The sequence below is a fragment of the Leuresthes tenuis genome, unplaced genomic scaffold (assembly GCF_036924035.1).
Source record: "Leuresthes tenuis unplaced genomic scaffold, fLeuTen1.0.hap1 SCAF_11, whole genome shotgun sequence".
Taxonomy (NCBI): domain Eukaryota; kingdom Metazoa; phylum Chordata; class Actinopteri; order Atheriniformes; family Atherinopsidae; genus Leuresthes; species Leuresthes tenuis.
Window position 1 is genome coordinate 5,383,844 of NW_027325365.1, and position 288,358 is coordinate 5,672,201.

General features: G+C 39.9%; 7 protein-coding genes and 2 long non-coding RNA genes across 10 annotated transcripts; 4 read left to right on the plus strand and 5 right to left on the minus strand.

The window, feature by feature from the left end:
• Nucleotides 1-30,131: 30,131 nt before the first annotated feature.
• Nucleotides 30,132-34,291, minus strand: spry1 (sprouty homolog 1, antagonist of FGF signaling (Drosophila)). Its single transcript, XM_072395192.1, has 2 exons — nt 33,512-34,291; nt 30,132-32,167 (listed from the first exon to the last, which is right to left on the minus strand). The coding sequence occupies exon 2, from the start codon at nt 32,115-32,117 to the stop codon at nt 31,029-31,031; it is 1,089 nt and encodes a 362-aa protein (XP_072251293.1). The 5' UTR covers nt 32,118-32,167; nt 33,512-34,291; the 3' UTR covers nt 30,132-31,028.
• A 1,693-nt stretch (nt 34,292-35,984) lies between these two features.
• afg2a (AFG2 AAA ATPase homolog A) lies at nt 35,985-150,830 on the minus strand. Its single transcript, XM_072395193.1, has 17 exons — nt 150,568-150,830; nt 149,502-149,626; nt 149,253-149,410; nt 147,685-147,743; nt 146,737-147,387; nt 146,510-146,639; nt 146,355-146,411; nt 146,071-146,194; nt 142,964-143,065; nt 142,604-142,757; nt 129,501-129,658; nt 118,899-119,108; nt 115,817-115,870; nt 115,469-115,548; nt 111,867-111,993; nt 57,680-57,844; nt 35,985-36,482 (listed from the first exon to the last, which is right to left on the minus strand). The coding sequence occupies exons 1-17, from the start codon at nt 150,734-150,736 to the stop codon at nt 36,303-36,305; spliced, it is 2,703 nt and encodes a 900-aa protein (XP_072251294.1). The 5' UTR covers nt 150,737-150,830; the 3' UTR covers nt 35,985-36,302.
• Nucleotides 150,831-151,430: 600 nt separating this feature from the next.
• On the plus strand, nt 151,431-162,242 carry nudt6 (nudix (nucleoside diphosphate linked moiety X)-type motif 6). Its single transcript, XM_072395194.1, has 5 exons — nt 151,431-151,808; nt 153,088-153,291; nt 158,492-158,547; nt 160,937-160,991; nt 161,364-162,242. The coding sequence occupies exons 1-5, from the start codon at nt 151,559-151,561 to the stop codon at nt 161,744-161,746; spliced, it is 948 nt and encodes a 315-aa protein (XP_072251295.1). The 5' UTR covers nt 151,431-151,558; the 3' UTR covers nt 161,747-162,242.
• Nucleotides 161,656-168,945, minus strand: fgf2 (fibroblast growth factor 2). 2 transcript variants are annotated; one of them, XM_072395196.1, is made up of 4 exons: nt 168,378-168,945; nt 165,477-165,580; nt 162,719-162,923; nt 161,656-161,741 (listed from the first exon to the last, which is right to left on the minus strand). In XM_072395196.1, the coding sequence occupies exons 1-3, from the start codon at nt 168,553-168,555 to the stop codon at nt 162,738-162,740; spliced, it is 468 nt and encodes a 155-aa protein (XP_072251297.1). In that variant the 5' UTR covers nt 168,556-168,945; the 3' UTR covers nt 161,656-161,741; nt 162,719-162,737. The 2 variants fall into 2 exon arrangements, with proteins under 2 accessions (XP_072251297.1, XP_072251296.1); XM_072395195.1 differs by lacking the exon at nt 161,656-161,741 and having other exon boundaries at nt 162,111-162,923; nt 168,378-168,944.
• Nucleotides 168,946-171,742: 2,797 nt separating this feature from the next.
• Nucleotides 171,743-174,492, minus strand: bbs12 (Bardet-Biedl syndrome 12). The gene is made up of 2 exons (XM_072396326.1): nt 174,439-174,492; nt 171,743-173,676 (listed from the first exon to the last, which is right to left on the minus strand). Exon 2 carries the CDS (start codon nt 173,657-173,659, stop codon nt 171,764-171,766), a length of 1,896 nt encoding a protein of 631 aa, XP_072252427.1. The 5' UTR covers nt 173,660-173,676; nt 174,439-174,492; the 3' UTR covers nt 171,743-171,763.
• Nucleotides 174,493-174,651: 159 nt separating this feature from the next.
• cetn4 (centrin 4) lies at nt 174,652-177,477 on the plus strand. Its single transcript, XM_072396327.1, has 5 exons — nt 174,652-174,761; nt 175,017-175,172; nt 175,268-175,396; nt 176,038-176,175; nt 177,230-177,477. The coding sequence occupies exons 1-5, from the start codon at nt 174,759-174,761 to the stop codon at nt 177,317-177,319; spliced, it is 516 nt and encodes a 171-aa protein (XP_072252428.1). The 5' UTR covers nt 174,652-174,758; the 3' UTR covers nt 177,320-177,477.
• A 9,713-nt stretch (nt 177,478-187,190) lies between these two features.
• Nucleotides 187,191-188,872, plus strand: LOC140318493 (uncharacterized). Its single transcript, XR_011917837.1, has 2 exons — nt 187,191-187,288; nt 188,765-188,872. It is a non-coding gene; the product is annotated as an uncharacterized lncRNA (long non-coding RNA).
• A 292-nt stretch (nt 188,873-189,164) lies between these two features.
• Nucleotides 189,165-189,687, plus strand: LOC140318494 (uncharacterized). Its single transcript, XR_011917838.1, has 2 exons — nt 189,165-189,215; nt 189,341-189,687. It is a non-coding gene; the product is annotated as an uncharacterized lncRNA (long non-coding RNA).
• A 25,707-nt stretch (nt 189,688-215,394) lies between these two features.
• adad1 (adenosine deaminase domain containing 1 (testis-specific)) lies at nt 215,395-225,944 on the minus strand. The gene is made up of 12 exons (XM_072396328.1): nt 225,756-225,944; nt 225,483-225,609; nt 223,656-223,826; nt 222,785-222,856; nt 220,159-220,284; nt 219,574-219,697; nt 218,357-218,527; nt 218,194-218,269; nt 217,945-218,101; nt 216,815-217,046; nt 215,870-216,002; nt 215,395-215,768 (listed from the first exon to the last, which is right to left on the minus strand). Exons 1-12 carry the CDS (start codon nt 225,942-225,944, stop codon nt 215,655-215,657), a joined length of 1,692 nt encoding a protein of 563 aa, XP_072252429.1. The 3' UTR covers nt 215,395-215,654.
• Between the last annotated feature and the right edge of the window lie 62,414 nt (nt 225,945-288,358).

Below are 288,358 nucleotides of genomic sequence, written 5' to 3' on the forward strand. Positions count from 1 at the left end.
ACAATTTCAGACATTTATCATTCAAGGTGGAAATACCAATCATCTTAAATGTCTGCGACATATTGTATATACATCTGTTGGCGAAGTTACTTTTCATGCAGAAAAAAGGCAACTTAGTTGCCTTAGTTCTTCAGAGATTTTCATCGGGGGAAAGCAACTGTTGCTGCAGTGTTTACTCTCGTTTTCTCCCTTCACCCGTTCTAAATTTGCATCATCTCTTCATGTTTCTGTTTTTTTGAGTCATGTAAATGTTAATTTCTCAAAGGCATACATTCAAACTTCTTACAAAAGAGCATTCACAACCAATAATTTCTTCACCTACTTCCTCTTCGTCAGCGGTAATATAGCCATCCTTCCATGTAGAAGGACCCATGCAAATAGATATAATTGGTTTGGTCTAAGGCAATAAAATCACAACATTGATTTTCCTTAGAGATTGCACACTTTTTAATAATACAAGTAATGTCTTCTCATATATCTTTTTTTGTGTTTCACCTTCACCTGTCTTATAAATGTCTCTGTAAATTTATTATTTGGTCTCAAATGATTTCATTCCAGTATCAAAACCTTCTGACAGTCAAATCATTGTCCTGTTCCTTGATATACTGCAAACACACATCTACATTTAGTTCCTTTGTGAATCACACCTCCTGTCATACCTCCTGGGGGCAACAGCACATATTTAAGGAGATCTTTAGCCTTGATTTAATATATGATCTATTGTCTGTAAAATACTGTGAACAGAGGGATGGACAAAATGAAGAAAGTGAAAGAAAACCAAACAGATGTTGGGAGGAAAGTGACAGCTGGAACTGTAAAGGTTAGGTTGATAAATAGAAAGAAGGTGAAATTACTCTGCACTTTCTTTCAAATATGGAAGCCATCAAAGTCAATTTCCTTTTCTGTTGAGATAAGATCAGTCAAATGAAAAGTCCTCTTGGGGCTTGAGGGGGTTAATATGTTGGCTGGACTGAGAGTAACTCAGAATCTAGGAGCAGCTTTTTTTTCATTGTTTTTTTTCTTTACCTTGTTCTGGGGCCCGGAGTGATCTGCTGCTGAAAAGAGCACAGGAGAGCTCCATAGTAACTGAGGGAGGTGTTAGTTTAACTTTAACTGAGGTTGGACATAACTCACGAATAATTTGATAATGCATGAATTATAATAGCTATCTGCTTGGGTGGTATAAATATCTGCCTCCAGCTTGAGCTGTTGGTGTTAATTACTATGCATTTTCTCTTTTTAATTAATTAATTATTATTTTTTACTTATTTTTTTTAAGTACATCATATGCACATCCATATCTCTAGAGTATGTCTCCAAATTATTTTCTCACGCCATTCCCCACAGAGGTGAAACTCACGCCTCGATGTGTCAGTTTGTCGATGTTCAACATCTCAGTAAGTACTGTTACGTGATGACATTCGCATTTGAGGCCTTCCCAAGTCTCCATGACTAAAGACATCCTTGTTCTACGACTTGCTGTGTACTTCATCATGTCTATTTTCTGTGATGTGTTATGCATTTAGAACAGGCCACACTTAAAAGGAGGAATAGACTGGAGCAGTGGATAAGCTACTCTATAACATTTGATTGAGCACAACAAGAGTTTGAGTGTGATATTTTCTACAGTCCTTTCATTTTTCTACATCACTCTCACTTGTGAATAGTTAGGGTTAGAATTAAGAAACATGGTAGGAGATTAATGTCGCAAAATACTTAGCTAGCTGTGTTTTGTAGATGTGGACAAACATACCTTTAGATCAGGAATGTCCAAAGTCGGTCCGTTTTCCTGCTTCAACACACCTGACTCGGATGAAATGGATCTTTTCAAAATATTGCTAAGTTCTGCACAAGCCTGCAAATGATGCATTGATCTGAATCAAGTGTGCTGAAGCAGGGAACTATCTAAAACCTGCAGGACAGCGGCCCTCGAGGCCCGGATGTGGACATCCCTGCTTTAGATGTATACTGGTGGGACCAGGTTGGGTTACGATTCCGTCCACTATAGTTTAAAGAAATGCTGTGTGACAGTGTACTTATATGCTATTATTTTCATGTTCATGCTCATTAAACAAATAAAACAAATGAGATTGTGATAAAGATGTATCATATCAATAATAATCTATGTTTTGTGGCTGTTTCACAATCTTATGTTAGACTATGTCAGGGGGAAAGGCCCAGTCAAATCAAAATGTATTAAACTGTTGGTTATTACGGTGGATATAACTGCAAACACCTCTTTATTACCCCTATTTGTCATTTAGGAGAATTCAAGGTACAAGACTTGATTATGCTTTTTTTTTCATTTATTGGCTAAACCACTTACATAATTTAGTTTAGATGCTCTGGTTATACTTTGTTGAGTACTCACCAGATCTCGCAAGATAACGTGCTCCATCTTTGCATATCGGACCTGCAGAAGGAGTCATTAACACTCATTGCAATGCTGTGATCTCTTTGAGGTGCTTAACCACTCAATCTCTCTGAAAAATAATTACACCTGAAGGGCAGAGATCCATCACAACTGCCCTGGTCTGCAAATTGCCCTCAGATGGGCACACAAACACACAGTGAACATTTGCAAGCTATTATCACATGACTGACTTCCTCACTCCCTTACCTTTGCCTCCTCTTTTCTCTTAAAGTTTGTGGATTGCAAAGCAGAATTTAGTTGGTAAACACATGATCAATGATGCTAAAGTTAGTCCGCACGTGTCCTTGGATTTTTTTTTACCCTGTGAGAAATACATTTTGGTGTACTGACATTGTAAGTATTGTAAGGAGCAGCAAACTGAACAATCAGGGAGAGGGTTGCATTAATTTTCTTCTTAGGTAAGTAGCTAACCTAAGAGGATCCCTACTGTCACCCAGGACAGATATCAAGGCTTTATGCTAACTATGCTCAGCTAATCTGATAGGTCATCTTTTTAAAAACATACGCCATACATATTCAGATGCACAACAGTCACCTGGATTACCTACTGACTGGTTTGAATTTGACATTTTTTGCATTTCCTTGAACATGAACATGATCCCCAATAAGATCCTGATATAACAGCACAGCACAAGTTTTAAAAAATGGCTTTACATAGAAGCAAATTAGGAGTAAATGTTTTTTTTTTTTTTTTTTTACTGAAACCTTTTATAGAGCTGAAAATAATCAGTAACTTTACTGAGTAAAATACATTCATAGCCAATAAAACAAATGACAACCACTAAACTAAAACCCAAGCTGTAACAATCCAAAGTAACACAGATTGTATGAGTTTAACCACAATTATACAGTGTTTTGTTCCTGATTACCTTCACAGGCACCAAATCTTCAACATCATAGTAGCCAACAAGGTATGCAGACCTTTAGTTGTAATCACCACAGAAAAAAAGGAAAACTGAGTCAGTAAAAGAAGAATATAAGGTAAATTATTGATAATCTGTGGCAATAAAGGGGACATCTGTGTTTAAAAAGAAACTATTAAAATTTCAAAAGCTGTCTCAAAGAGTGGAAAGTACTTTCAACAGGATTATAATATATGGTTTACTATAATCTATGAAGCAATATTGTGAGTTTTTGTGAGTTAAACCTAAAGATACTACAGACTTGAAACAACAGCGATTAGATTAATACTTTGCTAAAATACTACAAAGGGTTGAGCTCACCATTTCACTGTGGTGACAACTCCTCCAGTAAAAGTGAACCATTCAAGTATACACACAAGACTGAAGCATTACAGTCTAAGCTGCTGTTGTTGTGAAGGCTTGTGATACAGAGTTAGTTAACGTTTACCCAGAAAATATGTAATTGCAGACTTCCCCCTAATAAACTGTTCCAGAATGCAGACCACAATCCTCCTCCTGTGACATTATTATTATGTACAGGCCACTGGGACCCACTCCCTCTCTGTATTGCACACACACACACACACACACACACACACACGCACACACACACATCTTTAAATATACAAATAAACTAAAAATGTGTGTTTAATCGATGCTTGTCTTTCATATTTTTTCCAATCACTGCACACCATCTAAACTGAAAAAAGCCAACCCTAGTTTCCCCAACTCTGAAATGAAGCTAAAATATCAGTATACTTTATCATAACAGTGTGAGAAATGTGCAAACTAAAGTATATTCCTCTTGTAACACCTAAATTGGCACATATATGCAAAGTTATAAACATGAGTAAATGCTTTAAGCGCATCCCATCTCTAGTTGCAGTGTGGATAACATAAAGGTCTGTTTATATTCGTATGCAGACAAACTACTGAGCTGTAGTTGTTCTCGTCATAGTGTCTGTTAAAAGATGACATTGTTGTAGATTAGTATCTGAAGAAAGAGGTAGCATATTATGTGCATATTCACTGTGAACGCAGTAGACAAGTCTGCATGGTCGTAACAAACTGCTGCATATTCGCAGAGAGATGTTCACACACCTCCTGAACACTATCATTCACGCAGACAGACTACATTTGTGTGTAGCACACATACCATTCATTCAAATAATGGTGCCCAGGAAGAGCTGTAAACACTTCTATAACAGGAAGTGATGTTATCCTACAGGCTGTGGCGGAACATGATTTCTGATAAGCACGAACTTTTGGGAAAAACTGTAATTTTTTTACAAGCTTTCGTGCATGTGACATGCATTAGGATCCCTTTGTGAAATGTTTAGGTAAATGTGTGATTTTCAAAGTGTCATATTACTGCAATAATCTCATTGCTCACTTTCACCCCACAAGAACTCTTTGCTGTCGGAACGCTTGTTATTCCCAGAATTTCCAGGAGCTGAATGTAAGGCAGTCTTTAGTTTTCAGGCTCTTTCCCTGAGGAACAAGTTACCAGTTTGGAAGGATGGGACCAAGCACCAAACATATCTATTGGAAACAGCTTATGTTCAACTCACTGATGTTTTGTGCACTGTGGATTTTGAGGTGGTCATTTTTGTTTTGCATATTCTCTAATCCAGTTTTTCCCTTTATTGCTTCTTAATGTTAAATTTTCTTATTGTGTTCAGGTTTGCTTTGCAGCTCTTTGTGTTGCGCTTGTCCTTGAAAATTACTATACAAATAAAGCTAAAGACATTTAATGAGCCCGCAGCGGAATCATGTCTACATCACTGCAAATCAGAGCTGCAAATGATCAATACCTGTTACCATGGCAGCGCTCCGTATCCGAACTCTAGGCCAAGAGCCAAAGAAGGGCTGAAGTTGCTTCCATCTGCTCAGAACACAGAGGTTTTTTTGCAGTGTTCATGACATTGTTACAGACTGCACATTTGCTCTGCTGCAAAATTTTGTTGTATATAGCTTGTATATGGCCTGTGTGTACTAAACTTTATATTTCTTATGCTGCTGTCATGTGTCAATTTCCCCATTGCAGAATAGATTATATTAACCTGGCACTGAATTAATCCATTAGAGAAAAAAAGTCAAATCTTAGTACATGTTAGTGGGTTTTCTATCCAGTGGTAATGGGCCAAAGAAGAGCAAAATGAGCTAATGGTTGCCTAATGTGGATTGTTTCAAGTCTTAAGAATGTCATATAAAAGAAACAAAGACCAACAGTCAAAAAATGAATATCAAAGACTACAAACTCATCCTTAATCTGCTGTGTCTGCCATGTGTTTGTCAGTGATAGCTGCAGACTAAAAATGACTGAAATCCAATCTCTAAGTGTTGATGAACAAATAACACATAAAACATGTTGTATGCTTTTAACTGCCTGATGCAAGACCAGGGCCGAGCCAGATGTAGTAAACATTCAGGGCTTAGCACAATAATATAATTGGTCCATTGCTGTGCTACCCCACAGATATTTGTTTTCCACATTTTTGCACCATTTCTAGAGTCACTTGAGATGATAGAATACCTTAGTACATAATTTAGTACACATGGCAGTTTCCTGGGAAGATAAGTATGGTGTAGGTCCAGCATCTAATTATTCTCAAAATGGAGTCATCACTCTGGCACCTTATATGTCAAATATAAAAATGTATGTTGTGGATAAAAAAAATTTGAAGAGGCCATGCTGAAGAGGCGTTTGTGGACCGTTAAAGTCTGTGGGAGACGAGAGTATCTAAATAGTTTGAGGAAGAAATGGATTTTCAATGCAGCATGGAATTTCATACATACCAGCCAAGCCACAACAGGTGAATGCGGTCACTTAGGCCAACACTCGTGCAGTTTATGTGAAGAATAAATTAGACCTTTCAAATTTTTAAACATCACTGTGACCAGCAGGGAAGACGGGACTGAACACTTCCATGTGTGAGGAAAGGCTCACGACTTTTCTGTTTGTGCAGACTGGAGAGAATTCTGTTGTTTATTGTTGTAAATGTGATAATACATATTGTGTTTTCACCCCAGAAAACCACTTTTTGCAAATACAAGTTTTTCTTTCCGATTTAGAAAATAAATAAATACTTTTCTTAAACGCAGGCTTTAGGTTTTCACCCAGCAGCTCCAGAGGAATGTTAATATTCCAGTCAGATTAGCACTGCGTTTCTGGCTAAAGCTGTAATTTATACCACAAAGCAACACTGGATGTCCTAGTTGAGGCTTAGGTTGGCTGACGTTACATTCATGATTACTGTCTAAAACATATCTTTAAAAGTCCATTTGGGGTGGAATTATTCAGTGCATTCTAGATGGGCATGTATGTCATGTTGGAGAGCAAATTGCAGCTGGCTTCTTAATTTTCCTCTTTTCACAAAGACTTTTTGGTTTCAGCCCTAGCTTTGCTGTAATAAGAGTGGGCATCTCACTTCAAGCCTGCTCAGTTGAATATAGAGAGACAAATTGCAGTACCTCAATAGTGAGAGCTGTGTAAACAGCCAAAATGGCCACCACGTGATTATCAGGACTTTCCTTTGTGGAGGCAGCACACAGCTCTTGAGTTGTTGTAGTTCCTTGAACATGCCGAGATAAAAAGAAAAAAAAGAGAGATAAATTTAAAGAAAAAAAGGTTTTAGGATCCTTTTACATCATATTGCCAAACTTTTGTGGGTCTGGAAAAACTTCAAATAATCTGTATCGTGCGGTACTATAACATCTAAATATTATAACTCAGTTCAAAACTGCCACCGTCTGAGTCAGACCTGCTGAAACAAAAGTTTGGATATACATGGTGTCAAGACTCTTGATGTGTTGTTGCTAATATATTTTTGGAATATTGTGGAAAAACTGCCAACTTAAGGTGGTATGTAGGCAGTGGCCATCACATCACATTAAAATGATGTAGGATGAGGTCACTGGTTCACTGTTGTGCAACTAAGTTTAAGTTCAAACATCATTTAACTATTTTTTTAAAAACGTTGCTATTAGTCACAGTTAGTTTGGGTTATACATAAAGTAATACACAGTTTGATTTAGATATTAATGAAAATATGGTCGGGATAAGAAGAAACATGTAGTTTGGCTTGAATATTTATAAATGCATGTTTATTGTTTTGCTTCATGCTGCATGAATACTTCCCAACACATAAATAAGGCAATGGAAAACGTCATCTTACAATTTCTGAGCATTTATTGTAGCAATGCAATATTTGACCTATTAGACGTTTTCTTGCAAGACTGGCCTGGATGTGTAGCAAGTAAGTAATGCAAGTGGCCTTACATACAATCTACAATACTGCAGCTGTCACCTTTTTTTGTTGCGATATTAATGGCAGGATGGAGGCAATTGCCTCTGCTGTTGTTTAAAAAGCAAGAATTTTCTGTCCTTAGACACCACATAGGTCAGGAGCCATATATATATATATATATATATATATATATATATATATATATATATATATATATATATATATGTCAGTATCACATGCCTCCTTCCAGACACTACTATCAATACTCTTATTTCTAATTAAATCACTCTCAACTTATATTGAGTTACGTCGAGTCATTGTTCATTGAAGAGGGGGTCATCTTACAGAAGTCCCTCATTTCTCATTTCTACAGTGCACATGTTTTCCTAAAACCAAAAAAGATAGGTTTGGTGACTACAACAACCTAGTTTCCGGGGCATCAAATACCGCTGCTTTCTCAAAGATCATTGTCTCAAACACTTTGGTGTCTGTGGACTGTTTTAAAAAGGTGGCAAGATCCCAATAAGGGGGCTAGAATAAAAGTAGGGGAATGTTACAGGACTCGTGAATGAGGCTGAGATCACCTTGTAACAGCTATTGCATGATATTTCTGTGGGACTTGTTGGGGCTGACGGCCCTTTATAAACCAACCTTAAGGCAGCATCCTGCATCTCAGGAATCTTAACAATTTCTTTTAGCTTCAACCATTAAATTAAACCTGTTGCTAAAAACAACATCAAGTTGATCAAAGCAACTGCTAAGATTTGGAAACTTGGCAGACTTGATAAGTAGCAAAGACAGCTTTTAAACAAGCCAACACATTAATCCAACAGCCTAAACAGCACATGTATGCACACACACACACATAAACACAAAATAGTTTCTGTCAATATATCGCCAGCTCTCTGTACAAAGGAGACTGTTTTCAGTCAAAGAGAAAACATGACACCAGGTATCAGGGGGTATAAAAAATGGATTGATGTTGAAAAGCTGGCCTAAACTTTGGCTGTAAGACCAAAGGTGTAACAAACAGGAATTACCTACTAATCCAAGCAGCAAAGGACACAATGCACAGAGCGTTAAACCCTGGCACCTGTATGTGAAAAAAATAATAAAGTCAAACATTTGGCAGTTGCGCAGAGCAGATGAGAATAATAATAAATCCCAACAAGCCCAACCAAATGGGTTCTGATGCCAAATTCAGCCACTGAAGCACGGAGGTGGGGTTTATCAGGAGAAGTGTTTTTTTCTTCTTCTCTCTCTTTCGGAAGAAAGGGCGCTCAGAACATGCTGGCATCCCACGAAACACTGACAGGGGAGGCTGACGGTGGTGGAGGTGGTGGCGGTGGGGAGCATTTTCTTTCTTTTTCTGTCTCCCCTTACTTCCCGCTGTCTTCAACTCCGCCTCTTCCGTGAGCCAAGAGTTGGTCATGAAATGTGTGTGTATGTGTGTGGAAAGTGTCATAAGGGGGGCTCTTATTGAAACTGGACAAAGTGGAACCCCTTCCATTGTCTCCCCTCCTGCATCCCACCCCCTTGCTGCCTCACTCCCTGTCTCCCTACTTCTTTCTCCAGGGACAAAGAATGCCACGAAAGCCTGGCGTCTCCTGCAGTGTCAAATAACTAAGGGATAGGTGGAATGATGCAACGACTAAGAGGGAAGAAGAAAAGGACAAACAGCAAAATTAAGTTATTTTGAACTTGATTGTGTTAGCTTGCATTGTGTTTTTACCCAAACAACCTTGTTACCGCTCCAATACCACAAGACAAAAATAGATTGTTTTCACAGTTAAGTGGGGCTATGATGATATCTCCATTAAGCCATTTATTTGGACAACTGTTCTTGTCCTGGTATACAAGTACAAGCACTGGAGAAGAATGGAGTTACTGACTGAAGTATGACAACTGTGCTATGATTGGTGGTAATACGCCCCCTTCCAGATTAAATCGAACTGAAGATTTGATGTGATCTTTTGGTTCCCTTAGGCACCTCTTTATAAATTTCCATTTGATACATACTTGTAATATTATTTTATATAGATTTGGACAGCAATGAATGGGGTTAAACTGGCTTCTGTGCACTCTACTCAGGTGCCACACAAAAATATTTGCTTCTTCAAGATTGGCTCAGAAAGACTCTCTTCAACTTCTCCTAGAGATCCGGAGGTGTTCCCAGCTAAGAAAGGATATATAATCCCTCCAGCGAGTTCTGGGTCTGCCCCAGGGAATCTTGCCACAAAGACATGCCTAGAAAACATCCAAAAGGAGGCGACCAGGAGGCATCCTAACCAGGTGCCCGGACCACCTCAACTGACTCTTTTTGATGTGGAGGAGAAGCGACTCTACTCCAAGTTCCCTCCAGATGGCCGAGCTCCTCACCCCATCTCTAAGGCTGAGCCCAGTCACCCTCCGAAGTAAATGGTAAATGGACTTGTACTTGTATAGCGCTTTTCTAGTCTAACTGACCACTCAAAGCGCTTCACTACATGCCGCATTCACCCCACTCACACACACTCATACAGCACGTCTTAAGATACACATAACTACGTGCTTTCTAAGCATTCACACACATTCATACCCCCAATGATACACTGGGGGAGCAACGTGGGGTTCAGTGTCTTGCCCAAGGACGCTTCGAAGCCAGAGTCGAACCACCGACCTTCCGATTGGTGGGCGACTGCTCTTCCTCCTGAGCTGCCTGAGGCAAGACTCATCCCCAACCTGGAGAGAATATTCCATCTTTTTCCCATTGAGAACCACAGCCTCGGAGTTGGAAGACCCGACTTTCGTCCCGGCAGCTTCACACTCAGCTGTGAACCGCTCCAGTGTGCGCTGAAGACCACAGAACCACATCAACAGCATAAAGCAGAGATGCGGTTCCCAAACCAGCCCTCCTCTCCATGACTACACCTTAAGATCCTGTCCATGAAAACAAGTTCGACTTGAGCATGAAACATGACAGCATAGAAATAAAAACAAAAAAACTTTCTTGGGTCCAAAATTGTTGCATGCCTAAAATCATACATGAAAATGTTTTGCATTACACGAAACTGCCAACGAAATGAAAATAGTCAACTGAAAACAATACAAAATATAAGAATATAAATATAGAATAAAATAGATAGTATAAAATTAATAGTAAATATCGAAAATGTTTTTGACATTACATATCCATAATTTTCTTTGCAAATTGTAATATGCCAACAGTTTACATTGTGTGAAACTATCCCAAAAGGGATTTTCACAACTATAATGTTAAAGAACATTGGGATGGAAGGAGGGCGTACACTGCAGATTGACATCAGAGAACCAGATTTAGTCTGCATGTGACCGACTGAACCTGGTTCTCTGGTCCACACATTTTATTCAGTAGTTATCGAGGACTGAACTGACAGGATAGATAGATGAACAGAGCGGCAGCCATGCTGTTAGGCTACAGAGGAGGACAGACCCAACAAGCATACATGTGGTTCTGTTCCATCAAATGTCTGCATGTGTCAAAACAACTAAATTTACTTAGGTTTCAAGTTAGAAACTTTTCTGTCCATCCAAACACTCTGACTTAGGACTTCTCAAGGACAAATAAACTACATCTTCCTGCTGTTCTTCTGAATTAAATAACCACTGCTATGTCAGCGGAAGTCTTGATTTGGTTTTGAGTTAGTACACATAAACAAACAAGTTTGGAAATGTTTATGCCTCATTATGATGCCATAAGTGAATACTTCTCCTTCTGACAGTGAATATTTTAAAAAGTTGAACTGGGGTAATCATCTTCTAGTTTGATTTATTATGGGAGTAAATTGTTACATTCTTTAATTACATGCAGCCAAAGGGGATCCAATAATTCGCGGCATAATGTTTTGTTTCCTGTGCTTAGCAGCTTCGAGTTGTTTACTGGCAATACTTGAATGCACAATTGCCAAACTAGTCTTATGAAACTATAAGTGTGGTTTAAAAATTGCCACGAGATTTGATTTTCACATTCACAAACGCATAGTGTTCTCTTTCTCACATCCGCACACCCACAGAGACATGCTGCAGCCCTATCATACAGTAAATGTAATGGGTAGCTATACTAATTACTGCAGCACTCCAAAGCGACAAGAACAGCATGGCCACACAACCACATGAAATCGTCTTATTCCGCAAGCAGCTTGTACAAAAGAAAAAGACCATCCATCAAGCTGTCACTCTAACTCCCACTCTGCTCCAAAGGTAGAAAGTGAAACCCTACCACATTCTGGAGATTGAGAACACACCATATTAAAGTCTTAAGAAGACACAAAATCAAGTCTGAGTCACAGGATTTGTTTAGATTTAACCTGGCTGTTGTTATTGCGTCACGATAACTTGAATTGTGCCAAATGAGCTGTCAGCCTCAATTATATGATGTTCAGGATGGCTCAAATTGCCAGCAGGACAAGACCTCTGATTTGGACACAGAAAAAATTCTTGGACATACCATCTAACCAGCATTACACCAGACAACATTTTTCTTACAGGTACATAAATCACAAATTATGCATATGGTTTACACTCTTATAGTAAATGTATATTCAGTGCGCTTGAAAATACCAAATATTTCCTGCCATTAGAAGGTATGTCTCTGTTTGTCTGGGTAAGCTATTCAAGAAAAAGATAAAGAAATGCCAAACTGTAATTAAAAGACGAACCAACAAAATTGAGCTGGGAGCAGAATCTGATGTAACCGTGGCATATTCTGGTCACATTTAAGATCAGGTTACGCATCCAAAGTACTGCTCTGCTCATGAGACCAGATATATGATCTTTTGTGGCTGCAGAGGAGCCTTTTAAAGTCTGAGGAAATGGCTCACGATGATGTTATTTCAGACTTAGTTTATGACTTCAATTTCAATAAAAAGCCAGAGATGTAAACAAGAGGTAGAGCGTTTGAAAGATGTGTTCTTAAGGCAGGGGGCATTAAACAAGACGAAGAGCTGGCAGCAATGCAAGAAGTGAAGTGTTTGACCCATTCTGGAACGAAGTTTCGGCCACTGCTGCATCGGTTTAACTGTTCTTGATAAAATTCTTTATTGGCAAAGAATAAACATTTGGTATACACTCAAATAAAAGTCACTTGGGTATTTTTTGTGTTTTTCTATAGCTTCTGTGAACTACTCATTCTTGCAGTAAATAATGGTCAAGAGATTCAAGTTCTGGTTGAGCTTGGAACCAGTTATGGACCACCAGGTGGCGGTGTGCAGATCTTTTGGTGCCATTTGACAGAATACCACCAAGAGTACCAGCAGAGAAAAGATAAAAGTTTGGCTTAGTGCTGATGGCTGGTAGGATATGCAGCTGTTTTGCAAATGGCCCATTCTACAGATGAAAACTACAGTTACTTTGCCGTAGCATGATCCTGCAAGCTTTCCTTCTTTTTTTCCTTTTTTTTTTTTTAAAGTCAACCGACCTTTCATCTACTGATCAAAACCATGGTGGGCTTATAATGTGAGGAGACTGTGTAGTAAGACTTAGTTTCAAGGGTTTTTTTGTGGATAAAGGTGGACTTCAATGCATATGCACACTGACTTTTACTATTAGTGGATAGATCTGTTGAATATAGAACAGACGTAGTTCATACTTCTAAGCAGAACAAAATGTCTTCTGAAATTTAGTTCAGTAAATGAGTGAGGCTTTTTAACTGGTAACAAATGTTTGACAAAAATTTATGGATCAGTTGTCATCATATACAAGCATTCAAAGTTATGTCAAAAGCAATCATTTTTTTATGAACAGTGAAGCAAAAAGCAACAGCAGGAAGGAAAACAATGACAGATATTTGGATGAAATAGACACATGGTGTTTGTATTGAGAAATAATCAGGCTACACTTTTTTTGTTGCCCTTACTGACATGAGATATGATCTGCAAAATGGAGAGAGAAAGCAGAGGGAATGCTTGAGAGACATAAATTGAATTTGCATGTGTGCGTGCACACACACAGGCCCACAGTTTACAAGGTTTTTAAAACCATTTTCCCTTTGAACAGGTTTCTTTAAAAGAAAGGACTAAAAATTAGAGAATATCACCTCAGGTTCCGTACTCCACCATCAGCCTATCAAATGCACTAAGTAATTAAATCAAATGACTGGAAAGTGCACTTTGAACTCAGCCCCTGGCTGAGGTCCCATTGAAGCAGAAATGTAAAAGTTCCTGTCCTTAGTGGGGCCCCCTGTTCAGAGGTGTCCCCATAAAGAGACTTATAGCTGGTTACAGGGGCTTGGAAAGAAGCCCGCAGATGGCCCAACAAGCCTTGACCAGCATTATTTCCTGCCAGTCTTTTTGTTTGGTAAAGCTTTTTTTTTGGCAGGGTTCCTATTGCAGCGCTCGACATCCCATTAAGAAAACAACTCACCCCTCCCAACCCCAAAGCTCCCAGCCTCCAGCATGCATTGCATTTGCAATTCATCTCTGCATTGCAAATCCCAGGTTTTTTGTCTTCACATTTTCTTCAACAAATGTGTTAAAGCTCCTGAATTCAGATTGTATTTTGTATTTTTCTGAAGCATCACCGCATGTTTATTGCTGATACTTTGATAACAAGGCTTGTCCCCCTCCAGGGGTTGCCGGTATAAATGGAAAAAGCACCTCTTGATTATTGTTTTCACAGCTTTTTATGAATAAGCCATACAATCAAAGTTCATTATTGTTTTATTATGGGGGCAATTTATCAGTGTTCCAAGATTTAATGGTTTCCTTGCCTGTCTCAACAGCTTGTAAAGAATGAGGACTCTTAATTAAATCTGAGCTCAATTTATTGTTCACTGATAACATAAAGTTACCCTCAATTACCATATAAATTATGTTAAAAAGGTTCTGTAAACAATTATATCACTTAGCTTTATTCATCCCTCATGAGCATTTCTGAGCAGAAATGACTGTTGGACGGTGGACTGAGTCATTTGAAGTAAATGAGCCGCAGGGTTAAAACAGGTTGGCATGGCTTGGTATGTCAGTCACAGTCCACAAGCAGAGCACAGTAGCACCTTTCCATGTTGCCCAGCTGCCTGTCAGCAGCTACATTAAGCCATTACACAAGTGTGGAAACCGCCCCCGTGGTTGGCCCACACTAGCACACATCCGCTCAGGGATACATACCATAATTATCCCCCCACTTCATACTCATCTCCCCTGGCAACTGCAATCATACAGCCCAAATAGCTTAGACTAATTCATTACTTTGGTGGAGGGAAGTTGGCTGCCTGTAATGACACCAATTGCTCTGACCTAAACGCTGTAATAGGACCTCTCGGTACACTGGCAAGGAAATGGCTGCAATTGAGGCTCTTCCACTTCCTAGCAACCAAAGCTCGGGCCTACAATTTGAAGGGGGAAATGCTTTGCATTACCTGTGCCCCGCAGCTTGAAATGCAGCCTAATGAAAGCAAAATTGTACGAATTAAGCAGACTTCAGGGGAGAGGCAACAAACAGAAAAGTGGAAGCATGTGTGTCAAATGGGTTTTCTACTTAATTCAGTGGCTGTCTAACAGCTAGATTAGAGCCGACCGGAATTTGCCTGGTCGCGCAATCAGGAAAGACCAGAGGGGAAACAAACATAGGCCGTCTGTTTGGTCCCTACTGGACACAGAGGCAATGGGGGGGGGGGGGGGGGGGGGGGGGGGGTGAAGATCAGGGAGAGGAGGCTCTCACTACAGTTCCAAAGAGTGGAGTCCATTAATTGAAAGCAAACTGTAAGTAAGTGTTACGCAAGGGTGACCTGGGTCAAATAATATTAACAAATAGAAGATAGAAGTCTTCTGTCAAAGGCATTTTCTAACGTGTCGGGTCCTGTATGTTTTCCACATTTCTGTTTTATTTATGGTTTTATGGTGATTTATGATAATTATTATTGCTTTTAACTATTTTTATGTGCTATACGTGGCCTTAGACACAAACTTCGCATCGGACAGTTTGCACTTGAGTTGGCTCCTACTCAAAGTATATCCTTAAAAAAGCTGAGAATATTAGTTCTAATTGGATGAAGCAAAAATTCCATTCTTAATCTCAAATATTTTCCAAACTGTTGTTCAAAGTTCACTTCTGCTGTTGAAGAAATTAGATGAGATCGTTCAATAACACCTAATAATTAGTAGATAGATTTGATACAGCTTGTTCCAATTCAAAACAGCATTTAAAAAGGCTTCACTTCAGCACTGAAAAGTATACTCAGCTCGGCACCGGCATGCACACTGACATGATATCCCAACTCAGCATTACCTCAACAAACATCACAGAACACAGGTTGGCTCTTTTTTAATGTTGGATCAGATCTCTGCTCTCCTATTGGTTGGCTCCTAATGAAAGCAGCTCATCTGTTGAAAAGACTACCTGTGGGATGATGTATGGATCCAGGCGTCCGATTGGTCTGGAGATGCTGTTATCTGGCTGATCTTCAGTCAGGAAGGATGAGGCCAAGAGCTCAATAGGGCCAGTGGAACGTTCCAGCGGTGGACTGGCAAGCAGATGGAAACCAGGAGAGTTCGTCTTCTACCTGAGCACACAGACATAAAACTTTGTCTTTACGCTCATAATTTATGTTAATAATAGTTTATTTCCTTTTATCTGGGACTACAATACAAATAAATTGTTTCCAAAGTAGCTACAATTAGAACTTTCACCTTGAAATAGTTCAAGAATATCATGTCTTTGCCCATAATATAACAACAAAACTACAAGTTTAAAAGCATTCTTTAAATAATAGATTTGAACCACAACCCTCGTAGAACTCTAATCTATTTTAAGTTACCTTAGAGTTCACTTGTAGGAACTCATCCAGTAGGTGCAGCCGATCGTCAAGCTGTTCCGGAGATGTTGAAAGTTGGAAAGAAGCCTTAAATGTCTGGAATCAATTTCTTGTCCATTTTGAAATCATCAACAGGTGTAACTAAACTAAAAACACATCAGTGGGAAGGAAAAGCCTCAAAATCAGGTCAGCTGTTGAGAGAGAGAAGTCACTGCAGTGAAAAAGCCTTCTAAGGACTCATAAAGCTAATTACTCAACTCTACAGTTAACGGATGGCCATCTAGTGACTTAATTTTACCTTCGAGCTGAATGTGGGTCAAATGTTGGCATTTGGATTGTAAAAAAAAAACTTACTTCCTGAATATGATGTATATCCTGTGGAGAGAGGACGTTGTCAGTGATCAGTGGGAACCAATAGGATTTTACTTTGGCCAGGACATGCTGTTCAATTTGGTTAGTGATGCAAAAAGGAAGACTTCTTCTGTGCTGGCAGTGCTATATTATTCATTAACATTTGTGCATTTTGTTTCATGTGGTTTTAGAACTAAAACTAAAAGGTAAATTTCATCAATTTCATTTGGATGTTCCCCGTACTTCCATCTATTTTTAAGAACCAGTAAGGTGCTGAGGTGAAGTTTTGTTCTTTTTTACTAAAATGAGCAAACATCCAAATTAGCCAAACTTGATTTTTTTTTTAAAAAAGCAAGCCCATTTGAATCTTTATTTTGTGGCTCATGGAAAAATTTTGCATTGTGTGGACTTTTTTACTGGAAAATGTTTATTTTTCACAATTAGTTATAAACATATAAGATTAAACATTTTGTTGTCCAAAACCATCTTCATTCATCTGTTCAAAGTAATTGTTAAAAATTTGGAAAACAACTTTGGTGAATGTAGTTAGTAGTTCAAATACAAGACAACAAAGATTGTTTAAAAAAAAAATCAACATGTCATGCTGCATGTGAGAATTTACTGTCTATAACTTTAAAAACTTACTAACTGGTGTAAATCACAGAACTTTGCAATAGACTAAAGAGTTCAATTCTGTGTCTGTGGCAACAGTTCTGTGCTGTTCATTTTACATTTGCCACAGCTGTGCCAGATGTAGACTGAGCAAACATGTGTGGCTGAGAAAGAAAAGCCAAAAACTGAAGCTCCTCAAGTGGCCACTTGGAGCTAGCTCCAAAAGTTAATGTCTTTAAACCTGATGGCTAAAATAACCTGCTTCCTATTTTGGGTTCCTTACTTTTCCACTGCTCTGTCACCAATAAGTGGTTAGAGTTAGGACTTACTCAGCGTTAGGTTTGGATCATTCAAAATACATGGTTGGACAGTTAGCATTGTGACACTACTACATTTTGCAGACCAACGGGGGCTATTTGACGTTTTCTTGTGAGACTGGGCTGGATTATTCAAATAACTCACCAATTTAAATTTAATCAAGATTCATCAAATTAAAATATATATATATATATATCGTGTCATCAAATTCTTTTCTATTTAGATCCATTTTTTCTAAGGCCAGGTCTGGTTGCAAAAATCTAATCTGATGTGAATTTTTTTTTTTTTTTAAAAGACAAGCTTTATGTTCAGTGGAACGATTAAAGTCTACAGAAAGCAGTCAACTGCAAAGACCGACATGTATTTTGTGTGTAAAAAATGTTCTATTCGAACTTCTCACTTGAATGCATCTGTTTTAACTTGATGGAAAGTGACAAGAGAGGCATTATTTTTTGTTTAATTTGTTTATATTTTTGAGAGAACGCATACAATTCTTGTGAATCAGATGCACCACACTTTTTGATATGAAGCACAATGTAAATGCACATGAACTTGAAAAAGTTAAAAAGTTCTTCCGGGAGAATTCGGTGCAGCGGATTTACCAAACTCTTTACGTCTCTTTGTGTTGCAGTATTTGAAAGCAAAGCTGAGTTCCTCTTTTGCATTTTCCATCTGCTGGCTGCATGTTTAGTGATGCTCTGTGAAGTGGGTCAGAGCAGCTGAGGAGCCAACCATCAGTCACTTTTGGCCGCTTCAAGTCACGTCACATAAACAATAGCACTTCATGGGTAGAGGCTCGTCTTCCTTCCTGTCGATCGTTCTGCCTGAGTTGGCAAACTCAATGTGCCTCCTTCCAACCCTCCTCCTCCTCCTTCACCACTCCATCCTAGCAGACCTCCCTCCCTTCTGAATCAGACAGCAAAGCTGGTCAAAACTGAGGAAGGGAAGGGAAAAGGAGGATGACAGAATGGTAAGGAAGAAATGATAAATGACAACAAAACAAGAGGCTTCCATGGAAGTAACACATACCAACTCAACAAGCAAGTGCCATTGACATGTAGATTGTTGTGGCAGTGGGGTGTGAAGGTATTGAATGTACTGATTGACACCTACAGTGCAGTAAACCTTTAACCCCACCCATGACTTCCAGTGTCTTTCTTATGTAGGCCCTCCAGACCAGATTGATGGTAGCGGTGCACTTCCTCTGCAGAGAGCGTGACCTTTACTTCAACAACAGCTGACTGTTGATTAGTCTGTCTCTTTAACATTCAAGGCTTCTTGTCAAATGTGCTTGCAGTCATTTGTTAAGATATTAACAAACAGGAGCTAATCATTTTCATTTAATCAAATCGGAACGCTTCGTCGATGAGATGAAATTAGTGTACATGTCCAACACTTAATTTCCCACAGCGTACTGCAACGTACGTATCTGCATGTATCGTCATAACCTGCTAATTAGATTATTCCAGTTTTCACGATTCAAAAATATAGTAACAAAGGCAATAATTCTAGATGTCAGGCCAAACTCTGAAGCATACTGTAGTTCAACCCATGACCCCTGCAATGCTGTTCACTTTAAGTGCTGTAAACTCTTATAGTGTTTGTGAGGTGGACTTCCTGAGGATGCAAGATAACTTATCTCTTGTAGACCTATTTAGGTCAATACCAGTTCAACATGTCTGCTACAGAGCCAGAGAAAAGCAGCAACCTTTAGCATTATGAGCTACAATTTCATCTACTCTGGGTGATTTACTGCCATTTTAATGGCACCCTGACAACTTTGTTATCGGTGGCTTATATCATAGATTGCGAGCGGAAAGTCATAAAGTCCAAAGAATACCTGAGAGCAGCATGGCTGACATCACCAGCCTTCACATCCACAGACTTGAGGGAAAGCTGTAGAGCACTTACTGGGGGAGACAGGCGGTAATTTGTGTCTCTGTTTAGTGTTTGAGGTTGTAACTGTGGGTAATGTTCATTTATGAAGGCCTTTTATGAAACAAAATGTTCTCTGTCTGCCACTTTGTGTCTCATTCACTTGGGCCTGTTCTCCCCCTTTAGCTGCATTTGCAGATGATGCTCATTTACATTTTTCATTTGTAGCCACTTATACCCCAATCTGCACCCCTGAAAGACTTCTGGCAGATTTAAGATCTAATGTGAAGTTCTGTCCACGAGTTTATACAAAAGTAATTCATGGACCAAAGCATGCTCCTTTTTTTCATTTGCCTCTGCGTACATTCCAGTAGTTTGATAGATAGATATCAGTGCATTCTTGATAGTACCAAACAAAAAGTTTTCTCTGATCACTCCCACAAAATCAGAAATCCTGCGCAGAGACCGCTAGATCCCTCAATCACTATCATCATGCAGTTGATAGCAATGAATCCAAAAAGCAGAGTCATAGTACCCTGGCATCAGATGCAACAAAATATCACTCTGACCTGTAAATGATCACATGAGAAGAAGGGCGCTGAGAAAAGAGAGAAACTTAGAAGGTTTTTTTTTCTTTACTGCAGGCGTTCAATCTGCCTTCGGTGAGAGCTCTTTTAAAGTTGCACCTGTACAGTGTGGTGGGGGTAAGTCTGGAGGCTTGATGTGGGCCCAGTGTGTTCTCTACCCCCTCAGGAAAGGAAAGAATTAGAGGGTGCCTTTGTTGTCTACGCTTGCTACACCTCATATATATTTTAAAAGGAACAAATACAAGCGAGCAGTCTGACACCGCCCCCCCTTCAAAAAACAAGCCTGGCCAAAGATCTCCGATACTCCTGTAAAGGTAAATTGAGCGTTTGATTATGCCTAAACTTGAACATAGTTGTGAGTATTCACCATTGCACTGTTGCATGGACAGACAGCTGGTTTCACTTTTTCGCTCACACTCTTCCTCCCTATTGTTCGACCAAAGTGTTCCTCTTTTGATTCATCCTGAGTAATGGTGTGAGATTCACAGGGCAGCTGAAGTTTCCTTTCAACTTCTCACACAGCTTCCACAGCTGGTCATCTCCTGAGCAGGACGCCGGAACAGATACAGATGAAAACTCTAGGCCCCTGCGTGACAGCTATTTTTTCCATCTGCTTTGCACTGATGCCTGCAAGACGAAAAAACAATATGGATGAATCACCATTATTCTCAGTTCTGCTGCAAGCAACATATAGAGCAAGTGAAAATCAAAAGCATGTTCACATTTTCGCTGTATTCATTTGATGCATTTACTCAATACCTGCGATCCCTGTCACCACCCAAAGTTCATATAGCAAATAAGTACTTATCAGACTGGATGAAAACGTCTGGAGGAAATTAAATTCAAACATCTCCAATTCTGCTGGGCTCAGCTGGGGCTTGGGGCCCGCTTTGTTAATATACACTACACATACATTTTTCAACAATACAAGCCGTTTCGTCTGTGTAGTCATGTGGAAAAGAAAGTAGGCTACACAATCAATTCTCAAGTTGTACATTTAAAGATCTAATGAAAAAAAACTTCTTCTCCGAACAATCTCCTAAAATTAGGAAAATACAACCTCAGATGAACAATAGAAAATGGCATATTACACTGTGTTACTATGATATTATATTTAATTTTCTGTATGATGTCACAAGTTTCTCACATCATTGTGGAGGACGTTTCGCCCACTCTTCTTTACAACATTGCTTCAGATCATTGAGGTTTGTGGACATTCTTTTAAGCAAAGCTCTCTTAAGGTCCCACCACAGCATATTCAAATGGCCCACGGTCTGGACTTTGACTGGACCATTGCAACACTTTGATTCTTTTCTTTTTCACACATTCTGTTGTAGATTTGCTGCTGTGATCATTGTCCTGTTGATGAGCCAGTTTCAGCCAAGCCTTAGCTGTCAAACAGGTAGCTTGGTTGACTCAATGACAACAAGGTGCCCAAATCCTGTGGCTGGGAAATAATCCAAAATAATCAACCCACTTCCACAGTGCTTTACAATTGGTATGAGGTGTTTGTGTTGATATGTTGTTTATTTTTTACCAAACAAGGTGCTACACATGGCCAAAAAATTCCGCTTTGGTCTCAAGTGTCCAAAGAGCATCGGTCAAGAAGTCTAGTGGTTTGTTCAGATGCGGCTTTACAGACCTGACAGGTTCTTTTTAGAGGAGAGGCAACCCTTCAACACGAGCTATACTTGTTGAGTCTGTTTCCACATTTTCTGTCTGGAATGTAACATTTAACATGCTAACAGAGGCCTCTCGAGTCTGAGAAGTAGCTACAGAAGCTCTGGGATTTTTTTCTCCTTTACTTCTCTGAGCATTGCATGGTCTGACCTTGGGGTGAACTGCATGGGACTACAACACCTGGGAAGACTGGCAGATGTTTTCCACTTGGAAATAATATTTCTCACAGTGGAATGATGATATTTAGTTTTTCACACACATATTTTGCATTCTGGCTTTGTTTTTGTAAAACAAATAATGACGTTGTGTTGTATAAAATCTAATGTGTCCTGACCATATGACAAACCTTGGAAATTAAAGACTTTTTTCTTCATATAACTTTCTATGAAGCGTTATTGGTTGTTGTTCAAGCAGGTTCACAATATGAGATGCACATCAGTTTTTGTTCCAGTACATATCACATAAAAACCTTCCAAACTTTCACATACTGTTATGATAAAGTCAGAATTCTAAAGCATTATTGTGCTCTTGTGTCCAAAATGTATTAGATCATGGCATAAAGTTGATTGACATGGTTTCTGAAATATTCTGGAAGATTTACTCTGAAATATTGAAACGGTCCCGAACTCTCCAGAGGTTCAATTCTGTTATAAAAAGCTAACTGAAACATTTTATCTGCTGCTAATTCATCCCTCAAAAACCTTAGAAGAACGTCTCCAACAACTATTTTGAGTTGCAAAGAAAATCTGTGTCCGCTGAGAGCGTTTGGAAACCACTGAGGCGTTGCATCTGTTCCTCAGGATGGTATTCAAGATTGTGTATCTGCATACTACAAGTCTGGATATATAGCAAATAGCCAACTTCTGTCCTCAGATACTTAACACATATGCACAGCAACTCTGACAGAGCATTGATGTGGAAAAGAATTTCTCCTAGTGCTACAGCAGCACTGTATAGTCCCTCTGAGCCTTCTTACATATATGGGGTGCCAATCATACCACAGTCGACCATCTCAGGGTCTTACCATGAGCTGTGATTGACAGGTCTGTTTCTGTGAAGAAGTGTGGTCTCTGAGAGTCAAGCTGGGCTGTATTATGGAGGGACATACTTAATAAGATCTACAGCAGGGAAAGTGCCTGCCCTTAAGGTCCAATTTCCCCTTTGACAAAATAACACCATTGATGGAGATGGAGATATAATCGCACCTCTTGCAGAGTTCGAAATTGAAATGTTAAGGACTAAACAGAGTGGGGATAGAAATGACTGAAATCTACTGTCTTTTGACAAGCAACGAGGCAAATGTCTAAATATCACCAGAGAAATGACAATTCTGGCTGTCAGTGTAGAAACAATATTTTCTGTAACATTTACTGAGTTGTTTTCATTTTACCACTGAACAACTCTTTAACTAAAACCCTGGAGTAAACAAATGCACTGAAAAAATAGGGGGATGGATGAAAAGGGGGGGATTGGATGATTCAATCCTGTAATTCCTTGACACATTTCTTGATCTCAAGGCTTAAAATCAACAACAGATAAGCCACCCCTGTGTCACCTCTCTTTAATCTTGAGACCCCCCCCCCCCCCCCCCCCCCCCACCACCACCACCACCACCTCCATCACCCTCAGGGGTGGTTTAAAAGAGGAAATTGGGGACGGGAGTGCGCCTCTTCAGGACTCCTGCTTTGAATTTTATGTTTTGGAATCCCTTTAAGAAGGACTAAGAGGAGTACAGGGTTACTGTTAAGAAGATGCCCTCTGCCCTTCAACCTGGGCCTTATGCAGTCACAGTAATAGCTCGACTGTAAACAGCCTGTAAAATTATTATTAAAAGTATATTTGATACAGAACTGCAGTCATCTGTGCCAACTGGCATCTATTTATTCAAAACTGCCAAACAATACTTGAACCTGTTTTGCTATGTTCATCCAAAGGAAGATGGATGAAATGTCTCCATGCAGACTCCAGAGATTTACAGTATTACTATGAAGGGTTTGATATGACATATTTATAAAATGCAGTAAATAGAAGTGAAGTGAAAGAAGAAGAGGGAGTGACAGGAGGTCAGCCCCTTTATAGAGGTAATCAGAGTTGTCTTCCTGTCTATTCTTGCCCTATTTACACAGCCTGGCCTTCACTCCCAAACTGAAACTGGACACCAAGGGTTTTGTTAGGGGTTTACAGCTCCGGAGGACAAGGAGACAAACAAGCGCTGAGGGGAGGTGTGTGTGTGGGGGGGGTACTTTTCTTTTGAAAAACTGACATAGAAAAATTGTTTAGTAAAAAATCAGTTGACTTTTTCCAATGAGTGTGCTTACAGTGAAGATGATGGTGGGATTGATGTGCCTTGTTTAGAGGTTAATTTTATAAATGAAGAACCCAACTATGTTAGAAAAAGATCCAAAGCATCATCATGTCTCGTCGTGTTTTGTAGAGATCTACCATATTTATTTTGTTTGTAATAATTCCTCTGATAGTAAATTATTTTAAAGAGCATTAAACATCTGCAGCTCATCCAGAATGCTGCTGCTAGAGTTTTAACCAGGACTCAGAGATCTGAACACATCACACCAGTTTTGAAGTCTTTACACTGGTTTCCAGTCAGTCACAGAATAGAAGTTAAACGCCTACTGATGGTTTACAAATTCCAGAACGGTTTAGGCCCAAAATACATCTGTGATATGTTCAGAGAATATAAACCCAGCAGAGCTCTTAGATCCAAGGACTCAGGTCAGCTGGTCCAGTCCAGAGTCCAGACTAAACACGGAGAAGCAGCATTTAGCTGTTATGCTGCAAACAAGTGGAACAAACTGCCAGTGGAGATTAAACATTTTTAAATCCAGGATAAAAACATTTCTTTTCTCATGTGTCTATGCATGAAATCTGCACGGTATATTTTAACTTATCTAGACTGTTGCTTGCTATTAACTATTTTAATTTAATTATAATTATTTTATTTGTTTCTCTTTATATTCTTTTGTATTTTTAATGCTTCTTCCGCTCCCTGCTGCAATGCTTTTATTTTATGTAAAGCGCTTTGAATTGTTTTGCACATGAAATGCGCTATACAAATAAACTTGACTTGGCTTAAAGACTTACACCAGCATGAAAATGTTTTGCCACCATTACAGAGCTTGGGTAAAGAGGAATATTGTTTATTCATTAAGCTGTGTTACATCATCCACTTTTACTTAGCCTTCTCTGTCAGAGTATAAACCACTGAGTTGCCCGGAGATTTCAGCGAAAACACCTCAGATACCACATCATCTATAAAGATCTGTATCTATATGTATGTAAGCTGTGCATGAAATAGCATGCAGGGATACACGAGAGGGCTCTGTGTATGTGTAGCTATGCATGAACATATGTCATTTTTCACTCTTTTGTATTTTTCTGAAATTTGTGCCGACTGTAAAAAGACCTACTTTTGACAGCAAAGCAGGAAGTGACTTTTTTCTGAAAAACAATGTCAGAATTACAGAAACTGATCTCAGGCCCTATAGAAAACAAAGAATAAGAGGACAGAACAACTTTGGGATCTGTACCTTCCTTGGATCAGGACTGAATATTTTTTTCGAACATGGTATTTGAGAGAATCAAAACCAGCCGGATCCAAAGCTCCACAAAGGCCAAATTATCTCAGCAAGCCCACCTGTGGGCAGACCACACAGCAAACTCAAAGGTCCACTGATAGTGTAGGAGATTAAAGCCTGTCTATCTGTGTCTGGGCAGGCTCTTGGGGGCAGCGGGGGTCATCAGGATAGGAAGGTGGAGGAGGCTTTCAGGGTCGAAGGGTGAGCATCCGGCAACTGGGAGGTTAACCATGGCGCTTGGGATGCGATGGAAGCTTTAGGGGGGTTGGGCAAAAGGTTGCAACTTCCACCCGGTGACTGGCTGACTGATAGGGAAAAAAAAGAAAGTCCCTTGTGACCCACACCCTGTTGCCCCCCAGCCGAGAAGAGCGGGACGGAACTAAAGCCGGCCATTGTTGTCCCCACACACAGGATCACCAAGGCCCTGGCAGTAAGAGAGGGACGGGGGGTTGGGGAAAGGATGGTGCTGGTGTGGAAGGGGGTGAGTATGGTGTGTGTGTGTGTGTTGGGGGGGTAGTCCCGTCCCTCAAACACAATCGTGTGATAGGACTTGGCCCTATCTAATCAAGGGCAGGAGGTCACTTCCGAACAACTGGGCAATAAAAGATTATTTCCAGCCACATAACAGAGAAGCCGTTGAAGGGGGGTGAGGAGGGGGGAGGCAGAGGGAGAGGGGAGGGACAGAGAGAGAGAGAAGGGAGCAAAGGGAGGGGGGAAAGAGTGGCTGTCTGTGACGAGAGGAAGTGAATTGAAAAAAGCCAGCAGACGGGAACCATCTGTCTGGATGCATAGTCTAATCTCGGAAAAAGAGGGAATGAAGGGGGGAGGAAAGGGTGGATAAAGAGAGAAAGCTTCCTCTTCTTCGTTGTAAAGACAGCACACACACAACCATTTATCTATCTTTGTAGCTACGTACCTAATGTGCATCTGTGATGCTTTTTGTTGTCCTTGGTTGAGATATCAAAGGACAAAACAGAACAAAAGTGGTTGCAGGGGGCCTGGAATGCAGCAAACACAAAACTGTCCCCTTGGGGCGTTAAAAGAGGAACAAGGACGTGATCTTGTCAGAATCAGGATATGTGAAATAAACTTTAAAACAGATCTGAGTTAATAGAAGATATCGCTACATGTATCTGAAATTTTCTTCGCTTTGAAAGCTAGAGTTTTGTGGATTTTTCTTGACCCGTTTAGGGTTTCTTTTATGGAGGCATGTTCAGATTGTTATCTGATCATTTTTTTTCATTTTCAAATATCTCCTTTCATGAGCCACAGTCTTTGCATTATCTCCTGAACTATTGTGAGCATATTTGGGATCAGATCCAACGACTTTTAACAGCAGCTGTTTCAGTCACTAAAAAGAACAACAGTGAGACAAAGATCCTGCTGATTGAATTTGCGAGCAGAACAAAAAATCTTAACTTAGTCCGTTTAGGCCTGTGAGAACTGTCAAAGGCTTTGGCACCAACTCTTCAGACATTTTGAATACAGATGAGTCTAGCCTTCTGATGAAATGGAAGCCGCTGATCAAAAGCAAATCTTGTCTGTAGCAGGAATTACGCCCAGACATTAATTACAAAAGGAGCTTGCTGAATGATTGCCAAGGGTCATGTACTGTATTGATCCGCTGGCCTCCTCCCTCTCATGATGATCATCATCCCTCCAGCTGGCCTTTGTTTAAGAAATGGCAGACAAAGACAAGACAGGAAGGGTGCCTGGAGGAGAATGTGGTATCAGATGGCTAGTAACGCTGCATAGACACACAAGTGACTTAAAGAGGGGGGTGTGAAAGTTTTAGACCAGGTTCCTGTGGGGGTGTGTGTGTGTGTGTGCACCCAGAAGCAAATGCTTAAGAGGCTCAAGCCCCAGTGAAACACCTCCATCATGAATAGCCCTTGACACCTGATAAAACACCGGGCTATCCCTAAAGGCTCTTTACTGCTCCTGAGGAGGAAAGAGGCCGTTAAATGATGGTACTCTGACATGCTGCTCATCTGATGGACAGGAAGCAGCCAACGGCATCTAAATGGAGTCTTCTCCAGCATCAATTTGCACAAAGTTAACATATATATTCCTCTTTTACTTACCCGTTTTGTGGATTATATTTGGTTTGGTAACTTGCCAAGGATTTAAAGCACTCGTCTTTGAGACTTACACTGTGATTTAATTGCATCATTATTAATTTTAACTTTTTCTGCATTATTCAAACACATTAAATATTTTATGGGGACTACTTCTTCAGATGAAAGAAGTCTGAAATGTCTGATATGAAAACTGATAACCATGAATGTATGAAGTTGGGTATGTAGCCCCCTTGTCCCCAAGAGGACTTAACCCTTCGGTCTTCAGTCAAAATGCTCTCATATTAAATATGCACCACTTTCGTCTGAGAATAGCAAAAATTGTAAATTTAGAAACTAAATTGATTGCCTAATATTTTTATACTGTTATTTTAAGCCTGCGGAGGCTGAGTGTGGATGTTGGAGAAGTTTCTAAAGACATCAACTCTCACATGTCGCTACAGCAGGCCAAAATCATCCAGAGCCAAATATCTGAGGAGATAACTTCAATAAACTTCGGTCACCAAGCTAAAGTCCACAAAAGCAGCCTTCTTCTCCAAAATCCACCGCCCCCATGTTTCCCCTGATTGCTAATTTCTATCTATATGCCATGAGGGGAAATGATGAAAACCAGATGACCAGGCAGAGGAAAGCTGAAGCAGGCATTTTGGTGATGAATGCAGTGGAAGAGGATGACTGTTTATATCCTACAACACCCTGGCTACGTCGGCTGCAGTGCCCTGGCTAAGAAAAGGACTGCCCCGATAGGATGTGTGGGTTGGAGGTTCCATCATGACTCACTTGGTAGTCATGCATGTTTGCACTTGTATGGCCCCAAAAAACCCAAAGCTGCAGCAAGGGACCCGCCAAGCCTAACAACTCTAAACAGCATTACGTGGGTGTTTGAGGCTGCTAAATTTACTCTGAAACAACTATAAAGAGGAGGAGGAAGGGGTGGAGGTTGTCATTTATACCATTGAATTACTTAATACTGAGTCAGATTTCACATTTTTTCCCCAGAGTGGAGTAGTAGTCCCCCTGATGAGTAAAACGTGACGCACTTACAGAGCCATTCACATGGGAGAGTGACCGAAAGTGAAAGAAGCCATTCACACAGATTTAAATGTTATTTTAAACAACTTAGCTGATTAGATTTGATTTTTAAAAAGTCATGTTAAAGACTTAACAGAGGCAAGTTCTAGAAATGGTGGGAGTAGAATCTGTTTCCTTTTTTGGCTTTGGCCCGAAAAGATCAAGTAAACACGCTCTTCCTGTTCACCGCCTCCTGAATACAGTTTAGATCTCCTCCATCCCCCTCATCCGTACAGAGGAACTACAGTGAAACCTGAAATAAAAAGAGGCCTCCTATTGTTTGCTATCATCCAGGAGCCAGGAGCAAATGGGGCTTGAATTGCAGCTCTGCAAAGTAACAGGAAATTGACAAATCACTAATCCTCTCTTCACTGTTCAGAGCAATAAAAGGTACATTCCACTATACAGGGAAAGAAAAGCAAACTGAGCACAAATGGTAAATTTGAAGTGATGATTCTTTTAATGTAAACTGGAATATGACTGCATGGGTGTAAGTGTTACCAACAAAACAAAGCATTTCCTTTCTGCTCATTTGACCTCAGCTTAATGTTTGTGAAGTATTTGTATAAAACCATGTATCCCTAAAATTGAAAAAGCTTTAACAAAGGGTCTCTTGCTCACGTTAACTCAAGAAGTTCCCTTTTACCAAAGCTCTAAATCCAGAGATCCCTGGCTCGTTCACAGCACTCTGAAGGCACCTCCGTCACACGTGGCTGGTAATAGAAGCGATTGTGCTTTTTTGTCACAAATGCTGCAGCTCTCTAAACTTAAGCCGTTTCCCCAACTGTTGGCATTGCTGGCTGACCAACCAACTTTCAAAGTGATGATCTCATCCCCTGGGGGCCCAGAGGTGGAGAAGTGTGTGGGTGTCAGTTAGTAGTGGGGGTGGTGGGGGTCAGTAGACTTCCAAAGTGATAAATTCACAAACAAAAAGAACTGGCCAAATGTGGGGCTGCGGGTTAGGGTGGGGGCTGGATTGGCCCCTGTCATTGCCTTTACTGCAGGAACCAAGCCATAAAAGCAAAGCATTGATAGCCTCGGTTTATTATCTTTGAACAGGTGGCCCCAGCTACTCGTAATGGTCGCTTTCATTTCTGAAGGCGCACTCTCAGGCCTGCAATATGGAGACCATTTGGGAGTTTGGGAACATCCCGGTCTAAGAGCGTTACAACACAGGGAATAAAGTACCTTGCATAGTTTTGTGGTGACTTGTTGGCCAGATGATTTGAGCAGGGGGGTTAGAAGAATTACTTCATATGAGCTTAACTCATGGAAATGCAGAGGTTAGGCTGATGCTAGCAGCTTTGGGACTAATCATGTCAATGACCTGTAATTGTTTAGCTTTCAAGCTTCTTGAGGAGAATCGCACCAAAGAAACCCTTAAAGAATGTAAACAGTTGCATTTTGAGCAACAAGTCGTTTCTGCTCATTGCTTTTCTTTTTCCACACCTAGCAAAAACATACACACACAAGGAACAGTGATTTGCTGTTCACTGAGCTCATACCCAAGGAAACAGACCTGCATTCCCTTAAAAATCAACCACCAGTCACATCCTTCATTCTTCAAGCGAGTAAGTGCTTCTCAGCAGAACAATCAAGACACCAGACAGTGCTATTTTTTCATTAATTAATATATTTTCTGCATTAAAGTTAACATAGTTTTCTTTTGTGCCACCCTTTAATTTTTCAGTAAGTATTTGATATTTTGTTATATTCAGACATGAGTAAATTTAAGACCGTCTCTTGCAATAAATATCATAAAATAATAGAGCTTCACATAATAAATATTTTTTTACAACAAAAAAATGTTTAACAGACATTTTTTTCTTTTAAAAATAGCCAGAATTCCTCTTATGGATTTTGAGCATACAATTTACACAAAGAAAAAAATAAACATGGGAGAATGCCACAGAAAGTGTACGAATAGTTCAGGCGGGTGGAAGGAGAAACATATCCAAGTGGAGAATACTATGAGATGGATGTGCTTTTGTTAAGTCAACATGAGCATAGAAACCACGGTTTTAGTGTGGTAGCAACCAATAAATTCAAACATACCTGCTTGCTATGAATACCAGGTAACAGCTACATAATTGCCCTACAGAAGATCGTCCTTCACAGATTTGGTGAGAGGCAGCTCCCACCAGGCACACAGACCCAGAGAAAACTGCCTACCTAAAACGGAAGAAAAACTTTTTCAAATATATATATATATCAAAAAAAAAAAAAGTGTTAATGAGGAGCCGAGGACAGACATAGAAACAATTAAGGCAAACACTGCTCTGTAAAAACATGGTCCTGATCCAGAGAAAGTAAAAATAAAAAGTATCGAGTGGTTTTCGTTACTCCTTTGCTTAGCTCCTTAGGGTTTCGCAGCCAGGAGGGGAGTTGGGTGGGAGGTGCTTAGAATGTTTGATAAACATTTGTGACTATCATCATAATTTTCATTGTCAACATATGATCCACATCAAGAGTCTCCTGCGCACACGCAATCACAAGCACACCGGAAGCAATCAGGAAGGCTTTTCCTGGGTCTGTGGGGCCCAGCTCTCCAGTTTACAATAGACAGTGTTGGAGTTCTTGCAGCGACAGCCAGGCCTGTTTACCCGGTCATAGCAACCCTGGCATGCCTTCAGACACCCCTTGACAGGTGGGTAGCATAGCAGACAGGGGAAGAGTACCGACATTAATCCCATGCACAGGAAACGAGAGCAGCAGTGGGAACGTGACAGTGAGCAGGGGTGGTCAGCACATGAATCCCCCTCATCGTCACTGGAGCAGTGGTAGAAGATACCCTTAACCAGGCACATACATGTGCCATGCTCCAGTGCACTCTCAGCAGAGCAGAGGCACTGGCCGTTACATGCCAGACAGGAGGGCAGGCTCCTGGGAGCCGTGCAGTCACTGCACTTGCATTTCCCACAACGCTCACAGATGAACTGGTGGCCAGCGGAAGCCACCACCCCATCGCTGGAGCCAGAAATGTCTGATTTCCCTTTGCCCTGGGGCTTGAGTGGAGCCTCTATAGGAGGCTGGTGGAAGTTAGGTCCCTGGTGGGACTGTAAAAGGGCCTTGGCCTTGGGTTGAGTCCGAACAGTCCGGTCCGCTCGGTGGTGGTGCTGTAAGCCCATGCCAGGCCTGGAGGGGGGTGAGCGTGTCAAGAGTCCCTGCTCAGAGGAGGCACTGCTGTTGCTCCCTGAACTGGCAGCACTTCCTGTGCTGGTGGAGCGGCTGAGCCCCGGCGCCCGAGAACTGCCGTACTGCTGTCCCCCAGCCACAACCACCATGCCACCCCCAATGTGATGGTGATGGCCTGATGCCCGGTGCTCATAATTGTTGTTCACATTGACGAGGATGACCTCGTGAGTCCTCTCCTGCTTGTCCTGAGGCCTGGGGGCCATACGGGGCGCAGGGGGCCTCCGTACCACTGAGGGCCCCTCTGTGTACTCGTTGCTGGAGCGGATGGCCTTGATTTGTTCCAGGGAGAGAATGGCGGCATGCTGGAGCTCCCGCTCGTAATCCGACCTCTGCCGGCTCTCGAGGGAAGGCTGCTGGATCACCACTAATGAACCGCCAGGGCCATGTTGACTTTGGAGCTCCATCTGGGGGGATCACCACTTCCGACATTCACCGTGGACATGCATCGGAAAACCTGCCAAAAGGGGGGAATACAGGCCAGGGAGAGACAAAGGAGAGGCAAGACATGATCAGAGAGAGCAGAACATGGCATTACTAGAAAACACACACTGTCCTGGTGGAAGAGGGTCTTTCCCAGATTAAAGCAAAAACCATTGCATAATTGTCATATTTTATAAACAGCATACTGATGGCTACTGTGCAGATAGACAAGTAGGTTTTGTGTTTTAATATTTTAAGGTGTATCTGTTTTCATCCCGTCAATATGCCAATATGTAATTTTTGATCCAGTTAAGTGAAGCAACTCAGGAGAAAAAGCTGATTATTAACAAGACTTCTTGTACCTTTCGTCTCAATACGCACACATCTAAACTTCAGTAGGCCCTACAAATACTTCCCCTCCTCATTTACATTTGTATGACTAGTTAACATTTAAATGCACCGCGGCGACGAAATGAGGACACGATCCAAGGGAACTAAATGAGCTGCCTCACTTAGTATTCTATTACTTCACCAAAAAGGAGTTGTGGACAAAAGTAGAGCTTAAAAAAATCCTGAGGTCAGACCAAGTTCCGACAAAAAGGAAAAGTTTGGTTAAAAAAACAAACCGAGAGCACGAATAATGTTAAAATGTCAGCTCATATTAGGAGAAGACACTTTTTAAAAAGTTATTGTAGAGCAAGTATTTGACTTAAATGAGTGTTTACACCATAAATATTGTCAGGAATTTGAGTTTGAGCCTTCAGGGATGTTATGAACCAAAGCCGATCTGCAGGAGAACAAAACTTACACCGTTTGCAAAAACACGAAGCCCGTAAAGAGCAGAGACTGATAAATGCTGCAGTCAACACCAGAATCGATCGAGTTTGCTGCTTTGCGAATAAACTAACCTTAATATTTTTTGCGTCATATGGCGGCCCATAAATGGGATTATCGGCACAGACCGCGTTCAAATGGGAACACGTCCCGTAAGGGAATAAAAGCAGAATACTTGGAAAACCACACAGTCACAGACAAGACACATTAGCGGACGCTTCCAAACAGACGGCGAAACTTATGAATGAAAACAACCGCCATGGGGGAGGGGTGTTTATTACTGCACAGACACGGAACGACACGGGCATGCAAATCCATCAACTAATCGCGATGATTTCAACCGTCTGCGGGCGTATTGTTCCAGCCAACACACCGAAAACTACACGGAAAGTCTGAGGCTTTGTGCATAAATGTACCAAAACAAATGTATCGATACAGCGGAGGATACCACGTCATTACGAACATTTATTAATCGTGGAACTAATCCCGTAAAAGCAAAATAAAATGCCAAAGACAAGGGTAAGATAGTTGGGAAGGTGCATACCTATATGCAAGCATCCATAACGTTGAATCCATCAACCAAACGATCTACCAAAACTCCATCCAAAAGAGGGGCAATGTCCAATGTAGTCAACACATAAGGTCTAAAGCATAACATTCAGAGTGTTAATCCAAGCGCGAGTGTATCCCTTTGCGTTATTCCCTTGTCTTGGTTGGTTGGAGGTAAAGAAAAGTTCAGCGCGAGTTACGCATGCATTTGTCCCAAGATAAAACGGCATAAATCCACGGTGGAGCTCTGGCGAAGAAGGTAAGGAGACAAGTCACCGGGAGAACTGCTGCGCACTTGGAGGCCGATCTCTAAGCGAGACGACCCAGTTATAGAAGTCCAGTGCAAAATGTTGTAAAATTAAAAACGTGTGGGAAAAAAATCCCCCGGAGGAATCAAATCAAACACGTGTGAGCTTAGGCTGTATCCAAGAGTTCCCAATCTCCGAGCATCTGCTGAGAGCTGCGCTTCAGTTCTGGCTGTTACTTATTGTTGCGGGGAATCTGCGCTCTTGTGCGAAAAAAAAGAGCGTCGTCGGGTCAGACAGCGGTGCGCTCTTTACAGCTCTGCGGGCCTGTTCAGCACTGAATGAATGGGAACGCAGGGCTCAGTGTTTGCTCGACAAGCCAACTCCCATTGGCCATTCACTCCACTGAAAAAGGATACATCGCATCCGCTCCTGATTCATTGGGCAGATGTGGAAGGCCGGGCGATAGAGATGTGTGCACTTGTTAAGGTGGAACGGCTTTCTCGTTTGCTCCGGCTAGACGAGGGGGCTCAGGGGGAAAAATATTTAGTTTCCGTGCATGTGTGTTATGAATAATGATGTGACTAAGGATAATGTGACTAATAGTGATGTAACGAAAGCCCGGGGCGATTGGATTATACCCTTGCTGATTTGGCACTTTTGGAGCGGCGATACATGCACACATTTCTACAGTTTTAGAACTTTTGAATATGTTTTGCCTTACTTCCGAATAAACTTAAATGCCATATAGCTCCATGACAAAGCTGTGCAGACGACTACTACACTGATAAATCGTGACAAAACCATATATGCTGACAACAAGAAACATCCATATAAAAGTTTAATTGAAATTTCTGTAAGATATTCGCAATATGATAATCGTAAAGCTCAATTTTTTTTCGTGAGGTGTATAAGTTTTTTTTTTCGAGGTGTATAAATTATGAGGGCTGTTCAAGATAAATGTATTAGGCTCTAAAACAGTTCGATGTGGTTAAATCGGACTATTTAACATGTCAAGTCATATAAGTTTCCATGAAACAGAAAGAGCATAATCATGTTATATGTATTGTAAGTGGTTTCTAAACGGGGATCTTTACGGACTTTAAAGTATCCTTAAGAAAATCTTCCATTCTGCTCGTAACAACATCTGTTTAGATAACACCTAATCTTGCAAGACCGACTTCAACATACACTCTGTCATATTCAGGATGTTGTAAGATAATAAGTTCATTTGGAGCCTTTAAATAATTGTTTTCTGGTGCTGGAACACTTCTTCGGACAGCACCGTCTGCTCAGGCAGCGGTGTGACTGTCCAGACAGTTTGCGGAGGAAAGATCAACAGGATGTCTTCTGTCCTCCCTGGAATGTTCCCATTACGCATTCACGCATGTCATCACAGGAAATCTAAAGTGTAGCGGTGAGCCGGCAGATAGCACAATTCTCCGATAAGGAAATTACGCATCAGCGTTAGAGAGGATCCATGCATTGATCTTTCATGGGTGGGGGTGTTGGTTAGTTTCGGACGACCTTAAGAAAAAAGCAGCCCTGCAGTCAGGGGGAATGACTCCCCCCTCCCTCGCTCCTGCCACCCCCTGTCTTCTGTTCCTGACTGTCTGGTTTGATTGGTGTCGCGGATGCGCTACATCCGGATCCATGAGAAAAGGAAGTTCAATACAAAGTCAATTTATCCTATTGAAATGGAAAAATCAATAGATGAATGACCCCCCGTGCCATTTCGGGCGTGCAAATGCTTAAAAAAAGAATGCCACAAAAAGACTTACAAGGCTTAAGGGACTGTCAAAGTGACTTTGTGACAAAGTAATGACTAAAACGTTTTTTTTTTCCCAGCCTGGATGTAAAAATGCTGCCTCTTGGTGATAAGACAATCCCGCGACAGATGGCCGCCAGGATCCTCGCTCTTGGTGGCCGACACATATATATATATATATTATAGAAATCTGTGATTTGACTGGACCTGGTTTCTTGTGAGAGCCACAAATACTTAAACTTAAGATGAACACAAAGAGGCAGAGAAAATATGTGGAGGAATCAGATGCAGAGAGCTACAACAATCACTGCATGGGAAGATTTTAAATACAGTCAAATTAAATAGACAATGCCTTTGACAATGCCTGGGCAATTTACTAGACTTCTCAGAAGGGTTATTCTGGTGTAAACTTCTCTAAAATATAACCAGGGCCTCTTGAATAGTATCTTTTCTTCTTCTTTTTATTTCAATGCTGTTTAGCTGCGAAAAAGACAAGGCAACCAAAAGAACAAATAATGCATTACATTATCAGTCATTTTTATGATCAAACATGACATCAAACAATAATGTTAAATTGAAACATAAACACTAAAGCAAAAGTGTCCCATTGAGGTGTCAGTATACAGTGTAACTTTTAGAATTACAAGCGTGACAGTTTGCAGGCTGACCAACACATTTATTTAGTAGAATATATATGAACATGTTGATGGTATAGCTGGAAATCTTTGCTTTTACAATAACAGAATTACAGAGGAGACTCTACAGCAGTGTGGTCAGAAGAAGCACAGGCCACTGTGTTGCTGCTGATAGCTGATATATGACTGGATGAGAGAGTCAGGGATTCGGGGCTTCACAGTGTTCAGGGCACTTTCAAAGTGTCTGGCCTCGATGTGCTGAGCTTTGATGTCCTCTTGTAGGGCTAGGAGGGCAGCCTCTCTGCATACTGCTGTTATCTGGGACAGGAAACAGACACAGACATTCAGCTGTCAGGCAGAGCAATCCTTCCACTGAACACCACTGGGTCATGTGAGCAGCCACAGTGTGAGGCAGATCGACTTCAATGACATACTGTAACGGGTCGATTTTGGGAATGGAGCAGCGGTTTATTCATGCACAGAAAAATGTCATCACTTCGTAAAGCCACACACAACACTGGGACAAACACAAACCAAAGTGTACGTAATATTGACTTCCATTTACATCTGAACCAAAAAGGAAGTTTGATTTGTTGTAGTACAAATGACATGTTAGGAAGAATGCAGCTGAGTATGACTAATAAAAACAGAAGTGCATAACTCATGTTGCTTTGGTCCTATTAACATAGGATCTACTATTTTCCTGAAGAAACCAACAGATCTTTCAAAATTAAGATGACGTGTTGGAAGGCTTCGTTTGCATGTTAGGTTAGACAGATTCAAAATGAATCAAGGGAACGACACGTTTGTTTTTCCAAGCGGATCATATAGAAATATGAACAGAAAGAAGTTACAGGCTTGAAAATTAACACAATCTAAAACATGTTGAAGAGCATCAGATGAGTAAATACCTAGCATAGTTCAGTTTTCTGTGAATTACTCACACTTCACTGCGAGTAGATTTTCAGCTTTACCTTCTGTCATTGTAATCTCCGCTGAAACAATACTTCTGTTGTCTTAAGCCTACATTTCAGATGTCTTAAATGTAAACAATGTAGCCCTTCTGCAGCCTCTAAGCCACAGTTGTGATACAATTATGCAATGGCTCACATGGAGGAGTGCGGCAGTCAGCATGGGCGACTTTTGGGAAAGACTCTGCGCACACCATTTGAGTGACTCACTTCCGAATTGGAAGTGATGGTGATGGCTGATGAAGGCCAGGCACCCTTCCCAGCAGTGCCACCTTATTCCCTTTCTTGAAGCACAGCTTTGTTCTGAGCTTGGGCAGCTTACACAACTGTGTGCAAGTGGAGCCTCCAGGAAAGTTTGCCTCTGCAGCCACTGATAATAGCTGGTGACAGGTTAGTGGGACAGGTAGTCATGTGGTGCAGCAGAGCGGTGGAATATTGATGCTTGAATGGAGGCTAGTAGAGCCACGTGCCACATTGCTCACTGGACCAAAGAGCCGCTGTTCACTGCTGTTCCATATACAGCTGCACTGTGTGGCACACTGGGGGATGTTTAAATTGACAGTGTGCATATACATGGATTATTTGATATTGTACATCAAATATGTCAAACCAACAGACTGAAATTGTACATGTACATTAATGTGTTTGACTGGGTTTAAAGCTAAAATAACTGAATGTTATGCCACAACTCATTCGACTAAGTAAGATGTTTGGATACAGAAACGGATACTATTAGAAATGAAGATCAGGAGGCTTTTTCTACCTCAAACTATGAGTGAGCAAATATTTCACCATTTTCAGAATAAGATCTGCCAATGTTAAACTGCACAGAATATGAGAATTTCATCATCTACTGGACGTAATATCAAACCAACTTGCACATCTGCAAAGGCTCCATGAACGATGAAGAGTACTTACAGATTTTAGAGCAACATACACAGCTGTCCACATGATGTCACGTTTAGGAAAGGCGTTGCTTATTTTAGCAAGACAAACCACATTCTACATGTATTACAACATCATTGCTTTAGTTCAGGACTCCTGACCTGCCTGCAGTGCAGAGCAGTTATCCAGTGAAAACATTTGACACGTTATGAAACAATAAGTGTGATAAAGGAGGCCCTATATCAAGCTGCTACGGGAAGCATTTAACTTTCAACACTATAGCACCTGGTCTCCTCAGCTACCAAATGTCTTTTTAAAGAAAACCAGAATAAACACAGGGAAACTTCCTTTTTAAATTCATGAAAAATTCAAAATGAGCATCTATGCTTCAGCATCTCCTTTGAGTTATTGGCTCCATTTTAAGTTAAACATAGGCTTTACATAATTTGTGAGTTATTGCTGCTTCTTCTTCTCACCTAATCATCTTAGAAAATGGGACTGCATTAAGTTTCACTCAACGTAAGTAACAGAAACATGACATCATCCAAAACAAATGTGATGCATAGGCTCGGTGGAGACAGGAAAAAACACAGCAGAGGTTGTCAACTGTTAAAACACATGACAGTCATGGTATTTTTTTCAGGGCTGGAGAGTAGAAACAGGAGAGATGGCGGCTCAGGACAGGTGCTTTGCAGATGTCAGGATGTGAGAGGCCTATTTCCCCCCTTCTTCTGTTCCAAGCCAATGAGCAACATGATTTAGGCAGGGTAAACACACAGGGCTGGGTTAATTTTGTATGAGGGCTTCCCATCATTCAAGTCATTTAGGCCTGTCAGTAATAATGATGCAAAACAATGAGGCTATGCATCCCCGTTGCCTGTTTACAAATGGAGAGGGGGAGCGAGAGAAACGCCACATGTTGAACAATGTGTTTTAGTGAAGTTTCCAAGCAACATTCATAAACAAGGACAGACAAACACTGCAGTGCAATCGAACTGCAAATTCTTATTTATGCTGAAGTTTGACCTAGAGGACATTCAAAGTTTCTAATACCTCAATCTTAGGTTCACATGGTTAAAAATCATTTGGTTGTTTTCTGCCGTACACCCTTCAGGTTTATTAAAAAAGGAGATGTCTCCACAGGTCCAGTGAATTACACAAACAACGCTCGTGCACACATACAAGCCCTCACATTCATACTGGCTGAGTTTATGAGCTGTTCTGTGAAGGCGATCAACAAGCCAGTGTTTCCTGCTGCGTGTTTGCCTGTGCAGGCCTTGAAAAAAGTGAAGCCACAAAGGCAAACAGGGAGAGCGAAAGAGCAAGTTTGTTTGTAAACGGGAAGGTATTCCTAGACCGGAGCCAAAAGTCCAGCACCACCTTGATACCCCAAAACCCCTGCAAAAAAGCAACCTACCACCCCCTAAATATGGGCCCCCTGCGCTCCTGCGACGGAAAAGTGGAGGAAGGGCAAAACTGCAAATGCACAGAAATTAGATTTGTGTGTGGGGTTGGTGGCAAAGAGTGCTGACTTGTGGCTGGCCAAATAAATTGCAGATCTCACTATTTTAATGTTATTGCAATGCCGACTTTATTTTTCATTCCCTTCGTAAATTATGTCAGCAATCACTTAAATATATGGAGAGGTCTGAGCTGATGCATTGCAGTGGCTTCTCTCTGGTGATGTGGGCGAGCTCAGAGTTCCTAGTGGTGGCATGTAGCCAGTCATAAAGGCAAAGCAAACTAAAGAAAAAAAAAAGTGATCATCAAGAGCCTCTCAGTTTGAGGACTGCTTCAAATTTGCTGACTCAAGATGACCAAAAGGTCTGCTTTAGTCAAAGATGGAAGTTTTGATGACCACGCATAAACTCTTTAAAGTAACAACTTGTACAGTAAGGCCCTCCATCCTTCAACAGGTTCAGATTAATACACATTTATAGAACAGGTAACAATAATCTGCAGTCGTTTAATCTTAGTTAGCAAGTATTGAAGCTTTGTACGAAATGTCAATGACTGTAACATTAAAATGAAAAAAAGACTGTATCATAATATCAAGTTTTTTTTTTTTTATATGTGTCTGATTCAAAGGTGGCATGAAGGGAGGCATTTGGTCAGTGAAACCATTTTAACAGGGTTATGAAATGAAACTGGGCACTTCCAGGGCAGATTTTTGCTCAGGGCTGCAGGCCGCCCCTGGCTCAGTGAATAAGGCCACAACATGAAACCCAGGACACAACAGCAGCCTTTATGCTCTACTGGTCACTGGACAAAACTCTGCTCCCAAATCACAACGAGACCCTCCATCATGCCTGTGCACAGCTATGCCATGCTGGATGCAAATACTTTATGTAGAGTGATTTATTGCAGTGCAGCTTGCAATGTATGTGAGGTCTTGTTGTTCTTGTAAGATAAGACATCAGCAGACTTTAATGATTCCAGTGAGAAAATAAGGCTGTTATTGGAGCAAATGGTAACAAGACACAACAGAAAATAACAGAAGTAAGAACATAAAAAAGGGGTGCAATATAAACACACCTGACATTTTTAGCTCTGAAATATTGATGGAAAAGTTTAGGAGGGGGAATAAAAAGTTACGATTCTCAGTAATTACGTAAGAATCCAAAAACAATTAGAGTGATAATCTAAAACCATACAGCAGATGTGACGGATTTGGAACAGAAAACGTGCAGCATAAAAACGTGCAGTGTGTACAGAATTATAAAAAGTGCTTATATTCATACTAACGAGCACTTTAAAAGACGACAGTGTTTACTGTACGATAAATTTACATTTCACTGCTGAACTCTAACTGCACAGATGCCACAAACACACTGTACACAAAGAAATCGAAGCATCCACACTCCTGCAAAACCACAAAAGCTCCAAGAGCTTTTATATGCACCCGACATATACTCAGCAAAGAAGAAATGCAAATATATATTTTACTCTGCAGTATTTCCCTGAAGGAGGCGAGAAGGGGCGCAAGCCATGAGACAACCTGTTCAGCAAGACGAAAATAAACCCTTCTCAAGGTGGAGAGAGTGAAAATAAGAAGCTTGGGACTGCTGGCAGCGCATACCAACGTTCTCAGGTCAAATCTGTCTGGTGTACTTTTCGCTTCCTACTTCAACAAAGGCGCTCAGTGAGTGTATCAGACGGCCTTAATGAAGGGCTTGTTAGCCAGGCTACCGGCAGCATATCCACTAGACCTGGAGTGTGTGTTTACTATCAATCCGCCCTTGTGTCTACAGCGGGGCTACATCCACTCCTCCCCTCCTGCCTCACCCCCTCCCTCACACACAAACGGCCACATTTACAGGAGCGAGCCCGACAACTCCCCCTCCACCCCGCCTCCCTCAAAACTTCTCCTCCATCACTCCACAAATCCTGCACACATATCCTACAGTGCAAGGACTCGCACGCCCTCGCAAAGAACATAATACACTGCATGTGAGTGCGCACATTTGTAACACACTGCACATTAGTAGGCTAATGTACAGACAAGCTGCAGAAGCTACTACGGTTACTACTACTAGTGTAATAATGACACAGTGTAATAGTCGCTATCTATTAAAAAACAAGTGCACCCCATCCCAATAGTTTGTAGAACCGTCTGTAGCAGCAATAACTTTTTCTGGATGACGCTGAATTTTGGTTAAATTAATGGCATTTTTGGCCATTAGTTTCTGCACAGCTCTCATAAGGTCCCACCACAGCATTTCAGTCAGGCTGAGGTCTGGACTTTGACTGTACCATTGCAACACCTCGATTCTTTTCTTTTTTCACACATTCTGCTGTAGATTTGCTGCTGTGTTTGGGATCATTGTCCTGTTGATGAGCCAGTTTCAGCTCAGCTTTAGCTGTCGGACAGATGGCCTCACATTTGACTCTGGAATTCTTTGGTATACAGAGCAGTTCATGGTTGTGTCAAGAAGCACATTTACATTACATCACAAAAAAAGATATATATAATATATATGTTGTGTTTGTCTGACCAAAACCGGCTCTTAAAATGCATGTATACATGTTAGTCCAGCTGAAATGATATGAAAATAAGCTGTTCAAAACTTGACTATCACACCAAAGATAATGCAGTTGCGGATTGAATCACTCTGGATGTATTAAGCTCAAATAGATTCTTAATGGCCTTGGTGCTCCACATATGCGCCTCTGTTCCTATCAACTGTGCAATTAATTGTGATGAATGGCTGCAAGGTTCCCAGGTCCTGTGGTTGTAAAATAAGTCCAAATCATCAGCCCTCCACCTCTGTTGGTATAGGATGTTTGTGCTGATATGCTGTGTTTGGTTTTCTCCAAACGTGCCGCTGTGCATTAATTCCCAAACATCTCCACTTTGGTCTCATCTGTCGAAAGGATTTTTTTCCAGAAGTCTTTGTGGTTTGTTCCTTTGAAACTTTGCAAACTTCAGCTGTGCTGCCATGTTCTTTTTGGAGAGAAAAAGAGCATGTCAGCCCTTCCAAACAAGCCATACTTGTCTTTTTCTAATTGTAATGTGGTGAACTTTAACATTTAACATGCTAACTGGGGCCTGTAGAATCAAAGATGCAGCTCTTGGGTTTTTTGCAGTTTCTTTGAACATTGCATAGTCTGACCTTGGGGTGAACTTCCCGTTATGTCCACTCTTGCGAAGATTGGCAACCCTCTTTAATGTTTTTCCCTCCCCTACGTAGAATTATGGACTCCAAATTGTTTGGAAATGAACCTATAACCCAGATTGATGCCAGCAACAATTGCTTCTCTCGTTGCTGACGGTTTCCCTCATCATTGTGTTAATTAAACTGAACGCTGAAGAATATCAACTGTCAAAACTTGTGGTCACACCCGCTGATGGTCAGTTAATCAAGTCCATTTGATTAGCAGCACCTGCCTGCTACTCACCTTTCTAATTCCTACAGAAGCAGTAAGGTTGTACTTAAGTTTTTAATGCACTGCTTCCTGCATTTTGGCTTAGTTTTTGTTGAGTCGTGTGTAATGTGTAACGTGTTGGTATACATCTAAGGTTGTATTTACCAAATTTTAAGAACTGGTAAGGTCAGGTTATTTATCATGCCCTGATATGAAAAAGATACACCCTTTCCCACTTCTGACAGTATATTTGCACATACCTAACACCATGCACACATCCAGTCCATATACATGTATGCCTGCATGCAAAGATCTGCTCTCTTTGAGAGTGTAAATACGTGCATGTGTGCTTAACAAACATTCACACATTAATTTAACCATCAGAAGTCATAGCTGTGAGACAGAGCTTTTTCTCTTGCTATTTTATTTTGGCAATCAATCAGAAACAGTAAAACGAGAGGACAAAAAGATCTGTCAGTCAGTTGTTTCATTATGATATCTAACACGGTAAAAAGATAACTATTATCACTGAAATCTTTATGATTCTGAAACAATCCGTCAGCTACTTATTTTGGCTGAAGAGAAAATAGTGAAAAATGTTCCAAAAAGTATTCAAGCTGCAGGGAAAATATTGATTTTTGCCCAACAAATGAGTTTATTACTATGTAACAAGACAAATGATGGCAATTCTTCATATCTGAGGAGCGATTTCAAATTTCAAAAAAGTATATAAATAATTAGATTTTTTACTGAACATACAGCTGCATAACACACTTCTCAAAGACAAACTCTTTGGATGGCTCACAATGTCAGAGATTAAACTATGCGTTACATGAACTATTTCTCCTAAAATCTCCCCTAACTGTACCACGGTAGCACAAACCCGTTCACTAAAGGGAAGAAAAGAGAAAGGAGCTGCGCTGCATCCAGTTTTCAGAGAGGAAATTAAATAATACATAAATCAAACGATGTTGGGGGTGCGGAGCCCAAACTCTCAACCAGAAATAAAACATTTCATCCTCCAAAAAGGCAAAGAGGAAGTGTCTGCAGTGACATGCCTCCGCCAAGAGAAACAAGGCCTGACCACAACTCCATGTGAAACCTATTTAAGATTACAAGGCGTGAGTGAAAGAGTGAGAGAGAAGGTTAAAGAGAGGGAGGTGAGGTTAAGCATGGAGGGAGGAGAGTCACGTGGGGAGACGGGGAGAACGGAAACATGGCACATGATCATAAATAGCAGAGCGGAGTGTGTGAGCCGTGGCTGAACGTGCGCATGCTTGTGCTCTCAGCAGAGGAATTTAGATTCCACAAAAAACAGTGATGACGAAACCGGGAGGTTTTCTTCACCATTTGTTACAGCTGAGACAATAGAGACAGAGGGAAGATAGTTGATGTCCTAACAGTATATCAACCCATAATAAGACCTTCACATAGCTGTTTATCTGTTTATCTCCTAGTCTACAGCAAGTAAGCATTACATTAAAATTACATTTCTATTAAAGAAATCGATGTCTCTCTCATTGTCTCCCAGCAGCAGAGATAAATGTGAGTTGAAAAGCATAATGTGAGCATCTATAGGAAAACATGGATATGCAGAGTCTTTATCACAGTGTGCACTTCACTTCTCATACTAGCACACATTTCCATGATCCCAAACTGTTTGGTACTTTGCATGTGCAGACTTCAACCAGCAATTCATTATTTCGATACTACTTTGTAGAAAATGTGCATTAAACCCTTCTTCATTACCATGTTTAGAGCAAATTAACTAGTCTGTGTGGTTTACAGGTGGCAGTAAAAAATATGTTGTGCATGGCGGTAATAGAGTAATTATATGATAAAAGTATAAAATAAAGGTGACTAGATAAAAACAAAACTGTGACAAAAAGGACATAAACAGAACGAATCTGCTTGGCCAAACAGAGAAGAAGAGGACTTAAGGAAATTGTTTACATTAGGAATGTTCTGATTGCTCTTTCATGTGAATGACTGTGACGCTGGGAAGTTAAAATGAGATAATCCCAACCATGTAGTAGCTGTCAAACCACATATTCTGCAACATATAGACCCAACTGTGTATTTTTAATGCCAAACTCTAATCGTTCGGCGCAGTAGAAAAGCAAAGAATCCTGAGTGGGAGGTAAGTAAGTACAATGACTGCTGAAAATATTGTGCAGGTCGAATCTTGAACACAGGCCTGCACCTTTCACCATCCTCTCCAACCCACTTATAAGCATTTGAGGACAAGTAAACACTAGCAACTCATGGAAAGTTGACATCATCATGTAGGAGCACGTATGGAGACACAGGACATTGACGTGGTGACAAATCATGACTTAAGCTGTATCTGTGCAGGGAACAGAGTGAGGAATATGCAGTAATTGCACAATTATCAAGCCTTTGGTGGGAAACGGCAACGTTCTTGCAATGTTGACCAACAGCAATTACATGATGATCTGTCGTGACACTGGGTGGAAACAGCAGATGGTTGCCGTACCATGCAAGAAAAGTGTTTTCTGCATCAAAACCGATTCCCAAAAGGTGCATAAGATGCATCAATTCTTTGTTTGGTAAAAGGTAAAAACCACCTCAACTTTTTCAGACTTTCTCAGTTTCAATCGACCTTTTCTAAGATGTAACTTCATGTCGATGCAAACACAAAACTTCTTTCTCTGTGGAATTTCAATAATACTGTATCTCCTGGATCATTCATAAAGCAAATCTTAAGAGCCGTTTCTGATGGACAATTACTTAACCTATCTTATACGCCTCTCCCATCCGGGTATAAGTCACTAACTGCTGCCATGTCAAGGGAAGAAAGATAAGAACATGTTTCTTTAGTATTTAGTCTACGACAGATCGGAACTCAGGTACCAGTGAAGTTGGGATGCTTTGTAAAATGTAAATAAAAGCAGAATGCAATGATTTGCAAATATCAAACACATTGCTGCACCTCAGCCCATCTTTACCTCTGAGAGACTATGCCACTCTAGGGGGCTCTTTTTTCTAAAACTAAAACTGTTTTTTACCTTTTGTCAATTTGCCTAATTAGTTACAACACGTTGTTCCAGCTGTTTCTGGTTAGAACCACCTGTTCTGTTAGTGCTTTGTTGCCCCGTCCTAACTTTTTTCAGATGTCATTAATTTACAGATGAGCTCTTAATATTTCATGAAATTATAAAATGTCTCTGTTGCAACATCTGTTATGTTTTCTCAGTCTATTCGTGGATTAAATATTGGCTTATGAGATTTGAAAATGATTGCATTTTGTTTTGATCCATTTTTTGCACAGCAACCATTTATTTTTAAAACAGTCGTTGTATTTTACTTCATTCTACTTTATTGATAGACTTCCTGTCAGGGAGCTCAGTATTGTACTGCACTCTTGTTATGTGGAACATCCTTGAGTTTCTGCTGCACTAAGCTTAGATGAGATTTGCTTGTGGCAACGTTTGGTGGCTATAAATAGCAACGAGGACAGGTTACCGTGTTGGCAAGAGGACTCTTGTAGATGGTAGTTATGTTGTAATTATCTATGAGCATATTTATGGGTGCATGCTTAGTAAATGACTCAGGTTATGACATAACTAACATGCATTTTCTGTGTATTGTACAGCTTTTCTTATGTCACTCTAAAATTCTATCCCAATGCTGTGAACAGATAGTTCGACTGAAACTTGTGTGTGTTGTCCGATTAAACCCAAAGCCATTTTATGTTTTGGAAAGACCCATATGGGATAGCACCTGTGTTGGGGCCACACAGTGTTATGTTTTGCATGTGTGTGTGTGTGTGAGTGTGTGTGAGTGTAGGGGGTATAGCTGGGGCCTCATCTTTAAGGGCATATTTGTCCTCGCCCCTTAATCATACGAATGAAAGCACCACATTCTCCCTGGACTTTAGGAAGGCAGTCATGGCATATTTACCAAACACACCCACACAGAAGTGACCTATAGACAGCTGTGTGTGTGTGTATGCATTTAGAAACGTCAGTGTAGGTGAACCTCCACCTTTGTCATCCTCCCCTTCATTTGCTCCATCTTTCATAAGACACATATTACCTGCATAATATGCACAATGATGTTGATGTGTATCAGAAAAGCAGCAACACACAGATTTAGTTTTTGTGTGTCTGTATTTTAATTCTTACAAGTAAAATTCGGCTGATTTTGGAACAGTATTTGTCAGATACCACTTATACCTGAACCTAACCACAATCCCACTGCTGACATATGAAATATCTGAAATAACTCCTTGTTTTCCTTTTGTTTTCCACATTTCTATTTCTTCTCCTTGCTCAGTTTTTTTTAATGCTTCTGCTACCCACATTTTGTCTTCCTGTCTGGCTAAAGGAAACTGGATGCTGGGTACACTCGAGGGCTCGAATTTCCCAGGAAAAATCCAATTGGTGGTCACCGTGTACTTGAGCATAAACCACAATGAAGGCTTTATATATTTAAAATGTAAAATTAGGATCAATTGGAGACATTTTCCTCTGTGATGGCTGGCACTCTGCAGACCACAACAGTTTTGCTGGCTAAAACAGTGAGAGAACTGTTTTCTTTATTTGAACCTTAATTTAACTGTGTCAACTAAAACAACATATTTACAATGTGAAGAGCCAAAAGGCTTGGTGGGGAGGAAATGAAGTGAGGTGTTTTACAATCACACAGAAGAAAAGAGGTGTGAATGGCTTTTTCCTCACCACTTTGTTCAACTGTAAGCTGCATTTTACAAATCAGAAATGTCTTTTTAAGTGGCAGCAAACACTGTGTGGGTTAGCCACTTAAAATAAAATACATTTACACACACAAGACTAGATATTACAGCACATTTTGGGAATTTCTGCCAACCTCAGAGCTCATCAGATGCACATTCCACTAAAGCCGACCAGGCTTATTTTATGATCACATGATATATACATATATATATTTCTCATCTAATCTTTTCCTTCCTTGTTAATGGCTGATATTAGGTCTATACATTGTGTAATGTCACTGTTATACAAACAGCAACACGTTTTGTTGATGCAGTTTTTTGTGCCTGTGTCCTTGGTGATAAAAATCTTTGCAACAACAAATACCAGGCCATAAATCAGACAGACAACACACAGAGCCAGAGGAGGAACAGCCACAACCACAACAGGTGTTAAGAGGAAACCATTTGTCTTCCTGTGTGGGTGGTTTTTCTTGTGTGTGTGTGTGTGTGTGTGTGTGTGTGTCTGTGTGTATCATTATGCAAGGCCTTATTTGTCTTCAAACTCTTCCTAGGGTTTTAAGTGTTGTAAGCAAACTTCTGCAGACCCTGCACATCTGCTAAAATGTCTATGTTAAAAAATGGGTTTAAAAAGAAATCCATCATTCTAGGACAACTCCTATATCCTTTCATGGACTCAAGATGAACCAGCAGCGGTGCTCAGTAATCTATTAAAGGGAAATATTAAGCATCACAGGCAGCACATTGACGTCAAGACAGACTGTTGATCTGCCTGATTTGTACGTCCTGCATCGGAACAGACTTGCTGTTGCCAGCATGAAAAAAAAAGGGTTAAGAAAACAATTGCACCAGTGAGTTTGAATGGATGTCAGCCAAGCGTCTCAGACACCTGGGCTTGGACCAAACAGCTCTCCCCCTGTTGGAAGGAAAAGACCCACCGCTATGGAGGTCGCAGTCGGTCAAAGGCATCTGCGACTATAGATTTTCTGATATGGCTGAATGGTGCAATTTGAGGTTTTATTAAAATGCCTGAAAAACCTAGATGTTAAAACCCTGTGAGACCCCACACAGCAGGGTCGGTGCCTCCTGTCAGTTGTTCCGGCCTCTCTAAAATCAACTTCCACTTCTGTGCTTAACATGACCAAATTTTTTTCCCTTTTTTGTCAACAACTTGTCAACATCTGCCAAGCACTCGTTACTGTGGTGTTTTTGCACTCCACCTCTTAGAGGTCACTTGTCAATCAAGCACCCGAGGGGAGATCCATGACAAAGAAGTCAGGGTGTCTTATTTTCCATTCTATCTAAAAAAAACAGAACAAAATACAGAAATAAATCAGATTTTTTAAAATGAGTATCAACAGAAAGAGACACAAAAACAAACATTTCTCCAAATTAAAGATATCTAACACATTCCCATGGGTGAGGCAATCCTAAGCCCTTTGAACATTTTGTATTGACCGACTTTGATTAGACTGACCATGAGCACTAGCTTTTCAAATCCAAATATCTCTCAAGGAACCTGTTGTTCTGATCTAGTGTTGCTCTAAATTCCTAATTGGCTGTCGAGTTATCTGTTTTCTGTTTGTGAGGTTGATACTTTTCACTTATTGCTGAAAGTCTCACCAGAAACTGTAAAATAAGGCTTCTCTATGCATCCAACACATAGTACTTTCAAAATCCAGGCTCACAGATGATGAGATGTTAATGTTTTTGTGGCCAATTATACTGTGCAGGGTAGTGTGACGGGAACTGTGACCACCGAGTATTACGCTGTTTAGTCTGTCACATCATCATGTTGCAATGGGAGTGGAACGTTTAGCATGACGGGAGCTGTGAGCTAACTGAGGAAGGAAAATGGAGCTATACTACACTTTTTCTCTACGGACTATGATCTGTTACCAGTTCCCATCAACAAATCCCATTCATTAATGTCATGCTTTCAAAAGTAGAAAACATTTAGGACATACTAGGTGGCAAATCCAAAGCCATATAAGATCGATGACTTCTTCTACTACTGCTCATCTTCTGAATAAGCTGGCATTTGGCAAAATGCTGGCAAAATGCTTTTTCTTTTATCATTTTTCATCTTCTCTCCAGAGTTCGAGAGTTTAAGACCTGTGCGAGAATTCGAGATGGAACATGAAAAAATACCTGTACATTGTGGTGATACTGTATTAAATAACATGGCATCACATTTTTCCAGTGAAAAATGTATTGCCCCGACAGCAATAAACATTAATGTGAAGTGAATTATTTTGATGTAATAGATCTAAAAAAAAGAGAGAACAACTGAAAGCTGACAAGGCCTTGGTTTTTGGACAAAGCTCCAAACAAAGCTGGAACTAACTGACAGGGTGCGATAAATCCCCCAGGTCTTTTCCTGTTAGGGCTTGATCATAAACTGTAAAAAAAAGAGAAGTGGAATACCATCACACCTTCTTTCAGAAACAAGTAAAGTCCTTCGTCTCCTTTTAAGAAGACTGTGATTACAGTATCAAATGTTGCTTCATGTTGGACGAGCGATGGCAGAAGTAAGGAAGAAGAGCCAGAAGCTATTTTCTGGGATGAGAGTGAGTTAAAGGTGTCTTCAGGGTGAAGAGGTTAGTGGGAAGTTGACAGCTGGGAAACCAGATGTCAGTCCGGGCAGGTAAGAAGACAGGTGATTTTAACAAGCTTCTAGCTCCGAGCTGACAACAACCGTTTCCACTTGAATGACACCCCCACACCTCCTGTTCTCAAACCGGTAACCGTCTTCTCTCTGAACAAGTCTAAAATCCCAAGTATACAATTAAAGTCAAAGCTTCAGGTTGTCAGACAAACAACTGAATTGCGCTAAATAAATCTTTTGCACATCACCTTAAAAGTGATGCACATGCCTTCTCTGCACATTATAGCCCATTAAACGCTGGTGAGCAAACCTGCTAAAATCTGGCTTTTGAGCTCAGTGTGAAAGCATTTAAGGGTGCTTTCATAATAGGTTAGTCTGAGGAACTCAAGTGGGGAATGCTGAAAATTTTGGTTCGGTTTACTTTCACACTGCCGTTTTGAAAGTGGACCAAACTGCAGTTACAACAGCTGCTTGTTTGGGGTGCTATTGCCCAAAATGAGCACTGATCAGTGAGGAAAAAAACATGAGGAGGAAGAAAACCCGGCTCTCTGATTGGCTAGCACCGAAAACGGAAATCAACAACAAGGTCAATGGAGATGTGAGGTCCGAGTCTCAGTCTCAGAAGGGCTTGTGTCACATGTCTACACATGTATGTTATCTTGATTTATTAGGCAATGAGGCTGACTCTAACAAAAAATAAGCCATGGTAGCAATGAATACTATCAGAATCTGGAAATGTAAAAATAAATCTATACTGCTCAAGTGGATTTTAAGAGAGATCAACAGAGCATGCGGAAGCATTCAAAAGGTTCATATTGAGGTGAGGAAACACCACAAAAATGGCACCAACATTTACAGTAGTTTTATCAAAGCCTCAACATGACCAGACCAGTGTGCTTCGCAGCCTCCTGCTTCAGAATGAACTTGATGATGATTTATGAGCATGAGCCTGAACCATGGCTGACTGACACTGCAGCTCATCCAGCTGCCCACTGCGTTACAAGTTAGCCTGCAAACTCCAACATAATGGATCACTGCTTGGTTGCATAGATAACAAGCGGTCCAGATTTTCTGTGCCACGTAGTTATAGAAGATTTTAATTTTGCCAGGAGATGTGTAAGTGACAAGACATATAAAGATGCTTTTTTCTAAAATTAAAAGATAATGCATGTTTAAAAGAAGTGCAGGCTTCAGTCTTTCAACTAAGAAGTGTTTGAGGTCTCTGTTTGGCATCATAATGTGTTTGAAAGACGTTAACTTTTTAAACAATATTTGTCTTCAGGCTATGATGTTAGATTTATACAGCTAACTGAAATGAGCATATTTCCTACATTGGCAGCGTTGTATTATATGTTATATGTTTATCCTCCACTTGTGTGCCTATACTGTGACTCATCATATCACAGTGATTTTACTTGAAAACCATAATCTCTCCCTTACCGTTCCTTTTATCTTAATCTTCTAGTGATATATAGATTCTCTTCATTGGTTCAGTGTTAAATTGAGAAGAGAATCTAAATTCTTCTCCTCACATACTAAGCTCTTAATTATGTGCTTCCATTGTACCTTAAAGACCTTATAGTTTCACATTTATCAACAGAACACTTTGCTCTCAGACTGCAGGCTTACCTATGATTCCTAGAGTTTCCAAAAGTAGAATGGGAGGCAGAGCCTTCAGTTATCAGGCCCCTTTACTGTGACACTGGCTGCCAGTTTGAGTTTGAGATGGGTTAAAATGGGTTCAGATTAAAAAAACTTTCTTTTTTCTACTCAGGTGGTTCTGTGCCATCTCTTACTTGTGCTACTGTTGGCCTTGATTGTGGAGCGAGCTCCCTGGTGTTTTTCAGTTTATTTGTTCCTCTGGCCTGTCCTCATGCCCCTCAACCGGAATCTGGTTCTGTCTGAGGTCTCCAGCTTTTTGTTTTGTTTTCTGGCTCTGTTAAAAGGGAGTTCTCCCTCCTCTCTGTCTCCCATCAGCCCATGCATGCTCATGACAGAGGGATGATTCCAACAGAAGATTTGATGCGATCTGTAGGATATCTTAGCTAGCTTAGCACTGCGTAAATATAATTATGTTGAATTGAAATGATCTGGATTGCATGAAGATGGACTTTAACTTAACTTGTTTGCATTCTTTGAAAAGTGCCTTGAGATGAGAGCTGTTGTGGGTTGGCACAATATAAATGAAATTGAATTGAAGAGAATTTTTATTGTTTGCCAAGTGCAGCTGCACAGAGCCTCACCCCAAGCATTCCAATGTACAAAGCACAGAAAAGCTACTTGATATTTATCCTTGTTTATCAGATAAATGGTTGGAAATCCGAAGAGAAAATGAATAATACGAAAAATCTGGGTGAAACATTGATTCAAAAAACCTCTAACCAACACAAACACTTTGCATTTGGGATGTCATCTTTTATTCTGATGAATTGGTTGGTTTTTGTTCCCTTCTTTTCAAAGCAAATAGACTCTCGTTTAATGGACTGTAAACTGCAGTGACTGGTGTCTTCCTGAAGCAGGAAACACAAATTAAGTAAGATTTGAGGAGCGATAACATCTGGGGTTAAAAGAAAAAGCAGTTTGTTTCCTAAACAATGGTTTGAGTATTTTTCCAATAAAGAAGGTGATACTTTCAACATGAAAACCTGTTCCTGTCATGCTGCGTTGTCATGGCGCTAACAACAACGCCTTGATGGTAAAAAGTTCAAATTCAAATAAAAGAGCAGCCAGTCAAGATGTCAACAGTTGACGGCCACATGCCATTTGTTGGGAGATTTACTTGTTTATTTACTTGCTGATTTGTTGTATTTGTCCCTTGGGGCTCGTTTCTTGTAAACACAGCGTTATCTGCAGTGCTGTGTTGTTCTGTTATCTGTATCCTGTTTTCTCTCAAACTTCCCCTCAGCGATCAGGGAGTTTAAAGTTTCATCTAATCAAATTTGATCTATAGCACTGGCACGTAAAATATAACACACGCACAGGTGAGACCCAGCTTTCTTTCCACCTACGAGCTCTTATCAGCTTTACTGTGGCATGCCTTTGAATTTTTGTGGGGTTTGAAAAACTCTATGGCAAGTGACAGCAAACCTCCATTCCTCAGAGGAGACACTACACCAGAAGCCCTGATGTCAAATACAACACCTGATAGCTGGGGATTGGTTTCGTGCTGCATACCTCCTCCAGGTGTACGCCTGCTTTAGGCTGAATTTTGGGTGGGGGTTGCAGAGTCAGGGAACAGGCAAAGATGTTGTATTTGCAGGATATGAGGGGGCCCTAATGTTGGCCTCAAACTGCCATAGAGAGAATTATATGTTAAAAAAAGAAGACACCTCAATACTACACTGTCCTGATTAGACTGGATTTGAGAAGTACCGAACAGATCTCTGAGCTTGCTGAAGAGAGATTTGCATGCAAATTTTCATGAATTCAAATAGGTAAAACAGTTCAGAAAACATTGGCAACAATGAAATATGAGTAGGATAATTAATGCTGCAGATGGGAGAAAAATGATCTTCTGTCATGTACTAAAAGTTTAAAAATGAAAATTTCAAATGATCTGCTTTGGGCTATTCAAGTGTAGCATTACTGATTGACAAAGGCATATCTCTGGCAGTAAAAGCACCCAACTCTAGAAAAAAGACATCTTGTCACATTTAATTAGATAATCAACTACTATCAGTTAGCAGAGTGAAAGGTTTCCGGCATCGTTTTTTCATAAATGTTTTGAAATGGCTCATTCAACCCAAACAAAAGATATTATATCCATACACACCCATATAAAATGCAGAAAAACGGTGAATCCCTGCTTTTGATAGGAGAAGAAAACAGTTGGCATTTAATATGAGAACTGAAAATACTGAGCACAGTACTTAGCAGAAGCCTTGAACCACCGCATATTTCTTTATATTTTGATTCCAAGCAGCCAGACGTTCTCGTAATCTTTTAAAGTGGTCTTGAGCAATATTTCTCCAGGCTTTGTGAAGGTCTTTCAAAGCTTTTCTTTTTCACTTATTTTCAGTCAAGTCCTTGTACTTCATCATTTTCAGAGGAATGTGTCTCTTTGTTTGTTGAGCCACTTAACACTGACCTAAGAACAGTGTTATGCATAAACGCATTAAAATGAGCGTGAATTCTCAACTGAACTCAACAGTTTTTAACTGACCAATGTGAAGTGAGCACAGCTCTCTCACGCAACACTGAATGACCTTCTTGTTCTTGATGGTGAACCTGCACGCTACCCACATACCGTCTATACCAGTCTATGACATAAATACCATTTATACAACTAATTCAACTGCACAACTACACAGGAGTGAAAATAGAGAATGAGGCCCGCCAGCTGAATCTGAGGGATGGAATAGGCAACGTTGTCCAGCAGAAAGTCAGAGGAGAACATATAAACTTAACTTTTTTTCGGCCTTGGCGCAGATAGCTACATGATCACTAGCTGTCTGAAAGGCGGCTCCTGTTATAATGGCTGCAGTTGGAGTATTTTATGTAAAATCTACATTTCTACACTTTACATTTATTTATATAGGTAGAGACATTCAAGTGAAGAACAACATTCAAGCTTCAGTGCAGTGAGAAATTAAGAGGATTATGAGTACAAAAGGTACAGCTGTCGTGAAGTAAAAGCCAATTGGATCAGGTCCAAAGATTCTGTTTAACTTACTATGTTTTTGGGGTGTTTGTGGGATTGGGCCCTAAGGCTCATTTATACTCCCTTCATGTAAATAGGTATGTGTGTTTCAAACGCTGTCACCGCCCAAATACTCCCATACACGCTTTATGTTGGCATGGTTGTTAGGCAATACATCCACCAGAGGGCAGTGCAGAGTTCAGACTTTACTTCCGAGTTCTGACGTCAGTTTCAGATAATAACAAACATGGTGACGGTAGTGGAGATAAAAAATAATGCACCTTCTCGGAAAGAGACCTAAAAAGAGGCAGCGCAGTAGACGGCGGTGTTCTGTGCGGCCATTAAATATATTATGGCACGTGGATGGAGTTCCGCCATTTTTGCTTGTGTCTTTTTCTGGTTTGTTCCTATTACTGGTCGCATGTGAGCTATACTGCTCAACACTGCCCCCATAATGTCCAGTGGTACTGCTCGGTTTGCTGCATTCAGGTACGCATCCGCAAGGTCTCTGAAAACATACCAAAATACACACGAAATGAACACAGGGGACAGACAAAAGGCTCTGTCCGTATGCGTATTTAAGGTAGAGTATAAACGAGCAGAATCAGCTCAGATTGAAGGTCAAAGTTTTGCTCCAACAGAACAACTTTCTATGCTGAATTGTCTGACCAAGCAGGAGATTTAAAGTCCTTATATGTAATCAGAGCTGGCCAGCTGGAAGCAGAGACAGTTCTTATTCATGGGGATAATAAAACACATTTTCAGGCAATTGCAATCACAAGCTAGCAAACTGGTGGTGTGAAGTGGTTTGTATTTATAAAAGTGTGCAGACTTAAAATGAAAGGTTTTAATGTCCCATTTGTGTGATGAAACAAAAATGAGCTTCTGTGCTGTTTCAGTGAGTCGAATGAAAGATGCGACCCATAATGTTTTTTTCTGCGCAAAGCAAAGTACTCACAAACATGTCAGACAGAAAGAATGACTGTGACAACAATGAAATCTGTGTTTTCACAGTGTCTGAGTGTGCTTAAAAATGGTTGTTTTCCAAGCCTGTCAGAAGACCAGCATGACATTTTTATCATGTCCCTAACCCTTGAAGTCTAAGCATGCAGCAGGGGTTTACATTCAGGGGCAAAGATATACTGTACGTCTCAGAGGAATGTTTTTGTTCTGTCAAACAGAGCATGAACTACGGGTCAGTTTGTAGGTGAAGGACAAACATGATTTATCTGACAGAAACAAGACAGAATAGAGAGAAAAATCTTAAAACCCTAACAGTCAACAACATAGTGTCGAGAAGACACACAAAAAAGCCTTACTATGTAAGTATAGGAGTTTCTTTGTCCAAATTGTGATACATTCTTCTTAAAACTCTGTATGGTTTCCTAGAATTTAGAATTTAGAATTTTTTTTCCTAGAAGTTATTTGTGTCCTGCAGGACAGAGGCAGTTTTCTGCTTAAGACAATGTGAATCACGCGGCAGACAAATGCAGAGAGACAAATCTGTCACACAAAGAAGTGTTTGTACAACTACTCCTCGTCCACAAAGAGATCACGAGGGCGCTCTGTGACACAGCACAGACACGATTTAGACATCATGGAAAAGTGCAGTAACATTTCTCTACAGAACAAGTTTTTTATTTAGCAAAAGAAGTAAGAATGGTAAGATGGAGGCTTGTGTATGCAGGGATTTGGTTAGAATTGATTGAACCTAATTTCCACTTAACTATGTTGACATGACAAGTGTGAGCTGGGTGGGAAATAAATAAATCTGAATGCTTGACTGTTTTGCAATCTTTCAGTAAGTGATCATCTTTTATTCTAATTTCATATCATTTTGCAGTTTTTGTTAGCATCAATAATACAATTTAAAAGAGGAGAGCTTGATAGCTCGTAGCAGAGACCAAACTTGTTAAGTTTTTCGATTAAGAAATATTTCTACTGAAACATTTCTCTATGCTGGTTTGGGTGCTGGAATGATTTCTGTGGGTACTTTTGGCATTTTTTGACATTCGTTATTATGAGTAACCACACAAACAAAAATGTACATGTTGGAGTAGCTGATTGAGCTTTCCAAAGCTAAAGTAAAGCCTGGAATACCCCAATCAGGCCAAGTTAAAGAGGAGACATCTAGGATGCAAGGCAGGAGCAAAACAGAGGAAGTCTGGACCATTTTTTACCCTGATCGTCATAGGGAATGTGAGATCCCTCACAAATGCAACGCAAAAGCCTCAAGTGCTGACGAGGACACAGCGGGAATAGTGGGAATGCACTCTTATGTTTAATAGAGACATGATTGATGGAAAACATTCCAGACTTAAGCCCCACTGTTTCCAGCTTTCAGACTTTACAGGTAGACAGAGACTGCAGGCAGAGCGGCAAGACTGAAAGGAGTAGGGATTGCAGTGCTTTTTTCTGAATGGATTGATCTTCAAAATCTGAGCTGCACCCTGGATGTTGAACTATTAGATGTGAGTTTCCTTTGGTGTTGTCCACAGGCAGAATTAATCTGTGTTACCTTTGAATGTTGAATGTGATGTCATCAGCTGTTGCCAAGCTACAAACACAACACCCCAATGCATTCATAGTGATCTCAAGAGATTTCAATTACACCCCTTTCTCAGCTATAATTCCACCTTTTAAACAAATTGTCAACTTAATTTTTTAATGATTCATTTTTTTCCAAAAATGTACAATATCAATATACACGTCCACATGTATGTTTGATAGGGATATAGTCATCTTTAATTTGATAATACCTACTTCAAAGCTCTTCCTCTTTGCAACTATTCTGTATCATTAAGAGAAAATATGTATGCAAATGAAGCTCACCTCTGCTCCAGAATACTTGTTGGTCCGATTTACCAGATCATCAAGAGACACATTCTCTGCCACTGGCATGTTACGAAACTGGAGAGAAAAAATCTCCAATCGAGTCGGAGCATCTGGGAGAGGCACAAAGACTATTCGGTCAAGACGACCTGGGCGCATCAGAGCCTGTGAGAGAGAAAGAAAACAGATAGCATACACTTTACCTTCATATTTCACAGACTGTTTCCTCAACTCTTTCATTTTTTCAGCTCTTTGTTTGTACATAATCACTTTGGTGCCACAAAAACTCTCTCATGACACCACAGTTCTGACCTCTCATGTCTGTAGCGTATGCTTACTTGCTACGGTAAGCATAGTGGAGATCAAGGAAGCTCTCTCTGCTCCAGAATTGATTGTCCACCTCCTTATGCAGGACCATGAACCAAATGCCTGGGATTTAAACTGTGAAATTTAAGTTTTCCACTTCTGGCAGTCAGCGAGGAGACAATGCTGACGTTATCTGATAAGCCCTTCACTTCCTACAGATCACATCTCTGTGACCCCAAAACAGTTTTCGAGTACCAAAAGCCGCCACTGTCTCGCTTGTCAGACGTCATTAGGTGGCAGGCGCCTCTCAAACACAGACAGACAACTATGCCTGTCTCCATTTGCTGTCCCTAGCTGGGCTGTGACAAGCTGTGGTAAAGAACACAATTGACAAGCCAACTAGCTGCAGGACAACAGGTTCTGGAAAACAACCGAGTGAATTTCACTCATCGTGAATTAATATGAGCAATGAAATGAAGGATCGTTATGAAAACAATCAATCAAGTTAAACTCACAGTGTCATTGCTGCCTTTCTCCAAAGACTCAGTGAGTGTTGGAAGTTAAGAGAGGCGAGCTCCTGGATTTTGGCCAGACAGGCCACAGCGGGGCCAAATCCTGGCCAGCTGAGACGAAGCAGGAGATACACGCAGACGCAAGCCACACAGGAGGTCATGTCAGGAGTAATCAGTGTAGGTTGGAGGGATCAGAACAGCAGCCTTTGAGCCCTTGTCTGCATATCACGCTGATATTCTTGCTACTCTACATACACAATGTCTGGTATGAGCCTGACAGGATCTTTTATTCTTTCATTAACCTAAAAACTATCAATAAGCATATTATGTCATTTTATTTGTTTGGAGAAGCTTGGGTTCAGAGACAATGCAACAACATTTTATATATTTTTTTTTTTTCATTTTCCAAAATAACTACTGAAAACCCTGGAAAAAAACTGATGATTTCCATTGGAAAATAAATTCTACACATTAGTTTTTAGTCATTGCTCATTTCTGTATACTGTGATTCCAAGCAGCTTCTTCTAATCTTTTAAAGTGTCAATAGTTGCTGTCCAGGCATTTTAAAGGTATTTCATAGCTCTTCTATGGATGCTGGCTGCTTTTCCACTCATTTTTATTCTCATCCTTGTATCTGACGTTTTTCAGAAAAAAACACGTTTTTTAAGCCACTTTGTTATTATCACAAAGAAATGCAATTTGTTCCCATTTCTTTAGTTGTATCTATGAAAAATACCAAAGATAGCACAGTTTGATGGACATGAATAAAAGTCTTTGCTCCAACAAGGTGATTTCCAAAGATCTCGGCATGGTTTTCAGTGAGTCCTTCAAAAAATTTCCGGAAACTGAAAAAAGTCCTGCAAAATCTTGACACAGGACCCGCAGAGGATGCATTTGAAGCTATATTTAGAATAGAGAACTGAACAAAAGGCAGCCAACATCCAAAGAAGAGCTTTGGGATGTCCTTCAAGAAGCCTGGAGAACTATTCCTGAAGACTCCTTAAAGAAATGACAGAAAGCTTGTCTCAGATGGTTCAGGCTGTGTTGGAGAATCTTTTTGCGTCATATACTGTAGTTCCAAATATGTATGCAGATGTTTCAATAAAATGCTGTTCCATAACCACCAAGAGTTATGTTTTATGGTATTTCTGAACAGCTAATTCCAGTCTACTGAGACAGCATTGTATCTACTATGTTTCCTATGCATATCTCTAGAACATGACAGGACAGGGACTGAGGACAAACATTAGTCTTAGGCTCCTCTTAGGTAACCACAACAGAGCCATGGTTGTCAAAGGAGTGACTGGTCATGAGAGGAAATCTGCTTGTTATCGCAGGTCCCTGTATTATGAAAGGGTGGATGGCTGTGAGTGACACACTATTGTCATTAAATGGATGGAACGGAATAACGTCAACGTTATTCAAAGCAGGAAACGGGTGAAAGTTTGCGAGACCTGCCGGGAGATGGATGGAACAGAAAGTTAGAGAACTACAGTTTTAAATTAAAATCATAAGGGATCCAGACTTGATATAGCCTGTTGCAATGGATCCTCCTTCAAGTGAATGGATATAGTCTGTACAACACGTTGTGCCGGTTGAGTGATGGGTGCAGTGAAGACTTCAGCCTGTGTCTGTTTGTCACAGCAGGTTGAGCCAGTAGCAGTGGAGCGTGTTGCATTATGCAGAGGACGTGCCAGGGACACTTCCTGAGTTGCTCTCCCTGGAAGTATCTGGCGGCTGCATGCCAACACAAACCTGCTGACCCCCAGCAAAATAACTCACACAGAAAGCCACTCCCATGCACGCTGACAAACACATGCACGTTCAGTCACATGTGTGTAAACAGATCTAAATTCCAGTAAACGGCCCAAAGATTAATCCTTTTAATTATGGTTCTTTTTTCTGATGAAAAACGTAACTCACTATTTCATCAGCCATTAATTCTAAAGAAGTGCCTTCCAGGCGCTCCAAGGGTTCAAGGCTCCAAGGGTTCCAAGGCGCTCCCAGAAAGCAGAGCCGACCCTCAGCTCTGAAACTGCTAAACTCATCTGACTGCCCTGGAGGGAAAGAAAGGCTTTTTTTTTCTTTCCTCTCAGCAAGAGCAGGGGGCCCATCCATCACTTAACAAGATATACTTCCTGCTCTCAAGGATCCGGGGGTAGGGGTGGAGTAAGAGGAGGAGGTTTGGGGGGGACCCCGAAAGACAAATACTTGGCTTGGCATGTCGGGCAAGCGTTGACGGGCTCTTTTCGTAACGCCATCATTTCACCTGAAGTCTTGGCCCGAATGGCAGAAAGCAACAGAAGGAAAGAAAAGAGGTCTGAGGACAAAAACAGCCAGACCAAAGGACTCAGACAACCCACTTGAAAAGACTGCAGGGCCAAAACCCCACAAACAAACACAGATAAGTGCCGTGGGAGACAGCAAATCACCACAGATAACATGCAGTTCAATAAATTTTCTGTTGTTCTAACATGAGTCTGCATGACGGATCGCATCCACTTCGCTGCACCACTGACATGATAGGCATCATTACACATGAGCCATTACTAATTAGAAATGCCCCCAGGTCAGAAATACCAACTAGCTTTAAGTCAACAGTGAAGCATTTATACAGCATAAATCCAGGCTATTTACGCACTGTGAGCCACACCGATTAGCAGAACGTGTGATGATGTGGAGAGTTTTGAAAAACACGTTGCCTACACAGGATCGGTCAAGATGATCGAAACACAGAAAGAGCGAAAACAGCAGAGAAGAAAAAAATATCATCTGCTCTCTCTGCGCCAAGTTTCACTGCCGATAACAACAGTAATCATTCCAGGAATTGCAATCCTCCTCAAGAAGTGATTACCCCCTAATGACAGACGACTTCCTATCAGTGAAGGCCAGCACCTCTCCTTAACCACCGAGGAATGCTGGGAATCTTCTCCTCGGAGCGTTGTTCCAGAGCACATTCTTGGCCAGCCTGGATCTGACCTGCATTGAGCCATGTCTACAAACTGTTTATAAACGGACGCCCCCGCAGCTCAGGTGCATTATTCTTAGCTTAGATATGGTGCGGTTACATCAACATCCGACCTGCTTTGTTTCTCACACTTACCTCACATAAGGAGAAAAGTGAAATGGAAAACTAAGCTCAAGATACTGAATATGATGACTAACTTGTTCCCTGAACATCTGCTGAAATTTTTATTTTCTTGGAAAAACTTTTTTTGTTGGTGCCCCCCCCCCCCCGCCAGTGTAAAACATGATAGCAGGCTGTCTGGCTGAATAAGTGGCTTGCCTGAGGAGACATGAGTTGACTTTGTTCCCTGTCTGTAGGCATTTGCTGTATGTGGTTTCCTAACCTGTCAGTCCACAATCCTCAGAAGCCGTGGTGAGTCATACTGATGCGGAGATGGGCCACCACGCATTCAAGCAGAGTACACGCCAACAACAAAATGCAGAGAGCATGATGGGAACCAAAAGCTCAAACAAAGGTCAGAGAGATCTGTGATGAATTTGGAAATTTAAGAGTGCACTTTCATGTTATCATGACCTTTCTGAGCATCTACTTAGCTGGAAAATAGGGCTGCACATTAATCGAAAATGTATCTTTGCTGCAATATCAACATGCACAATATCAAAATTGCAAATATAATATGAATATCACATAGGCTTTTTTACTTGAAAAAACACAGGCACATGTGTGTTAATGAGGGCTGCATTGCACTCAGGGGAAGGTCTGATTTTGTGCAACTTTTACAGCTAACCAGCACGCACAGGCGCAGAAGAGGAAGGCAGCCTTTGTTCATACACCTGTAATTAGGCCCGTATATTTGTTTATTTAACACAAGCCATATCGTCATTGCAATCTTCGACAAGTTATCGCGTATCGCTTGTTTTCATAATTCTTTGCAGCCCTACTGGATAACCCGTGAAATTAGCCTCTAAAACCTGGGATATGGCAGGTTTAGGCCATGATGAATATCCCCTTCTCCAGCCAGGAGCTTGATTTCTAAGGTCTTTGAGACATTTTCTGAGTTCATAAATCCAGATGCACGTTTGTGTTTCCTTCTGTGTTTAACATTGATTGCATGTCACGTCATCTCTGTGAAATACGCTATTTTTGCATACTCCTTGACATGAAGCATGCCTATCATTTCTCAAAGAGGTTTACCTTTCACTTGCTACCTTAAAAATAACAAGGGAATGCTGTCATAGCTGGGCGTATGGCTGCTGCAATGCAGCAGAACCATTACAGTACATGAGCATTGTTTACAGTGACAGACACTAGATCTGTGTTTTGCACACACCTTTGACTTATAATCACTGCAATGCTGACTCTAAAACAGATAACAAATATTGTATCATTGGGCAAATGGTACTTTGTTAAAAAGTTGTCTAGTTTTTACTCCACCAAATTCTTGGATGGAGTGGGAAAGAAAAGGGAGGTTGTAAAAGAGGGTTAACGCATGCAGCGCCACCTCTGTGACACCGGCTTAATATTTGTGAGCACACGCTGAGACAGGGTTTCTAAAACTATCAAAACTTCTTCAATATAACTTCAATCAAGGCTGGATTTGTATTTCTATTTTTCATTTCAAAGCACAACCACTGAAACAAATCACAAGTAAACTGTATACCTCAGAAACAATAAACCGAGTGCAGTAAATGAAAATGCTGGATGTAGGCAGGGCACACTCAGGTTGCTCAGAGCAATACACATCATACTGATCGGCAAGAGAGGTGAAGTAAATGAAAATCGGAGCACAAAACAGGCAAACAACAAAAACAATTTAAGGGCATATTGCCCTTTGACTGGAGCCAGTCTACATGTGGAGGCAGCTCCTTAAAAGTCATCCAACCGTTGATGGTGTTGCTTGAAAAACAAACTATTTGTTATCAGCAACAATTCAAATACTGTAATCTAATTAATTTTAATGACTGTTTTTCCCTTCGCTGACTATAACAGATCCCTGTTACACTGTAGTCATTTAATTTTGTAACACATGCAACTGGTCACTCTCCAGCAGGCTTTGAGCTTCATTTCAGCATTCTGCTTTACATCAGGGTACAAAACACACCATCAGCTTATTCTGTGTATCAGACACTTTAAATCCCACAATTTAGATCTATGATCACTACTGAAGCCTTTGTGAAGCACATCCCTCTACAGAGATGACATAATTTTGGATGAGGCCACACTGTCTGCAGAGGGACACCGGACTTGCTTTGTGTCAGTCTTGATTTTGATGAGGGAGAGGATCAGAGGAGGAAGAGAGCAGAGAGAAAGAGAGAGTAAATTACGGGGGGAGAGGAGGGGACAGCAGAGCCGAGCGGGTTGAGAGTGACAGGGAGTGAGAGTCGGTGAGCAGCAAAGAGAGCAGAGTTGGCAACCAGTCAAAAACATGAGAGGCTTTCACTCTGGATTTTGCCCTTGAGTCAAACTTGCATCCGGCAGGCGAGGCCACCGTGTCCAAGAACCAAATAACTCTGGCGCTGTTAACCCCCTACTGTCTCATATACGCTGCACAGCCAGCAGGAAGTCAAGATTTGTACTCCTAAAGTGAAGCATAAACCATTTTAGTAAGTAATATGTTCTTTTTAAAAATGTACATTTCTTGACACAGGAAAGCAACCCAATAGGGCAGAAAAAAAGTACAGTAAAGGGCAAGTATGCAGCCATCCCTGTCTTCAGTTTCTTCATTTATTGTGAGAAAATAGGAAGTAGATGCAGCAGTTTACTGAAATGTACAAACATAAATAGAAATACAGGATACAAGACTAAAACAAAGTTGTATCTAATGAGCTTGAAAGTCTATGTTTGGCATGAGAAACTTTCTCCTTCAACACAGCCTGAACCCTCTAAGGCAAGCTTTCTTGTCATTTCTTCAAAGGAGACATAAGTTATCCATTTTTCACAATTTGCATGCCATGAGTGTGAGTATGAGCATGAGTATAAAGTCGTTGTAGACATTCATGTCACACCTTTACCATTTATGGAGTGTGTGTGTGTTTGTGGGTCACAATCATATGGAGACCAGGTGAAGTGGCTGAGCTCAGGGGAGGGAAGGGGGAAAGAAGCAGGACCAGCTGTGTTGCTGCTCCTTTTGGGTCTGGGGTGAGGACTCGGGAGGCGTGGGCCTCACACCCTTACAGCTGCCCTGGGGGCCGCAATAAAGTCCCATAATCTGTCAAAACAACAGTGAATGGCTGGCCCTCACACCTCCATGAAAATAAAAATGACCCACACCAAAAAAGAAGTCCTACGTTGACAGGAGATGGTGGGCAAAGTATGTGTCTGAGTGTGTAGAAAGGCTGTCCACCGAAAAAGAAAAAAAAAAGGTGAAGAAAAGAGGAGGAAATTAGACCGAGGCCATGCTGAAATGTTGACTCATTGGAGCCTAAAATAAAAACCGTGGCAGTAAAGTGGCTGCCATAAAATACATGTATGTTTACTTTACAAAGAGGCGTTTCCTGTGAGCTGTCCGCAGCTTGCCGTTTCATTCTACGGAGCTTGTGTTTGGTGTAAACTCCAGGTCTGGTTTCCATAATCTGCCCCTGATCCTGTGGGCACCCTCCTCCATTTGTTGCCTGACACAAATCAGCAGAAACAACCAATGACCAATTTTTTTCCTTAAAGTTTTTCTCACTATTCACTTGGCTCACTTATGACTCAGCATTTAGGCCTACTGCTGCTCTCATTACCGCATGTTCCTTTTATTTCTACTGTATACTGTAAGCGCTGAGGATGGAAAAATGTAGAAGGGCCTCCGCATTTCACTTAACAAGAACACACCAACAACAACAATCAAATCCGATCACTGTTGTGTAATTCTGAGAAGTTCACAAGAAAAGAGATTTCACTTCTCAGTTGCGTATGCATGGGTCACCGTGACAATAAATTATCATTAACATTAAGACGGCCTAAAGAGACAGTTAGTAGCAGGGGCGAGAGGCCACTTCACCCAACTTAAATGGTAAATAGACTGTACTTGTATAACTGTCACATTTATCCATACTCATACAGCACGACTTAGTCGTTAACTACATGCTTTCTACTCATTCACACACATTCATACACCGATGGACGCATCAGAAGGCAATGTGGGGTTCATTCCCGGGAGGAATCGAACCACAGACCTTCTGATTGGTGGGCGACTGCCCTTCCTCCTGAGCGACAGCCACACCAAAATTGATAGAAGCTTTTTTCTAATATCATTTGACTGAATCTGCATTATTCATGTACATCTAAGTAGAGTGAAATAAAAAGGAATATTTTTTTATCTGAAAATATAGAAAAGTGAAAAAGTAGTTACTGCACATGAATTCACCATGTTTGCTAAATTCAGATCTGGGGCTGCTGAATCCCTCAGGGGTAACAAAATTAGTTCAGTTCAATTCACCTGCATGCAAACCAAGTGTCACATGAAGTATAAACATGCTGCGAAACGCCTCAGAGTTTGCAACAGCAATATGATGCCAAAATAACTGCCAGGAAAGTGCACACAACTCACAGACCAGGCAAGAGGGGCATTTATCAGAGAGGCCAAAGTTAACCCTGAATGACAACGATCTTCATCATACTGCAAAAGCACCACTCAAGTGGTTATAGCCTCATGAAAGACCGCTGTACACCAGTAAAACCCATCCAGCTTGACACAGCTGCAGCAGTTCTGTTTTAAGAAATGGGAAAAAAAATCCCAGACGAGAAGACGTATCCACAAAATAAGGAAAACTTACGCATGCTTAAGTTTTCAGAGTTTTCAGAGTTTGTTTCATGATTAGAAACGTTTTGCTGATTCAGCAGTGAGGAAATAGACACACCATCCAAACCATCCTCTTTAATTCCAGGTTATAAGGAAAAAAAAAAGAAAGAATAATGTAAAAGGGGGTGAATATTTTTTCCAGACACTGTACAGTACGTGCAACAGGAGTTTCCATACATCTGATGAGTTTAAATACTTCATCTGCACAGGATATTGGTGACGGGCAGCTTAAACACTTAAATAAACCTAATAAGTTCATGTTAATGGATGTTAAAACTAATTTACACTCATATACAAAGTCTCTGCCATGTACAGAAACACCCACGCGCCCATTCCCTACACGCAAACACGGAGGCCCCCTTTCCCCCAAGAGGCAGACTGCAGGTGCCAGCCCCACCTCGGGGGCCCTGCCGGGCTCTCGTTAGGCCTGGTGCCATTCAGGCGGCTCCTAACACGCAATCCTGAGTGCTTTGTGTTTCTCTGACAGCCCCTGTCGTCCTCTGTATGTAATGGTGGAAAACATAAAGGAAAGAGAAGGACTTCAAGGATTATTACTAGGAAAAATTTGATGAAGCCACAAGGCTGTGGCTCACACTTAAAGCAATCTTAAGCGACCAAACCGGAGGGTCACAGTGTCACATTTCTCCAGCCTTCTGAAACCATAAATGTTTATTTTGCTTTTTACAAATTAACAGAAAGTTATGTGCAGATTAGAGATTGAAGTTAATGTCCAGTCTGTTAGTCATGGTTGCATCGGGGGACCGTTACGGTTAGTAACTGGTTTTCATAGCCATCAAGTCCAACTTCATCATCAATACCATTATCATGATTACATCCAAGACAACCATCAGCAGCAGCATCATCATGGGGTGCAGGTCTGAGTCAGAGCGGCATCATCACAATGTGTCTACAACTTCCATCTGCACTGACACAGTAATGCAACACATCAAGATCCATGTGCAAGAGCACCATCAAACTCCCTAAAAAAAGCACACCCTCAGAGAGAATCAAATGCGCATATATGCTGCCACTTGCACATTCTCACCAGAGATAAACATAAACAGGCATGTTGCTGAGTGACAGAGCCAACTCAGCCAGATCAGTTTCCACTTCCGTGAAATCTAAACATTAGCTTGTTTACCCTCACTCTGAGCTGAGACTGGGCGAGTGTGTGTCTCTGCATTTTAATGTGCAAGTCCAGAGAGACACAAAACAAGAGGCATGGTGAGAAAATGAAACAACATCCTAAGGTGAAGTAACAGAGAAAAGGACACTAATTACTAATTTCAATCATGACACTTTTTCAGGACGAGACACACTTTATCAGTGATGAAGTCTTCAGTTCATTGAAAAGTAAAGTCAACATGGTTTCAATAATAATACCATGAACACATTTGCCACCGTTTTTTAAATCGCTCGGCAGCTGCTAAGTCGCTGCTCAAAGCACCTTAAAGAAATTGCCACATTTTTCCTGTGGCTGTACTGCTGTTTCATTGTCTTCCGTCTCTGCTTTTCATCCCACCGACTTGATGATACAGAGAACAAAACCCGATGGGAGTAACACCATGAATTATCACTGATAATGTAGATGGATATGACTCTGCTTGTGCGTTTGTGGTCACTGTCAGACTACAGAACAGAATTCTGGATCAATTCCCAAATTTTCCCCACATCTCTCCAGTGTTGTGCTATTGTAAAGAATGAAGTGCTTATATAAAGTGTAAATATACTACATGGGAAATATTAAGTAGAACGTACAATAAGAATCCCTGTAACTGAGTGTTTCCGTGCCTCTTTAATAGTAAGGATGGAATAAACCACTCCTGGTTCATACCTGTCCAGTGATACAGGTATACAAGTTAATTTGGTCATTTACTTACAGCACTTATTTATCTTAAAGTCTCTACAGCACATGACACTTATTCTAATACTATATTATTACATTATTACTGCCTACAAGTTTGGTTTATTCCTTTTATGACTACAGCTTTCAATTATTTGTACAATTTTGCACAAATTACTTGTGACTGTAGCTTAATTTCTGTTCCTTTATCATTAGCAAAACTAGGACAGAGCCCTCCCAATACCTAAAAATTAAAGAGAAAAGACAATGAAACGTGTCTATGAAAGAGTTAGTGTAAAGCAAATTTTTTTTATCTATTCTGAGCCCTCAAGGAAATTCCTTCAGGGATCTTGAATCGGAGCATCAAATGTAAACAAAATTTTGCAAAGTCTCCTCAAATTGCTTAAATCTCCCAAACTTTGGCGCTCCACAAAGATTGAATGGGTGTTTTTCTTTAAAAACTTAGAGTACAGTTCAGCCATATCTGCTTTTACGTATGACTGCACTGCACACAATAAGGGCTGCACGCTAAATGTAATCTACAACATCAGAGCAATTAGCCACCTACTGCAGGAGATAACAAGACAGAGAAAAAGAGGGAGAGGGAGGAAGACGAAAAAAAATCCCCCACCCAGCATGTGAAAACCTGTGTCAGATTTCGCCATAGACAAGGTCACCCTCTCTGTGTCTCGCCTCAATACCCTGGGCTTGGTAACCAGATCCTGCACAGAATGGTGACAAACCAGTTTTTGTCATAGGAGAGGTGCCTGCTTGGTTTACATGCTCATTGTGTTCATGACACCTTTACATTTTGGGATTTTTTTTTTGGTTGTTTTCTGTCACCATGAGCCTTTGATTTACCTGTGGAGGGATCCAAAGAGTTGTGTGTAACTATGCACAGCTGTGGACACCCATTCAAACACTCCACACACACACTCGTGGAAACAAACACACAGAAAAAAAGGCTTGTCCCAATTCCAGAGCCAAAGCATCATCATTGGTGTTGTGCTACACAGCCAAGTTAACACTTGGTATGTTTGTAATTGTGCTGCCTATGAAACTGCACTGTAATCCCTTCCAGCTGCCTCCCTCAGTCACCCATCCACCTTCTTCTTACCCCTCCTCTCTTCCCTTTCAGAGAAACTGTAGCTGCAGTTCTGAGTATGTTTTCCATGGGCCCTGGTGGATTCATCCTGTTGACAGCGCCAAGCCTTTTATGCATCAAAAACACAGTATTCCCTTTCAGGTGAAGAGACGATAGAAGGGAGAAGGGAGCTGAATTGTGTGTGTGTGTGTGAGGGGGGGGGGGGGGGGGGGGGGGGGGGGGGGGGGGGGGGTGCAAGGACGGTCCCCACAACAGACTTCAAACTTCTAAATCTTGGTCCTCATCTCCTCACAAAAAAAGAGAGTGAGAGACAGACAGGGAGAAGGGAGGGGATGACGGATCAAGAGAAGAAGAAGGGGAGGCAGGAGAGGAGGAGGGAAGAAAGGAAAAAGAAAACAACGGCACAAAGGAGTGCGTAATTAAGACAGGAAATGGGAGAAGAGAGGAGGGCTCTGGGGGCTTTCAGAGAGAGGCTGGCTGGGGTCGCTTTTCCAGAGAGCGGAGGAGTGGGGCCGATACCCGAGCCGTCTGAATGGAAATCAGATAATCTGTTAACACAAGGCATGGCCCAGATCCTGCCTGCAGACTGACATGGATAGGCCAGTTCCTGTTCCAATCCGCTGCTGTGGCACAAAGTGTTGCCAAGGCAACCAGCTGTTCCAGCCAAACTTTGCCTCTCTCTGTGAGCTGGCGGCAAAAACGACAGGTGGGGCTGCAAGGCGGGCTAAAGCAGCACTGAGGATCTTGTGAAAACATAAAACTAGCTCAATAGTGAGCAGACACAGCGATAGGAATTCAACATCACCCACCGTGCGAATAAAATGACTCTGGTGCTGACCAACATGGTGGTCAGTTCATTCAATAGTTTCTTCCGCAAAAATGCTAATGCACAAGCCTTTAAGTGACAGGAGCAGCCAGGAGTTAAGTACAAAAAAATACATATACTTTACCACTTAGTTCTACTTGTGTTATGCATAAGTTTACTTTTTCTGGCCTGATGTTTTATATGCTCTTTCACCAGTGGAATTTCACTTTCCACCATAGATAAAGGTCCTGTGGAAACTGCTCATAATATGAACTGTGGATTATAATAATAACAATTACGACAGGGGCTGTATTTCTGGAGAAAATATTGTTTTTCAGTCTTTTGAGCACCTCAAATAAAACAAAAATATCCCATTTGGCCTCGTGCACTGGGATATTTATCTACTTATTATGTGGATGTGGTATGGGCCATAAAGTGACTGATCCATGAAAATACTGTATCTGGCTTATAAAAATGAACTATTTTTGCCACTCAGTTACAGCATGCTGGCAACATTTTTGTGCCACAGCAGTTATTGGCATTTTACTTGAAAAAAAAATCTAAACTACGACTACTAAAACCGATGCAAACCATGTCCCACCTCTCAATATAATATTCTGCCGCTCCAATCAATGCACGCAGCCGCTGCTGCTAACTAGCAGCATTATCACATCTGGTTAATAGATCGCATTCTTAGCATGTCCTCTATGATATAACTCAAACACGTTCTACATTTTCACAGCCTAAAAATCTAGAGACGGCTCTCGCGGCCAAATTCAACAGCTTCTCTTCCACACGCTCCCAAATAGTGATTTTACAACTTTATGCTCATTTACATTTTTGTATGCTTTGTCATGGTATCGTTTGCTGCTGCTCTGAAAAAGGGCCAAAACTGACTGATCTAGCTAACAGTGAAGTTGGTCCCAGTGAGGTGCTACGATCAAACTCTCCCCACAGTACCATAAAAGTGTTATTTACAATGGTTTGAACAACTTTATAGATTCCCCTGGAGGTGAACAGGAGGCCAAGGCTCTAAATCAGAGCTGGTTAAAGGTAGCTATTTCGACCTCTTTCAATGTGAACTGTGTTCATATATTTTAAGTGTGGCAACTTAACAACAAGGAGGAACAAATCTCTGGCAATAAAGCCCCGCCACTAGACCCACGTTGTTTCCCCAGCCTCTTCTTTGATTATCAAATATCTGAGCTAGAAGAGACAAGGGTGAAAAGAGAAGAAAAAAAAAACACCTCCTACGGGACCTCCACCTCTGCTCCCACTTCAAGAGCAAGGCGGTGCGACATGCAGTGGCGTACCACAGTTCAAACTTCCCCTTCCTCTTGAGGGGAAGCCATTTTATTGTGCTCCACTGAGATAATTGCTAATCCTTTAAATGAAAGGGTTTTCTCAGTGCTCTGGTAATTACTAGATGCGCAGCAAGGGTCTGGTGAAGGAGGGGGGAGGTAAGGAGCAAAAATAAGAGAAGAAAACATGACAGGCAGGTATTAAAATTCAATGGGTGGGGCAGGAAGGAAGCTGAGAGACCGATGTGTTGAAACAGAGAGAACAAGGGAGGGGTAGAGGGAGGGAGGCATGGTGTGCTGCTGTAGCCTCCGTTGTGGGGTTGAGGAGGGACATGTTTATGGTCTGAGGGTTGGGCCCTTTTTTTTTTTTTTTTTTGGATCCGGTAGAGCAATCCTGTGCCAAATGCCAAAGACACATCTGCTTCTGGGCAATCTCTTGCCATGGTGAGGTGATTTATGTGGTGATCACTGACCTCTTTTCCTAAATCACTGATCTTTTTTTAGGAACTTCCCATCAGATTTGGAGCAGCTGAGCTGAGCTGAATAATTCTTTCAGACAGCACAAATTACATACTGCGCTTCCTCCTCAGTGTGTTGAGGAATGTCTCTCGGTGATGATGGAGAGATTGAAAACCAAAGCAAACCGTAAGTGCGCATGCAGCTACACATCTCAAAGGTTTCTGGATATACTGGCACAGTTTCACAGCACAACTGTGAATCACTTCAGGTAAACACACACAAGCCTGCAGAATAATTGTAGGGTGCAGATGTGAGGATAACACACTTATTAATTATAGCTCTTTCACAGTTTGCAGAAAATAGATAAAGCCAAAGTTTCACCTTAAAACAGATTTATATCCAATAAATATCCAAAAGGTGGTTGTATACAAAGCAGGTGTTTAAATGTGTTCAGTTATTACCTTCATTAGCATGTTCTATTCTGCCTGTTGTAGTACAGTAAGTATGTAGTTCAGTAAGTATCCATGCAGAAGAAAATCCGCTGTTTTATAATGCAACCCAATGAAACAGCAACATTTAAAACCAAAAACAGTTATAAAAGATATCTATAAAGTGTGCTAGACTGAAACAGTCTTGCATAGCCAAATTGGATTCTAGCTGTTCGACAAAAAGATGCAAGGTGCACTCACAAAGTATCACTCCAACCTTCTCTCACTCCCAATTTGTCACATACGGACACTTGGTCAGGTGCCCTCTTGGATCGGTTATCATCATTTTTGAACGTGCAAAGTTTCCCAAGCTGGTATGATAACAGTCAAAGGACACCTCACCGTGGCTGCATGGAAACTTACAGCAAAGTTTTCCCAATAAAATGTAGAATGATGTTTACCAGCCACCACATAGCATCGGTGCAGTTGGTGTGGTGATAAGTGACGCAGAGGTATAACTGACAATATGCAGAAAGTGATAATAAAGGGTTACCCTTTGTGTTGAAAACTGATGCAAACCGCTCTTCACCAAGAGTCAGTATGTGATGAGTGGGAATGTGATGAGAGAGGAAATGAGTATACATTGATAAGACTAGAGCCGGATAGTCATCGGGGCTAAATGGGCAGCAGTCCTAGAGTAGGGAATTCACACCACTTGGGTAAAATATCATTGAAGATGTTTCCTGTATTATCAGCAAATGTTACAGTGATGTCTCTTAATAAGTCTCAATAAGCCTTTGAGCAGTTCCTATTATTGTCCAAGGTAATGTAGCTCCTACCGCACAGTTGTTCTGCAGTGTTGAAAAGTATGTCTGCCTATCAAATTATCTATTTACATGCCATCAGGTATCATTTACACATTTCCCCTGTGGTCTCTGACCACAGAGAATGGCCCTTCAGATGCCCAAAGAGGCCCTGGGCTTGTCAAAGCCTCGCCTGTTGAGGGCCTGCTGGCCCGGTGGAAAAAAGGTGTGCTCTTAGCTTGTTATGTGACACAGAGGGGAGACAGGCCAGAGGAAGGTGAGGGGCGGAGTGTGGGAAGGGGGGTGGGTGTTATGGCACACAACAATGGCCTCTCTCAAGTCAGGAGGGCCCATCAGTTAAGTGTGTTTTCCTGCAATTTGAGAAAGTGGAATCTGGTCAAATTGGTGTCCTCTTGAGTTCCGATTGCTTGAGTTATGTGACTGGGGAAGGGGGTGACAAGGGAGAGATGAGGTCGTGTATGAGGGGCCGGTACTGCCTTAATTGATACTTTCAGCTCTTCTGAAAGAGCAGTGAAATCCACAGTGGTGCTGAACGCCGGCATTCCAGGTCAGACTGGCTGTCTCCATGGCGACGACTGGGGGGAGAGAAGGGTGAGCTGTTATTTGTGATGAGACTGGATGCTGGAAATGGATATGGAGTGACAGGTCAGTGCCGTAAGCCACATAACACACTGCAGCCACAAGGTCACCGGACTGCAGCAACTTAGGCATCTTTCAGTCAGGCAGAGAGATCCGATAGGGGGGTTTATCCAGTGGGTCAAGGGCCATGACAGTGTCACAGCTATGGATATACTACATATACTGAAAGTTAATACAGGGAACAGTTATAGTTAATCAATGCTGTGGAGCCAGCAGTCGGCTCAGATGACTGATAGCTCAGCTCAGCTCAACATTCCTCACAATTATCTGTGAAAATATGACTTGCACACTTGTCTGGAAGGTTGTTGCTCTATGAGGAGCCTATTCAAACAAACAACACTGGTTATATATCTACACTGGTGCAGAAAATGTTTAAGACAAAGCCTTTTAGTGCTGAACTGCAAAATGCCAGGTAAAAATTGTGTATTTTCTGATTGAAAATAAAATGCTGTCAATGTTAGACTATATTTTTTGTAAAAGTTACCATTTGAGAAACTTCTACCTATATTACTACAACAACTAGAAGATAATCTCACTGGTACCAAAACTCTGCAAATATATCTGAGTCAGAATAAGAAATATGAACAATACTCAGCCTTTTTACAGAGTAATCAGGCCATAGATGTGAAAGCTCCCAGTGTTCATGTTCCACAGGCTAATACAGTGGAACAAGATAACACTTGTTCTATGTGTCCAGCATGGGAACTACAATAGTGTACTTTGTGTTCTACCAGAGACTGTGGGTATGTTGCAACGTGATGTATGGAGGTTTCTGAGGCTCATGTGGGCTGGCCACCTCATGATGCAGACATAAAAACAATCAATCACGGAGCTGACCCATCGACAGGAGGTATTTAGAGATATCTAAGCAATAATTGCATTACATGTAGTCCCATTTATTCAGTCAACTCAGCAACGCCCTGTTTGCAGAGACGTACATCCTTCCTTTTACAAGAGGATATTATTTTACAGTCTCCTGACCTTGGGTACATGGAGTGAAACACAACACCGCCCACCAGTCTATTTCTGTATTTGTCTTACAGTAAGCTGCCGGTAATTGAATCATGCTCTCTAGGACTACTAGACATGAATGGTGCTGCGGACACATTCGGACTTAGTCACAGTTGTTAAGAACACGACATAATCTTAAGTCGTGTGGCTCTAATTATGTTTTTATTACTTTAAGTGCAAGGTTTTTAAGTTCTTTGACACTGGAAATCAGGTTATTCATATTATAACTTTGTCTTGAGATGTCTTTGCATCTAATTCTTAAATAAACTCCATGAAATCTGTTCTAATAATGGTGTATATAAAGACCCTTAATAGTTACCGTTGCACATTTTTAAAAATAGTAGAAAATTAAGTCAAAAGGCAAAGTCAAAGTCAAAGTTATTTTTATAGCACATTTCATGTACAAAAAACAATTCAAAGTGCTTTACATAAAATAAAAGCATTGCAGCGGGGAGCTGAAAAAGCATTGAAAATATGTAAAAGAATATAAATAGAAAGAAATAAAATAATTAAAATTAATAAAAACAAGCAACGGTCTCGATAAGTTAAAAGATACTGTGTAGATTTCATGCATAGACATGTGAGAAAATAAATGTTTTTAACAGTAATACAAAGAAATGTTGACACATTTGCCTGGTAGATCAACACCCGATAGATTACACCCAACATTTAAAAGACTGTGGAAGAAAATGAGGAAACGGATACTTAAAGGGATGCCTCTCAGTTCTTAGGTGCATCACACTGATGTAAGGTAAAACAAAATCCTCTACTGTCATTCTGCTCTGTAAGAAATGTACAAACTAACCGCACCTCTGGTTGTGTAACTACTCCGGATCTAGGTGATTCCCTCTGGCAAGAAAACAACAACCCTCAGTTTCCAAAGATAGATAAACTGGTCTATTCGAATGTTGTCAGCTGCTTAATCTCAAAACTAACAAACCACAAACTGAAAGTTGCCGGCTTTCCAACGACATGCCTCTGCTCCTCCATCTAAGGTCAAAGTTGGAGCCTCTAATTCACCTGGAAATGCTTTCAAAATAACGTTAAGAACAGACCAACTGTGCTGCACTGGCTAGAAAATGAAAGTGATCATTCAGAAGAAAGGAGGACAGGTTCAAGGCAAATAAAACCTAACAGAGTTTTTTTCACTTCTCTTCCTGGAGGTCAGCAAGGTTCATCGAGAACATTAAAATACATTTTAATGAAACCTATCTGGGAAAAAGAACATCTGCCTCATTGTAGCTGTTGGAATTCAGAGCGGATGATCAGGGTAAATATGGTGGGTCAACAAAAAGCTTAACATTACCCAGTGTGCTGAGCTTCAGGCACCACTCTGGAGGCCTTTTTGAGAAATCCCAGTTTGAACAATACAGTTCCCTTATTAGAGCTTCTACACAATATTGCTGCTTCAAGCATGTGCCGACAATTTTTCTTCAAGCTGGTGAGAACAGAGTGAAAGAGAATCAACCACAATAACGGTTGAACTTCCGAGCTGTTTGCCATCTGCTTGCAATTTCAAGTAAAATTCGTTCCAAGGGCAAAAGTCCTCTGAGATAAGCATCTTTTGACGAAAGCTTTTTCAGATGAGGGTCTCGGGTCTAATTTGTGACCATTATCTTTATTTATGTCTTCTGCAGAGTAGTTAAGTAGTTTGTGAGTGACCTGTTTGGTAATGGCATTTACAGTAATACATACATTTTGAGCTGAGTTGACTTGGGGGGTCCTGAGGATTTGAGGGACTTAAAAGTTGTGCTATCGTGTACTTTTCAGGTCTAGCAGGCTCTCGCAGACCCAGTTGTGATAAGGGCTTTGATAAGGCATTGTTGATGGGCTGTGGAAAAGCGTTTTATCACTGGAGCATAATAGCGTGCATAAAAGCTATGAACCTGCGCTGAATAAATAAAAGGCAGCACACACCCTCAAAAAGACAAATGTGTGTGCATGCAAGCACATGCACGCACACACACACCTCATCTCTGCAGCACCTTTCCTGCAGATTATCTCTGTGAAAGAATGGCAGGATCTATGGGGCTTTTTCCCCTACCTGCCTTTCTATGCACGTGTATGTTGCTTCTCCATGCCTCCTCGCACATGCACTCTTAAATGCACACTTTATCGCTCCTCTTCTCTTCTCTCCCCTGCCAACTTTTTTCTGCCCTATTCCTTCCTCTGTGTCTCTCTGTTTCGCTCTCCATGCTTGAGTGCAAGGTGAGAATCACAAAAGGAACACCTGGCAAACACGGATGTGGTCCTCTTTTTCTTTTTGTCACACCACCCCACTCCAACCCCCCCTCTTCTCCCATTGACTACCCTTTCAGGGAGGCACTCGCAAGAATGGCAAACAAGGCTTTCAGCAGCAGCAGGAAGGAGGAAGAGTCGGCACCCCCCCAATACCTCCACCTCTCTCTCCCCAGCTCGTGTTTCACACGCCAGCAAGTGCTATTCAGACCAGGAGCTGCATGTGCATGTCCCGCTCAACTAGTAATACCTCACTTATTTCTCTTTCTCTTCCTGTAAGTGTTCACATTTACACTGGTGTGCAAAAGTCTTAAAACACCTCCCATTTATTCATATTTTGCTTTCCAGGAGCTAGACTTTCTTGTAATCATTTAAAATTGGTCCTTTTAAATGGCTTTCTGAAGGTCTTTTAAAAGTTCTTCTTTGGATATTGGCTTCCTTTATCACTCATTTACAGTCCAGTCCTGCATCTGACCTTTTTCAGAGGAATATGTTTTTTGGTTTGTTAGGCCACTTAACACTGAATCATTCAAGTATACAAAAAGCAATCGACTCAACAAATGAACTAGGGTTCAAATTAGAAAATAACTATTTATATGTTTACGTTACTACAGTAACATCAACAAAAAAGGCAGAAAATAACACAGTTTGACATAAAGTAGCATTTTTGCACCAGCTAGGTTATTTCCAAAGAGCTATTGGCCAAGAACTAGGCATATTTCAGCATGGTGTGCAGTGTGTCCTTTCAAATTTCAGGTGAAAGTCGTGTCCAACAAAGAACCAGGACCTAAAAACATGCATCAGTCCCTTCAGCTGATCCATCAACTGCTTGGCAAAGACTCTTAGTAAAATTGTCTCCATGGCAACGTGGCTGTCAAGAAGACATTAACAATGAGGGGAAACATAGAAAAGACTTTGACGAGTTACACTAGAAGTGGACTGAAAATCAGTGGCAACAGGTCTTGTTCTAAGCGCCAACATGAAAATTAAAAGAAAACAAAACACATTTAACCCAAGTAAAACTTTTCCACAATAAAGTTCCACATTATTGGAAATTTACAAGAACACATTTCATGTCCTCTTAGGCCATGACTTGCTCAACGCAAGCAGAGGCAGGTAAACTTTCCAGCGAGATAAATTCAAGTTAAAAGCAACACAAAAGACTGAATTATGAGGCTTTCACTTCTATCTCTGCTGTTGCCTGACAGTTTAATGGCTTAACAAACAGAGAAATGTTCACCTTGAATTCACTGTGGACTGCCAGAGCCTCTATACATCCTATCACGACTGTCTTATATCAAATTTAAAACAAACAAGTAATAAGAAAAAAAAAACTACCGCACACACAACCACATTCAAGGCTGCCAAGAATTAACTTTACATTCTTCACACACTGCTTTGTCTGTGGGTCACACATGGCCTTGTGATTATAAGCATGGGATTTGGCACATAATGTCCAGGGTCATGATATAATCATATCAAACAGACTAAGGACAAACATAGCACTTTGCTTATATCTTGGTTGGGACCTGATATGTTTCATCAGCAGAAATCCTTCTTGGTTTAAGCATTTGGTTGATATCATGTTATGGTTTTCAGCTATCGTTGTAATAGAACATGAGAGGCAAGTACAAAGTACTCATTGTTTCATTTTAAACAAGCTCTAATCAAGCACTTGGGTGCATCTTAGTATTTGGGTTTCTAGTCTTTCAATATAAATACTTGTGAAGCTGATGTGTGAGGTTTTGGCAAAAAAATTACAACACTGAATAATGATGGCATAATTCCAGCTAATGTTTTCACAAGGGAAACTTTTTCATCTCACATCACCAAAAATCCATCCATCCATTGTCTATACCAGGGGCTCTTAGCTACCCCTGGGTGAGAGGCAGGGTACACCCTGGGCAGGTTGCCAGTCCACCACAGGACACATCGCCAAAATGTGGATATAAAGTTTCTGCAAATCATCTTTAGACATAAATCACTTGTGAAAGTGACTATGATTTAAAAAAGTCTCACTCAAAGATTTGCCAACAGCTGGTTATTTCTTGATTGTAATAAACATGAAACCTGGCCAATAGAGCACACATTCACCTCCATTATCATCTTATAGACAGTAAGTAATGTGGGGTTTTGTGAAGTACATATGAGTAATCAGTGTCAGAGTGCTCTTTGTTTGTAGAATCAAAGGGATTCCTGGTGGGAAGCTAAAGCTAAAAGCTAATCAAACGGGCTCACGAGAAGAGGAGATTCAAACACTTCAAATCTAAACAAAACTATAGTAGTTCTGTAATCTGTGGACTCTTACACCGCACCACTTCTGCATCAGACAGTTAACTTTGTCTTTACTCTTTCTTTACCATAAAATGTTGGTGTTGCAGCACAGACGGCAGAGTATTAATAAAAGACCCAGGTTGCAGTACTGTGTCTCAACATGGACCGTGTCACGTGTGCCCACTCATGTAACTGTCTGGGGCGGAAGTGACGCAGTGTGAAAATTCACAATGCAGCATTTGTTCACAACATAATGAATGCAAAAATAATTGCTCTTATAGTGGCAACGCTCCCAGTAGCTTTTAGCTTCCGATCTGATTCTCCAAACTGGTAACACTGACTGTTTCAAAGTATTTCACACTTCCAAAAAAAGTGCAAACAAGGAAATTCCTGGATTCACCCCTTGACCTGAATCGGGCCTTTGATCATGTCCCACCATTCCAACCAGCTTTGTAAAATTCAGCTCCCTAGTTTTAGTCCCGACAGGTGGGGTCAACTCTGTGAAACATGCTGCTCTAGAGACAGATGCTGTTGCCCGTCTTCTCATTTCAGTGTAAATCAGCCAAAGCAAACAATTTGAACCTTTTTTTGAAGAGAGATATTGCAATCTCTGGGTGAAAGGGGCAACAGAATGGGGTGAAATTCATTCATTTCTAAATACGTGGATATCTGTGCCCAGTTGTGAACTTTCTGCGTCCTGCTCAGTGATTGTAGGCACTGGCCGTGTCGGAGCTAGCAGCAAAGTGATATTATGTCTATGACCTCTGCATAACTGCACAATCACTCTAAAGTGGAACTGCTGGTCAAACTGGACAGAAAACTAAAAAGAACTGAAATTTTCAGAAAGTTGCTGGGGAAGGACTTTTAGCAATAACGTTCGTTAGAACAACAGTAATAAACTTAAGCTGAAAGACCTAAGATACTAGCTTTTGCGTCTGTATAGTCTAAAAGATCAATAATAAAAATCAACAGCTGCTGTGATAAAACTGATCCCCACAACAGGAAGTCATATCTGCTGGTGTCCGAAATCTTGTACTTCCTTCAATTTATCAAAATCGGTGATTGGTCTAAAGTTCTCAAACACCATCATGAACATAAACTCTTCTACATTTAGTGGACATTGTCTTTGGGATAATCAAATATTCAGGTGGGATGGGCTTTGATCAAATTAGCCATGCAGTGCCTTTTTAGCTGGCTCACAAAGAGCCACTGACAGGATGACAGGAAACCATCAGGCAGGTAGCCTCCTTGTCAGCACCCTTTATCCTGTCCTGTCATGTTTGTGAATTCATAATAAAAGAAAAGAAGAAAGAGCATGACAAAACAATATTTTTTGTCTTGAGGCATCAAAAGGAGAGCAATCAGGGCCCGAACACCAGCAGCACATTCAGCAGCTCTTGATATGATTAAGTTCCTTTCACACTTCGGTACAGGTACCAGTATGTTATCGGTTGGAACAAAAGGCCTTTCTCTCTCTATGAGAGTTGTTGGAAGGGTCAGGATGTTTTTGTAAGTCCAGCTTCTCTCTGAAACCGAAGATATTAAAGCTATCACTCTGAGCCATCAGCAGCAAACAGCCTGCATGTGCTGGGTAGAGGGCCATGCAGGCCAACTGTGAGAAGGTGTCATGTATGGGGGGGTGGTTTGTGTATTGTGATGAACTGTGTTAACAGGTGTCATACATGACACTGAAGACTGTACACATGCACAAAGCAGAAACACTGTTTATGCCCCCACCCCCACACTTGCATGGTGGCCTCATCAAATCCATAAATGCCAGTTGAGGACAGTTTGTGCCTCAGAGTGCGAGATATTAAACTCACACCCACTCACATGTAAATCCTGTTTGTGTTAAGCATCTTCATTTATCGTATCTGGAGCAAGACAGACAGAATGGCCACTGCTGTGGGAAAAGATGTCTACTGAGCTGTGTAATTGTTTGACACTGAGAAACACTTTTTACTGAATTTTACTGAATATTTACATATTGCATTGAAACTTATCAGAAAATATTTACATTATTCTTAATTAAAACGAGTAAAAAATATACTTTGAACATAAACTAGACTGTGGAGAAATGGAATTTCTATTGCTCTGTTCATGCAGGTAATGCAAAAAGGCTGAGCAGGAAATCTGAACTCATTACAACAATATACATTGGATCAAGTGATATCTTAAAATATACATAAGCCGTATTCTTGGCTGTTTTATGTGAGTGGTTCTCCTCAGGTAGCGTTTGAGTGGGCCAATGAAAAATGAGAACTCGGGACAGTGCCTTGGTCATTTTAAAGCAATTCAACCTAAGTTTCAGCAGGCTGCTAAATATCCTTCTAATCCCATCGTTGAATCAATGTGCTCTTTGACAACTCGAGGCCTGTTGACAAACTTTTTTTTCTGCTTCCTCTATGGTGTTTTGCTCTAGACAACTTGCTTGTTAAAGTCAGATAAAGTAGTTACTGTTTGCAAACGCAGCATTCAAACTTGGCCCTCCCCACCGCAACAAGTCTGAGTGTGTTCAGAAAGTTAAAGACAAACTGTGGCAGAAATAAGCACTAAATCTGACATAAATCAATGGAGTAAACAAGTTTCAAAGCAGTTATGTGTCTCAGAATATCTCAACAACACACCACAGGAAGGTGCTGTATCACTGGATTCTTATGGTCTGTACCTGACTGTTTTAGTAGCACAGATGTCTACATATAGATCAGAGAGGCAAGAGGAGATGGATGTATAGATGATAGACATACTTACAGGTGCACTGGTACTGACTGGTGTCCACACTCAATATCCAGAACACAGCAAAATAAAAAGAAATAAGGAAAATACAAAGAGAGAAGGTTTCTCTGCAGAAAAATACAGACACACGCCAGTTTACTGGGTCATAAGATGAGACTGAGATGGATTACTTTAGTTGATGTCAGTAGCTGTTGGGGGTCTTTAATGGGCTTTTGTTACTTATAAACTGAGTTGTTAACCAGATGCTAAATGTGGAAGATATCAGATGGGAACCCCAGAGCTTTTCAGGAGAAGATGTGAACAATCTGGTCCAAACGCTTTGCACAGTTGCAGTTCACACTGTACTCCACAGCAGGAGATTATGTGCCGGTGATGCGCTCACACAGCTGAAAATGAGAGGGAGTAGCTGTGATGGAGTGCAATACCCTGTGGAGATCACTGTTTTCTTTACAGCACATCATAAATGACAGATGAGACTCCTTGATGACAATACCCTATGTATTTTAACGTGTCTGTGATAGCGGCCAGGGAGTGGAAAGCAACCACACTCACAGTAAATGCTTCAGAACATGAAGTGTTACATGCACACATTAAGGGCTGGCTGAAAAATCTCTGAGTGAATGTTGTGAATAAATAACCTTTTCATGTGCCAGCCCTCTGTGACATGTAAAAGGAAATTAAAAAGCTCGAGTGCAGGTGTGAAAATGGCTTGTCTTAGAGGTGATACTGTCGGTGGGTTATTATTTCATTTATTATTATTACTTGTCTATTTTCCAGGGATATTCTGCTTATCACCTGTGCTGTGCAAACACTTTCACAAAGTACTGAATCATATCCATTATTGTCTCATGTTGAATGATGAATTAACTAGCTTATGTTTTGCCTTGGCAGATGGCAGATGCCTCTTGCCAATTGTTACTTTTACTGTTGAAAAAAAAGAAACACTCAAAGCAACACCTTACAATGATTTGCATATCTCATAAGCCGACATCTTGTTCACAGTAGAACGTAGAAAACATGTCAAATGTTGAAAATTTGACATTTTACTAAAAAAACGGACAATATGAATACTCATTGAGTTTGATGGCAGCAACACATCTCAAAAGAAGTTGTGACAGGGACCAAAAAGGCTGGAAAAGCAAGTGGCACTAAAAGGAACATCTGGAGGAACATGTTGCAAATAACAAGATCACCATAGAGAGACATAGCATCTCAGAAGTAAAGATGAGCAGAGGTTTGTCCACAAACTGTGGAGCAATTTCATAATAATGTTCCTCAATGTAAAATTTTGAAAACTTTCCATCACTTACAGTACATAATATCAGCAAAAGATTCTGAGAATCTGAAAACATCTCTGTGCACAAAAGACAGGACTGGAAATCAGCATTGGATGCTTGAGCTCTTAAGACCCTCAGAGATGATTCTGTCATGGAGATCACTGCATGCGGTCAGGAACACCTCCAGAAATCACTCAGTGGGGCTACATGAGTGGCATCGGATCGGATTAATGGCTAAATTACAATAAGACTGAGTTATTCAGCTCATGTAGACACCTTAATCTGACAAAAAAACGGATCGGTTCGGGTTACTCATGATCGAATTAAGACACCAAGAGAACTCGATCCAAATGTACACTGAACCTGCATGTAGACAGCAGTGGATCGGATTTAGCGTTCTGCGCATGCTCAAGACTTTTTCCCGGGATCGTTACCCGGAAGTCGAAGGAGATGATATCACTGTTGTTGTCGCCGCCGTCAGAAAGAAACCATGTGCCATAACCAGCTCATCACAAACCAAATGAAGAGGGACGTAGTTTCATCTTGCTCTTCGTTCGCCATCGTTCTCAAATAGCTGAGTTTGTTGTTGTTGTTGATGGTCAACAGGAAGAGCCTCTATTAGCGTTAGTTAAAATGGGTACAGCACCACCTATCGTACTGGGGTATTGCATGCTTTGTGCCAGTGATTCGATTCATTCACCGCCATATATCCAAGGATAATTACCCTCAGATAAGGAGCATAACCCAACTATAGCTATAATCGAGTTAATTTCATCATGTAAACCCACTGAGTGTCTGTGAGCTTAGTCTAACATACTATCCACAAATGCAGGTTAAAGCTCTATGATGTAAATAAGCCAATGTGATCATTATCCATAAATCTTTTCTGGGGCAAAGTTAATTTGAATTGGACTGAAGCAAAGTGAAATCTGTTTTATGGTCAGACTGAAATAATGGATACCACCGTCTCCAGACTAAAGTAGAGAGGGACCATCCAGCTTGTTATCAAACGCTCATTTCTAAAGCCTATTACTCTGATGTTATGGGGATGGATTAGTGCCTCTAGAACTGGCAACTTGCACATCAATGCTGAAAAGGTATTTACAGGTTTTACAGCAACGTATGCCCCCATCCAGAAGATGTCTTTTACAGGGAAGGCCTTGCATTTTTCAGCAAGACCATGTTAAATATCATACTGCATCTATTACAACAACATGGCTTCATAGTAGAAGAGTCGGGTGCTGAACTGGCCTACCTGCAGTCCAGACCTTTCACCAATTGAAAATATTTGTTGTATCATGCATGCAAAATATGACAGACAGAAGACTCAGGAAGGCTGTGCAGCTAGTATCCTATGTTCTATTGTAAACAAAACTTTGATTTATGAGGTTTATGAATGATTTCATTCTATTTTTATGGGATTGGTATTGTATATAAATACTAACAACTGCGTCGATTTCAGTCTGTTGAAGGTAATGCCATCTGAATGCATGTTTGCTTCAGGAAAACTGTGACAGCTTTACAGCACTGTCAAGTATTTATAACCTCCAACCTTTTTAGAACCCCAAACCCAGGACCCAGACTGCCTCTCTTTGTCTAAGATAATCAACACAGCATTCCTCGACTGTACTTTACAGCACTTGAAACCCAGTAAATCTCTCAGTGAGCATACTGTGTATGTGCATGAGGGTCCAACTCCTGCTCTGACGACAGGTGAGGCATCACAGCCTTGAGAGTGGCTATTTCCACGTCAAACTTAATCCTGGCTTGCAGTTTGACTGGAGGTGGCTTTTACTGTCTGTCAAAAACCAGAAAGAAAAAAAAAAAAAGGAGTAGAGCGGATATTTCAGGGGTTGAAAGTGGTGCATTCCATAAATAGCTTGACTTTCACAGCTAGGAATCCCATTTTCAGTGGGAGGCATGTTTTTCTCTTTTTTGGTCTGTGTGCGGAAATGACTATTTATGTACCAAACACTGTGATGTATAATTTGGGAGATTTTGTTTCAAGCCTTGCGTTCATGCAATTTAGATAATACAACACTTATTGTCTTATATTCTGTGGGTTGTTTGGCTTCAGTGACATCCCCAAACACATCATTAGTCTTTTTTAACCCTCCCTTCTTCTTTCCCTTGAGGCCACAAGAGCCTCTGATCTCACTAACAAATCCCTCACAAAAGAATGTACACTCATAGTAGACATATTTCCCGCAAAATCTTCTACTTTGTAAAATCTTTATTTCTCACAGGAACATATCCTGAGTAAGATTTTTCTAACTCAGTTCAGAACTATGTGATGTTATTTTCTCCTTTATCTACACAGCAGATTTACGGTTGATTTCACCTCCGTTAACACACAGAGCAAAATTACTTATTCGTTTATTTTCTTTTTGCTGTTTAGTGGTAAAAGGGTCTCCATAAACAATGTGTGCTAGGTAGAAAGAACATTTAAACTGCTTTTCCAGTTTAATTCAGCATTTCCGTGCTTCTCGGGACAGCTCACAGTATTTCATCCGTGCTGACAGCCATATGGAATATTGCTCTGCGCTACAAACTCAGAGCAACTGACCAGGGAAGAAGAAGAAAAAAGAAAAGACATCCTGATGGGGCCTCTTTCCAGCTATCTCTTCTGACATGCTGGCAATAACACACACGTCAATATTAAAACCCTGATTGAAACATAGCCTCACAAATGTTTCCCCTAAAAACTGAAAATGGTCTCTATGGCTTTGACCATGCAGCTTTAATTTGTAGCTATCAAATAACATTTGTTTATCTAACCATCGTTCTAACTGTGATTTGGGCATATAGGGATGGTAATTTCACCGTTGGTTAAGTGACTGCTTCAGGAAAATAGAGAAGCATGTTCCGCCAATGATGGAGGTAGAATGGAGGGTGCATATTTGCCAGTTAAAATAACTGTAATATGGCTTGGAGGAGGGGGAGGAAGTGCGAGCAAGCACAATTAGATGACCAGTTTTAGTGAGAGACAGAAGACGGACAAGAGAGAAGCAGCTTTTTTTTTGTTTGGATGCTGTCTTAAGGACGCTAAAAAATAAGAAATAAAAAGTATGACTTTTGTACATTTTCACAAAACAGCTATCAAATATACATAGCTTCAGCTTTAACTTAAGCTTCTAAAGCCAGTCAGAGCAGCCTTCCAAGGACACATCGCCTGCAAAACTCTCCCAATCAAAATCTTGCTTTTGTTAATTGTTTGCAGAACAAACTCTATTTTTAAAAAGTGAAATAAGATTAAAAGGAGGCATGTTGCTCTCGTAAAATCAAGAGAAAATGTGAGCTTTTTCACCTTTTTTCATATTAGCTCGTTTCTCGCCCCAAACCAAATCAGATTGCTGTCTCAAAGTGTCTCAAGGTGCTCATTAAAATAAGACACTGACCGGCTCATTTGCCACCAGATTAATGGAAAGTAGTGCATTTCTTAAAGAAAAGGGCTTCAGCCACACTCGGCACATTTACATGATACTAGAAAAACTAATTATTGTGTCAGTCAGACGAAAATATGTTAGTCTGACTGAAACAGCACAAAATCGAAGCCAGATTAGAAAAAAAATAATGTGGTTGAGGGTTGAATCACTCAACAAGACTTGCATAGTCCCGAATGCTCTGCACAAGATCTAAAGCTCAATCTTTTTGCAATAGATAGATTCATGAAGTCCCATTCCTAAAAAGATTTTGTCAGACAGCTAAACAACACGACTGAAAATCTGCCATTAAAAAATGTGTATCAACTCGTGGTCTTTCAAAACATTATGAATGTCACTCTGCTCTAATAAAATCTTGATTTGATAACTGCAGCATCATGTGACAACATCTCCATTCAAGTACCTTAAAGATAACATCTGTGCAATGACTTTGGCTCTCATGCACAATGTTTCTTCCATAAAGAAAGTTAGAACCAGCGAAATGTCTTGAACGTTTTCTTGTACAGTCTACACCATTGCCGAGTCGGATGTATTTCCATGAATAACTCAATTTCCCACCCGTGCATCTATACGGGGACAAGGTCAGCGGTCCAATTAAACGGCCAAGTTGAGCTGCAATTGTAGGTCGACTCAAACGTGCACATAACCCTACATCTGTCCATCAAACACTAACACACACTGGTGAGGCTGCAGGTCTCTGTCCAGACTGCTCTTAATAACCATGTAGAGCAAAAGAATGTTGTCAGAAGAGAAGGAAGATAAATGGATACAATTGAATTGTGGCGTCACATTTATTACTAAGGTGTTACAGATGTGGGTTAAATAGTTGCAGATAAAACAAACAAACAACTGTATGTCTACAGAACATAATGTGCATAGTTTTTATTAGAAACAGTATCGGAAGAAAGACTTTCCTTTGGACTTCTGTTCAGCAGCTAGACAAGAACTCTTGCAAAATTCAGTTCATTCTCTTATAGTTGACTTCTATTTCAAAACTCTATAGTAGTGTGTTGCTATGACTACTGCACCAGTTTTAAAATGACTTTCAAACCAGGTACATATAAAAACCAAGTTTTTGACCAGCTTGTTTGTTGGAATAAAGAGGAGACAGTTTTACAGCTTTATTGAGGCTGGCAATTTAAATAACGAATTTTTCTTTCGGCCTTCCGCTCGCATCCTCCGTCTCTAACCTTTCCTCCCCCACAGATTCCCAGCTCTGTTGCTGGAAGAACCCTGGCATAGATGTAGGGGGCGGCAGTTACTGTGATGCTGCAGGACCTGGTCTGGGAGCCCATAGAGACCTAATTGGTGCCCCTATCCACCGCCATCACCACCAGCACTACTACCCCCTGAAAACCCCCGCCTCCTCATCTCCTCCATGGTGTTTATCCACTAATTGGGCCACTTCCTGAGACAGAGGCCAAACAGGGAAGGGAGGAATGCATGGCAAAAGGCCACTCAGACAAGCTAGCGTCAGGGTTAGAGGGGGGTGGTGATGGGAAAGAGGAGGGGTGCATAGAGATATATGGGGGCAAAAGATAGAGAATAAAACAGACGGACAGATGTTTTCTTTATTCTCTTTTCTATTCATGACAGAACTTGTCATATTCTGCATGAGCACTTGCTGGCACAACAGATCAACAGATCATACGGCTAGCACCATGTGTCAGCAACGCTTACTACGAACAGTTATGTTAAGCATTTACGTTCCGACTGCCACCCCTGAAGTCTCACAATAAAACACTGATATTAATGGGAAGAAAATGCACATAAATCATCGAACTGACAAATGAGAGGATTTGTGCTTTTTTTTTTTTTATCCCGACTGACCATCTATGCTCTTGGTTTTGTTTGATGTACTGGTCCTTTGAAGTTGGCCTACCGGGTCTATTGGTGTTTTCCTGGGGTTAGAAGTTGAGCCCCCACAGCATTTAGGACTGTTCAAGCCAGTTAAGGGATGCCAGATGAGTATTCCACAGTCCCATGACACCACAGCATTTTTCCTCCTACGTACTATACAGTATGTAAGAGAGCACCAAAGCCAGCAGAAAACAAGAAAAGGAAACCTAAAAACACTTACGGATACTAAGATTTTAAGTGAAATTATTACTACTAAATAGTTGTATATAGTGAGCAATTAAACAAACAAGAAAAACATTCATATACATACTGGATTAATTTAGCATTTTTGCATTTATTCAAGTAGAATATGAGTCATAATGGATTCCATTTTTTACTTTTACCAATTATTAATTCCTCCAAATATCTCATAAAAACAGCAATCCACAGTCATTACATACAAGCCATGAAGAGTAGCATCGACTGTCCATGTAAAAATTCACCAAAAGAGTAAGCACAGTCAAGAAGAAAACCTGCTGATAGGCCAGAATAAAGATCACATAGCGGCCATTTGGACAAGGAAGACTAAAACGCATCTGGACTGGTGAGAATGACTCTGAATAAACAAGCCAGGTCACTCAAGGAAGGGGGTGGGGGGTGGGGGCTGAGACAGACACAAACCTTTTCCTGTTGTCCTAAATAGCAACAATCAAGGGAGCACAATCTCCGTCTGACTTCCTGCCCTATAAGCTCCTGGGAACTCTGGGAACAGGGAGCTGGTCAGAGAGTGAACATGCTGTTACATCATTGGAGGGCACTGAATCATGCAGATAAAACCTACATACTTTGACTACACAATAGTGAAAAGGGAAGTGGAGCATCTTCTTTTGGCCATACAATCACTAATTTCCAAGTAGATCCCAAGAGAAATTATAGCATGAATGACCAAGATGTGAAAACATATTCAGTGTCAAGTAAATAGGTGTTAATCATGGATGAATAGAGTAAAATTTGACTGAAATTTCAATGACCCGAATTTCTGAGAGCATAAAGTACACCAATCTCTCTTTAAAACAAATTTATATGTTCTTTAACGAAAAAAGTTACAAGAAATCAAACCAAGAAGGAAAAAAGGAGGCACTAAGATAAAAGTTGTGGGCTTGAGGTTTTTTTTTTTTTTTTTGTAATTTGGAAAGTGAATTTCAAAGATAGTGATACACACATCAGAAAAAGAAAAAAAAACAGTGGGAGGTAGCTGATGACACAAAGGGAGTCTATCTGCAGGAGGAGTGTGACGTTTGGCTTCTGTCCCTGGTCTTTTGGCAGATGGGATCCTACAGTCTGCAGGTGGTGTGCAACAGCCCCGATACTGGCCAATGGCACTCCAAAACAGGATGTATGAAACTCCCCAGGCTTGGGACTTCCTCTCCCGGAACGCCACGGCCCAGAGTTCAGCCAGCTCCCAGCTCAGAGGAACGCATTACAGATCTGGCACGTGAAGCAGTCTGCAGCTCAAAACTGAACCCCACCCCCTCCCTTTCTCCAGCCCATTCCAGTCTTTTACAATTTAAAACTACAGAAATATTCCCTCTGGTGCTTTTCCAAAGGAAGGAGCTCATTTTCTATGTGTTCAGTTTGCGTCAGAGAGGGCATCAAAAGTGCACCCTCTACACTTTAATGAAACCAGGCCTTGGCAGCAAATATGGCAAATTAGATTCCAAAATAGCAGAAAAAATAGAGATTCAACCTTGACATGAACTAGAAAGAACCATAAAGTTCACACAGAGGATGTGCGTGGCTTTTATGACTGAAAAGAACAGGCAGAGCTCCCCAAACACTAACTTGCTGTTGATTCACATTTATCTGGATCACAAACTGTTCTGGATCACAACAGATAATTTGAGCACAGGGTTTTACAATCTTACCATATGGTCACAACTTCCTGTTTATCAAAATTGAAGTTATACCTTGCAGTATTGCTGGGCTTGTAAACTGGAAATATTTGGCATATGTTTGTAAGTCATAAATACTCCTCCCTATTCCTGCATTAAAAAAAAAGTTATACTAGCACTTTTCTGAAGCAATTAAAGGCCTCGCAGCTATGGATGCTGCGTTCACAGGCAGGAGCTGTGTTAAAACTACTAGCAAAGACAGATGAAAGATACATTTTCCTTTGAAGGAGTGAATGAAGCCAGGAGGGGAATCAAGAACAAAAGTGGCCACATTAGAGCAAAACAGCAGCTGACTGGAGGCTTAAGTTCAGGCTGGGAGGTTGGACGCATCCTCTGGCCCTTAACAGACAGGCATAGTCCCTCAAATAAGCCCCCTCTGTAGCACCCACCCACCCATTTGGATCAGAGTGACTTCATTAAGATGGCGCATTGTTTGCCAATGTGGTTCCAATCGGGCCTAAACTGTATATAAACCCTGCAGGAAATGCAGCTGGGTGACAGACTGTCCAAAAATAAAGAGAGAAGCAGTGAAATAAGTATTAAGAGATGTGCATGTGGGGTAAGAGCTATGGAAAATAAAACACATGTGAGACAACGCAGAAGGGGTGGGGGCATGATTAACGATGCCGACACTTTGAAGGCAGGAAGACACCTGGCGACCATCTTGTCTCCGTGGGCCTTGGACAGACGGTATTGCTTTAGTGTGTAGGAATTAGGACCTACTCATCTCACAGCTTTAGCACGGAACCACTGGCCAGATGGGGACTAAGCCAGGGGGATTGCAGAGGACTCTACGAATGAGACACAACTGCTGGCTCCACCAACTGCAGTGAAGTCTCTGTTGATTTGGCAACATACTTAGGCAATGATGGATAGTATGTTAGCCTGTGAGCTAGTTCACTTCCCTTATTGACTATGATTGTGTTAAATCCCTCCCATACGCCTGCACTAGGGAAGACTAATGAAGTGACTGGGCTATGTGTATTTTCCAGAAAGGATACTGTACACTTCCTGCCTTTGCCGATCCACAAACAGCCATTGTTTTATGGAGCCTTGCAAACAATAAATATCAGGCGCCTGAAAAGTCTCCTGTCTACATGATCCTAAATATACAAGCTAAAAAGCTCCAACTGGTGTACCACACACAAACAGCCGATAGGAGTCTGGAGGTAAACATCCCTGTTAAACAGCTCTGTCATTTGATGAAAAGATAAATAGGATGTGTAAGTATCACTACAACGTTTTCCATCTCAGAACTACTGCCTTGCCTTATGTTCAAACATTACAGGATATATACAATATTTTCCTTTATCTTTTCCCATGAAAAACAACAAAAAATACCCTGACAATCATGTTTATCAACCTCACCGTGCCTCTACCCCACCACCACCATCACCACTAAACACAGTAAATTTCAGCCTCACAAGCTATAGATGGCAATAAGCATCGACAGGAAAAGTGGCGACAACAGAGCTAGATTTTGGAGCTGAGAATGGCCTCTGGGCTGAAGGCAGCTGGGAATCAGGGTTTAGGTTAGAGCTATTAGACCCAGTGGTGGGTGGGTGTGAAGGAGCTGGGATTGTTTCAGTGGCATCAGCACTGAGTGTCTCTTCCTGAGGTTGTCTTTGTAAGTAATTGGACTGGTAGTTAGCCACAGTTTAGAATCTCCACAGCAGGCCCCTGGGGCTAAACTGCTAGCAACGTTGTCATTACTCGGCTCCCTTTGAAGACGCCAAAGATGAAATCTGGCCATTTGTTAAGCTTTTAATGCTGTTTCTGAAGAAACCCATTTTTGCTGCTGGTAACAAACCTCTAATAATAACTCCTCTCGTGTGATTGATGAAAGCCTAGGAGTCGAACTTTGACACATAGCAGTCTGGGGCAGCATGTATGCCTTGTCTTTAGCCTGACTGAAAATCCTTTTTCACTTTACAAAGTAGAAATTATTGAATTTTTTGAGCATTCAGAACTAATCAGTCCATAATAGGAAGTAAATAAAAATAATAAAAAAAGATCATCTTATAAGACAAAGTAAGATAAAACACCAAAAGAGTTAAACACTTGCTGCGGTATTTAATATTAAGGTCCCATAAATTTAGTAAAAAAAAACTGTCACAGATAACATCCACAGTATGAAGCTACTTCAAGTAATTTAGTTTTGCAAGTGCAAATAATTTCTAAGGCCCCATGCCATGCCCCACTTTATAAAGTTATACCAAACTCATCGTACCCAAAATGTGTCTCCGAAAACTTTGGCTCACAATATCACACAGGTACCCAACATCCAGGCATAGTGCTTTATAGGGCAGCTCCCTGAAGCCATGAACCAAAGCAAAGGAACAAAATTCCGCCAATGTCCCTACTGTTTCCACTGCAAGCACCATCTAAATATGCTAAAAATCAACTTAAAAATTGGTGGTTATACAGAAACTTCATTCAGGTGCATAGAGTTGCTGCTGTATATTTACAAAAAATATGATAGATCCTTAAGAAATACAGAAAAATGCTACAAACTTTATTATACTTTATTATACTTTTTATCTTATACTTTTGTGTGTTCCTATATCACTGCACATCTTTGTAACAAGCCAGAAGTTTAACACAGCTGATGCTACGGTTTGTCTCAATGCTAACAATGTTCTTGGATGAAAAACCACACATTTTCTAAGATCTCACATTGGTGGAAAACATAATGAATGTAGGCTTATATGCAATATCCATACAAACTTAATTCTTTCTCCTGCCCAAGGTGACTATAGCATTCCTTGGTTTGGCACAAAATCAGAAGGAAATCCATTTTCATTAGAGCCATGACCTACCTCTGCTAAAACTTTCATGCATATACATTCATAGCTTTTTGAGGTGGAGAGTCCTTCCACACTGATCACAACAGTATGCTTTTTTATTGGCATATCTCATCAACAACAGCTGGTACAGATGTGGAAAAGGTATTCAGTTATTTCGATCTTTAGTTCTTAGTGATAATATCACATGCAAATATAGCCAAAAATGACAACAAAGAAATTGTCTTGAACTTATCCTATTTTACCAGTAAAGAGAGATAGCTTGGAATACAACTTGCAGGCTATCTGTTTAACATAAGAAAGCCATATTTGTGTTTTATTGTATTATATCGTATGGTGTTGTGTTGTATTTTAGGATTCTGGTATATTAAAATATAGCATTTGTAAATACAGAGATAAGGGGAGACGCAAACTGATGTATAGGTCTGACAAAAAGCCAAATGAGTTGTACTGAAATGCAAAAGGCAATATGAATAAACAGCAACCTTAAGTCTTATTTAGTGGTTTTAAATGGGTCTTCAGTTTACACATCTTCTGTCTTTCATTCAGCTTTACAGTTTAAACATGGATGTAGCATACTACCAATGCTAAGGGAAACATTGGCAAAATTAGCGAAACATTGTGCTAATGTGACCTACTGGAGACAATGCAATCCAAATTAAAAGTTATAAACTGGTTAGCTTGAAGGCTATTTTTATCATATTTACTCTTATATTATACTAGTCTTATTAAAGTAATCAGAATCCAACGACAAAAATAGAAATGTTACTGTGCAGAACATGGGAGCTGCTGGTCTACTCCATCAGTTATTTGTTCATAACCAAGGCATCAGCCATCATGTCGTGCATTCGGTTTGGCATGTAAAGCACTGAAAATTTTCCAAATACAGTGTACTCTTAAAATAAGTGACTCTTTTTAAGGTGAGCCCTTTAAAACACTCAAAGCCTACACTAGTATATTTGTTGGCTTTTGTGGAGACTCAAAACTCAATAAGCACGTTTACATGGTACTAAAGAAAAAGATTTATTGTGGTGGTCTGAATGAAAACCAGACTAACACATCCAGATTATGTGATGGTAGCTTTACATACCCCTGCATGTATGCGCTCAGCGACATTCAAATGGGCCAGTGCTCTGATCTTTTTGTGAAAAATGGTACAGCATAAGAATATATTATACAGCCAGAATCCCAATAAAGCTGCTTCCTTTAACATATTTTTCTGTTTCTTTTGCAAGACGGCTACTTGCATCGGAAATTGTGACAGAAAATCTGCCTATTAAGACGACATGCGATGTTGTGGCTTCTTAAAGCATTCCAATAAAATCCTGATTTCATCATTTCGGTGTCACCTAACAAACTCACCATTCAAGTAACATTTGTGCAGTGAATTTGTCTGATCTTACATGAACGATGATCTCCAACAGAGAAAGTTAAAATGGCAAAATGTCTTGAAAATATTTTTACACAGTCCAGAGGACCTCAGTTCCTCTCCCTTGCATGTTAACAGTTAGAAAGACAGTGGTCCAGTTAAATCGCCCTGTTGAGCTGTAACCATAGCTTGACTCAACTGAGCATTGTCTATTGGTTATCTAGTTGCTGCATAGAGGCAGGATCAAAATGTTACTGGCTTGTAGAATCTACGACCTACAAAGCATAGGCAAAATGTTTTCATCATATATTTTCCCCTGGAAATGAGTGGTAATTTGATAGAATTCAGTTGTCTGTGAACTTAAATAATATACTGGCATAAAATACAGTTAAAGTGCAGAGCTGGATAAATTAATTAAGGGATAATGGGAATTAGTGCACATTACTTGTATCTTTTAGATTTTATCATGTTCCAGTCAACTTGCCCAGGGAAGTTTGTAGCCAGATCTGCTACAAAGAATCTTCTTTACTTGAAATTTACTAAGACGTTTATACAGGGTTCCTGACAAATTCAGTTAAATTAGGGCTCAACATCCTGAAAATGAATTATGCTACATTAAAATGTCTAAACTGACACTTAAAAAAAACATTTGACATTGACAACTGGCTAAAGAAATAACTTAAGAAAGAACAAGTAGTCCATGTACATGTGTCACGACCCGATCTCTATAAATATACAGATGGTGGGCCAATACCCACAAAACATGCCACAAGAAAGAATGGTCCTTTGCAGCGGGTGCAGTGGAAAAGGCAGCAGCCCCAGAGCTCTGCTTCAAGCAGGTCTCAAATCAGCGCTTGGGGAGAGCAAAACATATGTTAGCTATGTTATGGTTAGAATTAGCATCCCTGGTTTGCAGCGGATGTGGGTTTGATCCCTTTGGCCTCCAGGCTCAATCAAGTCAATCTAAAATTAGTGGGCTGCCTCTTTTTTCCGGAAGACAGATAATTCCCCCTTGATTGTGGAGAAGGAAAAACATTGAGCAAAGCAAACATGGTAAGGAACGTGGAGAGAGAGCAAGTCCAGAGCCTGAACACAGCTCAGTTATGGTGACGCCAAAAATAGTGACAGGTGCAGCGACCAGCTGTTGCCAATAAACACATTCATGCTAAAAATATACTGAGAACGGGAATAGGAAAGCTTTGTGTCAGCTTTTAAAGCTGTATGTGCTTATCACTGTGGGTATACTGTTTGTGAAGCCATAGTAATGACTGCTAAAACTGCATTATATGACACAGTCATATAGTAAAATGGTAAAAATGGAGGAATACTCTTTCAAGAGCCCTTCCAATGGAAGCTGTAGAGTGGAAAAACTGCCAAAAATTCATCTTAAAGTGGGCAGTTCATCAGTATTCTACTGTGGCTATATCAAAAGAAAAAAGGACACAATCGACTGTGTGTCTGTATCTACCCTAAAACAAAATGAAAAGCCCATACAGGACACAAAGGCAAAACAGGCCTTCTGGCCACTAATTACAGAAGGGCTCAGGGACTGTTAGCTCTGACTGTTTCAACATGCAAATCACATCCAACCTCCGGGAAGTTGGCTTAAACACATCTGTAGTACAAGGCCTGCTTACTTGCTTTGGATCTGTTATGCTAAAATGGCATGAGTTGTAAATACACAGTGCTGTTTCAGTATATTAGTGTCATTAGGATTTACTTCTGATATACGGTCACTGGTTTGGGTACTGCTGAACAATCAGTTCATGGAGTGCTAAACTTAGATCTGAGTAACATGCAGACAACAGTGCAGGGGATAACAAACAAGGGAAAACACTGCAGCCTTGGCTGCTGATGTCATTAGATTCTCAAGTGTTTTCTGTCTCTCTCAAAAAAGAAAACTGACACAAGAAATATGTTGTGCTGTGCTATCCTGTTTTGTACATTTCCTGAAATCCAAGGTGTAGGGCACAGGAAAAATGCAGTTCAAGAGGGAAGGTCAAGCTTCAGAGTTTGACGTCTGGAAAACCATTTAGGTGGAATGGAAGGAAAGAGACAAGGTCCAAGTTATTTCCTTTTTTTTTTCCTTTTCTCTCTATCATTTGAAAAAAAAATGTTGGGGTCATTAATCTTCTTTGGTCTGTCACTGTGGTGGCTTTTGAGAGGGAAGAATAGACAAGAGGATTCAGGATGCACTTGTGTACTGCGGCAGAATGGGAAAAATGCCCGTGCATCTGGTGCCACAGGGTCACAGGGTTGTGTAAAAGTGTTTGTCTGTCGTGTATCCATCTGTGGGCACATTATCGCACCTGATGTCATGAGTATCACAAAAATTACATATTTTAAACATTAGAATAAATGGCTATGAATGCAACAAAAGCAATTATTTCCTCAATTATATCTTATCGGCTGTGAATATTTATTGACATTTTTCAGTTATTTGCCTGGAAAACAGTGTCCACAGAGCTGCTTTTATTGCACTGCAGCATTTGTCAGGTAACCATATGAATAGTTTTGTGATTCTTTGGCTCACTTGGTCACCTATTTCTGGTCTGCTTGTCTGCTTTGACCACAAAAGAACAAAAAACGCCTTGTGTTTCCTCAGCTTACAATACCAGCTGAAAGACAAGTGCTCTGGGTCACTTTGCCAACTGAACAGAGTTACTTTGGAAGCTTTTCATCAATACAGGCCCAAGTCTTTTGTAAACCCTGTTCAGTGCAACCCTGTGGCTTTCCTCAGGTGCTCAACGTTTCCCTGCAGCCTTCCAAAGCAAGCGTATTGGTTAACCACCCAAACCACTTGAGTATAATGCAATCTCCGATTCACAACACACAAAATGTGTTGGCAGTAGTCCATGGAACCTAATCCAGGAAGTGGAAACTTTTCTGCAAACAGACTCTTGTTGAAAACGTCTAATGAATGGTTTCTCGTCTATTCTGAATGGGGTATAGTCCCAAGGATTTTTCCAAATTTTATAAGTTTTTTTGTTTTCCTCATTTAGAACAACCAACAAGGGAGAGGGATAGACAGACAGTGCTGCCTCTGTGCACAAGGACTTTCTAAACACAGGAGGCAGCAGTTCTGGAATGTGAACTGGCATAAAAGCAAGCTCTGAAATTATGGCTCTGGCCATCGCTAGAGGAAAAAAAAATTGATGCAATCCGTGGAGCATGCAGCTTTTAATTAGTGGCTTCCGAATCCTAATTGGTTTCTCTCCATTTCCCTCCATCTTAATTCAGGATTGGACCAATTGGCCGCGCTGCATTTAGAGTGTGTTCATTTTGAGAGAAACCATACACTGTAATCAAGGGCGGCACATGGAAATGGGAGCAGAAAACAGTCAACTTCATCCTTTTTCAAACTTTTTCCAACTTTTGAAAGAAAAACAACATAAAAAAATGTGTATGACCAGAGGAGAAGCCTCGTACGGCTCTGTAAACAAACATATGTTGGTGAGACCATATCAGACACTGAGGAAAAACACTTCATGTAGCATTAAACATGCAACTTTTCAGTGAGTGTGGCATAAGCTAAAATTCTTTGATTGCCAACATTACAGGCAACCAGTGGTGTTTGGTAAAAATTTAGAGCCATAAGTGTTTTTCACTGCAGACTAAAGGTGGAGTTGCAGTTTCATCGAGCATTAGTTTTGTGTTTGAAAGGTACAGAGGTGAAATGCGGGGTCAAAGTTGATGTGCCTCTGTGCTGGCAGCAAAGCAACCCAAAGTCAGAAAACACTTCTCTAGCGATGTTGTTGCCGCTTAGCTGACTCCGCAACAATGGCCACACTGATACAGTGCTAAACCTGGGTACCAACAGCATCCGGAGAATTAAGGATGTCTTCCTTTAGCACCAATGTAGCCTGTAAAAGCTGCTAAAGCTGCTATTCAGACCCTACTAATGCATCAGTTTTCTCTTTATATGACTTTATATGCAGCGCGTGTATTTAGTGGGGGAATAAATTATATCCCATTCATCTGAAAGTTGATACTTTGCCCATGCAAAAAGCGCTCTTCACAATAGCTTGTGGAAAGTGCATTATCTGAATGTAAATGTTTACCCATGATCTAACAACTGAGTCATGTTTATTGCATGCAACAGAAGCTAACTGGGAGTGAAAACACACAGGAGATTACAAAGTTGAAGCTTACTGTGGTATGTTTATAGCTGGGTCTGTTGTGTTTTAATGGTGTTGTGTCAGAGCAGACACGCCAATGATAGAGATCTTACAGTTGTTTCATATGTCGACATGTCTATGTATGAAAAAAAGGTACGAAAAACAGCTGGAAACTGTAACTGCAAAACTGTTGGAGCAGACAAGAGTGTATGGACTATTGGTTCCAAAACATACTTGGTGCGATAACACCAGTTAAATATTTTCCCAAACAACTACTGCTGGACTTTGAGTATGCAAGAGAGATAAGTGTGGGAAAGGAAGAAAAAAAGAAAAAAAAACAAACACAGAATCAGAAACTGAGGACAGAGGAAAAGGAGATAAAAGCAGTGAAAAGAGCAACTGTTGGGCTGCTGACGGCTTACAGCAGGGCTTTAGGGAGCAATCACCTGAGGTCAGGGACAGGTCTGGTTGCCTGGCACTAGCGGATTCTCACTACTAACACACACATTCCCCTGTGTCATCCTCTCTCATGTTTACTGTTTCCGCCAGCCTACAAACACATTTCCTCGTTACTGAGGCAACTTGAGGAAATTCACATTAACACAGAAATCCCATGCCCAACACATGAGTGCATAGGCCACGCTAAATCTAGTGTTATACCAGGACATGACATCAAAAAGACTGAACTTACATCTGGAATGGAACTTTGCTCGTTATTCTACGTAAATGGTAAATGGACTTGTACTTGTATAGCGCTTTTCTAGTCTAACTGACCACTCAAAGCGCTTCACTACACGCCACATTCACCCCACTCACACACATTCATACAGCACGTCTTAAGATTCTTAACTATGTGCTTTTTTTTCTTCTAATCATTCATACACACATTCATACCCCAGTGATACACTGGGAGGCAACGTGGGGTTCAGTGTCTTGCCCAAGGACGCTTTGACGCTTCATGTAGCCTGGGGAAACCACCGACCTTCCGATTGGTGGGCGACTGCTCTTCCTCCTGAGCTACAGCCGCCCCAAACTAACACTGGGGAATACGTCTTTCACCCGCTTTGTGTCAGTTTCATTCCTTTTGCTCCACAGTACACTCAGGTACCCTCGTGCCTTTAGCGAATGTACTCTCCAGCTTATTACTGAAAACTGAAAGAACTATAAAAGTCCAGCAGCCTTATTGGTAGTGATGTTAAAACTTTTTTAGTTGTTATAATAGTAATGGACTTTTCCAAAATGGATAAGTAAGAACAGCATACTAACATAAATCAAAGACATTAAGGGGTATCTGAATGTAATTATTGGCGAAGGAAATCTGTATTTGTTTCACTGTTTGATTGTGGGCACACATTCCTCCAGGGGCTGGAACAAATACAAAATGTAGCAAACTCCCCTTCTGGAAAGCAGAACAACATTTCAAGCATGTAGCTGAGCTCTGTTAAACATTTGGGGGCGTAACATAATTCCATGCAACATTTAGTGGTGAAACAAGATACAGATTGCCCGTGCATGTAAGTAGTGCTTAAATTATGAGGGGCAAAAAAGAGGGGAGGGAAGAAAGGAGGGTTAGGGGGTGACCGGATAAGTAATAAAGATGATAAAGATATGATAAAGAAAAATGAAAAAGATAATTGAGAGTGATGAAGCAGTCCCAGAATGAGACAAAGCTGAGAGTTGCTCCATCCTGCTTTCTGCCTGTGAGCAGTAAATGCCTGAAGGTCCCTTTCAGTCTCTTCTGCTGTCTGTTTACAATTACCGTGCCGCGAATGAATCTTCCACGAATGACCGCTCAACTGGCAGTCCTGACTAGCCAGGAACAAGGGAGCTATTAGTGGAGGAACTGAGGAAGGAAGGAAGAGGGGAAAGCCAAAGGGAAGGCAGTCCAGCTCAGAGGCCCAGGGAGGGAGAGGAGGGGAAGGGAAGGAGGGAGGGAACAAGCGGTAAAGCTTAGAGGAGAGAGGGAGGAAGGTGGGGAAGTTGTGCAGAGGGATCAGCAAAGTAACCCAGCAAACAAAGATGGGTGATAGCAAAAAAAGGGCCACATCTTCCTGAGGCAGATATTTCAAAGAAGGAGGAAGAGGACAAAGTCCAGCTGACGACCAAAGCATCCCTCATACTGACCCTCCACCCACCAGAAAGAGGAGAGGATGAAGGAGATTTGTTCTATGGTCCGACCCGAAGGACAGTTGACAACCTCAGAAATTCTTTCATTTCTCAGGCAACAGGATTTAGGATGGGACCTCCCTATGGCCTTTTGACACTAGAAATACATGAGAGCATTTCGTGGGCGTGACATTCCCTCGACCTGTTCCACCGCCACTCCGACCCAAGTCAAGGTTTTTTTGGGCATGTGAAAGCTTCAGGGGACTTCCTGACAGCCATAAATTACTTTGACTTCAGAGATGACAAGGTGGAAAAAAAAAAGTGCTGACACCCTCTTTTGCAACAGCTTCACAGAACAGACCACGGGTGCAATCTTGGACCTAAGAAACAGCCAGACTTTCACACGGTCATTCATCAAGCAGAGTCTGTGAAAGAGGAAATGAGGTGACATCCTGCCCTCATCCTCTTTCCGATGCATCTGCCAAGCCCTTATAGCAGGGACACAAGGCCCCAAAGACCTGTCTTACTTTATTGTTATGTCTCTCTATCTTACCTCATGGGTGAGGGGTAACTATCATTCGGTTCTTCTCAAAAATCATAAACTTCATTCATTTTTGGTTTTGCAAAAAGAAGACTGGCTGGTCCTCTCATCTTTTAATACTGCTTTTCTGAAGGAAGGAGGCAAAGATGACAGGGCAGACACACATACCGTAAGACTTTAGCACGGCTACCTCCTGTGCCTGCAGCTCCTGAGGTTAGATATGGTCACTGGCACTGCCCTCATATAGCTGAGCAGCTTCAATTTCCCAAACAAAGATAAATATCTTTGCAATGGTTGCCACATTGCTTACATTTGGGGAAACCAATGAGCAAAGTTGCCAACTAAAGCAGAATCAACACATATGGACTGGATAATGTTAATGTCACATTTCCCAAAGCACCCTAATGAATGCTGAAATGAACGGTTTACAAGAAATTAAACAAGAACATTTGTACAGTTTGTCGAACGTTTAAGTAACATGTCAGAAAATGTTGTCCTAACTTCTCAAAAGTGTTTATTTGCTGCTTCTAACTTGTAACTAGTACTAATACTTTAAGATAGTTAATGAAGGGCTTTGGGGAATATCCAAGAGGCTTTTTTCATTCTGCAATTACTTAATTATTTAGATACAATTAAAGTGTTTGGAAAAATAAGGAGGTTTGACAATAGTCACTAGTTGCTGTTTCAATCCTTATGTTAACCATTTCCCTTCAACACACACACACACAAAAACTGCTGAATGCCTTATAATATCCAATTTCTGCAACCGCAGGTTCAACAAACACTGATACACATATATATACACGTACAGCTCCTGTACATGGGAACATAACTCTTGCTCTGACAGCCAAATGGTCATCCTCACAGAAGGACCTGATGGGATTGGTTTCATTTCAGCTACAATGGGTAACCCAATCCTGATGAAGATGACTGAAGTCGGCAGAGGATATAGACTGCTAACCCGTTTCCCCCCTGGCCTGGCTTGTCCGCCTCTGAAATGACTGCAGCAAATAATAGTCCATTTGTTTAACCATTCTCCAACAACGGCACTGGCCTTGTTGAGGTGCACAGAAAAGGGAGCACAAACCTGCTTTTTATCACAGGAAAAAGCAGGCGACACACTGCCTTCACAACAGTAACCGCACGCCCCCCCCCCCCCCCGTCCAGTCTTACACCTTATCCACTTGTAAGCAGCTCTTAATGTGGTGTTGGGATCCCTGGAGCAGAGAGCCAGCCTCAGGGGGCTTCAGCAGGGGATATTTGAAACATACAAAGGGGGTATTATTTGTTGAAGCCCTCAGCTGGCCCCCTACCAGCTTCTATTTTGTATGTGGGTCTGACTGTATCCTGATGGTGGTGAATGATGATTCCTTCTTACTCCATGATATTTACACAGGCTGGAGAAAGACCAAGCATGCTGGTTAATCTTCTTCCAAGTGAACATACAGCATATTCAGTTAATAATGAGACAGTCTAAATGCAATACCTAAACCACTGACTATGTATTTCAAGATTAAATAATGACGTCAACATATTACATTTAGTTTCCTGTCCTGGTGCACTTATGCGAGGAAATTTTGTTGCAGGTATCGGTGAAACATTAAATACAAACCAGAAATGTCAGTTTGAGTGTATTGGCCACAAATCTGCCAGCCAACCATAAAACTGACATGGCGACATGTTTTATGATTATTACTGATCATTGGATGTACAAAATGCACCTGCACAAGAAGACATAGCTCACCAGTACAGACGGGCGCAGTAGTCCGCACTGTATACAACAACGTTAACCAGAAGACCGAGATTTAAAGGGAAGAAATGTTGAAAATTATGACGGTGCACGCATGCAGAAAATACAACCCAGGCCGACGCTCCAGACGTGTCTGACAGCTAACACTGCATATTCTGAGACATTATTGTTACCCACATTAGTTCCCCTCTACCACTTCAGTGTTTGAATCTATCCAAAGCCTTAACCGCAGCTGAAATCCCTGAAAAAAAAACAGAATATTACTCAGGTTTTACCCATGTGCTAAAAATGTGTCTTCTCTTTTCCGGCAGTCATTCTGTTCTGCACTGACCATAGGAGGTTAGGACTTAGTGTGTGTTTATTCAGAGAAAAGTCTTATTCGGGTTAAGAGGAATATTACTGTGCATGTGAACATCTCCACCATTGCAGACTAAGCACATGACAACAACAGATTCCCCGTGCAGAACAATGAGCCCCAACACACAACAACAACTGCTAACAACTGCTTTGAAGGACCTGACAAAGAGCCCATAACACTGACTCCCCCAGATCCCAATCCAACTGAGCATCCATGGGATATGCCAAAACAAGCCTGTTCCACAGATGCCCCACCCTACAATCCACAGTAATCAAAGAAACCCGCTGCCAACATCCTTGTGCCAGATATCATGGGACAGTCACAATGGATCCATGTCCTTCTGGGCCAAAGGGAGACCTACACAATAATTTGTTGTGGCTTATCAGTCTATAGTGATGTAATCTACTGTACTGCGTACTGTGTGACAACATACATTTGATTTGCTATTACACGACCATGCTGGCTCAACAGAGTCTAACTTAACATTTTCTGTGCTGGTATCCAATGCTGCATTGACAATACCGTCATATTCACATGAATACAAGGGCTTTGTTTTATTTCACTTGAGGGCAACGTTGGTCAGAAAGCAGTCTAACCCTGACCGAGTGCTGAAATGTTTTACAGGGAGAGTCACTGAAGTACAAAAGTCTCAGTCAGGTGACTTCATATACTACCCACTTCAATTCAAGTGAGCATCTGTGAGATGTGCTCAGAGTCTGATTCACAGAGAGACCCCAACTTGCAACTTAAATCTGCTTCTGACTGCTTGATGCCAGATACCACAGCGTAGCTTCAGAGGTCTGGTGGAGTCCATGCCTCGACAGGTCAGGGCTAAAAGGGATCCACTCATTATTAGGTGGGTGGTCATAATGTTATGACCACCGACTGGACGGTAGTCACAACTCTGCAGTTAGGTGTGAACAGCACAGACAATATGTAACAAAGGTGAAAGCGAGCCAGTTCCACATAAACACTATATTACAATATCGACAAAAAAACAAATGGAAAGAGCAGAGAGATAATTACAGCGAAATAAAGACAGACAAAGACAAAAAGAGTAAAATATACAAGCTCTCCAGAAGTATTGCGAGAGAGCTGGGGGTTAGAAGTAGCATTTATGAGAATAAACCAGATTTCCTGAACTGAGAGCATTCCAAGGGCGCCGGTGGTCTCGGCTTGCCAAGAGGCAAGACGACACATGCTGGAGATGTCTGCCAGGTAGCAGAGCACAAAGAGCCCTCATTTCCTCCCTGTCCCTCCCTCCTCTTCAGCTCCCCCCACCCCCTCACACACACTCATACAAACCTTTACACGCCTCCTTCTCCTCATATTTATTTATTTTTTGTTGTTGCTCATCATAACAGAGTACAAGTTAATGGAAGTGGATAAAAACTATTGATTGAAAACACACACGTAGCATGAAAATAAAACACATCTCGACTGCTTCTTACTGCAGTGCCAGAGAAGAAACATTAATGTTCTAAAGAGCGCTTTGTTAGTTAAGTCTTTAGATGAGCAAAGTCTGGTCCTGCTGGTTTTTGTCTGTATGTTGTTGGATCTGAGGTTTTTTGTGGTAGTATTCTTGGATGCACACATGTGTAAGCTGATACTAATACAGCCCCTTGAAGTCCGATACTTGCCTGGGGATCCTGCTCCCCCAGTGCTCAACACACAACACACACACACACACCTTCCCAGAGCTCATCCATCCCTAGGTGGTATCCTATTACTTCCATGTAAAGACACACACACACACCTTTTTTTTCTCCACTGTAGCCGCAAACCCAAACTCTCACTTTGCCTTCTCATTACTGCACAGCTAAAAACATAACAAGCGCAGGAAATACTTTGAATACTCTCAAACAGGACTGTAATGGAACAGTGTTTAAGCTAAGAGAATAATAACCCATAGTTGATGTAGGAAACTCAGCCCTAGATGAAAACAGCATTTGAGCTGGGGGATGCTAATGGCTACAGTGTGGATAATATCAACAGCTCAGCTCAGCTTCAGTAGGACACCCGGCACTGTGGCAGCGGGATCCTATTCAGAACTGTGCAGTCAGGAAAAAACAGTGAATAAGCTCTAATCCTTTAAGACAGCACCAATAGAGATTCCATCATGCTTGGCTCGTCACGAGAAGAGAGCAAAGCTTAGGAAATGATAACGTCAGTCCAACACAAAATAAAATATGGCCTGTTTTGACTGGCTGGCTTACGGGCGCTCTTTTAGCTAAGGGTTGTTTCCTGTTGAGTGTAGGGAAGCTCAGGTGGAGGTTTCTGCTAAAGAAAAGGCAAAACAAAAGGTATTCAAAGAGAGAAACTCTGAGGATCCTCCGATGCCCTCCTGGAACAAAGACTGAAATGTTTTGGGTGTTCAAGAGAGGCTTTCTTTATTTAAAAGGAAAAGCCTCAATGTAAAGGCTGTATGGAGCAGGGAAATTGGAGGTATTCATGTTAGCCAACGCCCACAAAAACATCACGCATTGTACTTTTAGATATATTATGATTTGCTTTAGGTTGATCTACTTTGAAATGTATTAGATTACTAAAAAGTAGGTCTACTGATGAACTGAGGGAAAAGTGGAAAAATCCATTATTATGGTTCTATGACAACTCAGTAAAGTTGATTTGCTGAGGATGACGACATGCAGATTCTTTTTTTTCCATTTTCGCTTTCTGTCAGTTCAACATCTTTTCATTTTTGTGTCCTGATCAAAAAATCAAGGAAACTATAAATCCTTTAGTGAAGTTGGCTCTGGCGATCGACAATTTTCATTTCCATGTGCTCTGATCATTCATCATTAAAGATTTATAACTTATTTGAAAGTTTCTCAATAGACATGAGGTGGAAGACCATATCATTCTGGTTCATATGCAGGTCATAACAAAAGAATAAAATCTTTTGGAAAACACCACTGATTAAGATCTGGAGCACTGGCATGCAAGCATACATGAATGGAAAGTCAAACGCACAGCCACACTGATGTGAACCTTGAATTCAGGAGAGAGGCAGAGGAGGGAGAATCAAAGCTACATTTATCTAACACCTGAATATTCAACAAGTGGCCCACTAATTACAGCCTGCTGGAATTTGCCTGTGATTACAATTAGCAACATCCAGACTGGCTGGGAAAACATTGGCAGATGTTCAGGCTGCTCTAACTGGCCCGTTGTCACGGATTTGCTTTGTAAGACTTGTTCAAAGGCTTCAAGGAGGGCCATGCATCAAATTTAATCATATCAAAATGTTAAAACATCATGATGTTTTAAAACATTTCTGTGCCATACATTATGTAGTAAGACTTTTTCAATACTTGACCTAACAACGATCAAAATTCAGATAAATCCGAAGCAACAACATAACTATTTGCTGCATCTTCCACAGAACATCATGATCAGAAAGACACACAGCATGTCAAGTTCCTTTAGAACCACAATAAGCTTTTCACCCTCTTTCAACATGTTCAAAATGGATCTGGTGCTTCTTTACTGTGGCCAGCCAAAACAAGAACTGCACATCCAAATGAAATTATTTCTTTGGAGGGAGGTTTTAAACATTTTCTGTCATCATTCTCGCAAGTTTCTGATTCGAGTAGAAAATAATTCCTAAAAAGAAAATTTTAAAAAAGAAGGGGAGATCCATGTCAAGTTTGGCACCATCTTCTGTTCAGAAGACTCACTACAATAAAAAGCAGCAGATTTCAGAGGGAGGAGTCTGGAAACAGGACATGGCAGAGAATCTACAGCGGGTAGAAACTACAAGATGTTGTGATCTGGAAGGGAGCGAGATACACAGTTGGACTAATGATGCTGTGGAATGCTGTGTTCACATGGTGAAAATAAAGGCTGACAAACTGATAGTTTTCACCAAAACACAGAATTAGCCAAATTTTGCAGGCTGGATAGATGTCATTACGGTTAAAAACACTGCATAAATAAACTTTTCTTTTCTTAATAATGCCATTAGTAACCAGATTGAATAAAAATAAAGTAACCGGTATCTGGGTTTTTACACATTGGTTACCTCACATTACATGTGCAGCTCATATTAGGTAACGTCAGGATTAAATGAGCTTCTTTCTGATGTTTTCATCTAGTTTAAAAGTTAAACTGATTTTCAATGACCCTTGCTGCAATGCATGTTAACTGTTATAATGTTTAAAGTACACATCATCAATGCTATATAATAGAGCTGTCAAACATGCCGGAAATGCAGCAATGTTAATACTACTTATAGTATAGAGTGTCTGAAAAAAGAGACACAGCTATTTCAACTCTAATTCTATTCCCTCCATTTTGTTTTGGGGCCTTGATCTGATAAGAGCCCAGCTGGTAACTTCTGGTCACAAACAATGACCCATCTGCTGGTAATCTTCTCCAAGTAGTCCTGCTTCCTGATGGCATGGATAAAGGATAAAGCCAAGCACACATTAGGGTAAACAAATGCGCTTTCGATTTAAACAGGGGAATAACTATGAATTCACAAAGATGACAAGCCAGAAGGCAGAAGATGCCAAAACGCGGTTTTAGACAAACTTGAAAAGGGCAAAAGGGACATCTTGTTCGAGTGTGTGTTTGTGTAAACAACTGACTCGCTGGACAGCTTCTTGACAAACAGAGTGACAGGGGTTCTTCCTACTGAACAGGCTGGATAAATATTCCTGCTGGTGCTAATCAATCAACACAACTTGGTCATGGTGGGTCAGAGGTGGGAGATTGGCACAACACAAAGAAAAGAGGAAGTGCGAGAGTTTTGTTAAGGTGGAGTGCGGTAGTGGGGTTTGTGTATGTGTGAGACGAGGGTGTTTGGTGTCATCGTGTGAAGTAATAAACTAAGTCACCTACACTAAAGCATCTTCTAGGTAACGTGATCTTAGAGCAACACAGGATGCTGCAGAAGTTAAACTGGACATTACTTGTGAATATCTTTGGCACATAAAAAATGACCCATTTATCTACAGTTGTGACTAAGCAATAATGCACCATAAATTTGTCCTAATTGTGACATGATGCCAACACTTTAAGGTCCAATACCATCAAAGGTTGCTCAGGGCTGACTCCAAATCATCTCCAACAGTCTTTATCCTTTCCCCACAATCATGGTATATTTTCTACTGGTATGCAGCAGTATGCTACTGGTAAATAAACAGATACTAACCTCTAAAGATGGGTATTTTTCACCAGGTTATCGATTTCCAGCTCCACCCTTTTGTCCAAAAATACTTATTTCTTGCTCTAAAAAGGTCATGGTGAATGCCAAACCTAGGACGCCAAAAACAGCTGTTCGCAAGCCAGTGTCATTGTTGTGGTGGTTACAGTCACTAAAAACAGCCCATTCGCACAACTGAGGAAGAAACTGTATGAATGTAAACTTTTATGTTCTTTATATGAGAAAAAGCAACAATGCTTGTAAACAAAAAAAAAAAACTTTTTTTACTCAGTAAAATGTATGTTTTGTGAATATTTAGAATATTGACTACTACGCAAAAGTTCTCACTTTCGTGTAGGAAAAACATTGCAACGTGATTTTCATGTTGCCACTCAGTGGCAATGCAGCTGATACCAGTTGGGAATTTGGATTTGACCAACAGAGATTACATTTTTGGTAAAATCCAAACACCATGACTTTAACATGTATCATCAGAATTTCACACATCAAATATACTTTGTTTAATCTTAGAATTTAATCACACTTAGAACGTTAAGTACAAATTACGGGAAAGCATTTTCCACCTGAAACAACTGTAATCTTTCAGAGGGATTTCTTTAATGAGAAGAACAGGAAAGAAACAACTTTCCTTTCTCAGTAAACTCTATAATCCCCCCTCTCCTCCCTCCAATCCACCCACTGTGTCCATCAAACAGCTTAGGCCCCCAGGAGCCTCCTCTGCACCACTGAAAGCTGACAAAGACTTCATTGAGTCCCATTAATCTTCATTTGTCTCTTCATATCCTGCCATTGGTATGGAAATTTCTCCTTATCTCCGGTGTGAACCGACAGTGTCGGTGGTGTCAGTGGAACGGTAAAAGAGGGTTAGGTGCTAAAGTCATAAGGAGGGCGAATGTGGGGTGCCTATTTGACCATTTGGCAGCTTCTGTTCTCAGTGTAGTTCGTAAGTTTCTCATTCAAATGACTTCAACCTTACCAAACACACAGACACACACACTCAGTAGGCGGTTTGAGCAGGAGGAGGTAATCAGATTTCTAAGCTGTGCAGGGGACCACTTCCTGAGATGGAGGACATGTGGAAGGATGGCTGGGGTTTCCCATCTGTTCACCCAGGGGCTTGACCCCCTGCTTGCTGTTCGGAGAGCATCTCTTTTCCTCTTGATACCCGTTTTCACTCACATGCATCTCTGGGTGTTTCTAAGCTACTGTGCCACTAATGGAGTTTGAAGTGAGATGGCAATCAGTTGTAGAGGTGGAGGAAGCTGCTGTCATTTCCCAACCACAGCGACGGATCATCTCTCCACAAGTGTGACACAAATGGGGTTGGGGTTTGTGTTTCATAGAGAGGGTTAGCCAAAATTGTATGAGCGGGATTTGTGTTGATGGATGTAAAGTGAGCAGTTATCAGTTTACATAAAACAGTGCCAGACTTGTCTACTCTTTATGTTCTTTTCTTAGCCGAGTTGGTAATATGTATAAAATGTTTGATATGCTATTTTTGACTCCGGCACTTTGCTGAAAGATAAGCGATTTTAAAATATTTTTAAATCCAGAGGAGCAAGGCAGAAAAAGACATGGAAGAAATAGAAATCAGACGGACGACTCCCTGAGCAGGAGCTTGAAAAAGCCTCTGCGACATCCGCCTTTCCTGCGTCCTTTTTGACAAGTCACAGACTCCGTCTTTGATCAGCACTCAGGAAATTTCATTAAGACGAAGATGAGTGGATAAGAGACAAAGTACAGATTCTGAGGTTGGGAAGAGGAAGAGAAGGAGATAAAAAGAGCAGAAAATAGAAAATGAAAGGAAGCAGAGCAATAAAGAATGATTTTAGGACCTCATAAGAACTGCATTTGACACAGTGCTGAGATCCGATACGGTAGCTAAAATTCATTAAATAAATCTCATATATTGAAAAAGTCAACTCTTATTCACAAGTTGTGTACATTTTGAGTCAGTTAAGAAAAATGTCTAAATTTTAACAAGTCTGTCCCATGTTTTATGCAAACGTATTTTCTTTGTATATTTTTTTACGCCCCTTTATTGCACACGTTATATGTTCTTTCAAAGTAAAATATACTTGTTTATTTTTGCAAGAATCTCGCGCCTGATTCTGGAGGCCATGATGCATTAGCATTAAACAGATACATGTAAAATGCTGAAATAATGTTTTTTTTTACTAAATTTGGGTAAGTGTGGAAAAAAAATCTAAATGTTTCGTAACCTTACGCAATAAATCCTTGTTTGTTAATATTGTGTTCAGCAATACTTTAAGCTAAATGCTAAGGCCTGTGTGGCTATTGTGTGTGTGGTTATATTTGCAAGCTAGCACTAAAGATTGTGGTTAAAGGGAATATGACTTAGTAAATCAAAGTGATCTCCCACATTATTAGGATACATCACCGCTAAAAATGAACACCTATTGGTTTGTTTCATGTGAATATAGAGCAGAACGAAAAAAGCTATACTTAACTACAATAAATCCAATAGTCTTGTTATATTAGACTTAAACTGTAACAGTCAACCTTGTGCTAGTACAAGAGGAAAAGTTTAGAGGGATTTAAACTTATGGAGCTCCGAGCAGTTATCCCCTTGTAGTTATTAAGATGTCACTGTCTGACCAACAGATGATAATTCTCTAATGTCATGTTTAGCATGACTACGAGAGATGAGGTTTGCTAGCATGGTGTTTTGCACATTTGGAGCAGGACCCAGAATGGGAACAGCCATCTGAATCAAATACTTGTTTTGAGGTTTGAAGGCAAAAACATAGTATGGTGGTTTCACTTCAATGAAATGTCAACGGCCATATTCTCATAACAATAAACCTTGACTGTTATATGCTTCCACTCTTATAGCATCTTGAAAATGGACAGAAAATCCGATTGCGCCACTTATTCAAACACACTAAACAGGTTGAGTCTTCTAAGGAGATTAAGTCACTCCAAGCATGTTAAACATGAATGCCATCAGAAAGAACCAAATTATAAAAATCTTGTGGCACCTGATTTGCCTCGAGCAAAGGAACATAGAGCCAGCGTCCGAAGAGTTGGTCAAAGTGGACAGACCAGAAAAGTGACCTTTAGCCTCATCAATCATGTACAACACAGTAAGGGAAGGAGAGGAGGAGACAAGGGAGACAAACACACAACATCTCTTCACCCTTATCAATCACGGACCAAAGAGAAGGATGGAGAGATGAAGACAGGGAGTCGTCGTCCGTTTACCTTATCGATCATGTCGGGCCGGTTGGTGGCGGCCAGCACGGTGACATCCCGGAGCTGCTCAATGCCGTCCATCTCTGTCAGAAGCTGAGCCAGGACCCGATCGCCTACACCGCCGGAACCTGAGGAGCTGAAAGGGTGGGTGAGGACAAAAGATAGATGAGTGGAAGGAGAAGGCAGCAGGGAAGAGTGTGATGTCTGGACAGATGACTGAAAGATTGATGGATGACAGAGAGGGAAAGAGATGGATGTGAATCCACAAGGAACTGGAGGAAAAGTACTGGTTGAATTATTGAGTATGGAGTGATGGATTCATTCTAAATAACGAATGGAAAAAAGACCAACATGAACAGAAAGTAAAGAAGGTGAAAACAGAATAAATGTCTGGAAAAAAAAAATAAATCAAAGGAACAATAAAAGTAAGGTGCAGCTGAATGAGTGATGAGAGGATAAGTGGTAAAAAGTATGTAAGAGCGTGTACTCTCCTGCTCTCAGGAGTTCCTGACACAAGATACCTGTAACTTGTTGCCTATTTAAGAATAGCTGCAGGACTTTAGACCCCTGTTTGTTAATATTCTGTCTGACCTGAACTCAGAGTCACGTGAAAGACTAAAGCCAGTGCATGCACATTCTTAATTTGATTCAGTGGTAAATCAGGTAATTCAAATTCAACCTACCTCCAGCACTGTGAGAGTGGAATTAAAGTATAAAACCAAGATAAGGCAACGTTGGGAAGAATCTATTTCTTAATTTCAAAAAATTAGCTTAAACATTTGAAAAATATCATTTATAAAGAGCACAGTAATCTACTGAAATGACCAGATCTTTGGTTTAAGATGGTTAAATTGGGCATTTGATAGCAGCGGTTTTGGTGTGCTTGATAGAAACCATGGCAACAGGATGGTGGACAGAGCAAACGTTTGTCTCAATTCTGTTAATTGTATGCCAGTATATTAATAACACTTAATATCATACAATGATACACAAATACCTTTGCAATGTACAATGCACTGAAACATAAAAAAACAGAAGATAGCAAACATGAGAACAAAACAAAAGAGCAAGCTGGAAGCAACTGAATGTCCTCCACATACTCCAATATACATAAGGCCTGTTCAGGAGCCAATATTCAGTTTCTCACTTCTGGGCTACTGTAGTGAAATGATGGGGCAGAGGGGCAAAGAGGGCAACCCAGAGTGGGCAATTTGACATCAAACCAAAGCGTTCAAACAGCAGTGTTTTGATGTTTATCTTTACATATAAACCTGATAATAATACTCATTAAATATGATCAATGAATTAAAAAAACATAGCACCTCATGATAGACAGTTCAGCATTCAAATGCTTTTAAACAACTGCAGATCAAGGTATAAGAAGACGATGTCAAACATGATCAAAACAGCGATAGAAATGGGACATTTCTGTTAGTTTCATAAACCTGTTTCAATGCACCTGAACTTAGACTACTTTATCAATAAAGAACAACTCATCAATGTATTAGTCACATGCATTACTAGGTGGTTATTTTCCATTGCACAGTGCAGACAGTGATCCTTCCAAGCTCAAACAAACACACACACAGTCTCTGTTGACAGGGCCAGCGGAAGTGCCAGACGTCATTAGTGCAGACAAGGCTGCAGAGTAACACAAAAGAGCTCTGTCACTGAGATATGAGAGGAGAAAGAGGGGGGACAGAGACAGAGAGAAAGTTTGTGTCTGCAGATTAGACAGGATGCAAGGAAGAAAAGAAGACAACTAAAAAAAAGGTTAGAGAGCACATGAGAGACAGTTTGTGGACAAGCACAAGAGGATGGGAAGAGATCGGATGCGAGAAAAAAAGGTCAAAATGAAAACTGGAAAATAAAGGTAGGGGTGAAATGAAGGTAGCACAGAAGTGGATACATTTTTAAAAGCTATTTTCAAGGTTCTCTCACAACTTTTATCAACTCAGCCCATCCTCAACTTTTTAGTCTTTCGGCAACTTTCAATCTTTGCCTCGATCCATTATTGTGTGTTTTGTCTTCTTGATTTTATTCCACCAGTTTGGACACGCAGCAGGCCGGCTGACAGATTTACAGGTGCTTCTCTACTATACAGCAGGCGCTGTCTGGTTGTGTCGACAGTTTTGAATTCTTGCCTGTGCATGTGAGCCATTTCATTGATTAAACACGGCAGGAAGTGAGGACCAATAAATAACCCTTATAGATCAGCGCTAAGTGCATTTTTAAAATGGTAAGTGACCTCAAGGAGCAGGTCCAGCCCAGCATTCATCGCAGCAAGCTGGCAAACAGAGTTAGAGTTGGCTCTTGTAGAGTACATATGCGAAATTGAAAATCAAGATAAGGAAAGGAAAGCTCTATCATAATTTAAAAGGAGAGGGAAGTCTTCAATCCCATTGGCAAATAAATAAAATGAGTGATGAAGACAAAGCAATTTAGTGCAAACTGGAAATAAGCCAAGACTGCATTAAACTGTACAAAGACTGTTCCACCTTCTTTGGGATAATGTGTACTCTACGGCACGGCCTATTGAATGATTCAAGTTCATGAATCCTGGTAGCTGGGGTCAAGTGAGTCCAGGTAAAGGAAGAAAGAATGTCTTAAAAACAATGTGTCTTTTAAGAAAATATTTTATTTTAAGATATCAGAACTGAAACCAAATCTCTGATTTAATCAGGCAGACTTTTTTATTATCGGAGTGAACAAACCAATGGTCAGATCATCAGAGATACAAACTCAACATTTGAACCCTTGTTGGTGCTGTACTATGTACTGGATACTGAGACTGAGACTGAAACACCACTTTCAGTGTATTTTTTCCTTGAGGGTGAAACTAAATTTTTCTGCTGATAAAACAAGCACTGTTAGCACATAGAAACGTTCCAACAATATTTATAATTTCATGAGCAGAGGCAAAATGCAGGAAAGCGAAGGAGTCAAAATATGTTAAGTCTCAGACATAGCAGAGTATTTGAGGAAGGGCCCACTTAGAAAATTTACAAGTATGAACCGTTGGCCCTTCTGTGCTCCGTCCAACAAGGTTTAGTTTCATCGCCTGGTTCACCAGGAAGCATGCTGCATATTTGGCCTTCCCCATCTGCTATGAAAGGGTACAATGAAGTGTTTGTGTGCCTCCGGTCTATGTCCTCTGTCTGCCCCCCCTCTTCCCCTTTCCTTTAAGCCACAGATGTTCCCAGTGCCATCCCACTAAAGCGCCTCCGGACAAGACTGGGTTCTGTGTTCGTTGGTGGTGAAAAGCCACAAAAGTCTGAGAAGACACCATGGGAACTGAGTGGCTGGCTTTGACAGTGCAGTTATGCAGACTGTTTTGGATGTTTGCTCCTTCTATCGTGTATGAATCACTGTAAGATTTGTGGGGGAGAGGCTGCGGTCGGTAAATTAAACCAAACCACAGCGATGATTATGAATTTGTCATCGCTGGACAATGAATAACCACAGTGCTGAAAATAGTAAAAACTGAACAGCAGCAGTGTGCAATAAACAATTATCCAGGAAACTTTGAGGGAGGTGTGGAAAGAAGCAGTTTTTGACATTCTTCTGCAGCGTTTGTAATTTAAGGCTTGGAGAAAAGAAACACTGTGTACCTTCCTCTTTCACTGGCGAGAGCATCGATCTCATCAAAGAAGACGATGGAGGGAGCAACCGCCCTTGCTTTCCGAAACACCTGCGAGCAACAATGGAGGAGAAGGAAACAGGACAAATATTTAACAGGACTGATGAATCATTACCGACCAGAAGTGCTCACAAACATACAAAGGAAATACAGCAGGCGTTAATGCCACAAATTACACCTCAGGTCATCCTTTTATTACGTCAAAACCACAAACATTCAGAACACAACAATTAAGTTTATTAAAGACCAGTGAACAGGTGAGAATGCTGGTTGTGTAAGAGTTCATGATAATTAGAGAAAGGAAGCTAGATACAGTTACCTCTCTGACAGCTCTTTCAGACTCGCCAACATACTTGCTCAGTAATTCTGGTCCCTTAAAGAAAAGTTGAAATAGTAAAGAGTTAGTTTCTAAAGTTACATTTCACAGCATGTTAAGGCATTTCATTACAAAGTATGAACTCATAATGGAGTCAGTGATGTTTTGTTTTGCTGCAGAAAGAACACTGAACGAACACATTCCTATAGATGAATGAATATATCCGAATTCACACATTATTAAACATTTGCCAAAACTTTCAGGAGTCATGGCGGATCACCGGTTTATGTAGCTGCTTAAACTCAGAGGTCAACACTCTTACTTCTATGTCATGCCTGTTAAAATAAGTAGCATAAAGAAACTGTGACAATGCAGTGTGAGAATGTCATACAGGACAGCAGACTGTGTGTGTGTGTGTAGTTTCACGATACTGTTTTGATGTGCATGTACATTGTGTGCTGGTTCGTGTTTGTATGCAACACCTGTGTTTCACTTGGCAACGACACAGATTTTCCACTCTGTGAACGTTAAAGTGCCACGTTTGCTACCATTGCAAGAACAGTAGTGCTACCGGCACTGCGACTGCTCCCCTTCTAGCTGCAGCTGGCATTCAGCCTCATCAAATAAAATAGAAGCTCTGGCATTTACTTACAGTTAAAATTGAAAGTATGAACTCAAATAAAGCTTCTGTAAAAACCATGCAAGGTTTTCAGCAGCTTGTGCACAATCAGCAGCCAAATTTGTCACAGTTATTTCATATTATTTCATAGTTATTACATATCAGAGGAGGCATCTTATTTCCATTTAGTTGAAATGTGCTCTAACTGGAGGATCCTAATCAGGAAGACAGCAGATCAAATACACTTTTTTTGCTTTCACAAAAAGATGTCTTCTTGTTACCAGCTGCTTCTTCTTCTTCTGTGTGCTGAACAGGAACAGTGGAGCATGTGCAGAACGTCTGGGCCCATTTTAGACAAGTTGCGTGTATACACACACTGCTTTAGTACTATCACCATCTGAAGTTGTTTTTTACTACTAACCATATCATTTCTATCAAGCCATTTTCTTTCCTCCCTCATCTATCCCTCGCTCAGAGAAGATAAACATCCACTCAGCCCTCTGAAGAACTTCCTCTACAGCAATCCAGCCTTTCAACACCTCTGGGCCGACAGAGGAGACGACACTTCACTTCCAGCCCTTTTGTCTCCTGCAGTAAGTGTGGAGGTTGACTCATTATTCCCAGGTTGTTCGCTCTGTGGCAGAGCTAAAGGCTGGACACGCCGAGTTTAAAAACCATTGACGACGTGGAGAAGCGAGCTGTGTGTGTACTTGGTGTGTGGGTTTGTGTTCAGGTATGCATCTGCGGATGTGAGTGTGTTTGAGTGGCTGAGGGGAGGAAACTGAAATTGACAAGATGATAATAGGGCTTTTTTACACAGAGGAAACAGGCTGAGCCCTAAAGTATCCACATTTAAATCTGGATAACGTATCTATGTCAAAGCAACCGCTGCACTGGAAAAACCTGATACTGTTATTGCAGATGGTTAAGAGTGGCTTTCAGCAGGAGGGACAGGATGTTTTTATCCCCATTCATAGAGTGGATTCTCTTTTCGTGACAACTTTAAACTTTTAGTGTAACTGCTGTTTTTTAATCTCCATAAAATCCATCTGAAGACACGATTATACCAAACTTGAACTCTGAGTTAAATCTGCAATTTAACAGCTTATACACGAAAGTCCATGCTGCTTTAAATATGGCGAATGTTTTCCTTTGTGTTTTATTCAACTTAAGAAATTTTTTCTTTTTCGTGCAAATTGCATGTTTTATTTCTGTTCAAGTGGCCAAATAATCAGGTAATCTGAAGCTTAGGTTTTACACAAAAGACAAAAGTATATTTAATAACAATTTCCAGCTTTTACCAAGGGAACTCTAATATGACCTTGCCACATACCACAAAGAAAGGGTTCCAATTCAAGCTAACATTTGCAGTTACTTAATGATTCCAGTTGAGAGCTTCTGTCTTGGCTTCCTGTCTTTTCTAAATATTCCCTAATCAACAATTCAACAAGGTGATCAATCAGTTTCTGTCAACAAGATGTGGACGGGGAGGAGGTGAGGGTGACAGCGGGGGTGGCAGAGAGGATGGGGTGATGAATGAGAGAGGACAAACACGGGGTCAAAGGCCAGAAGAGGAAGCTCTCGGCAGAGGAAGCTGGGCACCTACAGCAGCTTCAGGTCGTCAGGGTAACATCATCACTGCTTCGACACTTCTAAAATCACTTTAAAATGGGGAGTTTAATCTGAAATTGGTGCATGTATCAATATTTGATAAGCCAAAAGTTTCCAAAAATGACATATGTGTCAGGCTGTATTTTGGCTAAATGTGAATAAAATTATGCACAAGATTTCCTGGACATGATGTATCCAGTAAAACACACAAGTTCTGAATGTTTCAATGAAACTAAACATGAAACTGGACACAAAGAGTGTACTGTGTCTGATATGGTGGGTCAGCAGAGAATTAGAACATTTTTCCAAACTAAACAAGCTAATTAAGGAAAAATAAAGGAAAAACCGCATGCTTGTGTTACAGTACACTTAATTTCTCTCCTGCTCTTTATATGGGCATGAGAGAAGTGCATCTTATATTAAAACAGTGTCACTTCTGCTGCTTGGTTGTTTGGATGCTTAAATTTCATTCTCAGGGAAACAACAATGCAGTTTGCAAACAAAATGTTAAGTCGCAAAGGTTGAGCTACAAAGGCCTTGACTGTGAGATTAGATTGAAACAACAAAATCATCAATCATCAAACTAATGGCTGCGTCATATGCACAGTTTTGGCAGGGTATTCAACCAAGAGAATCATGTGAAGAGGCACATCTGTGAAACATTATTTCTTCATATTTATGTATCCCATTAAATTAGAGGAAAGCGCCGATCTTTTGCACACTGTCTTCTTTGATTTAAACTTATTGTCTGTTTAAAATCAGGAAAGGAAAGTCATTTTTATAAAGTCTTGTCTGGACAAAGTCATGAAAGGAGCTGGATCCCTGACGGAAAATGATTCTGTGATGAAAACTCACTTTAATAGCCAGAAAATTGAGTCCGCTTTCATTAGCCAGAGCCTTGGCTATCATGGTCTTGGAGCAGCCTGGGGGCCCATAGAGCAGGACTCCTTTAGGTGGCTGGATGCCCATTCGGGTGAAGGCCTCAGGGTGCCTCAGAGGCCACTCCACAGCCTGCTTCAGTTTCAGCTTCACCTCTGCCATCCCACCAACATCTGACCAGCGGACCTGAAGAGGGAGAAGGGAGCAAACTATCAATACATTAACAAAAAAGTTCTGCAGCAGACCACATAAAGCCTGTCACAATATAAGATATAAAACAGAGGAACACTTCATACAATTATTTCATGAGACAGGTGAGCAGAAGAGGGATGTGCAGGTCAAACAGGCTCCTGAATACTGTCTAACTCGCAATTATCTTTCTATATGAAAACTTCAACATCGCCTTAAATAAAAGCATTTTTGAAAGTTAAACAAGGTGCAAGAATCTATTTGAAACTTAGTTATAATAGTGGGAAAGACTTCCAAACACTCTCAAAAAAACTGACACTTTGGCATTAGTATGGCTGAATCAAACCAAAATGTGTTTTTTATGGTCAGTTTAATACAAAAATAATAACTATACAATATTTTCAAAAGGGACTGAAGATACCTGAGACACAATTTTGACCACGACAAATGCAGAAATGCTGGTTAGCATGATCCATAGTAAAAATAATAAAAAGTAAAGAACAATGAAGGAAAAAGAAGAAGGAGCAACAGTACAATTAGAGGAAAATTAAATGAAAGTACAAATAGAAGTTGCAGTGGTAGGAAATAATGGTAAATACATAAAAAAATACTAGAAGAAAAAGAAGAAGAAGGTTGTTGTAACTGCAAAAGAAAAATCCAGTATGAGAAGAAGCAGATGTGGCAAGAGTGCAGCCTTGTTTCAGATCCAGTCAAAAATGTGGTCAAACAACAGCGTACAATCAAGCGAAATGCATATGCATTACCCTAGAGGTGGACGACAGAGAGAGGCCAAGCTCTAATAATGGATCACCTTCGGTCCAATGAAGTGCTCTAACTCACTCCAGTTCTTCCAAAAAAGTCATAGCTCAAACACAAACGCATCGCCAACAATAAATGCAACAGACCAAACAAACTCTGATTGCACGCTGATGTCACAGATGTTCACATGTAACCCATATAAGGACCTTTTTAGCTCTCTGACCACATGAGTAACTGCAAATTAACCTCAAGTTCCACCAAACTGATGACAGGGGTCGGATGGAGAGGATAGAAGTGAAATTTAAAAGCAAATTTGGAGGGAGACGGAGGAAGTGAGGGCTTGGGTTGAATCAGGGAGACTTTGGACGGAGTGAACAACAACAGAGCGAGTCTGCCAACAGCTGTCTGCCTGACAGATGGAGGGAGGGTGGAAGGCAGGGATAGAGTCCGGCAGTGAACAACCGGAGGAGATAAAGCAGATAAGGAGGAAAGATCCTCACCCAAAACCATCTAAAGTCTCTTTTTTTTTATCCAACCTGTCTTCTCCCACATTACTCACTTTTCTTTTCAGCTCTATCCTTTTCAGTTATTTTTCCGCCTCCTCGACATCCACCCTCTCTTTTCCCCTCTCATTTCTATATAATTCTTTTTATCTACTTTCATATCTTTTCTGTCCCTCCGTTTGTTATCTGCAGTATCTCAGGATTATGCTCTGCTGTCCTCCCACACTTGGCTTTCTCTTATTACATTCACAAAGGGAGGAATCAGGTTTTACAGGAAGTCATACAAGTCATCGGGTTACTGTAAAACCTGTCCATACATGCAGGTCAGTAATCAGAATTCTGGAGTAAATCAGGGATACAAAGAAAAAAAAATCTGGTTTGTATAATCTCCCCAAACCTGAAAATGTCTTCTTGTATATTTCTTGTTTATGAACAGCTGAAACAATAAGTGAATTATTCTATTAAGCAGATGACAGAAGAAAAAGTATCAACACTCTGACCATTAATATCAATAGGATGAGAAATGTGTCAGTTTGCTTGTTTCCTATATCAACAAACTTCTTTTTTTTTGCCTGTGTTGTTTCAGTTGATTAACATGTCATGCCTACCATGCGTGAGGTGCAAATCAATGTCACATTCTACGTGCGTGACATAGATACCTGCATTTCTCCGATTATAGACTTAAAAAACCACTTTGAATGGCTGGTCAACCACACATCGGGCTCTGAGAACTTTTATTATCCATTGTTCTTTTTCACCAGTAAACATTTTTCCAGGCACTGATGAACCTGCTAGACTCAACCTCAGTTCATTAGGATGACATGAAAATGTAGAAACTTTTTTTTTTCACGCCTTTAATTGCTCAGACAACTTTGGCCTATTTTGAACACCAAATGTAGCCTGTTTGAATGTTTTATAAATGCAGTTACACCCACTGAATAAAGACTGTTAAAAATAATTCCCATTGAAGTAGTAGCTACAACAAACCTGAGCTAAACGGAACTGGATTTACATCCAGTAACTATCAATACATTCCAGCGAACAAGAAGGTATTGACCACAGCGACAACAACTTGTACAATTTCTGATACAATTGGCCTATTTTAGTATTTTTGACTGGGCTGCAGATGCCGCCCACACACAGTGGAACTGTGCATAAACTGACATCTGTCTTTCAGAAAAGTAAAAATCCTCATGCGTGACTTCAAGTGAGCTGCGCCCACTCTTGCAGCCCTGAGTGCAGCACCCTCAGCGAAAAAGGGTGTCCCCTCCAAAACTGTTATCCATGACACCTGCAGAACAGAATGCAGAGTGAACACTTTCTTGTTGTTGTCATTTCCTCAAAAGCCAGTCCTTATCAGCCTTTTTCTTCTTCTTTTTGACCAGTGTGAAAAGGGCTTTTGCTTATTTGCTTCTTGTTGGATCTTTGAAAAAACTAATTACACTCTGTACTTCGTGGGTTCACTTTGCAGTGTTTGTCCGCACCATTTAACCGCTCTTTTCTGTGTGTTTTACCCAGGAACAGGCACAAACTCCTGAATTTTGACTTGGTCTGTGTCGCTCTGTGTCCGAGGAGCTTTTGTCACGACTCCAAAGTCAAGCTGAGCTGAGCCATTCAGAGCGGAGCAGATGAGGCCAACACATCCATGTGAAACACTGCAGAAACATGGCATCAAAACAAAATCACATGGACCACATGGAGAATAAGAGCACTCAACTCTGAGGCTGTCATCAATACGCCGCAGTTTCCAGGTGGAACTCATAATAGGCATTATAGCATTTACATTTTTCTTTCTTTTCTTTCTTCACTTTCACTCCATCACACCTTCTGACTTAAATACTGCTTATAACTCTCCTCCCTTGACTTCCTCCCCTCTATCCTCACATGCTCACCCCTGCCCTCCTCCTGCTCTCCATCCAGAGGTAACACATCCCAGGCCACCGGCGCCGTCTCTGGGGAACGGAGCACCTAATGGAAACCTGGCGTCTGGCCACATACTGTAAATACCGAACAATTTATGGCTAGCACTGAGCAAGAGAAAAAAATGCACAGAGTGAGGAAGAAGTAGAAGCTGGGCAGGAGGGGAGGGTGTTGCAGAGATGAGGAGATGTATCAAAAGCAGGCGAGCAAACCAGTGGAATCAAATAAAAAGTAGAGTGAGATAAAAGGAACTATAAAGCTGGTTTACATACAGAAAAATGGATAAAGACCAGTAAAGAGACTGCTAGAGGAAAAATCTTCATATCTCAGTGGCAACTGAGCAAATGTAAGTTACAGATTAACTGTGGAGAGGTTAAAAAGCTCTTGAATAAATACACAAATCATTCTTGGCGTGAGATTATTTTGTCAGTGGTTACACAAAAGTTTTGGGCAAGTTTGAGGTTTTTTTTAGACAGACTTCTTACTTGTATTTCAAAATCACTGTTTGGGAAGGATTTTCAGGAATCATTGACCATAATCCACCAAAAAATGTTCTACTTGCTGCCCAATCTCACAGGAAAACTAGTAATAGGTGTAAATTGCATGTGTCACCATTCAGGGCCAGAAATTCTGAAATGGCAGCATGTGTGTGTTGTTTATGTGACATTACAGAGACAGTGGTGGATGTAGACTAAACATGTTATTTCAACTATTAACCCTAAAATGTTATGTTGGATGGGCCTTGATAGCTTGGTCCCTTGTACTAAAGCAGCCACATACCATCTTCCACCTTATAAGCAACCAGAAAAACCTTCAATATATAATCGCTGTCATATACCAAGTAATCTCTAATTTACAAATTCATCATGCAATGCCACATCCCCATATAGACAAACAGAAATGAGAGTGTAAAACTCTTTTTATTGTGAGACTGCAATGTTCTGTGCTGTAGATTAACATAACCAGTAAATATTCTGCATTCTGCATCAAGTTGCTTCTGGTCTGGGAGCAAATACAATTTAAGCACCTCAAATCTAATCTGTTTTCAGGCTTTAGAAAATATAGACAGTGATGGGAGCCATTGATGAACCACAGGTGTTTTCCAACCAGATAATGTGAGGTAGTATAAACAGTACCCAAGTCCCAACAAGTGGTCACATGCATAAAACTGTGTATTTTCAGGATTAAACCTGTGTGTACACATAAAAGGCAGAAATGTACACAGATTTCCTAAATCTGAATCATCTGAATCACTGAGGCCATGAATGGATATGGACACACTCCTAATACGTCATTTAGGTGTAAAAAAAGATGGGCATTTTTATCAAATGGGAAATTTAGACAACCGACAGTGAGGTCAAGGAAATGTATTTAGTTTTATTTGATGACAAAAACCGCTGAATAGAAAAAACTAAGAAGAATCAACTCTGTAAATTTAGAGCAAAGGACAATGTACAGGTAAATAAAAAAGAAGTCGGAGAGCAGCAAGAAGCACAAAAGGACCACTCCTGCTTTGTTTGCAACAGATAAGTCTGCACAGTGCAGCTTTATAGTATACACATGGATCGTGCTCTGTTGGCTTTTCCTTATACACCCTTTAGCAGCCTAAAGCAGTTCAAGAATCACTCTTCTGCCAGGAAATCAGAACAATGTCTAATTACTAGATTTCTTTTGAAAGCCTCATTAGCAAGGTCTTCCACGGCCATCATGTGCAACCATGATGCACAGCTGCAGTTATTTACAGAACCCACAATTAAATAACAGTTTATCAGGAAAACTTACAGGAAACAAAATCAGAAATAAAAGAACTGTCTTCTGTTTCATATTAAATTCTGTCTTCATTTTCCCCCTTTCAACTTCACTATATCAGGGTTAGATTGCTTGCACTACATATTCCTCCTTCGTGAATACCAGTGTGTGAGTAGAAAAAGGTGTGAGCATGGTCACATCATTTATGCATATGGCCCAAGGATTTGGACATGGTGGATGAATGAGTTCAACAGAAGACTGTGAGCCAGGATATTGGGGTTGAAGTCCTGTCAGTTGTGTCTTTTTTCAGCCATAGTTTTCCAGATTTCTGTCCATATAAATGGTTTCCATGTACTGCACAGCTGTAATGGACAAAACTTGGAAAAAAGGCACAGAAAGTCTGTAAATCTGCTAAATGGATTTGAGGTGCTTGGCAAATACACTCCTATAGCCGACTAAAAGCATAGTGTGCACATCTACAAATAAAACAATAAGTATAACTGAGGAAACTTGAGTTGACATCAGTGGTGGTTAAGATGATAAGAAGACCATCAAAGAATCAATTAAATGTACTTAAAACTACACTGTATGTGACATTACAGCTTACCCAATGTTATTTAATATGGGAAGTCATGTGGAAGCAGGAGTCAACTGACAACCTTCTACCAAATGATGATGACACCAATCGTCAGGCACAGAGCGTGAGTAACAGGCAATGTTCACATAACCTTTTAAAAGAGTTTACCAGCAACATCCTCAGGTGTACCAGAAACAGTTGTTTCTCTCCATCAAAGAAGCTGAGGTGCAATGCGACACTGTAAACTCGAATCCCCCCCTCCTTCCTGTTGACTTTATTTTGTTTGTCACTAGAGACTTTACGAAACTGTCCCCAAAAATGTAAGAAGTAACTTTTCTGTCACAGCTGAAGCATCTATGAAATTAGTAGGAAATGTTTAAACTCGGGCCGGGACTTTAACGCATTAATTAAGAATGAATTAATTACACAAAAATGAATGAAGGTTTCTCACTGGATGAGTTTCAGGCATACCGATTATACTGGAGCACCAACTAATGTTCATGACTTCAGACAGCAACAAACCACAGTGAACAATAGTCAAACATGAATGAAGAAGCTGATGAGACCACTTTGGTTGGCCCCATGGACGGGAAATTTTGTTTTAAAAACCAGACGGATGGGGTGGTCGGTAGCGTAGTAGTGGGTTGTGCAGGCGGCCCGTGTAAAGAGGCTACAGTCCTCTCGGTTCGAATCCCGCATCGTACGGCCTTTTACTGGATGTCATTCCCCCTGTCTCTGCTTTCTGCTTTCTGTCTCTTTTTATCTGTCCTGTCCATTAAAAGGCATAACATTTTTTTTTTTAAACGGACGGATGGATGGAAGCGTCGATAAGAGCACGGTTGGTTAAGCACCACCTTGAAAAAAATAATCAATGTCAATGTTTTGTTGCTTAAGCTTATGTATTCAGTCATTCTTCAATGGTATACTAAAATCCATGTGAAAACAAAAATTCTCACTGTTCTCAGGTCAAATATTGACATGCGATTAAGAATGCGATTATTTTTTATTAATTATTTACAAAGCCTCTAATTAAATAGATACATTTTTTTTATCGAGTCCCGGCCCTAGTTTAAACCCAAACCCTACTATGCTGTGCCCACCGCCCCCATCTTCCCTCCCCTCTTTTTTGTACAATACCCAGTTATTACCTTTTATTGTTGTTTTCTGAACTTTACAAGGGGCCTCTCACGCTTTGATGGGGCTGAAAGGAGAGTGTGAGGGACTTCTCAGACAAAAAAAGAAACAATATATCAATCACTACAAGGAGTACGTTTAAAAGAAGGAATAAAAGTGGTAGATGCACTGCTGCCAACGAAAAAATATTAAAGCCAGACTGCAGAAATGTGTTTACGTGGGTGAAAAAAGATAGCAATACAAGATTAACGAGACGTTAAAACAAAGAGGAATGTGTTGTCAAAAAAGAAACAACTGATTGAAATTATCTTTAAACTTATTTACATGTAAAAATAATGTGAAGTGAGAGGCATAATCTGTAAATCTCAAATCTCCAGATACGTGATCTGAGAAGGTTTCAGAGGAACTCTGGGCATGTATTCATCCGGCACCACTGGAAGTTTCTTATATAAAATGGATTAGAAACAAATGTTTGCACTCATGTGGATATAATCAAGTCCGGGGCTCTGCGGCTGGCCTTTCAGCTGAGCTGTGCAAGAAGAAGGAGAAGAAGAAAAAAAAAAAGAAATCCAAACTCACTCCTCTCTTGTTTCCAAGAACCGGCCACAAGAACTAAATGTCTCTGGGTGAGCTCAGTGCAGTGTGTTGCAGAAAGAAAAGAGGAGGCGGGTGGAGGTGAAGGGATAGAAAGCACGTTTCTTCCTCTCTTTTTCTCTTTTAGTTGCTGGCAGGAACCATCAGCGACCCGATCTGCTTTCAATTACCGGTGGAGGATGATGTTAGCTTTCTTCCTGTCCATTATGTCTTGCACATGCAAACTCCAAAACATCCTGGAGTCTCACCGCTGTCCTCTCATCCCTCCCTTCCATCTTTTACGTCCTCAGTCTCCCTCCATCTGTTAAGAGCAAGTTATTCATCTTCACTGCAGTGCAGGGTAAAATGGCCATGGGGTCATTTCCACTCTCCTTCAGCCTGACCCCATCTTTAAAGTCCTGGTGATTCAGTGGTGAATTAGACGGAGGCACTGCTTCGGTTGATGAGCTTTTCTCATGGCAATAAGTGATGACAATGTTTAGGTTATAAATTGTGCTTTGTGCTCCAAATGAAGCAAAGACTGTATGATGTAAACCAGTCTGCTTCCTCCCACTGCTACCACAAGGCTGAATGCAACAGAGATGCAACTGATACTGATTACAAACTTGGGATCCGCACAGACTGTGTTATTAGGAATGACACCATGTACTAGGCAGGCAGGAGGCTCTCTGCAACCCACAATCCTATTAATTATTCTCTCACTGACATCAACCACTCAGCAGAAGATGAATATTAACCATCCTTTAATGTTTTTTTCTTCTTCTCAGCTTACTCATTTTTCTGCTGCTTGGGAACATTTTGAATCTTTTTCATTTCCACAAGACATTTCTGTATTGGGTATGTAAGGGATAATGCCCGACGTTATCAGAAATTAATGGATGAGGCGTGAACCGTCCATTCGTTTCTGATAATGGAAGTGACCACGCTTATACCATGGTCACTTACGAAAGAAAGAAATATTCAATCAATCATTAATAATTTAATGTGTTTTAAGAGTTAAAATCGTGAGTTGCTCTTTTTTTTTTTTTTTTACAAGTCACAGCTGAGCGGACTATTTAATATCTCCCAACCGGACAGACGCATAAAACAGTCGCAAAATGTCATTGAGAGCAGGGGCAGTGTAGCTTTCATGCTTCAGCCAGGAAGTCTCTTATTGCTTTAACTGCCCATGACGTGGTTTTCTTTGTGTTTATCTTGTCCTTGTCATCCTCTAATTTGTTCAGTTCCTCCGGCTTCTTCTTTTTCTTTTCACATTCTCTTCTCTCTTCTTCTTCTTCTGCTGCATCCCAGTCTTCAAAGTTATCAAATTCACCAAATAAGTTAAAAGAAATCATAAATTATCTCATGTTTTTGTCTGTCTTGCCGTTGTGAGAAATAAACTGTGAAATAACGATGAGTCTCCGTTGCCATGGTTACCTACTAGCGTTTGAGCCAGTGCAATAATTTAGCTCTGTCATCAGGCAATTTGACCGGAATGTCCTCCTCTGTGTCCACTATCGCTTTTTAACCTTCACCCTCCAGCCAGTCAGAATGGAGTATTCACCCAGATCATAAACGTTGTTAACAATGTCACTGACAGTTCCTTTATGCCCACTCCAGTCCAGAGGTCCTGGTCCTCAATTCAGCTCCCAAACCTGAAAAACCTGAAGCTCTCGCTTTGGACCAACAGTGGCACAAATCAACATTTTTTTATAAAAACAATGACGCTCGCAGTTACAAATAAAATGAAAGTTATCCCCTAAATTTGCTTGTCCCGCCAGCTTTGCTGTTAGTTACTGTTTAGCCATTTGGGCCACAACTTTTCTAACTGGTTTGCTCTCACTTAGTTGTGATTTTGACGTCAGCAGTGAGCTGTTTGTGGTGAAAAAAAAATGATTACAATAAAACCTCCATAATGGACTGGAGGAGAAACTGAAACGCACTCATCTTAAAGTATATTAAATTCTTTATTTTTTCTCATCAACTCTGTACAGGTTTATGGAGTGTTTTGCTAATTAGAAATTAAAATACCTCAATTACTTTACTTTACAATTACTTTGTTATTATGCATTTGGCAGACGCTTTTATCCAAAGCGACTTGAAAGTGTCTTAGAGTAAAAAAAAAAGAAAAAAAGAAAAAAAGCCAAGGAGACTAGATCAGTGCTAAATATGCCTACAAAGCACATTGGTAAACTTTTGCAGTTGAAACCACCAGTAGATTTCAGGGATAAAGAGCCCTGGTGAGATAGGTAACCCCAAAGCAACAGATCACTATCAATAATATCCAGTGTGGCTTTGTGGAGATGTCAGAGTTGACAGAAGTAATTCCTCACTAAAAGTCACATAACAGCCAGCTGGAATTAAGCTAAAAGCCACCTGAATGACTTCCAAAAAGCCAAATCATCTGACTGGATGAAAAAATGACGGATCTGTTTGGCCACAACTCCCAGTGGTGGGTGTGGAGGGCCTGAGGAATGAGCATCACCCTATTAATAACATCTCTTTAGTCATACACGGTAATAGCAGCTTCATTCTGAGGGAATGTGTTTCTGTTCCAGGGTCAAAGGGGAAAAATGGATAAAGAAAAATATACAGTGATCCTGACAGAAAATCTCTTCTAGAGTGCTCAGGAAACGAGGAGGAAGGTTTACATTTCAATGAAATGGGACCTGATGCATAGCCCAAACGACCACATGAGTGGCTTCAAGAAAACTGTGAAAAGCTCTGAGAAACACTGGAAAACTCTATTAAAGACCTTTTACTACCTCATTACTATATTTAAAGCCTGACCATCATACACATTTACAACCCGTTTCCACCGCACTGATGTTTCCAAGGAGCCAGAAACTGTTTCACAAACTGAATGTACTCCAGAAGAACCAGGTAATTAATTCTGTCCCACCGTGATAGTTCCTAGTAGCAGTAATGCTCCTGATCTGACAGCTGTACATTCTGAAATGACTGAGTCTGTGGATGCGAGGGGTTAGCAAAAAAAAAAGTATCCTCACTGATGATTAATATCACTGTGAGGGACACAATATACCTCATAATGCTGAATGAGCTTAAAAATTAAGTTAAGTAGGTGGCATTTCGTGTTGTAGCCTATATGAAGGATAAAACGAATATGAAGGATAAAACGATAAAAACAATGGACTGGAGCGAGAATTACTGTACCTTGGGCACATCAATAGCAACCTCCCTCATGGCGCTTGGCTTCACAGCAGACATGGCCCACTGGAGGTCCTGCAGATTGACAGTCACCGTTCCCATCAGCTGCTTGTCCGATGCTGCTTGATGGGAACCTCCCAGCGCTCGCCTCAGTGCGTGCAGACCTGCATGGAGACAATTTCCACACTCGATCACATCAAGAAAAAAATTATTTGAACCTTTAAACAGACATGCTGAACAAACAAACTGACTTGACTGAAGGTTTTGCTGATCTTTGAATAACAATGACAATGCTAGGACTTAGAGATGGAAGGAAGCCATTTATTTGACCAAGATTTGCCTGAGGACATTCAGACTTACATATTATAGAAAATGTGAATAATTCTGAATATAAAAAGATATTTTGAGGAATAATAAAAGCTGTGGAACAGATGCCTAAAGAAGCAATGCCAGTCTGGTTTTCACTCAACGGTTTTCTTACACACCCAGTGTGAAAAAGTTTTCACTCAAAACATTCATGCTTGTGCACGCTGTGTTGACACACACCAAGCAAATGTAAATCTCAAAATAAACAATAATTCCATTTTTGGCAGCAAAAATAATTGGGCCCGTATTATTGGGGATGACAAAACAAACACGTGTGTCACTATCAAGAAGTTTTGTTTCTTCTTGCAAAAAAGGGCGAGTGCAGATAAATCCGACAGAGGCTGACTGACAAGACACATTTCTGAAGGAAAAGATTTCATTTCACAACTTAAAAGGTTATTAAGCACGCGTGCTACCTTTAAATATTGTTGGATGTTTAGCAGCTGTGGTGTATAAGACAACTACTGAGAAAACCCCCTGTTCTGTTTGGAGGTTTTCCACAATCAGTGAGGAAGCTTTCCGGCATTCCGTCTCAACAGTCGCTGTTGTTATTCATGTCGCAGAAGGAAATGAAGATTGATTACGGATCTAACTCTGAAACACATGCAAAACCAAGGATGTCCCTTTTAGTTCTTCAAATTTGCTGAAGCAGAGTTTGAGGCCTTCCCAAAAAAGGTTTCCAAAAATTAGAGCAACAGCTTGAGATACAGTTTGAAAAGATAACAACACACGGCTGCACTGTGGCTGTATGTTTCAGGTATATAAACAGGGAATGCAGCTGGTCTTACAGAGTTTATTATTGCCCATTAACTTTAATGACAAAAAGGTCTACAAATAGATGTAGATGCAGTTTATCATGTGGTAAGTGCTGAAAACTAGAGTGAAATGCATAAGAAAGGCAAAAAGTACAGAATGACAGAAAATGCCATGTGTATATAAGTTTGCATCCAGCTGCACATATTGGAAGCACAGGTCTTCTATCACTCAATTACACGCTGACTGTGGGCAATGATTAGAAGTTACAAAACCAGCCCACGACCATGTTTCCAAAACCAAGAGTTGGGTAACATGATATTAGGCACACAACCATTCTCAATGCACATTTGCACACATCACACAAATCCACACACACATAAACTCTTGGCTTCCTCCTCTCGGCAAAAGGGCTGGGTGGGGGTCTGGGTGGGAGATGGAGTGGTGAGGGCTGTAGAGGAACGGACGTGGTCCAGGGCTGGGGGCCAGAGAGCAGACGAGAGGGGATTTACGATCAGACAAGACTGCATCCTGTTTATATTTTCCATGGCCTGTCTGCCTAGGCGAGGGACAGACAGACAGACAGACAGACAGGCAGACAGGCAGACAGGCAGGCAGAGGGGAAAAGAAGAAGGAGGAACACAACTAATGCAAGCAGGTTTGTCTTCTGTGGGCCCGCCAAGCTGAGGTCAATGTGTTCCCCAGTCTCGGCTCTCTTGTGTATGATGTCTTTCTCTCATCTTTTGCCCTCCAACCCAACGCGCCCACCCTTGTTCTTGTTTTAAATCCCCAGAGGTCTAAACATCCCATCATTCCATCTGGCTGCCGCTTTAGCTCTTCAGCTGCGTTAATGCTTCGGAGCAGCGGTGTGTAGACTGCACAAAAACATCTGGTCTGAGTAGAACGGACGAGGCAAGGCAGGATAGGATGTGGAGGGAAGCTGGGGTGAGGAGGTAGATGAGAAGCAGCAGCCACAACACCATATGCATTAACGCCAAACCATCAGCTGCCTGCCCAGTGAAGGTGGAGGGCCTCAGTCTCCTTAAATGCTGAGAGGATGATGGAAGAGGAAAAACAAGCTGTTGTGTTTAGATCTTGTTAAAAGACACTCTGCAGCTTAAGACGACCCTTAAGGACATAGTTTTTTCCAACTCTGACACAACGTTTAAACTCTAAACAACGTCATACCAAAAAATACAGAATTATAAACATAATTGTCCAAAACATTCATTCATTATCTTATTGCTTAGCTTTAAAATCAAATAGGACACTCAAAATGTTTCTTTAATTACTTGCTTACAACAAAAGCAACTCCATGAAAAAAAGAAAAAAAAGGTTTGACACTCGATAGGCTCTCTGCAACGTTGAGACATCATGCTTTATTACAGTCATAACCTTTGTGACTGTTTTCCATAACAAATTTGGAGTCTTGTAGACTCTACACGTCTGCAAATGTTTAATTTCTGCATTTCAATCATCGATTACCAATTTTCTACAATAAGCCAAAATTGACAGCTAGTCTAAAGCTTCCAGTCAATATCATGACCCCACACAAGCCACACAGAATAAAAAACGCTGCTGACAAATGTTTAATAAATGCTTTACCAAGAATCCTCTAAAATTGTCTGGAGAGATTGTCTGAACAGACTGCCAGCAGTAATGAAAAGTCTCGCATAGAAATGACCTGACTGGAAGAGAAAGGTTCATAAGCCGCAGAGCTCCAAGTCCATCCTGGATGCCCGGAGGGCCACAGAAACTTGATTCAGTGATGTGACTTCAACATTTTGCTTTAGGGATTCACTCTCTCCTAACTGCTCTTGGCTGACTCCAAACACACATTTGGTTTAGTTATGAAAACATCCGATGGGAAGCGAAAAGGAAAGAAAAAAAAAAAGAAAAGCAACACAACACAGTTTAATCTGAACCTTATGTGGACTCATTTTCCTATTTCTTTCTTTCTCTCTTTTTTTTTTTTTTTAAATTTGCACTCCTCCTTTCCAGAATGCTTCAAATTCATCCGGGAACTGAGTGAAAGGGTCTTCTAAATGAGCAAAAATGCACATTTGCAAAGCATCACACCAGGGCCCAAACAAGGTATGGACGAGAGGGAAAAGCTCATTTCACCATGTTGGATTGGCCGGGGGAAAGCAGAGAATGATTGTGTTTTTTTCTGCAACAGGCATGGTCTTAATTATATGCATCCAAAACAGACCTTACCCAAAATCTTCCCTGCAGGGGTCACCTCTGCTTAAGCTCATAACAAACTGGCCCCCTCTACAAAGGAATCAAACAACTCAGAAAAATAAATAAATCATAATTTACAAGTCAAGATTGAATAAGGCTGCAGGAATGTTCAAACAAACAATGCATGCTTGCTGGCTTTGACGGAGCTAACATTAAAGCAGAACCATGAACACTCGCCCTCCCTCTCTGCTGTGCTTCAGCTTTGCCTCCAAAGCCCCACCTTAAATAGGGGGTGGCCATGTACACACAAACTAATAACCGCTCCAGCTGTAGCAGTGGGAATGATTAGCCTCTTTTCCCACAGTGATTGTGGTGTATTGGCCCAAAAACGACATCACTGTGAAGCCTCTGTTTTCTCATTTATAATGACCAAACGCTGTGATTGAGAAAACGTTGAAAAGGATCTTTGTGTTTATGTGCCATAACAGATTATGCTCATGCACACCAGAAACCTGAAAAACCTTGGAGCCACTTCAAAGGGGCGCCCGTGACCAGGAGAAACGAAGCTTTACATCCTACGATTCAGAGAAAACAAAGATAAAATCAGACCTGAACCAAGTAGTTCTGGAGATTTATTACCGCCCACTTACCCTAATCAAGTCCATGGTGGAAGATTACAATTCAAATCACTTGATTTAGACTAAACTTTAAAGTTTCAAGTATCATTTTAATGAGTTGCATTGACTTAATAATGCTGGTAATGGTTGCTGGCTTATGTTCCAGGCTACTGTGTGCATCTAATTTAAGTCATGTTTAGCAGTGTTATTTAGCTAAGCAACTCTTTAGTTTGAATATTAGTCAGAAGCACTTATAGTGTTTCTTCAGAAAGAGCTTTTTACTTTAAAAACAAAACCTATGATTAGCTTTTTTTTTGTGAAAATGTTGGCTACACTACATATTTATTGACTTCATAGATGCAATTATAATAATTTTGTTGGTCAAATAAACTTGTAATCAAATTGTCAATTTGACTAAAATCTACAATCTTTGGACTGAGAGCAGTTCTGTGAGAGGGGGAAAAGTGCTGGTTATGTCATTTCAGCTCAGTTCATGGGTCATTATCCCTACCATTTCATCTGCCTTTAAGGGAAACAGAAGAATTTGACAGGGAAGCGATAAAAGCCTGTGACCAGTCCAGCCAAGGATCTGACAACAAGGCAGCTGCAGGTGAAGGATGTCATGAGGTGATCTGTTTTGCTGATGGACAACATCAAAACAGCTAAGAAAAGGCCACATGTTTGTGACTGTGATCATAACTTTGTTGTGGTGGCATAATTATTTTGTTGTAATGCAAAACAAAGTGAGAGCTGAACTGCAAAACAACGATTATCTTGTTAAAATGTAATATTTTGTTGGAAAAACATTGAGTCCCGGCATCCATGTGGTTGTTATTTCATATGTATCACCTGCCAAAACATTGTTGCAGACCAGACCAGTCACCATGTAAACAGTACTCCCCCCGCCAACAGTCAACCCCCAGCAGAAGATCCCTGATGTCCAAACTCCCTAAATCCAAATATGACACAGGCTTAGGTTTTACGCCACCTTGGGAGAGCAGTCACATCCTTGTTTCCATTCATGTACTGTTCTGGAAAACTTTTAGTTTCACTCACCCCTCCAACTGAAATGCTCATATGGGTCATGTGTTTATGTGCATCAATACTGCTTATAACGGGGTCCTGAAAAGCAACACCCCTGCACGCGGCAGAAGGGAAATACAACTCATATGAGTGTTTCCACATAAGAACAAAAGTCTGCAGTTTAAGAAGCCAAACCCTGAACAAACTTTATGTTATGTGAACAAACTGGCACGCTTTGGGGAGCAGGATAGTCTCAGTTAGGAACCAAGTCGTGTTGGTTGTTTGGAATGCTTTATAACAGTAATGCAGTGTGTCAGATAACTCAACGGAGACACACCGTGTCACTCTAAAAGCTGACAAAAAGCCCTCCGAGGCATCACGAGGACTGTCATGAGGCCACGAGGCAGGTGATTTTTTTTAAAGTCGTGGCTGGTTGATTAAATCCTAAAAGCCTAAAACATCACTTGATTTGTTCATAGTTTGTGGGTTTGATTAAATGTCTTAAATCAAACACATTTTGTCTGCATACAGACTTTCAGGTCTATTTTTTTAAATAGTTGTAAACTTAAAAACTTATAACTGTGGTTATCAAATGTAAAATAACTGAAAATTCACTCAAAAAAATGGATTCGTGCAAGAGTTTATTATGAAAGTTAGAATTAAGTATATTTTCTAATAAATGGGTTAATGGCATAAATTGAGTTTTTCTTTAGAAGTTGACATGCATGAAATAAACTAAAGAAACTGTTGCATCTATCTTAGTGTAAATATCATTTGCCTAAGAGCAGCTCCTCCGTTTTTCAGGTCCTTCAACTGCAGGTAAAATCAGTGCAATGCTCTCAATTTTCAGTTAAGAAGAAAAAATAGTTAAGTTAATAGTTCTGGTGCATTTATAAGAGGGGAATCTCACATTTTCCAAAAGATGCCCTATCTGCACATTTCAACAAGCAATAATCGGGACTAAGCCCGAACACCCCTGAGTCAGAGCCGCAGCTCCCCAGTGACGCTGCCCCTCAGTGAATTGTGACATACTTTGGGCATTACACTATCACAAAACCACAGGAACATTTTCATTACTCACTGAGGCTTCCGGAACAGTCTTTGCACCTGTATTTAAAACAGCCAACATCTGTTCCCGGAGCTGAAACACAGCAATAACGTGTGCTCTTCAAGTGGGCGCACACAAAGATGCAGAGATGACAAATACACGTGCTCGCACACTGTAAACATGAGGAAAACGTGTGCAGGCGTTAACACACATGTAGACACACACAGTGCTCTCTGTCCGTCTCTCACACACACACACAGCAGCTGTCACTGGGTAAAGGTAAGTGCAGGGGTTAAGGAGTACAAGCAGCACATTTCCGGATTTTATAAACAGAGGCCTCAAATAAACTTCACATGCTGATCCGACTGATATTTATGTGGCCTGTCCTGAAATTCCTGCAGTGTCTTTAAAAGGACAAACGAGTTGGAAAAAGCTCTTTATAAGGCAAGGCTGCTGCTGTAAACATCAGCCAGCATTTAGCACTGTTTGGCCCATTTAGTCTTCTGCTTCAGAATTTATGTCAAACACACAAAACTCCGCTCATTTTTGCCGCCGTTTTTCCTCCTGGTTTCTACACAGTGGAGTAATCTCTAGTAGTCATTTCCTGTGCCTGCCAGCCAAGAAGATCAATAGTTTTGGTTAAAAACCCCCAAGACCTAAATATTTAGGTTAAGGGGATTTTCACTAAGCTTTTCAGTCAAATCACTGCTGATTATTTCATTTCAGCCATCTAATCTGAGGTGCAGACGTGGATGCTAGATATTGAGCCTAATGTTTGTGGTCAAATAACCAGCTAACCAACAAGCCTTCAGCTGACACAGCGCAAAGTTTCATGTTTGATACTCCACATAATCAATTTTACTGGCCCTTTTTGTTCCACTGGGCTTCCCCTGTTTAGAGAGGCTTGTAAACACTGTGTCCGGATGTGGCATAAACCAAACAAGAGCACGCACACCCCAATAAATGTGCACACTCACACACACAATTTGCACTGTTTAGACTGTGGAAATGAGTCATCTGCTAGCACCGGGATCGGTTGAAAGCCAGCAGGACGACAAAGAGACGCCCAGAGTCTGCGAGGCTCCACGAGACCACATGACAGTCTCCAACACCTAAAGGGCTTTATTACGAAATGCTGCTTTGTGTCATTTCAAACAGGGTCAATTTAAAATTTAGGGAAATAAGATCAGCAGAAATCCAAGCCACAAAATCCAGCAGAAGCATATAAGATGAAGCCTTTGTCATAGATCTTGTAAAAACTAAATATAAATGCAACACCTGAGGTTGGCCGTCCTTTCTAAATCTACACGACATTTTTATTTGTAATTTCTTCCTTCTGTACTCCTACAGATACTATAAACATCTTCACAAATACATTCCAAAGTTCTACAAGCTGCAGCTTTGTCTTTCTAAGATGTTATTTGATCAAAATGCACATCAGTGGAGTAAATTACGGGGACATCACAAACAGTCATCGGTGTAGTATAAACATTGCTTCTCCTCAAGACTCTGGCAATTTCCTCCCCTTTTTGTTCCCAATTAATCACCGATTTTCATTGTTCTCTATTAGAGCTATTAGATTTTATGTGCACTTTTATCTAGTCAGAGTTATCCAGTGCTTCGGGAGGACTTGCTTGATTTCTTCTGATTTACTGCAACAAAAAAAGGATACATTAAATATAATATAAATATATATCATATTTGAATGAATAATGCAAGCAACCAACCAAAATGTTGGGCCTTTAGCATTTTTATTCTCTATCTTCTTGTTTCTTGAACCACCTCTTTGCCCCTTTTTTAAGCTGTTTACACACATTTAAGTCATCGTTATATAATGGATAAAGGATTACAGCGCACACTCTCAGCTCATTCATTGTGGAGGAAATGTTCAGGAATTACAGCTCCTCCTCTACTGGCCAGCTCGTTTCCAGGCCTTCTTGCAGCCATCTTCAGTTCTCAATGAATCGGGGTCGTTCTCGTGTTAGTTTAGCCTTGAGCTCCATTGGTGAGTATGTCTCTACCTTAAAAGTCTGTTTTCTGGTTTTGCATGCAGTATGCTTTGGGTCGTTGTCCATCTGAATTGTGAAGCTCTGTCTCTCAACTTTGCTGTATCTCTACACTCTACAGAATTCATGAGGCTGCTTCTGTGTTATTATCAGAAGAAATAATGAGCCCCTGCCTCTGATAGCCAGGCGTACCCATACCACTCCACTGCCTTCTTGCTTCACAGATGATCCAAATTCTTCAAAACCTTTGTTCTTCCTGTCATTCTGATACAGGTTGATCTCAGTTCCACCGGTCTAAACAATGCTACCCCACATTTGGTCTGGTTTCCATTATGTTTCTCTTTGGCAAAGTCTAATCTAGCTTTTCTATCATTGAGGCATATGAATCATGCACAATCCAAACGCTAGAAATTGTCCAAACATTTATAGAACTAACTGTACACTGTTACACGAATATCATGTGTATAAAAGGGGTATTGTATATATTTTACATTACATCAAACTTACTCCTCTTTAAATAGTATTTCAATTACACTCAGCCCAAACATGGAGCCACAGAGCTGAAAGTTTGCAGCTAACAGGCAATAAAATGAGGGATTTCTATAATGACTGTATCTCTGTCAACCTGTCCTATAACAGTGAGCGTAGTAATACAACTCTGACAGAAAGCCAAGTCAGAATGACATGATGAGGTGCTACATCAGATACAACAGAAACGCTGTCAGAAAAATGTTTATAAATAGGAGTTACTGGCATCCAGGCTGTACATTTTTCTGCTGTGACTAACACAGTCCAGAAGATCATCTTAATGTGTACATAAATCTGTCAACTCGCATGAAACTACGATGAAAGCCGTGTCCTTCTTCAGGCATAGTAACTCAGAGAAAAAGAACTTAAAGAAGAAGAGTGTTTGACTGAGGGAAAGCATCCTCAAGTGAAAACAGGGAGAAGTGGGTAATGTAGAGCGAGTTTTTCACCAATAAACTTCTACAATCACAGAGTGGAAGTAAAAGTTTAAATATGTGGAAAAATATCCTTAAATGTAACCCAAAGATTGCATCGATTCAACCAGTCTTACTTTGACATTATGAAACCATCCGCAATGGCAAGCAGTTGAGCTCGACTGTTAATCTCCACAGCAATATGTTGTTTGACCACTAGAGGTCCTCGTTTAGGGCCAAAGGGAAGGAAAGAAGACTTTGTCCTGCAGCTATGAGAAGTCACACAATGCTTCAGTGTAATTATGTGCTTTATTAAAAGTGGTGGGTTGTGAGATTCTTGAACAGTAATTCAGTTTTTACTCAACTTTTCCTGCTTGTTCCACAGCAAACCCTATTTTTTTTATAGCAGAAGCACCTCCATTAATCTTCATCAAACCAACAAAAAATAACTTGAACTTCATGTTCTATTGTAAAATAGAGCTGCAGTTTCCAAGTCATAAACTGTACTCGTAAAACTAATGACAACACTGTAGGACAAACATTTGTGCTGGACTTTTCTATATAAACTTTCCAGCTTTTTCTTTTATAAATCATCAAATAAGGACGATGATTATAAAAAAAAAGAATTTTTAGGTTTTACTCATTTTTGCTTCTGCATATTTTCATCTGAGGTTTCTAAAACAGAATCTGAGGCAACACGTGATGCTGAGGTGTTGTAGGGCGTTATGCTCAGCTTGTGGTCACCATTCTCAACCTCACAAATGATGGTAAATGTCAAATCTGACATCAGAATGTCTGCTTCGGGGTGTTATTTCACTTTGCCGTGTACCTCCTGGTTGTTGCAATTTGTCACACACTGCATGAGTGGCAGGTTTTGGAAATGGAAGAGTTGAGGGCAGCAGCTGGTCCGTCTCTGCAGACATCTATACGAGCCATTAAAACCCAGAAGGCTACAATTATTGGAGATTTTAGGAAACAAACAAACAGCAGTTATGTTTGTGTATGCATAACACAGTTCCTATACAACTTCTTCTACTGCTATTCCGGTGGTGTAGCGGTGTCATTCCCCCCCGCCCCCATAAACGTTTAGTTTATGGTCTTCATCAGAAAGGATGACTTTAACTATGGCAGTGAATGTTTATTAACAGCAGTAAGATAAAAACAATGGAGCCTTCTTAATTCTCAGATGCATTTGTGTTTTCTTTTCCCTCCAGGTTTAAAAACCCTTCTTACATTCAAGGATCACTGTGTGCAACCTGGATTCCCTCAGTCAGTGCACACAATGTACAGCACAGATTTTCTTAATTAGTTGAGGCTTAAAAGGGATTTGATGCGGCCTCTATTAAGCAGACTAATATGTCTGGTATGAGTGTGCTCTTGCATTACGATATGTTTTAAACTGGGCGATCCATGATCAACTACAATTAAGTGCTGATTATACAACACATCTGTCGTCAAGAAGTTGTTCCTAGGGCTCAGTGCAGCTCAGACTGGACAAACAAAAACTTCCCTAATGACATCAACATTTCCATCCATTCTTATGCACACACAAACATGCACACAAAGAACAAACACGCACACAATTCGCTGGCCTTGTCATCCTTCCCTAGGACGTTCCTCAGATACGAACAACTGAACTCAATAGTCTTTTTCTGTGATCTATAAGTAGGCTGGTATTGTGTTAAAGGCAGGATGTGAAACCCAAGCCTAAACGTGCTTCTTGCATGCATCAAATTTAGAAGCCACAAGTGTGTATGCGGGCATGCTTTTCTGCAGCTGTGCAATGTGGGGATCTTTCGCGTGACCCGAGTATGTTGCAGTCACCGTGATATGTCCCCTCATTTCTATTTTTCAGGAAGCGGTGCGACGGAGCGTATGCTTCCCCTGCAGCTCATTGTTACCTGAGCAGCAGAAGGAAACAACTGCAGCTCCGACTTGATGTGTTTTTCTGCCTCTTTGGCTTTTGTTCTTTTTAGTGAAAGCAAAAAGGAAAAAACAGTTAACGTGTGTGCGAGTGTGTTTTGTTTGATTGTACGTGTCTATTTATGTGTATCCAGGCAATGTTTGGTGGCAATGGTATGGAACTTAGGTGGGCAGGGATCTTCAATTAAACTTTAAAGTTACAGACCATAAAATGATAAGAAGATATAAGGGGAAACAGCATCTATAAACCACCACATAAGGCAGAATAAGAAGTGGACTGTTCAGCGGGTGATATGGAAGAAACTGAAGGAATTTGAGGAAATGAAGATCATATGTATCACTTATTGCAAGAATTGGCAACATCTTGAGAATCAACCTCATCAAAGAAGAGAAAACATAAAGAAGTGAAGTGAATGTGGCGCTGACAAAGGCACCAAACAACATCTGTGTGGCTTTTCCTAGATGGAAATCACTGATTAGGAACAAAGGTCTTTGAAGTGAAGCCCAAGTAGCTTGTTGTCCTCGACACAAGTAATTTAGCTAACTGATGAAGATAAAATTTGTTCGAGATAATCAGTGGACATCATTTGAAAGACACACTATTCTGAGACTAAAACAAGACTTTACAAAGGTTCACAGATCCAGTGTGCTGGTTCTTGGGATGTGCAGAGGCCTCCGAAACAGGGTGCACTCAGACAATGTGTAAAAACCTGTGGAATAATGGGTTCCTACCAGCTTGTAATCAAAATCTTTTTCACGCCTTAAACAGTTAATTTGCACCTTTCATCCTGCTGATTGTCCAGTTCAGCTGTTGCAGAAGCGTTTTCCTACTCTGAAAGAGGTCTAACAGTTAATATAATTTTCTGTGTCAGTTAAAACATTCAAATTTATGTGATTTGCAGCTGGAAAATATGCAAAGAAATGTGATAGGGTCAGAATATATGTGACACACAAAGCATGCCAGCAGTCTGTCATATAAAACCAAGCAGTTGTGACTGAATTTGCATAAAAGTTTCCTTCATTTGCATTTAATCTCAAGCAGCCAACAGAAAGCAATAAAGTCAGAACAAATCCTTCAGAGCTTTCTGAGTCAGCTCTCCTGTGGAATACTTGCAAGCCTCGTTTTTCTCTAAGTGATTTTGGTTTGGAGATTTTTGAGGAAACAAGCAGTCAAGCAGGGTTGGGGAGGTTGTTGTCTCCCCCAGGGGCGTGAGGAGGTTTCTCAGAAAACACTGCCAGTCACGTCTGGTCCTTTGTGGACAGTAAATCACGCTCTTTGCCGGAGTGCTTCCGCACAGCAGCCCCAGCTCCCTCCTCAGCTGGAAAGGCAATATGCCACGTACTCGAGGCAGTTGGACCACCCAGGAGGCGTACGGGGTCGCACACAGAAACACATCCCCAGAAAAACAAATAAGCATGTGCTCGCACAATCACATACATCCCCACAATCGAGCACATGCACAGCGCGTGCACACATGTGCAAGCCTCTGTGCTTGTCCTCGGGGTGTGAGGTGGGATGGTTTGCGGCATAAGGGCCGAGGGGGCACATGAATTTCACAACAAGTGGGGGTTTCAGTGGTTTCTCTTACTGGGATCCGAATACCACAGAAAGTTCCAACTTCCTTTATGGAAAAAATAAATAAATTAAATCAAAGGCAGGCTGACCCCTGTGTTCAAATGGTTGTCGGGCATGTCGGGCGTGCCAAGAAAACATCTCAAAAACTTGTTGAAAATCTAATATAAGATAAATAATTCCGACAGAATGGTGGTTTGGGCGAAGCTATTCAGGCAGAACAAAAAGGGAAAACAATAGGAAGTCTAAAATGTACAGAATACTTAAAAACACCCCGTCATCCGTATTTATCTGTGGTTTGGATGCCTGAACCCTCCAAGACAAACCAAACTGCTGAAAGACGGGTTAGTGAGTTCTGATGTTTTAATTTCATGAAGTGCAAAGAGGAATTCAATCAATATTAAACAACTGCATATGTTATTGCTTCTGATGCCATTTTCCTAACAATTAGGGCAAATGTGAATGATCCCATTTAAAGCAACTCTTAAGTATCCAGAAATCTCAGTTGTAACATTTTGTCTTGATGGGGGGAAGCTTCTTTGTACAGGACACATTAAATCCTGACCCTTGAAAGCACAAGGTTCCCACACTCACAATCCAAACCAGTTCGGGATGCCAGCAGCCCCTTTTATATATTCCAGAGTATTTCTTTTATTTGTGGCAACATTAACTTGCCTGCTTCTTTGCAAACAGCTGCGAGATCTGCTCCCACGTATCCGTGAGCGGCGTCTGCCAGCTGCGTCAGCTCCTCTGAGGTGGCGCTGCACGGTACCGAGCTCAACTGCTTCTGCAAAATATCTGCCCGCTCTGCGCTTCCAGGGACTCCCACCTGCCACCGTGAAACAAACAGCATACGGCAGAGACAAAAGAACAGAAAATGGTATTCACGCCCAATACAAGGTGCTGTGACATTAATGGAGGAACACTGAGAAACTCTAAGAAGGGAACAAGTGGGAATATTTTCTCTAGTTTGATCACTGCCATCATACAAATAGAAGTTCTCTTTCTTTAAAAACAGTGCCTGGTGGAACACACCTCCAGCTCCTTGTCAAAGCGTCCTGGCCTGCGCAGGGCAGGGTCGAGGGCTTGGGGCCTGTTTGTGGCCCCCAGGACCAACAACTGACCGGAATGACCCTCCTGAAGGGACAAAATGAAAGCAGATCCTGTAATTCAGGTGTGCCACAGTTTATATGTGTCACCATAATGCTTTCAGGTCAGCTTTGAGTGAAAAAAGGTCACATTTTTTAACTGGTTAGGAATTAAAAAAAAAATTTATTCTACATTGAAAATTATCCGAAATGTTTAAAGAGGAAACTGAAACATTGAGCAGGTTAAAATGTGCTCATTTTCATACATTTACAGAAGGAAAAGATTAACAAAGGATAGAGCCTGGCTCAGTCTCATCAACATTACATTAATAAACACAGAAATAAATAAACAAGGTAAGAACCAGATATGGAGAAGCTGCATTCAGCTTCTATGCTCTGCATGTCTGGAGCAAACTGCCAGAAAGCCTCAGATCAGCTGAAACACTCAGTGTATTTAAGTTGATCTATTTTCAGCTGCATTTGAATAAAGCTCCAAATAAGCTTGAGTTTCAAAACGGAATCATATTTTAACTACTGATTTTATCTTTCATATATATATCATTTTATTACATTTCCATTTAATCTTATCTTTATTGTTCTGATTTTATCTATTCTTATTTCTTTATTTTGCTTAAATTTTAAATCCTGCTTTTTATTTCTACTGTTTTAATGTCTCTGTAAAGCACTTTGAGTCACCTTGTCATTGAATTGTGCTTTACAAAATAAACTTGCCTAAAGAAATTCATCCTGAAATAAATTGTTGGTATAAATAGGAATAAATAAATGCCCTGACTGTGTTCAATAATACATTTTATAACTTTTAATTATTCCTGGAGACATTCCTGGAGAGTCTTTGGTTTTCTACGGAGGCCGTAGATTATTATTTTTTTATGCACTGTTATCTCGTGATAACGACTTATTATCTCGTTATCTCGATATAACAAAGATCGTTTTCTCGTGATAACGAATTAATTGTTACCTTACCTGAAGCAGCCGGATAGATAAGAGTTTGTCAGCCTGTCATCTGCTAACCGGCAGCCCCTAAACAAACCCAGTCAAGTAAACAAACCGACGTAAAGCGTCACTTATCGGTAGGTTACAGCTATTTAAATAAAGAGATCATCTTCATATGACATCTTTCTATGACAGCTCTTCCTTATGTTGCAGCCGTTTGTTGCAGCTCTTTTAGGTTGAAATCAATACGAACATTAATTAATAAATTACTGGTAATTCATTATCAGGAGAAAACGATCTTTGTTATCTCGAGATAACGAGATAATAAGTTGTTATCACGAGATAACAGTGCATAAAATAAAAAAATGAAAAATCCACGGCCGTTCTCGGCTTTCGTAGTTTTCAGTGTTTATTGTTTCCATTAAAAAAAAAAAGAATCAACTCTCCTGAAAAATGCAGCTTTTAAAATAAAAACATTTAGTTCTCGAACTCATTTCTATATTTACACTCACTTCACTTAAATATCTCAGGAGTCATTTCAAAGCCATTTCTATACTTCATAAATGTTTAGCTCCTCTATAAATGTGGACATATTGTCAAAAGGCAAAGTTCTATAAATGTTTAAATTGTTCTATGAATGAAACTCATGACCTTATCGACTATGAACACTTTGGACACTGGAATAAAACTAGAAAGCTCAGTGAGTGCTGGCTCAAAGTTTGGGAAAAACAATTGAATTCAGGAGCCTTCTCTACTGCCATTTACAGGTTACACACATTAATGCAATTATTACAAGTTTTCTGAAATAAATCAAATCAAATAGATCATTATCTAATTAAATATTCACAGACTTCCTTAAATATCACACAAAGTAAACATCTATAGTCAGGGTGCTGTTTGGACACTTTCTTTTGCACAGATTTGAGATGTAGATGCTATCTAATGTTCTTTCTTCCTCAAAAGAAAGAGACTGCATGGTTTCTTTATGATGCAATGACTTGAAACAAAGCCATTTTCTTCTTAAGGTATCGGATGTGTTAGGGTCACACAGCTGGACGGAGCATCTCTTATACGAGACATAGAACAACCAGTCGATGCTTCAGTGCTACTCTGAGCAAAAATGGTGTTTTAAATTGATCATTTTTCACGGAAAACTGTCGAAGTTGAGTTTTTCAGACATGTGCACAGATCTTGTGGGTCTGCGCTCACTGGTTTAATCGAGGTTTCATGTGCTAAAGAATTCTCGACCCTGTTCCGATGCTAAACTTGGCGAATCCTGCGTTTCCTGGGGTGGTCTGTCTGCAAGATGAGGTTTTTCTTCTGCCACATTTTAATACTGTGGGGAGAATTCAAACACAAATAAATTACAGTGCAGGCAAGAATGCAGAGGAGCAGGAAGTGCTTCTCCGCATTCCACAAACCATTCGGTAGTGGTGACCCAGGATCCTCTGGTCTGGAAAACAGACAAAGAAGGAGGCGAGCTGGTGTATCTGTGTTATATCACCAGTCCACATGAGGGGCTTTCTCTGCCTGGGGACGCGCAGTTATACTTAAATAAAGTTATGACAAATTGGCAGCTTATGGCAGCCTTTGGTAATTTCTTTCCCAGAATTTCTTTTAGGGATGTGCATCTTTTTTCTCATCAGAACTCAGAAAAGAAACGACACCCCGGAGATCCAAGCCTCAGTGTCTGAAGTGCATCCAGCACTTAGAGATGGTTTCCGCATGACAATATGCATCTCTAATGAGGAACCCTGATGGAGTCGTGTTCCGCTGCAGAAAGCCGTGCTCTTCGGTCATGTGCATTATGAACAAGCAGTTGCAGGTCAGTATAAAGCTGACATTCTTTGAGTTATTGTTCACATCCTTTGTGAGCTGTAAAGCGACAAATGAGAAATCACAGAAGAAACACCCTCATCAATAGGAGAAATTAAACTGGAAGAGATTATAAAGATTGTTGCTTCGTACTTCGAGGACATTGAGTACCAGACAAGTCTGACTGCATTTCCACTTTCCAAGAAAAGGTGATATGAAAAAGGGCCCCCTGGCTACTCAGAGCCCGGTAGAACATACAGCATTGCAGCACACTGTGATACTTACCGACCCAATCCCATCCATCAGAGTCAGAAGAGAGGCAACAACTCGTTTTTCCACCTCGTTCTGAGCCCCATCTCGCTTTGGGCACAAAGCATCCAGCTCATCAATGAAGATTATCGCAGGCTGTCTGTCAAAACACGCACAAGAGGAGAAATGCTAAAAGCTAATGTGTGCTTTGAGGAAGGTGTGCTTCCAGCTCATAAAAGACTGGATTTTAATACATATCTGTGAGCTATGAGAAATGTGTTCATTTTAAGAGCAAAGCCAGCTGGTTTGACAATGTTTACCTTTGAGATGCCTCAGTGAATATTTGCCTCAGCCTCGCTTCTGTTTCACCGTAGAATCTGTGAAGATGTAACACAACTGGGTTCTGATGTGTACGATGGTGAGCAGGGTCATGCTTTCATCAATATGCAAGTAATTCAACACAAAATGACCCTACTTGCTCACGATCTCTGGGCCGTTAATCACCACCATGTGAGCTCCCACCTCATTGGCTATGGCTCGTCCAATCATAGTCTTTCCTGTGCCTGGAGGGCCATATAGAAGGACTCCTCTTGGAGGTGTGATCCCTGTTTCAGACCATTAAAGATTATATTAATCTAATATCTTGTAGGAACAATAAAATAAGACCATGTGAGGACCATTTGGCAGTAAAATGCGACCCACCATAGTTGGAAAACAGCTCAGGGTGTTTCAGAGGAAGCTCGATGGTCTGTCTGATGACGTCCAACTGGCTGCTGAGTCCACCAATCATGCTGTACATGACCTTTGACTTCTGAGCTAATGCATCTGGATCTTTGTGCCCTGCTTTGCTTCTGAAACTGACTTTGGTGGAGCATGTGAGACAATAGAAGGTGTCACTATTCGAAAAACCAGCAGGGGGTGCTGTGTGTTCTCTCTCTGGCTGCTCTGAGTTGAGTGAGCTCTCCAGACTGGAAGCAGTATCCGCCGAGCCAGTGGTGGAGGTATTCTGGGAGTTGGAGGAAGGAGTGTAGGGAGCGGCAGTTGAGGAGAGAGAAATGAGGGGGGCTGGTCGGCGTGGGGTGCTGGCTGCAGGACCGGGCTCTCCAGGTGAGCCTTTGTCAGTGTTATCATCCACAGTGAGAATGCTGAGCTGCAGGGAGAGGTCAGCTGCTGTGGAATCCAAAACAGAGTTCATCAAAGCGGACTCCTCAGTGACAGGGTCTACTCCCGATGGAGCAGCCTGTCGGTGCAGGGTGACTCCGTCCTCCCCTTTCATGGTCTCCACCCGGAGACTGCACGACCGACCAAAATAACTAAGAGACAGGACACTTCCTGGTAGAATGATGTTTCCAACTGGCACAAAGAATACACAATAGTTATTATAGAAATGCAATTAAATCTTAAATTCTGATGTTTATGGATAATTTACAGCATTTATGGCAAAAACAATACATAACATACCAAAGCATCAATATAAGCTTTACACATACAAAAAATAATTAATACAGAACAACTGTTTATTGAGGAAGTTGTTTAAAAGTCGTTTAGGCAAATGAATGTGCACACAAGGAAAAAAGAGGCCTAATATAAAAGAGGTATGGTGTTTTTATTGCAAGTGATGTGATTATAAAGCTGTGAGAAGACACTTACCCAGAGACCTCAAGAAGAAGTTCTTAAATTCATCTGTGTCCAGCGTGTCGTCCTTTGACCTGAATAAAAATTAGGTGTAATTTAGAAACAAAGTTGTTTCTACTCGAGATTAAAGGAATTTAAACTGCAGTTTCACAACATAACCAGCAGATGGCAGCATTTACTTAAACTAGATCATCAAAAAACACCCGTACTCCAGAGGTAGCTTACTTTTTAAGGGTATAAAAGTATTGTTTGCTGTATATTTTGAGTTGATGACATTAAAAACGTCCCCTGTTTGTACTGGGATTTATCTTTAAGCGAGAGGTGTTCATACATGTTTTTTTGTTGAGGGAATAGTTTTTTTTGATGACACTGCTAAGTCAATATGACAAGAAACCTCCAAAAGACAAACTATCTAAATGAGCAGCTCTCTTAAAGAGCTTCAGCAAAAAACTAAACCTTATAACCTGCATTTCTACAGGACTCATTACAGGCCTGTTTGTTAAAGTAAGCTCGACTTTGGTGTCTTGCACACAGTTGAGGTGAAGCAGTAAAATTATAAGTACAGTGGGAAGGTGACAGTAAAGTAAATGCAATTCTGTGGTTTTACATATCAGGGAAAATGAAAATAAAAATCTGGGGAAAGAAAAAGGTCCTCATCAGGTCTTAAAATGAGGTAAATACGATCTCAGATAAGTAGCGAAACATGACATATTACACCATGTCATTATTTAACAAAAACCGAGCCAATGTGCAGAAGCAGTGTGGGAAAACCTGAGAACTCCCCATTATTCAACAGACTGAAACACCTTTAGAAGCAATAACATGGAGTAATTGTTTCCTGGATCACGTTATCAGTCTCTAACATCATTGTTGTGGGGGAATTTCAGAGTTGCTTTGGTTCACTGAGGTGTTTTTATGCACAGCTCTCTTAAGGTCCCACCACAGCATTTCAGTCAGGTGGAGGTCTGGACTTTGATTGGACCATTGCAACATCTTGATTCTTTTCTTTTTCAGATATTCTGTTGCAGATTTGCTGCTGTTTGGGATCATTGACCTGTTGCACGCTCAAGTTTGTCAGACCCATGGCCTCACATTTGACTCCAGAATATTTTGGTATACAGAGGAGTTCATGGTGGACATAATAATCATCAGCCCACCAACTTTAATATCCAACATACCAACTGAGGTTTGTAAAGTCTGACATGTAGCTCTTGGGTTTTTGGCACTTTCTCTGAACATGACCCTGGGGTGAAGATTCGTGATTGGCTTGAATAATTTCCTCTTGTGAATAATCTTTCTCCCCACACCTCATTCTTATGGAATCAGTAATTTGCACAGTTATTCACATGCTGCTTCCATTTTCTGGACTAGTTTTTTGCTTAATAAATAATGACATGGTGTAATATGTCAAGTGTTGTTCATCTGAGGTTGTGTTGACCTGAATTTAAGACGCGGTGATGAACAAATGATTTTTTTTATGATGTTTAGACATGTAAAACCTTACAGTTAAAAGGGGTGTACTCACTTTAAACATAATTGTACATAGACCAATCTGTTAGGCAATGAAAGCCAAATAACTTCACCTATTAGAGAGAATGACCTCTTCAGCCTGAAGAACAGGACCCGTTATCGGCTGCAACGTCACTGCGTCCCCTGATTTGACTCTCAGGTTGTTCTGGGCACATTTCTGAAGGCCAACCTTTCCCCCTGGAAATGAAGCAACAGGCCACCCCAAACACACCTGCAAGACAGAAGGAACAACAGGTGCTTCTTTAAAGGTGTAAAAGTGGACAGGCAGCCAAAAAGTGAAAGAGACGAGATGAGAAAATGACCTCTTGTTGTCCACTTGGAGTCGTCAGCAGGACTGGTCTCCCAATGCAAACACCAGCTGACTTCATGGAATTTAGGCCCATTTGGGCTAAAGTTGATCTGCAACTTCTGGGTGTTTTGTCATCAGCTGTGAGGCAAATATAAGGACAGTCGTTAGACTGATATTTGCTGCAGATGGGGGTATAAAATGTATAAAAAAACAAAAGCCCTTTCTTAGAAAACATTTAAATGCTGGAACTTTGTGTGATGATTTTCAGACGTCTTCAACATCTCTTGATTTGATAACAAATTAATTAAAAATGAAAGGCAAAGTAGTCAGATTTAACAACAAAAGACACTCGAGAGAAACTGTTTCCACGAAATTTCAACATTTCAACAAATTAAAACATTTTAACTGGTGCAGCTCTTGACTTAAAAGGAAGAGTTTAAGTAGGTTAAACCACTGACTAACTAGTTAGTGGATGGACTGGTTTATTGTCTATGCTTCTCCTATTATGTGTTGGCCTTCAGATTTACATCTAAGTTATTACATCTATAACGTAAAAACCAGGATCCCATGATAATATAAAAAAAATAAAAAAACTTTTTCATGATATTCTTTCTCTTCAAAGTGTCCATCAAGCGATATCTGATCATCATGTATATAAACAGGCTCATAATCTTGAATTATCTTTCAAGACAACAAAAACACTGCATTTTAAGACTTAACTGTGAAAAATCCAGGCTTGAAGAGTGCGAATAAACCAAAAACCTCCATCTACTAATAACAGTTCTCTCTTGGCATACTTTTTTAAAAACATAAAATAACCCTAAGAGAAGGAAATGTATCCAAATAGACAGTATAGAAGCGTAGCACCACCTTTGCAGTCATTTATTCTAAATCTACTCTTCCTAAGTAAAGAGGCACAGTTAAAAGCGGAGATGTTATCTGCGGTGCAGCAGCATCCATCAGCATCAGTGAATGAAACGGGGGTAATCCCATTTTCACACTGCAAATAATCTCAGTCACTATACTCCTATATTAAAGCTACAACTGTTAAAGTTTTAGGATTGTGCCCCAAATCTCACCTTTTTCAAGGAAATCGATTACAGTGAATGAGTCGAAATTGGAACTTCTGCAGCTTCCTCCGTCCAGGCCGGACGTCTGCAGGTTTGAGGAATCATTTAAACCCTCTTTCAGTGAATTGTCTCCCTCACTTGCTTTTTTCAATTTGCTTTTATTTTTCTTTGAAGACATTTCGCAGTGAGAAACATCCACGTGAAAGTGCAAACATGTGTAAACATGGAGCGGTGTTGTGTACTTCCTGGTTAAAGTTTAGTCCCGCCTTTTGTTACCGTAAATCTCGGCATTTCGGGCTGAGGATTTGTAGTTTTTGTATGTGAAACATTCCAAATATATTAACAAATTGTATTACACGCCACTAATCGTGGTTGACAAGGATTGATTTTAAGTTAAAGAAAAAAATCAGAACAAGTTAAGGACGAGCAAGAACGCAGCCGAAATTGAAAAAAAAGGCTTGCAAAATCTCATTGAGAAATCAGATTATTTTAGAGTTTCTTAATTATCGACTTATTTGAACTCCAAAATACGTATATTTAGGGAGCATAGATCTCTTTTATAATCAAGCTCTGTGTTCGGCATTAATAAAATATCTTTATTTCGTAGTTTGCAATGGTTGATTTGGAGTTTGTGTTAGCTTATTCGGTGTAAATTTCAGTGAACCATCAAGCTAGCTGACAATAAAATGTTTGAATTATTGCTACCTGATTTAGTTCATTAATATATAATCAACGCCGAAATTAACACAATGTTCTGATAAGTCTTTTACAACAAAGTTTACGATAGTAAATGCCCTTTAAATTGGTAGGCACAGAGTTAAAGCTTATTGTACTGCAGACCCTTAAAATTAGCATCTAGATATTCCCCCATCTTTTGAACGGATCATTACGGTATTTATGCAAGTTCCCGGGTGGATCTTTATGTAACTGTACTGAACACAGTGTACATATGCCGGTTGTAAGTTGAACATATTCGGCTTGTTTCTGCTTTTGCTGTAAGATGGCTGGCTGTGCCTTCATGTCCAGACTTTCACCGCTGGTGAGAGGACAATTTTGCTGTAAACTGTCTTCGGCGCGCATGCGAGTTCACGCTTTTTCCAGCGCTGTCACCTGTTCTCAGCAACATAAAGTGGAGGGGACCAGCGCTTTGACGGGAAAAGTGGACCGGTTCGGTGGAGTGACAGTGAACTTGGCTGAGATCGGATTACCGGCAGACATCAGCGAAAATTCATTTAGCAGATTATTGCAAGGTTTGTTGTCCTAAAGTCAGCTGTGGGTGAGGAGGGGAATACACAGCTCATGTAATCATTTACCTGCTGCAGCCACTGACTAGTCAGTGCTCTATGTCACAAATCATGTGCATAAGAGACCTTTCATGGATGCAGTGTTGCATACTCATAGGTGTCATCACCTTAAAAATAGCTTTGCCAAAAAATGTCATAAACGGTTTGAGAATAGAAATCACACAATGCATTTTAAGCGTACCACGTGTGTTCTCCCTAAAAAAAATAGTCATGACTGTTTGAACTTGACTCATAGGCTACCATGATGGATCCTCAAACAATCAAAAAGTAGGAAACATCGAAACAGGAGGGTGGTTTAAACATCTAAAGAGTTTGAAACAAAATTACATGAGACCAAAATGATATGTTTGAAGGTGAAGTCTTGCTTTGGAAACTGGGTTTCTACACAATCCTGGTACTGCTGCAACCACCTGCTATTCAGTAACATTTAGTTTAAGGTGTTGCTGACAGGCATGGCTGCCTCACTAGTTTTCTGCTTAAATTACACTACGACCTACAGTGTTCCATTAAAAGCTATGCAATCATCTCTTTTATTTAGTTAGTAAATGACAACACTTAATTATTAATAGATGCTTTTAGTTGCTCCAAGAGTCAAAGTGTCAGCTCTCTTTAGCTGCATTTCCACCACAGGATACAGGGCCTTTTATGGGGTCCTTTCCTCAGCCACTTCCATTTTGACAGCAGGAGCCAGGAGCTAAAAAGAAATTTCAGTCCTGAATAGGGGCATGGTCAGGAGGTAGCTGAACATTTCTGACTGGATGAGGAAATAATGCCCAGAATGCATTATTTCCTCCTTTCTTGAGCTTAAAATCCTCAGCAGCTCATTCAGTCTGTTAACTTTAAGCTGTAACACACGAACAGCTCTTACCATTTGTGAACACAACACTCAAACTCAGACATTGGCTGCTCAGTAATGAATGAAGAGACAAAGCTCAGATTGTTAAAACATTAAAATCAGTGGATTTTCTCTTAGACACAAATACAAACAACAGATTCAGTGATCTCTGACACATCAGTGGACTTTTTTTGCCTAATCTATCCTGAACCTTAGTGATCGGTGGGAACGCGACACAAGCAAGGCTGGAAGAGAATAAAATATACTAACATCAAGGCTAAGACTTTCACTTTTAATCAAGTTATATATTCTGCATATTTCCTGTATCTCGTTGTACATCATTGCTTGATAAAGTGCATCATCTGAAATATCCATATCTGAACCCCACAGATTCTTTAGTCCAGTGGAAGGCCGAGGGGAAGGTGGCAGTGTGGCTACGAGTCCCCATGTCACTGAGCCGATGCGCCGCCGCCGCCTCGGTTCACGGCTTCACCTTCCACCACACCAAAAGTGACTATGTCATGCTGGCTCTCTGGATGGGAGAAGGGGAAAGCAGACTGCCAGGGTTTGCTACACATCAAGTTGGAGTAGCAGGTAAAGATTGACTTGTTCCATCAGCGATAACAAGCCTTCCTGGTAGAAATGTAGCATAACCCACACCATGAGGCTACCACCATCATGTTTGACAGCTGGAATAAGGTTCTTAAAACAGAAGGCAGTGTTTTCATTTCTCCAGATGCAATACTCCTCATTAATAACGTATTTTAAACTTTGATTGTTGATATCTGTCCACAAAACATTAATCCAGCATCCGTCTTCTGATGGTGGACTTTGAACATTAACATCAGTCAGTGTGACAGAAGTTTGTTTGTTGCCTTTTGACTAATACACACGTTGATCTTGAGGGATTTTTGTTGGTCGACCGCTTCTGGGAAGGACAACGATCTATCTGACTGTGGACTGGTGGTTTTGTAACATTCACTTACTTTCTGAGCATCGGAAATTCTTTTCTGAGATCCTCAAATATCCACTTTGTTTATTACATGGTACAATTCCACTTAAATATGTTGTGTAGATCAGGCTTTAATCGCAGGGTGCCCACTGTCACCAGATCGGCATCCAACGGAAAACATCTGTTGCCCACAGATTTAAACCTTTTGGCCACTCACAGCTGTGTAGAATTAGATCAGTTTCCATAATAAATAACTGGGCAAGTATAATATTCATGACTCATTTGTTTAGCTTTCACTTTGTCAACATTTAGAATGAGTGAGGAAATCTGATCACGTTTAGGTCATATGTATTCAGAAATATGGACATATCAGGGTTCACAAACCTTCCAGCATTACTCATACATGTTATTAGCATGTAACATGCTGTAATCTGTGTTCTTAAAGAAGCATCTTTGGGATCAACACATCTGAAGATGACCACGGGCGGCTGGGGCTCACCAACCCCATACAGTTAACATAAGCTCAGCCACAGTGACATCTGGCACACTGGTTTATTTATTGATTACCTGCTTGAAGTTTGGGGAAATTACCCTTTAATGAGATCACAATCTGATAGATGTTAGAGAGGATGTCGAGATTTTCCCCATTTTCATTCAACTATGGCTTTCAGGCTAACTGTAAAACAATACCAGCCCTTAAAAAATAAGGATAAATGTTGTCACAAGTGTGAATGTGGAGAGAAGAGCAGCAGAAAGAGAGGCTGTCGACCTCGTGTGCTAACCTGTTGTTGTCCAGCAGAGGGCAGAGTGCCATTTCTACCTTTCCAACAGAATAGATGCACTTGGAGCATGTCAGAACATGTCCAGAGCATCCTTTTCAGAGGTATGGGGCCCAGAAAGTCCCTCTGTGTTGTTTCCATCACAACAAAACTGAATGTTTAATGATGAAACTAAGCTTTGGAATCTGAAATACTCAGCTGTTTAGGTATGCGTTTGCTTGTGTGTATGTACTGTCCTTGGCTCTTGATTACTTTCACAAGGGCCAAAAGTTAAAGTCACTCGAGAAACTGCCAGGAAATGCATGTCTGATGGTCTGTCAGTCACATTTTAATAACCTGATTACAATTCATCTTAAATGAGCTCTTATTGCAGTTTGACCAGCAAACTGTTATAATTGTCTTTGTTCTTATGCATTATGTATTCATATTCTATATTTTATTAAATAACCTATGTTCCTAGTTGGTACTTTTCCACTCTGCTCATACAAATGCAATGTATGTCCTTGAATGGTCCAAGACTTTAGGATGACATAGCGAGACAAAGCATCTCTGTTGGGTCAGATAGGTTTGGTACATTAGATCCACGCCTAAAACAGCACTCACACACACATTGTTTATCACATCCAAAGAACACGACGAGGACAGTGGTTGGCCTGCTCATGCCACTAAAAACTGGCCAAATATACTCTGTCGAGTGTGAGTACGACCTCTGTGAGATAAAGCTGAATATGAATATGAAATGTTTCCGGAACTCCGGGCTCGGCCTGACGGATTTCCTGCAGGAGCTCTGACACTCCGAGTCCAGCCCTGCATATACTTTACATGTGACCTCTGTTAAATACTTTGTTTCATAAAAGATTTCTCCAGCTTGTTCTTGGGCTTCCAATGAAAGAATCGAGCTAACAAAAGCGTAAGTGCACGTTACTCACTAACATCTGTACACTGTTCACCATGAAGCCAAATGTTAAAAGCTGTTATTTGGTGTTACCAGTTTGAATATGAAAGTTGGTTTCCCCGCTGTCCTGTCAGCTTTAGCTGCCCCTGTTTATACTCTCAGATATCAGCCTTATTTTACAGTTTACTGATCCCTTTCAGTTGTGTCAGAACTGTTATAAGTGACATAACTGACATAAACAAAACAGTGTCCCTTCCATTTTATTGAAATTCAGTTAGTTTATCACCTAGTTAAAGGAGCTTCTTTCATATCTGAGGTAAACTACCCTGCTTGTCTTTGTGTTGCTGTGGAAAGAAGTCAGAGCCAGTTGGCGTGGCTCAAATTTTGGCAACCTTCATCTTCAATGATTTCATTTATATTATATTCCGAATTAGTGTGTGATGGCCAACACTGATGGTGGAAAGGTCATCAAAAATATTCTCCCACGAGGCTGCTGGGAATGTTTCTGCACTCATTAATCAAAAAGGATTTCATGCGATGATAAGCCGCGGCTTTTTTTCTCTAAATTAAAGAGCTGGTTAATCGCCGACCAATCAGTGACTACTCAAACAAGGGTTAAGGTTTTGACAGTTTATTGCGTGAACAGCTGCACACTCAGATTTGATTGATGATGCTGCAGATGTGTAGTTGCTCTTGTTTTAGCACCTCCTTCTTGGAGGACTATAATGCAATCTACAGGAAGGAGTTTTCACACATGTGCATTACTCAGGTCCAAAGTTAAACCAAACAGAAAGATGCTATATGAGTAGCAAAATATGAGTACCTAAAAGCTGATAAGAGTACTGATCTTGTCTTTAATAAATTCAGTACATTTTTTAACTCAATATCAGACAAATACATGAAGCTCATGCTTTAATGTCCTTTGCATCATTATTAGAAGCTGACCAGGCGTTATTATCCTGTGTCCACCCAGCTGAAGGCTGACCAAGCTGTCCACGCATCAGACACCATAAGTTAGGAGTTTAATGCATCACATAGCAGCTTTTTTAGTAATTCAGTGCCAGCTCCCCACCTTACGACACTAAACGCATGTGTTGCCGTTGTATGTATGCTACTATAGCAACAGTCTGGCTAATATGTCAGAGGATTATTGTGCAACCTAACACATTAAACATACACAACCTTCTACATATGATATGGCATCAAACTTTTTTTTCTCCAACAGAACTTTCAGCTGTCTGGATTTTTTCTATCATATTATATTCCCTTTTTTTTCCCCTGTTTCCTGGGCTGAGGGCTCCTTAATGATAGCCTCTGGTAACAGAAACCAGGGCTCCTCCTGCTCCATATGGCACAGGGACCAGGGATGACATCAATTTCCACTTAGAAGTCCAAGTCAAGCTTTAAGACAACCCATCCCTCTTTACACATCTGTGACATTCATTTAAAGAGGCCCGTCCCGGTCGGTCAGACAGAGCAACCGGAAAAGAAAGTGGCCCGTTTTCCTGCCTCTGCCTCCTCCGCTTCCTCCTGAGCTGTCAGCAGCAGCACATAGCTACCTCTCTTAGTCACTACCTGCAGGGACAGAAAATGTGAAATGTTGAAGTGAGACGTCCACATCATTCTTTAGCGCAGCTGAGTCACTCAGACGGTCTTTAGCTCTACAGTGAGGAATTCTGTTTTTCCATATCAACAATTTCAGGTCTTTATTTCCAGAAATTGTCAGTCAGTGGATTCTCTGTTCATTCATTACAATCCTCCAGCGTTTTTCTCAGCAGTTGCTTATATTCTGTGTGGTAGAATAATCGTTTTTGATGACTCGATCTTGATATTTTTGTGTTACTGAGGGATCATTTAGCTGCTCGGGGGTGACTTGAGCGTCCGACCAAAGAGAGTAACAAACTGCTGCAGCAGCCATCAGCTCTGTAGACTTGTGCAGCATCTTTCTGTTGTTTTGGTTTCCAAGCTGCAACGTTGCTCTTTTGTCAGCCTCATCTCGGTTTCGTGTTTAGTAAAAACGAAAAACTGTTGATGCGACACGTTACTTTCATAGCACCAAATTGCAAATGGTTATGAATACTAGCTGGTAAGCAGAGTTTTGCATTTTGCAGCTGTTGAGACAGTCACCCCCTCCTGGAGTTGTTTTAAGGAGCAGAAGTCAAATGAATATCATTCTTTAAAAGCATGACTAAATGAGCGCAGATGATGCTCTGGGTCTGCTTCCAGTAATTGTAACAGTGAGTTTCATCCCTAGGGTGAAGGCCTAGATTCCTTAAATGTATCTGGAAAAGAGTGAAGGCTTGCTGGAAGAGCCATATGCAGGAATTCAGTCTTTTTGCCGCACTTGATGTTTCGGAGGCATTACGGCATCTTGTCACTTGAATTAAAATGAACTAATAAGGAGATATAGATTTGACATAAATCATGAAGTAGTGCAATAACGTACAAGATGAAAAGAACGTGCATCATGCAGCTGTGCTACACATAATTTTTAACTGGGCAGTAAGGATGTCTCATTATGTGAAATATCGTCCTCCACTTGGACCTGAGGTGGGAGACACTGAGTGGCAAAGAGAAGATGCTGGGAAAAAAAGGAGTCGTGAATATGTCAGTGCTGTGTTTAAAGCGCATTTGCTGCCCTCATATGGCAAACAGCAACAAAAAAACCAAAAGTTAAAGGTGATCTGTTAACGCTGGCTAAGCCTCGCTGAGGGTCACTCTGTACGGGCCAACATGCACCAGCTAACCCACGTTCTCAGCCAGCTACACAACCAGGAGTGGATGTTTTGATGTCGTTTAATCGAAAAATTAGGTGGAGAGAAGTGGAAAAAGTCTTTGGGCTTTAATCCTTAAATAATTGGATGTAATTTAGTGAGTCTCTCTGTGGCAGTGACACTGATGGAACAACACTGCATCCTGGCGTCGGTGTAAACCCATGAATGGTCCAGCGTCACTTCAGAGCAGACATCAAGACCTCGATAATTGTGACATTCGTAAATTGTTTCAGATTAAGGGGTGTATTTTTATGGTTATATTTGTGACACGTCCATGAATAACAGCTGAACGACTCAACAGTGGCACCAAGTAGTTATTCTGACACCTCTGATAGAAAGGACTCCAGGTCAATTAAGGACAATTAACATCTGATTGACTTATTGTTTTGTCCAGGTGCAGTCGTTGATGAGTCCACTGGAAAAGTTCTGGCTGTCCAAGACAAAAACAAGGTATATGCGCAACTTAACTGTTAGAATTTACTGGAGATTGTGACTAAAGGAAGTCTAATTAATATGCATTTGTTTTACTGTTAGTATAAATATATGTAAGCACATGTGAGCTCTAACAGTCAGAGAATGTGATAAGAATGCTCTTAACCCTCAGAAAACCATAGCTTTGAAAATGTCCTTTAATTGAAATGCACATAGTTCTGTGTACTCAATAGACACATTGCATTTGTCAAACACTGTTCTTCAAACTGATCTCTCTGTAATCTATGACAAAATGAACCTGGGAAGCATCAGATTTCCCGTCATTTTGGAGTTTTGTTTATTTAGCGACTTGTGTGCCTCCCTCGTTGATCCAAACAGGGGTGGAACTCCTCTCAGACATTCAGCTCCTCTCACACTTAACATAGCTCTAAACAACTTTAGCTGACCTCAAGCAAACACAGTGCGTGCATGAGCTGAACACCCAACAAACAACTGTGTGTGTCGCTGTCAGCTCTCACAGAGCTTTACTGTAGAGCTCACAACCGGCCTCCTTTCAGACGCAACTTTGTGTGTGTTTTTAAAAAGCCCGGATGAGATCTCTGCCAATTTGGAGAAGAGATAATTAAAAAAACAGACCTAATCCATTCAAGTTATGGATAATGTCTCAAATGCTCCTGAACATTTCATATCACTTTAATTAATATATTTTGGGTTATTGTAACCACAAAAGCAATTTGAAGACTTCATAATGTGTCCGACATGTTGAGACATTTTCAAAAGCGGCGTAGATGCTGTAAATAAACCATCAAAAGGAGCATCTGCGTCTGTTTGATATGCAAAATTACTCATGTGCATCATTCACTGGCAAAAGCCGGAGTCAGGCAGGCTGAAAATAAACAGAAAAATCACTAGCAGCTCCATTACCAAAGGTGGGAAATGTTTCAGGATCGGTTTTATTGTTAATTCACCTGCATTGTATTAAGGAGGCGGTGAGAACAATATGTTATAGTGTGGGTAAAGAGGCCATTCTGTGATCATTTACAGATACATTTTAATGTCAAGGAGTGGTCATTAGTATGTTTCTGTTTGTAAAAATCATTATTTGCATCTTATTAAAGCATCTCTTTTCACCTTCTGTCTGAAACTCGCAGTCTCTGTAAGGCCCAGCCCTCCCCAGTAGCTCTATGATTGGTTAGCCCATTCTTTTAGAATGGCAGAATGATAGCCATCCGCTCTTCTTATATTCAGGATCAGCCACTACGCTGGCATTATGCTGATATGGTGGATATAGTGATGTCAACAAATGATGCATTTCCAGCTGCTCAGAAGACGCGTGTTTCAATTTGCGTCACTTCCAGCAGAGATATGTAGTTATTAAAACATTTAAGTGGGTGGATTTTCTTGTCTTTTATTGCAGAAATCATGTAACAAATGTCCCAGTGAGGCAACCTTAGAGCGTATAATGTATCTCCGTGGCTCTCGTCCAGAGGCAGAGGGAAACAGTTAGTGGTCTGGAAGTGTTGGGACTCTTTTATCTCTTCTTCTCCTGCTCCTCCCCTTCGGGCCGTTTACTGGAAATAGGGTTTTTAAGCGTCTGGCCCTTTGGCAGCAGAGACGTTCTGCTGGCCGAGCCACTTCAGATCTCATGAAGGGTTGTGAACTTTCTGAAAAGAAACCAGGATGCTATCCCTGACAGATCCCCAGTGGACTGAAAGAATATAATCCACGAAGGAGCTGAATGATGTCACGATTTAATTTTTATCCAGCAATATTTAGTCATAATTTCCAGGTAGATTTGGTGGAAACATGTCACAATTGTCTTCATTCTTCCAGCTGATCTTATATGATCTGATTATTATTCTCACATGCAGCTTTTGAGGGACAGAAATAAAACCCCACAACAGTTAGCGTTGCACAGAACCTTTTTTATTTCTCTCTACCAGCACACGGCTCCAAAAATATTGCATTTTGTCTACTTTACATGGAAATAAAAGCTATAGTGCATTTTGTGTTTCCACAAAGAAAAAAAGAGAAATGTCTTTAAACATTTGTTAAGAAACTATAAAAATATATTTACACACAGACATCATAATTTAACCAGCAGCATACTGTTATTGAATATCAATAAGTGGTGAAACAGTATCGTAAGACTCACCGCAGTTAAAATCCCCAGAGTGAGGCATTAAACCTAAAAACTGCATTAACATTTACTCTTCCTGTGTAAATACTAGCTTGACTGAAGACTGTCTTCTTAAAGAGGAAAAATACTACGTGATTTTATGTTGTTTTATCCAAGTAGAAACAGACATAGTTGCAGCGTACATGATGATTTTTATCAACGATTAGCGTACAGTAGTGCCATCCATCACAACTCATGGTAAATTTTAACTTTGCTCTTGAATTTCAGACAAAGAACGCCTGGAAGTTCCCCGGTGGTTTGTCGGATCCAGGAGAAAATATCGGTGAGCTCAACAGAGCAAAACGCTAATACAGTACATCTAGCCAAAATGTTTGAGCTTAACAACGCACTTAAAGGTGATACATATACATTCATTTTAAGTAAGGCAAACATGTTTTCTCCCAATTCACCTGTTTTAATATGTTAAAAGCAGCTATAAATACATACATGGTCCAACCCAAAAAAGCAGCATCAAACATGTTGTTACAGAAAAAAACCATATATATATATATATATATATATATGTGTGTGTGTGTGTGTGTGTGTGTGTGTAGTTTCCCCTTCATTTTAAAGGCAGTCACACCAACAGAGGAGCATAAATATATATTCCTAACTGTCCGAATATTTTAAGGCTTTTAAACCGATTCTCTCTCAGGTGCCACAGCGGTTCGCGAAGTGTTTGAGGAAACCGGCGTTCGCTCCGAGTTCAGATCTCTGCTCAGCATCCGGCAGCAGCACAACCACCCCGGCGCGTTCGGCATGTCGGACATGTACATCATCTGCCGACTGAGCCCGCTCACCTACGACATCAACTTCTGCACTCAGGAGTGCCTGCGCTGCGAGTGGCTGGACCTCAGCGAGCTCGCCAAAACCAGCAGCACCACGCCCATCACCACACGCATCGCCAGGCTGCTGCTCCACGGCCTGGAGCAGGGCTTTGACAAGGTGGACCTCACCATGGAGGAGCTTCCTGCTGTCTACTCCGGGATGTTCTACCAGCTCTACCACAGACAGCTTCCCGCAACACTTAAACCTTAAAGAGCCGTTCGATTTTCAAACTGTGGTCATTATTACTCATATTTAAAGTGTATTTATGTGTGGTTTGCTGCGGTTAAAGACGCTGGAGGTTTTTAGAGGTGACGACCTTCGTAGTTTTATTTGGTTTATCTAACACTTTCTGGTGGCCACGCTCATCTAGGTGCTTTTTTTTAAATTTAAAGGTACTGTACTGACCGGGGGAGGATTCAGTTGAGCTATCTATAGCTCGGTAACTAACTTGAACAGTGTTACAATAACTGTCTGGTATAGAGATATATTATGTATTAAATAGCTGTCTTACATAAGAAAGTCAAACTCAGTTGAACTGACCATTCGCTGTACATTTACTCCCTTTTTGCACAAATTCCACACATGCAAGATAAACTAAATGATGAATATGAACTGGGAAACTGACTTTGCATCCATTAAGCATCCCTTCGGGGTACATACTGAATGATCTGGATATTTATTTGAAAAATTAAACATGCTTGAGTTTTGCTTTTATTGTGTTTAGCGTTCTTATAGTTTTGTTAAAGAAAATTCTGTCACACAATCCGAAACGATTAGATGCGTGACAGTAATGTGGGATTCAGAAGCACTTCGTTAAACAAAACTGCTGAAATGTTAATCCTCTACATCCTGCAGTCTGGGCAACAGACATATGATCCAAGTGCTTTTCATCACTCAGCCACAAAGGGAAGAGCGTTTGAAAAACACGGAAATCCTTCATTCGCAGGGTAACTGAGGCTCAAGTTGCTCTAGTGAAGTCTACAGTAAAATCTTGGAGCAGCCAGGTCTGAAAATGTGGCCCTGTTTCAAAGTAAAGCTGAATACCAGCAGATATGTTTAAGATAAAAACTTAGAATAATATTAACTGTTAGGTTAAAACAGTCAAGCGTCACAGCTGGTTTGGGCAATGTTGATGGATCATTGTCACCACTGCCGTCACATCTTCATCTAAGACATCAGTACCTCTTAATCGGATCCCCGATTAGCACTTGGCAGACATGGGAAGAAAGAGAATGGCCTTCTGACCCGGTCCAGTTTTGCTTCCAGACTTGTACTGGCCGGTGCGCTTCAGCGCCACGTACATGTTGGGGTACTTCCTGGAGCGGTAGGTGTTGTAGTTGTTGCTCTCAAGCCGCTCTATAAAGTAACACTCATCTGTCGCTCGTCTCTGGAGAGAAGGACACAGAACAATGTTGCATAAGTGAAGGTTTATTTGACGTTAATGTTGCTGATTACAGAGGAAAAGAGAAAGAGCTGCAGAGGGGGTAAAACCTGCAACCATGTGCTCACTGAACCCAAACTAAAACACTGTGCCATCCCAAAAACGAATAAATCAGCTGTCAAAACATGGAACATCTGAGTAAAAAGTCAGCCTAAAAGACATTAAGTGTTCATTTGATACCTCATTTTGCTTTGCTGAGTTTTGATTGAATTTACTTTATTGGAAGGAAAGGACGGTTGTAAGTGTGATTCTGTTACATGACAGCTCATTCAAACTAAATGACGCCTTCATTTGGAGGAAAAACTGCTGCTCTCATTTCTGGTAAAGAACCTTATTCCAGCTCACCAGAATCATAAAGGTTAAATATAAAGATGCCAAAACACTAATCTAAACAGAAATGTAACAGAAAAAGTGTTTTCATGTTGTTTACCACCGACTTCCTGACCTTTTCTAACTTTGTTCAGGAAGAAAACGTTGCCCTGGTTGGGCGTCTACTCCCGGTCCAACAAGAGGCTTTTGTTGTTGTGTCTGGTTTTAGGTGACTGCACAGCTATGAAGCCATTAGTCATTAGTCATTTTCTTTTAGCGGGAACAACCACACGGCACACCTTGTGTAATCTTTTGTGCTAAACTAACAACTTATAACAAACAATCCTGTTTTCGTGCTGACGATGTGCAAGTTAAAGTGTTTTTTTGCTGTAGCTGGAGCACAATCGATCCATTAGTTACCATCAGTATGGAAGGTTTATTTAAGGTGGATTAAATCTATACTTCTTAACAGAATGGATTTAGATCCAAATTTGATGAATGTATTTATGAGTTTTAGATATAAACATTGAAAAGAAAAATTAAAGATCGTAAATGATCACTATTTGCTGATTAAATGAGCTTAAATAAACCCGTCAGGATCTAATACTGTTTGTTGATTATCGAAGTGTGACATCAGACTGAAGAAAATAAGTTTTTTGAGAATCACAAATGTTTCAACATATTTGCCTGCATTTTAACTTTTTAACATGAGGAGCATTATCGCTGCGGTTTTTCGTCTTAAATGATCTTCCACAGCCATGCAGAGCGACGTCTGCGTGGGCATTTCATCGCAGCTTCTCATTAGTAGGAGGAAATGCCTACTGCTAATTATGTGCACTTGAGAGGAGCCTTCTCAACTACCAAACCTCAGGAATCACCAACACTTTGCACGTCCAGTGCCACTGTTTGCAACAACACCGAGGCCAGCAGCGTGGGCCGCTTCACATGAACGTTCAGTCTTCTCAGAGAGTTCTGTCTGTGACAGAACCGTGTAACGAGGAACTGTGCTGCAAGAACTGATCACAAAAGCAGAATATCTTAAACAGTTACTGCCTGATGCGGCTGCCTGCATGAGGAGCTACACGTCTTCCTGACACAGAGATGGGGAAGAATTAACTAGACGGACTGTGTTAGCAAAACTCATTAACAGTCATGGTTATCAACATCTTTAAAGGATATAGAATATTTTGGGAAACCTCTATAAAAAGTTAAAGCCAAAACATTATATGGTCAAATATTGAAAATATATCTACACCTAATGACATGTAAAGCCTGGGAGATCAGAACCAAAATTGGGGGAATGGGAAACATTTTGCTCTGAAATGTAAAGCAGTTGGTTCCCAAACACTCAGCTGGTATTTATTAAAGGAAAAGCTGATGCAACACGGTGGCAAACAAGCAAAGATATTTAAAAATGTGATACTGGCATCAGTACCAAATAAAGGTGCATTTATGAAATATGAGGAAACAAACACTGACTCTATGAAGCATTAAATCACAAACAGAGTTTGCAGCTCGTTCGTATGTAACAACATTTAATAAAAGCAGAGCAGCAGCGAGAACTGAACCTAATTTGTTTCCTTTCAATAGATGTTAATCTATCTCATTCCTGCCTTCCCAAAGTGACAAATCTATTCCCATCTTCTAATAATCTCATATCTAACCTCCACTTCCACAAGTCATCATGTCAGAGGCACTAAATATTTCACAATCCTTCACTTCTCACCCACTTCTACTGTATGCTTCCAAATATTACAAAGACTTATTCAGTCTCTAAATGGATTGATTGTTATTTGCTACTGCCTAATAAAGCCTGTTAAAAATGGACCCGAATATATCTTCTCATTTTCAAAACTTGTCAGTTTAGCCACGAGTGTTGACTGTGGTTTGGCTGAAGAAGTGTTAACATGAAGTAAAAGACTTAATAAAACAGAGACAAATGGTTGGACTGATTGGATTTATAAGTAATGCCTCGCTTTAAGCTATGGTTGTAAAAAACTCAAGATGTGTAGATAAAAATCAACTCTTTGCTGCTGCTTATTCATGTAGCTTTGGTCCATTTTGCTCATTTGTTTCAATGCATCTGGCCAAGATATAGATACTGGAATTAGGATTCATTTTGACACAGCTCTGTCTAATAAGCCGTTTTAAACATTTGTTAATGCAAAGACTGCGGGCGAAGTCACTCACCGCTCCAAACAGACGTCCATCTCTGTTCATTGCCAGATATCGGTTTGCACAAACTCCTTTGATGACCACCTCTCCCACTGAGGTCGCCTGGAGTTGAAGCTTTACTGGTGAAAAAGAGAAAAGTTTATTTAAATTCAGTAAACAGAAAGCATTTGCAGTATGACACTGGAATGTTTAATCTAGTATGTTAACATCTTCCACAGCTCCAATTCAAAATGAAGTTTCTTTAAAAGTCAGTGAGCTCTACTTAATTAGCATTATATGTGATCTCAAACTGTGCGTGTGCATGGCAGAGCCTGCAGAAGACAAACTGAACAACTGAGGGCAGAAAGAAACTGATTTCAGGATACTGCAAATAATGATTCACATGGGCTTAGAGGTCAAGTGTGGAGGATTTGGTGTTATCTAATGGCTAAGTAGCAGATTGGAACCAATGAAACAACAAGCCATTAGTCACCTGTTTCCAAGCATGCAGGTGAAACTACCATGAGCACTAAGAAGAAAAAAGTCCTTACAGATCTGCGAAAGGCTACATTAGAAACATAAACACTCTTAAAGTCTCTTATTTTATTTTATTGATAAACTAATAAATCCTTAATGCGATATTGCTTTTTTTTTGCCAATAGATAATCCTACCTACAGCAAAGTGGAAATTTAAATCTACATCCAGTGATTTCCGGCCACTTATGATGATGCAGAGCCGACCACGTCACTGGTGGCACAAAATTCCCCACTTATAGATTTGGCTGTAGTTGGTTTTTAGCAGTTTTCTTGCTCTTTAACTGGCCATCGCTTCGGTTTTCTAACTTGCAAGCTTCTAAATCTAGTGGTACATTAAGTCACTCTTGATAAAAGCATCTGCTAAATGAGTTTCTGTAAACACGAACAGTGGATTCATCAGTTTGTTTGCCAAAAACCGTGACAGGCCACGACAAAGAGCAACAACTTAAGTACCAAGAGCTGAACCAAAATCAGCTTTTCAGTTTCCAGGCATCTTAGCATCACATGAAGGGTGCTTAAAGATCAAACCAGTCCGTAAAGTTTGCTGCATTCAGAGATAATTATCTGTAATTTCAACACAAGTCATTTTGATTAGTGCCATCCGGTAAGCCCAATTATGCTGCAATTAACATTTTAAATGACATGTTTTTGTAAGTCGGAACAAGCACTCAGAAGCACTCGCATTTCCTAAACTGCTGTTATGGTTTCCTTCATGTTTTGGTGAACATTGCCTAACATTTCATTTGCAGTAAATAAAGGTCACTGAGGAAAGAGTCAGTTTGAGTTGTAACGTACTGCAAAAAGCGATTGCTGACTGCCAAACAATTACCATCTTTTATCTATTTATTTATTTATTCATTTTGGAAATAATTGCTTTTCTAATGAAAAAGCATTTGCCGGAAGTAAGGTCACCAAGAAGGAAGAAAGAAGGACCTGTACGATAAAGTAGATCTTTAAAACTTTAAATAGACACATCTGTTTATAGCTAAAACAGATGCCAGCATGATTCATGAGATAAAAGATCAAAGAGATGTTTTGCTCTGAATAAAAATGTGTGACGGGTCTGAGAAGGTTGAAGTAGGTTTGGAATTCACTGGGTCTATTATGTTCCACAGGAAAACTGATCTATACCTCCGTACTTCTGTTAGGGGATCAGAATAAAGGCAACAGTCCAAGCTTATAGAGTTTTGAGAGGAGAAGTGCATTATAAAGACACCAAATACAGTGATGATGAAGTCCCGCGTTCATCAGCACAGGAATCAGGTATACTTGGATTTGTAGGGACAAACTCTTTCTAATATATCCAATTCTAGCTGGCAGATATGTTTGTAGAAGCTGGCAGGTCTATCAGAGCCTCAACAAAAGGACCATTGATGCGGCACAGCTCAGGTCACAGCAAAAACTATTTGGGTAAAAAGCTTAATAATTAATGCAAATTTCTGTTGAACAACTCAGTGTGGATGTTCTTTTTCTGGTGCAGCGATACTGCTCCTTTGATGGGAAATTAAGTTTCATATATGACACAAACAGTTCATTCGTCAGGACAGAACACAAACTTTCAGGTATTATTTTCCTGAAACCAGCTCTTCCCTCCATGAGCTGTTCCCATTAGACGTTTGTTTGGCCACACATGCTTGGTATGCCATTCTTTATCAGATGCAACACTGCCAGGCATGCGTTTTCCCAGAGGAACAAAAAATTATTTCATGAACTTCCTCGTACCCTCCTACTCACAGATGAACCTTAAGGACACACACTTGAAAGTAATCAGTGACGCAGAGAGCGAGACGGGTGCCGCGGTTGTTATTTCCAAATAAGCATTTATTTTATACGTTTATGTTACTTTTTTACTTATGTTACTTTTATGCCTGAAAACCTTTAAAAGAGCACTGGATCTCACCTCACAGTGAAAATAAATAGATTGCATTGTTGCGCAGATGTGTTGGATTACTTTACACTTTGTGATAATATTGTTACTTTTATGAGTATGAAAGACTCATAGATACTTCCAAAGCAGATTATCCTGTATTGGCTTTTAACTTCTTGTTGTGCCGTCTTGTGGAACATGAACCACACAGTGAGCAGTGGGACTGGCGGTGACTCAGCATGGCGTACACATTTACTAAAAACATCATGTATATTTCATCAGAGTCCCCATTGATTAAGAAAATCTGAGGTTTACGTCTGTAGAACTGGAGTTATTACACTTTCCAGAGGTTGGCATACACGCACTATGCTTCTGGTGTTAATAAGTGGAGAATAAAGGTGGAAAATTTACATCGTCCTTCCATGATTTCTTTTTTTTAGCTTCACTCTTACGTCCTTGTTACATATTAAAAAGAGCATAAGGAGGCTCTGTGTACTGTGCAAAGCGAGAAGGAGAAGACTGGCAGTACTTACTGTGGGGGTCGTTTTTCTCCCGGATTCCATCCACTCCACCGTCAGACTTTATCCTCAAAAAGAAACCTCCGTTTTTACAATACAACCTCTTGGGGTCCTTGAAGCTCCCAGGAGGAAAGCCTCCGCTGCCGCCGTCTTCAGGTGTAGAGGGAAGTGTTGTGATTTCTCCCGTGGCCATCTCCTCCTCTTACCTCGCTTCCTGGCAACTGCTTCGTCTCCTTCTTGAGAAGTGCAGGAGCCCCACCGTGGCCTCCCACCTCCCACTAGCTGTTCCCTCCTCCTTCAAAGACCTTCGCACAAACTGATTCTACTTAACCTCTGAGGGCAGTTTGCTTGAGCAGCCCCCCTCTCAGGGCAGCAAGTGCCCTTTGAGTCCTGAGAATTTGAAAGACAGAGACTCCAACAGATTCCTACCTAGCAGCAAATGTCAAAATCTACCGTTTGTAGAACTGCTTCGTCCGTGAACTTTGAGCACACTGGTGAGGGGGGGGTGCATGCAGATCCCTGCTGCCTTCTACTACTTCTTGCAGTGTTTGAAACAGGGCAGCTGGCTTAGATCTATGTGGAAGGCATTCCCCTTTGGGCCTCAGTTCGCATGCGCCCTAGAAGCACCAGCACACACACACATGCTCACGCCCACTACTGCTCGCCAATCTAACCAGCCAACCCAGCAGAGGTTGGGAAAGGAGAGTAGGGCAAGAAAGGGGGATGTGCAGCCACTGAGGCCTCCGAGAGAGCCAAGAGCAGCTGCAGCCATGTGAACACGACCAGTGTTTCATTCATTCATTCAGTCCAGAGCAAGAAAATTTAAAAAAAGACAGTTTGTCAGTTATTTAATTGCTCTTCATGGGTAATAAAACAGCGCCATCAAGAAGAAATCCCAGCTGATTTAGATGAAAAAGCAAACATATAAGTGAATTCCTTTTCTTGCTGCGCTTGACTTCCTCAGAGGCTGGAAGAGGACCAGTGATGGGAATTATCCAGCAGGACCTGTTTCTGTTTGAATTTTAGGACTAACAGGTTGAGTGTTGGTCAAAACAGGCACTCGCTGGCTTCTGGGTAATTGTTACCACATCTAAAACTAGTATTTTGATTGTTTTGGACATTTCAGGGACTATGTCAGCAGAGACAGGAGCAAAAGAAGTTGTAGCAGATGCACTGAAACCAGCTCCACCCGTACAGTGCTGTACAGTACAAATACACACTTTATTCAGTGTATCAAGTGAAAATCAGACGGTTTACCAAAAAGAGTTGAGATGGTGGAAACTGACATATTACATGACCCAGTTTCAGCCGAGCTTCAGCTGTCCGACAGATGGCCTCAGATTTGCCTCTCGAATACTTCATGGTGGCATCAATGACCGCAAGGTGCCCATAAGATCCTGTGGCTGCGGAACTAGCCAAATCATCAGCCCTCCACCACCGTGCTTGAAAACTGATATGAGTCGTTTGTGCTGATATGCTGTGTCTGGTTTTCACCAAACGTGGTGCTGTGCACAAACATCTCCCCTTCGGTTTTATCTGTTCAAAGACATCGTTCCAGAAGTCCTTTTTTTTTTTTGTTCAGATGCAAAGTTGAAAGCTTAAGCCTAAACTGTACTGAGGCCTGTCTGAGATGTAGCTCTTTTTTTTATTTCTCTGAGCATTGCACTGAACCTAATGAGACGTCCACTTATAGTTTGGCAACTGGCAATATAGACTAATAAAATGTCCTGGGTTGTTGTTAATCTGATGTTGTAAAAAAATATATTTTAAGACCTGGTAAGAGCCAGCAGACGGTGATGTCTGAAAAACAAGGATCAACTCATCCACTATTTATATATTCATTCAGGCAGATGAAACGATGATGAAATGGTTAAATGTGGACTCGGGCTGAACTCTCAGATGTGTCACCATGTGCCATTCTAATTTCCTCTCCGTGCTGTATTTGTTATGTCACACCCTACCGTCTCACTGCCACACCACCACTTAGTGAAGCCTGAGTCAAGCTTGTTACGGCTCCTGCACTGCCCTCGTAATGCTTTTTATTTCAATGAAGTATTTTTAGAATGCAACAAGAAGCTCTGACAGAGGAAATGGAAGCTCACATGAGTCACTGTAACTGACACCTTTTACATACAATATACATACAGAAGGAAAATGTTGCATACAGCTCAAATGTGCTTTACTTTCAACTAAGCCATTATTGTTTTTGAGGTAGCTCTTTCCAAGTAGTAATCACTTTTATTTAACAGTTTATTTAATAAATAATCAGCAAAAACTGCTAAACAAACCTGTATCTTGTGTTAATTCATGCAAAGCTCCAACCAAAGAGACTCAGTTATTTTCAAATGACCTTTCATTGATCATGTATGAGAGGAAATGTGAGCAACAATGTTTCCTGAATTCATGAGTGAAATTCCATGAGTTTGGTGTTTATTTAAAAGGCTAAGAGCTAATTAGACTTGACCAAAAACATTTACTGTCTGGAGGCATTTCTGCTTCGATCAACTATTCCCATTATGACACAGAGAGTTATAAAACCATTATGGAGGTAGTGTCAGTGTCCAGCGCAAACAGTGGAAGCCAACTTCAAGAGGTGGCATTAAGACTAAGAAGCACACCAGTGTTAGACCGATGCTTATGTTGGAAGCCCAAGAACAAAGCGGAGAAATCTTCTGTTCACAGACAAAGTATTTATTTAGGCCACAGGTAAAGTGTGTAAAGCGCTGGGCTCGGAGTGACAGAACTCTCACAGGCCCATATTCATCCTCTTCACATTTATCTTACAGAGGTTGGACTTACACGCGACGAGTATAATTGGCCATTTACCAGCGACATGGACAGGCCAACCACTGTCTATATCTTTGTTCTTGGAATGTGTTGAGCAATGTGTGTGAGCGTGGTTTTGGGCGCATATCTAATGCAACAGACCTAATCTGACAAGATAGAGAAATTTCATCTGTTCCTGTCTAATCGGTTATGTTATCTTATAGTTCTAAAACATGATGTCTCGCTCAGAGGAAAACTACAGAATATGAATACATGTCTTAAAACAAAACCAATTATAACCCCAGCAAAACAAAACTCCTCTTATGCCTTATGAGATACTGTACATCTGTGTTTTTGCACAGCAGAAACTGTCAGATTTGGTCCTAAAAATAATCTAAAATGTGAATACATTTCTCAGAGAATAGTATTATTTCAGCGCAAAATACACATGGATTTTAAAGATTTTCTTACAATCTCTACAATGCATATGTCTCCCCCATGTGGTAGAAAATAGGAAACATGGTATTGAAACAACCTTTGAATGAATTGACAACAAGAAACACCTTAATACAAACACCTTTTATTTAGGCAGTGAAAAAATAACAAAAAGGTTTCCCGGTACGAGGCTTGTAAAATCACAAGAGCATCAGGTTTTCCTCATTTTTTTGGCCTACACCTGTGATGACCTCTGCATCAGTCTGTAAGACCAAGAAAACAAGATCTAAAGCTTTTCTCCACGTCTCCAACTTCACACTCAGATTGTCGTAGATTTTCACTGCAGGTTTTTGATCTGGTTTCATGGCTGAGGCAGCTGCGGGGGCCTCTTTGTCACTCTCCAGGACAAGTTGTGGGAACCTTGCTGCAATGTCTTGATGTCCGTTAAGGTTCTGCAGTCGTTGGCTAACAACGGTCCAGGCTTTGACTTTTGAGAACGCTCCAGTGTTAACCATTACAGTGGTTATGTAATCTATTAAACCATTTGCCATGAGCCGTAACACGACACTTCTGTAGAGGTCAGCTGTTCCAGAATGCTGAACAGAGCCAGTGTCCTTCTCTCTGTGATACTCTACTTGCTTGTGTAGGCGATGAATACAAAGCATTTCTGTCCCTCCAGCACCAGGCAGGAGGGCTCTGTCCTTTAGTGCATGGTGTAATCGATAAGCACAGGCCCAGAACTGGTCCTCCAGTGCCTGCAGCTTGCCATGTATGCAGCTTGTGAGAATCACTGTGACCAGCCCCGCGTTCCTGTCAGTGGAAATTCTCACAGCTGTTAAAGACTTCCTCTCAAAGCTGCTGAGGTCCCTCCAGATTGCAACCTGCACCCCGGTGCCAACACAGTGCTTACTCAATTGTGTGGCATACGTCACAGGAACTACTCCAGTTGAATTAGCAAATGTCCTCAAAATGGAAGAGTTTACTTTTTCCACAACAAGTATATGATGCTTACAACAGTGTTGAATCAAACTCTCACAGGCATGGCCGGTGGTCAGTATCAAGCTCACTTCCAGGCTCAAGAGGAGTTTCACAACCTTGTCCAACCATTCATCCTCTTTGCTTAATCTTGCCAGATTTAACTGGTCACCCACACTTTGTACACCTGCTGACATTTTAAAGCCAAGATGGCGATAGGTATGTGACAAATCCCCACTAATAAGAGCAACCCTCAAGTGTTGTTCTTTTAAGTGATGAGCAACTGAAGCCTGCTCATTAGACAAAAGAACAATACAGCCTTGAACAACACACGCATGCTGCTCTGGTAAGCCAGGAAGCACACAAGTAACCATTTTATTGATATCAAACACAGGATAACACCCATCCTGTTGATTATCATCTGACTGCAGTTGAATGGCTTCAACTGCTAATTTCATTGCTTTATCACAACCATGGCTCAATGTTTCTGCAATGTGTGCAATGTCAGGAAGTCCAGGAGGATGAGGCTGCAATGCTTGGGAGACAATTTCAGACTTGGTTTCACAAAAATGCCTGCTGAGTTTTACTTTTCTTTGTCCACCGATGTTGAGAGTCTTGTGATTTACTTTTGTCGTCTCCTGCAAGTTGCAGGACACACGAGGGGTGATGCACACACCGGGTGCTGCAGAGCATCTCTCCGATAGCATCACAGCAAGATCCTGAATTGAAATTGAGGATTTCCTGCAAACATCTGAGCAGATATCCATCCCCTCAGACATAGCTGAGATTATATGCGTGACTGAAATTCCTCTCTGGAGACAGTCGAGAGCAGCACAGCTCCATGCTCCAGCGAGAAACAGCAAGCACCCTGATCCTGTGTGATAAACCCTCTGCTGGGCTTGTACAGTCTCATAAACCAGCTGACCCACTGCACACGTAGGCTCCAGGTTCTCAATGATGCGAAAACACGAACACACAAGAGCCGAATCCCCACTCGTGTCATCTTGGATAAACTTGTACTTTTTATCGGGACCCAGAGAGGAATGTACCATACCTGCCAGCGCTGAGAGTTTCTGCAGTCCGACATGCTGCTGACTGTTTATTATTGCACTTTGCAGCATTACTTGAGCTGCCACAACTGTAAAAGATCAAGAAATGTTTTAAGTTTGTGCACTTTTATGTACAGTTTCTATAACTGTCTACTGTTTCGATAGGAAAACTGATTACAATCATTTGTGTAAAAATGTTAGTGAGAGTTACAGTTACACAGGTCAGTAACAAAGAATAGTCTAATTCTAGTAAGCTTTGAGGTAACAGTACTCTTTCTTTTCTTCATTAGCTTATCATCATTACACAGTCCACTGACTCTTCAAGACATGAGGCACTTGTGTAAGCTTTGCACATACATCTCACTCAGCCAGTATCAATGATGCTCTACAAGTTTGTGCACGTTAAGACAGTCCCTCTACACCTTAATATGTCCACATTTTAAAAGTTGAACTAATGCCTAATGCTCATTACAGCTCGACAGTTCAGTAGAAACAAACTATATGAAGCCTAAACAGTAAGCTGTGCAACATGTTTTGTTTATTTCATGCGCCGAAGGGATTTCCTAAACTAACTTTGGTCAACCGCAGCTTAAGTGTTAATTTTCGTACAGACAATTATTGGTAATTTCCCTGTATTAGCGCAAGTACAAAATAAACAAATAAAAGGTATATCTCCCCAGAAGTGCATTGTATCTATACACCTTACAAGCAGCAGCTTAAAAGCTAACACGTGAATGTAAAAAAAAAATACATTAACTTCTAAATTCAGCAAGTCAATAGACAAAACAGGAATACGCCGACAAGGTGCTATTACAGTAAAAACTAAATACCCACAAAGATTATAATGTTACCTTTAGTTATAGAATGTTTGTGTAGCCTGCTACCATATTCCAGACCTCTCGGCTCAAAATTGTATATATTGCGCATGCGCCATGTACCATTGTTGCTGGGTAACAAGGACAGTGCCAACGATTGGTGGATAATGATATAACCTGCCTATTCTACTTAGTGATTGGATAATATGCTTGAGTCAGGTTTATTCGATGCTTCTATTGGCTATCTGCAATGTCATTTCACAGGGGGAAAAAAATACAACCGTTGCTATCGGTTTTGTTGACATTGGATCATCAAACACAACATTGAAGGTTTTCTGGCTGAATCATCTCTTCAAATGGTACAATTACATACAAATAATGTTAAGTCTGAAACATAGTAAGCGCAAGCTATGGAGGAAGACTTTCTGTTAAAAGCCGTTGAGTTGCCTGAAAACTTTTTTCTTTAGACTCGTGGAGCTGCATCGAAGCTTTAGTTAGCTAGCACGCTGGTAGCAGTTGGAAAGAACATCAAATATAAGCTGAAGTTTTCCATGTGTACATACCAGTTAGCCTCAGCCTTTATGGTTATTTTTTAACATGTTTATTTTCTATAGGCTTCGAGTTACCGGAAACCTGTTGCCTCTGCGAGCCATAAGAAAAGAACAAGTTCCAAACTTGAACTGACCGAGGAGCAAAAGCAAGAAATTAAGGAGGCTTTTGATCTTTTTGACACAGATGGAACTGGAACAATAGACGTTAAGGAGCTAAAGGTTAGTTTTGTTTTAGTGTGACTTGAACGTTATAATTTATTGACTGTACACAAATGAAATAGCCTCAGTTTTGCTGCCCCTTACCTTCGTCACAGGTTGCCATGAGAGCTCTTGGCTTTGAACCAAAGAAAGAAGAAATCAAGAAGATGGTTGCAGACATTGTGAAAGAAGGGTCTGGAACAATAGATTTCGGTGACTTTCTCAGTATAATGACACTGAAAATGGTGAGTGGACAAGAAGGAAAAAACAACTTCCTGGTGGTTGAAGTTTGACTGTCAGTTCACATGAAAACATAATTCATGATTAAACCTATTTGTCAGCACACAATACAAAACTGTATCATAAAGCAACATGTCCCTCCATGTCACCCAATAAAAAAGGCCACTAACTAATGAATAACAAAGACCAAAGCATTCAAACATACAATTTACAAAACAATTGTAACATCCCTGTTGGATGTTTCCAGTTGTGCTTTAAGATGTGACAATTGAACCTTAAATGTATTCATTTTGGCCTATAAATAGTTTATTGAAAAATGCCACAAAACATGACAGCTGTGCAACACAAATATAGGAAGACTGAATATTGAGCATATTGCAGACAATCTGTTATTCTTAATAAAATACCCTTATTATTACCATACCCATGTGATATTCCTTGCTATTAATTCCAGTTTATCTCCATGTTTTAACAGTTTAAGTCCACTTTACACATCTGCTTTTCTGCACAGCTGTTTGACAAATTAAACTCTTATGATGGCATATTTGGTGGATCATTTTGGGCAAAGATGATGACTTTTAGTTAGTTTTGAATGGTCTCTAAAACAAAATCTAACCCTTTTTTGTGTCTGTATTGATGTTAATAGAACGAAAAGGACTCCAAGGAGGAAATATTAAAGGCTTTCCGGCTGTTTGATGATGACTCCACAGGGAAAATCTCTTTCAAAAATCTGAAGAGAGTAGCCAAGGAGCTTGGGGAAAACCTCACAGATGACGAGCTGCAGGTATTTTGGATTTGAATTCCAGTCATGATTAATGGCAAACATTCAGCCTTATGACTGCTTTATCCAGCAGGTAGGTCCATGTTGTGTTGCTACAGAACTGTAAGTTAGTTTTATGTAGTTTATACTTGGGTGTTTATTCATCTTATTCTAAAAGTTAGCTATTGCAGGATGTTCTGTTCACTGGCAGGTGGAGATTTTTCAGAACTTAGAGAAGAAAAGGCAAAAGATTTTGAGTTGATTTTAAAATTCTTCTTTTTGTTTTTGAATGTCTTCATGGCCTTGCTCCACAGTATCTGTCTGATCTGCTTCAGCCGTACGCTCCTTCACATTTTCTCAGGTCAGCAGATCAGTAATTGTTAGTTGTCCCTACAACAAAGAGAAAACTTAGAGGGGACCGTGCCGTCTCAGTCACTGGCCCAAAACTGTGGAATGAATTACCTTTTGCACGTCAGGCAGGCCGACTCACTTAATGTTTTTAAGCCTCTGAAAACACGTTTTTTTCATTGGCTTTTAATTCATTCTGAGGTTTTGACTTTTACTGTGATTTTTTATTGTTTCAGTTTTATGGTTTTTATGTTTCACTTGTATTTTATATATGTGTACAGCACTTTGGCCAATTGTGATGTTTTAAAGCACTATATAAATTAAGTTGGATTGGATTAGAAAATAAATGTAAATCAACTAGTCGTGCCAGAGTTGAAGCACATTCCTTCATCACGATCACACAATTCAGAAAAGCCTAACTCGCAGAGTGCCTTGAGACATAATGAGGATCTATAACATTTTGCAACGAAAGGACTACATTTAAGTTTTTACCTGTTGTTAGTAATCAGTTAATCAAATGCCAAACTTACTACAGACAGCTGATACGCCTCCTTTCTCTTCCATTAATCTCCCAGTTTCTACTAATATTCTTTCATGTGTTATAGAAGAAGCAGTTCATGTGAGACATGTCACGTGTTGCTCATGACGACACGATTGTAGTTCTTCCAGTCTCTTACGTTCAGGTGGTTTAGAACTGTTAATAATCACATTGTGTCTTTTATCCTTTCAGGAAATGATTGATGAGGCAGACCAAGACGGCGACGGTGAAGTCAATGAGCAGGAGTTTCTACGGATAATGAAGAAGACCAGTCTTTACTGAACGTGTGTTACACTTTTTTAAGATTCCCATCTTATCCTATCAAAACAGTAGCTTTTCTGGAATGTAGGCAGTTTTCTTTGTAAATAAATGTTTTAATATGCATTATCTTTGCACAGAAGTTTTCTACAAGACAAATAAATCTATTTCGTTATAACTGATTTGCCTCTTGTAATATTTACATTCATCTTGAAACTCAGCTGTAAAACGCGTGAAAAAACTGCGTGAAAGAGAAAATCGTCCTATAAGGTCACGCTCCCATTGAATTTTGCAGTGTTTTGTCACTTTCTCGATCAAGCTGTGCTGTTGAAACGTAGAAATAGAAAGGTTGTGAATGTTTTTAAGATCGCACACTATATTGGTGCAGCACTTTCTGCAAACCGCAATATGCCAATAATGGTCAGACAGCCAGACAGACATGACTAAGTTGATGTTGACTAACCGGAATTATGTTACTGTAAACAGAAATGAAAAGTGTGCATCTGAAATGAGTAACTCAGTAAAAGTCACTCTCACAACATGTTTTGAGTTACTGAACTGAGTACAATACATACCTACTTATTTTGATCATCTTATAGGAAAGATGTCCCAGCTGATTAATTGTAACAAACAGCGGAAGTCTGGTTTTGTCCAAAACACCGAACCTTGTTAAAATAAACAGGATATGTAATGACGTGTTTTCCGAACCGTCAGGCGGCTCTTATTATTTTGAGGATGCTTGCAACTGATTGTGAAAGTTGTGATAACCTGTTCTAGACAGCACAGGTGGAAAATATGAAAACGTTTTTCTTCACAAGATCACATATCCATTTTCTAAAGAAATATTTCACAGGTAAAATGTAGCTCAGACAGATTTGTACAACTTTTCTTTGAACATGAGTTATCAACAGATTTGTCGGCAGGGCTGCATCCACTCAGGCAACGATATTCACTTTGTCCCTTGTTGAATTGCCAGAATTTGGATTCTTATCATGTTGAGCTGTTAAGATGAAACTTGGAATTGCGAGAGATGAGCGAAAACAAAAGGTACGGTTAAGGCAGAGCCCTGTGACTCAAATCCATCCACCTTCTCACAGTTCAAAGTCCACAGCTCACCAGGTGGGAGTTGAAAACACAGTTTAGTCCGTGTGGACGCGACGAATCAAACAGCATCAACAATTTCTAACCTAAAACTTAGCAGGGCTGTGATGTTCTTCAAATTTTTACCGCTGCCTGCTTTCGTGCACAGAGCCCCTAACATAAGAATCCCACTTTGACAAGACAAATCTAAGTAAGGGTCATTTGCTTTTGTTGAAGGGTAAATTAAGGCATCTCCCAACTAAGAAGCATCAACAACTGCCTTGAGCTGCTCCGACAGGAAACCTACGTCTCATTAAAGGTGGGGAATATTGTGACCATTTCTAACAGGATATTGTTTTGACCCAGAAACTGTTGGTCTGCTCCAGTGTTTTGAGCAGAACACCGATCCCCCGGTTTGCCAGCTGCTTTCAGTGTCACCCCGGATATGTAGGTCTAACTTTGGAGGCAGCCTGAGACTGAGGTGCCTCTTTTTGTGAGACTCTCTAAAGAGCAAATCTGTGAAAAACAGCCTCTATTGTTTTATTCTACAATTAGGTGCGAGCCAACCCCCGACCTAAACATTTTATTATGTCGAGACCAGTTCAGCTCATCTGATATGGAGAGGGTACTTTACCTCCATGGAGCAACCTTCTTTGGAAGAGTGGGTGTTGTTCAAGCAGTGGATGTTTGACTTTTAGAACAAAACTTTCCAATTGGAGTTTGATGTTTCTGTAAAATGGCAGTTTCATGGCCCCTCAGGGTGTTATTCCCCTTCTGTTGTGGTTTAACAGCACTCGCATCACACAGCCCGTTCAGTACTCCCACTGCTCCGCTGCCTCTTTTTCTGTTCCCACAAAATGATCAAGTTCCAAAACAACTAAGCGCTGCAGGTCTGGTCGTTGCTGGTAAAAGGGTGATAGATTATTAACTCTTAAAGGTCAACAATGTATCACAACTCTGTAGGCAGCTTATTTTCATAAGCCCCCTTTTTAATAAGAAGTTCAAGACAAACGAATAACCGTCATTGTGCGTTGAAGAAGCAAAGAATGACTGCAGCAGTGGTACGTCCTCTCTTTCAAGCTTTACTTCTGTATACAAACATTTTATCTTTAAGTATTATTGAGCAGCAATAATTTCTAAAAAAAAACCTTTTGGTTAAGTACTGTAATGTGTATTTCATGTTCATATCACTGCAGGTTATTTTTTACCTTCTCTTATCATCTGTGGGGAAACTTTGGATGTTTTTTCTTCTTTCCTGCTGCATACCTGACTTATTCAAATGCCACACATTCTGGCGCTCAACCTGTTAAGGGAGTTTCGTTTCCACCCTTTAACCAATCACCTTTTAACTTTTGAGCAGATCAGGTGTGTGCAGCTGTGTTTAAAGAAAGCCTGTTAGATATCTTCTTGTATCACCTCTCAGGCTTTGATGGGATAAGACTGATATATTACATTAACCCAGAAGCTGCTCCAAAGGTCAAGAAAATACAGATTTCTTTCTGTTTCAAAAGGTCCCATTTTTGTCTATCATTCGTAAATGACCGGAGCTGTAATGCGATAACTCAATTTAAACCCAGTGAAGTCTAATCTATCCTCTCAGTTAATCACTCATTGTGGTTAAACATATGTGAGTATTTTGTTAGTTTAAGTCACTTCCAACATCTCCCATAACTTAAAATGCTTGTTCTTGGCTTGTTGGGACACTCGCTCAGGAGGCAGAAGGGTCATATTTCAACAGGAAGATCACAGGTTTGATCCACAACTTCCCAGTCAACATGTCGAAGTGCCCGTGGGAAAGATACTGAACCAAATCCCCCCAAAGGTGTTCTTCAAGGTGCTTTGGATAAAACAGTCAACGGCACATATTTTTTGTTCTTGATTCGTCTGCACACTGCTGCGACATGGAGACACTTTCAACTTGATACGCTACAGAGAGGGGAAGTGAATCGGTGTTCGTTCACCTGCTAAAGCTGCATACTGACAACATAATGTGACAAATTTCCAGAAAATTAGCCGCCTGCATGTTCAAGTGATCAGACTTAGTGAGTCTGTAACGTCAACCTCAAACTCTTAGATACAGAAAAACTGTGGGTGCGACCACACATCGAGATGAGAATTAAATCAAATGCGTTTCTTCTTTTATTCAATGACTTTGATAAGTCATTGAACAATACCAGCCGTCAGTTTTGGACCTTTCCTGCGATCTAATCTAAATCAGTTACACATTGACGTCATACTTGGAATTATTAATTCGGAAAGTGGAAAAGCGTTTTCACCGTTCAGTCATACATGTAGGAATGAAATGTCACCTTTTTATTTCTATTTTAAACACGATTACTTCCACGCGGCAGTTTCAGTGGGTGATGGTACAGTGTATTGAGCGCTACTGTATTATTAGACAACTTACGCTCATATTCTGCAGCATCCGGCTTCCAACACATCCTGTTACTATTTTTCATCTATTTATTTTCCAATAATTTAAATAACATCCGCAGCGGGTGGGTTTTGACTTACAAAGGTGGTACAAAGGTTGAGTGAGATTTCACAAAGAAAATTAAACAATCATAAACAAAGCTGCGTCATCCCTTTTCTCATATGGGTGAAAAGGGCCAAAAGAGGCAGTCCCCCACCCACGCCCTCTTTGTGTTCTTCCTGTACACTTACGGTAATATCAAGCATTCTCGCTTTTCTCAGTCATAGTTTTTCTTTTCTTTTTTTGTCCTTGTGTCTGTAAATGGAAGTAGGATTTCACAAAGGATTTCACACTTCTGCACATTTAAAGATTTTGTTAAAAAAGCAGACAATCGCTTGCAAAATGCTGGCGTGCGTGCATGTGTGTGTGTGTGTGTGTGCGCATGTGTCTCATGCAAACAGGCGCCCACTCCCTCCGCAACATGGAAATGCAAAGTGTTGACAAAGGGGAGACCGCAGTGTAGGAAATCATACTACTAAGTGGGAGTGAGAAGTAAACTAGATAATCAAAATGAAGTAAACAAATCTGCCTGATATACAACTACTTAAATTACTCTGGCAATAACTTTCACTTATGTCTCAACCGTTAGAAAAGAAAAAGAGAAATAAGGAAAGTTTCTTTTAAATCATGCACACAGAAAATATAATAATAATAAAATAATACAAAAGATAATAAAAAAATTAAAACATTAAAAAATTAAATTAAAAAAATCACAACAGAACACTTTGGGAGGGTTTTAGACATTTTTTTATTGGTCTCCAAAAGAAGACGAGACAGAAGGTAAACAAACAGGATCTTCTGCGGGATTACAGTATGACCAAATGACAACATCAAGTCAAAACAAAATTCTGATACTGATGAGCAACAACTGTGGCTGAGATCTGTGCCGAGGCTTCGTAATAGCGAGATAAAGTCGAAGGGAAAACTGAACAACAAACACATAAATTGCCTCGACAGAGGGAGAAATAAATTAAATATAACGGGTGTAACAGACACCAATAATGGCCTTTTGTTGCAATAAAAATAGCAACTCTGTGGCATTTTTATCTTTAAAAAAAATATATAATTCCTATAATATGAATTTGACTAAAAGACAAATGTTTAATAGTTTTTTTTTTCAGAACTGTGAATTCAGGCCAAAACTTACCACAACTGTTCTTCTCTGACAAAGAGGCTACGTAGCAAATAGGAATGTGGAGGGAAAAACGCACACCCAAAATCACTCCTTTGACTCCAAACAGAAAGGCTTCAGTCGCCAGATGATTAAAGTTTAAAGACTAAAACTGTGTGCGTGCACAAACACAGAAGTGCACGTGCGCATTCCTTTTGCAAGATTTATAAAGCTGTACGTATGGCTTTCTTTTATAACCATCATGAAGCTGCATGCACGTGCACACGCCTGATTTCAAGCCGTATTTTTAGCCGCAAATGTAGAACAGAAAAAAGGGAAAAAGGAACAGAAGTGGTTAAGAGGAAGTTGGGAGCAGAAGACCCTGCAGAGGTGAAACGTGGATTACAAACAAAGGGCAAAGAGCTCAGTGAAAGACGGCAGCAGAGCCTCACATGACTAAAATAGCGACATTAGCTAAATCTTCCAACAGACTCCTACGACTGTTGCACATGGCCGTTATTCATAGCAGCCACAGTGAAATGAGTATATTAATGTCTATAAACTAACAAGAGATTATTAAAAAGGCCATCACACGAGGGAGGGAACTCTTTTGCTGTCTTTCTTCCATTCATTTGATTGTATTTCACTCAATTTTGTTGATTTTTTCTTAACTCTGTTGCCTGTTTTGCTGGTTAAATGCAACTTGTCTCTATGTTTTGATCTTTATTGTCTCGTTTGATGTTTTTAAATCACCACCTCCGTCTCTTTTCATCGCTGCGGCATTTTGTGACATCTGTTCCTTATAAGTGCTTTATAAATAAATGGTATATATACGTATGTTGTATGAATCGTCACATATTTAGCATTTTTTCGTCAGAAAAAACAACAAAATGATGGAATTGTTCAAGTGACCTGCCACCTTGCCCACGGTTTCCACTGTAGGAATAATATTTTAATCAAAATGAAGGAAAACAATGTGGCTCTCTTAGCCCACAGACCTGCACTGTTTGAGCTAGAAGCCTCGAAATAACAGGAAATCACCCAACTGCCCCAAAAAACTTGCATCAGAAACACAAATGTCACATCGGTGTGTGCAGGAGAATCGTGTCATTGGGAGATATGGTTTCTTTGTCAACAGCACGTTGTGGAGATAAAGTTTTATAGCCAGACGGTGTTGTTGAACCTTGCTTCAACCTCGACAGCAACACAGAACTCACAGCTATGTTTTAACTGACCACAAACACACACACACAGCTTATTCTAAAACACAAGTTCAACTTTTTAGCAGTTTCTCAAAAATCCTACTGGAACTTCCTCTATTGTTTAGTTTCCATCTCAAATCATGCTTAAGTGCAGTACGGATGTAGGTTTGCATGGTGTGAGCCTTAATGTTTTCTAAACACCGGTTTGTGTGAGAGGAAACAGCTTCTGAGCATACGTATCAACACAACTGAACATAGATGTGACACTTAAAGCTGCAGAAACATGAAGGATTGGAAGCTGTGTATCCCTGCTAAACACTAAGCTTCCCTCCAGCTCACTGCACTAATGTTAAAAATGCAGCAGTGACTCACTGCAGTAGTGTTAAAAATAGAAAGAACTCATTTCATTTTTAAAATTTGGCCCAAGCGTTCACGATTTGCATGTTTTGACAGGTATGCATGATCATTGTGTTCCAGCTGTTAGTAAGAAAACAGTCTTCCACTGATTGACCTCTAATTCCGTCAGTAATCTGCTGATCAGAGGATCACTTTCATCATTTATAGTTTTCATTGTTAACACTCTGGCTGACCACAAAGAGAAAGTCTTACTGGGTCATATGTCACTTCTGACTGAGTTTTAGTCATCAATAACCTGCCTCGGTACAGCTGCGTTCCACAGAAATGAAGGAAAAGGCCTCACAAAAGCTGACGGGACATAAGACTCTTACGTTTGGTCTTTCCATTTTTAACTTTATCGTTTGACTAACAGCCACATTTAGCTATAAACAACTATACATGAGAGAAGCTTAAATCAACTGGTTCCAGTCTCTACTAAAAGACGTCATGGTAAAAACGCCGCTTATCTGGTTACTGTGCACTGTTCTCCAGGGGGAACCGGAGTCCCACTTCCGTTACTCTGACTTTTGCCACATGCCTAAACATTTTTGCAGACCAGTCTAACCCCCCACATGGCGTCTAATAGTTCTTCATCATTTTATGACTGACAATAACCAGAAATAAGGGCTAACATACCAACGAAGAAGACTACACGTGTGAGAGGGCTGGAATCTATTAAGGGTCCTAAAAAAAAAGGTTTCTGCACAAGAAAAAAAGGACTTTTGAGTTAAAAAGGTTTAAATCAAGAGGAAGGTCTGAAAAATAAAGGGACACACACACACACACACATATATATATATAGCATGTAGTCATTTTACTGCAAGGTCAAGAAAGTCCCACAATGCAGGTTTTAATTTAAAAAAGGACCAAAAGGACTTATAGAATCATTAGAACTGCACAAAATAACTAAATACAAAAAAATGTAGTTACAGTAATGTGTAACAAGTGATTTCACAACCCTTTAACATCTGGCTTTTTCATTTAAAGAGCACATTTTCAGTCACCACATAATATCTCTACCACTTGGTTTAAGTCTGTAACATAATAAATGCCAAAATCTTCCTAACAAAACATTAAAAAGCCTCAATTCTTATTATTATTGTACCAAAAAAAATAAAAAAACACTAAGAAAGATTTTTTCAGTGTTTTTTGAAGACACTAAAAGGGTTAAAGTACAGCATCAAACAAGCTGCTATCGATAGAAAGATCCAAGTTGTGTTTTTTTAGTGCAGAAAGTATGTTATTCATTTATTCATTTGAAGAGAAACTGGTCAAACTTCCTTATAATCCTCCTGATAAACTACAAATGTAAGAGGGTAATGAGAATCAGGCTGATTTCCACCTCAACGCAGAACAAGTTTTTCCCAACATTGATTCTAAGCACACTGGGAAATTACTGCCTATACATAAATGACACAAATAAAACCCATTTGTTCCAACCTTGTATAAATGACATGTTATTAGACCGAAGGAACACAGATATTCATAAAAAACAAAAGATGTTGAGCAGTTTGAGAGAGAAACCATGACTGTGAGCCCTCAGAAGTTAAAGGCTGCTGATGGAAGCTTAAACCTCGTTATCATAAACACGCACAGCTTTCATCTCCACTGCCCTGGTTCAGAGTCAGGTTGCTGATTTTCTTTTATCTCTTGTGGTGATCGAGACAATTTGAGTTGTTGTTTTTTTTCATTTAGAAACAATGTGCTCATTGTGACAAAGCCGCTTAGTAAGACTTTCAGTCACACACACACACACACAGAGACAGAAAGACCACAGGTAGATTAGGAGGTTTGCTGGTGGCTGCCACAGGAGGAAATTCTTTTGAATTTCAATCTACCTGAAAACTCATTTTCCTCTCTGAATGTGCATCACAGAGGGGACTCCTGACTGGAGACTGAAGGTGATGCACTTCTCAGACCAGTCCAAGCCCCCACCCACCTGTTCCTTTACGGTGACAAAGAGAGAGAACAGACGTGAGGGGTTTTCTCTTTCATACTCACTTCCTCTTCACTAGTTGCAGAAGATGGATGAAGAGATTGTGTGTCGAGCACCGACAGGGCAGAAGAGACTGAGCCTTTTATGCGCGTTGAGAATGTATGGCAGCTTGTGAATTTCCAAAGTGTTTAATACTATTTAGCATATTGGAGAAGATGACCATCCCTGAGACAAATTCAGCAATAATTCCATTCTAATCTCTCTGTGACCTGACTGTTAAAGTAAAGATTAAAGCTGAGCTCATAAAACCTTAGAGAATGAGTATACTGCATGTCTATGAACACTACAAGTTTATTTCATTCATTTTAAATCAATATTACTCCCCTTTCCCCAGCTCGGAGCAGTCATTCGCATTGCATGAAGAACATCTGCAGGTTAAATGGAACTGAAAGTGTTCAAACGGACACTTTGGGGTGTGGGCTATTGCCGTCTAGTTTAATTGCTGCAAAGACGATATGGATTCCATATCACAGCCACAAGAAGCATTTGCACTTTTGTACACTTTGCGCAAAGCTGTGCACCAAGCATGCATTTTAAAAACTGTATTCTAAATGGAAGAAATGGTGGTTGAAACTTTGAACTGTGGTCTGGAACAATAGCTCCTGCAATGCAGAAAAACTCCAACATACACATTCACTTCAGCCGGGCTAAGAATGCAGAATCACAACTGTAACGGATCTTAAGTGGTGGAGCTAAATAAAGCATCTTTTCTGTTGATCGGGTGGAATTAAAAGGAAATATGCCTGCTGGTCTATCGCGCTGTACTCAAACAGAAAAAATAATACTGTTGCAAAGTGAAATCACATTTCAGAGTCCCTTTCTTCTGCAGCTCCTCTGGGGGGGGGGCAAACACGTTTGGGGTCAAACTTGAGATCTCCCATCAAATACACAAAGAAAGGTGTTTTAACATGCTCATGAAACATCTGAACCTGGACACAAAATGTATCAATCAACAAAACGGTGGGCATCCTTTTGTACTGACACTCAACGTTACATCCTTATTTCCCTTTGGTTCAACATTAAACTTTGAGTTTCCTGTTGTTGCATCAGGCTTCGTGAGTTTGTGTAGGTGGCCCAGATGCAGAGTCTGCATTCAGGTTGTCAATACCACACCTACGAAGACTACCTATGACATGGCACGCTACGGCTCCACTGATTCAAAATGAAAATGGGAAGTGCCGTCTCCCTATAGTTTCCTGTTGGGTGCGCACGGACGACAGTACATTCACACACTTGTGTTTACGGGCCCCACGCACGCGCGGCTTGACGACACTCGTATCGCGTAGTGGTTGCCAGTGGAAAAGAAAATTAATTACTCACAGGTTCAACAGCTTTCCAGCTCTGTTCAAGTGGTTTTCCTCTGTCCTCAGGGATATGTATATAAAGGTATGTGACACGACCGTTTGCATTTCCAGCAAATCTTTCATAAAGCGACGTTTGGTGATCTGTTGCCTACTGCTGACAATATGAAGCTGGTTCTTTTTTCACTTTTTGCAGTCTGCCTTTGCTCTCTGGCCAACATGCTGCCAACAACAAGGAGCATGACGGAAAGAAAATTAGACGAAATTCTGAGCGAAATTGAAGCAATTAAAAAGCTCTTTCTGGTCAGTTCATCTACATCTTCTTTCATTGCATTAATCCAACTTGACCACGGCTATCTTTAAACACAACCTTCTTCAATTGTGTCTTGCAGCACAGAGAGGACACGATGATTACTCCCCAAAAGGACATCGAGGTAAGAAAAACTGATTTGTATTTGTATTCGAACTGACCTTAATATTATGGTCAGTGTCACTTGTAATTATTGTGTTTGCTTACTCATTGTTGTTCTCCCACTTGGTGGAACTACGAACAGACATGTGCTGGTTAAAGTAGGAGTACATCAAATAATGAGTGAAGTTGCAGAAGTGTTTGAAAATTAGCAGCTGTAGTTCAATTGCAGGATTCTTTTCACATATTTGAATTTTACATTTCAAAACAAGTTAAAACTAACTATCTCCACACTACAACTATAGAGATGGCAAACGGGGCAAAGCTACGCCTAAATAAACAGAAATCTGTCAAAATAGGAAACATCTGAATCTGAAATGTGGGCAGCAAGGTTTTTAAATTATGGCTAAAATGCGTATGATTAATATTAGGGTTTTATTTGTTGTTTCATGGGTCACATCTTTATTTACATTTTGATGAAAACAGTAAGATTTTGTTCAAATGTTTAACAATATTTGGATCTTAGGATAATATGAGCTTGTAGAAAAAGCTGTTGTGACCAAAATAATCTGATATGACACTGTGACCTTCATTTCTCCATTACTTGTAAAGTATAATCACTTTCCTTCTTGTCAGGCTGATCATCTCTTGTGAGTCAAGTCAAGAGCTTGCTCAGTGCGTTTTTTTTTTCATTTTCTCACAGCTTCCGTTGAGTGAAATGTGATGAGTAATCGAACAGGGAGCAGACAAAGCAAAGACACTTCCTCACAGCATCTTGTAAAACTCAAAGCGTTCCTTAGCACGCTCGAAAACAGTTGACTCAATCTGCTTAAAAGATAGCTTATCTCACTGCAAACGATAAGGACTCCCGAGTGGGTGTGTGCAGAACAACGCTCATCATTCCACAATTATGAGACTTCAGAGCAAAAATGGAACCAGGTTGACAAGGTCTGAGGGGAACACCTCATCATGGGAAATTTTAAAATAAATAGTGAAAGCTGAAGAATTACTCCAACATACATCTGTTCAGCCTGTACTTTGAGTCACGCTAGCTGGGTGGAAGCGACTTTTACTGTGGAAAAAATGTTTAACAGCATCAGCAATTTCAGTTTTCTGGAGGGAAACAATTCCTTCAGAGCTTTTGGTTCACAGATAGGCATCATTCAAATAGTGGAAACTTTATTTTTGGTCGAGTTTCACTTTAGGTAAAAGCATTATTTGTGCATCGGGTAGGAAAGTGAGCGGTGTAGAAGTCGTGACATGAAACCAGAGACAAAAGCTTTCTTGGAAATGTTTTGATGGCAGTGATGGGAGGAAATGTTAAGATTCTCCCTTAAACTTGTACATGAACTGCATGATGAATTGCATTTGACCCGTCTAACCCTGTATCATTACAATGTGTGTTCTACGTCGAACAAACTTACAGTTTGGGGAATTATAAACACCTATAACCTATAGAGTTAAGACTTAACTGTATTTTTTCTGATCTCTTTTCTAACAGGACTGCTGCTCTCTGTCGGCCTTGAAATGCTTTCAGGATAATCTGACGCCCCACCTCCACATCCGAAATATAAAGAAACTTAACAAGAGCCTTGGAAGACCAGAAACTGTAAGTAAACGGGTTGGGGTGGGATTCACGCATTAGTTTAAGTACAAATGGCAGGATTTCTCACACACTGCTTTTTTTTTGTACCATTGCAGAAAAATGCACTGAGCTTCTGTAACACAGAAAATGCTACGGTAAGAGACCATCAATTACGTTTGATTCCTATTTCAGAATCTTTTTGACCAGTGATATTAAGGTAATAAAAAGATACTGGTGCATAAGGAATGGCCATCAGTGAGTAATTTGCATTTGTGCTTCACCTCAGCCCACCTGCCCAGACTGCGCCTTACAGCCGAAGGAAAACGCTACGGTGTTTTTCAACAGACTGGAGTCTCTCATCCAGAGGGTGAGGAGATGTTTCATGCCATACATTTCACAGAAAATACTACTGCAAGCACTGTGGCTGAAGTTTCTTAATGTCTTTGCAACAATAACTGCAATTAAAAATAAAACTTTTTGTCCCTTTTTCAGGGTAAAGTAAGACTGAGCATGTGAGAAGGAATGAATATCCAGACGTGACCACGGAGTTGATGCACAAAGACACTACACTGTAGAAAGCTATACATGGCAAAGCCCTACATGTTGAAACCTTATCAATGTCTAATTTATTTACTATTTATTCGAGTTGTGTTGACATACAAAGAATGTATTCTCAGGAAAGCTGCTCTGCTGCCACCCAGTGGATTTGCCCAGTTTTTATCCTTTTTTTTCTTTCACTGAAAGAGAAAGTTTATTTAAAAGTATGTAAGTTGTAGTTCTCAAAGAATACAAAGTTTAGAATGATTAATACTATGTATGATGTGCCTTAGTGCAAGGTGTCTCAGATTAAAAGTGAAAATAATAAATAAATTATAATACAAAACTTTTGGTATGCTTTGTTCATTTTTAAGGATTTTTTCATTTTTCATTTTATTTTTATAGTCGCCTTCTACCTTAAGTGGATACAGAATTCAGAGTTTCTCAGATATGCTTGTTAAATTCTAAAATGTGCCATTCAAAACCACATTTTGTATTCCGTAGATTCTCTATTCTACCTAAAACTCTTTTTAGGGTTTTTCTTTTTATTTCCACCACAGAAAACAAAGTCAGTCTGACAACAACTTGATTTAGATCCGAATGTCTGTTTAAATACTATTATTTGTACCATAAGTCTGAGTAACATTTGCACAAGGCTAAACTTGGGATAAATAACTGTAGTTAAGAGCTTTCAACTAGGAAATAAATGCTATAATACATGAGAACAAAGAGCTTTTTGTTATATAAAAAATACAAATTATAGAATCAAATTAAATCAGGCAATATCAAGATCTCCTCTTTGATGGTGACAAAATATATCCTCTGGCCAATAGTGAGCATTCCTCATGAAAATGTGTCCCAGAGATTGTTCTTCAGTTTTAAACTCATACATTTTCCTAATTTAACATAATTTTGCCACCAACTTTCCTTTCAATCTTGATGGTCCTAGTCTTAGAAGTAAATGAGGAATATCACACAGCCTGCAGGACTCTAACCTCAGTTCAAGTAAAATGTGTTGTTCAGTCTCGTTTTCCATCTTAAAATTATCTCAATAATCGGGTCCTTTCTTTCAACTGGAGAGGCTTCTGTCTACTCCCGCCCTGACTACTCTAATGTTCTACACTCAGATATCAGATAGGACTCGCTCCGCCATCTTCCACCGCTCACCCTCAAAACTTTAAGTGGCTTTGCCCCCAAATATATCTTGGACTTTCTGGCCTGGTATGTGTCCTCCTGACTACTGTGATGTGCAGATGGCATCCTGCTAAGTACTGCCAGGTCAAACTTTGGGACATTCTCCATTAGGGCGACCATTTTATATAACACACAGCTCAATGAACATTCACTTCATTTAATGTAGATCCCCAGATCAGCAGGTGAGACCATACACGAACTTTGCAGCCAATCTTCCGCAGCGTTTACCGCAACTGTGCAGGTTGGCGAGTGTGTATGCTGGGAGGCGCCGCTGCTTCCTTCTCTCTGCTGACCTGTATGCTGCTCTTCACTCTCTCTTCACCATTATTCCGATCAAATACGTGCACTCCTGATAACGAGGTGCCTCATTTGCTATTCTCAACGTGTTGTACTGACATCGAAGGGTTTTCTTCAGTCATTTACATCACGTCCAACTTCCTGTGTGCTGTTGACATATGCCTCCTCGCTACCCACCCTCGCATTTCCAGCTGGGAAAGTACATCTCTGCAGAGTCTCCTGCTATGAAGCCCAAGAGTGAACAGCACTTGCAAAAGTGTGGACAAAATGACCTTAATTTCTTTTGACATGTTCATGCGTGAAAACCATTTGGGTGACGTACTTCCCTTTTCGTCATATGTAGTCCTGTTAACATCTGACCCCACTCATCTTGTCCTTTAGTGTAAAGCAGTTTGTTACATTGCAAAGAAAGGTACAATAGAAATAATCTTTTTTTTTTTTTACCATCATCATCATCATCATCGTTCTCATGAGTCAGACTTCAAAAAACTGGAATTGTCTATATATTGTCAAATTATTTGGGATGTTTTACTCTTATTGTTCACGTCGTATGTCAGTGAAACAGCATCAGTGCTTCCAGAGAAGTGAATTTTATGAAAACAAAAATGGAAAAATATGGATCTTTAAAACATAATCTTTAGGATTTACTTGATTTTCTATCATACAACACAGAGTTAAAATAGACCATCTCCAAACATGGCTTGGGAGCTTTTACTCACAGATTTTTACACTATGGTGAACCACTAGGTTCAGATTTAGGACCACTTTTATTTTCCATCTACATGCTTCCACTTTGCAAAATTACATACATGACTTTCATAGCTGCATATATACTAAAGCTTTTATTTAGACTTGGTGACCCCAACAAAGCCTATCTGCTCTGCAGAAGGACTCCAGTCCTCCAAAAATCCAGAAGTGTGTAGACCGCAGAGATGACGCTTCAGGCAGCTTGAATGCTGATTAGTTGAAAGCTAAAAAATGAGGTGAAGTGCCCAAAACAAAGAAAAAAGAAGCACTGCTAAAAATCACAGACAGCATCTGCACAATCTTTAACATTTTAAGACTTAGCTTTACTTTATCACAAAAAACTATCCACTTTTTGGGTTTTCCACAGTACAGCTGAAGGACAAAGAACAGTGCACCAACACAACCAACTAAATCCTCACATCTGATGAGAGTGCCCCCAAGTGGAAGCAAAAGCCCTTAACCAGCAGCCTTCCTGTCGGTAACAATAACTACCGGTACATATTGACTTTTTTTTTTTTTCCATAAAGACTAATGATTAATAACTAATAACCATTACTGAGCTTTATGCTGTAAGATGGTAAAAGGTAAGATGCACCATTTCCCTCTTTGGGATAAATGAGGTATCATTATTATCATTATTGTCATTATTTTACAATTTTTAAAAATTAAATGACTAGATTCCTTAGAAAAAAAGTGATTTCTTACTCTTAATAAACTGGTAAACATGAAAAGGCATGAAAACCTAAAATGTATAAAATAATCTAGTAACAGTTACTCACCACCAGAGGGAAGCCATTAGAGACAAGTTTGATAGGTACAACAGGTACAAATAGTAGTAACAACATCTGACAATCCAGCTTTTGCTGTTCTTACTCAATGCAAACATTTAGCAGGACCTTTTCCAACAAAAAATCACCTAAAAATGTATCCAGTTGTGATATTCCTTTTAATAGATAAAACTATATGAATGAGAGCCTGTGTCAGTGACAAGTGGACAGTAAAGAAAGTCAAAGTCAGAATAACTGACCCATATTCATCTTAGTTTTTTTTTTTTTTTTTTTTTACTCATTACAAGTAGATGTTTTGACAAGATGTGCAGATGTGTCTGATTCAGCAGATGTGTGGTAAAAAAACAACCACCAAACATGAAGTATAAAAGCAGTCCACATACCACGAAGCAGTCGCATTATGACAGATGTAAACATGTTTTTAAGCATCTTTTTAACCAGATGTCCCCACTACAATCATCTCAACTGCGGACTTCCCAGATGATGAAGGGGATTTCAGCAACAAAGAAACTCAGCATTTCACACCTGTGAATTTGTTGCCTGTGTTTGTCCAACCCACAAGACAAATATTAGCAAGTCTAGAGTATCACAAACATAAGCTTTGGTCAATAAAATAAAACAAAACTAAAACTTTGTAGCAATAATTTCTTCAACTCGCTCTCTGCTTCCATGCAGCAACTGAAAATAGTAAATTTTTTGCTGAATCAAACCTTGCATCACGTGTTCCAATGCACCAGGTAATCAAAGTGCAGGTTAACAACTCTTAAAGTTTAGCTGTGTTCACGTTTTCGAGTTGATCAGTCATAACTCAAATCTGTCTGAATAGGACCCAACTCTTAATCAGATGTGAAAAGACATGTATTTTCTTGTTTATTGACAATGTAAGGCTTTCTATGTTGCAAGAGTGGGATTTATTTTCACCCTGTAGTTAAGGCTAAGACAGGTGTTGGGGTCATTTAGTGTTGATGCATGAGATACAGACATCAGCCGCTTTCACATGTCTACTCGAGCTGGGACTGACGTGGCGTGTGAAATTTCAGAGGCAGAACGGGAGAAGAAGTTGATGCGTGACACACACAAACACACACCCCAGCGGAGGCAACGGGTAACACAGGATTGGCCACTCTAACAAGCAGCGTTTCAGTCACTGCTGATTCTGAAATGCCGACTTAATGTGTGAAAGGACACAGTGATGCGAGGCCGGTCCGCCTCTCTTTGGCATGTATGAATTATGAGGAGGAACACTGGCAGGTTAACAACCATATTTTTCAGCCATACAACACAACTGATGTGTAAAAGAGGCGACTGATGCAAGACTCAGAAGGCATTGAGAGGCCTGACAGAAGTGGCCTTTTGAATCAAATAAGTCTTTACCAGTTATTGCCGTTGGATTCTGTGAGAGCTCAATGATGTAATCTGTGTTTACAGTTTCATTGTAACTACACGATGTGTAAAAATACATAGTGTAACTGAGCCAAGTCCATAGACCGACACGAGACTCTTGTTGTCTAGTTTAGACTCTGAAACTAATTTCCAGTAACATTATGGTGCAAAAGCCTTGAATTTCTCATAAGTTTTGCTTCTTAGCAGTCATACGTTCTTGTGATTTTTTACAAGCCTTTCTGAAGGATTTTCAGGTTTTTCTTTGAACATCAGCTGCTTAGTAACGCATTTTCGGTCCAACCCTCATACCTGACCAGTTTCAGAATGTGTTTTTATGTTTTTTTAAGCCAGTCTGACAGACACAAAATGGTATTTTTGCACCAAGAAGGTGCTGGTGTGTCCTTAAACAGGACAAGTGGAGCACAAAAGAAAATGTGGCAGACCTAAAAAACTTTCCAGGCCAGATGACCAGCATCTGAAAGTGATGCCCTCGGGGGCGGCTGTAGCTCAGGAGGAAAAGCCTGCCAATCAGAAGGTCAGTGATTAGACTCCAGGCTTCCCCAGGTGTCCTTGGCCAAAACACTGAACCCTGCATTGCCTACTGATGCGTCCAACGGTGTATGAATGTGTATGAATGCCTTGAAGAAAACACTGCGTAGCCTGTATATCACTAAAAGTGATTGAGTGAGTGAATGGGTCAACGTGTCGTGTAAAAGCGCTCCGAGCGGTCAGGCTACACTGGAAAAGCGCTATACAAGTAGTCTATTTACCTTTTAAGAAAGAGGGAAAATCCAGCAAAGACCTGAAACAGGACCTGAGAGATGCATCTGGACCTTCAGCTGATCCATCTACTGTTGGACCAAGCCTCATCAGAAATGGTCTCCATGGAAGGGTGGCTGTCAAGAAGCCATTCTTAAGGAAGGGAAACAGGGAGAAAAGGCTGAGCTATGCCAAGTGACACAAGAAGTGGACTGAAAATCAGTGGCAACAGGTCTTATGGAGGGATGAATCCTCCCCAGAGCCCGGACCTCAACATTATTGAAGCAGTGTGGGATCATCTGACAGAGAACGGAACAAAAGGCAGCCCACATCCAAAGAAGAGCTTTGGGATGTCCTTCAAGAAGCCTGGAGAACTATTCCTGAAGACTCCTTAAAGAAATGACAGAAGAGGGTCTCAGAGGGTTCAGGCTGTGTTGGAGAATAAAGGAGCTCAGACGAGATATTCACTTTCAAGCTTGTTAGAATCTTTTTGCCTTTTATACTTCATTTTCATTTATTTTCACACGTTTTAACAAATCATCTGTCATATTTTCAGTTTTCCTGGTAATATTTATAAAGAAATAATATTATTTTCAACATTAATTACATCCAGAAACCAAACCAAAATATTTGCATTGGGCAGTAAAGGTGTTCAGAGAGCTCATGGAAAAGAATAAGGTGTAGCTTTGGGAAGAAAACTGCAGCTCGTTGTTTCACAATCAATCAGTGTTGATTTCGTCAATGATGACAAAATCATTTCATTGACGCCACTTTTTTTTCATGATGATAATGAGACAGTGACAAGATAAACATGGCTCTTTGATGACTAAAACATGACGAGACTTGTGTGAGTTTTTCGTTGACGAGAATTGACGTAAATGTTAGTGGGTGGTCTGTGAGACATTTAAAATGCATGACATTTCTGCTCATTGTGCGTGTAATCTGTCAATTAAAACCTAAATACTATCTTTCCTTGTTTGGTCACGCCCACCACCTGACATGCAGCGCACAACACGCTCAACGCGTCACACTGTTGTTACTCATCACAGACACTGGACCAACACAGGAGCTTGGTGGTCGCAAACGTAGAGATGACTTATGGGTGTATTTTAAATATAAGCCAGCAGATAATAAAACAGTGTATTGTGACGGGACACAGCGGCCAATGTGGCCATAAAGTAGGCTGAAAAAATACGACCAATCTTAAGCGGCACCTGAAGGCTCGCCACAAGGATATTTTTCTTTAGTTAAGTTACAAGTGTTGTTAAAAATAGCTTTGCTATGCTAATGAGCTTATGTGTGTGTTATTTGGACGCATGGTGTCTGTGCGACTTTCCATTTCTCCGACCATGCATTTCTTAATTTTTTAGTCCATCAGTCCGACTCTCTATTTCTCAGACTTAAGTATGTACAGTGTTCCGACTCCCAGTAACTACGAAAGTGTATTAGACTGACTCGTCAGGCCCAGAAGTAGGATACAGACTGAGATATCAACTTAATTTCCTGTATTTTGACCGCACCACAGTCTAGTCAAAAGCGTGTGGGTCCTGCTCCTGTTCCTTTCATGTTTTAAGACGTGCACAGATGTGATACAGTCAGTGAAAGCTTAATTAATAAGTCTCGGCATCTGAAGGAGGAGATGCCTTGAACGGGAAGACATCGTGGTTTTCAATCATACACTCCGACCCCAAATGTTGCAACTTTCGAAAATTTAATCCAGGAAAAAAAAAAGGCTCTCAAACACGAACCAAAACAGCTCCATAATATGCACAAAAATCCAAAAGAAAGGAAAGTTAAAAAAAAAAGAAGAAAATCTCTTCATGACATTTTGGTCAGCGAAATTCACAGACAAGACGGCTGCAAAAGAAAATTAGAGAGGGTGGTGGGGGATTACATTTTTTCAGGGGGGCACACCTTCAACCTATTTACTGTTAGGTCCAAAGTCGGAATTCTGGATGGTCGGATTTAGCCCTGGTCGGAATACAGGGATTACTTTGGTCGGAGCAATGGGCAGTCGGGCCAGTGGGCCTGGAAGCGTTGGATTAGTAGGAGAGATGGGCGGTCGGACTGACGTACGCTCCCCGTGTTACCTTAGCCGCATGTTTACATTCAGTGACTGTGTGGTCATCTCTTTGTAATTTCTGAGAAATAAAGCCACAATTGCTGAAGTAGAATGTTTTTATTTTTGAAGTAATGAACACTGATTTCACTGTTACCACTTTATCTGTGTGTAATGCACAATCCTTAGATCAGAAAGTATTTGCCATTAGGTGGAAACCTTACATGTCTAAAACCATTTGTTTATTATTGTAATTATTGATGAAAATAGCCGATCTGCAAGCTCACAATATGTTTAAATTATAGATCTGCTATTTTCACAATGGACTTGTATAGCGCTTTTCTAGTCTAACTGACCACTCAAAGCGCTTCACTACACGCCGCATTCACCCCACTCACACACTCATACAGCACGTCTTAAGATACAGAACTACGTGCTTTTTCTAATACACACATTCATACCCCAATGATACACTGGGAGGCAACGTGGGGTTCAGTGTCTTGCCCAAGAGGTTGAACCACCGACCTTCCGATTGGTGGGCAACTGCTCTTCCTCCTGAGCTATAGCCGCCCTGTATGTATATGTGACACTGCCCAACAGCAATCTCCAAAACTTAAGTACTTAAATTTATTTGTTAAAAGACTATTCTTTTTTTTTTTTTTTTTTTTTACTAAAACTGACTAAAACTACACTAAAACCTTTTTGAGTTTTTGTAGACTAAAACTGGACTAAAACTATCACATATAGAAGCAACTAAAATTTGACTAAAAGTAAATTACTAAAAGTAATAAGCATTTTAGTCCAAAAGACAAAGACTAAGATGGTTGTCAAAGACAACACTGCAATCAATGGACTTTTAGAAGAGATCATGCAAGATACACAGAAAGTCCAAAGCTACTGATTCCCTCCCAGGCCTCGGTTGCTTCAATCTTTACACACAGTCAAAAAAAGGGTGCAAAGCAGCTGTAGAAAAAAAAATGACACTACAGAGTGGAATAACCGATTCTACAGCTGAAACCACACTTTGTGGTATGCAGCAAAACCAAGCTGCTGTAGATGAATGTAAAGTGTAAAACAAACAACTTGTACCTGCAGGCTCACACTAGTGATTATGGGCTGCTAATCTCCATTTTTTTTCTTTCACAACTTTGTATCTTTGTCATCTTTTTGTGCAATAAGACTGTTGAATCTGAAATGCACAGCTACTCACAACTTTTGCGTACATGCTCAGTCTGTCAAACAGGAACCTTCAAACTGCAAACAAAGTAAGGTTTAACTTGACTAGAAATGTAAATGGCTATTATCATTTTTAAATGTAGGTTTCATATTTGTAAAACCTCATCAGCAACTAAAAAAAATTGGTTTTAATTTAATTAAGTTATCACAACGGCGAAGCTTCTGAGAGTTGTTGTGATGAACTGTTAATCAAAGGTCATAAAGTTGATTATTTGATATATATAAGCTCAATTGGTATAGGATTTCCCTTTGTATGATCATATAGTAAATAAAAGAGGATGCATAGATTTGATACTACAGGTTCCCGTTCATTAGCTGTTCAGAGATATGGCAAAGGCCCAGCAGTTAACAGAAAAGAGAATGTTGCAGCTTTCATTGCTTTATAAATACTTTATCTTCGAAGACTTTGGCCCAACAGTCAGCAGTCATGCACTGCTCTAAGCTGCCCAGTAGCTTAGAGCAGTTTTAATAAAAAAATTTAAATAAGTGATAACAACAAAGCAGGAACCAATTTGAACAGAGTTCAGAGAGCAAATGGTGTTCAATAAAGTGATTAAGAAATAGATGACAGAAACAACGAGGTAAAAATGTATGAGAACTGCTTGTGAGATAGACAATAAGGGAAATTAACCCCCCATTTGACAGCAAAAACAAAAAATGTGGCTGTGCACGGCTTCATATTGCTGCAACACCGGCACTATTGTCACCCTCATGGAAGAGAAAAAAAACTGACCATGTTTTGGGCTTGAGCTGTGACCAAGGGTGAAAAAAAACAGCCGAGGGAAGAACAGATTTCACTAAATATCAGCTCATTTTGGTGGTAAGTATCACATAGCCAGTATAGAGAGAGAGAGAAAGAAGCTAAAACTGAGTAGAGGACGATTCCACAAGAAAATAATGATCTCTGACCCCCCCCCAAACTCAACTTCATCCCCTTTCGATACAGTTTATTATCAGGTGATCATGTTTGTCCAGGTCCAGAAAAATCTATTTACAAAGTAGTTTGAACTGAATTCAAAAGATAAACTTGGTAAGAGTGTGTGATTTCTAACCAAAAGTGGATGCGTGCCTATAAAGTGCATTAACATAGGCCACCACTTATAACTGGTTACGCTTTTGCTTGAGTCGTGTAAAGCACGTGTGAGGCACTTCTCCCTTACAGATGGTGACTTGCGTGCATTCTTCGACACAAGATCAACTCTAGAGGTGGAAAAGGAAATTTGAACTTTGTTTTAGCACATCTCAGAAAATTAATTAATCTCTCAGAATAGCAAAGGAAACAAATCCCCCTCTAATGTGTAGGCTAGAGAAGAAAAGAAAAGGCAGGGGAAAGTTTCATAGGATTCACTGACAACCTGAGCAGGAAAATGTAAAAAGAAAATCCCCTTTTTGTGGTTTAGCGTTTTATATCAACATTTTCTGATACGTTCAACATGTGCAGATGATGCTCAGGGTTGTGTACGTCTCAACAAACTACTGACTGCACACTCATCTGCAGAGAACCTTGCACACAGTTGCAGGTACTAATGCCAAGTGGATCCCAAAGAACAGCTGCACCCTCGTGGATGTGCAAATATAAGCTTGCACAGACAGAAGGTCAACTAGCTGTTAAACACTTACAAATTAAATGAGTCGTTGCATTAGGTTGAATAAAGTCCAATTCTTTTTTTGTTTGTTTACATCAACCACTACATACACATTACTCATGACAAACATACAAAATAAGCATCTATCCAGTAAGAGGAAATGCTACATATGCAGCACATTCTTCATGAAACTGGCAGATCAAGAAACTGACACCTATGTGCTTGATTTTCTGATGAGGTCTTGCTGAACAGTCGATGGGTCAGCCGGAGCCATGACTAGATGACTCGGGGTCACGCGAGTTCACAGTCATCTTGAACTGTGCCTTGCTAATTTACGAGTATGACAACTTTACAGATGGCAAATAAACAAAGTGTAATTACTGTCTAAAAAAAAAAGTGTGTAGAGAGCAGTGAGAAAACTTCATTTAGGCACATGGAAACAAACTAAGAAAAATCCCCCTGAACCTGGGGCAAAAGGAAAATAAGGGCATCCTGTCATTAAATGACTTGTGCTCGACAAAGAAAGAAAGAAAGATTCAAATTTTTGTCATTCCTGACTACGTGAAATAGAAAGTACAACCTCTTTCAAGTGCAATGTTTAAGATATCAAAGCAAAAACCTGATCTACAGCCTCAGATGAACCACACTGGACTTGCTCCCTCCTGTCATTATTCATTTAACAAAGACGAAGACAAAATGCAGGACACTGTGTATAGAACTAAGTCCACTGCTAAAGTCAACAGCTTGCAGAAAAAGCAATGACCCAAAGTACTGGCAACACTTCCAAACAAGCCATGCATGCTCACCATTTTCCGAGTTGTAATATCATTTAACACACTAACTGAGGCCTGTAGAGTCTGAGCTGCAGCTCTTTTTCTCAGTTTCTGCGAGCGTTGGATAATCTTTTTGATGGTAGTTTAGAAAAGGCTTTATAACTCTTCCTGGATTTTTGAGCCACAACATCTGCTTCTCCGAGACTGTTGCTGATGTCTTTCCTTGTCGATACTGTGTTAACACACACCTGAATGCTCAAGCTTCGATACAAGTGGTCCCATGTGCTTAGCAGCACCTGGCTGCAACGTACCTTCTTATTTCCTATGAAAGCAGCCGAGGGTGCATTTAGTTTTGTTCATATGAGGTTGAATTGACCTCATTTTATTAATTTCATTTTGTCATGATATTCAACTTAAAACAAAAAAAGAAAGCGTATTTTCCATCTCAGATTTCCTCTTTCAGATCATTGTAAATCAGCAGAGCCGCCACCCAAGCGTGACACTATGCTGTGGTGACCTGTGGTAACCAAACTTCCAGTCTCTGATGACATCATTACAATCACAGACTTTATTTCCTTTTGATCCACTGAGTAAGAAAGATATTGACATTTGCATTTTGGGACTTTGAGAGTACTTTCTGGTCAGTGTGAAGTTTCAGTTTCTTCACCCCACGTCACAGAAAAAGAATGAAAAAGTAAAAAAAGAAAAAGAAAAAAAGTTTTTTTTGCTGCTGTAAAAAAATAAAAATCAATAAATCTAACTGTCAAAACTACTGCGCTTTACTTTCAGAAAGAGGCAACAGGAGCACACTGGGCTAGAAGGAGCAGTGTGTAACAACTGTTCACATAAAGCAATCAAACTGGAACTGGAAATCATCTCAAGTGCAGTCCACATTATATCAACAATATAATATCAATCCCTTTCATATCTGTAGGCTAAATTATGTCAGAGTCACTGCAAAGGCTTTGTTTGATTTTGTGAGCAGTGATTTTCCTCCTGGAGAAGCCACAGTAACGGTTAATGATCAGAGGAAAGTCCATTTAACACGGAGTACCTCTCTATGGGGATTTTTATGCTGGTAAAGTGGTTGCTCTCCCATGCAGGTGGCCCCATGGTGCAGAAAGACAAAATGGGTCATCCTAAGATAATAATTTACTTCATTTAACTAAGTATCTTCAGCATAAGCATTTTTCTTTCTTTTTTTTTTTACCATTTCAACTTCAACAGAACAGTTAAATGTCTGAACTGTCATGAACGTAGGGCTGGGTACCAAACTTCAGTTCTTTTAAAGCACCGAAATTCTTCAGTAGTACCAAGTATCAAAACATGCCTCGTCTTTCGGTGCCAAGTTTCGGTACTCAGAGGTTAATCACGTGATAAAAACTGATCATGCTACCCTCCACTGGCTGTATTAACGCTACACTTAAAAATCCCTCCCCCTTTGTGTGGAACCCCTGCTGTCATTCAGCCTGTCTCCAGCTTGTGGTCCTCATTTAAGTCAGTGACTCTTGCTGATACCTCGGCACTGCTGACCAAGATGAAACCCTCCTCCTGCTCATCTCACGTCCTTCCCTGTAGGCTCTTTGTGAAAGTGTTTGATGTAATTGACCCCTGGGTTACCGAAATGGTAAACCTCTCACTTTCTTCAGGTGTGTTTCCCAATACATTTAAGCATGCCATAGTGGAGCCTTTACTTAAAAAGACAGGCTTAGACCGGACTGTCCTCAGTAATTTCAGGCCTATTTCAAAGCTACCACACTTGTCCAAGATCCTAGAAAAGGTGGTCTGTGAACAGCTGTCATTATTCCTGGACCAAAGTAGCATCCATGAGACATTTCAGTCTGGTTTCCGCAAACATCACTCTACGGAGACATCCTTGCTGAAAGTGTCCAGTGACATTATGTCTGCTGATTCAGGAATATGCACTGTTCTAGTTCTCTTAGATTTGTCCTCAGCCTTTGACACCGTCGACCACCAAATCCTGCTGAAAAGACTGAGGGATGAAGTAGGACTGTCAGTTTCAGTTCTGCACTGGTTCTCATCATACCTTTCTGGGCGGAGCGTTAGTGTTTCAGGTAACCAAATAAGGTCTGAGTCAGCCTTAGAAACCTGGGTGTTGTGTTTGACAAAGACAGAAGCTGTAAACAGCTCACCAAAAACTGCTTTTTTCAACAGAGGAAAATCTCCAAACTCAGAAAAATGGTGTCACAAAATGATTTAGAGCTAATAATCCATGTCTTTGTGTCTTCACGTTTAGACTATTGTAATAGTTTGTTTTTATGTCTAAACAAAAAGGAGCTGTCTCGTCTGCAATTAGTGCAAAACTCTGCAGTGAGAATTCTGACCCGCTCTAATAGGAGGACTCACATAACCCCTATTCTTAAAGCCCTTCTTATTCTGAAAGCCCTTCATTGTCTGCCAGTTTCCTCTAGGATCATTTTTAAATTCTGCTTTTAACCTTCAGAGCATTACATGATCAGGCTCCATCCTACATCAGTAATCTGATCCAGCCTTACACCCCAGCTCGGAATCTGAGGTCTGTGGATCAAAATTTACTTATGGTGCCATGCACTCGCTTCCGGACCAGAGGAGACCGATCCTTCCAAGCTGCTGCTCCCAGGCTTTGGAACAGTCTTCCGCTCTCTCTGCATTCGATGGAGTCTGTTGACTCCTTTAAAAGACAACTTAAGACCTATTTATTTGTTTAGGGTTTGTTTAGTTGTTTTTGGGCTGATATGATTGTTACTGAGTTGTCTTGGCCTTTTTAAAATTGTATGTAATTGTATGTATTTCCTTCGTTGCATGCAGGAAATGTGGTTATGCCCACAGACGGCATTCACGTGTATCTGCGTTGGGAACTGTAGTTGTGTGTGTGCCATCGAACCGGTTAAACAACGCCACCGAGGTCAAAAGCGTGGCTCCATTTCACCAAGATTGATGCCAATAGCGCGCAATGCAATATATGCCAAAAAGTCATCGCTGCTAATGCCAGCTAATACCTCTAAGCATTCAAGTCAGCATGTGGACGCTACAGAGTCCGTGCGGCATAATTCAAAATCTCCACCACTAGACTCCGCCTCATCTAAGAGTACTGAGGATGGTGCAGTGTGTGGGATTTTAACAGGTTGATTAACGTTCAACAAAATCCGGCAGTAATCTTAATACTTGTACCGCACAGTGACTTATACTGGGATCCATGTAACGGTAACTGTTAACTAATAATAATCAGATATTAGTGTGTAGCTTTATTTTATGGCTATGTAGCTAGCTAAATCAAAAGCTAACTAAAGATTGACAGTAACAGATGAAGCTTAGTTTGTAAAGTTGTGCTAATCAATTGGGTTGGCTGGTTAAACAGCTCACTGAGCTGAAAAATAAAACTGAAGATTTGTACTGTTAAGTGTAATGGGATTTCCTTTTTGTTAGAATTGATATTATAAAATTGGTATTGAAAAAAAAGTATCGCTCAGGAACCGGTATTGAAGTTAAGTTATCGGTATTGGTACCGGTATCGAAAAATTTGACTGATACCCAGCCCTACATGAACGGCTGTTAAATTCTACCCGTGTTCCCTCATAGCTGCACACTGGTGGTGGTTTTAATACCTGCACCCTCACATGAAAGCAGATAATCCTGAACATGCAACATGCAATAATGTGCACAAATCACTATGCATACCCTTCATGTAATTTCACTGTAGGATATTAGCCAAAACTGATATTTCAAATTTGGCTTTACTGGAATAGTCTTTTTGTAATTCTGTAAGCTATTAAAATACAACTTTACATTTATGCAGATCTTATTTTTCTCATCATAAGACAGAGAGTTTGAGATTAATCTGTGCGATCCATCCATCCATTGTCTAAACCTGCTATATCCAACTCAGGGTCGAGGGGGGCTGGAGCCTATCCCACCCGTGGACAGGTCGCCAGCCCGTTGGCCAAAGAGAGAAATAAGAAACAACCAAACACGCTCACTCCTACAGACACCAAGTTACCTAATAAGGTTAACTGGCATACACAGGGGGAACATGCAAACTCCACACAGAAATCGAACCTGGAACCTGTGAGGCGACGGCACCAACCACAACACCGCTGTGCACCCCAACCTCAAATAATGGCAAGCGCATTTGCTGGATGCACAGAACTGACGGCGATTTTTTCTCCTGGCGTTGGCTGAGAGTTAAGTTACGATGCGGGCAATGCAAGAGTTTATCTGGTCTGGCTCGATTACATTCGGGGCGATTTATAAACTGCCATGTTGGACAGAGATATGAAATACATGTAGGTTTAGATTACTTTAAAGATGATGTCAGACTGACCCTGTATTACTAAGAAAGATGGAGAAAAAGAGCTGCAGTCAAAGTTCCCCACTTTTTGACCTAGCCTGTCCAGTATCCACCATATTTTCTAATAAACTAACCCAAACCCACCAGACCTACAGGTCATGGGTTGAGCCATGCATCAACCCCCTGCACATCTGTTTTGTCATCTGCGATTGTGAATGTAAATGTCCTTCACTTCTGATAGTTTTTCAATTACATAAACAATCCAAATTGAACAAATAAATGGAACAAAATAATTCCACACATTAAATGTGTATTTGTCTTTCAGATAAGAAATATAAAACCACTGGAAATATGTAGCAGGAAGTTTCCAAATATGGACACGATGATTTACATGCTCTGTGGGCTTGCTAATCACCACGTTACAAGCCACTATACTGAGGCACAGTGCAATCAATGAAAGGATGATTTGTATCAGAGGAAGTAGGAGGCAAGTCGGAAAGTAACTCAAAAATGGCCAATTTAAAGGTTACATCAAGCATATAAGCTCCTAGACGTAATCATGGCCATTTCATACAAATAATGATGCAGTAAATGGGTTCAAAGAGTAATAAATAGTTAAACCAAAACATTAAAGAAGAATCAATATTTAGCAATATAAGAATAATAAAATAAATAATAAAAATTAACAGAAGCTCTCAGTATAAAATACTGCATTGATAAGTAGAACATCAGTCAAAGCGTGTAAGACGGCATGCAAACAAGCCGCATCTTCAATTTTGTTGAGATTGTGGTTTGAAAGATCAAACATAACAACAGAAAATATGCAGCAGTTCAATTCTGATTTTATTTTTAGTATAATCTTAGGAAATAATGAATAAATAGATGCTGGATATATGAATGCCAGGCACATTGTACGCGAAACTTTACAAATGCATGATCAGAAATATAATGGAGCCGTCGCACCTTCATAGGAAAATATAATCTTAAGGGTGAGCAAGGACTTCACAGCAAGAAGTGGAAAAAGCAGGGTTGCCCCAAAACGGCGACAAATTCCATGGATAGAAATTTCCCCACCCCCCTCAAGAATGTCAAAATCCTGACACATTCATTAATATTCTAACTCCTGAGGAAACCCTAAAACTGAAACCTAAGAAGTAAAGTATGGGTAAGAAAAAACTGACAATTATGTCCTATAATAAACTGCCACTCTGTGTTATTTGGGATTATCGTGGGGAATCCCCAAAAAAGCGTGGGTGTCAGAGAAACCCTTCAGTCAGTTCTGCTGAGTGTGTGTCATAGATCAGGCAATTTCTACCTGTATCAGTCACACTCACATTTTTATCTCATTTGGTACAACAGTACAAAAAAACTTTCCCTCTATTTTACAACGGCTTCAAGGATATAAGATTTAACTGGGTTATGGCTGCAGATAAGATAAAGGAGGATCATTTGAGTGTTTAAATGTCAAATAATAATGAGTGAGTAAATAATCACCTTCAGAAAGACACTGTTCCCACAGGGTTTTACCAAACTGGTGTTGAGGACAAAAATGTCAAATGATTAATAGCAAAAATGCAAACGTCCCTTCAAGAACAGATTTCCCAGCCCCTAGAAATCCATACCCTGAAAATAGAATATCATAACGTACAGAGCAACTGGCAATCTTTGTTTTAAGATTTAATATGGAGCATTGTCCCAGAACCTGTGGATGTTTCTTCTCATAGGGTTTTTGTGTCGAATGTGGAGCCAAATTATTTGGATTTCCAGTTAATTGGTTGCAAATTAAGTGTCGTGGTGCTCTCATTTAAAAAACATCTGCAGTCAAAGTCAATAAAAAGTGTGTCAATTTCTTTTACTGCAGATAAATTATGCGACTTTCAAACCTCCAACAAGCTAATACATATTTACAATGTGCAGCTTTGTGCGCTCACATGGAACCAATAAAGCTTCACTCATTCACATTTTTTTTGTTTCTGTTATCAGAAGGTGAAAAAAGTGAAAATGGGACTGAAAAACAGAAATTAAGTTTAGTGTTTGGCCACAATTCTTCTGCTCTGCTCTAATAAAAATCTTGCTTTTATAGGCACAGTGTCAACTAACAAAGCTACCATTCACTTACCTAAAAGACAACGTCTTTCCCGATTTCAGCTCAATTTAAAAGTCTAATGATCGTTTAGAGAGACCGTTACAAATGGCAGAATGTCTTGAATGTTTTTTTTAAGTTATATGTGGAGACGTGAGCGCTTTGTTTTCTAATTAGATTTTGTTTTGTTGACAAGAAAACGGTCAAATCGATTGGAGAAAACCCAATCTGGTGACAGAGGGAAAACAAATAGATTTTACCAGGAGCAACTGGACTGCACTGCAAGATCAACTATAGATTTAAGCCAAACCATAGGGAACTGATATGTATCCATTATATCAGTGGAAACTGAGACTTTACAATCTCATGTGAATATTTTGATGCACAAATTTCAGACTATTCGCAGCTTCTGCAGAGCACACTCATCTGCACAAATAAACGGGTACCACAACGAAGCATTTGTTCACACTCTATACTAATGAGTCACCGCAGCGATTTTGATGAAATTCACACATGCTGAGATCTGGAGAATCTATTAAATCACAACTCGTTGTAGAAAGACCACACTCTCTCTCTAATGGCATATATCAAACAAACAAGTAACCGTTGAGGAACCACCGCATTCTCTCCCTCCATTTCTGAATTCGATAACTCGCTCTGGTAATGTATTAAGTGGTGATTTAGGACGTTTACAAAGGTTCAGTCACATTTAGTTCCTTTAAACTTGCAGCAATTAAGGTTTTTTACTTTAGTTTTGTTGCTTTGGTTAAGTCCAAGTGGAGGCAAAATGAATCCACCAGCACATGAAGGCAGAGGTGGAGGGAATACACCAACCTCAAAAAAGTCAAATGGATCATGTGGAAAAACTGAGTACAAAAGAACTGGCAGCAATAAGAGATGAGAAATGCACCATGTGACAAATGTATAGAAAAACTAATGACCAAAGATACACATTTTGAAAATTAACATGAACTTTAAGGAAGAAAATATCATATATTACACATAAAAGAACATGTGGCACAACAAATATTAATGCCTCTTTTTGATTTTATACTTCACATAATCTGTGCCCGCAAAGGCTTTAGCTTTCACAGAAAAACAGATGGCTAAAATGTCTATAATTTAAAAAAACATCGGATGTAAGATGTGAAGCAACTGCCTAACAGAGTTTAAAGAGCAAATTGATAAACCACAAAAACGCAAAAAAAAGTACAACAAACTAGTGACAGGCAACCTAGTTTCAGAAGAGCTTGATGTTAGTTGTTGTGCTTCAATAGGCCACTTGAGGGATTTTACCATGTCTAGTAGAATCGTGAAAAAAAAAAAAAATTCCAAGAGTCATGTAAAGGAAAAACAATGCTGTATGCAGTAGGTAATAAACAGCTAATTCAGCCCACCATTTCCATTACACGGCTATATAAATCATGCACAGCAGAGGGGGTATATATGAACAACCACTTAAACTAAGCTTGCTTATCACACAGACCAGACTTGAAGTTGAACATGGAGCACTTTATCAGGACTGCCTTTTGGATTGTTACTCTCTCTGTAAGCCTTGGTGGTTGCTATCCAACACTGCCAGTGACTGACTGGAACATCGACTTAATGCGGGATGAAGTCAGATGTGTAAGTAATTTCAAGCCCACTTTTTTCTAAGCTCATCTTGACTGGTTTCTGAATTTTTTGCGAATACAGTTTCTAACATTTCTTTCTGTTCCTACAGCCCGAAGATTCAAAATTCTCCACTCCAGAAAATGTTCTGGTAAGGCCCTATCTTTTTTTAAAGTATATTGTGTAAAATTAAATGGTGCATCGCTGGAACTTCTCTTAGTTACAAACAACAATGAAATATGGTATAAATATTAACTGTGCCAAAGATGAGGATGATTATAATGACACTGTTGAAAGCTGATCAATGAATATCTAATGTGAACATAAATCATGTTGGGTCCTCCCCACCATCAAAGACTGCAAAGCTGAAGGCTTTAGAGGAGTTTCTATAAACCACATGTAAAGGTTCTCTAGTACAGGAAATGAGCTTGCCAGGTGTTGATACTGAACACAGCTGTGACTATTTGGTGACTTTGCTGCGTGCAGCCACAAGTCTGCCTCAGTCAAAGCAGTAAAAGGAAGCTAAAAATCTCTCTCTCTCTCTATCACTAACAGCCAGAGTGCAACACAGCAGCAATGCAGTGCGTTCAAGTCGAGCTACAAACTGCTCAAAAGAAATGCAACGACACCAACGAACGGATTGACCAGGCCATTGAGATTTTGACCGAATACGTGGAAGTAAGTGTGGCCTCATTTTGTGGTGCAAATTTAGAGCAAAAAGAAGAAGAAGGAGAAGAAGACGAAAAAAAGCTAAACAACTAATTTTACTAAAATACAATTAACCAACTTATCTTCTCTTTAGGAACTGCCAATTCCCAACAATTGTGTCTGCGAGAAACGGAACCAAAAATCTTTCTCTGACTTCCTGGAAAAGTATAAGACATTGACTGAGCAGTTCAATGCAATAGAATCAGGGAGAGTTACAACTTCAGACTGACGGGTCAAATGTAGGCATGGTTGCTTCTCCATCAGCTAAAACAGCAACCGATATGCAAATAATGAACATTTAAACATAACCAGCTATTATTGTTTTTTTAAGTATCCTCATGTTTCATTTCACTGCATGTAGTCTGATTTCTTTATTAATACTATGACTTTGAACACTGCTCTGAGACATTTACATTTACAACTATGTCATTGCTATATGGAGAAAGGGCAACTTTATTGAATGTATTTTTTCTTATCACATGTTACTGTACTCATACAATTACACAATATGTATTTATTTGAATATGGTTTCTCCATGAGGTTCCCTGAAGTTCTTTCTGTAAGAATTTTACTTTCTATTTATATAATTTATGTCTTATTTATTGTATTAATTTATTTGGATAATGGTGCTCCTACATGAAGGTACAACGTAATAAATGTTACAATCACAATTACAATCTGTGTATTGCTTTTGATTACAATGTATAGAAAAAGATCTTAAAGGTGGACAGCTTGAAAAGAATGTCCTCGATCACAAATATCAACTCTAAAGTTAACTTTGGTTAAGTTTTTGGACAGCCTCAGGATGTTTATCACCCGACACAGTTAGCATGAGCAAACACTTTGTAATACCAGGTTCTAATAATGTGTGGGAGAAATGCGTGAGATGCTTCATTTCCTCAGAGTTAAGGGCACTGTTCTAGCCAAGCAGTCTACCCGAGCTTTGAGTCATTAAGTCACTGTCAACAAATTTTTGTATCTTATTCTCTACTTTTCCATAGTGCTTAGCCGTTTCTGCGTATAGGTAGGCCCACTTAACTGTTTACCTGGTTTGGAAAGATAAGGGTTTGTTATCATTACTTACGTTTTTTTTAGCTTTAACTTAATATTTTTCAGTTGAAAGTTGTCAAAATCTCACTCTAACCCTGTAATTTCAGCACTGAGAAAAAAGGAAAACGTCTCTTTGCTTTGTCTGTCTTTTGCTTGGGCTTAAAGTAATGATTTTTTGAAAATGGCACAGTGGAACACAGTTTTGATAATTCAGATCTAAATTTGATAATAAGACAAAATGTGAAGGCAGTCTCATGTAAACTTTGTCTTCTGATGTCATAGTTTTAATAAGCAGGTCTGCTGTTGTTTCTCTCCTCGACTTGCTCATCACTTTGAATCAAAATAACCTTTTCAGGCATGAATTTCAAGCAGAAACTGATGCAACATTGCTGTGCATCAGTGTCATATGTGAAACTACAGAGGCGGCACGGGAGGTCAAAGTAGGTCCACCACTGAGCTGACACGGACGTAGTAACAGAGGAAAAACAAGCTCTGTGTAAGGTAGAGCTGGCGTTGGGGAATGCACCGCTCTAACAGATGCCACTGTTGTCACTGAGCAGATTCTGAATTATCAAAGAGGAACATAGTGGTGGTTAACAAGGAAATATCTTTTTGTCCTGATGTGTGACAAGTGCTAAGCTTTATTTTAACCACCTATGAACTATCCCCGTTCATGTGCTTTTGCCATGAACAAATTATTTGTGGCATATAGCATCGCTTACAGGCAAGGGGACTTAGAAATGCCCTGAATGTGAAATAAAAGGAGTCATTTTCAGAACACTTGACATAAGAACAGCACTTTCCAAAATTACTACCACGAACTCTCATCAAATGTCCTCATGGCATCATTAGCTAGACCACCTCCTTAGTGGGCTTATGATGGTTCTAAAGATAATCTTTTGATTAAATATAGCACACATTGCCCGTCCAAACAAAAAGTTACCGCCTGGATTTACCTAAGCAAATAGGTAAGAGCCTCCAATTGGATAATTACAGCATAGATGACTGTTTCAGCAGAGAACAAGTTATCAAACCCTTACTGATGCAATGAGTAGCTTCGCATTTCTTAAACAACCATGACCACATCCTGTGGTCGTGGAAAAGATGTTAATGTGTTTCAAAGGAGTCAAATTATTGGCATGCATCAAGCAAAGAAAACATCTAAGGAGTTGATGAAACTAAGACCTGTCCAACGCATTATTAAAAACTGGAAGGATAGTAGGGAACCATCATCTTCGAGGAAGAAACATGGTTGGAAAATATCTTCCATGCTCGTGATCAGCTATAACGTTTGATGATATATTTTAACAGTGAAAGTAAGAGCATTTCGCACTATGCAAAGGGAAGTCAAGGGACTGGGACTAAACAGCTGTGTAGCCTAAAAAAAAAAAAAAAACACTTATCACTGAAGCTAATCAAGGGAGAAAAAAGGCTTTCATTTGCTTGGGAGCACAAAGATTGGACTCTGGAGCAAAGGAAAAAGGTAATGTGGTCTGATGAGTCAAGATTTACCCTGTTCCAGAGTGATGGACACATCAGCTCAAATTGTGAAAGCGTTGTTCAGGGATCATGAGGCATCATTTTCACACATGGATTGGCCACCAGAGTCCAGACTTAACCCCATTGAGAATCTTTGGGATGTGCTGGAGAAGACTTTGCACAGCAGTCCCACGCTCACATCAACACTACAAGATCTTGGCGAAAAATTCTGGACGGAAATAAATGCAGTGACATTGCAGAAGCTTATCGAAACGATGCCACAGCGAATGCGTGCCGTAATCAAAGCTAAAGACGGTCCAATGAAATATTTGAATGCAACTTTTTTTTTTTTGAGACGGGCAGTGTATATCAGGCCTCAGTGACATATTTTTGGTGTTTCGAGTAACACTCGTTCAAAACTCCAGAAAGACCAAGCTGTTTGCAACCCAGATACCAAACTTCTCCCATGGATGAGCTAATGGTACAACAAAGAACACACATTTCCTTCTCATGTTAAGATACTTAACTAGTCTACTAAAAAGTCTTACCAAAAAGAAAAGATACTTCTCTAGTCACGTCATTTTATATCAAACAAAAGCCATTATTACATATATTTCTCAGTAACTGTTAAGACAGCAGAGAATTCAAATCTGCTTGCTGTGCTTTAACATTATCAGGAGAGTGCAGCCTATTCTTATCCTGCAATGACACCTTTTTATGCTTACTCATGAACCGTGTGCCTTAAGAAAGAAACCGGGCTCGACTAACCATAGAACAAGCTGTAAAACTACCTACAGTTAGCTTTACTGAAAATCACTCAAAAGTACCATGTAAAGCTGATATTAGTTTCAGTTCCACGGGTGAGGAGACAAAGATCTCAAACTGATTGTATGTTTAAAAAGAAATAACAATAACGTTTCATAATAGACACCAAAAGAGAGCCAACATGGGCTGGTAAGAATTAAGGACCAGTGAGGAGTTGTACTTCTTATGCAACTTGGGAACCGTTTTACCACATTTTCTTGGGCCACTGTTTCATTTTCCTACATCGTTCTGTATCTTCACCTTTAAAAACTGTAGGTTTCAGAAACAAAGAGGCACAGATAAAAAAAAACACCAGTGTCGTTCGTAATCCAGCTAATACTGACAAAAATGGAAAATATTCTGTAGAGCACAGTAGCAACATAGGTGCTTAGCGTTTAAGACCTTAGCTCTCAAAAGCTATCACAGTGTAACCACATCAAACGAGTTGCACATCCTGTTTATCTCTAGACCTACTATCATCACCTCAGAGATGAAGTGACAACTAAAAGAAAAAAAGAAAGACTTTTTTTTTTGCATTTACCAGCTTCTGATTAGGAGCACAGTATGAGTAACTCAAATCTATTCCACAAGGCCCGACTCTCCTTTGTTAAACCTACAACATCAGAGTCAACATGAACATTTCCATTGTTGTATAATCTGATAAAACACCGAACAGAACCCAAAGGCAGCTTTTAATACATCTTTATTAACAGCCACGTTAATTAGGCTGCCCGACGTTAGCAACACAAAAGTTATAGAATTAATGTTTTAAGATGAAATATTGACTTATTTGGCACATTTAACTCCTCTGATACAGAAGATACGAGAGAGGATGACCCTTTTAAATATCCTCTGCTGACTGAAACAGAAACATATCTGCAACATTAAATATTTATTAAATGCACTGGCTGGAGCAGGAAGGACAGGTATTTGCATCCAGAGCTTTACACACCAAGGCCTATAAAACACAAAATTGCTTTGTCCACAAATGTTTTCTGTGCTTTACGTTTCAAATGAGGCTTGAAGATGCACATCACAGCTTGCACAACAGAAACTAAAACAGATAATCAGTGCATGAGATAAAGAGCCTTACAAATAAAATGCATTCATTACATCGGCAAATTAACAAAACTTTGTGATCCTCCAGATTTGGTTAACCTGATTATTCTTTAAGATCACAGTCCACTCTGCAGAAGATGTAAAAACAAAAACGTCAAAGGAAAGTATGAAACCTGGTGCTATACGTACAGATTAAAGACTTGATCCTTGGACACAAAATTCCTGCATCCAAAAGGTAATTCCTTCTGTCAGCTGAACCAGTTAGCATGTACACAAGGCCATTCACAAGGCAGCAGCTTAAACACTTAAACACAGAGTAAATGATGCGCTGCATTGCAAACAGGAAACCAAAGCATTTCCTGGATATGTATATCAAAGGCATTGAAAACAAGTCAACTGTGTTTATTGGCATGGTAGTGGGGGTTGGGGGCATTCAAGCATATTTTAACTGAGTGCAAGGCCATACTAAATCTGTCAACCACATATTAAAGGCAGCAGGTTGTTATTTAAACTGAATTAGAAAATCAAATATTACCAATTTCATATAACACAGTAGGAATTCTTTTTTTTTTAAACTCTGTCCCTTGGAATTAATTAATAGACTAAAAGCCTTTTTTAAAGCAACTTCTTCATGGTTTAAGACATCTTAGATACCACTCTGCACTTGCCTTTTTTTTAATAAATTGACACAATGTATGAATATGCAAACCAGCCTCATCCATCTCCACTGCTTTCAGGCAGCAGCTGCTCAATGCTACTACTCACGCTACCTTCTCGGGAGAACTCCATTAAACAGTTAAATAGCCTTTAAAACAGCTGCTAATGTTAGATCAACATTGTCTGAACTACATTTGTAATGTCCCACACAGCAAACTGACTAAATTGATTCCCCAAGAGCCTAAATGAATTCACTATAAAGTCATGGTTCGAGAGAACAGGCGGTTCTGCACAGTTCAAAGTAAAAAATGCTAACATTGCGACCTCAGTTTTCCTATTCTGACAGAGTTCGTGTAAAAATGAGAAGCCTAGCAGGTTAACGGCTGATGCATAATGATGTGGTGATAGTCTTAGTCTAAAGCTGTGTGCACGCAGTACTGCAGTGCAGTTAAAACAGTTAGTGGGTCATCCAATAACCGGAAGGTTGGCGGTTCGACTCGCACCACTAAAAGATTGGTGAACTGACAGCTGGAGGGGTGGCAGTCCACCTCCTTGCCACGGCCCTCCATGCTCCCCGAGCGCTGTGAATGGCTGCCCACCGCTCCAGTGTATGGCATCTGTCTCCATGAGTGTGTGACCCTGTGCATGTGCATGTGCATGTTCAACAGGTGCCGACCTGGACGGGTTAAAAGCGGAGGAGAAATTTTGTACATGACAATAAATCTGATCTTAATCTTAAACAAAAGTGGAACCAACATACTGCATGTTTATCAGTTGACAATGAAAATATCACTTTTACAATTTGGATGCGAATTGCAAATTATGTTTGAGCTCCTGTTGCATTTTCCTGCCTTGCAGTGACAGTGCAAGAGTTTTTGGGAAGTGCGCTGGTTTTATCGTCCTATCTGGCTCGATAGGCTACGCTGGTGTAGGTGTGGATATATAAAAGGTTTGCCTGGAACTTCTCTAAGGGATGATCAAAGTTCTTGCTCCTGCAACTCACGCTGCAGATCCCTATTTTCACTAGAAGTCTGCTTCAGTTGTATGGCTCAAAGTGCATCATCAAAAGATCAAAATAGTTCCAGTATAGCGTTCAAATAAAAAGTTGCTTTTTAACTGGTTCATTTTTGTTTTATTTTCTGTTCTTCTGTACGAGTAGTACAGTGTCCATCATTAAATCAAACTTCTGAAAATGGAACAAAAAAAACACTGAAAACACAGAACTGGCAGAACAGATCGATTAAGTCCAAAAATAAAAACATTACTCGCATACATGCAACACTGTGGAGCATTAAGTGACATAAAGCCAGTGATCCCAACTGTTGACATCATGACTATACCCTCTGTAGAGTAACTTCCAAAAAAATAACAGAATACTGTTTTTAAGCAGTAAAATAAAATGAACAGACCATGTCCTCATCACGATAGACAGTGTAGAAACATTTTTCATATCAACTAAAGCCAGCACAACTATTGCCCTTACAAAGACTCGTGGTCTTCAGCACATCATTTACTTTTTTCTAACATTTGTCCCCCCCCTCACCCTAACAAAACTACTCCAAATAAACATGAACAGGGATTGATTTTAATCCTTTCAGCATAGTCAAGTGCCACAGCTGCAAGTGCCTCTTGCCAACAAAATGTAACCTTTAAATTTTCATCAAAATTGTTTATTGACTGAAGTCTGTCAGAGATAAATCGGTGTTATTCACATACTGAAGTTATCACTAATGGAAATCTTTTCCAGCCAGGAACCAAAGCCCTGCTGATACAGGTATGCACGCAGCACATTCTTAGCCTCCTGGTACGGTTTTGCCATCCTCTTCAGATACAAACAATAATAATACAGACAGAATGAATAGAAACACACTTTAAAAAGAATTTTTCCTAAGTAAATGAGCAACATTCATGTGAATATGTTACCTTTGCCTCTCTGTAGGAGCTTGTAGCCAGCAGGTCCAGCCTCTGAGCCTCTTTAGCCACCAACTTGAAGCGATGTAGCATGGCTGCTTTGCACAGACGGCTTGCCAGTGCAGAGCCACTCTTAAATGGAGATCTACAAAACGTGAATTATTGTGATACTGTAATTATGATTTAAACACAAACAAACCAAAGATAGCAGTATCAACTCTTTATTTATCCTATATTCAATGACCATAAAACCTTAGATTTCTACTTATCAACCTGCTGTACCTTTATGCTCAAGTATGGCTGTAGGACAGAGTCATACACATTTTACTACATCGTTTCCATGAATTAGCTTGTTAGTACATTTGGGTCGATATTCTCTGATCATGTGCAAAATCAGTAGATAAGTCTACAACTGGCCTTACTCTCACCTTCCTGCTCTCCGTGTCTGTGTTGGAGAAATCTATTTGATTAATCTAATCTATTCATATCCAAGTTATCTAAACGGATGCTACAAAGTGTCATACAAGCAACAAATGTTAACAAATGTCTAATTTAGGAGATCCCATAACACGGAGTGTGCTTGTCCAGTGGATCAGGCTGCGTGTGGACAGTGTGCAAACATTTTTTTTCTTCTTAAAAACAACAAAACAAATGGCCTTTTCCAATGAGACTTTTTCCTCAAAATTTAGGAAAACAAATAAATAACAAACTCAATGATTATACAACTCAACTCAAAATAATATTATTTCAATAAATTAACTAAAGTTGTATCGCATACACAAACGGTAAAATTTCATGCTCACAATGTAGTGAAGTGCAACCACAAAATTGACATTTTGTTACTGTACGGCCTCTGTAACAGTCTCAAATAAAAAGAAAAAAAACAATCGACTTAACATAACCGATTGATGCAAAATATGACTCCCTTCTCCCAAATTTACATGCAGTCATCCTTACTCTTCTATGGTCTTGCCCTCGAGACCATCCACGACCTCCAGAGAGCTGTCTCCTTCACTCCAGTTGATACTGTGGGTCAGCTGGCTGCTGCCACAGCAGGTGACCACAGAAGGGACCAGGCTGATATGGGACCGCATCAAGCAGTAGAACATGGGCAGCTGAGAGGTGATACCCTCCACACGCTGGCTCACTGACATCTCCATGCCACGGGTTTCACTACAGCAAGAGTCACCTGGAAGATTTCATTTAGCAAATTCAGAGCATTCCAACAACTAAATTCAACACGTCTGAAATTACTGTTGTATCGTGCTCTTATTTTCAAGGTTTCACAAGTGCATTTGCAGCCAGCAAAGCAAATTCTAAAACTTACCCTCTGTCACAGACAAATGTGACTGTTGCTGCCATTATGAAGAAAAGTGGTAAAGATGGTAACCCTGAACCTGTGCCACAGAGGTACAATCTGCCAACTTATACTATGAGTAAAACTACTAACAAGTTCTGGTTGAAAGCATTTACTTACTACCTCACCATCTACCCTAAACTTCCCCGTCCTACTAAGCCGAGACCTGACCTTTCATCTCTTTCTTTTGCCTGTGCCTGAAATTCTGTGTATATTTCTCATTCACCCATCCACAAAGATACTCATACGGTGCATTCTATCTATATGCACTTTATATACATCATGCAGCTCCTTTTCCTCTGCAATCACACACCGATGAACATATCAGGGGCAATGTGGGGTTGAGTGTCTTGCCCAAGGACACTTTTATATGTAGTTCAAACTTGACAACCTCACTACCAGCTGACCAACAGCCACCCCCAGTTGCTCCAGACTGTTATACCACATGGCTTTAAAAAAAAGAATAATTTTGTAGCAAGTAACACGACTATCCAGATAAATAATTAAGCATACCTGTAAAAACGGAGCACATCCAATTTTTATAAATAAGATTATCAGCACGAACTGGGAAGTCTAGCATTCCATTCCACTTGTTGCCTAACCTTTCACAGTTACACCTAGCATGTTTCTGCTTTTATGTCGCATTTGGTGTTGATACACCTGAGGAAAAGCTCTCAAAACTTATGGCACAAGCCAAATCAGCTCTTAGTCTAAGCATGAATCGACTTACCTATGAGGATGCTCTGGACATAGATGGGCTCAATGAAGTGGCTAAGCAGTGCTCCTTGGTATCCTAGTACCTGCCACTGTGTGATCTTGTCCGTGGTCGACATGCTGACTACCTTGCAGGTTGAGTAATCAAAGTCTGATGACAAAACTGAGAACACCTTTAAAATGAAAATAAATGTGTTATTATGCATAAATTATGTACATAACAGCTGCTTTAAAAGCTACGAGAAACTGTCCAACAGTACCATACCTTGCCTCCTACTGACACATGTAGGCTGATCTCATTGTTGACATGCCATGCAGAAATTGACAGAGGGTTCAGTCGCCTGAAAATAAAGCAGAGAACAAGAATGATCCATTTATCTCAAATGTTCATCCAAGCTGATCCAAAGAGTGGAGTTACACACACTTACAGCTTGGAAGGGATCTCAGCAGCACCCTTTGGCAGCTGGTTCATATAGAGATGAAGGGTAATGCCACTCTTCAGGCTGAGGAGATTTCCACTGATGTTTTGCTGGAAAATTGACTTCTCAGTCAAACTGGCATTTTTGCTGAAAAACATCAGCAGGTGCCGGTACAGATACCTGACAACAAAGTTTGAGAATGGTGCGTCATGTGTCATTGAGAACATCTACAGATGAAAAACTGCACAGATTAAACAAAAAAAAAAAAAAAAGGTCTTTGTAGCTTCCTGTATGGATAATCAGGCAAATTGGTCCCTCTCCAGCTGTTTGTTATCCCTAAAAACTCAGTGTTAATTAAATTTACTTTTTCCCCACAAAATTCCTCTCATAGTTTTAACATTGGATGGGGTGTAAACCTGCCATTTCTTTGTTAATTAGTGCATGGGGATCTAAACTAACATGCCGATGTAGCCCCGAAACATCTCCTCCCACCAGTTCTGAAAGTCTCCTGCAATTGTGAAAAACCAGCTCTGTTTTGCCCATGTTGTAAACACCAAATAGCAATAAAATAATGGTCAGGGCTACTAACCAACTCACTGAATGCAAGACTCAGACAGCAAGGTGCTTGCAAGAAGCAACAGTCACTATGACTAGGGCAAAGCTGGGCAGAGCAGTCTCTGCCAAGGCTCAAGTGGGCCTCTCCACCAAAACTGTTCAGTGAGACACCCCGAATAACAGAGGGCATGTCAGTCAGCAAGTACGTTTTCTTCTCTTATGTGTCATCTCTTTGCCCTGCCCTCTAGCAATAGAGTCAGTGAGACCTCAGAGCCCAAGTGTCGGTGCGTGCCTCACATGAAATGAGCAGAAAACTAAGCCTCAAACTTTTCAAGATTGTGTAAAAACCCTGAAATACGCAAATGGCCCCAACAATAAACACAGCTCTGCAGAAAAAATTGTACCAAAAAAAACAAATCTAGTTGTCCAGCAAATTTATAATAAAATAAAAAAAAATGTTTAAACAAGTTCTGTTTGTCAAACTTACAAGAACACACCCATGTCCACTACAGCTGGTAAAACTGCACTGAAAAGAGGTCTAAGTTTATATATCAATCACTTTACATGGAAAAATTCAGTGTTTTCCTCTTCATCATGAGGTAATGAGACTGTATTTAATTACATCATTATGAATCAAGAATAACTTGAACAGGTTTGGGTTTGCCACTAACCTCATAAGAGACCTCCTTGCGGTGACAACTGCATGTGAATCGTGTACAATTCGTCCGTTCGATGAGACACACTCTTTAGCGTTGAAGTTCCCAGTGCCAAGAGCGACCACCTCACATCCGCTGGCTAAAGGGAGAGGAAAGGGCCGTGTAGAGGGGTAAATATGTGCAGCAAGTGGTCACACAACTTCAAAGGAAACTTAAATTGATCTGTACTCATTTCACTTTTTACTGAACATACTTGACACAGCTTTATGTGATATACTGTATAGAATAGTTGTGTGCAACATTTAAGAAATGAAGGCAATACAGACGGCATATGCATTTCTAGAACCCCAAAACCATCTGTGCTGAACGCTGAACATGTAATTTACACAGGGGTGCAACAGCCTGGAGTTTAGTTGTTATATTTATGGAATGATTTTCTTTTCCTTCTTCTGATTTTATGTAGTTGTAAAGCACTTTGAATTGCCTTGTGTATGAATTGTGATCTACAAACAAACTTGCCTTACAAACCCAACAATGTGCTTGATACAAGTCAGACTGATGAACATATCGAACCCACTTTTTCTTTATATGATCACCTACAAGTTTGAACGACGAATGCTGCTGTGGTGCCCGCACAGTCAGAGAACACCGGGTGGCTGTTCATCAGTTTCGCAAGCTGGTCCCTGACAGCATGTGGAATCTGAAGGTTGATGGGATTCTTCCTTTCTGAGCAGCAAAACAGGACATAAAAAGAGATGATAATGAAAATAAATTGGTCTTTAACTGATCACACAACAAACAATGAATGAAGTACAGTTTTTGAGCTTCCCTTTTTGTCTCATAAGGTGCAATCCTAAAATAATAGCACCAACTTGGACACCCAAATTCTGAAATTGAACTGATTGTAGAATAGTAACTTTATCAATTTTAACCAAGGAGATGAATCCCTTTTTCTAAAATAAAAGAGCAGTTTAGTATTTCTGTACAAAAAACAAAATGCCAAAACCCTTCAGTCATTTTTTTAAGATGCAAAAAATATGAATGCATTATTCTATTAGAGCTGTTGTACTATCTCCCATCCCAGTCAACAGATCTTGTTTGAAACATAACCCTGTAATTTATGCTTTAATTAAGATTTGGAAACAACTGAGGAATCATTTCAAACTCTTTCACTCCTTCAGCTCTGGATGAGGCCTGGAAACGATTGGGGATTTGTACTGTTGGTAACCTACACATAAAGGGGACTTCTGCCTCTTTCCAGCAATTCCAAGAAAGGTTTAATTTACCGGGGACTCAGTTTTTCAGATATCTTCAGATTAGGAATTATGTCAGAACACACCTCCCTAATTTCGAGAAGGCAAATCCAGACAAAATAGAGAGTTTATTTAATCTGTTCCTCAATCCACGCTACATTATCTTGCAACTATATGAGATACTACAAAACATGTGCTGTCCTAAGATGGACAGGATAAAAGAGGAGTGGGAAAGAGAGTTTGGAGCCCTGATACCTCCCAATGTGTGGGAGGAGAGTTTGGAGCACATCCATGATGTTCTATAAACGCCCAACACTTTTTGATTTAATTCAACATAGTGCACAGACTACACTACTCCAAAACGAAGCTGCATAAAATATCTGCTGTAGTCTGTCCTATGTGTGAGAAATGTGAGTCCATGGAGGGTACCCTATCTCACAGTTTCGCTCTCTACCCCAAACGTCACAACTATTGCTATGAAATATTTGATTTCTTTTCATTGATTTTGGGGATTCAACTAGACCCAGATCTTATTTTAATAATTCTGGGAACATCTGAGGGGCTAAGGAAGCTAAATGGTGCAAAACAGCACCTTCTGACAAGATCCTACTTAACTGGAAGAAGAGAGAGGTTCCTTCATTTGATTGGACAGACCCCTTAAATTTGGATACGCACTGTTGTCTTTTTCTTTTTTTGTCCTGTCCTTTTTGTTTCATCTGTTTTGTTGATGCAGGGCTCTGCCTGTTTACGTGCCATTCAATTTTTTCATTAGTCTTTTTTGTCAGGGATTACTTGCTCACCTTCTGTAAAAAACAAAGGAAACATAACTGTCGACATTCAATTTCTCTGTTATGTGATTGGTTTCCCAATAAACATATTTGAAAGATTTATATTATTCCAATAAGCTGCAAACAAATTGTGTCGATTCTGAGTGTCGGATATCTAATTGAACTGTTTTTTCAAACATTTGGGGCTCATAAACGTAGTGAATAGCAGTCTGTTCTACAGACTAAGTTGAGTTTGCATTCAAAATTCTGCAGACAGACCTACAGTTTCTCAGTGCAACTGTTTCTGCAGAGTTTGAGTCATGCTGTTGTTGCATTTCACAAGTATCTGTCGTTCAAAGTTTGTGGTCTGGTAAGCAAGTAGCTATACCCAGAAATATTGAGCAACCACATTAGCATCACCCAAAAACTGTGTGGCTTTTTCACATAGGAAGAAATTGATCTTTCCGATTCCACTTGTTGCTTCCACAGTTCATCCACATCATTAATTCTGATATCTTGTATCACATGTGTGTGTACGTGTTTTTTTTGTTGTTGTTTTTCAAAATAAGCCACAGTTCAAAGCCAAAGTGAGAAGGAAGTGAGAACAACAGATATTCTGAGTTTCCTTCAGAGGGTGCGATGGGGTGAGAAATTCTCAGAAAAGAGCCACCTTTACTCCGCATCTAAAAGTGAGAAGGTTCAGAATCTCATTAGGATGCCTATTGGTTGCCTTTCTTTGGAGGTTGTTGGAGCATATCCAACTGCGAATAGACCCAGGACTTGACTTTGGAAAAGCTGAGGAAAATGGATGAATGGATGGACGCACTGATTCTCGCTCCCTCCTTCTTTTCATGAGATTAGAAGAAAGATGAAAAAATAAAAACAGAAACTCTTGGTCAAACTTCTTCTACAATGTAAAGTATTGCTCCAAAGTCTCTAAAATAGAACTCAGTTGGGGAAATAGAAATATTATGTTAGTTTTATTGATACTGACTGACCTTTCTAATATGACAAGAATGCAGTATTAAACAGAATCTGCCGAAAGATTGCGACTTTTCTGACTGCGTTGTGTGAAAAATCCAATGATGCAATGACCCTAAAATGATGTAGTCTGAACTTGGCTTTAGGCACCGTGTTAGTGACACTTCTATTAACTTCCATATGGGCCATCATTAAAGAGTGCGATACTATAATATTGCTAATTACCATAAACGGCTCTACAAGAGTGGATGTCAGACATTGATGGCTCCTCTTTTACTGGCAGGGGTGGAGGGACATCTAAAGAAAGAACATGCAAGGAAAACAACATGGTTAAGTGACACCATATATGATACTTCACCCGACACCCAACAGTATGTGCACAGTGTTTAACTGGCATCGTTCACCCTTTAATACTTGTCCTCTACCAGTAACTGTTGAAATGAATTCTATTTCCTGTTTATTATGCATTATTCATCTACATTGTTGTCCACATTTGCCTTCTATTGAGCGGCTGCTTTATAAGACTAATCTCAGTAAACCCATCTGATTTTAATAAAAGGTGACTTTGCTTTCCTAAAACATTAAGTAATTACTCTAATCAAATCATTCCTGTGAATAATGCATTCATTTTTAATCATTGAACAACATACTATTGTTGGACTACCTTTAGTACCATCTTTGATCATAGCACATTCACTGAGCTACAATTAAAGCTTCTTCAATGTCACAACATCAATTTCCATCAATAGTTGCAGTAATGTTTTTTTTTAACCAAAAATCAGAACATTGTTTACAGACTGAGCCTCCTGACACAGTCATCATGGATTATGCTCAGGTCATTAAGGAATACAAAAATAAACTACTAGAAAAACCTGGGAATTCTGTATATTAAGGTAGTAGCTGACCTCGTTTTTTGGGTACTAAACAAACACCTAACCACCTGAAGAAGCCAAAGATCATGGATAACATTATCATAACTACTGTTACGGAATCTCTACAGGTATCATCGTGGAACAGATTTGGATCTCATTTAGTTTCAAATGTTTAAGAACCATCAAAGTCTCTCACAGAAACAGTATTTGCCTCAGACCCTGACCTGATGCCTCTGGAAGAGTGGACTTCAGACTTTCCAAGGTGGGTAGCAAGTCCTCCAGAGCAAGCTTTGCCGCTTTAAGACGAGCCTCCTTCTTGGTTATTCCCATGCCAGTCTTGTACTCAACCCCATCAACCACCACACAAAAGGCAAAATAAAGCCCTGGTACGTTTCCTGAGAAAATAACAATAAATCATTAGATTGTTGCCACTTCCTAAATTCTACATGATCATTTTCTGACTGTGGATATGAAGCAGTTCAAATAATGGAAGAATGTTGAGTTTTTTTCATAACGTACCAATCTTCTTCACGTAGAAGAACAAACTGTAATTAGTGACACACGCAGGCAGGTTGGCAAGCTAGCCACACAGATATTACTTAACCCTTCCCCTCAGGTACATTAATAATTATGTGTGTACTTTGAAATAGAACAAAGACAGACAATATATACTATACTTTTTAGGATACTTTCTATCTGTACTAACAAACATATCTTCAAAAGTCTAAAGTTATTTACACTCCAAATGCTTTGAAATGTGACATGTAAATCAAGGAACAGGATGGATGTGACACATATTTTCATTTCGAGAAACAATAAACACATTTTTTTAAAGATATTTTATTCTCCTAAACTGCAGTCATAGCCATTTAAGTGTTGATTGTTAGGTTTACGAGGTGTTCTTAAATGCACCACGAAGTCTGGCTTCAAAGCAAAGCAGATTTCAGAAATTACAAAGTAGCAAACAATAAACGCAACAATAAGTTCCATGTTCTAAGTTTCACTCCTTCAGATTTTCTGATTAAATGTAAAATGACTCAGCTCAAGCCGTAATCAGCCTGCAAGCGGTTCTGCAGAGTTGAGGTAAGAAAAACAAGTATTCACATGGCACTGGAGAACTTCTTGAAATGGAAGCAGCAACCGTTTATCTATTGCACTGTTGTTTTTAAAAAGTATGCTAACAAAGCTCTTAAACTGCCAGCTACAATGAGTCGTAAGCTAGTCTGCAGCTTGTCATGTTATATTGATGCCAACTTATCTTTATCACTAGATTTAGCATGGGCCAAATTTAACTGCAGTTAGTGTGACTAAGTAGATGAGGTCATTGACTTAAACGCAGTCTGTAATACAAGTAGCACAGAGAACAAGCACCACAGCAGCCGATTTCAATGAGTGAGAGAGAGTTAACATCTGGCTATTGAGCACTGGCTACTGAGCACAATGGGTAAGTTTTGAATCAACAATCAGTCTTGCATCTAATGACTGTGGTCAAAGACAGAAACACAACACCTAGGTGCACATTCATTTTCACTGCTGTCGTTGGTAGCTACAAATGTGGGCGCAGCTCACTTTTTCTTAACAGAAATTCACACTCGCCATATATAAGGTCCCACATTGATGTCCTGAAACTGATAGCAACAACTTGCAAACAAAAATAGACAAAATTGCTAAATGTTTACCTGTTGGAAAAGCACCTAGCTGTCACTTTGTTCTGCTGCGTGGGGATAATGTCTGTGTTCCGATCAAAAATAGCAAACTAGCTTCATCGTCTCAGAAAATTGCGCTTGTTAGAAATTGTGGTCCAATACAGCCTGAAGTATATACAAAGTGCAATGTCATCTCTTTATGTTGTTGAAGTAACACACCTGCCTCCAGCAAACTGTAGCCATCACACACAGAGGGCAAACATGCAAAACATACTAGTGGAAATAGGAAAGGGTTTAATCAGCTTTTTAGTCTCTAAGGGCACTTTCACACCAACTGTGACTATCTTGGTGTGAAAGCACCTTTAGAAGAATTTCAATCTACACAATAATGCAATAAAGCCTTACCCGTCGTTACCGTTTCCTTGATGTTTAGGTGGAACTGTAAATTTTGGGCAAGTTGATGGAGTAAAGACAATGCATTCATTTCCCCTTTCATGTATCTGTCAATCAGCTTTTTGTGCATCACTTTTGGCTTACAAGGACCTTGGTTGGTAAAAGTGGAAAAAGCACAGGATTGGCAAATTAGAATTTCATATATACACGTGTAAGATTGTGACACTTTGTGGATTAACAATGAAATGGAAAAATACTGGGAAAATGTAACGTGATTTAAACAACACACTCAAACGAACCAAACTCAAATGATCTTTTTCCTTGTTTGTCAGAGTCATGTTTGCGAAGACCAGTCAAGGTAGAGGGCGGTTTGTATGTCGGGTTTATTTCTGATGATGCAGGCAAATTCTTCATGAGGATTTGAGCAAAGCAGGCTCCTCTAGAACCAGGAAATGATCCACCAGCTGGAAACATCTTGCACGCTTTCACAATTTCTAAGAAGAGAACAACCACATTTAATATGAAACTATACATAGGAAAAAAAAAAAAAAGATACCGCTCTTTGGTCACATTCACAGGGTGTAATGGCATATAAGGACTGCCCCTATTCTTCCCCTTGTTGAATATTTAAAATAGAACGATAGTATTATTAACATTGTTTTATATACATGAATATAAAGTTGTTACAAAATGTACAAATTAAAGAACCCCAGTAGGTTAAGAAAGAACCTTATGTAAACAAGTTCTTGTAACTTTGCAACCTTCTGAGCAGCAGGAAAACGTACAGTGGTCTAACATTTCAAACTTGATATATAGTGACTCCAAATGACAGGTTTATACAGAGCTGGAAAAGACATATTTATGCGCCAATTTTATTTTTACATGTTACTAGAGGCTCAATGCAGACCTGGTATCTATTGCAAACATTGCGCTAATACAACATAAAAGTTGATTAACTGAGGCTCCAAATTTTCAGTCAGCTTAAAGAATTCAAGTCTCAACCTTTTCTGAAATGTGTGGATGGCCTTCAACCCTAAATGAGTAGGGATCCTAAAAAAAAAAAAAAAATCCGCATAGCTCAATATAGCACACTGCTGCAAACTGTAGCTAAACTTTTTAACAGCATCCAAAAAGGGAAATACGACACTGTAAACAATTTAAATGCTAGTTTTACCTGGCCATCTAATAGCTCAAGCTGGCAAGTCACTGGCTTGTTTGTTAGTGCTAGGTTGGATTAGCTAGCAAACCAACTGTCAATAAGGACTAATGTCAGTTTCTGCCACTTTAGCCAATTCAAACTGTAAATGAGTATAACACTTCTAAACGTGACCTCATGGCTCTCCGAGTGTTACGGTTACCGCTTGTCCCCGTTTAATTTACGGTTTTCGTCAGTTATGTTTCCCACACATTTCTGGCTTAATAGCAAACTGTGCTAACGCCTATCTTAAAAAAACGTTACATATGTAACATGTGTCGTTACGTGTGTAATTTTAAATAACGAAATAAAATCCAATGGTTCACATTTTGACGAACCTTTAGCCTCTTACCGTTCAACTTACAATTGCGTCCAACTGAAGGTTCTGGGAGGTGTGCGGGTGGAACGCACGTGCCTGCTGTTGGTCTGCTGATTGACAGGGTGCAGAGGTCAGTTGCTAAACAAGATGGATGCCTCCATTCCAATATGAACAAGAGTTGACTACAGATGCAAAATTGAATGAGTATTTTTTTCCTTCGTTTTTTCAGATTTGTTATATGTTGTGAACTTTGTGACAGTTATTGATCCGTCTGCCAGTTTGGGGAAAAACTGAAATAATGACAAGGTAAAGACTTTGTATTTTTCGGGATTAGCTCTCAGACCCTGACACATATTCCCACCTGCATGCCTTTTTATTTATATTCGGTGCTATTTTTGTAGGGCTAATAAGAAAACAGTGGAATTCAAACGTGTTGTGCATACATATACAAAACCTGGCAAATGTGAAATAAGGAAGTGAATAACAAGTCTGGAATCGAATTGACTCACAAAACTTAAATAACTGACTGTTTAATTTTACTTTACATTGAGAAAATTGATTATATTGAAATTTGTTTGAACATTGTATCTTTGTCATATTCTAGTTTAGAACAATTGTCTTAAGAGAGTTTAACATAACAAATGGTTACAAATGTTACTATGAATACTACTCTTTTCTAGGTTCATAATATTTCTTTATGATTAATCAACACCTTTGACTCAAATAAAGTCTTGATTCAGGCCTATTTTAGGTACATCTTTCCATGATGCTTATTTCATCTCTCTCAGTGTAAGTGGTGAGGATGTGGGATGTATATGAAAGGGGGCTTCCTCTCACCTCTGAAATAGCAACAGTTGTGACAGTATCTTTTTGACTGAAACACAAACTGACCTTGTTAACCTTAAAGGTGACCAATTTGTGTGTAACGGTAATTTCCTCACATCACATTTCTTGAAATAGTTTCCTAAACTCACTACCCTTTAGACAGCTGAAAAGATTAGAATTGCCCTAACTCTGTCCCCTGTTACTGGAGGTCATTGAAGGTTAGCATTAGGATGAAACTTGCATTTGTACTCTTAAAAATGAGTTTCATCTGATTTTTCACTTGTGGTGATGGAGAAATTTGTGGTCTTATTATTTCTTTTGTAGTTTGGAGATAAACTGTGACTTCCACAAAACAAAATAGATATTACGTCATTAACATGATTAGAATAGAAATAGAAAAATAGTTTATTCATCCCCCGTGGGGGGAATTCAAACATTAAGCACAGATTAAACACAATGCCTGGTCACATTTCCCTCATTCTGATTCATTTAATTTCAGTACAGTACTGTACCAAAGTCCTCAGCCAAATCTAATTTTTTCATATTTTGCAATTCACTCATTGCAAAAACTGGACAGAAACTGGACAAGTGTAGGATAAAAAGAAGTGTCAGGCCTACAAACCTTTCTGCAGCTGATAAACAGTGTCTGAAATTGATGTCCTTAAACATTCAGAAAATATCCAGCAGAGACCTGACACAGGACCTCATAGATGCATCTGGTCCTTCAGCTTATTCATCTACTGTTCACCGAAGCCTCATCCGAAATGGTCTCCAATGAGCGATGGTTGTCAGGAGGACACTCTTAAGGAAAATAAATAGAGCAAAAAGGCTGAGGCATGTCACAATAACACAAGAAGTGGACTGAAAATCAGTGGCAGCAGGTCTTATGGAGGGATGAATCCCCCCCAGAGCCTGGACCTCAGCAATATTGAAGCAGTGTGGGATCATCCTGACAGAGAACGGAACAAAAGGCAGCCAACATCCAAAGAAGAGCTTTGGGATGTCCTTCAAGAAGCCTGGAGAACAATTCCTGAAGACTACTTAAAGAAATGACAGAAAGCTTGTTTTAGAGGGTTCAGGCTGTATTGGAGAATAAAGGAGCTCAGACCAGATATTTACTTTAAAGCTTGTTAGAATTGTACAAACTCTTTTTATATACCTGAATATTTCAATGTATATGCATTGAAATAAGTGCTACAAGGTTACTCAATTTAAAAAGTATATTTGTTCTTATAGTTATATTATTCTTCTGAGGAAACAAAATCTAAATCAACCACAAGAAGCTTGGCTTGTAGCTGAGCTTACTATAAAGCTTTACAACTACTGTGGCGGTATCCAAAGCGAATGTTTACCTACTTCTTCTCATTATAATGTCTGCAGCTTGTATTAGTGGTTGTATTGAATTGAATTGTATGTATTTATTAACCTATGTTTTGTAAAGTAGCTCTTCAGAAGCTATAATGCAGAAAGGCTTTATGCAGTGGTGAGAGGATGTGGTTGCCTGTGGTCAGGGGTGTTTGACATTGTTTGAGTACAGGCAGAATAAAAACCTTTTGTGTCTTAGAGGATAAATGAAAGCCTACTGGTTGCAGTGTTTTCAGCCCCCTACCTTTAGCCATAAAGCACGACCAGTGGGGACAATGACTAGCAATTATGAGAGTGTACAATGGAACAAGCAGCCCACAGGCAGCGAGTAGTGAAGGTCACCACAGGAACATATATGGTTTGACACCTCCGTAGACATGAGCACCTTAGTTTAAATGTACTGATCTAACCCGTCAGCTTTGAAAAGGGAAAGGGTGCAGTCTGAAATGAGTTTCCTTGCTCGGTCCTTCTGTTCCCACATGCAGCTTTGAAAAGGGAAAAAGATGAGTCACTGCTGAATGTTTGGCCTTAACCACTACCCAATTTTCTCATTAATGAAGCTTTTAGGAGGAGCATCATCTTAAACTTAACAGGTAACATGTCCATTTAGCTTATATTTCTTAAAGATGTAAGACAATAGTGGGTCAAGAGTTGATTTTTGAATTGCATTCATGAAATATATATAAAAACTAGGTCAGTAGACACAAGAAATATTCATGTTTCCACAAGACAATCCTACAAACACGTAGCTCATTAAGAAGAAATTGTGAGAGAATGGGCTGAAAAGTTATCTCTCTGTTATGGGGATCTTTGTTTAGCACGGAAATATCGCAACGGCTTTGATCGGAAATGAAACTCTCAACAGTGGAAAAATTTGGTGTTATTATTAACTTTGTGCACTTTTGCACCCGCTCACCAATTTGGAAAAGCTAAACCCCAACAGAAAGCCATGGAAGGCATCGGAATTCCCCGCACTGTATGAGGCTATCAGGACACTATTATCAAACTGACAAATTTTTTCTTCTTAATCAATATTTGTTAAAAAAAAAAATGGGAAAGATACAGAAGCACCAGATAAGAGCATGAGACTCGCATGCAAATAGTCATGACCCAGACACACCGCAAACTCTTGTGTATGCAAATTAATTTTCCATGGTACAAGTCTTATTTTTGCTTCCTCCCACAGTTATTATCAATACAGCAATGTCAGCCTTTCAAATTTAACCTATAACCCATTTGGAATTTATTATGTCCTACTTACATTTTACCATCATTGGAGTACGGTGTGACACCTGTTTAAGCCTGTTTGCATTGCTCACAATTCATTAACCACTGAAATTCACATGTAATAGTCTGCTTCTGTAACAGTAGAGGGCAGTGTAAGAATGGAAACGAAACTGAAGGGTTTGGAACAGGTTGAAAATTACACATTTCTCTTGATAGTATTTAAAAAAAGGTGAGTAACCAGGTATGAGTAACTGAGATGTGAGTTATTATTCACTGCCATGCATTAGTTTAGGTAAGTTTTGGTAAGATAAGTTTAGGTAAAACCCCCAATTCTTCTCACTTTCACCTCAGTGGAAATATTAGAAGTAAATTCTGGAAAAAATGAGAAAGTTTTAAAAGAAATAATGTTGGAGTTGCATAGAAAGAACCCTTTTAAGCCAAAACAAAGATGTATCGGTGACTCCAAATTGACCCTCGGAGTGAGTGTGCATGTTTATTTGTCTTGTTTCTGTCAGTGTGGTGCTGTGATGGACTGGCGACCCATCCAGGGTGTACCCTGCCTCTCGCCAAATGGCAGCTGGGATAGACTCCAGCCCACCCGCAACCTCTGAATTGGATTAAGCGGGTATAGAAAATGGATGGATGGACAATTGATTCATCATAATCAGTGTAATAGGTTAGAAAAAGAAAAAGAAAATCTAATGTGAATTTAGTGAATTTAATGCCATTCACTGTATTTTGTCTCTTCCTGTCTCTATGACAACAGCCTCAACAATAAATTGGATTTGATGATTGATGACATTACAGACTTCCAAGTTTATGATTTATGATTAGAAATAAGATAGCTTCTTCATGAGCACATGTGTATGTCATACTCTTTACAAATATGATCTACACATAATTGGCTGAAGAGAGCTATACTAACCGTTTTACTGAACAGAGTACCCAAAGACCATCAGAAACCAGAGCCTAGTGCCCCATGGCTAACGCATGTTTTCTCTGACAGCACCCCACCATTGATAAATAACAGCCGTTCTTCTTTAGGCTGCTGGTGCGGTTGCATTCAGCTGCAGTTCTCCAATGCGTCTCCACAGCCAAGATTGAATCTTCCCCATTCATTAGACTAAGTGGATGAGGCTCTCTAATAGGGGCTCCCTTCCCCTCAATAATTGCTGTTGATTGGCGTAAATTAGACCCTAGTTGCCAGACGAGTGATTCTCGACGACGATAATCCGATTCCCAACTCAAACTAATAGGATTTTAACTCTGGCTTTGGCCTAATGTCCGTCTGCAAACCCTGGCTATGGCCCTATGCCCCATCCAGCTGACGTCCTCTGGATCATATCTGGGCCAGGCCAAGCTGAAGCTGCGATAGTGTATGAATTCTGCAGGGTTGGGGGTCGGGTCATTTCTATCCTGTGTCCCATGCTCTCAGTGATTCAATCCCTGCATAACATTCTTGGCATCAATTGGTCATTCATGTGTGTCACTTACATCACCAAGGGAACATGCGTGTGAATGAGACAGCAGTTTGCTTGAGAACAGTGCAGATGTTGGATGTCTTGGGTAACATGCAGCTCCACTTTAGGCCTGATAGTGGATGATGAGATCATTTAAATCCCTCATTTATAAAGACAGCGTGAATATGAATAAAACTTGGAAAACTGACACTTTGCATCCAAGAAGTCTAATTTTATTGTGAGCTGCAGATCTCCCATCTATTTTGACTTTACCCCATATAAATATGTATTTGTATCATATATATGTCCAAGCTGCTCGCATCATTCTTAAAGTCAAAGTCAAAGGACTAAGCTAAACTTTATGAAGCAAATTTCTGAATTCCCGGTTACCAGTGTAGTTACAATAACTGATACAAAAGGGATATAAATAACACTATCAGCATATGATATTAATCTTTAATTCCAGGTCTCTTACAGTTTAAGAATTGACAACTGGAGCCTGTCTTTCTTCTTGTTCTTCATGTACCCTCAGTTACCGGTCTGACAGCTTACCATGTGCGTTCCCAACAACATGAAGTCTATAAGTGGAGCACACTAAATGTTCTTTTGTCATTCAGTTGATAAGGGGACGGTGCTACTACTAAGGCCTGAGGACTAATGAATCTCCACTCCATTACCGCTGAATCGGACAGATTGCTCTCCTGGAGAAATGAATTGAGTTTTTTGTATTTGTGAGATCATTCTCCCTCCATTAACTGCTCTTTATCCCGTCTCTTCATCACAGGCAAATCAGGTTAGGCAGCCATGATTAGCTGGGGTGGCCTCCCTTTTTAAAAGGTAATTGGGTTTGGCGGCTCAGCTGATAGTGCCATTAGGACCAATAAAGGCTGGGCTTGGCTCATCGAGTGAAACAGATTCTTCAGCAGCAGATGGCAGACGCAGAGAGAGGGCTCTGATGCATTGAGGCTGAAAACAAAGTTTGTGTAACCAAAGTAGTTTGGGGCATCCTCTCTATGCATATGCCCCCTCCACCCCCACCAAAGCCCCAGCCAGTTTGATATTTTTGTTTTTAGTCACGGTGATGACATTTTTTTAAATGAGGCAATGACAACTTTTAATAGGCCTAACACTGACTGTGAAATAATTAGGCCATTAGAATGTGATTTTTTTATTAACATAATTAATCATTTATGTGGATACGTTTTAATGGCAAACTCGAGGCTATGCAGTCACCAAGGGCTGAGGAAGGGTAAGACTAATGCTTTCAGGGAAATCACTTTCCCCTGTGCCTGCATTGCGTAATATCTTATTATGGTTAATAATCTTTGGAACATGGAAATTGGGAGTTTTTAAGTTTCTTACAGAATTCACAGTTAATAAGCCACATAATATTCTCGTATGAGACTTGTTGGTAGGCAAAAACAGTATTCTGAAGGCAATCAAAATGAAAACCTGCAGTCCAACCAACAATCGATCCCCTCTTACTATATCTTCTCCTGTCATCTGGATTAAAGGAAAGGTGAACTTGCCAATTTCCGAGAAATTCCCGTAAAGCCCCAGATAACCTTACTGCATCTAGGGCTTTGTCCTATAGGAAAAGGTGCATTAGTGGTGACAGGAGGGCCAGTGGGGACTGGTGCTGATGGGAGATTTAGACGGTTGGAGGTGGGCTTGTGTATTGTGTGGCTGGCCTTTGCTGTGACCGTCTCCCTCTTATCTCCTCCACTGAGGGGGTCCAGTCCCCACAGCTCTTCTTATCTACGAGTTAGGCTTCGTTTTTCCCCTTTTCTTTCCCGGAATCTCAACCAACTGCAAATTTTTTGTAAATAAGATCGTTTTTGTATCATCTTTAGACCATATGAGAGGTTTGATTTCATGACATGCTACATTCTTGCAAGAATAAATGGAGTCTCTCTGACCTTATTAACCTTGAGGATGGTTATAATTTATTGGAAAATCAAGTAAAAGTAAGCCCAAAGTTTTAAAATTAAAAGTAAACCCAAAAGCTTACTTTTCATTGCTTAAAATCTTTTGTCAGTAAATATATCAACTTAAAGAATACACTGCGCAAATATAGTGTTGCATTTAGTTTTGTAAGTCAGTTGCTGCACCTCCACACACCCAGTGATGTATTGCTGAAGTATAAACAGAGGGTTGTGGTACATTTTCACCTGAGAGCTGCACATTTCCAGCCCTCCTTAATAAAACATTGTGTCGCCAGGCGCCGGTAAGTGTCCCTCAAAGAGCTGAGGGAGGAAGGGCGAGGGTAAAAAGCGTCCAGGTTAAGTTGTTTGAAAGGCCCCGGGTATTAAGAGGCATTTTACACTTAAGAAGTTGGTTTCGCTGGGTTTTCTGTTTCCCCTCTTATTGATTGATGCTCAACTATCAATGCATAATAGAAAAGCACTCAGAGCAAATGCAGGGTTATGGCCTTGGGAGGGAGTCGGCAGACGAGACTGCAGTACCCCCCCACTCGAATGCCATTATTGGCCCATAAAGGATCCCTTGGGAAGGCCACGGTGTTCAGATCAGCACACACCAAATACCCAATTAAAAAAGGCTTTAAATTCCCTCCTCTTTCCTGGGCAAAAATCAATCTGAATTCAATCTATTCGGCTAGGATTCCGACAGAGCAGGTAATTGCCCATAATCGGTCAGCTAGGTGACAACAGCTTAAAGGGGAGACACTAATACAATCAGGTATTTGCTTTCAACGCCCGTCCTGGGCCCAGGCCTTGGCTGTCGAAAAACAGGTAGAGTGCAGTTTATGTAGCCATCAGACAAAAGCGTATATAAAGTTACACAGGTCTTCTATTGTGAGGCGCTCAGCAGCTGATAAAGAGATCCTGTAAAGTACTGCAGGAATGATACTTCCTAAATGAGCCATTATGAAGCTGCAATAAATGTATTCAGCGATCATCTTCGAAAATAGCTTGTCAAGGAACTGGAAATGATATAGCGCTCATATTCTTCTATAAAAGGTTCTCACTGTCAACACATATTATTGGCAACATTTGCACACAAAACCTGCAGTCTTGTCAGGATAATTTCAGAGAAATTCTGAGCTCATGGTAAAGACCTGGTGTACTACAGGGTAGCATTAGACCAGTAGGATACTTAATGGTCGTAAATTACTGTACATAACCCCACCCCAGTGGCTGAATGTATTTCCTATTGCCGATGCCTGAGCACTGCCTTAATGTTTTTTGCTCCATAGCAGCTCTCTTGAGAAAAGATCCATCATATTTTAGTCTGCAAGCAAATTCTGTATGTTAATTTAAAGACAAACACACGTTTGCAAAAACATGTTGAAACAATTAAATGGATAATTCTGTCAGAAATAAAAGTACATAAATCAGATGCTATAATTAATGAAAAAAACATCTTGATCTCTTGGCCTACAGTAAAACATATTATCAGTGAGGTGCTGCTGTGAGAAGTTAGACAAATGCAAAATAAAAGAGACAAATCAACAAGATGAACATTATTTTTATTTAAGGGACATGTATCCGGCCTGCTGGGTTTTAGTCTAGTTTGGTTGGCCGGTAATATGATGTCAAGGGGTCAGCGAGAGTCAAAGGGTCAGCAGCAGGAGGCTACAATTAAAGGATCTCTCAATAAAACGGGAGCTAATATTACCAACTTCACTCACTCAGCCTGACTGCAGAGAAGTGAAGAGGGAATTCCTCGAAGCAGAGAGCGCAGGGCAAACAGCTTGGCTCTTGAAATTACTTTCTGTAATGGGTGCAGTCTTCGAAAGTGGAGGCGCAATTTTAATTGACCAATCAAAAGGAAACAAAGCAGCTAATCTTCAGACGCAAAGCAGAAAGCCAATTGAATTTGTTTCATTTCCTGCCCGATCCATCACAGTTTAAGACTGTAAGGCAGTGCATCAGTATAGTTGATTATGAATATATCAAATAGCCAGCTTCTCTGAGAGCTTTTGCCTTTGTACAGTGCACACTGAAAATATTTTTTTTTCTCTTAGAGATTCCTCTGCTCTTGTGTTTCATTTTGATTTAGTCACCAAAAGCAAAATTAGTTTGCAGTCTCAGCAAAATAAAAATCTATCTGATTAAAATAGCTGATAGTTATCTTTCACTGATAAAGTTTTTTTTCTTCATATCATCTAATCACATGATTTTTTTAAATAATGCAGTGCATGTTTATCGATAAGCTTTACAAAGTTAGCTTAGTAATAAAAATAGTAAAATAAGGGAAGGAGAAAACCAGTTTAATTAGAAAAATTGTCAAAGTGTGAGAAAATATATATTCTGAAGTAAAAACCGTTTCTCATCTGTCATCATGATTCTGCGAGGTTGTTCTCAGCTCTGTGAACATGAGTGAATGTGACTGGCATCGCTGAATATGCTCAGCATCATTTGTCCATGAGGTGGCGTATAACACTCCCAGTTGCCAAAGAACACTGACTGAATTTAAACTGTGAAGACAGCAGTCATGAACGGCCTGTGCTTCATTTTGTGCCACAAAAATAAAATTCAGTGGATGGGAACATTAAAAGGGCTACTGGTGGAAGAATCTGGATCCCACACAAAAGTGAAAGTAGCAGTTATAACCTGAAATATGTTCAAATATACAGCTCTGTATTTACATTTCCTCTTAATCAGACTGCATCTAAACAGCCTTTGAAGTTGTTCACCGTGTACAAAGATGAGACAAACCTAAGAAACTGATCATGTTTTGTATTCTAATCAGAATAATTCTATTTTGAATTGAATACTGCTGTATCAATCCCCAAAGGGAAATTGTATTGCTGCAAGATAAATTTAGAGGAAAAATAACTATATAAGAACAAATAAAAAATAATCAAGATGAATAAAATCATTTCACAAATTGTTGAAAAGTTTAAATGTAGCTGCTTAAAATATCAAGCAACTGCTATAAATTGATTAGAATACAGCTAAAGTTAGTTCATCATGCTACAAGCTGAACCCACACGGAAAATGCAGGGGTGAAACCTTTTTCCGGGAGCATTGTTGTCAGATATAAAATTACAATGCAGACAAAAAAAATGTGTATTGTGTCTCAGGTTCAACAAGTAAAATCTCCCACAAAAGGATTACCTTCCAAACAGATGACTGCTCATATTTATTGAAAGCGTCTTCCACCACAAGTGAAAAAGAAAGAGAATACTTCAGTAATCATGAACAACGAAAAAGAAACTAAAAATAGAAAGCAGGAATTACATAGCTGCATGCAAAGTAGGGCTGACACAACATTTTAAATACACTACCGTGACCAAAAAAGAGTTCTCTTGAACAATATTATTTCAGTATCCAATCTTTTTTTATGTTCTTTGAGTGTTTTTTTTTTTTTGTACACTAAATGGACAACAAAATGACCACCAGGTGAATAAGTGGGGAAATGATACTGTGTTAACCTGCAAAAACACAACATTATTATTTATGTGTTATGATAATTATGAAGTGAAGACAAGTAAAAGATACTCTTAATAGGACACTATTTTTTGGTAGATTACATTTGAAAGCTCTATACATTTGAAAGTAAGTTTATGTAATGTCCTTGAGTTTACAACATAAGGAAATGTGCATTGGTAGGGCTTTACAGAAGTATATATTCCACACATTTTTTTTACATGGGAGTGAAATGCATGAGTTATGTCAGTGATATGTTGCACCAGCTCAGGTGGTAGAGTGGTCATCTCCAAATGCAATGATTGGTAGTTCAGTGTAGCTCCTTCATGTGTTGAAGTGTCCTTGGGCATGATACTGAACCCCAGCATTGTCTATACATTCACCGATGTGCGACTGTTGAAAATAGTGCTGCATACATATAGAATGCATACATGCACATTAAAATGGTGTTTTGCAGAAGTTAGATAAGTTTAAAAGGTGATATATCTGAGAATCAATTAAAAGTAAGTTATTTTTTAATATGAAGGTATATTTTGCTGCCATGAAATATTAACCACACAACAGATGCAACTCTTGCAATGTGTTGTTTGTTTTGTACATGAGTGATTAAAAAAAAAACACATGGAAACAAATCATGGTGGTTTTCAGGAGGTTTTCACAGCTACACTTCCACCACATTTTGGGCAACTTTGAAGCTGTGAATGACTCAATCTGCTGCTTTCACACCACCAGGCGCTGCAAGTGCAGCTTGTATTTGATTTCACAGAGAAGTGGTAAACATGCCGGTCTTTTCCACATCTCTGTTGTTCTGACACGCTCAGCTGAGACAGAGCAGCTCTAAAGTGTCAGCTTGAGGATGTGGGCACTGCAGGTCAGCTTTCACACACACAAACTTACACTTCTCACATTTCAGCCCACAATATGGGTGGATGTTGCTGCAAGCATCCCAATGTCTGCCTTGAAGGAAATGCTTACATATGCTGTAAAAGATTAACTTGGTTGTTTGAAAAAAGTGATACACATGGGAGGATAATGTGATTTTACCGCACCACAGTGTCTTTGTGTGTGTGTCTAATTGTATCAGTGTTTCATGTACAGGCCAACAGGTGACATCAGTCGTATATAACCCAGTCCCAAAAATGTTGGGATACTGAGTAAATTATTGAATGAAAACAGAATACAGTGTAGCATCTAGTACTGATTTTCAGCTGTGTCTCTTTCAGCCATGTACTGTAAATGATGGAATATTTAAAGTATTCACAATTTTACATCGTGGAACATTATTTTAGAAGTGTTCCACAATTTATAGACATAGTTTTTTTGACCATTTTTGCTTCTGAGAGACTCTGCCTCTCAAAGGTGCTCTTTTCATACCCAGTCGTGTTAATTACCTGTTGCTAATTAACCTTATCAGTTGCAACATGTTCCTCCAGCTTTTTCCGAAAAGCACCACTTACTTTTCCAGCCTTTTGCTGCCCTGCGAAGACGTGGGACTGCCATCAAATTCAGTATTAACAAATAATTTTCTTGAAACATTTGATATGTTTCCATGTTATACTGTGGATGAAATGCTGGTCTATGACATTTGTAAATCAATTGATTGTTTTTTTGTTTTTTATTCACATTTTACACAATGTCCAAATATTTTTGGAATTGGGATTGTAACTCATTGACAAACATTTTGTGGTTGTATACACTGAGTAACATAATTATAAGTGTTTTAACCTCACACGAGTCCACCAAACGTTGCACAAACGTGATGTAATTTCAGTATTTAATGAGAAAATGACAGGACAATGAATACACACTCTCTTAGGGCTTATCATTCAAAAAGATGTTTCCTTTGTCTGGTGAAATAATATATGGCTGTTAGAGCTGATGAATCCCAGGAGATTGCTTTTATTAACTCCATCTCATTTCAATAGGTGTGATGGCACCAGCATTTTCAGAGTAGGGCACTGCAGCTGCTGAGCCAATGGGGTTTTTCCATGTCCTCAATGGGAACGAAAGTGAGGCCCTGATGATGTAAGTGGGACAGATACCCCACCCCCACCCACACTCTGACTCCCTGCCTTTCTTCCATATAGCCCTGTCAAGCCTGAAGGCCACCCCGTTGTCACAGAGTAAATCAATGTTCCCTCCTTGCAGTCTGACATCCCCTTGCTGGTTGCCCATCAAGAGAAGTTAGCCATACATTGATATTCCCCCTCCTCCTTCTCCCCCGGTCTTTATTATTTTAATTAATCAGAACTGCTGCACCTGTCTGTCAATTCTTTGGGTCACCATTCCTTGCAAAAAAAGGAAAAGTAATTAAATAGGCTGGCAAGGCATGCTGGGGGGGGGGTTTGGGGGCAGAGATGGTGGTGCAACGTTGACAAGATGAATCGTATGCAGATGCCGGAGCTTTCATTAAATCCACTCCTCCTCTCTCTCAACACCTGAAGCCCTCTTTGCACTTGTTAGACAGCAGCCAGGTAGGGAAAGAGTTAATAAAGCAGAGCCGTGATGTTTCTAATTGTGCGGATGAATAAATGTTTGCTTGAGGACTGCATAAACCAGTCATGTGGTAGAGGCCCAAATAATCGTATCCTCAAATATCTGATATTTTCTAGAAGCATTGACTTCAGAACTCCATACAGTTCAATGTAAGTTGACTGAGACAATTCAGATTTCCCCCAACATAACAATTTAAAAGTGTATTTGCACCAAATTAAGCAGTGAATATGGTGATCCTGCTTTCATTCCTTGGAGATAGTATTTTGTGATTGTGTGAAACGAACAATGAACAAAAATCAACGCTATAAACTGTATGTGGTTTAAATGATTGATGCTGAGAATACACAACTGTTGGCATGAACAAGGATTCACATGAGAATAAATCCCAGTTCTACCTAAAACCAACTATTCACATCTCTGATTTGTTCAGCAATTCAATCGCAAGAATGAGGGATTCCTCAAGTAAGAGAAACAACAGATTAATCAGAATGAGGAGACAATATTAAGAATGAGACATTTACGTGCTATGTGGCCACATTAATAATGACTATAAAACCAGAAATGCAAAAACGGTGACAGGTATGAATGAGACTGATGGAATAAGCTTGAAATCAAGTCATTTTTTTGATGAATGTGTACAGTTTTGAATAGCAATGAAGTGTTTGTCACATGAAAGTTTTTCATTATGATTTTGAAAAGCAACTTGGGCTCAAACATTTTTTAAATATTTTGTACGCCACCTCTGTTGAACTACCAACCACTTGCAGCTCTCAGAGTTATAGACACAACATCAGAATGCTGTTCCAAATTACTCCTTTAATGCACAACAGAGCCGATTTGTTATAAAGGCTATAGGCATTCATGGACACCAGATTAAAAAATTAGATTGTGTGGTTCTGTGGCTGGTGCTAACACTTAATCACCATAGCTTACTGTGTAGTTTGTATCAGCATCATAAGGCCCTTACTTCCCTCTCTGCTTCCCAGCCCCTTGTTCTTGTTTTGAAATCATTGCCTATGACTTGATTGCACTCATGCATCGGTCACCTGGTGCAATCACATCTTGAGTCATATCTCTGTTAACTTTATGACTCTGTGTTTCAATAACCTCTGTTTTGTAAGCACCTTCATGTTGACACAGAGGAAAGGAAACATCTTTGTCGTGCGTATTAACACCGCCTTGTGGGGCAACTCAGTGTCAATAAACCCTGCTGCTGGCAAGGCGACGGCAGGCAGGAATGGACAATCAGAGTGTCTAGAGGAGATCTGCAGGGAGACATAACACAGCGGGGGCTGAGGGAGGCTCTGAATCTAAGTGGGGACTTGGGGTCTTCCACAGCATTCTGGGTAATGATCTGCATTATGAAGCATCAGAGCACTTTACGAGAGCCCCTGAGAGGGCGGTGGTGGGGGCTGTTCTCTGGCTCGGTCAAAACGAGACGTGACGCCACACAACCTGCAGAGTGAGGACCCGGCTAAAGCGCTCCATTTGGAACCGTTATCCAAAGCCCACTGCAGCTTCCCCTCCCCTTTCTACACCCTGAGTTAGTGTCATCTTCACTGAAACAGGAGCAAAGTGCTTTAAAAGGGGAGATGGGAATAGACCAGGGGGAGGGTTCGGGGAAAATGTGATTATCATCAGAAAAATGCAATGAGACCAAGAGTGTTTAATGCACAAATGCACAAAAAGTGATATTTTATTACAGCTTGAAGGCTTTCAAAAATTACTGGAAAAGGCAGGAAAATGTGTCTGAGATGGAGACTCTGAAAGGCCTGTTTAACAGGACGTAATCGGTTTAACCCTGGTGTGTCCTGTCCTTTTCATGCGAAGATATGTTTCTCTGACCCCTGATTTGATTAAGTAAAACTTCATTTTGGGGGGAAAAACCACTTTGTTGCTATTACTGGTGCATTTTCAAGATGGATGTACGCAAAAAAAGCGGTCTGCACAAGACGTCATTTTTTTATGTCGCTCTCAGCTGGTTTTCTTGACTGTGTGTCTATGTGTGTATGTCTATGTGTGTGTGTGTGTCTCATTTTAAAGGAGGGAATCTCAAATTGCAGCAATATGAGATAAAAAAGTGTTTTAAGACGACTGTGTTACATTGACCATAACTGAGGAGCATTTCCTGATTTCATTTTACTCTCATCCGTTAAAAACACTTCCTACGCCCTTCTAACCATACGCTTGTACTAAAATATGCATTTATCTTTTATGACTTAATCTAACTTGAATTCATCACATTATGTTTATGCAAATCAAAAGTCTGGAGTTCTACCTTCAATGATTTTTTTAAAATATAAGCCAATACTTGTGAAGTTTTGAGGTATTTAGCGTTTATGACCATTTCAAAGAGGTAGTTTTTACTTTGGTTTGAGCCCTTAAAATTCTACATAATATCCCATGTTGATTTCATTTTCATTGTATTTTGCTCTCGTGTGTTAATTTCAGTTTTGAACGAACTTTTTAAGAGAGCAAACATGTACAAAATGTAAGTTATACCAAAATACTGCTTCATTTTCAACTGAGTCTTTCCCAGTTGGTCATTGCATATAATAGTCCACATTTCGTGATTTCTTTTTTATTTATTTATTTATTTTGTATCAATGGTGAATATGGTTTTCTAAGAGCAGAGCTCTGAATATGCTTAATATTCTGCTAACACAAAGAATTAATAAAAAAATCTAATTAAAAAGCATTTGTGCTGTCGTATATATTAACTTGATTTTGTTTGTAGGATGATCATTTTACCTGTGTGTTAAGTGTGTAACGGTCTAATTTAAAGGCTCTAAGGTACAGACAAAAAAGTGTGCCATTCTTTATCTAACATTCAAATTCCCAAAGTATTCACACGTATGACAGTCCTTTCATATGCATTAATAAAGCCAGCACATCAGTGACATTCCAGTTTCATCTTGGAGGAACACAATAAGTTTAAGAGATTAAAACTCTTTTACTTTTCAGTTAAAGAACTTCAGTTAATTAACTTACAAAATTAACCCTGCTTTAAATAAAGTTCTACTGTGACATATCCTGACAAACTTAATCGCAAAGTTAATGGTGTTTGCTGCGAGGTTTTTTCTCACAAAACAACATGTCACAGGATGTAATCAAATTGTAATTTGAAAACCTCCTTGAACCTTTGTGAACATCACTTTGTTTAAAAAATGGATCATTTTGTTCTGAAACCCTTCACTCTCTGATCCATCTGACAAATCTCCATCTCCCCTTTCCCTTTTGTTGCTCTAATAGGTAACATTATCCCATATTAATGGTGCCGGCAGCTATATGCTGCTACTAGCCAAGCAAACGGGTGACTACAGATCAGCAGGGTGAGGCGGGCAGATCATTAACCATAATTACCTCCAGCTAATCCACTTCCAAGCGGTACAAAATAAACAGCCAGGCCCATTAGAGGAGCTGACTGTCAGCCTGCAAGTGGCCTGTGGCTCCTTTGGCAATGATCTGAACACACTGGGGGATAAGAAAGGAGGGGGAGGGTCTGCATGAGTGATGGTGGGTCTTACTACTCCTCTTCCACCTGACTGGGGGGGTTGTACGATGGAAGGTGGTGGTGTTGTTGGCTACATGCTGGCACCGCTGGTGCTTTTGTTTTGTTTCACCCTACTACCTCCCTCACCCGCCTCCCTTTCATGTACCCAGATGGTGTTCATTTTGACCTGCTCTGTGTTTGCTGCCCTCCCCATTTTCACGACCCATTCATTCTCTGCCTGCAGGCGTTTTCCCACTCTCTTTCTTTTCAGCCACACACTCACCGTTTACCCATATAATTGTGTCACGGCACATGGTCATGCTCATTTCAGGCCTTTCAATTTTGTATGCTGATGATTTCTTTGCACAGCCATTATTATTGTTCCTAAATATCAAATATGCACTTTGTAGGATTTTGCGATGAGTGCTCAGTGAGGCATTCAACAGTTGCTCAGACCTCCAAAAGCCTTAAAAACAAATATTTATTTCAGATATTTTCTTGTGTTCCAACCTATTAAAGCAAATACTTTGAATATATGTTCAAATATATTTGAATAGCAGGTCAGTTATGGACAATTTGGAGTTCAAAGCAGAAGTTGTGTTTAGGTGCATAGAACTGAGAAGTTTTTTAAACATACTGTACTGCATATATATAAAACAATCTATAGAAAATGTGAATAGACAAGAAAAAAGCATGAAAATATCATTTGTGGTTTCCTCTTTTGACATGAGGCTAAGTGGTGCTGTTCTGCTCCATTCCTCTTCATTTTTAAAAGTCTTGCTGGATCTTACATGTTGCAGTTGGCATTTAGCTGACACGCTCTATCAGGGCACTGTGACAACGTTCTACTGGTGCTGTATGAGTCAGAGTTTTACTTTCTTTTCCTCAGTTGGGTCTTTTCTAGGGAAAACCCATGCAGGAAATTACACATTGAATACTTTTCACAGCTGTGGCTTCTCTTGCCTTTGGTTGTGGTCTTAACAGAGACAAACATATGCAATAATAATAATACATCTTTAAAAACTTATATTTTCATCAACTGATTAAACCCCTAATGTGAGCAAGAATCAAAGCAAGCAAAAGGGCATTATCACCAGACAAGATCCAGGCCTATTTGTTTTCACTCTTGGCTCCCTTTCAGGTCCATATTGCAGTTTTCCTTCATGCCCTTGATGTGTGTGCAGCTGATGAAAAGGGGGCACTCATCCAAAGAGAAGCTTTCAGGCAGATAGATGAGGGAAGACTCATCTCAGTGTCTCTTTGATGTTTGTGAACCTGCAGCAACTGTCATTGTCCCCCAAGTGAGTGTCAGAAGCTGAAGAATGACACATTAATCCTCTGCTTGATACAAGCTGATCATGTTATTTGTGTTGTGGTTTTGGTTAATGCGAGATGATTGGCTTTTAAAAGAATACAAAGCGTCAAGCTGAAACAAACCTCACCACATCATCAGCAGCAGGCGAGTAACTCGTAGAGAGAGAAAGCAATGAAAATTTAATTTCCTTGCAATTAGAACCTCTCCCTCATAATGAAATCTGAAAGAGGATTCTTCGGGCGTTGCTCATTATTTTCTTAGAAATCGCAGGCTTTTGACACAGGAAATTCAATTCATCAGGCGCTGGGTAGACTTCATTTTGAATCAACGGGAAGTGAGAACAGCCCTGCCAAAGGCTTTTTAATTCAGTAAGAGCTTGCGGCTGACACAGTGGAAAGGAAAAACAGAGGTGGAAAAACTCCTCACGCTAATCAGTGGGATAAACTTAAGTCTTCATGTTAAGAAACAGAAGAGCAGAGTGGATTATGGGACTATAAACCCAGTAATATTAATCTTAAGACTGTTGAAAGTCAAAATAAAGATTGACATGTGCACAGTTTGAATTTCGACCCTCTTGTATTGTAGGACACAGGTCATCTATCATGTTTTGACATAGCTTTTCTGGGCAATCCTTCTCCAGTAAGTACTAACCCGAAAACACACAGCCCAAACGTGCATCATGTTTGTTGGCATAGTTGACACAGAGTACAAGATGGTGAAAATTGTAACAAACAGCCACATAAAAATGCTATAAAATCACAAGAGACTTCTGTTGGACTAAAAACACGCTTTGTGCTATCAACTTGCTTATTTTACTGAAATTCTACATACATTTGCCTCCTCCTCTTTTAATTTTATTTGCCAAGAAAGAATAAAAATCAATACATTAAAAGGCGTTTTTGTGATGTCAAGTTCAGGAAATCACCAGGTTAGTTTCAAGGTTTAAAAGATATTTTTCTAAGGTTAGGGTAATATTAAATAGCTTTAGCTCTATAACATCTATTGCATGTTATAAATCTCCTTTTTCAGGCCTCCACAAAGTCCTGCCCTATTTAAAAAGTACACAGATATGTTGCAGACAAGGAATACATCCACCACTGAAATATAATGCTTTGCAAGTCATGATTATACAGATCTCTCAAATATTCTAATAACCATTACTTGGTTTCTGGCCATTATGGTACATAACCGACATCACTTTAGAGACATTTTAAGTGTCATGTCCCCCCTTTATGGAGTTTTCAAGTTATAGTGTCAAATGGCATGCAAAATACTAACAGACAGAAATACTAAGAAATGCTAGTTCTTGACTGTAGGAAAGAAAACAATTTGCTGCTGCAACAATAAAACGTGGCAGTATGCACGAACATGGGTGTTAAACTTTAGGACAGCTGAGCTTATCACAAATTCTCTGAAGATCTCCGACAATGTCACATCACATCAAACCTCATGTTCAGCATTTTTAAGCTTTCAGAACATGCAAACAAATAGAAAGGGCTATGCCAGGATTAATATTGAGTGAAAGAGGTTAACTGTTTAACTTCACTTAAAGTAAATGTTTTGAAATAAGGTCATTGCCTTCCAACGAGTGCTTTAGTGATTTTATTTTCACATCAATCAAATGTGAGGGAGCTTAATAGAACTGTAAGTTCCACATGGGTAAAGTATGCCATGAATAGTCATGAAGAAAGACTGACTGAGATTATTTTACATTGACTGAACTTTGCTTAGAATGAAGACAAATACTTTTTCCACATCCTTTGACACAGCCAGCTTTCCAGACATTTATACAGCCACTCAAAAAATGAGAAGTTAGTCTAGCCAAAGTCGGTAATCAATCCATGCAAATAAATCACCTTTCCGGAGGAGAAAAGACAGATAAACTCCAAATCAGAGATCAGGTTCACTTAACTTGGAACACAACAAAGTTACTGGGTTTCACCAACAGGTGCATTTGACTGAAATTTCCAAAGTGTTTCCTTTTTATTTTGAACAACACCTGCTCTTACAAACTTTTTTCTTTTCTTTTTTTTTTTTTCCAGATCTAGTGATCCTGTTTCCAGCAGTTATCCATAGCAGCACTAAAAGCCACCCAACCCAAGAGCAACCGGGAAACATTAACTGGCCGCTCCGCTACCCACTAATGGATCGGACCCATTTCATCAGCAATCTGACATTTAATGAATATATATTTTATCTTCCCATGCCAGTTATCGGAATGTCCTCCACGTTCCGAGAAATGGTCGTCCTGGGACTCTTTTGAACAGACCTTTTTTCTTCGACTGGCACCTGTACGCCAATCACACACTGCAACTGGCTCACAATCTCCCCTTGTTTTTTCCTCTTCCCTCTCTGTCTTCAATATGGTTCATGGATTAATAATTCATGGTCAGTTATTAGGGCCAGTTCAATAGGAGATCTGCTGATGGAGGGTCGGTGCTCGGCGAGCGTGCCCAGAGGGATGCTGCGTGTTGTTGTGTCAGCCCCCATCTGCCAGAATGCAATAAGGCAAACAATGGAGGCCTTGATTTCCACCAGCAGGCCCATAATCTTTAAATGGCTATTAGCTGAAGAGTGCAACCAGTCAATAACGACAAAATCCTTTTAAAAGCTTCTCTCTCTTTCTCTTCCACTCTTTCTCCTCTCCTCTCAGGCAATCTCTTTTTCTCTACTTTGTCTTTCTTCTCCCTTGTTTTTGCTCAAATTGAGACACAGATGCAACTCTAATGCTCTTTTCACAAGAGTTTTTAAAGCTAACAGAGGCAGGAGGAGCCACAATGAGGACAACTTAGGTCAAAATAATCTTTTGTACAATTTAAGAATGATTTACCTCTGTCAGACTGACATTAATAGTGGGATAAATGTCTATTAATCAGTGTTTCATATTAGTATTGTTTAATTGCTCATATCTTCGGTCATATAGCAAGTATTATCTCCTGTCCAGCACTTTTCCACAAAAGAATAATCTTGCACCAAGAAACAGTGTCTTGAAATATGGCAGTTGTCTTCCAGTGACATGCTATGGATGGCATACTTCTGCTTTTGCCATCAATCACAAGAGATACAGCTTGAAAAAGATTGAATTACTGTTTACAAGGATGAGATTAAATTGTTTTTAATATACAATGTTATGAAAGCAATAACCTTTTTGATGGCCGCAATCATATCCTAATAAAACTGATATTCATTAGTGTCAGGGAAAATTCCCTGCTTCCAATCTTATCAAGCTAATATGCTACCTGAATCACAGCAGCTGGTACACAAACAAATCCTGTTGTTCTTCACGGCTGACAAGGTAAACACCACATGTGCTGGATAAAAAGACAGATCAGTTACGCTCTTTGATGGAAAGAAGGGCTTCATGTATTCATGTCTGAATCATCAAAAAGGGGAAACTACTGCTTTATATTGAATGTAAGAAAATGCTATCTGCAGAGTTTAAAAGAGGTATTGACCTCATTATCCATGGGTACACGTGTGCAGATTTAGTCACTGTCCTGTTGGGAATCAATGGTGAAAGTACCCTGTTTGTTTTTGTGCGCACTGAAGAAATGAGGACATTCATAAGTCTTAGAACTCTATTTTTTGCCACAAGTGATATGTGAAAGATGGGCGTAGTCACTGTGATATCACATACTGGTTTCTGGATTTTTGCCAATTTTTTTAGCTGCCATGTTAAGTTTTTGCACAAAACACAGCATGTACAGTTTGAATGAAGGGACCAATTAGGTAAAGGGACCTTTATTTAATTGACCTAATTTTCTTTTTTTGCAACACACTGTAAGATTAAGTCTATAGTAAAGTTTTCTCAAGTGGCTGCTCCAGAAACTCTAGCTTTCTAAACTTCTGTGTCGGCTGTTTCCCTCTGAATTGGACCAAACTGTGATATGACTATCAACTAAGGGCAATCACCTTCTAAGTAAAAGGTGGTAAGCTGGTGTTAGCCGTATTCTAAGTCTAAACCCCAGCCTTCACTATCCTCTGAGCAAAGGCAAAGTACAGCCTGATTTGAAATAGTCTACTAAAAGTTGGCCAGCTATTTTAGCTAGGTTTCCACTGGCGCTTTGGATTAGCTTTTATTAAGCATTTCTAATTGACATTTTTGTGTGTTTCAAAGCAGACTTGCATGAATGAAAACAACCTTGTGTCTGACTGGACAAAGATGACAATGCTAAGACTGACCAGTTGTTTCCACTCTAAGCTGACAAACAATACACTCATATGACTACCAGCTACTTCTTAGATATCATATCATATCGTAGATATTCCAAGATATGAAAATAATTTCTAAAAAGGAGTTCTCTCCATTTTCCTTAAGTGAATGCTGTGGGCTGCTCTTCAACAACCACTTTTTGGGCTAAATTATAACCACTAGCAATGTAGCCCTATTCCGTCACCCTCTGGTGATGTTATGCAGCCTTTACCTCAAACCATCTGTCTGATTCTGTTTGTGCTGCTTATTTTAAAAGAGCTTCAGATTTGCTTTGCTAGTGAATGGAAACCCTGCCTCGGTTGCTACAGAGTTATGGAAGAAAAAAGAAAACTCCCGAGGGTAAGAAGATCTCAAAGGAGCTACTGTCTGGGTCAGTAACCCAGAACAGTTTGGGTTGAAAGCACCTCATGATGGCAAAGTGTTTTAAAGTTTTATGTTCAAGCCAAAGCTTGATAGAACCCACAGAGGTGTTCTCTGGTATGAAATATTACATGATATTTCTGTTCTGTGCTTTAATTTTCGCAGAATCAGAGACAGAAAACACTCTGGGTTGCTCTTGTAGGAGTCAACAAAGCTCATACGGAAGTGGCTTGAACTGTAATGTGACAGAAAATACTGAATATATAATACTCAGTCCCTATTTTGCTCTTGAAATATGGCAATAACATTTTTCCAGTTATCTCTTTTATCGTCTGTGGTCATGTCACTTTCAGTGAATCCGTACATAATTTTACACTTATGAAATCAAACCTCCATAACTGAAAACATCTCCATTCTACACATACATGCTCAAACATATCATTTGCTGATATGTTTAACCCCAGTAAGGCTGAAAAGATAGTACTACTGTTCAAATCCTTATGTATCAAATCTTTACATGCATAATGAATATGTTCAGTTTGTTCCACAAGCTTATATTCATGAGAAAATATGGCCAAGCACACGACATGCTCCTGCGAAACAGTGGATTTACTGATCATGTGTTTTCCCAAACCGCATAAAAATAAATCTGTGCTGAAAACAATAAACACAAAATGTGTTTGCCGGGAGTCTCATAAATCACATAACAAAATTATGCATTATGAATGTCTCTGCAGCTAAATGATGCATTGCCATTTTTCCGATTATCACAAGAAATAGCATAATGGTACACTGCAGCATTACTCATTAAGTCCTTATCCAGCACTCAGTCTGCTAGGAACACATCGGGAGCCACGGAAGGAGTCAGTGAGTCATGTAGGTTACCAAATTGTCACGCATCAGCAGGGGTGTTTTGACAAGCCAGCGTGACCTCTGTGTTTCACAATCATATGATCACAACTGGTCAGGTCAAAGGTCATCACTAATGGGTGGTGTTGTAGCTTTTTGTCAGGGTTTGAGAATTTATGTGTGCAGCCTGTTCTCCAGCCTTAAGGCCATTCTCTCACAAGTATTGTGAAAGTTCCCATTATTTGTCAGTTACTTTGAAAAACAGCATGCAGAATGACAGTATGAACTTTTAAATGAGATATTTTGTGTCATGAATTCAGTCTGATTCAGCACAGTCCCTGAAGAAAACGTGGAATACAGACATTTGTCCATGTGTGGGAAAAAAGGGCCTGAAAATTGTGTGATAGCAATGTTCCACCCAGCTGTTTTGTAAAGGGTAGCGTTATCGTCACATGACATGAACCAACACCCATGAGTACTGAGCTGAGTAAGCCATATAAATTGATACTTTTCAGACCTTAAGCATGTATTTTGAAGATCTAACCACAACTGTCATACCCTTTTACTGACTTTAACCATTTGCTGGCAAGAGCAAAGCAGAAAAGAACCATTTGTAAGCCTTTATCATAAAACTGTAACATTTTGCTGTCTGGACCAATGCAGTTATTATATTTTGTTGTAATTTTCTTGTTGTTTGACATCACACGTATATAGTAATTCAGAAAGCTGATTGTCTGTTTTCATCCCAAATAATATTTTTTTCTCTTTAGTGTTTAGATGTTATTATTGTGGCAAAGACCAGGCATCAGTCGTCTTTTGCAAATATTGACATGTTGTTCTGCTGTAGAACTACAGCAGCCCCAAATGGACAAACTAAACACAGGCTATTCAGTAAACCTCTTTCACATTTCTGTTTTTTTTTTTTAACATCCACCAAAGTTTCTCCTACATACTTGGAAGGGCAAGAAAGAATCACTTGGCTGCAGTATTCGTCATTGTTTCAAGGTGACTCAAAATCCTGCACACCTTCAACCTGACTTATATTATTTTGTTGGTAGGTAATCTCAGGGCACTCCGGCTTCCTCCCACTATCCAAAAACATGCATGTGGGGTTGTTTGAGGATTCCAAATAGACCTTACGAGTTAGTGTGAGTGTGCATGGTTGTCTCATTTGTCTCTGTGTGGCCCTGTGATGGACTGGTGACCTGTCCATGGTGTATCTTGCCTCTTGCCTGATGGCAGCTGTGATAGGCTCCAGCCCCCCCGGAACTTTGAGTTGGATTAAGTGGGTATAAAAAATGAATAGATGAGTGTTATTTTATTTTGACCTTTATTCAATTAAGATATCTATGATATGTACTGCAACTTGAGCTTGAACTTGAGTCTGGAATTTCAATCTTGTGTGGGGCTATTATTTATCATCTATATATTTATATGCATTATTTACAGTTCCATCACAGTGACATCATCTGCAACATACAAGGAATCATAGCGCATTACAACCAAGTCAATCGGGGGGATATTGTGAAAAAAACCTCATTCTTTGTGCCTTGGAGCATATATTTGGGTGACTTGAGAGGCTGACCTGCAGAGGAGAAAGTTTGTTATTCCATGCCCAGGCTGATAAGAATAGAGATGCAAAGTTATGATTTAAAAAGGAGCTGATGAACAGTCACTCTGTCTTATTTTGACAAACGCATTTCACAGACATTTAATTAAGACCTCAAGAAATTGTGGTAACTTGTGTGAAACAGCATAACGTGTCTTCTTAGAATTAACCCAAAAGCTTTTTTGTTGTCTTAGATAAAGTCGGGACACTGAAAAATCTATTTGACCATGTTTGACTTTCTCATGTGACAATAATTTTTTTAAAATGCGATTTCTGACATTTCAGATGTAAAATATTTGAAATATTAGAAATTCACATAGCAAAGTCTTTCTCTGAATTAGTATTAATGTGTTGTGGTGTCAGAAGTCAACAGTATTTTGTTCTTGGTCTGAGGACAATTTGCCCGTACAGGAAACAAAACATATTAGAGACTTAAACCATGTAGGAAGCACCTTAATATGTGCCTCAACCTCCCCCAACTTTTTATCTCCTGTTTCTCTTCCCACCTTGTTTTGTCACTCTGTCTTCCCCTAACTCATTAGTTTTTCCTTTCCCCCTCCATTTCAGTCTTAACCTTTTCTTTCCCCATCTCCACATCTGCTTCTCTCAGATTTTTTCAGCATTCTTTGTCCATCTTTCCCCTCTCCTTTCATTCCGTCTCCCACTCCTCTTCCAAATCCCTCTATATCTACCCGACAGACAGTCATTCATCTTCATTGGGAAGACACATGCACTGTTTTGACAGAAAGAGCTCTGACGGAGCACAAGGAAGGAAAGCAGCAACCCCATGACAGCAAAGACACATTATCGGTGGGAAAACACATCCGACCATCAATTACTGAAGCCCATCAAACTCCACTTACACTTTAGGTATTAGCTATCGTCGCTGCCGTCAAACTGAATGATCCACCATCACTGCAGAGGTGTTGAATCAATCCACTGCATTAATCCCACATTTGAGCTGTGTGCTTGGAATTTACTATATCATGTCTCCTCTAGAGTCCGGACAATATACAGTATATATATATATATATATATTCTTGATTTGTCTCAATTAAACCTTCATATCTATTACAACCAATTAAAACTACACATTTTTGCAGAATAAAAATCCTCTATCCACTAAAAAACTCTGCTATGTCTGACTGGAAATGTGAAGCAAACATCCCGTCCCGAGTGACATTTTGCATCACTGTTGTTTGAGTCAGTCAACAGTCAAAATGAAAATGACCATTTCTTTCTGAAGCTCTGAATTATTACTTCACTGACTGACCATTCATCATGTTAATGTATTTTACGAATGACAGTTTGAGTGATAAGGGACAATCAATCTGATATGAGGGACATTAGTAATGTAAGCGATGTGGAGCTGGATTTGTTTGTAATTGCTGCCAGAGGTGATCCGAGTCAATGTCCTCCCATTTGGAACGATATTACTTTAACCTAAAGATGACAGTTCAATTAAATACAGTGTCTTCAGGCTGAGAGGATGTGACAGTCATGTCCATGATAGTTGCCATGAGGGCATTGCTGACATTGCTGCCACTCAAACTGTCAGAAGCCCATCTCCTGTTGTACGTTGTTGTCATGAAATTACGGGGAACTGACAGGAAAACAGCTTGAAATTAAGTCAATAAATCAATTCACATATGGTCAGAATTTTGATTTTAGTGAAAAAAGAAACTGTAGAAAGATTTTAGTTGAGAATTTGGATGGGTCAACTATAACAATGTTTCTTCATGTTTCACAAGCCATTTTCACAGATATAAAAACCACTTACTTCAATAAGTTAAAGATGCAGCATTCAATCATTCAGACACTTTCCAATTTTGCATCATTATTTCGAACAACTTATTTACAAATATGCATGTGAAAGTGACACTATTTGTGAGAGAATGGACGGTAAAGTAAGGAATATTTCTAAAGTCTTCACTTTATACACGTCATATGCCATGGCAAGCGAGGATAGGTTGTGTAAGACACTGGTAGCGGCAGCAAATCAGTTTAGATAAAACAATGGACAAGGAAAGTTTGTACAGCATAATTTTCATTTGTTTAGTGTGCTCATCTGTTAGATTCTGCTAAACAACTGATCAGAAGCCATAAAAACACATTGTTATTGTGACTGCAGCAGTTCACACTGGTGCCATGCAGAAAATGATATGTAAATGTTTTTTGGTCTGAACTAGTCAGCTGTGACATAACATTGCAAAATATTTGCTCATTCAAACATGAATCAGATTAATAAAAAGCAGTTTATGTCTATTTGTGTATTTCTAAATATTTCCCTGGTAAAGGTGAAAGGAAAAGCCAAAATACACTGACAATGTAGTGTTTCAGCAAGTGTATTAAGTGAGATGTCTTATGTTTAATGCATAATTAACAGAAGAGCTGTGAAGCTGTAATAAAGTTCCCTGACTTTTGTTAAGAATAAAGCAGTGTTCACCATAAGTCTGTGATTAAAGTCAATGCAAAGTAACAGTGCAGCAGTTGCTGAATATTAGATGAAATTTGTTCCATTCATTAATTTTCCACAACCGCTTCATCCTATCCCAGTTGCCATTGGGCGAGGGCAGAGTACTCTCTGGACAAGTCATCAGTCAATCACAAGGCCAGCAAACATACATGCTCACACTCAACTCCTACAGTCATTTTAGAATCACCAATTAACCTACCATGCAGATACAGATGCATGTTTTTGACTATGGGAGGAAGCCAGATTACTGGATGTCAAGAGTTTGCCCGCCTAACTCCTGGGTTAGCCCAGTCCCTAAGCCTATCTAGCCATGCACTGGCACAGTTATTTGCGTCTTGCTCCCGTTCAACATGCAGCAAGGGAGCAAGTTTCTTGCAGCCTCCCACAGTTTGCCAAGTGCTGTGGTTCCTTGCTCTGCCTAGCCAGTACTGCCTTCTCTTCATAGCTTGCTACGTTCTCATGTCACTCATTCCTCACAGCGCATGCAAAATAGCTGTACAACCTCACCTTGCAAATAGTTGAAATGGTTGCCACTGGTTTCTCTTTGTAGTGCATACAGGCTATCTGAATGAAGATTGCTGAGCTTGCTCATTATGTGTCTTGTGACACAAAAAAAGCATCTCAAGGACATGTTAAAAAGAGTTAAAAACTTTTTTGGCTAAGTAAAACTTTAGAGGAGCCAGGTATTAAGCCAGGTATTAAGATTCAAAAGGCTAGTGATTCTGCTATTTGAAGACAATTTCAGAAAATCATATGCTGTATGTGTAATCAGTGTTGATTTTGTAAGCTTTGCAGCTGTGTCTTACATATCTGATTCCTGTGTTTCCATTCATTTTCATTTGGAATGGACATCTTTAAAGAGACTTTTATGGCTTACTTGAATCATTCAATCTATCACAGTTAACATTATATCGGCTCTTATTTTCCATTGTCAGTATGAGGTAATGCAGTGCAGATGTTTTAAATCAAATCCATCTAGTCTTACATGACAATAATGCAATAATAAAGCAACACTGAAAAAATGACAGCCAACTTGATGTCGACATAGACGGATTATGTAACCCAGGCAAGTTTGATCTATCCAGTGAAAGTAAAAAAAAAAGAAGAAGAAATATCTTTGCTGCTGGAAAGGGACTAGAAAATGCAGAATAAAAAGGATACATGTCGTAAATCACATGTGTGTACAAAGTGATTAATCAGTTCCTAGAGTTGATTTGAAACTGGAAAAGAGAAAATACATAAAAGACTGAAAGTAAGGGATCTCACTTTTCCTGCTCTTCATGCAAATACACAAGCAGCATATGTCTCACATGGGCAGCTGTCAAATAAGCAACAAAGTAGGACTGGGAATATCACTTTTATTTTCTCTTCCAATGACCTGAGTTTTCAATAAGCTCAGTTATCTAACAGACATAATACGAGCAAAGTAAAAACTGCATGAAATAAGTAATTTATGATGTTGCGGAGCGCAGTGAAAGTTTACCTTTGCTCTGCAGTTTGCATTCAGAACTTGGCAGTGAAGAAAAGCCTGAAAAAACGACAAACGCTCCACACACAGTTCTGCTATGTTACATTAAAACACCATAGCTGACGAGCAGAAATCTGTGCAGCTTTACTCCAAACATTCAGAGCAAAGCCAGGTCAAAGCAACCTCGAGTACCAACAGAACAAGCCTGGAACTTTTGGTATTATAGCTGCTTTGATCTCTGTCACTGCAGAAATTAACATGAAAGCTCATGTTCAGATGGAGTTTTCTGTGAAATGACAAATGAGAGCTTGAACTTTATGCACAACATATTTGTCATTAGGCAAGGCAAGGCAGGGCAAGTTTATTTGTATTGCACAATTCAACAACAAGGTGACTCAAAGTGCTTTACAGAGACATTAAAACAGTAGAAATAAAAAGCATGATTTAAAATTTAATCAAAAAAGAAAGAAATAAGAACAATAGATAAAATCAGAACAATAAAGACAAGTTTGAATTAAAATGTAATAAAATGATATATAAGAAAGATCAGATAAAATAAACTGTAATACAAATGATAAAATGTAAGTGATGATAAAAATCAGTAGTTAAAATATGATTACGTTTTGAAACTTTATTCAAATGCAGCTGAAAAAAGATGTGTCTTCATCCTGGAGTGTTTCAGCTGATCTGAGGCTTTCTGGGAGTTGGTTCCAGAGATGTGGAGCATAGAAGCTGAATGCAGCTTCTCATGTCTGGTTCTGACTCTGGGAACTGATAAAAAACCGGATCCAGATCTGAGGGGTCTGGAAGGTTCTTACTGGGTCAGGAGGTCACTGATGTATTTTGGTCCTAGACCATTCAGAGCTTTATAGACCAGCATCAGAACTTTAAAGTCTACCCTCTGGACAGGAGAAAAGGAACCTGGCGGAAACTCCCCTCCTTGCATGGAGTCATATCAGCTGAATAGGTGGTTTCTCAATGTTGCAGACAACATATGTCCTATGAACACGAGTGTCCCAAACCACCTGAGAATTTGTTCTGAACAACTGGATCTCAGTGCATCTGGTTTAGACCAGTATCTAATCATCAACCTGAGACTGGATGACTCTGCATGTGTGTTTGCATCAGATGCAAACAACTTCTAAAGTTTTAGTAAATGCATTTTGTACTGTTAACAAAGCAGAAGTCAGCCTGAAATCCCATAAAATGAGTATAACAAATGTAACCACTTTTTCAGAGTTGAAATAAAAGTAGACCATTATTGAGTCAAATTCAGGTTAAAATACATACATTATCACACACCAAGTGCCACAAAGCCACTAACTCACCACAGGAACAGTGGAGTTGTGTTAACACTAACATCCTCCTGAATGCAACGAAAGTTCATGGAAATGTATTGATTTCCACTTATTTAACAGGCTCAATACCTAACCCTTTGATAAAAGCATAAATAATGACAGAAATGCAATTTCTCTGTTATTATTAGAAAATACAAATAAACAAATGTAAGGGTTAGACAAGATTCTGTTATTTATAATATTGGTCTTTTATGTGGAACCAGCAAAGAAAGAAAATCAGTTAAAAAGTCAAAGAAAATAATGCATGACAAATTATCTATGTTGGCAATCTGTTTCTATAAAGAAACAGGCCATTTGAAAGTATAAACACACACAATGAATGACTTGAGGTGGATATTAGAAACATTTATGTCTACAACCTCCTACATTACGTGAACGTCTCCTCTCTCAACAATTTAACTGGTATGAAGAGGCAAGGAGTGATGCACCTACATGCTCTGATAATGAATTTACTCGATCTTCATCTCCACAAAGTCTTGCATCATTACTAGTACAGTAAATGTGTTCCACAAAATGCTTCCTTGCCATCTTGACATGATGTGGATCGCAGTAATAAGTCTTTGATTTACAACCGGGATGATCCTTTGTGATTTTATTTGTGCCTAATGTTGTTTTTAAAGTTGTCACATAAATCAACTCGAATCAAGAGGAGGAAGAGGTGATTCTCCCTTCCTCCCTTGTGCATTAGCTCATCCTCCTCCAGCAGACATTCTCCCCGCCTGGCGCTCACTTCCCGTCTGTAGGCGCTCATATCGGGCATGCTCTCGCTCAGCGCTTCCTCTTGACAACCCTCTGAGGTACATTTGATGTCAGCATCAACAGCTTGTTTTCCTTTTCTACTTTAGATTCCCTCTCTGTTCGGTGCTCTCCCTCCCATGCTTCTTTTTCTTCCTTAGTCTGAAGTCCTGTCACGATATTGGACTCAGGTTTGAGTGGTTGCCATCCCAGATTGATGGCCACCAGGGAGTTTGTCTGTGACATGCCGGCCCTGAGAAGAAGCACAGAAAGAGTGTGTTTCTGCCTCCATCCATCATCCAAAAGCCTTAATCACCCAGTGATGGAGAATGGACAGGATGGAGGAAGAGAGCGTTCTGGATGACGGACGTGTGTGTTGAACAACAAAAGCATTTCTGCTGACTAGTCTGCTGTGAGCCAGTTTCTCTTCAATGCTCATTCCACCAGCCGTATTTTGTGTGACAAAGATCTTAATTAAAATCTATGATTATAAAGTTAGTCCCTCATTTAACAGGAGTAAAATAATCACGATAATCAGTGATTTCTCGTGCCTGACTGTTTTTAAAACCACATTCTGATGTTGCAGTTCCATTGTGTATCATAATGAATATAGAGCAGGAGAATCAAACTGTACACAGAGAATCGAACCAATTTTCAAATTTACAAGCAATATATTAAGATTATGATGCTGCTCTCAAATTACTTCCATTTACAGACATGGCACATTGATATTCAGTGTCTTTCTGAATGAGAGACAGATATTAATACTTCATCATCATCCTTGTAAAAAGTGCTGCACAGCATATTGTGGCCATTAGATAAAAGAGTGATGATTTTAAAAACTTTTCAACATCACAACACTTGCAGTTTGTTTCTGTGTAATAACTTTGTCTGTATAATGACTCTTCTTTGAAATCAGCAAACCTGCATTCAATCCAACTTATCATGCAAATCTCTGTCATATCACACTTAACAAACCTCGCTATGCAAACACGGGTGCTGTCATCATCCTAGAAACCCACCTCACTACTGTCAAGGCAAGGACCCAATGCAGACACATGGAAGCCATGATAAAATAAACAAAGACTTTGTTTATCCTATCCCAGCAGGGAATTTTAAGGTCCAAAGATAAATCCAAATGGGCTTGCAAACAGGGCTGGCATATAGAGCATGAACAAACTGGTAGGTATGACAAGAATCTGGCAGAGAACAAAATAAACCTGGCAGGACATATAATGAGGGAAGTAAACGCAGATAAACAACAGGTGTGGTAATCAGTCAGCATGGTTACATGCACATTTGAGTTGAGCTACGGTTACAGCTCGATTGGGCCGTTTAAGCGGACCACCATCCTTGTAATAGTGTACATTCACAAGAGAAGAATCAAGTTTTATTGATTGAAGTATGTCCGAATGTGTGGACTGTGGGTGTAAATGTTCAACACAATCTGCTCCTTCAAACTTTCTCTGTGTGGGATCATCATACATTTAATTCAGATGGTGCATTTTAGTTTCTTTAACAGGAATTTTGTTGCACGATGCCGCATTTATAAAATCAGAATTTTGTTAGAGCAGAGAGACAGTCCTGGAAATGCTTTCACGTAGTCTTAATGAGCTGACCAAAGATACAGAAAATATCAGAAGGAGAGCAGTTTTCTGCTGATGTTCCAGACAGCTGCCAGTTGGCTTGCTGTGCCACAGCTTTTAAGGAAAAGATCATAGTTTGAGTTAAAATAAACACTTTCACATTGTGAAATTTGTGTCAGAGGTTAACGTCTCCCTTTTGGAGCAAGCTGATTTTTTTCTTAATTACTAGAATGATAAGACATCTGACAATGATTACACTAATTAATGTTCGTGTCTGACATTTTACATGCTTGCTGCAGGTAGTCTCCGTAATGATTTAAACCCTTTAAGTAAGTAACCATCATTACTGTTTTTTGGTTGAAGCATGGCTTTCAACCATATACATACTGATAAAACCGAAGACAACTGTTGTCAGCTTATGACACAGTACTCTGAAGAATTACGCACCTCATAAGAGAACGTATCTGGTAGGAAGGGAGTTAGGCAGATGAGGGTGATGGGTGTAAAGAAAGATGTACTATTCTTGTTTTTGGTGAGTTGTATACACACCAAAGTTTTTGATTGTATGTACAACCGCATTAAGTCATTAGCTTTGCCAGTCAAAAGTGTTGTTTTGCTTGGGTGCAGTTGCTAAGATTTTCTGGAGGCTTCTTAAAATGAGATGGTGACAGATGCAGACTCCCAGGAATCTATGTAGAAAGGCATTTCTGGACTGTTGAGCAGTGATCTGCTGAAAAATATGAGAGCTGACTAATTTGTTCTCAATACCCACTTTTATATTTCTAAATAATAAGTCACATTGAAACAGAAAATATTGATATTGATATTGAGAATATATTCCTTGCAGGGAAAGTCACATCTCTGCTCTGATAATCATAACTCATTTGGAAAGATTTCTACAGCTGATTGGCACCCGTTCCCTTTGAGTATGAACTGAGTTTTTATCAACACCTAATTGCTGTCCAGTTAGATATTTATCATGTGAACAGAGAAGGTGGAGTTTTTAATGAAATAACTAGATTTTGCACAAAACAGGAGTAAAGCCTAAGGCGATTTAATCAGTTAAACCGTTATAAGTGCCTTGACTATAATTTCTTAAAACAGTAGTGTGTGAATTTGCAAAATTGCTTTAAAAAACAAGAAGGCCTCATCAGCAGTTAGGCTGCTGAACATCAATCAAATGAATGCCTCTCCTCACACCTCACCTTCATTTTGTTATCGGTCACAGAAGTAATTAATAGCCACTTATCATATTATACACAGCTTTTCTGATGTCAACACTCCATGGGAAGAGGATACTGCAGGTTCACATGACAGAGGAGCAGCAGCAGAGGTTAATACACTTGCAAAGAAGAAGTGTCACTTTTAGCTCATCCATTCATCTGAATGTCCACTTGAGTTACTTTCCCCCACAGCTTGGTATATGTCATCAACAGCCAGTATTTGCTGCAAATATAATAAATGCTAACATGTAGAACTGCAGATTACTTGCAATGATGAATTACATTTAATAAGAGCAGAAATAAAATTGTTATTGATTGATGTTCTGTTGAAAACTAGGCAAATGTCAAGTGTCAAATCCTCTTCAAACATTCATCAAAACAGCTGGCAGGCTTTCCTCGAGTTTTGAATGTATAAATGTACTGGCTATGTTATTAGTTAGATATCTTTATGATTTGTGAGGTAGATGATTTATTTACCTACCTGTGATTTCATTTGGATTCTTCATTTTAACCCAAGACAAAGTGAAAGAGGAGCACAAAGATTTGGTTGGTGTTGCTTATTAAGCAGAGTAGCAGCATTGCAACATCAAAAAAAGAAAACCTCCGGCATCATTATGTCCTGCCATTAATACTGAAGTAATGCATGAGCTGCTGCTTCAGGTAGGACTGCGCCTCATTTGTCACTGTCAGATGAAAGGTTTTGCAAGACAAACATCCATTAAGAGCTCAGACTAAGTGTTTCTTCTTTCAGAATATTATATGATAGCCATTTGTTTTCACAGAGTACAGAATTGATTGATACTCATCTATGGAGGCAAAATGTTGATTTTGGAATGTAGACTGCTTTGCTTTAGTTTTCATTTAAAGGTTGTTTTTTTTTTGAAAAAGTAAAAATCTCTGAATTAGATTGATAATAGCTTGAAAAACATGTTTTGCAGAAATATAGCTACTTGGTTACGCTTAGAAAAGGATCATTGCTTGCCTGTCACAATCTACCACATATAAATCCTTTTCTGGCTTAATTGACCACACACTTAATCCAGTTCAGTTTACTTATATAGCGCCAAATCGTAACAAATGTCATCTCGAGGCGCTTTAAATGTCATCCAGTGGCCAGTTAGAGTAAAATTCATGGTAATCATAATCCAATTAATTAAATTCAAAATTAGACCGATTCACACATACAGAGTAATTTCCTAGCTAAAGAAACCAGCATATTGCAGATCTCCCGTCCTGAGCATGCACGAGGCAACTGTGGAGAGAAACGAATCCCTTTTAACAGGAAGAAACCTCTGGTTGAACCAGACTCAGAAAAGGTGACCATCCGCCTCAACCAGCTGGGGTTTGAGAGGGCAAAAAAGGGAACAACAAACACTGTAACACCATTCAAAGTATATCCTTCGTTTACATGAACAAACTGGACCCAAACTTAAATCCCAATAACATGTTGAAGCCTCTGTAACAGAAAATTGTGATCAATCGTATCAAATGCAGCACTGAGATCCAAATGCACTTACAGGCATGTCCAATTAATGAAGCCCATGCACCACCCATGGACACTTGCAACTGCTACTGCTTGTCAGTGGAAATGCAAAGGGGCAAAACAGTTGTGATTCACTCGTAAAAAATTGACCTAACTATAGTCTTTTTCACCCATCCAGTTGGATGTTTCTACTCTAAGCTCCACTTGGATGTACAATCTTCTCACCTGGTCTAAAAGCCTGAGCATAGCCACCTCCAGGGGGAAACTAATTTGCTCTCTACACAAGAGTGGATCGGAGTTGTGCCTTCATTACTGCTGATGAAGTCCAAATCTGCCCATATATTTCTCGCTCCATCCAACCACAAGAAGATAAAGATCAAAAGCAAACAAGATCCCGAGATACTTAAAATCGTTCACCTGACACAATGACCCTTCCCAGAACTGGAGGGAAAACTCCATCAATTTCAGGTTGAGAATCATTGCCTCACACTTGAAGGGGTTGACTTTCATCCCAACTGCTTCACGCTCCACTGGGAAGCACCCCAATGCTTCATAGCTTGAAGAAGCTAACAGAACCTCATCATCTGTATAGAGCTTGAAATTCTGGGAGTTTTTAAAATTACTCTCAGTGACTAATGTGTTTGATTTAATGATAACAACTACTGTTATTCTTTGTTTCCGTGATAAAATTGTGTTTGTCTTTTAACCTGTCAGCAGTCCTTCAAGACAGACAAAAAATAACATTCAACTACCAACGAAAAGTGTTTCACTTGGAATTCTTCTGTGTTTGTATTGGCCTCCATAACTGAGCAGAGCAACATGGAAATTCCCGTTTTTAAGATTTCATTTTCCCTCAGCCCTCTCTGCATGCAACACCCATTAAAGTGCTCATGCTGTTCACTTTATCATTCTTATGACTTCAGCATCGGTACGGAGGCTTTGCTCCCCCTCTGTCTCTAATTCATCATCCTTTATAGAGACTAATAGGCTCGAGGTGACACCAGGGAGAGCCGCCAATGACTCCTGGCTGCTCAGATCCACTCAGAGTGAAGGGTTTTCATTTGCCTTCAAGACACAGTGGTATTCATTTGTTGCAATGGCACCCAATTTTCTCCTAGCTTGGAGCACAATGTGTGCAAATCTTTATAGAGCCCCTAAAACAAAGATGTACTGCCAGAGTTAAAACATTGTTCTTGTCCTGGTCTTTTCTTGCTGTTGATATCACCTGTTCATTTCTTAATTAAACGGCTTATGCTTTACTAACTGGAGGATACAGCTGAATATATGTAAAGTTATGGCTTTGAGGAATTATTTCCTCTTGAGGGGTGAAATACTTTCCTTTTATTGAGTAGCTTAAAAAAACATTTGTGTTTCGTAGTACAAGTATCACATTCTGCTTATGAGTGTCTGCTTATTAGACATTTTAAAGGAATCTGTTTGAAGGGATGTGATTACATACAAATTCAACTAATTATATGAGCCAGTGAAACTTGCGTTGTGGCAACAAACCAAGATTTTTACACTGATTTCAGGGATACACAGTTCAGGGTCGCATGGGGACTGGAGCCTAACCCAGCTACCATTCGGCAAAATCCACAGTACACTCTGGAACTCTGGATAGTTTGTCAGTCCATCACATTGCATCCTCTTAGCCAATATCAGCAATATGTCACTGTGGTATTCCCTTATGAAGGGAATTAACTCAATAGGTTGAACTTAGCACTAACAACTGAGCGATTTAGGGTTTGATAATCAGGTCTTGTTTTCTTTATTTCTTTCTTTGCCGTTCTGTATCAGCCTTTATGCTGGCGACTTTAGTCAAAAACAGCCAACTATTCCAGTTAAAGTCCACCTTTATCTTGGGATGGACTGAATGGGAAATGTCCACTACCATCAGTTGAATTCATCATATCTTCTGATTGGCCAGTTGTGTTCAACAAGCAGATTGTCAGCCAATATCGATGTTGGGCTAATATAGCTCTACATCCCTGCTTCTAGCCTAGTTCAAATCAAATAATGTGGTGGAGGAGTGTCCATCCTCCACCTCTTTAACTGTGAATTCTCTAACTTTGTGTAGACTTTGTGTAAACTTTGCATTCCTCTGTGTAATTTTCACAAAACAGCGGCAAAGGCAAAAGTTAATGTACCCTAAATGCAATTATATGCCTCGTATCTATCTTTTTTTTTTTTTTTTTACAACCATCTATATTCTAAACACTTGGCTGGTTTATCAATTTGAAATGACTTTCCAAATATGCTTCCACTTTGCTGTAATTAGGCGAGTGAGACCAGCGTTGAATTTCAGCAGGTAAAGACCTGGCTCCCAAGACGACAGTGTGGTCAATGTCTGTCGTCATTCTGAAGAGAAAAAAGTCTTATCAGCTAACTATATCCATGTTAGCACTCGTTACCTCTGCGGACCTTGGTTTCCTGATATCACCATATTTGAAATTCCAGTGTCAAAAACCTTGGGCTCCATCATCAGAAATGCGATCTTCAACACAAAGAATTACAAACCCCATTAGCTGAAAAGTGTGGAAATATTTCAAAATGCAATAAAAACTCAAATCTGTTTGAACCTTTATTTAACAAACAACCTCATTTTACTCAGTAAAGTAGTTTTTAACAAAAAAAAAAGAGGATGGTCAGGTATTTATTTCCTTGGTTATGTGCATAACTACAGATGGTGTGGGTTGTCTTCCACTTAGACCATCACGGTGCACCACCACGTCTCTATATAGAGGCCCACGACAAACACAAACAGTGATTCTAGAGTTGGTCTCTCACGTTTTCCTCTTTTTAGCAGCCTTTACAGTTTGTTCTATGAGCTTTTAACAAAAAAGGTGAGGATTCTACATCAAAATATCACTAAAACCAACATGTTGAACCTTTATGTTTCAAACCAACCATCTGAATTAAGATGAAAAAAGCGTGTAGTTGACATAAAAGCTCACATTATGAATTGCATCGCAGTGCAATCAGTTTTCTTTAAATTTTCTTTTTTTGTGGTGCGGACACTCTTGGACCTTTGATTTGAGATTATTGTCACAGCACTTGTATCCTACCAGAGCCCATCTGAGCTGCAGATGTCAGCAGATATAAATATTAATCCTCCCCTCAGGAGTCTGGACTCCAGAGTAGAGTCGCCAAGTATAAGATACCAAATTTGGTGTCCTCTGTATTGAGAAAGATTTGATGGCCGTCTGGTTTCCTGTGGTCATCATCAGACTGTAAAACTGAAGTGTCACTGCATTTGTAATGCAGCTGCAGTGAGTCTCACCCTTTTCCCCTTAGTTTGATAAAATCTAAAAAAATACATGTTTAGTCCACCAGTTTTCAGTTCAAGAAACAAAATATTCCAGACTGCCTAAGTAATCTAAACTAAATAAAAAGGCTTGTGAAGAATTCTATTTCCAGAAGTGTTATTTGTTTAATTCACAGATAGACAATTAACTGGGTAAGCTGAGCTATATCCCTGATCATCTAAATAAATTAGAAATTATTAGATTAATTAACAAGGCGATGATGACATCGTTTTATCCGTCCCAGTTTTAGACAACGTGGGAAGAGGATGCTAAATTACTCCACTCAGAAACCACTTGTCTGTTAATAGCATTTCCAATAAAGGGTAATATTCTTTGATTACCAGGATGGCTTTCTTTGGGGAAAAAATATTAGATTGAAAAAAGTGTTTATATTTATCCTGAATAAATAAGGGATATTTAAAAAACTGACAAGTTTTTCAGACATAAATATCAACTCCTTATAGCTACAAGCATTCTTCCTATGAAAACATAGCTATCTGAACTGTCATTTGACACTTTTAAATCACAGTACTGTAATTATAAAAGTGCCAGGAAACTGAATCCATAAGTTTTAATATCAGTCTTTGAAGCGTGAGTTTTATACTTTATAGTTTTTATCTACTTCTTCTCTGCTTGTTTTTGTAAGACCAAAGTCTGTTCTGAGCTTTGCTGTTGGATATCAACTTCCCTAAAATCTTGCCTGTGACAAAAATCATAAATGAGTGCAAGAGCAAATAACATAATTCATAACAACATAATTTCACATGCTATCACTGTGTTTTTTATTCATTTTCATTTTTCTTGTCATGTATTCTCAAAGAATGACATCCTGTCTGGGGCTTTTATCTCAAGCCTAAGCATGCTGAGTGTCAGTCAATGCAAAGTGCTATTGTCTCAATGTAATCCCATGTTGTCACATTAGCGTCACTCATATGCTGTGTTTAAAATTGTAAAGAAATGCACAGAAGCTGTACACTGCATCGGCAGAAATAGACCATTAAGTGTTGCGCCCTGGAGCCAGAAGCCGACAGGGTGTGCTCTCACTAATGTTCACAGGTCCTTATTGTGATTTTGCCCAGAGAGCAATTAATATTCCTAAGACATCTCAACCGTGAAGTGGCAAGACTTTTCTTATGTCTGAGAAGGAGGACTTGAGAAGTTATTTGTAATAAATCCGTAATGTAGAGGAACCACGTTTTAAAGTTATTTAGTCTTAACATTAAAGGTGTTGAGGCTAAGTTGTAATGTTGCTCAATTTTCTATTTAAATGCAGGCTAAGGTGGGTTCGTCTTGGCTCTAACAGCAGTTGTTTACCAACAGTTCTGTGTTGACACATTGAAATACTTTTCGGGGGTGAAATTAATTCATTATCAGTGTAGTGACTCATAGTTACAACTGCAGTCAATGTGTGTGTAGATGGATGCAGTGCAATAAAGAAAATCACCAATGCGTATGTATCTGTGTTGTAAAGCTTTATAAGATTACTTTATCGTCATGTAGTCACATTAAATTGCTCCTCCACATTTGACCCATCCAGGTTGGCACCTGTTGAACACAAACATGCACATGCATATGAAAACATGCGCAGGGTCACACAATCATGGCCATATACACTGGAGTGGTGGCCAATCACAGTCAATCATTACACCCCTCCAGCTGTCAATCTTTTTTAAGCAGCGACAGTGGGAATTGATCTGCTGACCTTCCGGTTATTGGGCAACCCACTCTAACCATTGAGCCAGCGTTGTGAAAATGGCATTAATGAAAACATGTTCTCAAACAAAAATATCAACCCTGTGCTGTGGATCTTTCTCAGATTTGGTGTTGGAATGTGTTTATTTGACACATAAACGGTGCATAATCAAGAAGCACCGATGCATTCAAGTAGGGTCAGCAGCTGTGTAACCCTACCCACTAGTGAATTCTCTATATACGGAACACTATATACTGTGCATGTGTGTGACTGCATAGTCAACAAGTCTCCATTTGGACTTGCTTTTTACTTTTACAGTAACAGATATTCATGCAAAAGTACACTTGCTGTTGAAAAACTGAGTTCATTTTTCTATCTGTGACAGAATGAGTCTGCTCAGGAAATGCTTGATGCTTCTCATTTCGTGAATCATTGAAATAATAGTAAAATTAGAAGATCATTGATGTTAGCATTTAATTCAATATTACTTTTGAATTAAAATGACACAAATCCAAACTAAAATTGTTAGAAATTAGTGGTAAGTTGAGGATCACAATGGATGTAAAACACAACCACCTCAGCCTTCACACATTTATTTCACTTCCCAGTGGATAAAGATGCCCAACTTCCTTTATAGCCACTAACCACTGGTGTTACATGTAAGTTAATGAAAAACCTCCATTATGAACCTAAATCCAAGGATGCCGGACCGAACTGCAAAGTTGTGCACTAATACATTTTGTCAGTGAACCACTGAACCCCATCCATTCCAATTCATTACTTGCAAGAATGAGTTCCTGTTGCAGATTGTAATGAATACCTTCTGGTGCCATTTTTCACTATGGAACTGTCTCTGTTTGGTGAAATTTCAGAGGCCACGCGGACTGACTTAGTAACTCAGACATGAAAACATGTAGACAAACTGTGGCCCCTGTGAATGGGGTTAGATCTCAAGTCTCATGCAGATGATCTCTAAGCAAAACTTCCCATCTGCTCTGTCATGCTGCCCGTAAATCCCAAGAGAGTGCTTAAACAGACTGCCCAGAAATTAGAAGTGGGGCCAAACTCTCATGATGGTAAAGAATCTCACTGTCAGAAAGTAGTTTCTCTCGATGCCTCTTGTTTCTTCAGTAAATGAGGAAAAACACCACAGCAACTCTAGCTTTTGAGAAAAGTGAATTCTCTTTATTATTGAATGTAATCCACATCCAAGTGCCCACTTCATGGAGCTTTGACTTTGTCCAGAAAGGAAGTCAGTACCAGCCAAGTCCCTTTGTGTCTGATCTCCTGCAGCTTCATCTCGACCCATTGTTAACTGAGGCAGCCTTTCTATATTCTGCCTGTTCTGTGCTCCTTCAGCTGCACATTTCATCTCGTATTTTCCCAAACCTACATAGCTTCTTGTATTAAAAGATTGTTTCTTTTTCATATTCCTTTTATTCATCTAGAGTTAATTGCTTGACTTTATTATCTTAAGGCTACTTAAGCTCAAGTTCAGCATGGAAGATCTCTTTTCTCTCTTTTCGTCTCTGTTCCATTTTGAAAAATTTCGGCTGGTCTTGCAACATTATTCTCAGTCTCTTCCACTTTCCCATTCTGCCAAAATAATTTCCACAGTTTTTAACTATTGTCACCCTTTTTGCATGATTTGCCTGAGCCAACCAGCTCCTATCCCTTGTTTTTGAAATTAGAAATGTTTAGCTTTGCAAGCTCTATCCTAAGCTCTAGGTGCGTTTATAAGTACTATCTCCAGACCCCTGACTTTCTAGAGTAGAAAACATCTGCCATGTAGTGTCTTGTACTTGTGGTGGACATCAAAAATAGCAGGAAAAGGATTCTTTAAGAGCCTCCGGTTACTGGGAACAGTTTCTGACTTGGAAATTAGGCTTGTGAATGGGCACGTAGTGCATGAGATTTGGTCTTCCAGGACCACCCATTAATCTGTACTTAATCTGTTTTAGAAACAGTAACCATGTGCTAATAGCTATCATATTCTGTTTTAACCACCATAAAGACAAAAATAATTTTCTATTGTGACTTAGATCAGTGAAAAACATTACAGAATACAAGAAAAACTAATTATCATGTCTCTCTGACCAGAACTGAACTTTGAAATGCTTATAAACATGTTAGTTTGGCCAAATTTGTCCTAAATCGAGCTTTTCAAAACTTGGCTGACACACTCAAATAAAATGGTTTAGGTTTTAATCACTCCTGCATGTTTATGTTCAACAAGACTCAAATGAGCTTCTCTTTTTTTATTATTAAGAAACTCATGAGCTCGCCGCATGGTCCCCAAAGTTCAAACGGTGTATATTATAACATTACAGATGAATTACCAATAAACTTGCTCTCATTCACATGTATTTTTGTTACTTTGTTAGATGGCTTAACGCATCACAAATTGTGACAGAAAATCAGCCCATTAAGACTGTAAGTCAACTGCATTATTAAACAAAATCACTATTCGAGTCATTTAAAGACTGCAGTGAATTCAACTTCACTTACCTATATGCTGATCTCCCACAGAGGAAGTTAGAAGCTGCAGAATGAGTCATCAGTGTGGCCAACATACTTCAGTCAATAACTCGCTTTCGCTTTCGTGCATTTATACGGGGACAAGGACGGTGGTCCAGTTAAATGACCAAGTCAAGCTGTATCTAACTGTGCTGAATGTTTCAGCAAACTGCCCTCCTTCAAGTTTAATCTTATGTAACCAACAGGTAGCATCGGCTGGTAACACAAGTGGTAGTGTTATTCAGTTTAATGAAGTTTTATTTATATAGCTCCAATTCACTTTAAAGATACAGTCTGGTGCAGTCCTGTAGAATTATACAAAATGAAGATGGTTATTCGGCAACAGCTGAAATATGAAATATTCCTCTTGGCTAACATGTAATCGTGAATGTAACAGGTCTGGACAGTCTGAACAATGATGTAAAATCGTGTGTACTTTGGATGTTTTTTGTGATGCAGAAAAACAACGTGCACTTTGTAGTCGTAGAATTAGCTTGTGTCGATGATCGTAGAATGAACATTTTTGTACGTTGAGCTGCTGCATCGTGCTTCAAGTTTAGTTCTTGTCAAATCTTTTAATCGGATTGGAAGGATAGTGTTGACAACTACTGTGACTGACACGACCATTTTACAAAAAATTCTTCCAAATTTGAAAAAGTATATCACTTACAGCAAAATTTGGTATCCATATGTCTCCCTTCAGATCCTCCATCTTCCTGTTATCCCATATTTCCTGTAATCTACACTTCAACCTAAACTCTTTTACCCCCATTTCCAAAGTTCGGATCATTGATCGGTAACTTTGACGCCTGGACTCTGGCCTCCAGCCAAAAATGATAACTGTTCATATGGGACTATGAAGCTAAGTGCTAAATCAATGGGGCCAGCCTCTCTGATGTGGATATAACGTTACAAAGAAGGCCAGAGCCATGAGGTGGAGAAGATGTTTCCCTGGGGAAGACTTTTGGAGACACACCACCTCTGCCAGGAGAAACTCCAGTCTGAGAGTTGAACACTGACGTGATAAATCACAGCACCTTTGCAAAGTGCTTGTTTTGGAGGATTCACAGTTTATTTATCCTTATTGTCTCAGGAGGTTAGACTGATGTGAGGATGATTTATCTCACATTCAGTGTTGGTAGATCTAGATGTTCTTGGCTCTTTTTATGCACATGTAATGATGACTCAGAATTAAGACGTTAAACAGGGGGATTGACAATGAAAGAAATATACAGTGTGTGGGTTCAAATGAAACAGAATGTGCTGATTTACATCTGTGCTTTCCCTCAGCTCCCTCTGCTTTATGTTACATAAATAGATTACAACAACAAGTAGATTTTTCTAACCTTAATCTTCAGTTCTAAATCAGTCCTCTCCTCTTTTGTGTCTGGACAAGAGGTTGATTATAATAAAGGCCAATTTCAGGTGCTTGGCGATCAGTGTGGCCAAACGGTGTTGTTCTGGAGCATGCAAAATTAGCTCGCCAATCCCAAACGGACATTATACATGCGCACAACGGTGAACCGCACTATTGGGGAGGAGTCTGGGCAATGCTGCTGCCACATTATGTTGTTTCCATCATTAGGCTCACAGTTGCTTATTTCCCTTGTGAGTCGTGTGTTTTTGTTTTTGAGGGATGTGTCTATCAAGGTTGGATGTGAGGCTCAACTGTACTGTTGAATGGTTGTGTCAATGATTATGTGTCCCACTATATGTCTCTTTTTTGTTGTCTTTCGTCTCTTTAATTTAAAAACAAATCCCTTGAAACGCATCGATGAAAATGAAGATTTAGGTTTCAGACAACATAAGCATTTGCCAAATGAGTCATTTAGCGTATAACGCTGCCGTGTCTGTAATCAGCCCCGCTGCAAGGGTCTCTGGCTCTGACTGTGATAATGGTAGCTGATAAGCTGGGTTCAAATTAGCCATTACTTTTATTTTTCTCATTGTCTTGAATGTAACTCTGTCTTAATGTGCATGTCAGGACACAATACAGAACTTGGTTTAAAGCTATCAGTTAAAATTGATGCATATTTCTTGAGTAATGTCCCAAAACAGGAATTCTTTTTGATTATTAAACAACAGCAATTTTGTAAAGAAACTGTAGATATCAAGGTGGATTAACTTTAACAAATAACTTTGCATGTGAGTTTCTGGCAGTTTGTGGATTTTTTAAAATGCAGTTCAGTCGATGCTTCCAGGCTGGTGAGGATGGGGATTTCTCTTTGAGTTCTGTAGAGTTATCATGCTACCCCTGGTGCCCCCCATCCCTGCTCTGCCCCCCTAACATAAGGGAGCTCTAAAGACCAGGCAGTCGTCAGACCGAGCAGTTGTGCTTGGAAACCTGATAAAGCGCCCCTCACCCCAAAACTTAAGATACTAGCAGAGATCAATAGCTGCAGCATGTTATCTATTGTCCAGCAGAGAGTATCGCACATCCCAGTGTTTCAACGAGATAGATACCCATGCAACAGATATGCACTAGTTTTCCAACACTATTCAAATATACCCACTGCCAAACATATACAAGTAATGAAAAAGCTGACTAATATCAAATTATTATGAAGATTTTTAAACAACTTTGTTTTGTCCAGATTTGATTGATCCTGTGTTTTAAAGCTGAAACTCATCAAGCTAGTAGTAAGCCACTAGTCTGATATAAAAATGTTAAATAGCTCTGCGAAAAGCAATAAAGGCTCTAAAACTCTGAAATGCCTTTAGTTATCATATCTGAACTTTTTAATTGGCATGGATTCACATCATGAGTCAAATGTCAGATTTATTTTCTCTCTTTAAATATAGTAAAAGTCCACCTGAAGACATGGAGGAGGCTGTGGTGGCTCGTTCTAATAAATGTTTTGTATTCCGTCTGTTACCATTATCCTTTCTGTATGTTTTTTTTTTTATCTGGAGGCAAAATTAAATTTTGAGGACAAGATGGATGGCTTGAATTTCAGCTGTAAGACTTAAAAACTTCAAATTGGAATTGCACAGTGACTGTGCTCCTGACATTTCCATTCTGGTGAGAGTTAAAGTCTTAATAAATTTAACACTTCTGTGTTTTAGTGTTGAAACTAAGTTTAGCTGGCACTCTTTTTGCTGACAAGCTTGTGGCTTTATTACAAAGCTTTGCAGCTATATGGCCCCAAACACGAGAACATCTGGAATTATGAGTGGAGGTAGGTTGTCCGCGTCACATATTCATTCTTCATTTAGTTTTTTGTTAAACATTTTAAGCATGGCTTGGCTGTAAAGGGTAACTGGTTTGATCCTTAACTTCCCTACATGAAAAACAACTATTCAAATGTATGCTCGACCATGTTAATGGTCTTTTACACCCATAAACCACCAGTAAGTTTTGTACAACCACTGCGTGCTTGATATGATATTATTAATTGTAAATGTAATATGACACAATGGGAGAAAACCCTTAACACTTAAGACACCATAAGAACTTTGACATCGACCTTACTTGATGTATTGTCCTCTTAACACCTTGGCTTTAATAAATTGATCACACCTTTAATAATTCATATTCAAATTCTAAAAAGGGCTTTTGTGAGACTGGACTGCATCGTATATCCAAAAACATTATAGATTATATATTATTATATATTTATTATTATTATTATTATTATTATTATTATTATTATTATTATTATTATTATTATTATTATTATTATTATTATTATTATTATTATTATATTATATTTCTATTTATATATATATATATATAGAAATATTATATATTTCTATAGGCAATCTTAACACAAACTGGATAGAATTTTCATAACAAAGGGATATTTAGCATAAAGATAAAAAGGTTTTTTGACTGCTTGAAAAGTTAATAACTTGACGTAGTGTTTCATAGATTTAAATTGAAATTCATTTAAATTCAGTTCAGTTTTATTCATATGGCGCCAAATCCCAACAAATGTAATTTCAGGGCACTTCAAAGATACAATGCAATTCAAACCAATTTGAATCGAATTCATTGTATTCTGATCATAATCCAATCAAATCCTATTCATTAAATTATAAATTAGTCCAATTTATACATACAGAGACAATTTTAAAAAGTAGCCTTGCTAAGGAAACCAACAGATTGCACCAAAACTTCACTGTGATCCAATCCTGAGCGTGCACAAGGCGATGGTGGAAAGAAAAATACTCCCTTTTAACATGAAGAAACCTCCATCTGAATCAGACTCGGGGAGGGCGGCCATACGCTTCGACCAGCTGGGGTTTCCGAGGACAGGAAAGAGGGGACAACAAACACCATAACACCGGACCATGAATACCTGCTGAGAAAGAGAAACGTCATACGTATGTCATATGTACATAAAGAGTGCAGAGCGAGGAGAAGTGCATCATGGGAGGTACCCCAGCAGTCTAGGCCTATAGCAGCATAACTATAAGATGTTTCAGGGTTGCCTGAGCCATCCCTAACTGTAAGCTTTGTTGAAAAGGAAAGTTTGAAGCCTAATGTTAAAGGTATAGAGGGTGTCTGCTTCCTGAACCCAAACTGGCAGCTGGTTCCACAGAGAGGGGCCTGATAACTGAAGGCTCTACCTCCCGTTCTACTTTTAGAAACTCTGGGAACCACAAGTAAACCTGCAGTCTGAGAGCAAAATACTCTGTTGGGAAAATATCCAATGAGATCTTTAAGGTATGATGGAGATTAGTCATGTCATAGTCGTGTAACTGACGCCAAAAGCCAATCACAGCTAAGAAAGTTTTTGTTAATCACAGACACCCTGACCACCTCCCTGCAACTTTGTTACAGGAGATAGATTAAAAATGGCTCCTTTTCTTGGCAAAACAAGGACTTTTTACTTGTTCATACTTAAACAAAGAAAACTCTGTAAACAAATATCGTGTGAAAAATTTATATTACCCTTTAATTTACATTGACAGAAGTAATAAAAACAGGAAAAATGCAAATAGTTGTGCATGTTCTGTCAACAATACTGAAGATACAATGTTTTCTTTCTCCTGTTTTAAACAAAGAAAAGTAAAACACATCCTTGTATAATTAAAAGCTGGCCTGCAGCCCCCGAGTGTTGCAGATTCAGGCTCAAACTGTGAGAAAAGATGAAAAACAGATCCTGCATAATCAACAATGCTCTGTGCAAGTCAGTGAAAGTGCACCTTTCTCAGACGCCTGTGTGGAATGCGTTCTGGGGAACGAGCTGTCTGGCTCTCATGTCCATCATCTTAACAAGCAGCAAAGACAGAACACTTGTGGCTCTCCCTGGCAGATTTATGGACTGTTAATGTCTTACCCTTCTGTCTTCCTTCTGCTTTTGTTTTGTCAGTGCTGAATGCAGGTAGTGATTCCACAGACAGGGATGTGATAAATGACTAAATCATCAAGTCAAGTTGACTCATGCCCAGGCCTCTGTTTTCTGGCTTGTCCAACGGGCGAGCTCTGGCAGCACAGGTCAAGCAACCCCTCAGGGTGGTGGGGTCAAGTTTAGGGAGACTTTTGTTTTAAACAGATGGTGTTGAGGGTTCAGTCTGTCACTCAGAGAGAATACACAAAATAGAGAAAAGACACTTTACAGCATCAGTTGACTTATGTGCCTCCAATTATTGACCTGGTTTACCCTCAAAATGCTCCCTTCCTTGTCTCCAAAATGAGACACTTAAGGTTGAAACGTCAGCAAAACAGTCTTTAAATACCACTTATTCACCACTCACTTAAATATTGATGATAATCTGAGTGGCTTGGCAATCTTCTCATTCAATAGGAAATCAATTCTTTTAGCTTTTTTTCCCCACAAACAATTGAGGAGAGGGCTACTCATTAATTTAGTAAGTTGGAAGTCATTTACTGTTTTTTTTTTTTGCTGAACTGGAAGACCTGTCTGCACATATTTGTGGCTCTGAACGTTTATTTTGAATGAGTTAACTCACAAGATGCTTTTTTACTGTTATTTTGTATAAGAGTTTTGAGACAGAGAAAGTGGGCACAGATGAGCTCCTGTAAGTGCTGAAGACCTTCAAGGTCTGACAGGAATACTGAAATGATGTAGTTTTCTGATGATTAGTGTATGTGGGAACTAGCATTGTATTTCCCCGGCTGTATTATGCTCAGTAAAACCTGGGTTTTGCCATTGGTCTGTTACTATGTGCCAATTGTCATTTATAGGAACTATTTTTAACTATGATTTACCAACAAGGGATTTTTACTACAGCAACTGCTTGCGCTCCATTCAGTCGCTTGACCAGTCAATATACATTTAAGTCTAGCTGTCTGGAAATGTAGAATGGCAGTGTTTTACTTTGGTGAATGGACTGTAGCTGAACATATGACAAGGTCTTAGTTGAACAGGTTACTCTAACCGATTAATGATAACTACTGGTTCTACAATCAGAGCCCAGACATCAGGTAGAAAATGAAAGTAATTTTTGGAGCAGAATTAGGAGAACAGAGGGTTTAATGAAGAAAAACACCAGGTAGAGAGAACATTGACAGTTTATTAAAGCTGCACTTGCCACACACTAAATCTATCCTGCCTCTGCTTTGCTCTTCTTATGGCTTTGTAATTTTTTTTGAGTCATCCTTGTGTCCCAGTGTTAATCAAACATTAAACAGCACATGTTTTACATGGGTTTACCATCCCACACTCATCACAGCTTGCTTGTATCCTAATGGCGTAATTATTGTAATGTTGATTAAGCCACTTGGGTAATTAACAATTATGATTGCGACTACATCCGCAGGTAAACTGAAGGCAAGGATAAATAAAATAATAGAGACAGCAAAAGTATTTAGATATATGAAAGAGCTTGTAGTTGCTGGATAAGGTTTCATAAAGGGAAATAAATAGAATTATAAGCACAAATGAGTAAACATAAATCCAAATTCTTAAAAAAGAAAATATAAATATACATATAGTCTTGAATTGAAATCTTATGTTAAGATTAAAACCTACACCAGTGGAGCAGGTCTGAGCAATGCAGCAAGCTGCAGTCATTAAGTGAATGAGATCAGATTCCTGAGGCGAGTTGTCTCTGTGAACTGAGCCATGACTTAAGGCACCCTTCTTAGTGTACTTTTTCTTGCTTTGGGAAAACATGTCTGTCGAAACAGTCAACAGAGTGAACTGGCGCACGGTGGCCTTACCCTGCCTTACTCAGGTTACCCCATATGGACGCCTCGCCACATGGTCCCCTCGGCCCTTCAGCAGCAACCACAGCTCCCTGCCCTTGAGAGAGACAAAGGATATGTTGAGAAGATGGTGTGTGTGTGTGTGTGTGTGTACCACGTGTATATCAACATGGGTTTGGATTTGTGTGTGTAGGTTTGTGAGTTTGGTTGGTCTCTCTATCTCCTCTCAGACCACATCGACTCAGAAGGCTGTCATGTTGAATTATTTGAATGAGTCTTTGCAGTGGTGCAATACACAGGAGTCAGAGAGCAACAGGATTTCAGATCAAAACTAAAAGAACAGAAACAAACTTGGTGCCCGTGAGCAGCTCGTGGGGCACTCCATCACAGTAAAACCAGACCAGCGCTGAAGTGTTGTTCTCTTTGTGTTGAACCTTTTGAGCAGAAGACAGTGGTATTTTGGTGGGGCAATATCTGGTTCGCCAATATCTGGTTCGCCAAAAGCTGACCACCCTTTACTCATATATACCAATGGCCTGGCTGCAGCAATTTAGAACAGAGAAGCTTGGATTATTACACACACACAAATGGCATTAGCTGACCAATTGGAGGAGTACATAACATCTATACTTTATCACTGTACCATGTTTTAGTGACAAACATATTAGCAAACAGCTGCTTATGTATCCAGCACACAGATTCATTAATTTATGCATATTTTGGGCCATCTTGTCCAGTTATATGTCTCCTTATATAATCTGATGTGGTCTCTAATATTCTAACATAAATTAAGATGAAAACTGTGTTTTTTTTTTAGTTGTGGCTCCATGTGGCCATGTAGACAGCATTCACAAACTAGTAATACTAAAACACTGAATGGCTTGAAAATGTAAAAAACATTTAACTTCTGAGGTAGGTATTCTTCAAGTCCATGCTGAAACTCACCTTTTATTATTCTCTCTTTGGCAGATTTGATACTAGCCTTTTTTAAACATGGTGATCACAAAGTTTACGTTAGTCTGGTTCGTCTCCATTTCCACCAGCAGGTCATTACATAAGCATTTTTTAACCTCTGGTGAGGTAAAGTGATCATTTCCGTTGAGTGGGTCAAAAACCTTATAAAGCACATCAAGGCAGCACACATTGGCTTGATCTAAGCTCTTGGCTGCTCCTATTAGAAAAATATTAAATGGGCAAGCTGAGACATAACAACAACTGTGAGGTATCAGTCCAAAAATTAGTGGATATCAACTTTCTGTAAGTCTGTCAGTATGAGCTGTGACCCTGGGTATGACTCTTTGAGTAAGTTTGGTTTTGATTAATCAGACATCTCAGTAGGTATCATGGTTCACTAAGGGGAGTTAATTAATTCTGGAAAGAAGCCAGGGGCCTGTGAAGGGAAACAACTTATTTGACCATTAATGGCGATTAAATATAGCACTGGCTCAATCTTAGTTTAACTGCAAAAGTGTGTTTTGTAAAGTGCTGCCCTGAGAGACTTGGAAATGGAAAGCATGTCCAACAGCTTCAGAGATAAAATGTATTCAACATGTTAGGAATTTATGGAACTGATGATTCCACATACGATATATTGCTTTTACAATGATAAAAGCGGGAGGAAAAAATTGTATCCTGGCAGTGGTGAGGTGCACCGAGTTGTATGTTGTATCTGCTATTAACACGGACAGATTGCAGCCAATGCTTTGAAGGCAATTAGTGTGGGGGCTCCGAGGAGCCAGACCGCCCAGTCCCAGTCTTTTTACGCAAATAACACTGCATGCCAAATGATTCGGGGTGGAGTAAAAGAAAAGGGCACGGTGTCATCCCTTTCAGTGCACAGCATGAAATATCACGTTAACAGGAAAGGATGTGTATAACGCACTGCATGACTTGGCATGTTATAACTAAGTTATTTCTTGTTGGGTCCACAGCCCACATCAATGTGATGGACACACAGGAGCAGGAAAACTTAGCTATGTGCTGAAAAACAGGTACAAAAAATCTGTCTCATGCTGGTGTGGTTTGATTACTGTTTCAGTGGTTACCTTACTGTATCACATACTGCTTGACTCCAGACAGTCTGTGTTTGCAATAGGTGAGGTGTGAGGGTACAGTAACTGGAACATTTCCATTAAAAAGTACAGTAACAGGCGGAGCACTTAATGACCACCATAATGACTACTGCCAGTGTGTTGTGATTATGCCTAAAAACCTCAACTGAAAGTCCGTTTTAGATAAAAGCTCAATGGCTGTTATAATTTCCTCTAATTTCTGATTTGTGTTTGCTCACAAAATTTATATGAATGTTAATTTTTGACCAGGAAAAGGTCATGTTCAAAACTTCATGAACTTGCTGTCTTTTGCACTTTCAATCTTGTGAAAATGGGGAACAAACATGTCAAGAGTTTCAAGTCATCAAGATTTTTTTTAACAGTTGAAGAATAATTATCCCAGTCTCTTTCAAAATTATGATAAAGTCATGTTTGAGGCATGTGGTTTGTGAATCCAACATGTTTTGTGTGTGTAGCCAAAGGTCTGGGGCTTGGCTACAAGTAATCCAAGATGTTTTCTTAATCTTAACCATGTCATTTTAAATACCTAGCCTAAACCAAGTACATTGCAAAATCCGACTATAATTTTTAATACCTGACTTGAACCATCTCGGTTTTAATACCTAGCCTTAGTGTAGATCCATAAGCAAACGTCGACAAAGTGCAAAAATAACCTTTTGAAGCATAGTTATTTGAAGACAAAAGTGGTCAGGATGCAATTTCAAGTCTACCACTTGACTGTTGTGTAGCGCCATCATTCATCCATTCTATTCTCCAAAGGAAAGGAGATTAGAATGTGGACTTTGTGGCTTATTAATAGATATGATGCAATGAAATGTGACTATTTTCTTTATGGAGTTACGTTTCTGTTCACTAACACGACAAAGCGGAGACAAATCAATGGATTAGATTTACGTGACTGTGTCACACTTTTGACTTGAGACGAGGTCATGATAAGTGTGCCACAATAAATCACTTGTCCACCTTTGGCTACTGTTTTTCTGAGAAATGACAGGAGATGATAGACAAAGAGCCTCCATGATAGATGACCTATGTGTGTGTTTGAAAGCCTTGCAAAGAGCACATAACTCTTGTACCTTTTAACTAAAATTCTACAATGAACACAACAAATGTCAATAAGAAACGTTTCAGAGTTGCAGTTACAAGGTTATTCTGGGATGGCAGAGACACAGCTGAAGGGTGCTGGATGAAGGGTGCTGGTGCTGATGGTGGTGGGGGTATGATGAGCTGAAGTGCTCATCCATCAAGACCACTTACACGCCATAGGATCTGCTCTATAGCTGAGGGGGGAAATTAAGTTATAGACCCACATCTGCTGATACCCGCTGGTTCATTAGAGGATCCGCTTGCTTAGGCAGCAACTGTACGACACTGAAAACACTGCAAAAAATGAGGGGTATATCAAATTTATGCATTTCCTTTTAGATTAGTATATAGTAACTTCAAAGTTAAAATGATAGAATCAGAAAAAATGTCACATATTTAACTTTTGTTCTCTGAAAAATACATTCCCAACTGTGGGCATTTTATGAAATTCACCAATTATTGTTAATGCATGTAGTCCTTTCATAGTGAATGAATATCCTCCTTGTTGAAACATTAATAACCTTGTCAGGAGCTAAACAAAAAGGCATCACAGGCACATTTCTTGCAGTGCAATATCTGAGTAGCAGAGCTCTTTAGGTAAGGATGGAGGAGCCTACAAAGTTAAGAGTTCATTTAGGAGGCCACTCTCAGCTGGAGCCCACCATCAGAGCTCAATGCAAATTAGACTGATTGGATGCAATTGGTTTGGCGCTCATGTTGCTGACACTGACAAAAAAGTGAGTGTGCTGTTGTTTCAGTAAGTGGAGAAGGAACTACTGAGGGAGGAGATTGCTGCTTTTACTTATCTTGTTATGAGAATCGGAGTATTGAACATAATCCCGTATCGTATTGTTTTGAGTGAACTTCCTTTGTTCTTCCTGGCAGGCAAACGCATGCGTGTCTTTTAAGACTGAAAAACAGCATTTTTGAACAGTTTGTTCTGGTGTATTTATGCGATTAACCAATTTATCATTTCAAGCTTTGGCATGGCAGTTGTGAATATTAGTTTCCAGGTGTATAATGAAGCACTGGTGCACTCTAATAATATTGTAGATGGTGGGATTCCCTTTTTCGTATAAATCTGCAGAGATATGGGTCTGTTGCCCAAACCTCTGAATATATACAGCAGGGATTACAACTTTACATTTCAAATAATAACCTTTTGAGCACATGAAACCTCTAAGGGTATAAGGGTAACTGACAAAATGGTGTGCTGTATCTTAACATTGTGATAGATAATCCATGTATTTTAACCCAAATCCTGATATTTTTCTATCCCTAAACTAGAACCCTAACCAAGTAGTTGTGCTAAGTGTGAAAATGAATGGCTAGTTCAAGTAAACACTTTAAAATTATGTCTATTCTGTTTGCAGCGTAATATATCTTCTTCTGCAACCTCTTCTCACTTGCAACTCGTTACATACTGACACTTGGTCAGAAGCCCACGGTGTCGAGGTTAAAAACAGAGGGTATCCCCTTAACATCACGTATCAATGTGCAGGGTGTCCTAAACTAGTAAAGCAACACTTTAGGAACACACCAATCTGGCAACGTATAAAATGTCAGAAAAGGTAAGTAGTACAGTGGAAGAGCAAAGTAAGTCAACAGAAAAACAGAACTGTCGAGGGTGGGCCAAAACATGATTCAAGTGCCTCGTGTCTATCCCCTTCCAACCTTCTTACGTTGTGTGGTTACCACCACCAGCAGAGACATAAATGGCAATGTGCATCTATAACGTAGTTCCTTGAAAACTGATATTGGTCTGGACCAAGAGCTACTATGTACTAGAATGACAATGGGTTGTTGTACCTTTTGTGTTTCAGAGTACAAACAAACAACATATGCTGATTTAAACTGGTGTCCATGTTGCTTGTTTCAAATTCATATTATCAGGGAGCAGCCAATTGTATAAAGTTACCCTTTCAATTACCAAACTGCCATGTTTATAGACAATTTACAATCCAGGCTTAGTTGACAGTTTTATTCTAACTCTAAAAAAATTGTAAACCTTAGAATAAATTCCTTCTCTGAGGTGCTTCTGGTACTCTAAGTGTTAATAAAGTACAGCTGTGATCAGTCCATCTAGCATCAGTGTGGATTCATACCATGATCCTCCTCTCAGAGACCATCCTGTTTAACCTTATGTAGCCTTCTCAGATTTGACTGAAAATACTTTAAGGACCGTGTAGATCAACGTCCTTCCTCATGTTGCTCTGGACTGTGGAGAATTTTTCAATTATGCATTTCATTTCTGACAGTTGAAGCAAAACCACTGAGGCTTGAAATGTATGAGTGATGGCACTTAGTGAGAGCTATACCCCGTCCACACCCCATTAACCACCATTGTTCATGCATTAGGTTGCACGATTACAAGTCATGAGTCAAATGTGCAATTCAACATGCCTTCCTCAGGCCCCTATCTCCTCTCAGATTTTAGATGCTCAGCGGTTGGAGATCTGAGAGCCATGGCATGCAGGCTGCTTGACTTGATAGTCACATAGGGGTTCTTCCTTCCTAAGTATTGCTTCCCCCTTATCAAGATTCTTCAGATTAGGAAAGCTTAACTATAAACAAGAGCCAAGAGGGGATGGTGTCAAGAAGATAATCACAGAAGACTAAACTAACTGAAGTAAATTTACTTACACCAACAAGTAGTTTACAGGTCAGATGACTCTCGTAAACCTATACAAACCTTTTGCTCTGTTATGTTTTCTTCACTATGAGCCGACAAACTAGAAGTACACAAAATGAGGCACAATTATCTTTCAAAATCAATGCATTAGTAGTATTATTGGTAGTATTGCAGTTGTTTTGGCCCAGATGTAGGAACCACAAACATACCTTCACAGCAGCATGGTATGGGAGCACTAATGTAGAGATATATTTTATTTGGTTTGACATGATCGTCAGGTTGTGGTGAATAATACTAGCAAGCTTTAGATTAATTGTTACTGTCCTTAAGGTTTATGTGCTTGCTGTACTTTTGCTAAATTACGTATTAGCAGTCAGTATCTTTACTGTGGCAGCAATATGTTCAGGAACGTGCATGTTTTTCATGTTTGCAGTGAGAATGTCTAGATATGATCATTTTTCAGTTCTATTACAGTGCAACATATGTTGTATTTGTCAAATCTTTATGTCAGGGGTGGTGCATTAGAAAGTTATTAATAAAAAACAGATATACCCATTTAATTAGAGGAACTTAAACTGTAAAACAGTCAAATAGAGTCATCAGCTGGGTTTCAGTTGTCATTTTTGGTTTGTATTTATTTTGAACAGATAAAGGTAAATGTAGCAATGATTATAATAGCAAAACACTTGAGATTGTATTTGCATCTTTTTGCCTTTGAAATGACAGACTCCACCAGCTGGTTCCAGTCTGGCCCAGCAAACAGTAAACTGACATGACTAACCAGCATCTGTCCAGGTATGATATGATATCCCAGTTATGTAAGTAATTTCTAAAGAAAAGTTCTTTCCATTTTCCTCTTGTGGATGTCTGCCACAGTCATTGATTTTTTCCTCCTTGAGGTTTGTTTTCTGTAACGACAACTGCCTCTTCTACTTTGATTGGAGTTACAACTACAATCAACGTAGTCGAAAATGTCAGTTAATCTGCTTTACACTAGTCAATGCAAACATTTCTGTTTTGTGGATTTTCAAAAGATCACTTCAGAGTTGCTTCAGTAGTGAATGGAAACCTGGTTAGTTTGTGAGATCTCAGGTTGATTTGCAGTCAGTTTAGAGTTACCTCTCAATATCAAGAAGTGCACAAGGTTTCATAATCTTTTGGTTCAAAACCTACCAATGACATAAATGACTACTTTGTAATGGGATGGGGAACAAAGTTTAAGTGCAAATGTATGTATTTTACAACATCAAAGTGATTACCCAGGGTGATTATCACAGTCACCTCATAGTTGGGGCCTTTCTGTGTGAAGTCTGTACATTCTCCCTGGTCCTGCACAGATTTTTAAAGGGTACTCCGGCTTTCTCCCACAAATCCAGAAACATGTAGGTTAATGTTATGCCTGAGTTGGACTTGTTCTCCCACCTTCCTTCCCCTCCCATCTCCTGCCACACTGAGCAGGATAAAAACATTGATGAATGGGAAGCAAATTACTTCAGCTTATATTTGTGGCTGACAGCAATGTGGAAGGTGAATACCAAGAAAGAAGTCTAACCCTAGTACAAGCATTAGCGGTTTTACTCATTTGGTAAACATCTTATGAATTCATTGTGCATGCAGTGTGTGAACAATAATCTCTCACAACTTAGTTCACCTTTGAAAAACAAAATGATACATTATCTTCATACAGCTGTTACAATTGTCAGTGACAAAGAAACTGCATTGAGTCAGAAATGATCAAAGGTTTCATCTGTATAACTATCTTCACTGTTAATAGTCATTAACCTGATCGCTCCTTAGCATCTTTAAAGGTGAGGGTAATGCAACTCAAGCAGGAGATCAGAGATAGGCTGATGAATGAATGAATCTGGGCTAAAGCCATGAGGGTAGTGTTTGTATTCCTCCAAACACTCATCTTTGTCCGGGAATATTATGGGGCCAACATCAATGGTTTGAGCCTCATATATCACCTGTTCAGAGATGGTGGCTGAGGGCTTTCTTACGCTCTGTGAAGGAGACATCCTGTGAGCTCTCAGATCTGTATCAAGCGTCTGTAAAAGTAACCAAGCTGCAGCAGGTCAAACTGATTTCCCTGTTGATCGTAGCCAATGTTAATGACTCCAAATCTTGTCCTGTTCATGACGTGTCAAATGTAATCTTATGAGATTCTTGTATTTATGTTTGGCCCCTGTAGGTTCACAAGCTATTTGATGGTCTTCGGGGAGTTTGAATAGATGTTTTATGCAGTTATTTTGTGTCTAATTACTCTTTTATATGTTATGTTTTCACTGAGGAACCATGGCAAATACAATTTACTGTCACCTGCAGAGAGCTAGACATTAAATTTTTGCTTATTCTATTTCTAATTATTCCTAATTGGAACATTTGAAATTAGACTGCCATGAAATGCAGTTTCTTCATTATCAAAGTTTAGCACAAAGGTAAATTTCGCTGCTGCAGTACTTTAACTAGGCAATATTTTTTCCTGTGAAATTACACCCAGCTGGGTGTCCTGCTTGGTTGGTCTTATGATCATGAGAACCCTCCATTCATGTCAGCCTGAATCACAAAGTGGGGGCTACAAGCAAAGAAATGTGCCCCGTTCTCCTTTAATTGAAATACTGTAGACCCTATTGCCCAAATGTAATTATAGCATCAAAGATGGGCACAAGAGGAAACAGTGAGAAGCAAATTGAAATTTAAGAGTGTAATGCAAACTGTCTCCAGCAGTGAGTAAGTGCTCATAATACCCACATGACCTAGAAATGAAGGTAACTGTGAAACAACAATAGGACAATGTAGAACTAATTGATGTTAACTTTTGCTTTTCTGTTGCTCAAAATGAAAAAAAAAAAATCATTAACTTAACTGTGTATTAAAATTAAGCTTGGAAAATTACTGCAATTTGAAAATCAAATTAAAACATCAAAAGTGCATTTAAACCCAGATAAATGGGTATGAATATGTATAAATAACTGCATAAACATTTTGATAATGGAACTTCAAAATCCTAATCAAGCAATGATGTTCATCAGAAGAGTAAAATCAAAATGAATGCAGTTTAACAAGCTCCTCGCCACAGTAACAATAATTTGACAACAATAAAGCCTTTAATCAAATATGAATATGATGCTTATTAGTTTGGGAATTGTAATGAATAAGTGTACATGTTGGAAATCTTTGACTTGTGCGGTGTTCACTGACACTGTGATCAGATCAAGGCAGACAGATGTTGATACCAAGTATGAAAAGGGCCTCAGATTAAATGAACAGAGGTGCTGTTGCAAACATTTAAATTGGCTGTTTGTCTGGTGGAAATAAACATGACCCGTACAAAAAGTCAAACTTTCTTGAATAATGGAAGGGAAATGTATGTTTTTCTTTCTGTCTGAACACAGATCAAATGAAGTGCAGCGAGCAAGAGGAGAATAACTTCCAACAAATGCACGACCAGCAGCAAAGAAACAAAATTATTTCTGCCAATTATTGCTCAGGACTCCAACTTGTCAGATCTTGTTGAAATTGGGTGCACACTACATATTTACCAGTAGTTGGTTGCTGGTTGATGGCTTCCAAAAGCTTTAGTTTTAAGACAACATGGAGATGAAGCCCTCCATCACCAGAGAAACACAATGACGGTTTACTATTGTATGTAGACTCTATCTATAAACCCGGCTGCTGCTATTGTGACTCCCCTCACGTTCAGGCTGTCAGCAGGTCGGCCGCAGGCAGCACAGAGTGCAGATGACAGGTGGAAGAGCAGAGCGTCTGTGCTGGAATGAAAATGGCACAGCCTGGACAGCACGACGACAAAACGTTTCAAGAGGCTCGATAGTTCAGAGGATCCAGGCAAGAGATGCTATCCAGATGCCTCTTCTCTGCCTCAGTTGAAGTGCTCATTCCATGAGTCAGCATGTCGATCACTGGAGGGAGAGGCTGCAGGTTTTAGTTTTTTTTTCTTCTCAGACCTGTGTTATTCAGACTTCTGCTTTTGCCAGACAATGGCAGATGGGAATGCTTGGATATTAGCAGAGGCCTTCTTCTGCGTGCTTGGACATGCAATGCAAAGTTCAAAAGTCTCTGCTTCTGCTGCTGTGTATCGCTTGTGTGTGTGTTTCTTCCCTGAGCCTCTTAAAGAACTTGTAAGCTGTTAAAACTTGCGCCAACACGTTGCTGTATTTGCTTTTCTAAAGATTCTCATGGTTTGTTCCAATAAAACATAATCACTTTGACTAATATTGACTTTACACAGTGCTAATAATGTTTGGAAATGAAATAATCTAGATTTAGACGCAACCTTGAGACAGGGCCAGTTGTTGTTCCGTGGTTAAACCCCTCACACCTGCTTCATCATTAACATAAGAGGCAGCAACAGGCTCATTTTAAGGTCTAACATAAATTAACTTGTGTCCTTCTTAAGAAAAGCACCATATCTGGTTTCTGGGGCAGACTATGATCTGTTGAAGTTAATGCATTTTCCTCCTGCTGGAAGGCCGTGCTGTCAACGACAGAGACGTTTCACACAAGCTGTTGAAAATGGCAGCCACTTCACTCATTCTTAATCCAGATATTTCAATCTTGACACTTTTATGGGTGGACAGTCAAAGGAGTAGAGAAGTTGCACTGCTGTGGAACAAAACAATCCTCTTAGTTACAGTAGCCAGGAATTTAGCCACAGTGGAAAGACGCAGATGTGGAAGATCATGTTTCAGATGAGCGTTAATACACCAGTAACTCCGACAAGCCTCTGCATCGGCTCTGCAGAGAGGTATGTGCCACACTTTCTACGGATGATCGAGTTTTTCATGACACGTGAGCAAATTTCATCAATTCTTTTCACATCCTCTCCAAAGCAGTACCTTCAAATGAGGGAGACTGACAGCTGAAATCTTGAAATAGCCAACAAGTCTGCTGTGTTTTCCTCCACCTATGGCGCCCCGAACACTAAATGTAGTCACTGCAAGTGGATTGACCTTGCTTTGTAACCAGAGACATAGTTGTTCTTTGGAATTCACAAACTTTCATCTCTGTAGTCAAAACCTTTCATCGCAAATGGCTCACCGTCTTGATCTGCCGTCAGTTATCTGCCAAGAGTTGTAAACATGAAACAAAAGGCCCACACGTAAAGAAATATAGAGTAACAGAGACACATTTTAATTATGGGAAGCTTGTGGACGCTTAACACGTTCAAGTGATTCACAGCTTGTGAGCCTTTGAACAGCGTCCTAAATTCTAATTTAAAGTCCAGCAATCCCAGGTTATTTTAGGTTTAAAGAAAGACGCATAAATAAAGTGTTTTAGAATGTAAAAAAAATAGATAAACTGTGGCTGTAAGATCTAATTTTGCCAACGTTTTTGTGTAAAATTACAAACCATTGTTCAGTTGAGCGATATATTTCTGATGTATCAGATCACAGAGAAAATGGATAAAAAAAAGTTCCTTACTTGGTCATTAAGCTGGACAACACAACTAATGGGATGCAATCCTCTCATCGAGATAAACTTCCACTGAAAGTTGATGATGATATCATATAATCTCATGGCCATTATGAAGGTTGGCACCATCACAGAGTCCATGTGAGAGAAACTTCACTGCCATAACATGTTGTCATGAACCTCATTTAACTATTTTATAACTTTTGGGTATTAGTTTGATCAATAATATTGCACCTTATTTTATGTGATGGTTATATATTTGTGATGAAAAGAATCTACTGTTAACAGTTACAATAAACAACCACAAACTTAATATCAAAGTTTCTGTATTCATAAATGTATCTATGTAAACTACTTCTCTTATGGAAAAATAAATCAACAATTTTGTCCCATAAGTTGTTATAGTTTAACACATGTTTTCTGTTTAATGATGGCACTTCTGAACATAATCAAGATTAGGTGTTTTGCACAGCTTTTTAGTGCACTTGGATATGAAAATAAGTCCATATAGAAATACACACACGTGACATTTTGTGAAACCATCCAAATATTTTTTCTCCTCTTACGCTCCACAGATCTTAC

Excerpts from the sequence above, each read along its gene's own strand:
- nudt6 (XM_072395194.1), top strand. The coding sequence starts at position 151,559 with ATGGCTGGCTGTGCCTTCATGTCCAGACTTTCACCGCTGGTGAGAGGA. Across the intron at positions 153,292-158,491 it reads ACATCAAGTTGGAGTAGCAG|GTGCAGTCGTTGATGAGTCC; the intron begins GTAAAGATTGAC and ends TGTTTTGTCCAG. Across the intron at positions 160,992-161,363 it reads GGATCCAGGAGAAAATATCG|GTGCCACAGCGGTTCGCGAA; the intron begins GTGAGCTCAACA and ends ATTCTCTCTCAG.
- bbs12 (XM_072396326.1), bottom strand. The coding sequence starts at position 173,659 with ATGCTGCAAAGTGCAATAATAAACAGTCAGCAGCATGTCGGACTGCAG.
- afg2a (XM_072395193.1), bottom strand. The coding sequence starts at position 150,736 with ATGTCTTCAAAGAAAAATAAAAGCAAATTGAAAAAAGCAAGTGAGGGA. Across the intron at positions 146,412-146,509 it reads GGCCCAGAGATCGTGAGCAA|ATTCTACGGTGAAACAGAAG; the intron begins GTAGGGTCATTT and ends ACATCTTCACAG. Across the intron at positions 119,109-129,500 it reads TTGCTATTGATGTGCCCAAG|GTCCGCTGGTCAGATGTTGG; the intron begins GTACAGTAATTC and ends CTCCCTCTTCAG.
- adad1 (XM_072396328.1), bottom strand. The coding sequence starts at position 225,944 with ATGTTTCCAGCTGGTGGATCATTTCCTGGTTCTAGAGGAGCCTGCTTT. Across the intron at positions 220,285-222,784 it reads CTCTTGTAGAGCCGTTTATG|AAAGGAAGAATCCCATCAAC; the intron begins GTAATTAGCAAT and ends TTTGCTGCTCAG. Across the intron at positions 219,698-220,158 it reads AGCATTCGTCGTTCAAACTT|CCAGCGGATGTGAGGTGGTC; the intron begins GTAGGTGATCAT and ends CTCTCCCTTTAG.
- cetn4 (XM_072396327.1), top strand. Across the intron at positions 175,397-176,037 it reads GTATAATGACACTGAAAATG|AACGAAAAGGACTCCAAGGA; the intron begins GTGAGTGGACAA and ends TGATGTTAATAG. Across the intron at positions 176,176-177,229 it reads TCACAGATGACGAGCTGCAG|GAAATGATTGATGAGGCAGA; the intron begins GTATTTTGGATT and ends TTATCCTTTCAG.
- spry1 (XM_072395192.1), bottom strand. The coding sequence starts at position 32,117 with ATGGAGCTCCAAAGTCAACATGGCCCTGGCGGTTCATTAGTGGTGATC.
- fgf2 (XM_072395196.1), bottom strand. The coding sequence starts at position 168,555 with ATGGCCACGGGAGAAATCACAACACTTCCCTCTACACCTGAAGACGGC. Across the intron at positions 165,581-168,377 it reads GGAGAAAAACGACCCCCACA|TAAAGCTTCAACTCCAGGCG; the intron begins GTAAGTACTGCC and ends CTTTTTCACCAG. Across the intron at positions 162,924-165,476 it reads ATGGACGTCTGTTTGGAGCG|AGACGAGCGACAGATGAGTG; the intron begins GTGAGTGACTTC and ends CCTTCTCTCCAG.